The 259,631-nt window shown below is 30.9% G+C and overlaps 8 protein-coding genes across 12 annotated transcripts; 4 read left to right on the top strand and 4 right to left on the bottom strand.

Moving 5' to 3' along the window:
- The first annotated feature begins 11,821 nt into the window (after positions 1 to 11,821).
- LOC143072922 (transcription factor LBX1-like) lies at positions 11,822 to 32,637 on the top strand. The gene is made up of 2 exons (XM_076248091.1): positions 11,822 to 13,473; positions 31,784 to 32,637. The coding sequence occupies exons 1-2, from the start codon at positions 13,059 to 13,061 to the stop codon at positions 32,296 to 32,298; spliced, it is 930 nt and encodes a 309-aa protein (XP_076104206.1). The 5' UTR covers positions 11,822 to 13,058; the 3' UTR covers positions 32,299 to 32,637.
- A 51,415-nt stretch (positions 32,638 to 84,052) lies between these two features.
- On the bottom strand, positions 84,053 to 102,589 carry LOC143072911 (uncharacterized). The gene is made up of 7 exons (XM_076248077.1): positions 102,470 to 102,589; positions 96,991 to 97,035; positions 93,979 to 94,066; positions 90,523 to 90,641; positions 89,762 to 89,841; positions 84,734 to 84,795; positions 84,053 to 84,263 (listed from the first exon to the last, which is right to left on the bottom strand). Exons 1-7 carry the CDS (start codon positions 102,501 to 102,503, stop codon positions 84,209 to 84,211), a joined length of 483 nt encoding a protein of 160 aa, XP_076104192.1. The 5' UTR covers positions 102,504 to 102,589; the 3' UTR covers positions 84,053 to 84,208.
- Positions 102,590 to 106,908: 4,319 nt separating this feature from the next.
- LOC143072912 (vacuolar protein sorting-associated protein 51 homolog) lies at positions 106,909 to 132,993 on the bottom strand. 2 transcript variants are annotated; one of them, XM_076248078.1, is made up of 20 exons: positions 132,964 to 132,993; positions 128,000 to 128,289; positions 127,312 to 127,467; positions 125,544 to 125,617; positions 125,056 to 125,188; positions 124,425 to 124,513; positions 124,083 to 124,203; positions 123,400 to 123,503; positions 122,454 to 122,553; positions 120,043 to 120,143; positions 119,717 to 119,796; positions 118,141 to 118,283; positions 117,347 to 117,469; positions 116,766 to 116,867; positions 116,200 to 116,340; positions 115,568 to 115,806; positions 114,473 to 114,593; positions 113,853 to 113,965; positions 113,195 to 113,273; positions 106,909 to 107,075 (listed from the first exon to the last, which is right to left on the bottom strand). In XM_076248078.1, the coding sequence occupies exons 1-20, from the start codon at positions 132,980 to 132,982 to the stop codon at positions 107,046 to 107,048; spliced, it is 2,358 nt and encodes a 785-aa protein (XP_076104193.1). In that variant the 5' UTR covers positions 132,983 to 132,993; the 3' UTR covers positions 106,909 to 107,045. The 2 variants fall into 2 exon arrangements, with proteins under 2 accessions (XP_076104193.1, XP_076104194.1); XM_076248079.1 differs by having other exon boundaries at positions 128,000 to 128,286; positions 132,964 to 132,983.
- Positions 132,994 to 133,188: 195 nt separating this feature from the next.
- Positions 133,189 to 190,961, top strand: LOC143072913 (dynactin subunit 1-like). Of its 4 annotated transcripts, none has more exons than XM_076248080.1 (38): positions 133,189 to 133,284; positions 136,123 to 136,230; positions 136,838 to 136,953; positions 139,064 to 139,199; positions 140,697 to 140,884; positions 141,638 to 141,670; positions 143,757 to 144,074; positions 144,529 to 144,600; positions 145,248 to 145,355; positions 145,736 to 145,832; positions 146,308 to 146,386; positions 146,767 to 146,926; positions 147,285 to 147,389; positions 147,797 to 147,898; positions 150,798 to 150,887; positions 151,558 to 151,674; positions 153,563 to 153,662; positions 154,161 to 154,246; positions 155,300 to 155,427; positions 156,933 to 157,047; positions 157,800 to 157,853; positions 159,326 to 159,457; positions 159,699 to 159,782; positions 160,568 to 160,627; positions 162,041 to 162,143; positions 162,706 to 162,738; positions 165,705 to 165,804; positions 182,655 to 182,748; positions 183,597 to 183,725; positions 184,109 to 184,251; positions 184,602 to 184,735; positions 185,068 to 185,138; positions 185,323 to 185,394; positions 185,633 to 185,788; positions 186,133 to 186,190; positions 187,277 to 187,368; positions 188,638 to 188,733; positions 189,095 to 190,961. In XM_076248080.1, exons 2-38 carry the CDS (start codon positions 136,128 to 136,130, stop codon positions 189,227 to 189,229), a joined length of 3,999 nt encoding a protein of 1,332 aa, XP_076104195.1. In that variant the 5' UTR covers positions 133,189 to 133,284; positions 136,123 to 136,127; the 3' UTR covers positions 189,230 to 190,961. The 4 variants fall into 4 exon arrangements, with proteins under 4 accessions (XP_076104195.1, XP_076104197.1, XP_076104198.1 ...); XM_076248081.1 differs by having other exon boundaries at positions 133,195 to 133,284; positions 136,107 to 136,230; XM_076248082.1 differs by lacking the exon at positions 162,706 to 162,738.
- Positions 171,952 to 173,932, bottom strand: LOC143072915 (uncharacterized). The gene has a single exon (XM_076248084.1). It carries the CDS (start codon positions 173,843 to 173,845, stop codon positions 172,160 to 172,162), a length of 1,686 nt encoding a protein of 561 aa, XP_076104199.1. The 5' UTR covers positions 173,846 to 173,932; the 3' UTR covers positions 171,952 to 172,159.
- Positions 190,962 to 194,801: 3,840 nt separating the features above from the next.
- LOC143072916 (large ribosomal subunit protein uL24-like) lies at positions 194,802 to 205,834 on the top strand. The gene is made up of 4 exons (XM_076248085.1): positions 194,802 to 194,925; positions 198,444 to 198,625; positions 199,239 to 199,379; positions 205,691 to 205,834. Exons 2-4 carry the CDS (start codon positions 198,458 to 198,460, stop codon positions 205,811 to 205,813), a joined length of 432 nt encoding a protein of 143 aa, XP_076104200.1. The 5' UTR covers positions 194,802 to 194,925; positions 198,444 to 198,457; the 3' UTR covers positions 205,814 to 205,834.
- Positions 205,835 to 213,459: 7,625 nt separating this feature from the next.
- On the top strand, positions 213,460 to 216,032 carry LOC143072917 (uncharacterized). Its single transcript, XM_076248087.1, has 3 exons — positions 213,460 to 213,564; positions 214,507 to 214,648; positions 215,169 to 216,032. Exons 1-3 carry the CDS (start codon positions 213,555 to 213,557, stop codon positions 215,824 to 215,826), a joined length of 810 nt encoding a protein of 269 aa, XP_076104202.1. The 5' UTR covers positions 213,460 to 213,554; the 3' UTR covers positions 215,827 to 216,032.
- A 6,769-nt stretch (positions 216,033 to 222,801) lies between these two features.
- LOC143072918 (succinate dehydrogenase [ubiquinone] cytochrome b small subunit, mitochondrial-like) lies at positions 222,802 to 228,691 on the bottom strand. Its single transcript, XM_076248088.1, has 4 exons — positions 228,587 to 228,691; positions 225,463 to 225,609; positions 224,243 to 224,402; positions 222,802 to 223,765 (listed from the first exon to the last, which is right to left on the bottom strand). Exons 1-4 carry the CDS (start codon positions 228,618 to 228,620, stop codon positions 223,606 to 223,608), a joined length of 501 nt encoding a protein of 166 aa, XP_076104203.1. The 5' UTR covers positions 228,621 to 228,691; the 3' UTR covers positions 222,802 to 223,605.
- Between the last annotated feature and the right edge of the window lie 30,940 nt (positions 228,692 to 259,631).

Raw genomic sequence — 259,631 nt, forward strand, 5'->3', positions numbered from 1 at the left:
ACTACATTTCAGTTCTTTCTTTGATTTTACTCTGATGTATTCTGCATTATGTAAAATTTACAAAGCTATGATCATATATTTTCCTTTTATTTTGTTTGGTAGACATTTTGATTATCAACATTGCAATGCTGTGCATTCGGAGAAACGCAAGTTTACAAACACTATCTACCTAAAAACAAGCTGAAATTACTATAAATCTGAAAAACACAATGACAAACTAGATCATAGGGGCCTCAGTAGAGTGAAATACTCCATGATAGTTTTTCATACACTATATAAGATGAACGTTTATCTTTTGTTTCTGTTATTTACTTCACAAGAATGCATTTTTTTAAAGATACTATTCTTAGCAACTTTCAATATATGAGCCAATAGAGTCTTTTCAAATAATAAAGGAGACGTTCGTAAAGAAATAATTCAAATGACACTTATAACCATAAGATAGTTATTTGTTTACTATGGTTTTTCAAACTTCTACTAAAAATAAACCTTTATATTAAGGAATGTGAGTTGTAATTGATAATAAAATTGCTGAACAGAGGATTTCAATAGAGTATTAAAATGAACAAAAAAAAAGGCAATAAAATAGAATTATATTTCTTTGTTAAATTATATTTTGTGTTCTTATGCATCAGCTGCATTTCTAGATATCCAGTGATGCGCATGGTCAATTTAAAGCACGAAACTGCATTTTTCTTTGGAGGAAATGGTATTTGTGAGCGAATACTTAAAGTCAAATAAAAATAAAACTGAGGAATGCTTTTAAAACACACAAGTGTATTCAGTAATTCTTAAAACATGAATAAGATTTGTAAATTATTAATTCTAATTAGATTCATCTGGACTGGCGCAAACAATGCAAACCTTATAAAAATATAAACAAGATTTCTCTTAAGCAATCGAAAATCTTGGAAGTAAATTTCGCCTAAAAAGGGAATATAATAGCAAGTTCCAGGATGTGTTAACGAAACTGCAATTAAATCGAATGGAAACTGTACTATATTTATGATAGTCTCATTTAGTCAACTAAATTGTAAATCTTAGAACAATGTATTGTCCCCCAAAACTTCCATCATCGACTCACCACAGTAAGAAAAATAGCAATTCATATTATTCCTCTATTTGAGGATACTTTTACCATTGAACGATCATTGATCTATTGTTTTAAAGAAGGGACAAAATAAGGGGAAGTATGCAACAGTTACAAAACACTAACTTATAATCTTAAACCTGTCAAACATTGGATCATTTAATGCATTTTTGTATGGTTTGAAATAAGAATTAATTAGCCCGAAAATGGTTTTATTGTCCTATGACACCACTACTGATCACTACTTATTTCTATTTAAAAAAAAACATATATTATCATATGCTATTACTACCATTTATTGGATCAACGAAAAATGGTCAACAACATGAGCAAAAGAAAACGACGAAAAAAGTAACAACAGTCTTCAAAGCACTATACGAAAACGTATTGTTTAGAACCACGAACCCAACCAAAAGTTTATTTGCCCATTCCTACTTTTTGTACTTTGTGGGTAAAGAAGAAACTCATATGTTTGGTCCTTAAGAGGGCAAACAATAAAGATTCTGCAGGCGCATTTTTTTGCCTTGAGTCTTGATTTGCTGTATTTTAAATGTTTCACGCGTCTCTGTAAATATGTAATCTACAATGATTATTTATTTATGGTAGACTGTGGTTTTTGTATGATTGTCCGCCATATGATGAGTATTTTGATAATTATTTCCCAATGCATGTCAAATTGACAATAAAGATTAAATAATTTAAAAAGCAAATAATTACTGCATTAAATATGACGATGTGAATTCAAATGTTGGCATATAGTTTTAGCATTTTTGAATTAGGGCGTAAAAATTCACAATTGTTATAGAAGAAAAATGACGTTGATGACATTTAGATCGTCAGTGTCAACGATATCAAAGAATAAACCGAGACATCTGTCGCTTTAAATTAAACTTATATACTAAATACTTAATTGTCCTTATTTATATTCAAGCTTATGTCTTTGCATGGGTGCATACGTGAAGTACAACAATTGTCATGTTAAAAGATTATATTTCATATACAGATATGGGTTCTTAATATTAATAATAAGGTCTATAAAATGATTTTTTTTTGTATTTGAAGATTTTGAATTGGTGCTATTTATTTTACATTGATGTCTAAACATGCCAACAATATGCTCCAACTTTTGGTTGAGTAGAAAAGAAAAAAGTGAAATTACCAGATTTCCTTAATGGTCGTTGTTCAGATTAATGGACAAATATGCAAATAAAACAGATACTCCTTAAACAAAATTTAGAGTAGAAAGAACAATTGTATTGTTTGTTAGAAATTAAGGAGAACAAAATACTTAAATGTGAGCCGTCATGATACATTTCTTATACTTAGTCCATAAAATAAGGACAACTTTTGAATTATGAGCACAATATAATACTAGTAAATGGTGTGCACGGTCATATTTCTTTTATAAGCGTTTCTATGTGAGTACTAAATTCAACCTTGTCTGCAAACTTTGGTCAAAGATTTAATAAATCATTTAGCGAAAATTGTATGAAAAAAAAAATAGTTTATCAAGTAATGGAAACACAAAATATATGTTTTACTGTTTTGGTTTTGCAAAATACTGAAAATTAAGATATGGGTAAATAAGACAAACGTAATATGATAAGCATTGAATCTTATGCGTGGACGTTTTTGTAATTATTTTTATTTGTTTCCTGAGATTCCTCAAAAAATGAGGCATCGAAATTCAGCGGCTTCAACAAGGAGTTATGAACTGAATCCAATAAATACAAATGACTGTTTAAAATACTTCTTGAAAGAAACACTTATCTTCTACTTTTTTCTATCATCTCCCGATTCGGATAAAAACAAGTATAATGCTTATTACAAAGAGTGTAATTTGGTATGGACCAGTGTCGTAGAGTTCTTATTTTTGATCTGACCAAAAGTGAGCTCATCAATATACCTGGCCCACATATTTTTTACTCACATGTCATAGATGTTCATAAGGATTCCAACATTTGATTGGCCCAAAACAATCACATGGTGTTTTGGAGTGATGTTTTATGTCTCGATAAAACTAAACATGCGTAACTTCGATTGGTCACTTTTACAATGTACCAACGATGCAGAGGAATATTAAAACAAAACAAACGAAAGGCTTGTTTTTACTTGTAATTTTCTTGTTGATCGTTAAAATGTATCTATAAGAATTTTAAAATTGCTTATTTTCAAGTATTATAGGTATACAAATACATTTCAGAAAGAAGCATTCAATTTTTGATTAACATAAAAAAAATTCTACAAGTTAATTTATTCACAAAATTTGTCCTATCATACAAGACAAAGCAGAACAACGTTTTTTTTATAAACTGTTTTGTGAAGGAGAGACCCTTATTGCCTTGATCCTCAAACAATAGACCTAAAACATGCAAAAATTGTTTTACCCCACCACACTGTAGTGCCTGTACGAATTAAGTCAGCCTGAGGCTATCAACACCATGGGTTGGACGGTGTTGTTTGTCTTTGATTCTCTGAAAAATTGGATGATGTTGGTTGGTGTGGTCTTATTTACTGTCTAATATTTTTTTGTAATTGCTTTAATGTATTAAAGAAAATGAAATAACAAGTGGTTAGTTACAAAAGTTAGGCTACACTGTATACATTTACCCCTTTTTGAATGAATTCGTTGAAATATTTTTTATAATTGTCTTATTGTCACAATTGTACAAACTGTACAGACTGTTCTGTTACATGAGCATATTGAGGAGTAATATATCAATTAGTCTGATTTGTTCTATGATAAATAATAACTTTTCTTTCATGACAATAAAGTCTTTTATTATTTTGGCTAATAATTTTTAAAGTATTATCTAGTTCGTATTGAAGATTTACGGAGTTTAATTTTTTGTCACAATTGTACAAACTGTAGAGACTGTGCTGTTACCTGACCATAGTGGTGTAATATATCAATTTGTCTGATTTATTCTATGATAAATGTACTCTTTTATTTTACTAGAATGCATTGCAGATATCATTACTGTTAATACATTTTTCTTCCATGACAATCAAAATCTTTTATTATTTTGGCCAATAATTTGAAAATTACTATCTAGTTCGTATTGAAGATTTATGGAAAATTGTCTGAAATATCACACTCGCCCGGAGATGATTGGCAGCTATTATTTTAAATATTAAATTACAAAGACCCTTGTACAATTCAGAACATACAATTCATCTCTATTACACTGACAATATCACGACCAAATTTAATAGACAGAAATTAACAAAATCATCTGAGAACACAACAGTTCATCCACTCTATTTAGTCGAGTATATGATTTCCCAATAATAGCAAGACGTTGGCGAGGTGTAAATAGTCTTCGTTCTCTTACTGATTGATTGTCCGAGAAAATTATATGTGAAACCGAAGCACAAGTCTAGCAGTGTGAAAATTTTAGATTACTTGGCGTTTTGTTGGATATCCCATGGGTCCATTATAGAATGATGTATTGGGATAATTAATGTCTTCTAGGAAATGAAGCTCTTGGAATTATTGTTTGTCTGAATCTTAAACTATGGTAATGCAGTTTTGATCTAGTAATTTTAGTAAAATAGCTAGTTGATTCAATTAAGAGATGTGTTTATTACAGTGTAATGTCTATCATGACAACACCTCGATAAAGGTTTTTGATTTTACTGTAGAACAACTCGAACAACAGGCGATGACAGTCGTAGCACCCTATTTATCTTTGTGTTGTATAATTAGACAAGAAATTTAAATTACATACATAAAACTTTAAACTATCTTATTGATTCAACATTTCGAAATTAATTTCGAGAATGGTAAATCATCAGTTAGCAAGAACATTGGTATTTCCGTTTCTTTTTTATATTCTGTGTTTCGAATGCAAATAATCTAAAAGATACGTGGGTACACACAAATGAAACAGCAACCCAACAAAAGTTGAAAACTGCAAATATTATAGAAACATAGATACTTCTAATACAAAAATAAGGTTTCATACAGATTATTTATTCGCAAAATACCTGTTTTCCGCTCAAAATGAATTTCATCGAAGCATGAATATTATTGCGAAAATGACATAAAAAAGTCAAACTACCAAAATTATATTTTTAATAGTAATTGCAATAGGTAAACGGACAGAAAGTCACAGGACAAAAAGTCACAGGACATAAAGTCACAAATTTGATAGGACAAAAAGTCACAGGACAAAAAGTCGCAATTAATTTTTTGACAATTGTTTGAATATATAAAAGAAAGATATTGAAATATTATCTTTTTATTACATCTATTCATTTTTAAGTGTAGGACATTGTTCATAAGCTTTGTTAAATGAAAAAATATTAAATTTTAATCATTCAAAGATGATATTTCTTGGCACCGTGAAGCCATTTAAGTACCATGTCATGTTGACATCTTATTTTCATAACAATTATTTGATCATTATTGATATTTATTGAATAATTTTTAATTACAAAGTTGCTTTAAGTTAAACACTTCAAGAAAAAAACAAAACTTTTACTTTTTAAATTATTTTTTCTTGTTTAAAGAAAAATATTCTAAAAACTAAATTGTGACTTTTTGTCCGTGACTTTTTGTCTGTGACTTTTTGTCCTGTGACTTCCTGTCCTACATTCTTGCAATACAAGTAGAGAAAATAATATAGATGATATTTTGTTGAGTGTATATCAAGAGTCATGTGGCTCAAGAATGGACCAATGGTGATACATCATGGTAATTTGTTTTTTATACTGTTGTTTTTCTTTTGGTCGTTTTTATTAAAAAAAAATACCATAGCATTATCACTGTGTGCATCTTGATAACAGGTTTGAATGTTCCTTTGGTATTTTTTGCTTCTCTTTTAAATGTTATGATTATGAATGAAGCCTTCAAATAGGCTTTCAAGTATATTGATGAATAGTAAAAAGAAAATATCGTATAAAAAAGATGTTTCGCTTCAAGACTGGTCATTAGTCTGTGGTTGTACTCGGGGATAATAAACTTATACCACCATCACAACACTAAGAACCAGAAATCATATAAAGAATGATGATATATTTCGAAATGAGACAATAAATATACATTTGATATGTATCTGTACTATTAAACGAGAAGACCTCATTTGTGTGGCGCTTCTCTTCCTTCCGCAAGAAATTAATCATCATGCCTCTGTGTCCTATAGGTATCGTGCATAGTCGTATTTGTCATCCATTCTTATGACTATTCAGTTTGACTTATTTTGGGAGAAAAACGAAAATAAAGGCGTCCGGATATTGATTCCGTATTCAAACCGACTTTTAAGCCAAATATGACTTCCGGTTTTAACATTGAGAACCAATCGTATGATAGATAACAAAAATGAAAAATAAATAAGGGTGTTGTCCATATCGTGGTTTTTAGGTCGTAAGAACCCCTACTATTATACCTCGGTTTAAACTTGATCGGGGACAAGACAATTATTTTTCGCGTTTATCTGCATGTATACTATGATTAATATACTACTATAATATATAGAGACTGTCTATATATAATGATATAGCAGTGATCGCCATGGAGAAGAAACTTAGAATTAATAGTTAATAGAAAATTAAATACACTTTAATATTTATATTATAGATACGTATGTTCATAGTAAACAGAAACGCGAAAATAATGGACTATAACAGAAAACAAAATAATAATGTTTACCCGACAATGGACAATGATGAAATTGAAAATTCCCTTATGTTAATAAATATACAATATTTATAAAAAAAATATGGTTGGGATATCTTTGTGAAGTACGTGTTACTTGCAATTGTAATGTTCTACGGATATTCGATATTTGAATAATTCATTTGGCGAATAAGCGCAACAACAACACCGAAAACTTCACCTCCCTCTATTTCACCCAAGTTGACGTTAGTTACTGCGCACAAGGAAGCTATTTAACCAAGAGTTCCAAGTGGTAAAGTTGAAATCATCTCTTCGTTAATTTAAGGACGCCAAGCCACCAAAAGTTTGTTAACCGCTATATGAGTTTCACAGATGATGAAGAATACATGTTCCAATTGCCGTTACCATGACAATCCTGTCTACCCTTTTCACGAATTTGACCTACCGAATTTGATTTATCACTGGGTTTGTACTTACATCAGTAACACTATGGGTGCCACACGTGGAGCTAGATCTGCTTACCATTTCGGAGCACCTCAGATCACCCCCGGTTTTGAGTTTGTTTTCTATGTTGTGTTTTGTGTACAGTTGTTTGTCTTTAAATTTGTAACTTATTTTTATTTATGAGTTTGAATTTCCTTTGGTATTTTTCGCCTCTATTCTAGTAGAATTTAAAAAAATATTTTGCCTTTTTTCAGTTTTAAATAAGCAAGACCTGCAATAAGACGAACACCGTTTGAAGTAACCTAATGAAGTAAAGTAAACAATTAAAAATAATCGTATTGAAAAGAGCAGTCAGCTCGGTTGCGACTTGTAGTAAATAGATTTCGTCATTTTGTTTTGACCTTGATCAAAACGCTTCACGAATCCGGACTGGACACTTGAGAGGTTCATTATGAAGCCAGTATCATTTGTGGGTAATAAAAAAAAAACAAAGAATTAGCTGAATAATGTAACTTCATACGTAAATAAAAATACAATGACGGTATTCGTATTCACTAAAAAGTCTTATTTCGATTCATATAACTCATTTACAACGCAATTTGTACTAGTTTTCTCAATTGAATTGTTCGTGTTTTTCATGTTGTTTTTTTTTGTAACCGACCACATGGTATGGATTTTTCTCATTGTTGAAGGCTATACGACTGCCAATAATTGCTTACATCCACTTCATTTGAACTTTGGTGGATAGTTGTCTCATAATCGTATAACATTTCTTTTTTTTTAATAAAGAACTTTAAAAAAAAAAGGAGGCATCTTATTCTTATTTGAAACATTTTAGAATCGACGACAAATGTAATGGTATCTGTACTCTTATTGTAAACTTCTAATTCTCATGTACATGTAGCAGCATAAGCTATGTGTATATGAATATTGTCCTTGTCCTTATACAGTTCTGAAGTATGAAGGTGGTTTTATTGTTTTCGCCTCCACGGCATATTTTGTCTGTCCAGAAGTGACCGTAAAAGTTTAAAGTGATTTTAGCTAAATCTTGTCTTCCGCCATCTTGGATTTTGAAATACCAGAAAACAAGGTCTAAATCTTTGATGAAATGTGCAAATTTTTAGAATTGGTAGGTAGTTCATGTGTGAAAATTTTCATTATAATATATAAAATGCCATGTTTTATCATATCTCTGGTTATGTGTTCAAAAAAAAACGAATACTTGTGTTTGATTCAAATTTTTCCCACTTTGCCAAATAAGGGGAGGCAACTCAAATGCAAGGGCAGATAATTCAGATAGTGTTACTTTTACAATAGAATGTGTTAGGAATTTACCAATTTTATTATGTAGCAAGAAAACGAGTCCGGTGACCCCCTTTTTTCTTTTTCTTATCTAAAAACATAATATTGGAGCTATCTACTCAAATTTTATCTCAAAATTCTATGGTGTAGTTTTCGTTTTATGGTGGAAAATTAGGTTTTCCAAGCATAATTTATACAAAATCTGACAATTTTGCACAACCTGTAGTGTAAAAATAAGTCCTGTGACCCATTCTTTTTATTAATGTTTTTAAACAAGCAGGATATAAGCTAAATTTTGGCAAATTATTAAAAAATTCTATGGATTATAATTTAGACACCCCATCTACCTTAATTAGAAAAAAAAACCGTAAGATGCATTGTATTTAAAATCCTAAAACATCCACAAAGATGAGGTATAGAGCGGCTAATGGTATTACCAGCTTTACCAGCTGGAAAAGAAATGTTTCGTAGTTTTTATCATTAACGGCAGATTGGATACACCCCTCCTCCCCATCCACCCCCCATATTTCATGTACTAAAAAGACAAAGGATGTATAGCCATCTGTTCTTCATCTCAAAGACACACAATGAGGCCTTCAACACGAAACAAAAAAGTCCCTTATCTGTAAGTTTAAGAGTTTAAGATAGCCCCTATAGCACTGGTTGATCGGAATTCTTTGCAAAATGGGTCGGGTAGACCTTGTAAGATGTGACACCACGAAATCGGGCCCCGTCAAAAAAGGACATGGTAAAAAGACAAATTAGTCCTCATTTGGAAAATAAACTTCATGCTTGTTATATTGTAGAATAAAACAACATATCATAACGAATCAAGCTTGTAATATGTAGAAACAAAACAGCCTTTTGTCAAGTTACGAATCAACCTGGTTGGGCAGCACATAACCAGTGGTCCTTGTATGCTATCTTTCATGTTCGAGGTAGTAATTAAAATTAATTTGTAAAATTCAGTCCTATTTTGAATGGCGCCAATGAAGATAGAACCTGAGTGAGGTTGTAACTAAAAATATTTAAAAAAAATATTCTAGAAAACTCACCACTTTGATTCAGATTGTATAATTAAGCAGTAATACGTATGAATGTGCGTGTTATAAACTTCCGAGTCTTTTCGTGTTTTGTTTTTTTAATTTGAGAAAAATTGTCATCTACTTGAAAATCCGAAACTTATCTAAAAGGAAAAAAATGAAAAATAGGTGCAAGTTGAAAAGAAATAGTCCGAATTCTTGAGGAAAAGGGCGTGAAATACTTGGATATTTTTATTATCTGTTACACTATTGGTTTCTATTGAACTATAGCTATTCAAAACTTAAAGAACGAAAAATAAAAAAAAATAAAATAAACGTGAGGAAAAATGGGAGTGTTCACATCTACAAATAATGAATAATTATTTTTCCTGTTTTTCAACCTCCCTCATAAATGACTGATAAATTCCATTATTTAAAGAAATTAAAAAACTTCTGCCATGTGCATTGTAAGTGATCAAATATGTATAGTAATTGACAATTGTATTTATTTGGATACTTATATCAATTTGTTTTAAATCAATGTTAGAAATTCTTTAAATTAGAACAAATAGTAAAATAACATTGCTGATTTTTTTTAGTAAGATCTAGCGATCTATTCTAAATCGGATATTCGATAGAAAGCAAGACATGAATATATACTAGAAGATGTGGCATGATTGCCAATGAGACAATTCTCTACCAGAGACTAAATGACATATCAATTAACAACTATAGGTCATCGAATGGTCTTCAACAGTGAGCAAAACCCATATTGCATTGTCGAGAAAACTAAAAGTCTGATTTATGTACAAAACTGTGGAGCCTATGTCAGTTCGTTTTTTACAAACGCAAACGATTCTGAACCCTGGAACGAATCCTTGTTCAGAAAATATAACATTGACCTTGTTAAATTTGTCGCTTATGAAAAAAGGTTTCAATGAGCTGTAAGTAAACTTCAGAATTATCAGAACCCTGTGCCCAGAACATTTAATTCAAATTCAAAAATCTCAGAAAATATTTTGATTCCTACCTTCCGTAACTTCCGGTCCAATTATGGCGTCGTTTTGTATTACCACATGTTGACAAAAATGGCGTTCAAGAGACAAAAGAATACGAAAAATGTAATTTTCATCATCTTCTAAATGTAATTGTTTGGTGTGGTTTGTTCCTTTAGATGAATGTTCATTTTAAAATAATCTTATATCACGTGTGTGTGTGTGTGTATGTGTGTGTGTTGAATATTGTATGCATAGATTAATTGCATGAGTTGCATTGCAATTGTGACAATTTATGTAATTTGGGACTACTGAACTAGAAATATAATTCCTGCAATTTACCTTTTTTTACAGGAACAAGAACAATCTATGTTTCATATTCATCTTTGCATCTAAATATTGTCGTGAGCACTTTCCGGATGCATGTGGTAAATATTTCTTTGTATAAAATATGCATATTGCGGTACAAACCGTGTTTATTTATATAATAACTTTACTTTATTTTATTTGAAATTCCTATTAAACATGAATAAATGTTGTTTGTACTTGTTTAAAATGTAAGAAAAAAAGTGAAAACTATTTTCAATGAGTCTGTTTATTGTTTCAAAGCGTTTTCTTCATAGTTATTCATAATTTTAAGTTTGGTTTATTTTTTTCATCATTTCTCTTCATCATTTTGTGTATAATTTTGTGATGAAGATTAAAGCAATAAATAACCTGTAAGTATTTGAAGATTTTTCAATGTTTGATAACAATCAGAAAATTACAAGTCTGGCCAGTTTATTAGTAACAAGAAGTAATATTTACGGTCAAAGAAAATTTGTAGATTCTCAAATAAATTATAGTTTAGTTTCTTTGAAGTATTTAAATATTTTCTTATTTTCATTGTTAATAATATTATCGTTGAGTATTTTATTGGTTAATAGTTTATTTTTACTATCAATGATAGCTACTAAATAATACAACACAAGAAAATGAAAAGGATTTATTTGGGTTCATCTTGACTGCTGAAATCCTAATATTTTAGTGGCCACCTTTATCATACAATTTTAACTCAATACCTACTAATTATGAAAAGTGAAAATTGTCCTTAAAAGCTTATATGTAAGATAAACTATCATAATTTGAAGTCAATGTCAAATTATGGAAAATTTATTGGGTTTATTTTACTTTCATTTTTTTCACTTTTTTACGTACTTAAATATATTATTTGCAAAATGCTTATTAAGGGACACATTTCTAAAAATGAAAAAGTAAAAAATATTTTTAAAAAGTTTGTTGCTTTCTATTAATCATATTGCTGTTTTTTGCACGAGCTAATATTTCATTTATTCATCTATGTTAACAATTTAGTTGTTAGAAATAAGCATATATAATTAATGTACTTACACGTATTACAAAAAATGTTATAAATTAATATCAAATTTATGTAAGAACTTGTTTAATATACATCATTTAGTAATAAACTATTGAATCTGAATCTGAAATAATAATGTAAAAATATAAATGTATATGAAATAAAAATCAAAAGCGCAGCGGCTGGCAAGAAACAATTTTGCGTAAACAAACAATCTGTCATGCGATAATATCAATTAAATATCAATATATTTTTTATATATTTTCTAATTATTTTCACAATAAAAGACGTTGATATTATATGGCAATATATCTGTAAATTGACCAGAAACATCATAAAAAGAGGCAAATCATAAGAGAGCGATGCAGACTTTCAAAGGTTTGTTATTAGCATTTAATCACCATTTGAAATTTCATGACTGTCATTTGTGAGAAATAAGGGTTCCAATAATACTACACAATTGGCCAGTAATTAATTCTATAATCTTAAACACTAGCAATTGTTAAGCCTACACTAACAACAAACTTTGCTAATTTAATATCATCTTCAGATGCATGTCAACAAACAGCAGTCTTGATTACAAAGTGAATTGCACCATGGGAAGGCGGTAACAACACATTGGTTAGATCGAGTTGTTTTCTCCTCCTCTTTAGTAATAAAAATTTTCTGAAGTAGCCGTGTAATCCCATTATACTTGAAATCTTTTGTAGAGTCCACTTATTAAATAATGGAATTTTTACTTGAACATGTGTCCGAAATTTGAATATGGATACTGAAATAATCATCGTTGACCACAGGTTACCAGAACATCCACTTGCAGCATTTTTCGAAGTTGCATTCCGTTATCATTAATAATAAGTTTGAATTAATATTTCGTTAACTATAATCATCATCATCGAATTTACCTCCGGCAATTAGTTTTCTATGATCGTCAGCGTAAGTTACATGATAGACAAAACGTTTCACGCCTGATGGTGGTTCTTTACCCAGAGGGTGTTTAGGTAATGCGCAGACGACACATTTATCAGTTAAAGTCCCCCGTCAGTCAATCACTTGGAAATCGGCCTCGACTTGAAGTTTTGTTTATGTACTGAAAAGTTGTATAGTTCTTTTTTGATGTTTATTGCAAATTTATGGTTTTTTCTTCATGTCGTTAAGTCATAAGAGAAGAAAATTAAAATTATAACGGAGAGGTCGTTATTATTCACAAAATATTCAAAGTGTCCAAATGAAAATAATGTCTACTTCGAGTGGAGTAAGTGATTCTGAAGACAGTTGCAGAGACCAATATGAACCAATAAGGAAATTAGCAATGGTCCAAATTCATCCTCCGAGAAATCCAAACAAACCATTTACATCATTTTGTATAAAGGATATACTTTCATCAAACAATGTGTCTCATCATCAAAGAAACTTTCATTTTAATAATTGTGCAAATTCAAGAATTGTGCGCCCTTGGGACATTCGTTCAAGTTCTGGAAGAGATAGTGAACTTTCATCGGATGCTGAAGATGAAGAAATAAATGTTGATGATGACGAACCTGTCCACCAGATTAATAAATCGAATAAAGTGTCTCCTTTAGATGCACTAATGGAAATGGCAAACAAAACATTTGAAGGCTTAGAAACAGCGGAATCTGCAGGTATATATATAAGTACATATTTTTTGTTTTATTTACAAAATCATATACTATTCTCTGGTTCGATCTGTGAGTTTGGATGTCCCTCTGGTATCTTTCGCCCCTCTTTTTGAAGTCATTCCAAGAAAATAATAGCAACTCGTTATTTTTTTTAAATTTTAGCTATTTTGTGTTTTTATTGAAAACTCTTTTAATATATATTTAGTTCTATATTTTTGTTTTGAACGCATTTTTTATTTTTTAATATTTTATTCAACATTTGAAAATTATTTTCAACGAGTTATATATGCCAAAAAATCATTTATTATAATTTCCGTAAATAAATAATGTGCGAAATTAATAAATTCGCTATTTGCAAGTGACACTGACTATTAACTCTGTATTTTATGACGGGAGATATTTTTTGTATTGAAAAATATTTCATAAATATATTACAATATGAATAAATGTTATGTTACAAAACCATATTGGATGCATAAATTTGCTTAAACAGAATACATTTTATCTGTATTGATATTTTTGCGGCAAAACTACCAAAGAAAAATAATTAATGTTCGAAAGTTTCAGAAATTTGTGTTATATAGTTAGATTTTAAAGATAAAACACCTTCCAATATTGTTACATTATTTATTTGTAACAATTGGTGTAATTTTGTTGATTTACAACAAGCGGTCCTTTTGATATGAACTAAATAAAAGTGAAATTTGTCAGTCCATTAAATAAAGATGAGACAATAATGGTCAAGATAACACATAAAAACAGCCAGTGGTCATACAACAGTCAATTATTACCCGCTTGACCATAATAGAAAGTTCTTTTAACATCTTTATTCCATGAAGCAATTACTTAAATGATTAATTGATAGAAGAGGGGAACATATTTTGAAGATGTAGATTTTTGTACTACCGTGTATGCTTAGTAAACGATGATCAGAGGCCGACCACATGTGCCTGCTGGTCAGTTGTATATTTCATGGTCATTAACTTTCGTGTAGCTTCTAGCCCATCACTAAATCATGACAAATTCGTATACTAAGTAGGTGTGAAAGAACATAATGATATCTAAATAATGTTTGTTCCAACTTTTGTCTTAGTAACATGTGAAAATGACCATTGGAAGGTAATGATTTTGACAGATAATCACTGCCAAACTGTAATTTAAGATATCGATACATTTTTCACTTTTGATATGTCCCTCAGTACGAGTGCAATAGATACACACATTTCTACTTACATGTGTAGTTACATTTGTACTTAGTACAATTTCTTTTAATTAATTTTAACATGTAAATAATATTTATGCTGAAAATAGGAAATGTAATTTTACCCTGACTTTTATCACATGTCCCATCGTAAGCAAAGTAGGACCCAAACTGTAATCTTTTTATTTGTTTAATCATTTTCAAATTTATCTAAAAATTGTTATTGACCTACAGTAAAATATTTCAAAATTCAAAAAAGAGCAAAATTGAAATTCTGATATATTTTAAAATAATATATGAATAAAAGTTTTCAAATTTGATTGGGAATAAGAGGATATAAACATTATGTTGGTCCTGGATTGACCAAAAACATTTAGTGAAGTCTCTTTGGTTCAATAGCATTATTGTCAAAGTTTCAAAATGGTTCAACTTTGTGCCAAATAACATTAAAATAAAGTATGTAAAAATTTATTGCATTAAAATTCACATTATTTGTTATTATTTACGAGGTGTTTTTCTGTTTAATTTTGATATTTTAAGTTGTCATATCATTTCTCCTACTTATAAAAGATTTTTTTTACGACAGGTTAGGTCCTGATTAAGATCGCTTTCATTTAATTTTAAAAACGCCATCACATATTAAATATGATATATGTTCCACGGATAATAATTATGAAATTTTTAGTAGTCGTGGGCGATCTATAAATTTATACACATATACATTCGCACATTTTGGTTTGTATTCAAATATGCATATTTTATTGAAACCTTTGTAATGATTTACATCTGTTTTGTATCAATTTTACATCATCGTCCATTCCGAAATTTTCTGTAAAAAATCCTTCAGTTTGGTAGAAAATGTAAACATTCACTTTTACATTAATTATCATAAATTTATGTACATATAAATGTATTTCTGTGGTATTTTCTCGTCGAAATTTATTAATACGTCAGGAAATATAAATGTTTTAAAACACATTCATGACTCTGTGCAATTCATTCGTCACAAAATCATTTAGAAGAGTGATTAATTAAATATCCATGTATCACAAAATGTTTCTTGTCATATAAAGTCAATCAAATGATATATCATAATCTCCCAAAATTGTGTCAAAAATTGTTAACCACTTTATTATATTTATTATTTTTTGTACTTTCGATATATCTTTATAAATGCAGTCAAATTCGAAGCAATCATGAAGGCAAAGTCGAACGTCGTATATCCTGAAAAACAACAAACCTCGCTAAAAGAGCATTTAAATACATAATATATACTTATTTAACATATATCTGTATGTATTTATAGGATAATAATTTGTATAAATTTCATAAATTTCGCTCTTTATTAAAAATATAAACTCTTTAAAAAACATTAAAGACGAAATCAGAATTAAATGTTTGTCCTCATTATTTTACAATATAATTTTTATTATTTCATAAACAATTCCTTCAGTCTAGCTTAGCGTATTAGATTTGGTGATATGACGAATAGTTCACATTAAAGTAACCACAGAAGATCAGCGAGTTTATTTGAAGTATTTCTCGTGATAAAATGTGTTGTAACAATCCTATATGATACAGTTGCACCTGATGTCCCTGAACATTTTACAAAATTCCTAACCAGGATAACTCAGTTCTGGTACTTGAAGTTCGCTGTCCGACGGGCCGGGGAGAGGGATGGGCTACATTATACGGCGAGTGAGAGAGTCGATCATGGGGGAGGGTCTGAATTATTTGCGTTCCCGAAATCCAAGTCTGCTTTTTTAATTCATGATCAACGCTCCCTCGAAATGTATAGACGAAACTTGGATAACAATCAATGTTTCATGACAGGGCTCTTGTTAATGACCAAACACTAAATTTATATATTATATACAAATATTGCGACAACACAATACATGGTCGTAAACTTCTTAATAAACTTGAAAAAGTCACTGTAGTTTAAAGCTTCTTTATGGCAAATGTAAACAAATTATCGTGGACAAGCATCTGTTTTTCTTTTAAGATAGAGATGTCCCATTTTTGTAGATTTTTCTTTTTAGACAAAGAGTAGATAGGAATCATAAAGAACCATTTTTAAATTCAAATAAGCAAAGTTAAGAAAGGAATCGTTTAGAAATAAGGAAATATAATCACATGAAAATTCCTTTAAAATACTTGTGGCCATGTTCTACTTACTCATAACATCTCCATATGACAATTTAGTACCATTTCAAATTCTCCTTCTGCAAAGAAGGATCTTATTAGCAAAACCGTAACCTTTTTCAAAGTGTTAAGTTTTTAACAGATAAAATGGAGTTTGTGTATAATCTATATCTCATACCAGTTTCATAATTATTGAACTGAAATATGATCTCTGCTTGTAATCAACGAATCAATGCATTCAAAATTATACAAGATAATTGATTAAGATGCCCATAATTGCAGCTTCTTGAAAACCTCGTTTAAGAGGATGTTTTGATATTTTCCCATTTTATATTTAAAGATGTTACGTAACATTCTATACAATGCATGTATATCATGCATATTTGAAATGGTACTAAATTCTTATATGAAATGAAATAAAATAGAATTATATCATTTGGTTTCAATGGTTTTTTTTCCAAAATTAAACTGAAATGAAAAAAAAATCAAAAATATACGAAAAAAAAACCTTAATAATAGTGAAAGCATCTGTTTGAAAATACAAACTCCACAATACCTGGACACAGATGGCTTTGCTATTCAAACATTTCTCTTTTGAGGTCAACCACATGTTTTGGAATTTTGTACAGTATTTTGTACTTTAGATAAACGAATTGTGATTATGATAATTTATCAAATTTATGCTTTGAATTATGAATTATATTAAATGCCTGTATATTTTAATAAAATTCAGTTTAGCCGGTACAAACCGTATGAATATGTAATAACTACAATAAATTACATTTGCGGGTTACAATGTCCAATTATAGCCTAATAAATTACATAGCATTACTTTCCATTACGAGTGTATTTTGAGTCCAAAACATGTAAAAAATGTAATATTTTTATTTTCTTTTGAAAATATGGCGTATAAAATTGAATGACTACTACTCACATTGTTTCATGCCTTTACGTTTTCTCCAATTTTGTTTCTTAAATCCATTATGTACACCTGTCCCGTTTATTATTTCCAAATAAATCTTGAAAATTTCAACAGTAGAATAAATTGCTTTTATTTATGTAATAACTGAAGATGCAGATGCAGGCATACCTATATGTCAGTGCTCAAACGACGTGACAGTGTCAAAAATATCCCTTCAAAAATGCCCATTAACGTTGCATTATTGGTAAAAATTTACCATTTAGGTAATAATTATTGAATGTTAATTTATAACATAAAAGAACAATTGTGCATTTAAGTACTTGCTGCACTTAACAACTCGAAGCACAACTCGAACATATAAGTATATATAGTCAAATTTCATTAAGAATTACAATCTCAAAGACAGCATGTGACAGTTTTACGACAAATGTTATTTTACAAGAAAGAGACAATATACAGAAAGAGAAAGGGTCGAAAATTCTGAAATTTTGTATTATCGATATTGTATTTTGTTATATCTAGAAATAAATTTTGCAACAGGTCACATATTGAGAGGCCTTCTTGTATCTAAAGACAACAAATTAAACAGGTTTATGCATTGCCACATGCAGATTAAAAATAAAATCAGTCTCTTGTTAAATTATTTAAATGTTACAAATTAGTTTTTAAGGGTTTTATGCAACAATTTGATTGACACATACGCAATTTAAAATTGGATAAAACCCATTTACGACAATTATCTATTCTACTTTAATATTTTGTTTTGCATATATTGTTTTGAAGTCCATTTTAAATTCTCATGCATTTTTCTTTTTTTTCTTTAGAAAACATATTCTTATTACTTAAAAAAGACATACCAAACCTCCGTCATTTGCAAAGGTCCAGAGACGTTTTGATCTTTATAATAAAAAGTATATCAAAAGCTTCTGCATCGTCCTTTTTGTCTTTGTTTATTTTAATATAATGAATGACACAGATGTATCTTTCATTCTTTTTTTTTTATTGAAATTCTGTAAAAATCTATATTAGTCATTGCGCTAGGTCAGGTCATCCTTAACTGTGCATGACGTTGCTTTTTACGAAACTCTATACCTACGCATAGCCATGCACAAATATTCAAATGGAAAAGTATATATCAGTTGGTTAATTACTTTAAGCTTGTCTTCAGTAATTTCGAGAATTTTTTATAGAGTTAAGTGATTTTTATTGTACAGTTTTCTGTGTGTAATTCCACTAATCGAGGTTTAAAGGGGAAAGGGTTAACTCTGTCAAATGTTAATGCGTCTTTTCCATGCCATGAACTTCGTCAGTGTTTGTCTTTAACTGGTCCTTTCTTCCTTTACGTAAAAAGAATGGTGTTGATGACATATTTTTGATACTTTATGTTAAATTAAGTCATACATCGATTAAGAACTCGAATTTTTGGAAACGCGCTATATACGTAATGTCTTATTGTCAGCCTGCACGTTGTCTTCTATATATATACTTGTAAGTGTTTTGTGAATTTTGTGTCATTGTGGCTACTTTCTCGATTACTAACTTTTAATCATATGAAAAATTTGCATGGCATCTTTCTTTTCTGTATCTTTTTCTCTCACTCTTATACGCAGTAAAATATACCTGCTTTACGTGTTGCAATAGAGCTTTGTCTGATCTAAGCGAGTTAATTAACCAGGGAAAATTCATTCATGTCTTATTTCTAAACCATCCCTCAGTTTTCATCACCAACCTTTTTACGTAGTTCCAAGATGGTCTATTACTATATACTTTGTATTCGGTAATTATAATTAAATCGTATCGTCTCTTTTTTGTTTTTGTTATAAGTATCATCATCTTTGCGAACGGTATCGGCTGAAGCATTCCCAAGACATCGCGATATGCCAATTTAAGTGCATGGTTGAATGAGGAGCGGCGTCTCTTTTCTTATAGATTTTCTGTATATAATATCATTTTCCATATTCATTCATCCCCTTTTCAACAATTTCTTGTTTTTTGGCTTTTAAATAGCAACATTAATTCAGTTGATCAATCCGTATTCTGTTAGCGTATAACTTGACTTATTATAGAAATAGGCTTGTGTGGATATTTAAAGCAGAAATTACAGACTTGTTTTGTCACTTATCATTTGATTTGAAAATAATATAAATGACCAATTGTTCTGATTGAATTAGGAAATGGTTGAAATGTAACTGCACACAAATTTTACCAAGAAATTGTCTTCTAATAAGAATAATGCCACTTTTTAAGAGGCAACTTATTGATTTTGGAACTAGAATATAATTATAACAGTAACTTATAAAATTCCTTAGTTCAGCTGGTTATTCTAACCTCATATTTATATTTTATATGTTCTTTGGAAAAAATTGGAAATACAATACAGACACTTTTTTTAATTGTATGTCTTTTCGAAAAACAAGTTTCCTGCTCCTATAGATATGCTGTTACAGTATATATCAACAGCAATTTACCCCAAACATGCGGACATATTTTAATTGTAAATGCCAATATGAACTTGAAGAAATGAAACTTTTAAATTAAAGCTTTATATTTTAATAAATTTCAAGTCCTCATTTAGTTTTAAACTATAGGTATAATTATAATTGAACATTACATGTACCCTTTGACTGATAAAAAAATATCTGATATACATGATTAATTCAGTTTGGCAATGAAAAAAAAATACAATTTTTAGTGGAGGGAGGGGTATTCATGGGTTTTATGTTTTGGCATACGAGTGTTGAAGAGATTATATAGGAATATGCCAGAATGTCCGAAACAATGGCACACAAAGCAAGCCTGGCATACGAGTGTTGCAGAGATTATATTTGAGGAATATGTCAGAATGTCCGAAACAATAGCACACAAAACAAGCCTAACAACATTTATCTGTATAAATATATAGTTACACATTGGCATAATTTTAAATCGTGCATTGTTTGGTGATGTTTTTGTGAAACCGTTAACTGACAAACAGATGGGTGTTCAAGTTATGCCCCTTTTCTATTTTGAAAAAAAATGATCATGAATAATACGAATCATGTCTGTAATTGCAACATGCTTTGCAGAATTTACAATTAAACGCTGTCAGATCATATAGCAATATGTGCATGTGGTCATGCCCTTTGAACCTACAACACAGTCATCATTTAAAATAAGACTGAGTGACAATGTTCAAAGAGCCTGCTACATACTTAAATAGATTTTCATGGAAGTTGACATGTTTCCATTCTCTATTTAGTTTAATATTGAAGACGACTTGTGCATGTTGTTTGGGATTTTCTCAATGGCCTATTTTGTATAAAAAAAATCAAAATATCTTTGAGAAAACTTGTATAAATGTTAGATTCTTTTAGACTTACGTATTTTTTTATTTTGTTAGTTTCTTGCTCGGAGTTATATTGCCCATGATCCCGTTTCATCGTTCACTCCTTTCCGGTCAATAAGTGAGAAAATTAGTCCAGTTGTCAAGTTTAAGCTATTTTGATATACATTTATATTACTTGAAAAGTAAAATAAAATACTGAACTCCCAGATGAATTGAAAAGGGGGATTCCATTAAAACTGACGGAATCAAACGTGAGACTTTAACAACAAACGTCACGAATGGAAAACAACCATAGTCTCACTGACTTGGTACAGGCCACATGTTTTCGAAGCATATGGTGTGGTTAAACTTGTTTTTTCTTATTTAGCTAGCTAAACCTATCACTTGTAATGTCAGGGAGTTATCAAATCAAATTCCCCGCAAGCAAGGCATTAGTTGTTAGTACGGACTTTTCAGTTTTCCTCTGAAGTTATGGCTTTGGTATTTGTATATAGATTTATGAATATCACACACGGAACTTTCATATTAGCAAATGCGCAAAGGAATGCCTTTGCAAAAAAGTACTCATATTTTATATTCTTTGGTGCAGTTTATCATTAATATGATTATGACTATAATAGTTATAAGAGACTGTAAACTCATTTTGTTATGAAATAAAAGTCTTTTTTGTAAGATTGATTATGCGCAGTTACAAATCCTACCTCGTTAGAAAGACATGAAATTTGGAAAACATATTACACGTCTAACTCAAAACGTTCCACGCAAGATACAAATATCTTTTCAACACAAACGGTAAAATCAAAGGTGTCAGTCAACGTATCTTTCTGGTAACGAGCGTGGAATATTATGATGTATATTTCTTCAGCTAACATATTATCGCACAAACCACGCTTCATTTGAAGCAGATTAGATAAACTGTAGTAGTTTCCCATATCTTTTCAGTTCCAACAACCTAATGCAAACGGTACTTGATTTATGTTTTGTGCACGGTTGTTTTCCAATAATACAATAGGTTGTCCACATTGTCATAAAAGTGCACATTGTTAGGAGAACTTATGTTGAAATCAATTAAAGCACAACAAGGTGACCTCCATAAATGGGTTCGTTCTGCAAAATGCCGTGGATATGCATTTCAATTTAAAAAAATGTCCTTACCGGTATGCCCCTCATTCGTTCAATTGTCATAGTTTTGAATACATATTTTACTTGAAGTGATTTTTGCAGTAGATCTATACTTTGTAATATTAAGTTTTATAGAATTGGAACGGTTAATGTAATTAATAAATGCATGATATATAGTATAAAATTTTCACGTGGATGGTAATCTATATACTTTATTTGACTTTTCTTAGTTTTATTTATATTGGTAGATTTTTAAAAGAATATGCGATGTTTGATCAAAGAATTTTCATTCTAGCATTTGATGATATACCAATTTAGATACAGTTGTTTAGATATTGGGAAGAACACTGCAAGATATTACCATAACTTATTTGTAACAGACATAAGAAGCGTTTTGAAAAGTTTGTTGTATCGGCATATCTATCACTGTACTCTAATTTATGCTTTTGAATGTTCCTGAGTTTCAATTTTCCCTCGGATAGACTGCATGTTTTTATTTTTCCTAATCTGCTTCAATTTTAACTCTAATAAATAGATGTAAGTTTCTAAAGTTTGGACGTGTGACTCCATACAGTTAATATAAATCTATATGTTAGTCAGTTCGTTCATCATAATATTATGATACATTTGTGGGAAAACAGCATGGGACGAACTTCAAGATATATTTAAAGTAAGAAAATATAAAATTCATATAATTGTTCGTGATGTGAACATTTAAAAAAAAATTGGTACCAACTGAATTATCTCTTTCACATAATTTTTATCTTTTGATAAAATTACATATATTTCGTAAAAATCAAACTTCAAACTTTTGGCTACTTTTTGTTTGAAACATAAAACTTACACTTTTATCACGCCGAAATGTCTGCTTGACTGCTTTTGTTTCAAACATCGCTTTAAGAATTTTATTTCAAACCATAAGACATTTAAAAGATTGTTAAATAACAATTTGGTCTCTAGAACTTATATTTGTGTTTGCTATTAATGTCATTTTTGAGGTGATAGAAATCTGTTGTTATTTTATAGCGTCTTTATTCGTCTCGAAAACAATATGCTATCGTCTAAGCATTGAAATCTTTCTTTTTTCAAAGCGATATAGTAAAGCTCTTTAATTTATGATCCGTGTTGTCTGTGATAACTAAAATGTATCATTAACTTGTTTATAAGTGTAGATTAAACAATAAAATGCGTAAACTACTGCAGAGAGAGTGACTTTCACACTGAATATACCGTTATATCTATACTCTCGTCTGAAATTGTATCCAACATTTTTTTTTCATTTCAAAATATCATTTATCTTTCGAATTAAAATGCAATTTTAGATAAAAACGTGCGAAACAACAGAACCTAAGAAAACCATGATGACTTGTGGCTCTCTGTCGTCTGCTGTGTAAACATAGTATTTCGCTTGTTCTGTTTTTAAACGCTCTTCGGCTTGATTCAACTTTCTTTCTTTTTTTTTTTTGCATTTTCTTGATAGTTCTTTTGATGTTTGATGTTGTACTTTTGTACACATTACTGCTAAAGATTCCATCAAATAGCTTAAACATCATACAGCACATCTGACGTTTTGAAATTTATCGACATATAATGGAAATATTTTTCATCTTTTTTCGATGATTGGTGTCCATTGGGAATTATATCACTTCATAATTTACTCTCTTACTAGTTTTGATCACCCAGGCAGGAACGAGTCTCGTGGAGTGCATACAAAAAGGCGCAAATCTGAACGCGTTTAAGCGAATGTAAAAGTCATCATCGAAACTGCGGAAAATTACATCCCACTGTTTCTTTGAAGTTGATACTTATTTTGTTGTTAGGCTGTTTCTTTTTCATTTTCTGAACGTAATTAACCCCCTGAAACCGACATACGATCGTTTAAAAGCATAAATGCTATGCAACCTTTCATTATTATAAATATATTAGTATTTATTAGGGTTAACTTTTCAATGTTCGATTGTATGAAGAGTGTTACGCCATGGCATATTTTCACCACTGCATTGTGTAATGAGCTTTCACCGAAGACAGATAGTCACGTCCGAAAAGGAACTCGTCGCATACCAAAAAAATATACATAGACGCCTTCCATCTTTTCCAATCAACATTCAGTGTTGATGCGATGATTCCGTGACGTATAAGTTCTCACTTAAGTCTTAAATGAAACGTTATAAGAGATTGTTCTGAATAAACCTATCTATTTCTACAACTATCGTCCTAAAAATGCATGAAATATTTGCCGCTAGATATTAAGCAACCAACAATTTATCTTCTACAGACGGGAACAAAACAAAATGATGACTGGTCTATGCATGAAAGAAATATTTATTTATTAAATTTCGGTCAAGTTTTGAACAGAATTTTTGTTAAATATTTTCAAAAATAGTTTGGGACTTTTGTAGTTTCACTGCACAATTTTGTAATAAAAAGTTGTATTTCACATTCATTTTCGTTTTGGTATATTTATTATATTAAAGCAAACAGATGTGAAAATAATCTAATTTTTTAAAACTTTGTTCGGCTAAATAAAGATTTAAAATACGGCCATTAACTTCTTTCTTTCATTTTCTTTTTCTTTCCTGTATTGAAATTAACTACATAAAATCTAACGACATTTAATGCACAAGATCGAGCTTTGGTACACTGTGCATGATGCCACTGTATTAAGAGTATACTTGAATATCAGACCTCAATACCAGCAGATCTAGTAATTTAAGTTTGCGATGATTCATTTTAATGTATGTTCTATAAGGTACCTTTTGGACATCCACTGATTGAGTTTAAAAAAGAGGGAGGAGGTGAGGGGGTATCAAGTCAAAAACCCATGCAATCACGGTTGAAAGTGTCTGTCCAAAATGAATACAACGCCACTTATTTTCTCAGTTTATATTGATTTTGGGTTTTGTCCTCTAAAAGATTGTATATTGATGCCAAATAAAACAGCAAAATGGCACGTAATGGGAATAATAAAAATAAAAAGCCTTATGCATAAGCATGCACGAATTTAATCAATATACTAGTATAAAACAAGTACATCAATTGAAAAATATCAAATCAAATATCTTAATTGACAAATCGCATATAAAATACGGTATATAAAAATGCGTACTCATAATTCAGGTGCACATCATATACTATATAAAAACGAGAATAGATTCTATACATTTCGGCACATTACAAAAAACTTATAGAAAACTTGCCAGTTGATGAAAAGGAACAATAAAACCATAGTTTAATTTAGTAGATGTCACGAAAATGTTACTAAATTACTTTTCTTCCTTCTTTCTGGTTATAAATTTACATGATTCCTAGCGAGGTTTGCTTTTAAATGCTTTCTTGAAAATGGATTATAAAAAATCATAGTAAAATCTGTGCTTGAAATAGGAGTGCTTGTTGCCCAGCACGCCCTCAGTCGTCAAAATGCATTCTGTCTGCGAAATTATGATAAATGTTTCTTGCAGTAATCAACCTTGTCAGTTTCTGAACAAGATATTCATTTCCTTTCATTTCTCTTGTTAGTATGTCATCAATTTAAAACAATTAGTTCGTCATGTTTCTTCGGTCAAAACTAGACAAAGGAATAGGAAAAAGATAAATGCATACGGTTTGGAAGATTTCTTTCATTCCAGTTGTAGATCTCATGATTTTCTGTATGCGAATTTTAATATCAGAACACAATTCTAGGGAGGAGTGAACTATTGGATGACGATTGTGCATTACGGAATGGTGTTAAGATATTTCCTAGGCCGGGGTAGGGTTATAAAAATGTCCCTGATTTTATTCATATTCTCAAATTTTTCCTGATCTTATGATTTCTAAAATTCATGTTTATAAATACAATAGAAAACATCAAAAAGGAAAAGGGGAGAAGACATGTATAGAACTATTACTGATATCTTATCACAAATGAATTTTATGAGGATTTCCAATTTTAGAAATATGGGAATACATGTACATATTAATTTTAGATTTTCATCATCCTCGCCAAAGATATTACTAGAAAGAGAATGTGTTTTTTACAAAAAAATTATTAGAAATATTATAGAAATACTTATTTTTTTAATAATAAAACATGAAATTGAAGATGTGGTCTCGAAGAGGGCTATAATGCTAAATAAAAAATTAATTTTACACTGCATTTGAAATTTTAGTTAATAAAAAAAATTTTCATTATTTTATACTGCACTTTTGTCTAGGTCGCAACGGGCTCGTTCGTCTTTTGATGAAGATAATATTGTTTTACTTTACCGCTTTATAATTATGCGAGTGGTAATGTCGTTAAAACAATGAGTAAGTTATTCATTTTGAAAAATCACCACTTGCGTCTCGTAAATAACCAACAAAGAGCCATTAGTTGCATAAATATCCTATGGTTCATGCTCATTAGCAAATATATTAACCTTCTCTCAGTAGGCCTTGAAATAATAGACAGCTTAATTTGTGGTCAAGTTATGTGGTCATCGTGGTCATTAGGCTGATGAGAGATATGGTCATTAGTAGTGTGTTTGACACGACTAAATGCCTATTTGTGATGTAATTCACACTCATTTATCACCTAGGTTAAGACGTCAAATCTTGAACCTGACGGAAAGTCACAAATGTTTGAAGTCTTTATTTTGTTTAGTTATATATATTGTTTCTGTAGAAGCAGGTAGAAGTTGCGGCTCAGCAAATTAGATTTCAACAGCTATATATCAATTTTAAAGTTGGAAAAGGAATTGACTTGTGTTTTTTTTAAGGAAGTTAACATATCAAAATACCTCCTGCTTTAACTTTAAAACAAGACATTGCACAAACATTTTAGCTAAACAAAACTTTTGAAATATAGTAAAAATTATAAAGGAAACGACCGAAAGAAGAGAGAAATAGCAGTCTACAAAACATGCATCAAAGTAGTGCGCAACAACTTTTCTTTAAAAAGAACAACAAAAAATGGTTGCATAAGTACATCAAGTACATTTCAGTAATTTTTTCTAACTATTACGAGTTTATAGCAGTTTAAAAGAAATTGTGTATGTGTTTCTATTTTTATGCCCAACCTACGATAGTAGAGGGGCATTATGTTTTTTGGTGTGTGCGTCACTGCGTCTGTCCGTCCCTCTGTTCGTCTGTTCGTTCGTTCGTCTGTGCGTCCGTTCGTCCGATCGTACGTTCGTCCCGCTTCAGGTTGAAGTTTTTGGTCAAGGTAGTTTTTGATGAAGCTGAAGTCCATTGAACTTAAAACTTAGTACACATGTTCCTTATGATATGATCTTTCTAATTTAATGCCAAATTAGATTTTTTACCCAATTTTACGGTCCATTGAACAGGAAAATGATAGTGCGAGTGGGGCATCCGTGTACTTTGGACACATTCTTGTTTCTTTCTATTTTTCTCTTTTCCTCTTTTCCTTTTTTTTTATTCATTTTCTCATAGGACATGGAGTAAGGAAAAGCAGTAGTCTACGAAGCATTATACAAAGAAACCAGTAGGCAGTTTGAATTTAGTTATTTTTGTCACACAGAATTACACTTAAATGTTCTTGACAGAACTATAATTTTTATCTTTTTTCAATAAGAAAGCAGATATAGTCGGTACCTAATTACATAAATTGGATTGTTTTCCATCAAGTAAAACTTGCTTGTCGTTTGATTTGTTTTCTAGATATTAGTATTACCATTACCTTGCAATTATATTGTAATTCAATGGTAAGATGTATCATAATATATTCTCCCAAGCACGCTGAATGCATTCATCTATTGGGTATAAGAAAAAGAAAAATTGTCAAGTTGGATGTCTTTGATTGCGAAGAGAAGTTGGCGCTACATAATTTACCGAGATTTTGACTAAGTACACCTACTATTGACCTTTCTATCAAATGTTTGACGGGATCGTTCGTCACTTATCATAACGATATAAATTTCATTTGTCCCTTGATGATAATTTTCAGATACCAATCTTGTTACATGCCAGTTACATGTCATAAGTTTTCAAGTTAATTAGTTCATCTAATGACAGTTTATTCTTGCTTAAAAGTTTCCAATTGCTGGAATCAAACTGAACTGTCGCGATTGAGTAAAACGTTTGGAAAAACTTTGTGAAAACAACCATGTTGAAATGTCAGAAATAAAATACTATTGGATTGCATGTATCTGGCTGCATTGCTATGCTGTTTTTGTTTTTTTCTTTCTTGTGTTTCCCACTTTCTTTAAACAACAAATATTTATGCGATATTATTAAAACCTTACAGACTAGTTTGGCGCTATCAAAAGCATCTTTTTGATTTGCAAAACATGATATAGCTCTCAGTAATAATTGTTATAAATTAACAAGTTAGATGTTATACTTGTTGTTTCTTTATCTAATGTGTTACAGAAGCTTATATGATACTTTGTGTCCTAAATTTATTGGCCGTTTTCCTTTCTACTAATTGTTCAGGTCAAGCCGGACATAAGAATAGATAACATACAGTAATAAGATTTGACGAGATATGATCGTTTTCTACTAGCCAAAGGTGATAAAAGTCACACACAAAAACATAATCGGACACATCAAAAGTTGTCATCTGACAAAGATCACATTTCAGTTGACCTACAGTCTTACCAAGTGATAGAGAAACCTGTTTAGTACACGGTGGGAGTTAGGTGGGAGTTTTTCCTTTTAGGTTATATTCCTGTGTAGTATATATATATATAATAGTTTTTAGCATATCTCAATTTATTTAAATATTTCAAGGAGTGAATTTTTATAGAAAGGTTTCCTATTCTCATACACAGACAATTTAAATTTGATCTTCTAAACTGGTTGAAGCAACTGGCTAAAATGAACTTTGTTAATGCATGATGTAAATTTTTGATACTCTACTTAGGGTTTAAATTATTGCTTAAATTAACATTCAAAACAATAATATAACCAAATATTCTGTATCCATCAGTTTATTTTTAATTTCATAGTATATCATTTAATGATTTTTATTTACATTTTTTTTTTTCATAATGCTCTTTTTGAAGTTTAGAATGGCCATCTACGTCATTTTTATTTCTGACTAGTTGTCTCATTGGCATCATACCCTAGCCTAATATTTTATACTAAATAAGAAAATTAATTTCGAGCGTAAATTATCTTCATTTCATGCTCAATTTGTTTACGATTTTTGTCATCGACTTGTTAACAATGCTCCTGCATTTTTCTGTAGCACAAAATTTGTTTTTCGCTTGATATTCTGACTTCTTCTTTCATTTGGAAAATTGAAGTTTGTTTTTTATTGCTTAAGTTTGAATCAATAACATTTCTATGCCCTCAGGAAAAATGTAATACATTCAATTTGATCAGATAGAATCGTTTGTTAAACTTGTAAATGCGACACATCGGTCAAATTAAGCTGTTAAGGAATGCTTTGAAGCTTATTCACAGAAAGTATGATAAATTAACTGATCAATTAAGATAATTTATTTATCTTTCTTAGATGTACATACACAGGTGGGACGGACTATTACTATCAATAATCTTCCAATACTTACGTAAACATTGTGACATGTCGAATGTGATGGGTCGTTTACCGGGCTTTTACTTTTTAAAAGGGAAAAGATACAAAAGGGACAACCAAAAACCATTAGTCAAAGAAATAAAAAGCGGACAACGTCATTATCAAAAAGATAAAAATGAAACGACTAAAAGACAAACAACAGCCCCGAAAATACTGTTTTTAATGTTAAACATTATGACTATTTATTTAGAGATAAATATAACAAATACTTCCTTGAAAAATTCTATGTAGAAATAATAAAAATTTTAAAAACAAAACGATGAAAAATTACAAGTGATAAGTATTCTACTGTTATATCGAGTGTGAAGTTTAATTTCTTATATTTAAAGTGGATTTAGTTTGGTTCCATTAACAAAACGTTCCTCATTCTCAAAATTGTAAAAAAATATATCGATTTTGAAATTTTAAATATAATCTTTAAAACTTAATTTAATAGTTTGACTTATAGATTCTCTTATACTTCATTCATTTCTTTAAGTTGATTAATTCTAATTTTTACAAAATTAATGAAAATACATTATCTTATTTTTTTTATTAAGGTATTCACAAATTTAAAAACACCCATAAGCAAGAAATAAGCAAGTGCAACATTTTTTATAGTTGACAATTTATTACATATTTGTTTAATAATTCCTATGTTAACCTGGTCATGGATTATAATTAATAACTTCTGACGTTTATCAAGTTAATTAATGCAACCACAAAAGTTAAGCGTTATGATATATTATGTACATGTTCTTTTAAAATGACAAACTTTTATATTTATCAATTAATAAAATATGTATCTTAGATACTTTAATAGTTATGATTTACTTTAGAATGTGTTCTTTTGACAAGACGTGATTCATAAATATGTCAAAATTTATTATATAAGTTACAATTTTAATCAATGGAAAAAATAATTTGAACTAAATTTACAAATGAATTTAATCGGTGAAATTGTACGACGAAGAAAAATAGTAACCGAGTTTAATTTGAGTTAATTCCCTTGTGTTATTTTATTTAAGAAATTTTAACCTAACGTTGAAATGACTATATAACATGAAATTCTTTTTTAATGCTGATATGGTTTTCATATTCAAATGAATTTATTTCTTTGAAGAGACGAAAGACAGCAAAGTTCAAATTCTGTAAATTAAGATATTCAAAGATTTCATGATGCCATTCAATTATGATATCCACTTTTCATACAAGGAAACAAAAGTCATTATTGTCATAACCTTGTACAGTTGTATTCAAATAAGCTTTTACATTAGAATATAAGATTTTTCTAATGTGACAGATATGAGCCTTTAAGTTAATTGTACTGGTATGAACTTCAATGCAACTGTCTACGAGAAGTAGTTAATGTTTCAACGTTAGCTACTTGTGACATTTTCACAACCAGTTTGTCCTAATATGACATTAAGTCTAATATATCTTTTTCTGGTTGGTTACCTCTTGTTAATGTTTTTGGTAGTTGGACAAAGGGAATAACTGCTTATATGATGTGACAGGGAAACACATATAAATATAACATGGTTTAATTATGAAAATACGAACATAATACCACACATGAACCAGAACTCACTTTTGTTTTTAATATTTCAAAAAATGTTAACGATCTTGTCAAACTTAATAGCTTTAACAAACAAAGTACATTAAATTAAGTTGCATCAAGTACACAGTAACCAAGGTTTTAAAACAATTAGCAGATGGTTTATGTTTACTTGACCTTCACTTTACAAACAGTTCAGACGACGCGACGTCAATCTGCTCTGCTGCTTCCGTCGTTCTTGTCCGTGTGCAATAAAGTGTTAACTATATAGTTTAGGAGCAACTTATCTGTTTGAAATGAAACACATATACTTGAATGGAGCATTAGCTCTTAATAGACATAAAAAAGAAGAATACATCCCGAAATGTTATTATGTATATAGCAAAAATGAAGCTAAAAATCAATTATTTGAAAATAAATCATAACTTTTAAATGTACTTAAATCTTTAGAAAGAAATAGCATGCATCGCCGATAAACTTTAAATTTTCAAATTTATATAGCTTGTTACAATAAATGTTTTTTTTTCTCTATTTGACAGAAACAAAAAGAAGAGAACAGGCTGCTTTATTTGGTAAACATCAGCCTCCAAAGAAAAGAAGAAAATCAAGAACCGCATTTACAAATCAACAAATTTATGAACTAGAAAAAAGATTTCTGTATCAAAAATATTTGACTCCTGCAGACAGGGATGAAATAGCTCAAACTCTGGGTCTAACCAACGCACAAGTGATAACTTGGTTTCAAAATAGAAGAGCAAAACTCAAAAGAGACCTCGAAGAACTAAAAAATGACGTTACAGCCGCTAATTCCGCCGGGGAAGAAACTGTGAAAGCTCTTCTTAATAGTGACGATGAATCACGTGACAGTTCATGGAGCCATTCTCCTCCCAAAGTTAAAAAGACATGTGTATCTGAAACACACGAGAATGACAGACCTTTCTCAGATATAAAAGAATCTTCTTCAGGAAATTCAAAAACGATATTTGAAAAACCAGACAAACAATCGGAAGGGGATGATTCCTCAGGAAACGAGTCAGATGATAATTTTTCGTAGTGTCTGCTTATTTATTATTTGGATGTTTGTATTGCATTTTGCATATCATCATTATATATTGTGACTTCATGATAAATAGTCCCCCATTTTATGTGAAAATAGACAAAGTACTTAGACAAGAGGGTGTGAGTGATGAATCTAATGAAATCCAGAACACGCGTTTATCAGAATATATCATTCTAATGTCTTGCATATACACGTTGAAATAAAAGAACTCGCAATTTTATGTGGCATTTAATATGATTATTCATTTCATTTTATGCATTCAGCTATAAACCTTTAGTTTATTTTATGATTGAAATCGACAAAATCAACAATTACATAAACTCGTTTACTTTTTTTGTATTTGTTTGATTAAAAGACAGCCATAGAAAACTCATCAGAGATCGAAAAATAACTTGAAAAGTCAAATAAATTACGAAGTGAGAGCATTGAGAACCAACAAGTTCGAAAGGTTTTGTCAAATAAGGTAATGAATTACTGGAATTAGAAATCCTAAGTATTTCGAAAAATACAAAGTTGTGTAAACAGCTAATTTATAATTGTGAGCATATCATCGAATAAACGAACGTTGTCTTTGGCAATGGATTAATTTACCTAGCTCAACTAAACACTTTCTCATCAATGCCTCAGCTAGATTTGGTAAACATTTCAAGAACTATTGGTTTTTAATGCTTGTCAACTTTGTTATTGACATTGCCTTTCGACTGTTTAAAATAAAGAAGCACTGATAAGTCTTTTGTAGACAAAACGATGCTGTCGCGCTTAATTATGAGCCTGGTTTCTGGGAGAGGTGTGGCGTTATTCGTCTATACTAACACTGAGTAAAATGCCTGTATGACAAACATTTAACAGTTAAGTTTTCTTTTGCATATACACTATATTCGTTACCTCGCATTCGTATTAGATAACTCAAACTATACGCAGGAGTTTGCAACTGCACTTCATATTTTGTGAATCGTCATCAGTGACTCAGCTAACTATAAAACCACGGTTAATCAATAATTTTCTACACAAGGAAATGCCTGTACCAAGTCAGGAATATGACAGTTGTTTTCCATTCGTTAGATGTATTTGAGCTTATGATTTTGTCATTTTATAAAGGGCTTATAAAAACAGTACAATAAAGGCAACAGTAGTATACCGGTGTTCAAAAGTCATAAATCTATTAAGAGAAAAGAAAACGGATAACAAACGTAAACCGAGAAAACACATCAACTATTAGAGAAAAACAAAGGAACAACAGGAACACTGAAGTGCAACAAAAAAAAAACGCTAACATACATAGAAATGGGATAACAACTGCCACATTTCTGACTTGGTACAGGACATTGTAAGAAAAGTGGAGGGGTTGAACCTGATTTAAAGTATAGCCCACCCTTCCGCTTATATGGCAATGTTAAAATATATCGCTAAAAATACAACACTACGTGACATAAATACAACACAAACACACACAAGAACACTAATCACAGAGAAACGCATAAACAAATAATATAGTAGTCGAGACAAAATGTAAACCACAGAACAACAACGAACATCTTCCATCAACGATAGATATAAAATCACAACATAGAAAACTGAAGACTGAGCAACACGAGTCCTATTTGTGAAACAGATAATCCAGAACTGTCAACCAACTCGTGATTACGTACGTGAAATTTTCCGAAGGGATAAGCATTTCTTTAACTTCATCACTTCGAACAAGCAGCAATCCTCTATCAAGGAAATCATGATAGGAATGCAAGCTCTGGAATACGTATCTAAACGGAGATTTATATATATATATTCTCTATATGCAGTCGTTGCTTGAATATTGTTATATATAGAAATGGAAAGTTCACAAATCATTTCTTTTGCCGGAAAGTTTTTTTTTCAAGCAACAGAAAAGGTTGATAAAGAAAATAGTAAGTCTTGTTCTGTCTTTCAAATGACGAAGACATACTTCTGCTTTGAAAATTTGATTACAACCAATTAATATATTCATTCTATTTTCAGAGTATTCAATGGTTTGTTTTCTGCTTTTCAAAGTAATAATAATACTCACTAAAAATGATTGAAAGTTTTACTGCAAGACATATTTCTGAATACAATTGAATTAACCATGATATTATCCGGAAGCAAATTGCTTACAAGTAGGTTTCAATTTAAATTTCATCTTAAGGGATGCACATGTTTTATACATAGCAAGCATTAAATTAACTTGCTGTCAATGTTTTCAACACAAAAATAAAATTCGTAGTTTAATGTATTACTAATAGTATATTTAAACTCTTCATAGATACCAGGATTGAAATTTTGTCTTCGCACCAGACACGCGTTTCGTCGACATAAGACTCCGCAGTGACGCTCGAATATATATATATATTTTAAAATGGCCAACTAAAGTCTAAGAGCATTGAGGACCAAAAATTCCTAAAAGTATTGCCAAATACGTCCAAGATATTCAATTGTGAGGTAGATAAGCCTTAATTAGTATTTCAAAAATTCAAAGATTTATAAGCAGTTAAATTATGATTAGGGCCATATCAATGATAATTCATGTCAACACAGAAACGCTGACTACTGGACCGTTGACACCCTCGGCGAATAAAAACTCCGACCCAATGGTTGTAAATAACACATCATAGATACCAGGAATGAAATTATGTATTTGCACCAGCTACAAAATACTTGTCAGTGACGCTTTATTTTAAACTAGAGAGGCTAAAAATCATAGTCTATGTAAGAGCTATTGCAAAAACTCTGTACGATAAGTGTAAGGAAAACTCATCAAATTGTAAAAATGGTAATCATGAATATATAAACGAAAAGTTAAGAAAGACCATTTTGCTGGGCAACTATTCAGGGGGGAAAACATTGTGTCAATAATTGAAAGTACCAATAAATATCAATTCTTAAAAAAGCATGCAGTTTCTATCTCCAACAATAAAAACATTCTTGATTGATTCTTAATTGGAGCATTATATATTATTATGTTTTATAAGAATTAATTCAAAATGAAATCACGATAATCTATATACACCGATCCGACAGTAGTAACGGAAACAAACAGAAATTTATTCTAAATATTAAAACTAGCAATGACAATCTAAATTAGTCGGTGGAATCATCAGATATCCTGAGATATGGAATATAAGACTAATTGTCAAGGAGGTTTGTTTTTACCATTTTATTGGTACTGTTCTGTGGATGGGTTCTATTGGAAGACGTTCACGAATAAAGGATATACATATAAAGTTTTGCATTACATCAGAAAGTAGTACTATTTTCTGGAAATCAATACTATTTTCTGCAAATCAATACATGTCTATTTTTTTCTGTAATCATCAGTGCATGAATCATTTGGGGTTTTTCAATGGAAAGATACTGGTCGAGAAAAATAGTGCAAATATTCAAATTCTTTATGAAAATTGACTGTTATAAAAGATTTAACAGCATTTATGGTAACGAATGTTTTGTAGGTAAATAAAACAGATCACATCGAAACACAGGCTTCAATCAGAGACTGGAAAATATGTAATGGCGCGGGGTAAAACCCTGTCTGTGGGTGTTTAACCCTCCTTAACCTTGGACAGTTTTGTAAAGCACAAAATTAAAAAAAATATATATAAAAACTCAGTTAGAAATGGCTTACCTCATTCGAATGGCATGATGATATAAGTGTACTCACAGTAACTGTAACTTAACTAATATAAGAAAATAAAAAAAAAATATGTTTAATTGAGGTTGGTTCGACGCGTTTTTCATAACTTTCTCACACAAAAAAAAAACAGTTTATATTTGTTTGCGTCCGAAGATCTTACTTTGTAAACCTTCATCAGGAATGCTTAAAACCACAATAAAATTAAGATCAAGGATTAATAAGTATCGAAGAGCTGCTGGCTAAAGGGTCCAAATGACAAAGGAAAAAATAGATGATGAAAAATAACCCGAATATCAGTCCACAAAATAACGTCCGTAAACGATCGAAAAAATACTTTCATCATGAAGAATCATGTATTCCTCATAATGAGTAACTCGCTTTCAAGGATCATTTAAGGAAAGACTCGGAATATTCTATCATCCGTCTTAAACTAGTAGTTAATCTATATATACATATGCTGGTGAAATGTTGCTACACAATACCAGCAATTCAAAGTGAAACACAACATAAATGTATTGCAATCAAGTCACTGTAAAAGTGAATAGAGGAGCGATTTTCATTTTTTTAGACTATTCATTTATAACTTATTCATTCACTCTATATTTTGAATATGACACCAATAGCAAAAACAAACAAATGAGTTGGAGTTTTTTACGTTGAGATTTAACGTAAAATTTAAGACGATAATATAATAGTTTTTGTTCTATGACGTAATTCTGAAATGATTAATTCTCAAACGAGTGCACTTAATGTGTATTAAATGTTTCATGAACAAAAGTAAATTGAAAATGAAAAAAAATTACGTTGATGGTTGATAACTGAATTGCAGCATTTTAAAGAATGACTTTCAAAAACCTTAAGATGATAAAGCAAATCCATTATGTAACACACTGATAAAAAAAATGAGGTTTACAATTATAATGGAAAGCCGTTCTTCTGCTTAAATGCATGTGGAAAACGTCAAGTATTTAAAGAAAACGATATATTTAGAATATACCAATTTTAATCTGATTGTATTTTAAGAAGGATATCTTAAAGAAAATGTAGCTTAGTTATGCTGATGCTTATACTATCCACAGTTTTCATCATGCGGGGTGAGTTAAATCACCTTTAAATTCAAAGACAGGGTTCCTTTCAGTGTTATGCTGATTAATAAGAAACATGCTATTCACTGACCACATGAGATTTTTATAAAGTAACATTAGAGTTTGTCAATCTATCAATCATTTTAATTTGTACTTATGTGCGTGCATGTGTTGTCTGGTCTTGATACCAACATTGCAAGTTTTACCTCATTATTTTCTCAAGTATACTGAGTAATTAGTATTGCGTGAGTCCAAACTACCGCAGTTAATGAATTGTGGAGATGGCTTACGGTTAATAGTCTCATTTTGTTGACTGACATTAACAGTAGGTCTTTAGGTAAGTGTTATGATAAGTAATACAGCTAGAAACTCTTTGAAAATTGCATATCATAAACGATAATATTTATAAAATAAATATGTTCAACATTCAATGCTTAAGATCTTTATCAAAAAGCTCATAAGTCATTTCATGTAATAGACTAGTGAATACATTTAACGATTCTTCTTTGATTAAAATGATAAATATACCAAGAAAATGATATCCATCTCACAAAGCTGTTGTAAGTAGTACAAAATGGAATAATATTCGATAGAGGCAAGGGCGACCGCTGAGAGTTGAGAGAAGAACAACTATAAAAACTAGTATTTTGTGATATATATTAAACTATATGACATATGTATTACAAGATAAAGGGGAAAGATATACCAAAAAACTAGTGTTAACTACATCAGTAATTCGCCTCATAAGAAATATTTTAATAGAATTCGCTGTCGGATATCTCTGATTTGAAAGAAATATTAAATAGATGAAAAATGAACACGTGAAAAATGTTTTATTACCTCTTGTAACTGACATATCATATAATGAGGAACGGTATATTGACGTCATAAAAAAATAAGGAGTTGTCGATGTATAGTAATTGTTTAAAATCATAATTAAAATCAGAAATACAAAACAATAATAAAATGCACATAAAACGATAAAAATGTGAAAAGGGTGTTTTGGGAGAAGAAAAGTAAGCTTTTCGGTACAACTAAATGTCGTTCTTCATAACGAACTATTTAACGTAGATTTGCCTCACAAATTCAAAATATTTTTTAATACCTTTTCCTTTACATACAAGTCGTGTTATATATTCGCCTGTCTAAGAAGAAAGAAAAAAATTCCACCTTTTAAATTCTTGCGTTCGAAGCGCTTTTCTGAGTCTACTAAAATAGGAAATCAATCAAAGGTCAACTTTTAAGAAATAAATTCAAAATTAAATATGAAAATATTGTTTCGTTCTATGGGTATTTTGATAGGGTAATGCCACTTGCGTTTGTACAATAATACCATATCATACCCTTAGTGATTTATCATTGATATGGTCATAATTATAAATTAGCTGTTTACAAAACTTTCAATTTATGAAATCTTAGGATTTTCTATTTAAGTAATTGGTTACCTTAGCTGTATTTGGCAAAACCTTTAGGATTATTTGGTCCTCAATGCTTCTTATGCGCACTTTATATAGCCTTTTTAAAACAAAATATTCGAACGTCACCAATGCGTCTATCGTAAACGAAACGCGTGACTAGCACAAAACAAAATTTCATTCCTGGTATCTATGTTGAGTTTATATACAACCACTGGGTCGATGCCAGTGCAATTGGAGTTTTTATTCCATGAGGGTATCACCAACACAGTAATCAGCACTTATGTGTTGACATGAGTTATCATTGATTTGGTCATAATTTAAATATTTTTTTTTCAAAATATATAATTTTTGAAATACTAAGGCTTTTCTACCTCAGGAATAAATAACATTAGCTTATTTGGCAAAACATTTTGGAATATGTGGTCCGCAATGCTTTTCAACTGCGTACTTTATTTGGCCTTTTTTTCACTTTGTTTGATTCAAGCGTCACTGGTGAGTCTTTTGTAGACAAAACGGGCGTCTGTTGCAAATACATAATTTCAATCCTGGTATCTATGATGAATTTATTCTCCACTAGACCGATTGCACTTTTGTTCTGGTTTATCCCAAAAAAATGGTTCTAAAAATTATGTGTCATTATTTATCTTGAGAAAATCCATGTGCACGCAAAATATAAGCCATAGAAGTTTTGTATACAGAAAAAAACCACCAAGAAGTTACCAACAGAACAATAATATCAGTAAATCGAAGGACAAACACCATCAATACCAAATGAAACCTGATTAATTTGAGGTAATAGTAGGTTTCAGGCGTTTAAATCTCATAAATTGATTGGGAAATAAAATCATGGTAACAAACAAAAAATGAGAGAACTGCATGAGCTCCAAAAGCATCGAAACTGGGTGTGCCAATAGTGTTAGTATCTCCTGCAATGCACGCATCACCTATAAAGCTAGAATCAACACCCAGTATAAATTACATAATCAGAAATAGGACAAAATTACAGTTAGACGACTATTTTCGTATATAAAGATCTTTATCCTCTTTGCATGACAAATATGTCGTTGTTCCAGCAGATAAAGCCTCAAATAATATTGTCTTTATATGTAAAAAAAACATTATTTGCAATGTCTCACAACAGAGCTTGGAATAAATGAAACTACTGGTAACCCTACATATTCTTTAACATCATTTACCAAGGACGAAATTTTACAAAATCATAAATCTGTCCTTCTTTCTTTTGTTGTCAACATCAAAGAAAACGAAGAAAACTTACCTTCATTATACTGGATACCTAAATTACACAAAACTCCACATAAAGACCGATACATAGCTGGGTCTTCAGAATGTTCGACTAAACATCTTTCTAAAGTACTGACTACTATTCTTTCTACAGTTAAAGATGGGCTTCAAAAATATTGTAATGAGATATATTCTACCAGTGGTGTTAACCAGATGTGGATTCTCAAAAATTTGAAAGATCTACTGCTTAATCTTCGATCACAATCTTTGCAATTTTGTAGAAACATAAAAACTTTTGATTTTTCTACGCTATATACTACTATTCCCCATGCTTAGTTGAAAGATCGACTTCACCATCTCATAAAACAGAGCTTTTTCTATAAAAATGGGAATCGTAGATACAAATTTCTTGTTTTGGGTTACAATAATTCATATTTTGTGAAGAATCACACTGAATCTTCCAGAAAGTATACTAAAGATGATATTATCAAATTCTGGACTTTTTGATCGATAATATATTTGTTGAGTTTGGAGGATTTATATTTCAACAGACAGTCGGTATTCCAATGGGTACTAATTGTGCACCCCTGCTTGCCGATTTGTTTTTGTACTCATATGAAGCAGAATTCATTCAGAACCTTCTAAAAGACAAAAAGAAAAAGCACCTTGCGAAATTCTTTAATTTTACTTTCCGATATATTGATGATGTTCTATCATTAAATAACCCATATTTCAGCCAATACTTACATTTCATATATCCCAGTGAACTTGAAATTAAGGATACTACCGATACTAGAAGGACTGCCTCATACCTTGATCTTTTCTTCAATATTGACGCAGATGGACGACTTCACACGAAAATCTATGATAAACGGGACGATTTCAACTTCCCAGTTATCAATTTCCCATTTCTCAGCAGTAACATACCCTCTGCCCCTTCGTATGGTGTTTACATGTCACAACTGATACGTTATTCTCGTGCTTGTTCTCACTATACGGACTTCATATACAGGAGTGTGTTTCTTATGCAGAAACTGCTGCAACAAAGTTATGAGGAGGACAGACTAAAATTGACGCTCCGTAAATTTTATGGACACCATCACAAATTGGTGGATCCATACGAGGTGTCTTTGACCAAACTATCTTAGGACATTTTTACTACATTGTAGATTGTGGTTTGTCATTACGTCGTCTAATCTTAAATTACCAAACGTGACTTCTTCCCGATTGTTACTGTTTTGCTGAGTGTGAATTCGCATTACCATAAGATGTGTTACGGTACTTATCTATCCCTAATTCATGTTTTTAGTCTAAATGTTTAATGTTATATTTGTAATTCTCATCGGATTTTGTCAAATGTGTTGACGTCTTTCCTATTATATTCATGGGTTATGGTAAAGAAAATTAATCACCGCCTTCATTTATTAGATTTGATTTTGTTCAACGTAATCTGTACAATGTTTTACTTACGTTTGAAGTTAGATTCAGAACAAACCGGACATTGCTATATAATACAGTTAATTGCTACCTTAGTTTGCTATTAATAGGTATTGAAATGTGCATTGTAATTAAATGTAATATCAGTATTTAGTTCATATATAATCTTAAATCAATCCTAACTCCATCTTACTCATTCAAATGTGACGTCATTTTTCATTTTTTGATGATCTGTTTTACTAATTCAAATGTGACGTCATATTTTTGTCATGTTTTACAATTTCTAATATGACGTCACTTGACGTTGAGGTTTAAACTTATTCGGATGTGTTTTGTCGGGTTATGTAATGTATTTCGGTTGTTTCGTGTAATTAGCTAATACTTCAGTTTTAGCATTTACATCTTTTGTATAGGCATTTTATAAAATTTACTGTTTCAAAGTATAAATTGTTCTAAATAATAGGGATGTTCTGGTACCTAACAGAAAACCCTGGCCGTTTTTGGCACGGCCTTTTTCAACTTTTGGTCCTCGATGCGGTTCAACTTTGTACTTGTTTCGGCTTTCAAACTTTTGTATCTGGGCGTCACTGGTGAGTCTTGTGTGGACAAAATGCACTTCTCGCGTATTAAATTTTTTTAAACTTGTTGCCTTTTGTTAGCTATTATTCGTGTGTTTCTTTGTCAATTGTGTTCTATTTATTTATATGTCCTGCAATGTTGTGTTGTCATTTTAATGTTATATTTCATATGGCCATAAAAGAGGGAGGTTTGGCATGTCACAAAACCAGGTTCAACCCACCATTTTTTCCTTTAAAAATGTCCTGTACCAAGTCAGGAATGGCCATTGTTATATTATAGTTCGTTTCTGTGTGTGTTACATTTTAACGTTGTGTTTCCGTTGTGTCGTTTGTTTTCTCTTATTTTTGAGTGTGAATTCACATTACTATAAGACGTGTCACGGTACTTATCTATCCCAAATTAATGTATTTGGTTTTGATGTTATATTTGTTATTTTCAAAGGATTTTATCTAATGCTTAGTCCGTTTCTGTGTTTGTGTGTGTGTGTGTGTGTGTGTTACATTTTAATGTGTCGTTGTTCTCTTATATTTAATGCGTTTCCCTCAGTTTTAATTTGTTACCCCGATTTTGTTTTTTGTCCATGGATTTATGAGTTTTGAACAGCGGTATACTATTTGCCTTTATTAGACCACGAAAAGACTTGTCACAAGTGAGTTAAAACACAGACGCGTCGTATCAGTTAATTTATTTGTTAGTGTAACCAAACAACTTATGTATTGTTGATTTTTAGTAGTTTGTTCGTACAATTGTTTCTAAGCAGTTTTTGGGTTAAGAATATGCTCACGAATTGAGAAACACAACCCCTATTACCGACTCTCAAATGGGTAAAAATTCAGTGCAAAGAAGATATCATATTTGTTTCTATTACTACTGTGACAAATGATGTTTGGTGATGTTGTGAACGAAAAGAAGGACAGGATTGCGCATTGGAAAGTGAAACGCATATTTGATCATTTGTAAAAAAAATGATACTACTTTACAGCTACCATATCGTGTTGGCAATTGCAAAGACATGAAAAAGACCTCCAAATATTTTGTTTTGAGCGTCTTTAGTGAGTCTTATGCAGATATAATGCGCGTATAGTGTGTTTGCTTAATTATCAGCCTGGTATCATTCATGAGGTTTTACAACCTTTTGATAGATACATATCTTTTGGACTTTTAACATCAAGGCTATAATCATTTCAGTATTCTGCACTCATTTGCTGGTCTGATATATCATTGATTCAATGATTTCTGTAAAATTTGTGTTCACAAATAAACATTCAATACATTTAAGGATGTTCTTACAAGAGGGACGAAAGATACCAGAGGGACAGTCAAACTCATAAATCGAAAATAAACTGACAACGCCATGGCCAAAAATGAAAAAGACAAACAGACAAATAATAGTACATAAGAAACAAGATAGAAAACTGAAGACTGAGCAACATGAACTCCACCAAAAACTGAGGGTGATCTCAGGTGCTCCGAAAAAAAACCAAATCCTGCTCCACATGTGGCACCCGTCGTGCTGCTCATGTTAATACAAACCCGGTAAATAGTCTTTTTCGGTAGGTCACATTCATGAAAAGGGAAGGACTTTACAATCTTTTGAAACTTTTTATTTTCATTGCTCTTCAACTTTGTTTTATCAATTTGGTTTGTTACTGACACGTCTTACGTGGACCATTTGTTTATGAGCTTCATTGTAAGAAGAAGCATTCTATATGATGGAACGTGTAATTTAGAATATCGCACGAAACAAGGGACAGTTACTCTTTCTACAGTTGGGTTGTTACAACGTAAAAATGAATAATTAGATTAAAAGTATTCCTTTGATGGGGTTATCACGTATCTTCTTGTCTGTTTATCATGTGTAATTCAAAGTAATAGATATATTTAGATGTATCGTTGGAGTTTTCTTCTTGATATCAAACAATGTAGATTAGCATTTGCCCTTTTGAATTATCAAGTAAAATGGTATTACCAATATAATGGAACGTTAAGTTTCAGAATTATTATACCATGCTTTCATTTTTTCTTTTATAGAAACCCCTGTACAGAATTTTTCTCATAAAGACGCGTTTGTGCAAAGGTAACAACTCCATGGTTGTAAAACTTGAACTTGACAGTCATAACAGGATATACTTCTTCAAGATGGTCATGAGGATTTTTGTTTCAATTCCAATTTCAGGTTCAAAGTTAATGAGACATAGTGACACGGCCAAAGCTCATGAATCCGAGTTCTGATGGGATTCCTTTTTACTCAATCAAAAATCTTCTTGTAATTTGTTTTTTGAACTCATGTTTGTCTTTTCGTCAGTTTTGCTTTGGTCCATATTGTTTCCGATATTTTTGTTGGACTTATGGGTTTTATTGTCCCTGGTATTTGATATTCTTTCTGTAAGGTGATTGCATCCTGTAAGTGGCATATTTGTTTTGATTTTATTGTATTTATTGATTTATATGAAATCGAATATGAAAATGAGTGCAGAAATTCATTATATCATAAAGGTACCACAATTGTTGCATCATAAATTTTTCTAACTATGTCTTTGGCGTCTGGCTTTTTCTTATACCGGTATATTATCATATCATTCTCAGGAATCAACAGTTACATTTAGTTATGTTTAATGTTAACTTGTAACTTGCTTAACATTAACCTCTCAAACAAGATGGTCCTTTTTGAGAAATATTTAGTTGCCTGCCTCATATTAGAAGCCACATCATGAGTTATTGTACGCCATACCATAATAGTTTAGTAATTTGGACATTTTGGCGTTGACGACATCTCTTGGATAGTTTATGTTTAGTTTATTCACAATCTAAATTGATTCAGAAATATTTAGATTGTATACACACCGGACTATACATGAAGCTTTCTTAAACTTGGCGTATTCCTCAATTTGGATATGAATTGTATTTTTACAAGCATTTTAGAAGGAATGTAAAGATGACACCCAAATTAGATTATTGCTTCGAACATGGTAAAAAATTAAAACAGATCGTTGCTTAATAATAAGAAATAATGGTAACCTATAAAACTCTCCTTAATTTCATTTACCCACTAGTTTGAACGACGGAATAACTTCATAAATATATTTATTCAGACACCAACACACCAAGTTTTTTTTTAAATGTGAAGACCGGTTGGTTAAAAATACACCAGAATGGTCAGGACATTTCATAATTACCAAAAAATCCCAAAGAGTATCCCATATGTATTAAAAAAACTTTTAAAATAATTTTGCATAGAATCATAGCAGTTAAAACCTTTTTGTACCAACTGAATTAAGATATAGATATCAAGTTATGTACTTCTTGTAAAATTGATAAGTTTATTTAATTGTATAACGATATTTGTCACTTTTCGTTTTTTAACAAAGAGAACTTGTTGCTTGGTTGCAAAAAATGTTTGTTTTTTTTATTGAATCTGTTAACGAATATTATAAGGAATTGTTATATTTAATGGTTAGTTACCTTAAATATTTTAAAATATTGATATTTTAAAGATCATTAAGTCAGTATTTCACTTTGTTTATATCTACAATATTTGACCCCATGATAATCGTGGCATGTGTTATTTTATATGGATATATTTACAACCACTGGGTCGATGCCACAACTGGTGTAGTTTTCATACATCGAGGGTATCACCAGCCCAGTAGTAAACATTTTTGTGCTGACATGAATTATCTTTGATACGGTCATATTTATAAATTAACTCTTCACTAAACTTTTGAGCTTTTGAAATACTAAGGCTTTTCTACCTCAGGAATAGATAACCTTAGCTGTATTTGACAAGACTTTTTGGAATTTTGGTCCTCAATGATCTTCAACTTCGTACTTTATTTGGCCGATTTTTTGGATTCGAGCGTCACTGATGAGTCTTTTGTAGACGAAATTCGCGTCTGGCGTAAATATAAAATTTAATCCTGGTTGGTATCTATGACGAGTTTATATAGAATAGTGACTATTGAAATAAAAAGAGAAGACTAGAAAACAAAGAGACAAACTTCACCGTTAGTTAATTAGTGAAAAGTCGGTATCACCACTTAAAAGTATAAACACAATAGAAAGACAAATACTAATCCAAAGATCACAGAAAAAAAGAAAGATTGATGAATGAACATCAAGCTTAAAAAAAACCTGCGCTCGTTTTTGTAATAGTTAATCATTAACTTAGTTATCAAGTATGACAGAATATAAAAAATCTATGTCCTTTGTTCTCCATTTTAATTAAAGTCCTGGTGGTCCGTGGTATCGTGTTCGCCTAGAGTGAGAGAGGTCATGGATTCTTACCACTGCCGGGTCAATCTAAAGATTAAGAAATTAATATTTTGTCTGCTTATAAAGAACGCAGCATTTAGGAGTAAGAGCGAAATCTGGTTGGTTCGGAGTCAGAAAGATATGCCCGGTTATGATGACATGTCTTCCTTGGACTGCTAACTTGAGGACTATTATGTTTAAAATTCGGCTCAGCGTGCTGGTCTTTCACAACGCAGAGTTAGAATCGCATTAACATATTCTTGTCATGAATATGTTTTTGATTTACCGTTGGGAGTTAAGAATCATATCAATTTAATTTGTTATCTGTACTGATATTTCAAGGCCCACGTTGTTTTGTTTTAAATAGTAATGTCAAGTTTCTAGAAAATGTATTAAAAACGCATGCATGAATAATGAAAAAACTTTACGAAAAAATACACCAAATTTTTATTTTTTTATTTTCTCTTTCAGAAAACAATTAATGGTATTTAATTCAGACATGTGAACTTAGGTCTGATATTGATTGTTTATGCTTCATGCCAAATGATCATCAATAGTAATTGCTCTTCAAAACTGTATGTTTTGTACTAAAAATAAACATCTCATTTACACTTTCATTTATAGGTGAAGAGCTTATGGGTATAAATCTACAAACTAATTTATTTGTTAGTATTTCATTTAATGTATCTCGCTTTTTGTCAATAACCAGCGATACTTCCTCTTCACACATTGAGTGTTTGGCAGTAAAATTCCCATTCTTGATATGATGCTTAATTAATACATCAATTATATTGTGATAATGGGCTATTCTAACTGCCAAAATATTAGTTTTCGTTCATAGCACCAGAGGCGTTACTCCTGATCTACAGCATATGGTTTATTTACTCTATAAATCCGTCTGTCTGTTTGTAATAAATCAAGCAACAAACTAATTTATGACAATGAATCTTATTATATATATATATCAATATATTGCACTGCTTTGCCTTTTGATGCTCCGTGTCATAACTTGTCAATAAAGTGTTAAGAATCTGTCCTACACTGCGTGGGACGATTTTCTGAACATATATATCAATATCTTAATAAGGTAATAAGGAAGACATGTCATATAAAGACTGTTTATGGATCTGGAATGACATATAATAAACAAATTAGCCATAATACTTATCAGTACATCTAGAACCAACTTATTAAGAAACATACATTGTGAATGCACACACGATATGCACATGTCGTAGATTTTAGAAAGTGATTTTAATTTCTGGATATTTTATATCCAATAAACTCAAAGAGGATTTAGAGCAATGACTCTGAATATTAGTAAATTCAAAACAGCTTACATAAGGCTAATCATTTGACGGTTCAAATTAGGTTGACATTTGTTCTTAATACTTTTGTTGTATTTACAATCGAAATTAGGAATCGTGGGGTAAATAATCATAATGTTTCTTATTAATAACAATAGATTATGCTAAATATAAAGAAACAATCTTTTTTATAGATGTAAATCATTATACATTCTATTGATCAAAGCTTTTGTGAAGTAATTGAAGGACCAACTTTACCAGCAAACATTAAAAACAAATACAACATACACATGACTTATCGCTTCCTAATGACTCTTCTTTAACTTTCAAATATTTTTAGTTTAAATAGTTTAATTGCATTTTAATTACTCAAAGTAAGATTTATGTAAATAACATCTGCTAAAAATATAGTAAAACATTACAAACAATGCTTTCAGATGACAGTTTTATATTGACAAACTAGCCTACAAGCTATCACGTGTTACTGTTGATCAGTTTGGTTTAGCCTGATTGTTAAATTAATTCATCATTGTAACACAAATTGCATCTGATTTATATCCTTGATATTACTTGATCACAAACTTTTGAACACGAACACTAAAGTATGTTCAGAATCATAATGAAACGTGTTAGGGGACTACTCTTAAAGTATTTATACAAAAAATAACTATCGATACCGAGACCAATACCTTTACTTATTCCAATAGATATTTATGACAAACTTGATGAGTTCAACTATGCAATTGTCAATTTTCCATTTCTCCACAGTAAATAACCCTATATCCGGTAACCATCTTATGGTGTTAACATACTAGTATCTCAATTAATTCGTAAAGCATGTGTATTTTAACGTCATGCGAATAATTTCATTAAGTGGGACCGTGCCCCTGATACAAAAACTGTTCCAACAGAGGTAAGATATTGAATCATGAAATCGACCATTCATGTATTTTACGGTCAGCAACATCGATTGATTGACCGATACGATGTGTATGTGTCTAAACGCCAGAAGCAACATGTTTTCGATATCTAGAAACAGAAAAGTCGTTTCATCTTTAAAACCGATCGTGTTCTTTTTTAGATTAAGATTTATTTTCTGAGCATGGATTTGCATTATGACTTATGCATGCATAAAAATGAAATGCATATCCAGTCGACGCAACAAACTCACTACTTTTGAGATTTTTGAGAGTTTAGAATAATAGAGTTGTATCATCTAATGATTTATGAAATATGTATCTTGATAAACTGTTTACAGCCACTGTCCTAAATTATGTATCACTATATACGAAATATCAAATTTTCAATTTTTATGGTCGTTATGGCGGTCGTCAAGTAGAAACTGATAACCCTTTCAGAAAAGCCATGACCATGGTTGGTTTCGGTTTCATGACAGTTTTTTATATTTTGTTTGTCTTTTTTACTCTTTTTTATTGGCATTCATGTCTTCTCGTTCCTTTGACTATTGACCTTTTTGTGGATTATGATATTTACCAATGACGATGCTAGTAATAGGAATAATAATCGACTACTTATCATAAGAAAATGTCAATCTCAAATTGTTTAATAATAAATCGTAGAATGGCTTCCATGGTGTTCATCTCAAATCAACTTGGTTGGAATGTCCTGTATATTTTTCCACCAATAACTTCATATCCCAGAAGCTGCAAAGGATAATAATAAAGGTCAACTTACAGATAATGGATGATGCCATTTTCCTTTTTATTTAAGTTGAAGCTCGAAGAAGTGCTTAAAGCTCGTTCATTTCATGGAAAATTCATGACTTGGTACAAGCATTTTTATATGTAGAAAATTGTCGATTAAACCGGGTTTTATAGCTAGCTAAACCTCTATTTACTGTTCTATTGAGTCAAAAGATCATATATATATATATATATAACATTTTGTGAAAAAGTACTTAATCTCAATATATTCTTCATAAATTTTGCATCCAAAACATAATGTTTAAATTTTATCTTTTAATTGATTTTACTATAACGAATTTAATATTACTTTTCAAATAACGAAAACACTCTAAAGAAGTTATCGGAAATTTTCTGTGCATATGAAAAAAAAATACCTCGTTTTTCTATTTCCGAAGTGAATAAAACATCTTCTAATGATAATCAATCATCAGATGTGTTTTGAGTTTTTGATTTTTATTTTCAAATAACGAAAACACTATAAAGAAGTTATCGGAAACTTTCTGTGCATTTGAAAAAAATACCTCCTTTTTCTATTTCCGAAGTGAATAAAACATCTTCTAATGATAATCAATCATCAGATGTGTTTTGAGTTTTTGATTTTGTCATTTTATAAAGTACTTTTCCGTTTTGAATTTCCCCTGCAGTTTGATATTTTTGTTATTTGTAAGCAGAATATGTTGAAGTGTTTTCCACATAAGAGTTTAAAGATTTTATTATATGAAATATTTAGATAAAGATGCTTTTTGAATTGATATATCATCGATATACAGAATATAAATGAAGTTTTTTTTAGGTACAATATATAGCTGGTTCATTTTTTTTCTTATAAGAGTCTTGTTACAAATTTTAAATATTTTTAATGATGAATCTTTTGTAAAGGACGACCTTTTCTTACAAATTGATGTCGCTTAAATTCACTGTGTTGTTTGTAAAAATTTCCGACTTTATGATGACTTTTCAATATTTTGGTATTTATTTTTATACTAAATTGATTTCTGTTGATTTCAGCTATGATTTCTAGTTTAGCTTTATTTCAGTTTGTTTCAAATACATTTTTTAGAAACGCATCCGTTTTTTTATCTTTAATATAATTTCAAAAATTATATCACGTTTAGTTTGAATTTCTTAATTTTCAATCTTAGTTGAATGATGGTTCCATAATATTTTTGTTTCTGTACATATTATTTGGTTTTTCGTCACATCGCCTTCAGTTAATTTCAAACATTTAAGGATGAGGTTATACAAATTGTGAATTTTTTCAAGACTATCTTCATGTCTGTTATCACATCTGTTTGTTTAAAAAGAAAAACACCAGTCAATTCATCCTTCCTTGTTTTATGTGTAGTATTTTGTGTTTTCGTCTTTAGTCATACTGTTGTCTCGATTCTGGTTTTGATAGCCCTTTCCAATTTGTATTGTTTTCCTTTCTAAAGACAATTCCCATTTCAAATGAGACAAGATAAATTATTAGTAACAAATTTTGTAGAAATGATTAAGCGAAACTTTGGTTCTTAAAACAGATTCCAAACCAAAAGGATTGGTAGTAAAAGCCCTGATTAAAATTGATAACAATGCAAATAGGGTATGCAAATTTAACTTGCAATCAAAAACAAAATATATGTACAGATACAGTAATATAGTCACAATGACAGCTTCAGTAACTAGATTTAACATTATGGATGCAATCAGAAATGCAATTGACAAGGTCACAGTTATCAAAGAGCTAACAAGGAAAATAAGAAAGAAATAAGTATTTTAACCGTATTCAGTTCATAATAAGCATGAAAAATTATTTACCGCAGTAAACAATAAAAAAAAATATAAACAATGATTTTACCTTTGCCTAAAGCTTATGCAAATCGATGCAAAATAAATTATCTATACTGAAAGGGGGATCAATAAATTTTTATAACGATCACTTTTCAAGTCACCTTGGAACTGAATAACTTCTGATGAGACACAACTTTCTAAGTCCAAAGAATCACCCCACGTCTGAATATATGCCAAGAATAATTTTTGGTATTGATACCAAAGGCAGTAAGGATTTTCTTCAGTTCGATCAGAAAAAATTAATAATGCATGGGAATATTTTTGAACCAGACCAATGTAAAAAGGCTGGGGAGCAAGAACTGATGGCAGAAATTAATTTAAAGGACAGTTATAGAGCCTGAACAGGGCAAAATAAAAATCATTGGATTCTAGGCAATGGAATGTTAATGATTCGTTCTGTGTTTTGTAGTGTTTTTAACTTTTTCTTTTTTAAAAGGACATCATTTTTATGGTAGATAACAGCTTCTCTACTCAAATAACGGGCTGGGTCAAACTCTACGAGAGAGGGAACAAACATATTAGAACTACGGGGAAAAAGAGCAAAAGGCTACTAAATATGCTGCCCAAAACGTCACTGCTATAACATATAGGGGTAATTGGCTATTTTGGATTTCTAGTATCCCCTAATAACCTTTTTGCACTACGCAAAGATTTAAAACACAAACGACCAGACAGAACAGTTATATATCTTGCCGAGTTTAGTTTACTTAGAGGAATCTTAGGTACTGTAATCTGAGTACAACAAGAGCAGTAAGATATCGGTATAGCATGTAAGTCTTTTTTGTTGATTCTACAAAGGTATGACATCAAAAATCCAGAGCTTGTATACTACTTGTGTTTAATGTGCCCAATTGATACGATATTCCCGTGCATGCAATTCCTATCATGATATCCTTGATAAATGTTTGCTGCTTAAAAGGAAGCTATTAAACTAAGAGTTTCAAATGGTGAAATTGAAGTCGTCCCTTCATAACCTTTACGGACACCATCATTAGTTGGTTGACTGTTATGGAATATCCGTTCACAGATGATATCAGATATGTTCCTTATGTCGTAAGTACAATCCCATTTCCTTTTCACGAAAGTGACCTACCGAATTATTCCGGCGCCACACATTGGCGTATAGAATGGCGTGCACCAAACGTACGGAGAAAATTGACAAAGTATGTACACGTTAGTTGCACGCCAGAGTAAGCTAAGCAATCGTTAAACGCGCGCTGCATAAGTTTGAAGTACGTCGAAATACAAAGGTATACGCTTGGTGAACGCTACGACTCGTGGAAATTTTTATGCAGCATAAAAAAAATCATCCAGCTCAAGCGTGTGTCTTGCGTATACCTGTACTATACACGCATGTTATACATACACTACAGATAAGTTTGAGACACGTTTAAGGCACGTTGTATACGCTTCAATATCGTTCAACTTTAACTAAAACGTATGCAGGTGTGTTTGTAACAAACACCCCATAGAAGAACGTCCAAGACACGACCGGGACGCGTCTCAAATGCGCCCAAAAACTTTTTCCCTCAGTAGAGTGTATTCTATCTACGTTAGACAAAAGCCAGGCATACGCCAAAATACGTTTCTTGAACTCCCGATAAACGCTTAGGTACGCTTCTCGAACGCCAAATACACGCTTAAAGCGCGTTCTGCACACGTTACAGATATGATTGACAGGTTGATTGCATCTAAAATTACTAGCGTATTGGCAGCGTACATGAGTTTTTTAACACGTCCGGCGTACGTCGGAGCTATACGATGATGTTTGACGCCGGTATTAGACTATTTACCGGGTTTATAATAACATGAGAAACACGACGGGTGCCACATGTGTAGCAGGATCCGCGTACCCTTACGGATCACCTGAGATTCCCTCAGTTTTTGATGGGGATCGCGTTGCTTAGTCTTTAGTTTTCTATGTTGTGTCTTGTGTACTATTATTTGTCTGTTTGTCTTTTTCTTTTTTCAGCCATGGCGTTGTCACTTTATTTTCGATCTAAGAGTTTGAATCTCTGGTATATTTCACACCTCTTCTAAAAGACAAAATAAGGCTTTGTTTGACATATGCTCTTTAAGATGATTCAAAAGTGAAGGAGAAGGGTGACAGTAGAGCAAAAAGTAAACAAAGGATGAAGGCTTAAGATAGGAAATATCAAAGCCCTTGAATATATTATCAACTTCGAGATATATACTCCGTTTCGAGGAGCTGTTTGTTCACACATCGTTGTAAATATAACGGAATTTGATGAGACTGTCGTACAAGTGAGAGATTTAGCACTATAAAACTAGTTTCAATCCACCATTTTCTACATTTGAAAATGCCTGTACCAAGTCAGGAATATGACAGTTGTTGTCCATTCGTTTGATATGTTTTGTTATTTGATTTTGCCATGTGATTAGGTACTTTCCGATTGAATTTTCCTCAGAGTTCAGTATTTTTGTGATTTTACTTTTTGGTATATTGCTACACAGAAATTGAAAGTTTACAATCAAGCGCGGAAATCATCTCTTCTGTAAATTAAGTATCGATATCAATAAGCTGTAAAATAAAAGAAGTTTTGTTTCGACCTACGACTAGTAACTGGTACCTAGATTCACCACCATATTAAAGAAACATTGTTTAACAGGAACACGTAAATAAGACTGTTAATTCGTAGTTTACATAATTGAGAATTTGATGGATCATTGTGTAATTGTTTCATAGATCGTTCCGAAAAGTTTACGGTGTCTAATTTGATATTTTTATAGTTGGAAAAAAAATCAAATGAAAATATTTTGAATAAGAAAATCAAGATATTATACGATCGTTTATAATCATATGCAAATGATAAGAACTATCACTCTTGTAGTTTCAAACCTTTAAATTAAAAATTTAAGAAAATTATATTTAAAAAAAAAAAAATTTGCATTTTAAGGTATAGATTGCCTTAACTGTTACTTTCAGAATTTTCGGGTATAAATGCTCTTCAACTGCGTAATACTAATTTTGCTTTGCAACTGTTTATATTTGAAAGCCATTGATGAGTGCTATGAAGACGAATTTTGCGTCTGTCGAACCAAATTATAAATGTGGTATCTCTGATTATTTGCATATATAGACAGAAAGATTAACGTGATACCACAAGCTTCATTTTGTCAACATTCAGTTATCAGTTTCACAAAAACCCAAAAAACTTAAGACTAAGATTGATCGTAAGAATACTGAATTTTTAATGATTTACGGTCACCTTTTAGTCGTAAGATTATTTTGTGAAACTGATCACTGTTTTCTTTAATATTAAAAGAACTGCACATTCTCATTCATACCTTCAATACCTGTTATTTAATTTGATAAACGATATCCCTATTATACCTATATTATCTCACGACAAAAAATATGGATAATCCAACAACTTGAAAATATGAAAAGAGTGAAACAGATGCGATTGACAGGAACTTTTTATATGGACCCTTTGCAAATGACTAATCATTTAATCAACTTTTATACAAAAGTCTAAGCCACAGCATGGCATTATTGAGGTAACTCTTATTTTTTAATACATGTTTTGTCAAATTGTATACTTGATTTTTAAAAAAAAATGTAATGTCAGACAAGTATGGATGCAGTCTTAATTACAGAATATAAGAAGCCAATAATAAAAGATAGAAATTTGAGAAGTTACAAATACGTTTGAGCTAGAGTTCCTGTTATGCATCGTCTGAGTAAAACATCTTATTTGTTGCAAGTCTCAAAAAAGTTTATTGCAGGTAATTCAAGAATAGTTTTTTGGACACAGGAAATAAATATTATTACTTTTTTTCATTTGAAACTATTGTAATCAGCTGGTTTATATAACTTCTATCAAAGTCGTGGATATTAATGAGTGCAATTGAATATAATATATTTTAAACGGTAATTCACGTGTAATATAGTACACAATATGATGGCCATGAATATTTTATTTGACAATTTGACACTTCCTGATAGAATTTTGATGTGAAGAAATGTGATCTTGGAAGAAGTCATAAATAATAGGTCTGTTAGTAAGTTAATCAGTTTTGAGGTGAATTTGTTTCAAATATAGTACTTTATTTACAACTTTACACATACATGATGTGGTTGTAAATAGACCATTTCTTTAAATCATTGCTATGTTTATTTTCTCATATGGTTGTAATTGTTCCAAGCTTTTAATAGATAACATTTCGTTATGTTTTTCGTTACCTCGGCGTTAATGCCGCTGCTGCTGGACTATAAGTACTTGTGGTTTTGATCCAACCAGCTACAAGTGATATTGTTCGAGTGCTGTTTGAATAGTATATTTAGAAATTAAAAATATTGTACTAAATCTTATTTTTCAACTACCATAATGAATAGTTAACCATGAACTGTTAAGACCCTTCTCGATGTTTAATTTATATTGTGTTTTTTCAAAGCTTTTTTCGAGTGTTCATGGTAAGTGTATTGTAATTAACATGCGCTCGGCATACGGAGATACACATGTATGTCTTTTTACTACCACTGTGTCGTTATACAAATGGCGGCGTATAATCTGTCACAGAGGGTAAATTTGTGTCAAAAAGAGATAGAAGATGGTAAGGGACATTTAAAACTCAATGTCTTAAAAAAAACAGACAGCATTGATCATTGTTGAAGGCTGTTTGGTGACCTATAGTTGTTAGTTTCTGTGTCATTTTGGTCTCTCGTGGAGAGTTGTATCATTGGCAATCATACCACATCTTCTTTTTTTATATCAACATGACCAAAACAAAACCGATGAGACCCAAAAAAAGAACTGGATCGATCTTCTGTATTTCAGAAAACTAAGGCGATTCTTCTCCATATGTGACACCAGTCAAATCTCTCCTACAAAATACATGGTTAAATGATGTCAAATAATTAGGCATTACCATATGCCAGTACCTTTATTTCGACAATGTATAAGGCCAAGTTTTTCTTCTGTAAATGTGCTGATTGTCATTTGGTCTGTACTAAATTAATTATAAATTAGTTGAAATGTGGTTTTGGCATAGCTTTAACCAACCTCTAAAAAATCTAAGTTGGTACATTGTGTTCGTTGTATTTTATTTGTACTAAGTAACAATAACACGGATGAAGCCATTCCAAACTGTGTTATGATCACTTGGTTATGATATTGTAATTATTGTATTTATTTATGTTGGCCTGATTTGTGTTGTGTGGCCTGATAGTTGTTTACAGAATAATCTTAGAACTGTGCAGTTTAGAAATCACTGGAACAATTACAGAATGATTGGAACTTTCCAGAATGATCATTATAAAAGATGCGTTATATAAACTTCTACATTTTACTATAAACTTCCGTTGTAACTTTCTAGGATGTTCCATTATAGACTGTTCTAGAATCTTCCATGACAACTATATATATACAGACACTAAAGTTAAACTCTCACTCTTGGACTTGGACTTAGACATCGATAGACATTAGCATTCACCGCATTTGGATTGACACTTCAATTCTACAAACAACATCATACTGGATTGTGACCGTAGTAGTGAACGTAATATTCAGATTGGATTCCGAAAGATATCCGGATACAGACAAAGATAAAAGATTAGACTCATATTTTGACAGTTAAGTTGACAGTAATATTTGTGTAATACTTCTTGTAAACTTTTGTATAATAAATATTGTTAAATTTTACTATTGATTTGTGTTTTTTGTTGGCTACAATTTAAAGGCGATTTCTGGTCGTAACAGAAATTGGGGGCTCGTCCGGGATACTGAAAATATCTTATTCAAAATTTGTTTAGTAATTTTTATTATAACTTGCCAACAAAATTCTACAAAATGGCATTTGATGCCAGTAAATTTTTGAAAACGCCAGGCCTGGAGGGGTTTGATAATTTAAAGAAAGAGGAATTAGTGTTGCTTGCATAACATCTGAAATTGGATTTTAAAGTATCTATAAGAAAACAAATTATAAAAAATTTGGTTATAGACAAATTAGTTGACGCAGACATTTTAGGTGAAGAGGCTCTTGAACTGAAGGTCGAAAATATTGACGCCTTTAAATTAAAACAGCTTGAATTAGAACATGAACTCAAATTAAAGGAACTGGAAATGAAGGAGATGGAGAAAAGAAAAGAAGATGAACTTAAATTAAAACAAGATGAACTTAAATTAAAACAGGCAGAACTGGAAATGAAGGAAAGGTTGGAAATGGATAAAAAAGAAAAAGAAGATGAATTTAAATTAAAAGAACTTGAAATGAAGGAAAGGCTAGAGATGGAGAAAATGAAAATTGAAATGGTCAAGGAAGAAAACAACACTAAAGTCCAGCCGAAATCAGAATATTTTGATGCAGCAAAAAATATACATTTGGTTCCCAGATTTTGTGAAAAAACAGTCGATAAATATTTTCCACAGTTTGAGAAAATTGCTCATAATTTGAATTGGCCAAAGCCATATTACACTACAATGCTACAAAGTGTTTTTGAGGATAAGGCCGCTGAAATATACTCCGCACTTCCATCAGAAAAAAGTTCCGATTATGACACGGTGAAACAGGAAGTTTTGAAAGCTTATGAGCTAGTACCAGAAGCATATAGACAGAAATTTAGATCTTATAAAAAGTTTGATTCACAAACCTATGTGGAATTTGCTCGGGAAAAAGAAGATTTATTTGATAAATCGCTTACTTCAAAGAAAACAGATAACAATTTTGATAACCTAAGACAATTGATGTTATTAGAAGAGTTCAAACAATGTGTTCATTTAGACTTAAAAACACATTTAGACGACAAAACTGTTGGGACAATTCACGATGCTGCTGTAATTTCAGATAATTATACCCTTTCACATAAAAGAAGTTTCAAGGGTCAAAATGTTAATACTTCAAGTGGAAATTACAAAAATCAAAAGCACTGAGCGTACTGATAGTAAGCCTGTTGCACAGAAGAGTCAGTCCAGTTATAATATGTCTAGTTCAAAATTTGATACTTTTGAGAAGAAATCACTGATTTGTGCTTATTGTAAGAAAAATGGTCACCTAATGGCTGATTGTTTTAGACTCCAGAAGAAGAATGAACGAGATAATAAGCCGAAGTCCAGTGCTTGTACGACACCTAATATTACCAGTATGTTGGAATGTCCTGCAAGTCAGGCTTTTAAGTCCAGTTTTTGTGATTACATGGAGGAATATAAACCCTTTATGTCTGATGGGTTTGTTTCTATTGTTGATGATACCACTCTTCAGCCTATTAAGATTTTACGGGACACTGGAGCTTCTCAGTCTTTATTGTTAGAAGGTGTGTTGCCTTTGTCCGAGAAGACTTCTGTTGGTGCCTACGTTTTGTTACAAGGTGTAGAGTTAGGTTGTATAGATGTTCCTCTCCATCGTATTTATCTGATAAGTGGACCAGTTATTGTATGTGTTCGTCCGAATCTCCCTGTTGAGGGTGTTACATTATTGCTAGGAAATGATCTAGCTAGGAACAAAGTGGTTGCTGAACCAATTATTACTAGTGAACCGGTGGTGGATGTTAAATCACCTGAAGATGATACTGAATTCTATCCAGCTTGTGTTGTCACTAGAGCGATGGCTAGAAAACAACAAGATGAGGATTTGCAAGAAAACCAGTTTGATTACATGGACCTTTCTGACACTTTCCTAGCCGACATTGAAGGTCCTGGTAGCTCAGAAAAGACCATAATAAGACCACCTAATGTTAACAAGAATGTAATTATGCCATGGCCAGACGTAAACAGCCATTCATTAAACAGAAAGGACCTTTTCGAAGAAAAAAATAAAGACCCTGAAGTTCTTCAGCTCTGCAAGAGGGCTCAACCACAGGAGGAAGCAGACAAAGTGGCTGAATGCTATTTCCATCAGGACGGCATTTTAATGAGGAAGTGAAGGCCTCCTGATGCTACCCCAGAAGAGGAATGGAGAGTGGTATACCAAGTGGTGGTGCCTAGAGTTTATAGGCAAGAAATTATTGGTCTTGCCCATGACACACCCTTGGTTGGACACTTAGGTATAAGGAAGACTTGCCTTAAGATCTTGCAGCATTTCTACTGGCCAAGACTTCGAAATGATGTTGCAGAATACTGCAAATCATGTCATATATATATGCCAGGTTGTTGGTAAGCCTAATCAGAAAATACCACCAGCACCACTTCTGCCTATTCCAGCCTTTACCAAAGACCAAAACTGGAAATGCGTATTTATTGACAATCATGTGTACATCCACTCGCTTTCCTGAGGCTATTCCGCTAAGAAATATCAAGACACCTACTATCGTCAAAGCACTTATCAAATTTTTCACATTAGTAGGACTTCCTAAGTCTATACAGTCCGACCAGGGATCAAATTTCATGTCAGGTTTATTTCAGCAAGTCGTGTACCAGTTAGGGATTGCTCAGTATAGATCAAGTGCGTACCATCCAGAATCTCAAGGTGCCTTAGAACGTTTTCATCAAACATTGAAGAACATGATTAGAACTTTTTTGTCTTCAATTTGACAGAGACTGGGATGATGGAGTTCACTTTCTACTTTTTGCAGTCCGAGAGGCTGTTCAAGAATCCCTTGGATTTAGTCCCTTTGAGTTGGTATTTGGCCATACTGTAAGGGGACATACTGACTTGAATCTTTTAGACTATGTATCTAAATTTAAAGAAAAATTGTATACTGCTTGTCAAATTGCTCAGAAAAACTTTAAAAATGTACAGAACAAGATGAAAATTTGGTATGATAAAGATGCCAGGGATAGAGTTTTTGAGCCTGGAGATAAGGTACTTGTATTTTTGCCAGTCCCTGGACATCCTTTACAGGCTAAATATTGTAGTCCTTATACAATAGAGAGTAAAATCAATGATTTGAATTATATTGTAAAAACTCCAGGTCGGCGTAAACAAAACCGAGTGTGTCATATTAATATGTTAAAACCATATTTTGAGCGTACTTATGAATGTGAGAGTAAACCAGTTGCCACTTTAGGCATTGTTAAATTTGAGAACAATCATGACAAACCAGATGTAATTGAACCACCTTTTAGTTCTAAAACCTTGGAAGAGACAGTTAGATTGAAAAATTCAGAAATTTTGTCAAACTTAGACTCAAAACTGGCACATATATCTTTTAATCGTAGAGAAGAAATAAAAACTTTGGTATTTTCTTTTAAAAATCTTTTTCCAGATGTGCCAAACAAAACCACTGCTGTTTGTCATGATGTTGATGTAGGAGATTCTTCTCCAATTAAGCAACATCCTTACCGGCTTAATCCACTCAAACTTGTAGCTATGAGAAAAGAAATTAAATATATGCTTGACAATGATATTATTGAGCCGAGTAACAGTGTATGGAGCTCTCCTTGTCTCCTTGTGCCAAAACCAGATAAAACCTTTCGTTTCATGACTGATTTCAGAAAAGTAAATTCAGTTTCAAAATCTGATTCCTATCCGATTCCAAGGATAGACGATTGTATTGACAACATTGGTCAAGCAAAATTTGTGAGCAAATTTGATTTGTTGAAAGGTTATTAGTAAGTTCCATTGACACAGAGAGCTCGTGAAATATCAGCTTTTGTTACACCAGATGGCTTATTTCAATATACTGTAATGCCATTTGGCATGAAAAGTGCACCAGCTACATTTCAAAGAATGATCAATAATGTTATAAAAGATTTAAACTGTTGTTATGCTTATATTGATGATCTAATTGTATGTAGTGATAGCTGGGAACAGCATTTAACACATTTGTATGATACTTTTGATAGATTGTCACAATTGACTATCAATCTTGGTAAAAGTGAATTTTGTCAGGCCACTGTTGATTATTTAGGGCATAGAGTTGGCCAAGGTCAAGTGAAACCTATTATGGCTAAAGTGGAAGCCATTTCCAAATTTCCTCCTCCTACAAATAGAAAACAACTTATGAGATATTTAGGCATGATTGGATTTTACAGAAAATTTTGTTCAAATTTTGCTACTGTGATTCAACCATTGACTCATCTTTTACGATAAGATTCTAAATTTATCTGGAGTGAAAATTGTCAAAACGATTTTGAAAATAGCAAATCACTTTTAATTTATAGTCCAGTTCTGATTACTCCAGACTTTGAAAAACAATTTAAACTTGCCGTTGATGCAAGCGATGTAGGAATTGGAGCTGTTTTATATCAAGAGACAGAAGATAATGTTGAGAAACCTATATCATATTTTTTCTAAGAAATTAGATAAACATCAGAAAAATTATTCAACTATTGAAAAAGAGTGTTTTGCAATGTTGTCAGCACTTCAACATTTTGATGTATATTTGAATCCCACTGTATATCCTATTCTTGTTTGTACTGATCATAATCCTCTCACCTTCATACATAAAATGAGAAACAAGAATCAGAGGTTGACTAGGTGGAGTTTGTTGTTACAGGAATATGATGTAATTGTAAAACATATTAAGGGTAAAGATAATGTAATAGCTGATGCTTTATCTAGAGCTTATTAAAACACTTTGTATATACTATGTATTTTTGTTAATGATAAGTTTTTGTTACACTAAAACTTCTTTTAAGAGGGGAGGTGTTATGATCACTTGGTTATGATATTGTAATTATTGTATTTATTTATGTTGGCCTGATTTGTGTTGTGTGGCCTGATAGTTGTTTACAGAATAATCTTAGAACTGTGCAGTTTAGAAGTCACTGGAACAATTACAGAATGATTGGAACTTTCCAGAATGATCCTAATAAAAGATGCGTTATATAAACTTCTACATTTTACTATAAACTTCCGTTGTAACTTTCTAGGATGTTCCATTATAGACTGTTCTAGAATCTTCCATGACAACTATATATATACAGACACTCAAGTTAAACTCTCACTCTTGGATTTGGACTTAGACATCGATAGACATTAGCATTCACCGCATTTGGATTGACACTTTAATTCTACAAACAACATCATACTGGAGTGTGACCGTAATATTCAGATTGGATTCGGAAAGATATCCGGATACAGACAAAGATAAAAGATTGGACTCATATTTTGACAGTTAAGTTGACAGTAATATTTGTGTAATACTTCTTGTAAACTTTTGTATAATTAATATTGTTAAATTTTACTATTGATTTGTGTCTTTTGTTGGCTACAATTTAAAGGCGATTTCTGGCCGTAACAACTGTTATTTACAGTTTGTTTTCATGGTCGATAAACAACCACTGTCTCATGTTATTGAGCGGCTACGAACATTATTTTATGCCTTTAAAAGATTACTTAATACAGTATTTCTTTTGCTCACTGTTGAAGGCCTTACAAGGATTTTTAGTTGTTCAAATGCTTACCTCTTTTGGAATTTTGGTGGCATTTACAACCATTGTTTTATTTGTTTACATGTTCGTTATTGTATCCCATCTATTGGATTCGTTTGAGAAAAGTGTTCAAAAGGTTGAAAGGTTTCTGAAGTTTCAAAATTATTTTTAACCAATCTTTTTATTTTGGGGTTTTTTTTAACACAATAACTACAAACTCGACGACTAAACATTATACAAAGGTTGTCCATAGTTTTATGACGAAGGGTATCATGATCATTATGATGAATATTATTATTGTTGTTTGCAGAAATGGAATAGTAGAAGTAACGAACTCATTGTTATTATTGTTTTTTGGTCTTGTTGTTGATGTTGGTTTTTTTTAAGTTGATGGTGGTGGTGTTTTTTTTTTTTTTTTTTTTTTTTTTTTTTTTTGTTTGTTGTTGTTGTCTTGATGGTGATTGTATTCTTTCCTTTTTTCATGGTCTTGTGGCTATTTAAATATTACAATGTGTAATAACAATACGGATTATCACTGATTAGTTTGATTGTCCCCTTGGTATCTTTCGTATTTCTTTTTTGTCATCTATCACTGCGAAACTAAAATGTATGAATGGGAAAACCTCAAATGTTCTTTTGAAACCTCAAGGCATTTTTCTGACGTTTATTCTAATGTTCGCACCGATTGATATTAAGTTTGAACACCACAATTTAACCACTTCAAATTATGTCATTCCCCAAGAGAAACATAAGCCTCAATTTCAAATTCATTTGGGTAATTTAGTGAAACTCCACGTTTTAAGTAGACGTTTCAATTATCAAAGCGATACTAATTTAGGTATTCCGCAAAGGGAGATTTATTTTTCTCTATTGTTAAGTTTCTTTGCATGTCAAATTGATGGACCGCCCTATGTTTAACGAATTAAAACTCACACTGTTCGTAAATAAATGAACACTACCGCACAAGGCTATACAGACAGAGGGCACGCTTCATTGCTATAGCGTAATTAAAGGCCAGGTGGGATGGTAAAGCTAAATGACTACCATTAATTGATATTTGACTAACATGGTATTTTAAACTTATTTTAGGCTGATCAAATAATTGAAAATTAGATGTATTGACGTTTAATTCCCCGCCCCGGTTTGCACAACAGGATTAATATTGGTAAATAACATATAATTTTGATATCATTAGCAGTGCAGTCGTAAAATGAACGGTAATGATTTGAATAATGAGATATTAATAACAAAACTTTTAACACGAAATATATATTTAAAGAGGTTTATGAGAGCTCGTATGACACAAAAATATGTCTGGGTAATTCTGGGAAAAGTGATCAAAGATAAGGACAGTAACTATACACGTCACTAATACGCTAGGACGTTAACATTGTTAAATAAACATTCCTAGTATCAACATCCAATACATCTGGAACAATGATGAAATTTGTAAATTTATGTGGATATCCACCATACTATATTTACAAATTATGTCACGGATTGTTGTTGATTCTAAAGCATAACTATGGGGATGATAAAACAAATATTTGCATTAACCAATCAAAATGTATCGTTTACAATTGGAATATTTTGCCTAAAAAAGTCTTTCAAACAGTAAAGCTAACAGTATAGTATACCGCTGTGCAAAAGTAGCAGTATCCTTTAACTTCACTATCCGCTATAAAGATGATGTTCTCTCGCTAAATAAGTCAAAGTTTTGTGGCTATATTGAACGCATCTATCTGATCGAACTTGAAATATATTATAAAACAGACACTATTGAGTCGACCTCATATTTAGAACAATATCTGGAAATTGACAATGAGGGTCGACTGAAAACAAAACTTTGCGACAACAGAGATGATTTCAAATTCCTAATTATGAACTGTTCACTTCTATCTTACAACATTTCAGCAGCGCCTGCATATGGAATATATATCTCTAGTAGATACGATATACGATGGCTTGTATTTCCTATCATGATTTCCGTGGTAGAGCGATGCTGCTTACAAAGAGACCTTTAAACCCAAGTGGTTAAGTTGAAGTCATACCTTCGAAAATTTGGCGGATGTCATCACAAGTTGATTAATCATTACGGAATATATGTTTCTCAGATGACGACGGGTATATTCCAAACATCTTAACTATAATCCTGCCATCATTTTCCATGAATGTCTCATATCAAATTAGGATCAGGGTTTGTTCTTAAATGAGCAAAACCACGGGTGCCACAAATGGATCATGATTTTCTTACCCATCCTGAACACATATAGGGTCACCCAAAGATTTGGGGGTATTTGTGTTGCTTATAAAACATAAAGAAGTCTCGGATAAAAATCAAGTTAACAAACAAAAATGTATGGAATTTAAAAAGTGTCGAGCGAGACATTTAGCTTCGATATGTTATCGTCACACGAATTCCATGCATAACCCGCCATGCGAATCAAAACTAAATCGAAATGTCACAATTGGGAATGGGAAATACACTTATTACAGATAAGACTATTTTTGCTTCTAAAAAAAAACATATGTCGCTAGTCAGTTAAAGCACATAACATTGCATCGCTTATCCAATTCGTGATGGTGACAGTAAAACGTTTGTTGTGTGAACTTAGGTCAATATTCCATACATACTCTGTTTGATCAATAGTTTTCAATACTGTCATAAAGCGGAAGGTTTGGCCAGCCATTAAACCAGGTTCCACCAACCATTTTTTTTTTCTTAAAATGTCCTATTATACCAAGTCAGGAATACGGCAGTTTTTATCAAATTTGTCGTTTCTATGTATGTTGGTGTTGTTTTTGTTTTTTTAACCCGGATTTGTTTTCTCTTAGTCGATTTACGACTTTTGAACACCGACATACTACTGTTGTCTTTTTAAGATTACGGTTGAGATTCGGTTAAATATAATAATTGAAGAAAAACATGAGTCAATATACTCTGGTTACCATGATTATTTAAATGTGTAAGGTTTTGAATAACTCAATAACAATACACTGTATTAGATTTTTTTTATTTAAATAAAAGTACAATATTGCTTATCTCGTAACTTTATGTTCAAATGAATGTATGGATAGTTGCGTTTATTAATCATTTTCCTTTAATCAAAGAGTCTTTGCTACATGTTGGTAAAACAATCTGAAATCAAAGTACTGAACATCGGATGACTGCAAGTTCTTGCGGATGGTTACAAGCACTTGTCTGAGAAAATACAATCACATCGCTATACGTGAAAGCAAGAACATATATAGTTAGAAAGTGAGGTTAATGTTCAGAAATACATTTTTTTCTAAGACATGTTCGTACGCGGATGATGAATAAATGATAGGGAGTTCAACCTCACCGTGATAACAATACAAATCAGTATACCCTGGTTTGTTGTTTTATATTATATTAATATTTGTATATAACAGTCACATGTACATGCATTTTATTTCGTTTGAAATTGGGTTTTTCTCGTTTGCTATTTTAGTAATTATTTATAGATGGAAACTAGTATAACTAGTTCTGATACTGGTTCTGTAACAGTGTGTACTATTTATAAATTTGATGGTAGATGCATAAGGCACGAGGAAAGTTTTGGCGGTTTCTACGGGTAGGGTTTAATGGTACTATATAACGTTTGGCATTTAAATGCATTAGTGTCGAAGGTGCTTGCAGTTACGTCAAATTGAAGCTGGTCACATTGGTATATATGCAGTTGCTGCTATGCTTATTGTACCTACAGGCGTTGGAGGTATATATATATATTAGCCGAGGAAAAAGAAACGATGCGAAAGAGGAAAAATGTTATATGTCATGTATTTATATGCTGTTTCAATCGAAGAAATCTGCACAATAAAGTAAAATAAAATATTATATCGCAAGAGTAAATAATATTTTACTGCGAGCAACTATCCTATATCTGTGTTTGTCTTGTTTATAGCCTATTGAATTTGGAGAAAAAATACTTTAAATTTGGACGAGCGGAGTAGGGCGAGGGAGAATTTAAATATAATTTTCATCTATTTGTATATCATTCTATTCTGCTATTTTAATAATGGTGGAAACTCTTCTGTTAAAATTCGAATATTCTAATAAATTTAATTGGGTAAGAATTCATATTTTCCCACAAAACGTTCTTGTGATATTCGTCCGCATGCGTTAACCCAATTTTTCTGTACGTGTGCATGGATATTAATTATTGCTTACTTATATATATATTTCTAACGACAAAACGTTTTTATATTACTAATTCATGTTCTAAAAATATATTTTTATGAGTATTCATTGAATACCTTTGGTTGCTATATATAAAACTTTTCTTCCTACACTTTGATAATTGTGCAACGATATGATGAGTTTTAAAAGAAATATGCAATTATGGTGGTTAAAAAAGATATCTTGGCGCAATACAAAGATTAAGAAAGAGATATATTTTTGCCTTATACCTTCGATAAATATTTCGACAGGAGGACTTCAACTTATTAATGTTCATCTTGAATACAAGATTGTCTTTTTAAGCTTGATATGTCTAGATTCAGCTCATTTTTTAATTCGTACTGTGACCTATAGTTGCTAACTTCTTTGTCCTTTATCATTGTTGGAAATTTGTCTGAGAGACAATCATACCTCATCTTGGTATATTTATATTATTATAAAAAAAAACTTTATATCGTTGTTTTAGTATTGTAAACGAGGTATTAAAGACCATGTCATTGTCTAGCACATTTATCATCAACGATGCTGACGACGATGATATTCATTAACGGAGTATTTACATGTTTAGATTGTAAAATGTTTTACAGACATGTTGTGAATTGTTGCATCCATATCTTAAAAAGACATTACTGCCTAATCAGTCTCATTTGGTTCTAATAACAATTAGAAAGATTGCATAGAATTAAAGTCATAGTTAAATCACTTTATTATAATGAAAGCCATATTTGCAAATTACTATTTAATGTGTATACTTTGTTGATGTTGTTTTTAATTTCTTCACGACTTATTTTTACATAATGCCACCCTCTTCGTAAAACTGCCGCCCTGTTTTTTTTAGCATTGATGCATATATCTCCTGTATATTTGAGAAATATTTAAACAAAGCTGTAAGTATACAAGGACCAGTAGAAGTTCCTTAGACTTGATGTCGTAACTTTGACAAATTAAAAGGAAAATTGGGGATAATGTTACGCTCAGCACCACTTTTCCTCTTTTTAACTGGTAAGATCATTCACATCTCATTAAACAGCGGATATTAAACGCAGATACCAATTCCATATTTTGATTTTTTGTGGATCTTATAACTCCAGTAACATTTATATAATACAAGGATAAATCATTTTGATTTACGGATTCTTAATTACAGAACATATATTTTAGTTAAATGAATAAACCGAATGTAGTATTCCAAGGCGTGCGGTCCTGCTTGATTGTTTCTTTTTGAAGACATATAAACATAACTTTAGTAAATAGTTATCAAAGGTACCAGGATTATAATTTAATACACCAGACGCGCGTTTTGTCTTCATTAGACTCATCAGTGACGCTCAGATCTAAATAGTTATAAAGCCAAACAAGTACAAAGTTGAGGAGTATTGGGCACTCAAAATTCCAAAAAGTTGTGCAAAATACGGCTAAAATAATCTATTCCTGGGATAAGAAAAGCCTTAGGTTTACGAAAAAATTAAAGTTTTGTCGACAGGAAATTTAATAAAATGACCATATACTAGTAATTGATATTCATGTCAACACAATATGAAAGACAAAAAGAAAACGTTCCTTTTTGTATTCTATATTTCCTTATAAGATTCGTAGATGAGTGTCTTAGTTGATATTTTTTTTAATTACAGTTCTCATATCTTGTATATCCACATTGGCTTCAAATGAAGTACATGACATGCACTATAAAGTCTATTTCATATGTTCTCCATGGGCACAGAGTAATAAAAAAGTAATTTATATTTTTTGGGTATCAGCTTCCGGAAAGTTATATATACGTATTTCTTGGAGTTTTTTTTTTTTTTTTTTTTTTTTGCCACTTAAGAGTTAAGCGATCTTTTTCCAAATAAATTGATCAACTGTGTTTGGATTCGATGGATTTTTTTACCCGTTACAGATGCCCAACTTGTCGCATCACCGAATCCGAATTATAAGCTAATTTTCACTTTCCACGAACAACACTTCTAGTGCCACTTCTTCTTTCACGTAATGCAAACCACAGTTAAGGCCGAAAATTATTAATATGATTTTAAGTAGCATTTCGAAATTATTGTCTGTTTATAATTTATAATGTGAAAGATACCAAAGGGGCATTCAAACTCATAAGTAAAACTTAAATGACAACGCCGTAAAGGGCTTCTAAATTTTAAATATTAAAAGTATTGACATGAAGTATTGTATCCTTTATATCATTATTTTAAATCAAATTACCTTATAAAAATCGGGTTGAAATCATACATGTGAATAAAGTTTAATCTAGCTTAGACATATTTGAATCAAATGCTTATCCATATCAAAATACTTTTGCATATTTTGTTTGTCTTCAAATCTTCAAGCCAAGTTGGAGATATTAAAAATAAAACGACTTAGTTCTTTGCTTATTTTCTTTTCTGGTTAACCGCCACTGTTGATAACTTCGTTTACCATCATCCTATCGTTTGCGCAATGTTCAATAGGCAATAATATGTAACCAGAAATAAAGAATAGTCAAATCAAACCCGGGTAAATGGTTCCGACATGACATGTGTTCCGTCAAGTTTCATTGTTTATTATCTGCTTAAAAACGAGACGATGAGAATATGTCTTGACAATTTTATAGTGATCGTTCTAAAACCTGTCACCCGGATTCAATTACAACGTTGTATAACATAATAAAAAGAAGTTACTTAAATTGGTAAGGGTTGACCTCAGGCCTTTTTAATTTCTCCAAAAGGAAGAGGACCGTAACTGTATTTGACAAATGAGAAATAGAGACGTAAAATGCTTTTAGAGCTGTACTAATTAGGCCTATTTCAGCTTAGTTGTTAAGCAGTTAAATGGAAGAAGGTGGTAATTTCACAAGTTCCTCTGTCTCAGAGGTTCACAACTCATTCGATTTTCAGATTCTATAAAATTGGAAGTGACGTATTGCTTCTTGATGGGTTAGTTGAGACGTAATGATTTTTATGTTGTAGATAACGGTGAGAAAAGAAGAAATAGTGGAAACAAATGGCGCACTTTGCAAAAGTTATAATTGACATGCAGATAAATAAAAAGTTACATTGAGGTATACTAGTATATGATAATCATTCATCATGTGAAGCAGAATATAAATTTAAACATAGGAAATGTCATATATCTTACTTTAAAGCTGTGAAAATTAAATAAAACAAATACTGTAATGGTACACAGTTACTTAAAGTATATCAATCAGTACAAATCAAGTTTGTTTGTTCACTGGTAGATGCATAAATGGCAAGAGTACGCGAATATTTCTGTCCGCCATTTTCTACGTTAAAAAAAATTACCAAGTCAGAAATATGCCAGTTGTTTTCAATTCTTTAGACGTAATGGGGCTTTTGATTTTTCTATTTTTTAAAGGAATTTCCGTTTTGAATTTACCTAGGAGTTCGGTATTTGATTATTTTACCTTTTGCTGTCATACAGGTAGCAATAAACAGTTAGGAAAAAATATTAAAATTTGCCCTTATAGATTTTACCATCCCCTCTTCATTGCTTTCTTGCAAAATCAAGCTTACTGTTTGTGTCATACATGTGCATATGTATGTAATCAGAATCTTCCATAGATTTTATATCCAGTATATAAAATGGTAAAATATAATTTCTGTTGGGTGTATCCATGGCAACAATCTGCATTTATTTGTTATAAAATATTGCAAGAAGGGGGGGGGGGAAGATGTCACATATTTCCCCAAAATTTGGCTAAAAGTAGAATTTCAATCGCTTGCGCTTGAAGTAATACCTTTTCTAAAACTGTATACATATATCATTCAGCAAATCCAATGAAAATCATATGTCTTTCGTCTCATTTTTTTGTAAAATTGCCTCAAAAACTTCGTGTAGAAAAAAAGTGTTTGTAAACATTACATTAATTTCTGGACCGATAGCCGGTCTAGCTATAAAAAAACGAATTGTCAAATAGAAAATAGCCCGTAAATCATGTAAAAAATAATCTTGATGCTCTTATAAACCATCTTTGAAGGCTAAATTAGCACTCAGCTGTCTAAAAATGAATTTTATTACACAATAACTTTCCTATTTGAAAAATCCACCGGGGCCAAAATGCGAAACTAAACTCCTAACTGTGTATTGCTACCACAAGTGAGAGGTTTAGCTATCTTTAAACACAGGTTTAATCCACCATTTTCTACATAAGATAATGCCTGTACTAATTCAGAAATATGTCAGTTGTTTTCCATTCGTTAGGTATATTTGAGGTTTTGATTTTTCCATCTTATAAAGATTTCCCTTTTGAATTTCCCTTGGAGTTCGGTATTTGGTTATTTTACCTTTTGCAAGACAAAATTATGTCTTGACAACACCGTTTTTACTGAATTGATGGTAAATTTTGATAATTTTTGCAGATAATATTTTAAAGAAATCAAAAACAAATAAGTAGTCGATATAATGAATACATTTCAGCTTATTCGAGGCGTAAGAGATAATTTAAGTACAACACGGGATAGAATGAATAGGAAATACAAATATTGTATACTTCATGAGTATCCAGTACAAAAAAGAGTGACTGAAAATAACACTTTCTAAATTTCCCGCATCTGAAGCTTTTTTACTGTATTTACTGCAACGTTCAACCCTAATCATTTGAATGCCAGGGATTGATAAATATATAAAAACGATAGAAGCTGTAAAATTTGAAGTGACCTATAAAGAATAGCCGAATTCTTGAAATGTTAAATTTGTCTGGGGGATCTGGTTTCTTAGTTCGAAAAAATGTCTAAAATTGCAATTGAAAAATATTCAAAAGCAATGCATATGATAAATCATTTTACCCATCGAAGCACTGACTACTGTGCCGATGATACCCTCGGGAACCACCAGCAGTGGAATCGAACCAGTTCTAGTAAATAATAATCCCGGGATAATAATAGCACTTTATAAATTCCATTCGTCCCAAGTACTTTTTATTTACCTTCTGCAGGATGAATCCAACCAAAACATTTGAATTGAGGAATCTGTATCTTGCAACATTCGCAATATATTCGACTCTAAATGCTTTAAAAACAATTAAAAAGACGAACAAATATTCAAAATTAATCGTGTCATTTCAACAACATAAACGGAGCAATATTGCAAGGTGTTCTCCGTCTGTAGTATTCCTAGTCATAATATCAAATAAGAGGTATATCCTATAGGTGAATTGGAAGCATGTCAGGTTAAATGTTTCAGTTATTGTAATCTTCAGAAAGTCACTGTTGTGGACACAAGACTAGTATGCTAATAAATCAATTGTGACATGGGATCACAATATGCCATCGATAATGGTACAGATCTTCAAAAATGAAAATTTTCTATAAAAAAATTAACTCGAACTGTTGCCATTTGAAAAACTCAATCATCGTTCCCCTTCAAAAAATATAATCACACAATTTCGAGATTATCTGTCTACTTGACAACATTAAATGATATAATATAAACTCGAGTTCATCTGTCTGATTTGAAACATCAAAACATAAACCTGGAGCGCATTTGCCCTTTGGAAAAAGTAAATTATATATATGTACACTGGAATTCATCTCTACTCTTTCTTTCTCATTTCGAAAATCAAATCATGTAAACTCGAGTTTCTTCGTCCCCTTTTAAAAAGTAAATTATTTGAACACTAGTTTATCTCTCCCCTCCGAAAAATAGAATCATATGAACGATAGTTCATAAGATCAGCTTAAATATAAAATCATATAAACACGAGTTCATCGGTCTACATCGAAAAAATTAAATCAATTAAACTCGAGTTCATTTGTCCAAATCGAAAATCAAACACTATAACCAGTTATCAAAGGTACCAGGATTATAATTTAGTACGCCAGACGCGCGTTGCGTCTACATAAGACTCATCAGTGACGCTCATATCAAAATATTTATAAAGCCAAACAAGTATAAAGATGAAGCGCATTGAGGATCCAAAATTCCAAAACGTTTTGCCAAATACGGCTTAGGTATATAAACTCAAGTTCATCTGTCCCAAAAGAAATTATTTAATCTTATAAGTTCATTTCTCCCGTTTGAAAAATCAAATCATATAAATCCGAGTCCATATATCCCCATCGGGAAAATCAAAAGGTTAGCAACTCGTGTTTACATTATTTAAAAAGCACGAGAATGAATTGTGTTTCATTTCGCGAATAGAGAATAAATCTTCGAAAAATAGAGATTAGCTTTGGATGTAATGTCCATCTAATTTGTAAACACCATTTACATCCAGATAATTTTAAGAAAAACATATATGCATGATGCATGGTGTATTTATTTATAAATTAGTAAATCAAGGAATCGATTACCACAAATACCGCGGAATACTTTTTAGTATATTGTTGTTTCAAGCTCTCAAACTATAATGCAATTTATATACATTGTATATTAATAAGTCCGTTAAAGACTTTTCCATAACGGATATTCTAATATGACGTTCTTCTTTAGCTTTGGGTACAAAACCATGTTCTAATTCGAATAGAACATGGGCTGCACGTAATTGACGTCACAATTGAAATTGCAACGTTAGATGAATTTTGAAAAACGCCAGAGATCAAAATGGACATTTTTGTTGGTGTTGCACGCTAGGAACTTAATAAAAACATACTAAAAGTAAGTTTAAATGTTTCTGTTCTTTTTTATTGATAAACTGCTGATTTTTATAAGACGTTTTTGTTCATCAAATGAAAATGGCGACATTTCGAGCGTTTGCTATAGGTCCGCTTCGAAGTTCAAAAGTTCAAAATATTCCTATTAAAATCGAAATAATTCTATCATGCCATGCTCTATGCTCATTTTAACATGGGTAGGCATTATATTTGTAAACATTGAGCATAGAACATGGCATGAAAGAATTATTTCTTAATCAGTTATTGACACTGATTCTACTGTAAAAGTCTCAAAATTTGCAAAGGATATATTTTTCACATGTTTTCCAACTATCGTGTTAGAAATAGATGTTAAGTTCTGTAGTTGATGGTATTAATGAAGTATACGCGTGAATTAATGTGTAAATCTGTCACTCGTTGAATATTGTTCTATGCTTGAATCCTTGAATTAGTTATTTTATAATTGAAACGCTCGTGGTAAATGTTATTCTAACATTCACGATAAATGTTATTCAAACGTTCGTGATAAATGTTATTCAAGCATTCGGGATGATTGTTATTCAAACTTTTCTGATAAATGACATTCAAGCATTCGGAATTAATGTTATTACAACGTTTCTGATAATTGATCTTTATAATCTATTTATAGGAACGTGAAACACACGATAAAAATTGCTTCGAGTTACCTTTTCTAGCAACATCTTCATGGTCAATATTTCTCATTTTTCAATTGCATCTCGAATATGATCTCTCATCTGTAAATATTCCAATTATGGTTCGAACTGAAATGAAATATATTTTATTATATTAGAATTTGTACTTAACATGTTTTCCACGCATTAACAACATTTTACTATATAATACATCAATTTACTAATTGGATTTCTCAAGAAAATAATTTTATTATAATTGACGGACCATTAATCAAGCCTTCTACTGTTAAGTCCATAAATATTTAAATATCATGTCTTTCTAATTTACTTTAATGGCAATGTTAGTCACAGAAAGAAGAAATCGTATCTGACGAACCATTTTTATTGTCATGATTTTTATAACATTTTAACACACTTTATAATTTATAGTCGCCATGACTGACTGCTGTTGCTATCCATATAATGTTAATAAATTATGGTATTAAAGATTAAAAATGTTTAATCACAAGCAGGTATCAATATTTTTGTGATATCTTTTGAATTAATGTATATATGATATTTTATGAGCATTTTATATTACTTTCTATATCAACACGAGACGTACGTGGCAGCCAATAAAGTCTGACCTGTGAGTATGGTAAAAGATCGATTGATGATTAGGATCATCATATAAAAAGACTTTGTTTTGGCAGCATGCTGATGTCATGCGATTGGCTAGTTGGGGGATATACAGGCACAATCACAAGTGATAGCATACGTCAGTCCATTTTATCGTTAAGAAATAGTACAAAAAATGCCCAAAACACACTTAAGGTTTTGTATGCAAAAATAATCATTTGTATATTAATGTCGTTTTGAAAAAAAAAGTCTTATTTGTATTATATAGACTTAATATTGATTTGACGTTTACACTAACATTCATATAAAAATAGTTCATCACATATGCCAATATTTAATTCTATATATCCAATTTATATCACCGCGAGGATCACTAAGGTCGGGGACAAACACAGAGATCCAAATGATCGTGCAACTATCATTCAAACTATCATGATTGAAGTACAAAAGAGACGTAGAGCCATGCAATGCCAATGTAAAATTAGTAAGAATAACATAAGAAAACAATATTAAATCTAAATACATGGATCTTGACATAGATGCTTAATTTAAAACAATTTCATGGTTAACCCCTTCGACATGCTTTATTTATTACGTTATGCAGGTGATCCTTCTTCGATGTTCAAAACGTGTACTTTTCGATTAATATTGATATATTGAACATTTGTGTTTTATAACCACTTCTAAATATGTTCATTGCTCGATAATTCTTAGTTTTCGTCGTCTTCTCTGCTCTTTCGTTGTTGTCATCGTTTATTTATGAACTGCTGTAATGTTTCATAAACTTCTCTTTCGCATGAATAACATCTGTGAATCAAGTACAATTATTGTTTCTGAGTATTTGTGTTGTATTTGCACACTCATTGCTTTCCTACAGCATCGAAAAAAATATAAAATGTTCGTTCAAGCAATTTTTATTTTCTCTTGTCTACGCTGGACCAATTTTTCCATTTCCAATATAAATATACTACGTCTCTGACCGTGCTATTGGTAATACTTTATTGCTAATTTGACACAGATAAGGGCTTAATTAAGTTCTGGAGACCAAGATTTATTGGAAAACAAATGAATAGAAGAGACTTTCACTATAGTACAGTTTGAACCCGCCATTTAATAGATCGCCATGTCAAAATGACTATGATTTATATCCGGAAAATTGACAGAAAATATTGTTGGTTTTACATTGTCCATTGAAGTGTTATTCTCTAATAATGGACCTAACTAGCTTATAATTGATCAAATCAGTATAAAAGTTATTATTTATTGTTCGGCTTTCGAACTAATAAGATCAGGTTAACGTATCTGATTTTTTATCAGTCGATAAAACTATTGGTAATTCCTGCTCAAGACCACTAGGATGTTTCTGCAACCGAAGCAAATATATGCCGTAAATATTTAATAATTTTCATTTACTATAAATAATAACAATTTATCAAAACAAACTTAAGCATTTTATTGACAAAATGTCATCCAAGAACCAAGTGAATAGATAACATTTGAAAACATATAACAAGAAATGAGCCGTCAAAATGATGGCAAACAGTGTTTGTTGCATTTTGAAGTTTATCTTTTTTTCAACTAAAGAGAACAGCTATAACGAATGAAGTTAATAAAATTGAGAAAGGAAATAGGGAATGTGTCAAAGCAACAACAATCCGACCATAGAGCAGACAACAGCCGAGGGCCACCAATGGGTCTTCAATGTAGCGAGAAACTCCAGCACCCGTAGGCGTCCTTCAGCTGGCCCCTTAAAAAATAATGCATTTTAATGTATGGCGCTTTTAGGTTTAAAATTTATTTGGAAAATTCCTCTTGAAACGTAAATTAAGGAAACAGTAGTATAGCGCTGTTCAACAGTATCACATCGATTAAGCGAAAACGAATCCGGGTCAAAAATAACACCGAAGGAACCACATCAACTATAAGAGGGAAACAACGGACCAACAGAAACACTGAACTGCCATATTCCTGACTTGGTACAGGACACTTTAGGAGAAAAAAAGGGGTTGAACCTGATGTTACTGCTAGCCAACCCTACCGCTTATATGGGAATATCAACGAAACAGTGAAAATAGTCAATATCCGACTTGACCTCCATTCGGTGATCAGTAACAACATATACAAATTTGTAAACACTTGGTTAGACGATTCATATTATTGTACGGAATGACATAAAAGAGAAAATCGTTGATATCAAAACATGATTTCATTTTGTCATTATTATTAACATATTAATATTTGAACAGAACTGGCTTTATAGTTCCTATGTTATTGAAAACGACACAAAGTGTAATCTTCCCATTTATCAACGACTGTAACTCCTAAATGTGAAGTCATTATCAAAAAACGACAATATCAAAATTTACCTTAATTTTGAATTCAGTAATAACAATATTTACATTTGAACAGCATAAGCTATAACAAAACGGTTTGATAGAAGGATGTATTTGGTAGGAAAAGGAACTTACATCTAATTCAAACCATTCTTTTACCCAGCCTCTTTTCGTAAAATACCGATAAAGCTACTACCGTTTATTTGTACTGTTCTCGTCTCGTAATGTCATTTTATCGGTATTTTCAATATTTCAATGTAAGCGCGGGAGGAATGGCTCGCTATGAAACCAGGTTCAACCCATCATTTATCTTGGAATGTCCTGTGGTAGCAATAAACAGTTAGGAACAAATATCAAAATTTGCCCTTATCAATTTTAACATCCCCTTTGCATTGCTTTCTTGCAATATCAAGCTTTCTGTTTGTGTCATATATGTGCATATGTATGTAATCAGAATCTTCCATAGATTTTATATCCAGTATATAAAATGGTGAAATATAATTTGTTTTGGGTGTATCCATGGCAACAATCTGCATTTATTTGTTATAAAATATTACAAAAAGGGGGGAAAAGATATCACATATTTCCCCAAAATTTTATAAGTAGAATTTCAATCGCTTGAAGAAATACCTTTTCTGAAACTGTTTACATATATCATTCAGTAAATCCAATGAAAATCATATGTCTTTCATCTCATTGCGTCAAAAACTTCTTGTAGAAAAAGAGTGTTTGTAAACATTACATTAATTTCTGGACCGATGACCGGTCTAGCTATCAAAATACGGATTGTCAAGCAAAAAATAGCCCATTAAACATGTCAAATATAATCTTGATGCTCTTATAAACCATCTTTGAAGGCTAAATTAGCACTCAGCTGTCTAAAAATTAATTTTATTATACGATAACTTTCCGATTTGAAAAATCCACCAGGGCCAAAATGCGAAACTAAACTCCTAACTGTATTACTACCTGTACCATGTCAGAAAAAAAAATCTGAAAACTACACGTTTAATAAAATCTGACTGTTGGTATCTAATAGTCCGTTTTATGAATGTTGGCGTTTGGTTTGTTGCATTTCAGCGTTTCTGATGTTCCGTTGTTTTCCTCTCATAGTTGATGGTTTCACTCGGTTTTGGTTTGGTACTTAATCACTTAATCGATTTATGACGTTATGCATTTTTGAGAATTCATAAGATATTTGAAGAATATTAAACTTGAGTTAAGAGTTGCAATCTAGTTTGAGTATTTTTACAGTGAGTTGACTGTAGGTGTTACTGTAAAACTTTACCTATAGCTCAATCTGATTTTAAAATTGACAATACAATAGGGACATTAAAGGGGCACTAGCTGTCAAATTTATGGTCACCGATTTGACTCAAATTCTCATACATGTAGTTGATTTATAACAATGTAAAACATTTATCCAAACTATCAAAAGTCTAACATAAACAGTTTACAGAGCATGGGGTAGATAATATATAGGTTCGTTTCGTGTGTATTTTAGTCCAGACGCCATCTAACTAACTATCGATTTGACCTCAGATGACCATATAAGCGATGTAAACATAAATAAAGATATGAATAGATCAAACCAACACGTGCAATTGGATTTTTATAGGTCTGTTTGATTTTATTTTATAGATTAAAAATAGATGTTTCTCATTGTTTTTAACCGTATAAGAATGATTTTATGTGCATCGAATTAGTAATCAAATGATTTACCGTAGTTTCACTTTCATTGTTGACATTCTTTTTCTTTAAATAACCAGTACACGTACAATGCATGCGTTGTCAATCTCTAGCTAGGGGTTAAGTTGAAGTTCACATGAATACGGATTTAAAGAGGTCGACTCATTCACTTGCAAGTGAATAACTAATTATCAATGTTTCTTAGCGTAGTTTGACAAAATTGAACCTTTTTGGCTGCAAAAAGCGAATTTTTATTTCACTATTTCACTTTCATTATTGATTGAACAAAAAAAAATCAAACTTTAGATTTTTTATATATCTCGTAGCCAGTGCCCCTTTAAATTGACCAGTTGGTATTGTTAGATTTAAATCTACCTTGATTCTACCTTTTCAGTTTATTTATTTACCTATTCCAACCTTACAGCATGCTTTTTTTCCTGAAGAATTTCTTTACCTAGGATTATTCTATTAAAAAATTGATAGGGAAGGAAATATTTTTGGTTTTCATTGTTCTAAATCCCCAATATATATGATTTATCTAATTTTTACCTAAAATTCTAAATCAGTAAAAGATTAAATTAACTACGTGTTAATATATTTGAAAATTTAAACTGTTTTTAAATAATAAATGCATCTTTAAAATTTTACCCTCATAAAAAGTATTGTCCAGCTGCCAGTGAAACAAGAAATATTTCTGTTCAAGTGTTTACAGTTTAAATTTTCAGATGGAGATGTTGTTCATTTCTTCACATGACCCTTCAATATTTCTATTGTGGATTATTTTTTGCAATGTTTGAAATCTATTGGTATCATTGTGCATTTAATAATGGATTTATTTTATTTGAATTCATTTCTCAGACTTTTTATAGCAATTTTGCTTCTTAAAATGTGACTTGTTTTTCCAAGAATTTATTTTCATGAAGTTATCAAGGAGGAAATAGTTCATTCAACCTCTTTTGTGGGGTTTAAATATGATGATGTAAAATTCGAAATAATTTTGGAGTATACCTTGTAGTGTTTTTTCTTTGAAATCTACTATATTATTAGTAGGAATTTTGTGCATAAAATGCTGTGTTCACTCATGGAAATTCAATTTTCAAAAGATGGGATTTAGTTATGTTAAAAATTAAAAGATTTCAAAACTGAAATTCAAGTAGGAGATATAGTGTGAGTTCAACCAACATGTTTCTGTGGCTTTAAATGTGATTTTGAAAACATTCATTATTAATTTTGGGGTCTATTACAAAGATGATTCACCATTTAAATGGGATCTTGGAAATGAAATAAAATGTTGAATTAATGCAGTGGATATACTCTAATCTAGTGATAAAGTGAAAAATAAAAGTAAAATATTCCAAAATATTCCTAACGTGAGGATATGTTTTAAGTGAATGTAAAATTGGAAATAATCATTATAAAATTCTGGATTAGATATTGTTTAATTTGGACATATATCATGTGAAATGAAATAAAAGTGCATACTGTGGATATAGTAAAATCAAGTTATATAGTAAAAATATGAATAAAATATTACAAAATATTTGTAAAGTGAGGATATCTATTTTGAATATAATAATGGAAATGATAAAAAAAATTACAAGAATATGCACCTGTTTAATTGGGATGTTTATTATGGGAAATTAAACAGAATATACTATGGATATAGAAAAAAATCTAGTGACGTAGTGAAAAATGTGAGAAAAAAATCCAAAAAGTTAAAATTAAGAAAATATTTAAAATCTTTGGAATTCTGGGTGGGATGTATAAAATCAGTCTCAATAAATAAATAAAATTGTTTATCGAACTATGATTTTGATATTTCAATATGCATAAACAATTTGTACAAGGAACATGTCAATATGTATTCATCAAATTTTGGAAATAATAAATTTATTAAGATTTCCACAAGACCAAAAACATTTATATTGAGTTATCTCCCATTCGAAAAGGACAAAGTGATTAAAAAAAAGAAGTTTTTTCAACAATTAAAATGAAATAATGAAGTGAGTAAAATATAACAAATGGATTATTCGGGGTACCAAACACTCCCAGTATTTGGCTTCAACAAATATTTAATAAATCTTTTACTGATTTAGAATTTTAGGTAAAAATTAGATAAATAATATATATTTGGGATTTAAAACAATGAAAACAAAAAATATTTTCTACCCTGTCCATTTCTAAAAAGAATAATCCTAGGTAAAGAAATTCTCCAGGAAAAAGCATGCTATAAGGTTGGAATAGATGAATAAAAAAACTGTACAGGTAGAATCAAGGTAGTCTTAAATCTAACAATACTAACTGGTCAATTTAAATGTCCCTATTGTATTGTCAATTTTAAAATCAGGTTGAGCTATAGGCAAAGTTTTACAGTAACACCCACATACAACTCACTGTGAGAACAACTACGGCATCAGTTATTAACAACCAATTCACCATCACACTTCAAGGGCATACGATACAGTTTTGATCCCGTATTTACGGTTTGATGAAAATTTCCATATAGGCTATTTTTTGCCTGAGTAAATCAAATATGTAATAAAAAATATGCCTTCATGTGCTACTTTTTGAGTTAAATGAGGTTGTTAAATGATTTGTAATTTCTGTATTTTATAAGTAATATAAAAAATTATGCATTTTTTATTCAGACAACTCATATTTATCAAATGATCATGAATTGAGAAAACGTAATTTTTTGCTGTATATTATCAAAATTAAAAAAAATACACTATTTACAGTTTTATCAAATTTGGTCCACATAATCTCCCTGCAAAATAAAACAAAATGTCGTTTAAAAAAATAGGGGTCCATGCACTCGTTTTCAAATTAAATCAGTTTGAATGATAAAAATCAGTCGATAAGTCACCGTTTTACGTCGCGAAAATAACAATTTACGTTAGCAACGTCATTACCTCCCCTGTAATTGTATCGTTTGCCCTTAACATTTTAATCAGGCAATTAAGTAGAAAATCACTGTCTTTTGGGGGTTGACTACCTTGAGAACCTTTAATCCACTAAAGGATGCCGATAAAGTAGTAATAAACTGAACATGTTACCGAATTCAATCAAGTAAATGAATTTTTGTCTTAAACGACCATTCTGATCATAACATCATCCAAAAAGTCTGAAACTAAAAACGCTGTCTTGTAAAGAGTTTCATTTAGTTTTCATATATTTTTGTGTTGTAAATTTAGTTTTGTCAATAAAATTGAGAATGGAAATGGGGAATGTGTCAAAGAGACAACAACCCGACCATCTAAAAAACAACAGCAGAGGGTCACCAACAGGTCTTCAATGCAGCGAGAAATTCCCGCACCCGGAGGCGTCCCTCAGCTGACCCCCAAACAAATATACACTAGTCCAGTAATAATGAACGCCATACTAATTTCCAAATTGTACACAAGAAACTAAAATTAAAATAATACAAGACTAACAAAGGCCAGAGGCTCCTGAATTTTTGTTCACTTTTAATTTAGTACTGTTCAGTAGTTTGTTTTTAAGAAAAAACAGTATGTTGATATTTACAGGTAACAACACCTTATGATCCGCCGAACATAGACTTAACAGATCCTAATTGACTACAATTATCTGAACAGTAATGAATTCACGGCAGTGGATAATTCTGTAAATATACTGAGAAACTGAAAATGACTTCATGATTAGCTTTCAGTGTACAGAGATATGCCATACGAAAAAACTGTTTCAGTTCAAAATATGTTTGCTAGTGAATGTGTCCAGTATTGCCACTCTAGATACAAAATTAAGACAATTTATGAAGGAAGACTGTGACTTAAAAACTAGGGTTTGTAGCTTGGACAATAATTAATTTTTTGTTGTTTTGACAATCATCTAGAAGCTCAAAACTTAAGATTTCCATATGTTATTCTTTAATTATAGGCAATCATTGGCAATAGTGCCACTTTTCTTTATTTTTATACATACTAGTATAACTCCTATATATGAGAGTAAATAATTTAAGGACATAATTTCTTATTTAACCTGGAATAGCATAAACCTTGCCAGTGTTACTATAACAGATATGCATTTAAATAGTTTTATACATAAGAAATGCCTGTACCAAGTCAGAAATATGACCGTTGTTATCCATTCGTTTGATGTGTTTAGCTTTTGATTTTGCTGTTTGATTTCGGACTTTCCATTTTGATTTTTTTCTCGTAGTTTGGTTATTTTTTATTATACTTTTGAGTGTATCTTCAGTAATACTGTGGGTCAAACCTAATACAAACCTCGAAGAGCTGATCAACCAAAAGGGCCTATAACAGATAATAACAGTGAATTCATATCAGAACAATACTGGAGTCTGGTTACTGAACTAGTTATACCATTGAGGGCTCACAGTCCATCTGCAGAGGTATCAACCTAATGGTGGTTATAACATGAATTGTACCAATTTTACTGCACCAGATGTGCATTTCAACAATTAATGTCTCTTCAGTGATGCAAGGCCAAAATATTTGAAAATCTTATACAGTAAGAATATACTTGTTATTGAAAATTTGTCATTGATGAAACTTGCAAATAGTAAAATGAATAGATAAATATAGAAATTGTAGCCATGTTTAAGACACCTGCAAAACACATGTTAATTGGAAATGATTGAAAACAATCAATCAGGGTTAGGGAACAGTTGAGCGCCTACAATCATGTTTAACCTGTTACATTCTATATGTGCTATACCAATGACAGGAGCAGGTAATTCAGTGGTTGTCTGTCATATTGTTTCTCTAAAATTGTATTGTAATAAATAAGGCCTTAATTATGTTGTTTGAATTATTTTCGAACTTTCATGTAAGGGCCTTTTATTGAACTATAAAGTATGGGTGTTTCTCATTGTTAAAGGTTATACAGTGACCTATAATTGCATATATCAATGTATTAGAACTCTAATGAATAACTGTGTCATTGACAATCATACCATATATAGAATAATAAGCTTATTATGAGCGTTCACAAATACAGACTGAAGAATTAAAATAGCTAATACCTTTACAATAATGTATTTATTCTCACAATACATATACAATGCCTCATTCATAATATCCATCACACTTTTGTCATTCTTAACTTTTGTGTACCCAGACAATCAAAGGTTCCAAAAGCATTCACAACAGGAAAACATTAAAATTGGACAGGGACTCAGAATAGATATTAAAAAATAAACATGTGATTTCCCCTGTGAATAAATCTCTATTATAAGATTTTAAAATTGCAGTTTCCTGAATAAGGGGTAAAATAAACATCCAAGTTATTCTAACTATCATGTTTTGTACATGTTGGTATAAAATCCTTTCTCAACTCTTAAAATTCTACCAAGAAAATCACAATATATACAAATTATAACATTCATGGCATCTAAAAAAGAAAATAGTAGTGTTTTTTAACAGTGGCATCATTACTTTAATCTATTTCAAATATTCTGTAAAAAACTCATTTCAACTATCCAAAGTATAAATGAAACAGTGAAAGCAATAAAAAGATGTATTTAAATTCAGCCTCTAACAACATTCCTATCTCTCAAACATTTGTCATTCATACAGAGCCGAGTATGTGGAGGTTAAAGTTGTGATATATATATGTGGTATACAAGTCATAATTTTGTACAGATTTTAATTTAAGACTCTTTGAAATAATATTATTATTTTGAAACTAGCTCTCTTTCTCCAAGTGATACAATCATGTATGATAATTTTTACAAAAATTCAGTACAAAACTACAACTTGAACACAACAAATATATACACTTACACAACTTTTAATAAATAAAATTATTATTAAGTCCTTTTGCATTTCTGCACTTAAATGAAGTAGGTCACAAACCTTACAGGTATATAAAAAAAAATAGTAACCAAAATTCTAAATGTATATCTACAAACAATTTGAATTCTACATTTTTTTTTCGATAAAAAAAAATCCCAATGGTATTACAACACAAGTCACAATAAAATCATTTTCTGATCCATGATCTTGTCACCACTTTTAAGCAAAGAACCAGACTTTGCATTCCTTCTGTACAATTAAAGGACTCCTCATGCAATAAAATCTAAAGGACGATTGAATCCTCCTCTTCTATTCATGTATTGCCTGTAATACATGTATAAATGATAAATTTTGATTCAAATTAATATTAAAACATGCATCATGAATAAAATGGATAACTTGATTCTAAGTGATCCATTAAAACGTTTAATCCCGCTGCAAATGTTTGCACCTGTCCTAAGTTAGGAATCTGATGTACAGTGGTTGTCGGTTTTTTATGTAATTTATACGTGTTTCTCATTTCTCGTTTTTTTATTTTATATAGATTAGACCGTTGGTTTTCCCGTTTGAATGGTTTAACACTAGTAATTTTGGGGCCCTTTATAGCTTGTTGTTTGGTGTGAGCCAAGGCTCCGTGTTGAAGGACGTACATTGACCTATAATGGTTTACTTTTTTTAAATTGTTATTTGGATGGAGAGTTGTCTCATTGGCACTCACACCACATCTTCCTATATCTCTTTTTTTCAACACCTTATTAATAAATATAACAGTGATTAACATTACGATAACATACCTATATCGTCTTTTCTTTGGTAAGTATGCAGCATAAGAATCATTTCCATCAACTTTTTTATTCTGAAAAATAAATACACACTATAGAGATAACTGATATAGATGTATAGCCAATAAGCAGAAACATTCCTTGTATTCACCAATACATTTTCTTTTAGTATATATTTTCTATGAAGTGAAGCTTTGACAATACACATGACACCAGTGTCTTGTATAAGATTACTTATTATTTATAGAAAATAGTTTTAAACAAGATTGAACACGCTGAAATGTCTCACCTGCTTTACAGACCATTGATTTATGATAAAATCTTTAAAAAAAAAAAGGTTTAACTAGAAACATCTCAAAAAATCTGGTCAGATAAATGCTGTCAGATAGTATATATTTGTTTAGGGGCCAGCTGAAGGACGCCTCCGGGTGCGGGAATTTCTCGCTACATTGAAGACCTGTTGGTGACCCTCTGCTGTTGTTTTTTATTTGGGCGGGTTGTTGTCTCTTTGACACATTCCCCATTTCCATTCTCAATTTTATGTCAGACAGACATATACACCTAACAATTTTTCAACACAAATTACAATTGATCTATTGCTTATGATAATTGAAAAACAGTCTGTGTTGTGATATTGGACATGTTTCAATTTTTTACAAGTGGCTGAACCTAACCATTTGTGTTGATCTGGAAAGTAGAGGACCATAGAATAAATATGTAAAAACTATGGGGTTATTAAATGTATTCAAAGTATTAAATTTTCAAAGAAATTATTGTGTGAAAAAAGGGATTTTTTACCATAAGGAGTCGCATCACGGAAAAATGAATCACACTTTGTACCCTGAAAATTTAACCACATATGTGAAAATGTCTCAGCTTGGAAACTAGCCATCATACATATCCAAGTTTACGATATGGACTGAGCTAGAAAAGAAAACATTACCATTACCGCCTATGTAGAAACAATTGCGCATATTGCCCCAGTTGACCAATTGCTTATAGTATTTGAAAACAGACAAAACCATAAAAAACTTAACATTGACCAATGAACCATAGAATTAATTCAAGGTCAGATTTAACCTGCCAGACTGACATGCACCCATTACAGTTATTCCATACAACACATAATAGATGACCAACTCCTTATTGTATTGGAGAAACTCACTTAAGATGGCTAGGGAGTCTTAATTAAAATTTATAGAATTTTTTGATAACTTGTCAAAATGAAGTTTTTTAAAAGCTTTTTTCAAAAATATATTAAAAAGTATGGGTCACCGGACTTATTTTCACGCTACAGGTTGTGGAAAGTTGTCAGATTTTGTATAGATTATGCATGGAAAATCAAATTTTGTGTGATAAAAAGAAAACATACTATCAGAACTTTCAGATGAAATGTGAGAAGATTGCTCTTATAACATGCTTTCAGATAAGAACCAGATGCTCCGCAGGGTGCAGCTTTATACGACCACAGAGGTTGAACCCTGAACGGTTGGGGCAAGTATGGACACAACATTCAAGCTGGATTCAGCTCTAAATTTGGATTGTGATTAAATAGTTGACACAGCATAGGTTTCTGACACAGAATGAATGTGGTCTAATGAACTTAAAATACTTTTTTTTTCCTTTGAGCAATTCACTATGCTGTTGAATATTAATCCTCTCAAAAAAATGTTTGAAGAAATTTTCTTTTTATTTATGAAATCTGAAATGAGAAAAATTTAACCCCCCCCCCCCCATTTTTTTTTCACATCCCCCTTTCCCTTTTTCCAAAACTGATCTCAATTCAAATTTCTAATGGAGTTTGCAACAATAACTACTCATTTAAATACATCATAAAATATTAAAATGTAACAAAAGGTGCTTGTTATCACTGAATGGTAAAGATTGTTTTAATTTATCAGTTGGTAGTAAAAGTGAACATACATTGTATATTGTATAAAACAATGATTTAAGTTGATTCAACTACTATTCTGGACAAAGAAAGATAACTCCAATCAATTGAAAATTTCTTGCTATTGCACAATATTGTGCAATTAGATATTTCTTGCTATTGCACAATACTGTGCAATTGAAAATATTTGCTATTGCACAATACTGTGCAATTGAAGATTTCTTGCTATTGCGCAATACGTGCAATTGAAAATTTCTTGCTATTGCACAATACTGTGCAATTGAAGATTTCTTGCTATTGCTGAATACTGTGCAATTGAAAATTTCTTGCTATTGCACAATACTTAATATAATAATTTTGGATCCTGATTTGAACCAACTTGAAAACTGGGCCCATAATCAAAAATCTAAGTACATGTTTAGATTCAGCATATCAAAAAAGCTCAAGAATTCAATTTTTGTTAAAATCAAACTTAGTTTAATTTTGGACCCTTTGGACTTTAATGTAGACCAATTTGAAAACGGGACTAAAAATTAAGAATCTACGTTACATACACAGTAAGATTGGGCATATCAAAGAACCCCAATTATTCAATTTTTGATGAAATCAAACAAAGTTTAATTTGGACCCGATTTGGACCAACTTGAAAACTGGGCCAATAATCAAAAATCTAAGTACATTTTTAGATTCAGCATATCAAAGAACCCCAAGGATTCAATTTTTGTCAAAATCAAACTAAGTCTAATTTTGGACCCTTTGGACCTTAATGTAGACCAATTTGAAAACGGGACCAAAAATTAAGAATCTACATACACAGTTAGATTCGGCATATCAAAGAACCCCAATTATTCAATTTTTGATGAAATCAAACTAAGTTCAATTTTGGACCCTTTGGGCCCCTTATTCCTAAACTGTTGGGACCAAAACTCCCAAAATCAAACCCAACCTTCCTTTAGTGGTCATAAACCTTGTGTTTAAATTTCATTGATTTCTATTTACTTAAACTAAAGTTATTGTGCGAAAACCAAGAATAATGCTTATTTGGGCCCTTTTTTGGCCCCTAATTCCTAAACTGTTAAAACCAAAACTCCCAAAATCAATCCCGACCTTCCTTTTGTGGTCATAAACCTTGTGTCAAAATTTCATAGATTTCTATTTACTTAAACTTAAGTTATTGTGCGAAAACCAAGAAAATGCTTATTTGGGCCCTTTTTGGCCCCTAATTCCTAAAATGTTGGGATCGAAACTCCCAAAATCAATCCCAACCTTCCTTTTGTGGTCATAAACCTTGTGTTAAAATTTCATAGATTTCTATTCACTTTTACTAAAGTTAGAGTGCGAAAACTAAAAGTATTCGGACGACGACGACGACGCAGACGACGACGCCAACGTGATAGCAATATACGACGAAAAATTAAAATTTTTGCGGTCGTATAAAAACAAAGAATGGGGACACCCAAACACAAACAAGGTGTTTTTGAGAAATTACAGCTGTAATTATGATAAAACACACAATTTTCTATATTTAAATCAAAAGCCTTTTACATAAATTACATACAACTCTCAAAATTTGCACATTTCATCAAATATCTAGACCAAAGTTATCTGCTTCTTCAAAATCCAAGATGGAGGAAGACACCTGAGCCACCTTCATCACTTAACTGTAACCCTGATCTAAGATCCATTAAATGATGTCAAAGTCAGATTAACCCTGTCTATCGGACTTGTAGATGTTACAAGAAACCCATAAACCAAATATGATTATCCTTATTATTCATAATAATAAGTAAGAAATTCACAAAACATAAAAAAACAATTTTATTTTTAAGCTGTAAATGAACAATAAAAATAAGGACAAGGAAATTGAACAATTCACAGACATGAACTTTGTAACATAAGGTATCTGCATACAAGTTATGAAGCATCCAGGTTTTCTACCTTCTGAAATATAAAGATTTACACAAATAGTTTACCCTGTAGCTGCCATCGATTAGTAATACCTTATAAGTCTCACATCATGTGACTAACATGGCAGATCATGGAAGGCAGGACAAAATGAAGGTTATCAGTTTAGGCAAGATAGAAAACAAAAGAAATATTTGATGTCCTAGTTTGGATATTTCTTACTTTCACAGGTAAGTTACCACCTTCGGGCCAATGGCCAGTTATTTTTAACAATGAATATAACTGCAACAACCACAAATGGAAACCATGGTAACGTAAAGAAAGAGAAATATCATAACAAAGCACTCAAGTACACACATCACTCTTTCTTAGATGTGGATCATTTTTATTTGGTTTGACATATGTGTCTTACATTTGTAGAAGTGGTCATCATTTCAGACAGATGTAAATTATTGATGCTCTTTCACATTTTTCTATTTGATGTTCTTCAATTGATGGACTGTCTTTGTTTGCATCTCATGTTTTCTCAGGCTTACATTAATGTAATGTTCACAGACTGTCTAATATGTATGCATGTAGAGTTGTAGCCATAATATCTTGTATACTTTGTTAATTTGTATAATTTTGAATTGTTTAAGCAATTTTGCTTAAAGAATTTTTGAATTCTTAAGTGATTTTTTTTTTCATTAAAACAATCATCAGATCTCACTCCAATTTTCCCTTTATTTTAATATTTTAAAAGGTAGCCCTCCCCATGACAATCATCCACTTATGAAAAATGTGATTTACATGAAAAAAGATTTTGAAACATGTACTATTAATTGTATAGAAATGTGTATATTGAGGTGTAGGATCTGGGTTAAGGGAGATAACTATTTAAAAAATCAAGAATGTTCATCTATGCTTTTCAAACACTCATTTCATAGAGAAGTAATATAATGTTTTGATAAAAAAAAGAGTTGACAGAGAGGTCATTACATTGTGCCTGATAATGACATGAATTTGGAAAAATCTGTCAGAATTCCACACAAAACATGTCAACTCAACCTCATACAGTCTTCAGTCAAAAACCTTTAAACCCAAACATTTGAAAATCAGAATGTTTAGACCAAAACACATAAATATCTATGTAACCAAAGGGGACCTAGAAAATATGAGGTATATAATAATGGAAACTTATTATAAAGATATTGTTGAACTATATTATGAAATGCAATAACATGCTTTAAGTTTATGTAATGTACCTTAGTTGTATTAAATGATGCGAATCCCATTAACTTGGCCATCTGCACCTCTTCTTCCGACATCCCTTTTAATTCCTGTGCTGTAAGGATATGAATATATGATAATGGGACATATGTTTTGTCACCATGATTATAGAGACAGATTTCAGGATTTTAACTCTTTCTGTAGAAAGTGAGTGTAGAAAAGGAATAAAATGGAATATTGCAGATCTAAAGTAGATTTTGTTAATCTTATTCAAAATTTGTCTAAACTTGAGGCAATGTAGAGCTTGACATATAGTTACTGCTAGCTTAGTGTGAACCTAAATAGTTAGAACACTTAATGATTTTATTGTGTTGCATGATTCCTGTCTCAATAATTTATACCAAAGTAATCCACATGTCAATTCATTCATATTAAGCTAAAAAAAACCCATGTTGAACCATAAATGAAACAATCCTTTTTTTGTACGTACAAAAACTTTTCTGTATATTTGGTTGATGTTTTTATTTATTTGAATTGTTCATGTCATAGTTGACTATACAGTATGGGATTCTGCTCATTGATGAAGGCCCTACATTGATCTATAATTGCTGATGTCCATGTCATTTGGACCCTGTTGGATAGTTGTCTCATATCTTCATATTTTATATATAGGTCTATCTATGATATATATAATGCAAGAAATGCCATAAAAAGCCAATTTTGTGGAGCTGAGAGTTCTAAATGGTGTCAACTTGCATGTTCTAGAAATAATCATGTACATTCAATAAAGTATTACCTGTTATTTTTGGAGCTTGAGGCTGTTTTGGTGGTCTACTATCACTACTACTACTACCATGACTACTAGAAGTAGTACTAGGTGGAGGTTCATGTCTCTCTTTTTCTCGTTTGTGAATACTTAAAAATATAAACAATAAAATAAAATTATTACAGATATGCATAGTTAGATAAATTCAGGTCAAAATATATACTTTTGTTAGCTAAATTCATGTCAAAATATAAACTCCAACGTCAAATTAAAAAAATATAAAGTTCCTTTTCTTGTTCTGTATTGTATTTTTTACATTCTTGTCTAGAAATAAATCTGTTTAGTAATTAAAAACTGGATTAAAAGATATGTAGGAAAGATATGAAATTGCAGTATTATATATCCATTTTGATTGCCTTTACTCTAACATCATGTCCATGGAAACAGTACACTATCTGCCCTCAACATTTCTACAGAGTGTTAGATTTACAATATCCTGACATACAAATGTATCTCAATGCAACTGTTTATTAAACTTGATTTTAGATTTGGTACATAGCTTTATATTGGTAAATAGTATTAAAGATGTGATTTTTTTTCACAACCAAAGTATGCTTTATGACTTTAATGGGTACTGATAAACTGTTAAAAAAAAAATCCAAGCACTGTAAGCACTGTAGGCAGTTAACAAAAAACCCAAGACAAACATAATTATGAAACTGTGGCAATGTTGCTTAAATTTTTTTTAAAGATTTAAAAGAACAAACATTAAACATATTGTACATTTATGTTCATTTAAAGAATTAATCATTAAGGCAAATAATTCATATATTATCAAAAGCAATGCATATATCAACTATATTTTTTTCATGGTCATGAGTCTGCAGTGGAACAAGTTCGCAATGATTGCAGTTGTTCTATAGTTGATAGTAAACGTTGGTATTCGTTGACTGTTGGTAGTTCAAGTTGACTTTAGTACGAGCTTGTAAAAGTATGAATGGACTTGCTTCCCTGGAAAGAAAACCCAGTTTGTGTTCTACAGCATAAAAGTTATGAGACACAAATCAGACAAATGTTTACTACTACAGGGATCAAAGGTGAGGTCTGACTGACCTGCCCATAGTAAATGTAAATGACCCCCACCTTCACCCCAAGTCCATGATGTCTAAATTTGGAATACAATGACAGGTAATTATAAAACAGTTGGTCAAACATTCTTGGGCTTGAAAGATATGTTTTCTTTAAAATGAGCCATATTAAAATGAAATTTTTTATAGGACCAGATATAATTCAAAATATAATAAAGATAAATTCTTTAAACCCACTCATTATTTTCCATCAATAAAATTTAATTATAAACAAGAAATAATTGTAACATAATGCTGTTACAAAGTCTCCCAAACAAAGCTCCCATTATTATTCATTCATAGTCACCTGACATTGGGCAGTCTAGTACACTTTGGTTAGGTCTAGCAAAGTGATATGCATATATGTGACGCCTATGAGATTGACCTTGTATGTCTTTCAATCTTTTTGAAATGACAAACAGGAATGAATATGGTTTAGAATTTGGTATCTCAATCTTTTACAAGCTCTCAAAACACACACAAGAGGGGGTGGGGTCACCCTAGGGACTATCCCTATATTTCATTTGATTTTTTATATTGTCCCATACATGAATAAATATGGTTTAGGGGTGGGGATCTCTACCGTTATCAAGTTTTCAAACAGGAGGGGGTTGGGTGACCCCAGTGATTTCATATGATTTGCTATATTGTCCACTACATGAATATATATGGTTGAGGGGTGGGGATCTCATCTGTTTCCAAGTTATCAAACAGGAGGGAGTAGGGTGACCATAAGGACTCTCCCTGTATTTCATTTAATTAGTTCTTGTGTCACATACATGAATATATATGGTTTAATTTAATGGTTGGGATATCGACTGTTTCCAAGTTCTCAAACAGGAGGGGTGGGGTGACCGCAGGGACTCCCCTATATTTCATTTAATTTAGAGGTGGGGATCTCGACTGTTTCCAAGTTCTCAAACAGGAGGGAGGGGTGAGGTGACCGCAGGGACTCCCCCTATATTTTATTTGATTTGTTATATTGTCCCATACATGAGTATAAAGGGTTAAGGGATGAGAATCCCAACTGTTTCCAAGTTCTCAAACAGGATGGTGTACAGTGACCTGAGGGACTCCCCCTGGAAGGGGTAGAGTTGCCCCAAGAACTTCACTTATATTTCATATGATTTTTTATATTGTCCCATACATGAATATATATGGTTTAGGGGTGGGGATCTTGACCGCTTCCAAGTTCTAAAATAGGAGGGGTTGGGGTGACCCCCAGGGAGACCCTTATATTTCATTTGATTTGTTATATTGTCCCATACATGAATATATATAGTTTATGGGTGGGGATCTTGACCTTTTCCAAGTTCTCAAACATATATATTTTCTGCTTTTACTTTCTTTTACATATATTTTGGTTTTCAATTCTAGTGTTTATATTTATTTACCATGCATAGATGTATTTTGTCACCTGTCTGGATTTTTTTTAGTTGATCGCCAAAACCAGATTTACCCTTATCCGCTTCCCGAATCGGATCCGAAATTGTAAAAATCTCACGGCATCCATTTTGTTTTCAATGTTGTTTTTATCAGTCAGATACGATTTTACTCAAATTTACACATTTTTTGTCGGCGATTTTCTGTATAAAGCTAGCAGTTGAACAAAATGAACATCGCTGTCATGAATAATAATGATGAAAATAAGTTTTGAGATCGTTTATTTGGAGACATTGGTAAAAAGGTTTGCAAATTTATTTTTTATTTTCTTTCAAGTGGAAAGTCGACGTCCGTCGGGCATGTTGGGCGTAGCTAGTAACCAAGACGAAAGTCTGACTGCAAAAGTGGAAGGTGGAGGACCTTGCACCACTGCTAATTTGAACCCCTAGCCTCCAAATTGAAAAGATACGAAAATTTCGTCTTCCAATTTTAAATTGCCGCCAACAGCATGAACAATTGAACTTATTTTAATAGACTACTGATGTAGTTGACTACGTATTGACAACAAACAATATTTCTACGACTTTTGCCAATTGGGAAATCTAAACTACTTGTCTTTAGAGATTTTCGGCGCTTTAATATTTCATACATTTGTTCTTTGACATCTTAGCCAAAAGCTCAGGGGATAATAAACTACATTAAGGATTACTAATGTGCTCTACTTCCTATTTGCAACTTCAAAACTTTTGGGTGATTCGACAATCATTTAAGGTTTTTTAGGTCCTACTTTTTGTAATCCAGAATTAAAAGTATGAAAAAACTGTTAAATTAGTTATAAATAACATAATATCCAGCTAGATAATAACAATGGCACTTATTTCAGAATTTATTGGGTAGAACACAAATCTAGGGTGCTCGCAAAAGGCAGCTTAACTGCCTAAAAACTTGATACTGTACATAGCTATCTTTTATCAACCTTTTAGGTGATGCAGATCTTGATCTGTGTCTCTCTCGCTCTCTTCTTGGTGATCGTCTTCTTGGAGACCTTGATCTGCTTCTGTGACCTATATTATACAGAAATATAAACATCATGTAGAATTTTCATATAATTCTATAATGTTGGTTGGGTTAGCCACTACAAAAGTTTTATACTGCAACTAGTTGTGTTTATTTCCTAAATATAGTAACATAGCTATATTTTGTATAATGTCAATTTCATCATGGAACACTTTCTACACAATCAGGGGTTCATTAAAGGAAAATAAGTTTGATATCTGTGTTATGATTGAAAAGCTATCAATGTATTAGTTTAAGTTGCAGTATAAAAACAATATTAGATCAATGTCATAAAAATATAAACTTTTTTGTACTCGGTAGAACCTAGCCCTTCCCCATGCTAGTTTCAACCTCATACAAAAAAGTGTTTTATTTTTTTCTTACATGCTTCTTTTTCGTAATGATACAGGGTGTAATTGTGTTGAATGTGCACACATTTTTTGTATGAAGCTCTTCTATGCTTCACTAGAAATGTGCTCACTTTTACACTCCTATAAAAAAACAAAAAAATCATCAAATACTTAAATAAAATTGTTTGACATATATATCTAACTTGCTTGGTTGAAAACAAAGCCAAATGTGCAATTCAAATTGAGAAATGAACACAAGGAATAAAACTAAACAACCAACAAAAGAAGATAAGACCTACATGGTGCATATGATAAAATTTAAAACAAACCAATAAATCATATCAAATATATTAATAACAGCTTAGTACAAAAATATATCTTATAGAATGGTGTAATTAGTAATTTCTGGGGAGAGGCAGGTGTTCAAAAGTAGACATATCTTAAAGAGATCTTCCTCTTAATACTCCATTGAAATTAAATGTATATGTAAATTATAGTCATGGTGATAGGCATATCAAAAGTTAATTGTGGTCTTTTCGTTATAAGTATAAACATTTAAATCAATCATTTTATAATTATGAATTATGGCTATTCTGTGCATTTCACATCTGCTTTTTAATGAAAGAGAAAAGACAACATTTTTCAATACATATTTAACAATAAAATTAAAAGGCACCATGAGGTGGAGTTACACTTCCCATGCAACTTATTATTTACTTATACAATGTATAATATATTAATTTGGAAAGGTGCCATGATATAATAATGATAATGTGCCTCAAAATTATTAATCCCTGGAATAATTCAACAGTGTCATATATAAAATAAAATTGATAATCTGGGGGCTGGAAAAGTTTGAAGTTGTTTAATGACACATAAAAAAGATGTGGTATGATTGCCAATAAGAAAGTTCTTCACAAGAGACCAAAAGACACAGCATTTAACAGCTATAGCTATAGCATATCTGTTTGCACAAAGTACAGGATACTGTATTAAGGTAGTTCAGGGGTATAGAAAAACAAGAGTGCACACGCTGAAATGTCTCGCCTTCTTTCCTAATCATTGATTTTATGTTGATAGTCCTAAATATAAAGCTTTATTACAACTGTCACATAAACTTAACATCAACCAAGAAAACTAAACATTGACCAATGAACCATGAAAATGATGTCAAGGTCAGATAAACATGATAAACCATGCCAGGCAGATATGTACAGCTAACAATTCTTCCGTACAACAAATATAGTTGACCTGTTGCTTATAGTTTAAGAAAAACAGACCAAAACACAAACACTTAACACTGTTTAATGAACCATGAAAATGAGGTCAAGGTCAAATAAAACCTGCGCGACTGATATATAGATCATAAAATATTTCCATACACCAAATATAGTTGACCTATTCATATAGTATTAGAAAAAAAGACAAAAACTCAAAAACTTAACTATAACCACTGAACCATGAAAATGGGGTCAAGGTCAGATGACACCTGCCAGTTGGACATGTACACCTTACAGTCCTTCCATACATCGAATATACTAGACCTATTGCTTATAGTATCCAAGATATGGACTTGACCACCATAACTTAACCTTGTTCCCTGATCCATGAAATGAGGTCGAGGTCAAGTGAAAACTGTTTGACGGGCATGAGGACCTTGCAAGGTACGCACATACCAAATATAGTACTATTACTTATAATAAGAGAGAATTTAACATTACAAAAAATCTTAACTTTTTTTTCAAGTAGTCACTGAACCATGAAAATGAGGTCAAGGACATTGGACATGTGACTGACGGAAACTTCGTAACATGAGGCATCTATATACAAAGTATGAAGCATCCAGGTCTTCCACCTTCTAAAATATAAAGCTTTTAAGAAGTTAGCTAATGCCACCGCCGCCGGATCACTATCCATATGTCGAGCTTTCTGCGACAAAAGTCGCAGGCTCGACAAAAATGACAGAATTTTCTTTTACTTTCTGAAATTTAACATTGAAGTATTGTAAATGAAAAAATGCAAAAAAAATGGGGGTCACCGGCCATCTAAGAGATATTTTGACCTCTGAAAATGAGTGCAAATAGGTTATATGGAAATATAGGAAAAATTGACCAAAAAACACTTTGATTGAATTTTCAGAGCAAAATAAATGACAGAAGTTGCTCATTATTTCATACTGTAAAGCTTAATGTCTATATACGCAGACGGCGCGAAAATTTAAAAACCCCCGAACTACCTTAAACAGATACAGATTGAGGCCTGGACCCCCCCCCCCCCACCCCACTTTTCAAAGCAAAAATTTAGTTTACTATTTAGGGAATCACTGAAGCATGACTGGCACGAAAAATACTCTGAGCAATAATATATTTAGTATAAATAGATAGTATACTTACCGTAAAAGATATAATTGTGAGCTTTAAATATTACATAAAAACTTTTAACACAAATAAAATAGAACAGAACAGATATGGGGTATCCAATGGGCCATACATGTCACAATTTGTTGTTACAATTTTACAAAACTTAATATATATATTAGGTCAGTAATTTCAGTTTAACTTTTATTAACTCAAAATTCTTACGATGTCGTTCTCTGTCTCTGTCTCTAGATCTTGATCTTTTTCTTTCTGAAATCATAATAATAAATAAAATAAGCAGAGAAAGGGAAATAACTTCAGTATCAAATGCAATATTCTTTAAATTTCATTGGGTGATTTCCCTTGTAACATATGCATTCAATGCATACTGAAACTAATTGACGCATAAAAACACAAGACAATTAAACAAATTGCTTTGAGAAAACCTCTGTACAGCTTCTTCAATCCAAGACTTTATACAAGAAGCAAATGCTCTCATAACTGTATTTTTAATTTTTTTATAATTATTATACATATTCATGCTTTAGTATTTATTAGATGTCTCCATGGTTAAGTATCGTAGTCTTATACAATAGTATATAACTTCATGTTATTTCTTATGAAGAATCCCTTATAATATAAAGTCTAAAATTGAATATGAAAATATTGCAAATATTTTTTTTATCAGTACTAGTATCCATATACAAATAAGAATGTGGTTAAACGCTCAGGAGAGTCAGACAACTATATATCCACCAGAGATGTGGATGTAAGAAGCTTTGTAAGATTAGGTTGTGATACAATATAGACTAGCAATCTACAAAAACCCCTGACATGACAAAATGTCAAAGAATTACAAGAAACCAAAAGTCCTAATTCATGTTGAAAAAAAATAGGAAAAAAACAAATATGACAGACAGCAACTTAAAATACCACTGAATGATCATGACAGGTTCCTGACTTTCGAGACACATAGAAAATGTGGCAAAGTCATGTTTGTGAGAACACATATATGTCCTTCAAGTTTCTTAGCTTGTTTTTTTTTTTAAACTTACATATTGTACATTAAAATAAACATTTATTAAGTGACATAATTAGTACAATGTATTACTTTATTAACACATTTGTATCAATAAGGTTGTAAATTAAACAAGAGTAGTCCATCCTGTCAGTATCAGCCATTATTTGTAATGGTTTGACTTTTCATCCTTGCTACATCTACATTTACATACAGGTACACATTTCAGGATTACACCTGGGTCAATTTTCGTTTTCGCCGCCCCTTTCTCCAAAACAATATATTTTTCACCACTTTCAATTTTATTTTCACCAACTAAACAACATATTTTTCTTTAACACTTTCTTTCTATCTAACCAAAAAATAGCAGTTTGCCCAATTGTTGTCTATGATGGTTCTACTCTTCTCATTTTTTAATCAATGTAGTAATGAACAAACACATTTACTTTTCAAAACATACTGTAAAAATTGCAATATACATGTAGATCATGAAATTATCACTTGTGACTTTTGGGAAGATGAGATTCATCTTCAATAAGTTTATCAAATATATATTTTCACATCTAGATGAAAGATAAAGACAATAAAGTCAGAGATTTCTCTTAATACTGAATATATTTCATTGTAGCAATAGTTTTCTTTTCAGGACAATCATACATGTATAAAGAAAAAAGTTGAGACGTCAAACTATTCTTGAAACATGTGTACCCACTCCAAATCAATTACTTCTATCAAAATTGAAGGATAAAGTTTAAAGTTGGAGATTTTTCTTGCTTTTGAACAGTTTCATCATAACAACAGTTTTATTTTCTGGACCATTGATTGTTAATAGAAAAAGAGAAGTTGTTAAACTTTTCTTCCAACACGTGTGTTGCAAAGTTGTAAATAAATCCTTTAAGTGACATGTGACGCCATTCATGCAAATCATTTTGTAAAATAATACAATCACAGTTTTACAATCCACACCTTTATTAATTAGTCCATTGTTGCCTACAGCTATAAAATGCAATCAGCTGATTATTGATTTTTGTCAAAATCATAACAAGTCAAGGTGAATTCCAAGTAATGTCTGATTAGGCAAATCCGAGAAACCCGAAAAAAGTTAACAAGATGGCTAAGACAAATGGTTATAATTTTTTCACCAAATTCTTTCACAAATAATGGATTTTAATTGCCACAACTTTTTAAAATGGCGATCACCAGCAGAAACCCTGGATATTTGTATTCATTCATGTAAGTTGTACATGTACAAATGTATGTAAGAATATGTTAAAACAAGAGTGTGTTTAAACACAGATGCCCCACTTGCACCATCATTTTCTATGTTCATTGGACAGTGAAATTGGGGTTAATACTATAATTTGACATTAAAATGAGAACGATCATATCATAGGGAACATGCATATGTGTACTAAGTTTCCAGTTGATCGGACTTCAAATTCATCAAAAACTACCTTGACCAAAAACCTTAACCTGAAGTGTGGGACAGATGGACAAACGAACGAACAGACAGACAGATGCACAGACCAGAAAACATAATGCCCCTCTATTTTTGTAGGTGAGGCATAAAAATTCAGCACTAGTATATAGTTCTCTGATTTTACTGAATTCTTTCAAGGGCATTTTTTAAAGTCATGAATCACAGCTGATTCTGTTTGACCATAGAACTGTTTAAACATCAAACATTGTAGTTCTATCTGAACCATATGTATATATACAATGTATGGCCAATACTTCTTAAAATTGTCTATTTCAGGTTAAAATATCAACAAGGCCACACTTAAAAAAATTTTGGTTTGCCCAAACCCTACCCAAAGGTTGAGACAGTGGGTAGGTAGGTAGGCATTTTCTGCTTTTTTCACACAAAAAAAATTTGAAGTTACGTATGTTTATTAGTCTTCATGCATATCTGATTAAAAAAAAAAACTTCTTCAAATCAAGACAATAAAAGATTTGGAGTAGGCAGCTTTTTTCTGGGTATGTAGTGTTAGGGCAAACAAACCTATTCTTTTTATGGCCCAAGGAGCATGTTTTATAATCAATTTCGAAAGCAGACAGATTTTATTGGTGATAAGAGGGCTCTGTGTAATCAGCCTGAATACATATTGCAAATACATGTAGTATCTAGCCAAACAACCAACAGATAATCGCCATGACCACTAAGAACAACAAAGAACATGTAACAGGCTATTATTTAAACTTGGAATTATTTTTAATTATGGAATTTGCTAAATTTTCTGTGCTGGAAATATTTAATAAATTCCATGTGTATTTGGTATAATAATGTTTTGAGTGGTTCATTACACTTTACATATAATGTATTTTGTATAGACAGTGTTGTGCGCGGCACAGTACATTCTATTGAAAATGTACTATCTTCTTTGTAAAAGAAAGTGTTGTGTGCAGCACAGACCAATGCAGTACAGAATGAACATGGAATTTATTAGAAATTTCCAGCACAAGAAATTTTGAAAATTCCATAATAAATAATAATTCCAAGTTTAAATAATAGCCTGTTATGTACATGTATAGTATCACTTTCTCTGAAATTTAACCAAGCCCTTAGCCTCCACCTTGAAATTCAGCTTCCTACCAAATACAATTAAATTTTGGAAACTTCTACCTTGCTATAGCTTTACAAAGATAAAATGTGCTGAAGAACTAGCTTAGTTGATCACAGAAATTGTAAAGGAAGTCCAAAATTATAAAGAATGTACATGTATTAACCTTGATACACATGCAATGTACATGTAGTACATTGTACATACATTTACATTTGTAGATATAATATGTGGTATGAGTGCCAATGAGACAACTCTACATCCAAATCACAATTAGTATTTTAGAAAAGAATGTGTCCATTGTGCACAGATGCCCCACTCGCACTACCATTCTCTATGGTGGACCATGGAATTGGGGCAAAAACTCTAATTTGGCATTAACATTGTAAAGATCGTATCATAGGAAACATGTGTACTTAGTTTCAAGTTGATAAGACTTCAGCTTCATCAAAAACTACCTTGCAGATATTGGTCTTCTCTTTTTTCTTCTTCTGGTAAGCGGCCATGGGTTGGAACTGGTTGACTTTATATATAGCTATTATGCCACAGGCCGATATACGGTCTTCAACACAGAACCTTGGGCAACACCAAACAGCAAGCTGAATGATTAAATGTCTGAGGATATGACATCGTATCCAATGAAGATAAAAAAAAAACACAGATGCAAGGTTTCATAAAATTGGTTTGTCCAAACAATTGTGCCATCTAGAAAGGCTATTTTTGATTTTGCTGTGACTTCAGGAAGGCGTCCAAATTTTGTATCAAAAAGCCGTACTAAAACGGCATAATTATTTGGACTAAAAATTGGCATGCTCAGGTAAATTATCATTTGTGACAGGATTGTTTCCCTTATCAAATAAAGCCATATTGAAACCGCTTAATTATTTGGACTAAAAATTGGCATGCTCAGATAAATTATCATGTGTGACAGGATTGGTTCCCTTATCAAATGACAAATGTTCAGTTAGTTAGGTATCGGGATCGTTCGCATTGATTACCTGTTCGCCCTAGGTTCATTCGCACTGAGTTTGTTCGCCATGATAGTCCGTTCGCCCTGGGTTCGTTCGCCCTATATTCATTTATAATATGTATATGTTACATCAATGAAGGAAATATAATTATATATATTAAAATTTATGTATATCTATTAAAAGTTAAATACAGAATATTTGCCAAATTCATTTTTGAAATTTATATTAATTAAATAAAATTTTTGGCTGCATTGTTACACTTTATTTTATAATTACTTTTAATTACTGTTGATTGAATTTTGATTGCCGATTAGGTGTCATTTGAAACCTTTGATATCACTGATTGTTATATAAATTGTCTTGTTTTATGTCAAATACTTTGTAGTCTTTGAATTCACAGAAACTTATCCTCGTAGCAGCAAGACAACAACTTAGTCTTCAGTTGTTTTACATTTAAAAATACAATGTAGTGCTGAAATTCCGAGAAACTTATTTCCTAATAGCAGTACCACAGAATACATCATAAATAAATATTCGGTGAATGTAAACTTCAACATATTCAAATTAGAATAATTACATACAAATAATTTAGTCTTCAGTTGTTTTACATTTAAAAATACAATGCAGTGCTGAAATTCACAGAAACTTATATTTCCTAGTAACATAATTACATACAGATACAAACTTAGTCCTAAATACCTTGAAGTCACAATATCTTGTAGTCCTGAAATGTACTGAAACTGATAACTTAGTATAGCAGCTAGCTTTAGACAAGTTAACATGAACATCGTAAATAATAGGCGAAATTGTAGACTGACTTCAACACATTCAATTATATACACACAACGCAACACTATACTAAAAAATAAAATCAGAGCGAACGGACTCGGGGCAAACAGGTATTAGGGCGAACAGAAACTAGGGCGAACCAGAATCAGGGCGCACGGACCCGGATTCAGTTAGTTAGAGCATTGCCTTAAGACACACAGGTTTTGTGTTCAAGTCACAGAGGAGACGAAGTAATTACGTATCGAAAAGCATGGCGCTCTCCTGTTACGGATTTTGAAATCCTAGCAATAACAAAGTATAAATATGTCAAACTCGACAATCACAGTAGAGCTTCTCTCGATGAGTGTGGACAACGGTAATATTACCTCTTCTTGGAGATCGAGATCGACTTCTTGGCATTCTTTATTGGTTGTGTATCTCTGAAAATGTGAAATAAAAAGAAACCTCTTGTTTATGAACGGATGTGTCGGATGCATGGGTAATCAAAAACCGATACCCGCAACCCTGAAATATTTCCGGATTTAGCGTCTGACAGTAATATCAAATTCTTTAAATATGCCTTTATTTACTTGCAATCTAAGAATCTATGATGAATTGCAACATTTAAACTACAATTTTCTTTGTTGAAATCATTTCTACATGAAATCTAATAAATTGAAATTTTAGTTTCTAAAAAATTGGTAATCAATGTCGTCGATGTCGATTTTTTTCTTTGAAATTTATAGATCTCGAAGCGTATACCATAGTACTGAACTTTTGTGATTTAATTTTTATAAAAAGTAATATATTTATCTAAACAGTAACTACATTTTAATCTAAATCTGGGAACAGTATATCTAACTGTTAATATATATGTTCCTGTCTGAATTAAAAGAAAAACAAAAAAACTTTTATATCGGTAAAACATGCTTTTATACCTCATTTTAAATTTGCTGCTCAATTTTTTATTGTATGCTATGTGTGAGATTCAACAATGTATTACATGTTGTATACATCTTAGACTGTTTTAATGTTTTTTATGTTTTTATACTTTGTCAAATGCTCCTTAGTGTTGTATATCTTATTCATTCAAATGTGACGTAATTTTTCATTTTTTGATGATCTGTTTTACAAATTCAAATGTGACGTCATTTTTTTGTCATTTTTTACACTCTCTAATATGACGTCACTTGACGTTGAGGTTTAAACTTATTTGGATGTGTTGCATTTTGTCGGGTTATGTAATGTATTTCAGTTGTTTCCTGTAATTATTATTAGTTAATACTTTAGTTTTATCATGTACATCTTTTGTATAGTCATTTTATAAAATTTACTGTTTGCAAAAGTATAAATTATTCTAAATAATAGGGATGTTCTGGTACTTAACAGAAAACCCTGGCCTTTTTTGGCACAACTTTTTTTTAACTTTTGGTCCTCGATGCTGTTCAACTTTGTACTTGTTTCGGCTTTCAAACTTTTGTATCTAGGCGTCACTAATAAGTCTTGTGTGGACAAAATGCACTTCTGGCATATAAAAATTTTAAACTTGTTGCTTTTTGTTAGTTATTTTTCGTGTGTTTCTTTGTCAATTGTGTTCTCCTATTTATTTATATTGTAGTCCTGTAAAGCTGTGTTGTCATTTTAATGTTATATTTCACATGGCCATAAAAGAGGGAGGTTTGGCATGCCACAAAACCAGGTTCAACCCACCATTTTTTCCCTTTAAAAATGTCCTGTACTAAGTCAGGAATATGGCCATTGTTATATCATAGTTCGTTTCTCAGTGGGTTACATTTTAACGTTGTGTTTCCGTTGTGTCGTTTGTTTTCTCTTATTTTTGAGTGTGAATTCACATTACTATAAGACGTGTCACAGTCCTTATCTATCCCAAATTCATGTATTTGGTTTTGATGTTATATTTGTTATTCTCATAGGATTTTGTCTAATGCTTAGTCCGTTTCTGTGTGTATGTGTTACATTTTAATGTTGTGTCGTTGTTCTTCTCTTATATTTAATGTCTTTCCCTCAGTTTTAGTTAATTACCCCGATTTTGTTTTTAGTCCAAGGATTTATGACTTTTTAAACAGCGGTATACTACTGTTGTCTTTCTTTATGTATATTTGACTAATGCCCAATCAAAATAAATTGTTCTTATCTAATTTTATCTTACCTTATAGGATCACTTGTCTCACCTGCAAACACTGAGAAATATCAAAAAAATCTTTAACGTTTGTTTGACAAAATCTCTGCAAGAGATCTAATTATATAAGTTCATACAAAAACGGTCTGTTATATTAATAATGAATAATTTTAAATCATGGAGATTGTGTCTATGGGCCACAGATGCTCCTGCTTGTATATATGCACATGTCAACTTCCACATACAGATGAAAGATTCATGTAGTTTAAACTGTTTTTTAATTATTAGCATTGTGTAAGATTTGGTCGAGGCAAACTAAAGTTGGAGAAAGGAAACGAAAAAATCATCATTTTTTATGTTTATAAAGGGTCATAACTCATGAACCATAAAAGTGATGCCACCAAATTTCTAACTTGAAATGTGTTTTATGGTACTAAACATTGATTTTAAATTTAAGTTTTATGAGACAAACCAAAATACGAAATTGATATGAAAAATTTAGAAATATTTATGTTTTCATAGGGGTATAACTCATGAACAGTAAAAGTAATGCCATCTAATTGGAACCTGATCTATCTTTTGTGGTAATATGTGTTGTGTATACGTTTAAGTGCCACAGCGATGGCATAAAAATTGATTAATAAAATGCTTCGCCAAGCGCAGCTGGATACAACTGCAGAGGTTCAACACTGAACATTTTGGGCAAAAATGGACACAATATTCACGCTTAAAACAGGTCTGAATTTGGATTGTAATTAAGTTTGACACATAAAAGGTTTCTGACACAGAATAACTGTAGTCAAAGAACTTAAAATTAGTTATATGACTTGAATCAATATTTAATTTTTTGCTTTTGTGCAATACACTATGCTGTGTCGAATTGCCTACCCCCCCCCCCCCCCAACCCCAAAAAAAAATAATAAAGTTGATCCCCCTTGATTTTTTATTTTGTGCAATACATTATGTTGTTTCATATTTACAGATTCTATAATCTGAAATGAGAAAAAATTACACTCCCTCCCCAGGAAATTCTTTCCCTCAAGATATGGTCATAATCTTAATTCAAATTTCCAATGGAGTTTGCAACCATAATTACCCATTTAAATACATCATAAGAGTCTAATAATAGAAAAGGACATACATTATCATGGCTAAAAATTTATATTCCTTACCTTATTCAACTTTTACAAATAAATTGACAGCTAATCATCTCCAGACATTACAACATTTCTTTATACATAATTTGAAAGCAGTGTAAGGGAGGTAATTAAAAGGTTGTTTGGATTACCTCACTTATACTTTTTGGATTCTTATTCCTAAATGATTAAGACCATAACCTCCAAAATCAATCCCAACATTTTGTGGTTATAAACCTTGTGTTTAAATTTCACAGATTTCTATTCACTTATACTAAAGTTATTGTCTGGAAACCGAATGTCTTCGGAAAAAGACAAAGTGATACCAATATATGACCATAAAATTGTTTGCGGTCATATAAAAACAGAATAAGGGAACAATCATTTTATATTTGGATTTAGAACTGGGCCATGGAGATTTTTTGCACATTAATTACTCATATGTTGCTATGCATGCTTTTCTTCCTTTGTGGCATCACAGAAATGAAGATGATTATAAAGTCTGATAAAATTTGATAAAGACAGCTTCTCTTCCTTCACTCTAATGTCATAAACAAATCATGGGTTGTTTTTTTTTCATTTTCTGTGTTTTGGGGTTTCTGTCTCATTAATGTGTACCTCACATCTTCTTAGCCTCATTTTTATGTTATTTTTTTTAAACATAAGTTCATTGTTGTCCTTGTACTATTTGCCTTGTACTAAATTCAGTGTAAAGCTCTTATAAACTTTTTGTGCAGATAATACAAAAGTAGACTTCTGCCAGGAAAACAATCAAACAAAATTCAATATTCCTTGGACAAAAATAAATATAAATATTGATATATTTTCAATTGGAAACTGTGTTTGACTCAGTTGGCATTTTGACTGTCTGTATTTACAAGGTTGGTGATGAGAGGACATGAGGAGATCCATACCATGATGAAATATCCAGTCTTAATCCATCTGCATTTCCAGGAATTTCTGTAAATCTTGATTTGTATATACAAAATTAATCTATGGTTGCGAGTCTTGTGACATTGGTAAACACATGTTGTCGGTTATTAATAAGCCTATGTAATTTTTATTTTCTAAATCTTGTTCAATAAAATTCTGCAAAATCTTGTGAGCTTTGCAATAAATTGTCATTTGAGGGTTTATTATATAAAATGTGGTCAGATTTCTTGAGAATTCAGTAGGATATTGACACAAACCTGCTGACAAATTTGACCATTGTTAGATTTGCTCTCATTGGTTTATTTTTTTGGTTTTTTGTTCTTTTTAATAGATATTTACTAAATAAAAGTAGACAATTCAGGTACAATAACTCCAAATTGGTTTGCCAAAATTTTCTGAGAATTCTTGGGAATCATAGCTGTCAGAACAACAGTTTACAATTCCACCAGTTATTCTATTTGCATCTTTCTCGCCAAATTATATGGTCAATAACCTTACATAAACTGTTGCATAATCATTTTTTTCAAATTCCAAAAAGTCTTCCAGAAAGACAGCCAGATCCTATCTCTTTAACCTCTTTACTGATTTCTAGGGGATAAATACCATATAACCTACATAGAGTTGCATAAAATAATTTATTGAATTCTGTTAATAAATATCATTTGAATCACAAAACAGCTATGTGTAATAAGTTAATGTAGAGTAATGCAAATGTTCTTCCATTTTCACAACAGTTCTCCTCTATTCTTCTGTCTATCCTCTTTCACATATAAGGTCAATAACCTAAAATAGAAAATAAAGCATAAAATTAACATTGACTATAAAGTGTATATTGAAAATAAAGCATGGAATAGATAGAGAAGAGTTTACAGCCTTTTTTTAAAATCACACATGTATCAACCTATGACACCAATATAATCTCTAGGGCTCTGCTATTGTTAGGGTTGATAGAGTGAAAAAGCCATATCATATACATTCTATTATATAATTAAAACATATTCTATTATATATATAACGTGATACAGATTATGAGTTTTGATAAAGCCTTTGAAACTGCAACTGATATAGATATCATCAGGGAAGGATGATACAGAAAAATTGCACATGTATAACACATAAAATGAGTTTGCAAGTATTCAAATGGTACTGAGTTTAGTGTGACATTCATTTTTGCTGAACTCGTACACATTTTTGTTTCTGGACCAGCTGAAGCTTGATTCTGGGTAAAGGATTTTTTTGCTGTGTTAAAGACCCATTGGTGACCTTGGGCTGTTTTCTGTTCTTTGGTTGGTTTGTTGTCTCTTTGACACATTCCCCATTTCCATTCTTAATTGTATTGTACTTAGTACCAAGTATATAATCATAAGTTTATTTTATTGAAGAACTTTTATGTTGGTATATTGTGCCATAATAGTGTAACGAAATGGGGGTTCTTTGAAATGGAACTTGTTTTCCCTAAAATTGTGTGATGATGTTGTTAAAACCTTACCGTTTATTGACTGTTTTTATTTTATATTTCTTGTACAACTTTGTGTAAACATTGTTAACTTTTTATTATTCTTAACGTCCATGTTTTGAATTTATATTCGGAACTCCCTCGATTGTTCATGTCAAATGAAGTACATAAACGTTTACCAATCGTTCCGAACATTATTTTGGTAATTACCAATTCCGGTTTTGGTAGTTTAGGTATTTTTCACCACTGGTAAATGGTAAACCATTTAGGTAATATTTTACCATAGTATAAATACATTGGAGCAAGCCAAAAAGGCTTCAGTACGACTTTACCCTGGGCAAGTGACACACGCTAATTCCAAGCGATTAAGTAATAACCAGACTTTTTCCGTAGAATGTTGGCTTGTTAGTTCCATAACAAGTTGTATTTAGAGAATAACTTCTCGAGAGAAACGTTATCTTTTGACATTGAATTTCCGTTACCATTTGCCGATTACCAAACTGTCTTGTTCGTAAACTTTCTAGGTATTTATGTATTATAGTTCCGCTATCCATTTTCTTTACGATATTCTAATAAAGTAAGGTATTTATTTGTTAAACTAGAATCCTGTTACTTAAGTTATTTATTATGTCTACGAATTGCTGATATTTATTGCACGTATAAAATTCTCAGATCCGGACATCCTGGCATTTAAATTTTTCAAGGGGTGATGGAGATAGGATTCCTCTAGATTTTTCATCTATTTGAAGGTGATAACTGATTATTTATGTTGTTGATTATTTTTTAATCAGAGGATATAGTATGATAAAAATCAAAATGGAGATATTATATAGTGTCTTTAAAAATATTAAGTGAGTAAAATTACTAGATTCAACTGGTGTCAATATATATCAATTAAATTAATTTGCATTGAAGTCTATGGAAAATCAAGAGGATTCTTATCCGCATCACCTCTCAACATTGTTTATATAACACAAATTCTAATCATTGATTGGTCAGTTACATGTTGTGATGTCACTGCAGATCTGAGAATACAAGTTGATTTTTATTCGACGAGTCTGTTATTCTTACAAAAACCTAAACGGAACCAAACTAAGATCTATCAGAATACCACAACGTACCACAAAACCTATACAGAACCAACTGTAGATCTACCCGAATACCACGTTACCAAAGAACAGTCGCCAGTTATAACTTTAGTTCATATATTCCAGTCTTATAGCAACACACTAAGGGTTCCAATATTTATAGTTAACACCAAAGCTTGACCGCTCGGTTATCGTTACAGTGGTGGCAGCGGTGGGATGTACCTACATTTTTATATTCTTACAATAAGTTGAATAAAACTTTAAGATAAGGCATAGATAAAATAAGTAAAATGGATAGCGCGGAAAATAGATTTGAAACACCTAGGTTAACTGCCCAGGGTAGACCAGTACTCCCCCGATCTCGGTCCTGTGAAATATTCCATGATCTGACGCCGACCGGAGAGATAAGCATAAGAGTGAACCAAGATCAATGGCCCTCACAAGAGAATACAGATAGATACGAAAAGGATGGTATACACCATACTGACAAAAGGCCATTGTCAGGAGGTCTATCACCATCAACGAAAGTGGCCATTGACCAAGCGAAAAATAAGGAAGTTTCAAATAGGGCAACGGTTGTGCATTTGGAACCAAATGCGACGTGGCCGGTAAAACAGAATCTTGGTGAAGAGTCAAGCACTCTTTATAACCATGCTGCCAGGTCTAGGTATGGGTTTTGGAGTCAGAAAGCAGAGGGTTCTATTATAGCAGAGGGTTATGCCGGGGCAGAGGTTACTGCAGAGGCAAAGTGTTCTGCTGAGGGAGACTCCGGGAATACAAGACGAGGCGCAACGTCTTGTGAATCCAGATGGGATTCGGGAGATTTACCTAGGACTTTGGACCGGGGCGTACTCCATAATATGGGGGCAACGTACCAAGCATTACCTTTGACGTCCCGCGGACGATTCAGAGTTGGGGTTAACAGGACCGACCATGAACACCGTACTGATGAAATGACCAGTAATTTAAATTATTCTGGCATTAGCAATAAACCAAATTTTGAGTGTGATTATGATATAAACTTTCAAAATACAAACTGTTACAAAAAGAAACCAGCACTTTTTGATGGGGAGGGTAATTGGGAAGACTATTTAGTTCAGTTTGAATTAATTGCATCAATTAATAAATGGTCTGAACTAGAGAAAGCTTTAGAATTAGCTACTAGCTTAAGAGGTTCCGCCCAAAGTATTTTAACCAATTTAAGACCAGAGATGCGGACCAATTTTGTACAACTGACTGCCGCTTTAGCGTCACGTTTTCAACCAGAAAACCAAGCAGAAATGTACCGGGCGCAAATGAAAAGTAAAATACGCGGTCGCACGGAACAAATACCTGTATTAGGCCAAGACATTAAACGTCTAGTAAGATTAGCGTATCCATCAGCTCCAATGGAGGTTAAGGAACTTTTAGCACGTGATTGTTTTATTGATTCCCTTAATGATGCTGACATGGAATGGGCTATTTTCCAGGCCAAAGCAAAAAATATTGATAACGCCATTCAAGTAGCTCTTGAGTACGAAGCCTTCCAAAACAATAGACGTAAATTACGTCACTAAGCCAGTCCGTGCTGTAAATAAATATAATAATTTTTATTTAAATAGGGAAATTTATTTGTCTGAACAAATTGGTGACATTTCAGGTCGTCTTTCAAAAATTCCATATATTAATTCAAATAAAAGTGGTAGACCAAATGACTGGTCGGGGAAACTATTAGTTACTGAAACTGAGTACCAAGTTTTAGCTGAGAATAATTATGATTTATAGGAGAGTTCAATAATTTTGAAAAATTGAGTCAGATAAATATATACTGATAGTTTATATGTAATTGTCAATGTTTTTGACATAGAATTAAATTGTTTGATTGATACCAGGTCCATTGTATGTGGGTAGTTTTTTTATTATTTGTTATTCATCCATGAATAATACCATTTCCAAGATTGTGAAGACAGTGTTAACCAATACACGTAGTGGGATACCCCTGTATGACTAATGGAAGCGTAGTTATGACGATGGGGACTGCTGTATTACCAACACCGTCTAATAAATATTCGGTATCGTGTCTCATTATTGCTGACATAGATATACTTGTATCAATGATTATTGAGTTTGATTTTTTTAAAATAAAAGTCCATGTGTATATTGGATAAGGGAAAGAGTTTTTTTTTAAGTGTCAATTCTATTTCAGATTTTTATTGATATTGTGTACATTTGTTGATTGTTTAAATATGTAGCTTGTTTTCAGGAAATTCATTCATACAATAGTGCTCTATGAACATTCGTCCCACAGAGAATATTTGATGGTGCTCTATAAACATTTGTCAAAATACACTGAATTATTTCGGATGTGAGAACATTCATAACGCGAAGTAGAAGTGTTGCTGCTTAATGAACATTCGTCTAGAACGTGTAGTGAAGAAGATTCGTCAGTGCTCTATATAATTATTGGTCGAAATAACAGAACTCACATTTTATGAACTTTCGTTATGAGAAGAAGATGTATTGGTGTTTTATGAACATTTGTCAAGTAAAGAAGATATGTCTGTGCTCTATAAACATTCGTTAAAATAAACAGAACTCGTTTTTATGAACAATCGTTATGGGAAGAAGAGATGTTGGTGCTATATAAACATTTACAAAATTAAAGGATCATAAAGAACTGTGCGGAAGTCAAACTTTGCGGGAAGACGAAAAAGAACAATGAAAACTCAGAAGATTGTATTATATTTGTTTTATTATTTTGAATATGTATGTTATAGAATATTTTAAATGAAAAATATTGGAGAACGTGTTTTAAATTTGAGGGAAAGGCTATTCATGTTTGGGGACAAACATTATTTTTCAAAGGTGGGGAGAGTGTAACGAAATGGGGGTTCTTTGAAATGGAACTTGTTTTCCCTAAAATTGTGTGATGATGTTGTTAAAACCTTACCGTTTATTGACTGTTTTTATTTTATATTTCTTGTACAACTTTGTGTAAACATTGTTAACTTTTTATTATTCTTAACGTCCATGTTTTGAATTTATATTCGGAACTCCCCTCGATTGTTCATGTCAAATGAAGTACATAAACGTTTACCAATCGTTCCGAACATTATTTTGGTAATTACCAATTCCGGTTTTGGTAGTTTAGGTATTTTTCACCACTGGTAAATGGTAAACCATTTAGGTAATATTTTACCATAGTATAAATACATTGGAGCAAGCCAAAAAGGCTTCAGTACGACTTTACCCTGGGCAAGTGACACACGCTAATTCCAAGCGATTAAGTAATAACCAGACTTTTTCCGTAGAATGTTGGCTTGTTAGTTCCATAACAAGTTGTATTTAGAGAATAACTTCTCGAGAGAAACGTTATCTTTTGACATTGAATTTCCGTTACCATTTGCCGATTACCAAACTGTCTTGTTCGTAAACTTTCTAGGTATTTATGTATTATAGTTCCGCTATCCATTTTCTTTACGATATTCTAATAAAGTAAGGTATTTATTTGTTAAACTAGAATCCTGTTACTTAAGTTATTTATTATGTCTACGAATTGCTGATATTTATTGCACGTATAAAATACAAGTTGATTTTTATTCGACGAGTCTGTTATTCTTACAAAAACCTAAACGGAACCAAACTAAGATCTATCAGAATACCACAACGTACCACAAAACCTATACAGAACCAACTGTAGATCTACCCGAATACCACGTTACCAAAGAACAGTCGCCAGTTATAACTTTAGTTCATATATTCCAGTCTTATAGCAACACACTAAGGGTTCCAATATTTATAGTTAACACCAAAGCTTGACCGCTCGGTTATCGTTACAATATCATGACTAATAGAAGGGAGCTTAGTTTGTCAAAAAAAATATTTTCTATTGTGCAAGTTTCCAAAAAATTGACATAAGGAGAAGACCCATCATAAGGTGTGTGATGCCAGTATAGGTAGCACTTATGTCTCACATATACTAACAACAACACTTAAACATGGTCAAATAAACTGTGTCCATACAATTCTATATTATCCAAATAAATACTAAATTCCATTGAAAATGAATATGATGTTTTTTTTCACAAATTGTGACTTGGATGGAGAGTTGTCTTATTGGCACTCATACCACATCTTTGTATATCTGTGAGGTATTTTCATATTGTGCCTACTTTAGTACATGTCAAATAAGGGTTTCACCTAATGTTTGCAGTTCACTACAAAACATCGAAATATGATAATGAAAGAAAGACATGGTGTCCTTGCTAGTTTTGTTTGTTAATGCGTAGCTTCTAGTGATGTTTATTCAACAAGTTATTTATTTAAGTATGAATTGGCAGCAGCTTTCAGAAAATTACATCATTTTATAAAATACTAACACTAGGTTCCATCATGGCTGGATCTAGACATCTGTGTACTGTACTACATACAATCTCATCCAATAATACTTGTACAAGGCTGAAAAACAGAATAAATTTAAACTTCTGACATAAATTCCCTGCAGTTCCCCTTTGGTACTAACATGATTTATAACAAACCTTTCTTGTTTGTTCATAAATTTAGAAATTATTATTAAAGAAACTCGGATTCCAATTGCTTCACAGAAAATTTACCTTAGGTCCCTTTGACATATAGCTCATCACATGTTTATATACTTATAATAAATCCTTGGCTTTCAAATGTTTGGCTTTTAGCAGGTCCTGTTGAAGGTAAATCTAGAAAAGTGCTTTATAAACAAATAAAATTTATAGTGTTTTATTTTTATGTTTTTAAAGTAATTTCATATTTTTAAACAATTCATTCAATTAAACTTAAATTTAGCACGATTTTTATACATTTCTTAACAGCAAGCACAATTGTGATATAATATGATTTCGACTTGACAAAATTGACATAACCACTCCTTGTCCTAGAATCATTCCAGAAAGATGATATCCGTTTTTTGTACATGTATTATAAAAAATCCTCAAGACCTTTTACTACAAAATCAACTTCTGATCTATCAATTACCAAACTACCAATAATATAAAATCTTACTTTTCATCAGATACAAATCTCCATAAATATAATTGTAGGTAATGTGTATCTACTTGTATCTGTTGTAAACCATATCGTCCAAATGTTCTTAACCTTACACATTCAAGGAATGTCTGAAATAATAAATAAACACATTAGTTTTAAATGATTTCATATTCTGTATCTCAATATTTGGAAATATTCCTATTTAATCAAATTTGCCTTTTTGTTGAAGAGTATGGATTAGTTTAATTGTTGAATTATTATTTTTTTTCTAAATTTTCCCACAAAAACTTAAGTAAAACAGGCATCAATTTACAAAATATTGTTTGATATGATACAGATCAATTACTAATTATCACCATTGATTCACTTATGAATTTTAGAATGTATGATCCATTATCAAATCATTTTCTTTAAACTTTTTTTTTTGTGTTTTAGAAAACGTTTTTCGCTAAAAGTCTTTTGCTGTGTGTCTCTATCAATATAGAAGAGTTATATGTGTGAAGTGCATGCACATCTTATAAAAAATATAAACACCCACTCAAACATGAAAGATGTCATAATTTTTTTGTCAATGCGCTTCAAAAGTCTTTTATACAAATCAATCATCATGCTTAATTCTACTGTTTTTTAATTACCTTCAAGCTGATCTTTATAATACCAGTGAGAACTGATACCTTAGAGAACTCCACTGCACTAAATATCTCTATCTTCTCAGAGAACAGCTTCTGTATATTACTCATCAAACTATTATCAATACTGGAAAAAGAAAAACAGCTTAGATATGCATGTAAGAGGAAAATACAATTACAATCTTAACATTTGGAGACTCATAAGATTTGTATTGTAGTTATGCTATTAATTTTAGTACTAAAAGCTACTTTGTGACAGAGAAAGATAACTTCTAACTTTACCCTTGTCCATATAAAATCTACATACTCTGAGGTTTATATTCTTTAATAGAACATAAAAGTTTTGTTACATGTATATTATTTTCATTTCATATATATTGTTTTCATTTCTCATAGTCATAAAATGACAGTAAATGGTCAAAAATGCTATAGAGCATAATGAGCATTCTGCTCACCAAAGAAGATATTCACTTGGATATGTATTTCATGTTCAATCTTTAAACTGGTTAATGCTTCAGCTCTTTGTTGTTTTATATAATAAAGGTTCTTGAAAGTTTTAATGGCTTAAGTAATAAACCTATTAACATCACTTTAAATTCTTCACAGTAAAAAACTGTTATAAAGTCTAAACTAATATTAAAATATTTTCAGAAAGAAGTAATTCTGATATTCCCTAAAGTAAAGTAATGCTGTATTACAAAATTTCATAATTTTGGTGATTTTCTAGGACAAATAAGCTCAAAATATACTGTATATTAGTTGCTAACTTCTAAGGTAATTTAGTCTCTGATGGAAAGTTGTCTCATTGACAATCACACTGCAACTTCTTATTTTTATATTTCTTCTTTCAACAGAAAGCTGAGATAATAGCTGGAGCATTAAATGTTGTAGTGCATCTTTAAGTGTATAAACATGCATGGACTACAGCTTAATTTTACACTTTAAAATAAAGCTAGGTCTTTAAAATTATTTTGAAATATCCTCTCATAAAAGAGATGACAGACAACCAAATTAGAGTATGGTAGACTTCCTTTCAATGTTAAGATTTATTCTAGGGACGATTAACTCTAAATATATCCTAGATGGAAGACTTCTTTTTACCTAGGAGCATAGTTCCACTGTCCTCCTTTCCTCAAGGCAGCTGATCCCATATAACTATGTGGATGTGTCCTTCGACTAGAATCACTGCTTCTTTCTTTCCTAACACCCTCCTCATAAAGCTGTCCAACTTGAGCATCTATAGCTGTTATATCCTCAATGACACGTTTCATAACAGCACGTACATTACGAGGTTCTATTGTATTTAACCAATCTCTGGTTTCTACACTCTTGCGTAACATCTACAATTATGATTAAAATATAAATTTGGATGAAATTAGTGACATATTTGTATTGACTGTAATAAATGCAATCTTTTCTATGAAGATTTAGATTTAAAATTACAAGCAAAGCACATGTTAATGGTACCCAATTAGGAGCAACAAAAAAAAACAAATACTTGACTCATTATTAGATATGCTTTGAAATGTTTTTTTTTTTAATAAAATACCATAACTCTGATTAAATACATCTAAAATGAAAAGAGAGGTTAACCTTTTGAGACCAAACATTGAGTAAGATATTTTATAAATAGCAATTTTGCTTGGTCAACCCAATTCTTTTATATACACTTTTTAAGAAAATTTTGACAAATTTGTTCAAACTGGCAATCAGTAAAGAAGACATAATTTTACCTGTGAAATTGACAACCCTTGAACTTTGACAAAATGATTCAGTAATTTTTGTGCAGCATCTTTAGCATTATTACACAGATCTGTAACTGATGTAACAGGAAATCTTTCTGTCATCATAAATTGTTCTTCTGTCAATGTTAGCTGTAAATGTAGAATAAAATATTACATGGACGAAAGATACCAAAGGGACAGTCAAACTCATAAATCTAAAACAAACTGACAACGCCATGGCTAAAAATGAAAAAGACAAACAGAAAAACAATAGTACACATGACACAACATAGAAAAGTGATAACCACCTTGTTATATTGATAGAAGATTCCCATTTAAGAATAACATTGGCTTAATTTTGGTCATTAAGTATATTTTAAATGATATTCAAAAATATCCTATTTCAAACTTTTTGCTCAAATTTAACAACGTTCCAAAATTTGGGAAAATGTCAGGAAAATACCCACATATCAATAAAGAAAACCTCTAAACTTTCACTTATCTATCATGTTGATAAAATACATAAATTTAAAAAAGAAAAATACACAATGTGTTTCAGAAAAATTTTACATTACCAAATATGATATTGTAGAAGCTTCAAATTCTATGCACAACTTGGACAAAATCAACAATAATGCTGGTGGAGCTGATCCTTTATCTTTGTCTTCACAAAATTCCTATAAATATTAACCTTGTATGTTACCAGTTATAGATCATAAAAATATACAGCTATACAAATAACAATTTCTATTTTAATCGGTAGTGCTCTTATTGCTATATAATTATGTCACAGCACAGATAATTTTTTTATGTCTTTTTTATTTCAGATACTGCTGTTTTTCTATATAAGTCTTATAAGATCCATGAAAATAGTGTCTTTTTTGTAAATAATAGATTATAATGGTGGAATGGAAGAACAAAATATATGAATGGATATTACAAAGTATAAATTGCATATCAAACAAAAAGGTTTTAATTGCTATTCTTTATATTAGCAAAAACTTTAAGAACTTCAACAAGGACCTTAAAAATTACCTCTGACTGCATAATCACAACATTATACTGAATAAAATGTGACATAACATTATTTTTTTTATTGCTAAGAGTTATTATTATTTTCATATACATGTGTGATACCAAACTATAACAAACTTACAAGACAGGTTGAAGAGACATGATTAAGGAATGCCACAATCAAACCTTCTCGTACACCCTGAACACAAAATGGTCCTCTAAAGTATGGCTTCATGGCAAATGTAATGTCTGAGTCAAGGAATGCCTACAAAAGAAAAATAGTAAAAAGAATGAGTACGTCTGAGTCAGTGACAACTCTACAACAGATGTATCCATCGGATCGCCATCAATGATGGTGATACATGGCTGTGTACATAATGTATATACAACTCGTCTAAACATCAACCCAACAATGTTAGATCTGTAAATTAGCAAATTTACAGATCTAACATTGTTGGGTTGATGTTTAGACGAGTTATATGTATATATATATATATATATATTCAGAATCATGAAGCAAAAAAACATTAAGCATTTATACTTATCTTATTACTGCCCCATTTGCAGCCCAGAGTTGGTAAAATGTTATGCTCTCTGCGTACCAAAAGGGATTTTGACAACTTTCATGGAAGATATCCCTTCCTCTTATGGCAGTAAAATGTTCCTGCCCTATACCCTGAGTGTCCTGCTTGAAAGAATTATTTAAATGATTTTTGTTGGTATAAAGTTCATTCCTATCATGACTTTGCCCGACATATTTGTCATTATTTTGCAACTGAATGTTTAAGTAAACAATCAAGCAATCATTATGATTTTGTCAAATACTGTAGTCAGTGTAGGTTCCTATGCCACAATAACAATTTAACATGTTGGGGCTATCCTGCATTGGCTCTTTGGTCAACCACATTAGTCTTGCGTATTAGTCAGTAAATTTACCTGCAAGTTATTGAGCACAGATTTGATCTGGTCAACCACAGCAGTCTGTGTATTATTTAGTAAATCATTCAGATAACTGTTACTGTCATGTTTTCCTACAGTTCTTGGAGCAGCTAGATTCTGTCTCACATCTGTCATACAATCTGAATTAAAATAGTTCAAAATTAGAAAAAAAGAAATAAGAGATAACATTTTAAATGTTATTTATGTCCCATAATATCATACAACAAGAGGCTGTCACAACAACAGCAAACCGGATTTATTAATATTTATTTGTGTCCTGGCAATATCACAAGAACCATTACTGATGAATGATGAAAGTGAAAATCGTCAAGATCAAATTTGACCTCCATTTTGTCATCAGTATCAACATCTTAAAATTTGAAAAGCTTATAATATTAGATTGAATGGTTCATGAGTAAATGCAACAACGTGAATGGAAACGCCATTTCACAATCTTTCAAGAACCATAACTCCTGAACGGTAAAAGTCAAAATCGACATTATTGAACTTGACCTCTAATTTGCCATCAGTAACAACATATAAAAATTTCAAAAGCTTTGGTTGAATGGTTCATGAGAAAATGCACGGACACGACTGGAAACACCATTTTTCTATCTTTCAAGAACCATAACTCCTGAACGGTAAAAGTCAAAATCGTCATTATTGAACTTGACCTCTATTTTGTCATCAGTAACAACATATTAAAATTTGGGAAGCTTTGGTAAAACAGTTCATACGTAAATGCACGGACACGACTGGAAACACCATTTTTCAATCTTTCAAGAACCATTACTCCTGAACGGTAAAAGTCAAAATCATCATTATTGAACTTGACCTCCATTTTATCATCAGTAACAACATATTAAAATTTGGGAAGCTTAGGTAGAATAGTTCATGCGTAAATGCACGGACACGACTGGAAACTCCATTTTTCAATCTTTCAAGAACCATAACTCCCGAACGGTAGAAGTCAAAATCGCCATTATTGAACTTGACCTCCATTCTATCATCAGTAACAACATATTAAAATTTGGGAAGCTTAGGTAGAACAGTTCATGCGTAAATGCACGGACACGACTGGAAACTCCATTTTTCAATCTTTCAAGAACCATAACTCCTGAACGGTAAAAGTCAAAATCGCCATTATTGAACTTGACCTTCATTTAGTTGTCAGTAACAACATATTAAAATTTTAAAAGCTTTGGTTGAACGGTTCATGAGTTAATGCACGGACAACATTTGATTGCCGCCCGCCCGCCCACCGTACATCCACAAATCAATAACCGACATTTTTGTCACAAAAATCTGGTTAAAAATTCAAATGACTTAGTGGTTTTTTATCCTTAATCCGTTGAAAAAAACCCAAAAAACTTCAACAACAAAAGGTATAGCTTTTGATTTGCAAATCATGAACTTTACAAATCTGTAAGTAAATGTGAAAATACAATGAAAGGATTGACATAGGAATGCTTTAGATCCTTGTTCATTCAATGTGGGGTATATCAGTACCAAAAGAAAAAAAGAAATGGCAACAAAGACTTCACAACATGTCATTGCTCTTGCAACCTTTTACCTGAAAAGTGTTGTTTTAAACTTTGGAGATAATGGTAAACTCTGTCTTTAGCTGCTTTAGAAACTATATCTGTACCCGCTCTGTATAAAATAAAATAATAATAATGACATTAGTGTTAATGTTCAATTAAATTGCTTATGACCTTCTTTAGCTATATTTTCATTCCTGAAAAATATGTGCAATTTCAATTCTCATAACATTTAGTGTTTAGTAAAACATGTTTTCTTTAAATTTAAGAGTTTCACATTATGTATCCAAATAGCTGCAAAAGTAAACATGATGTGAACTTCTGTTAGTAAATAAAATTTATAATTCCTCATGTGTACCTGGAAAAGTCAGTGTCTGGTAAGAGTTTATTCATGGCCTGCAGTCTCCTGTGAAATCTGTCCAAAGATCTGACAAGTATGGTATTATCACCTGTTTCTCTCTACAATAACATTATTTTCTTTCAATTAGAATGAGAAAAGAATTATTCTTAATTTAACATAAATTTAGCAATACATTACAAAAAAAATGGCATAATTTCATTTTGCTAAATACAAAATGCTACAAATTTATCAATATTAAAAGATAGGTGCCTTCCAAAACTTAATTCATTTCAATCTCAGTAACAATCTTGAATCAGGAATACCAAAACTATTGAAATTAACCGTGGTGTCAATTTACTATCAGAATATGTTTAATCAAAACCTTTTTTTTTTATCTGTTCATATCTGTAAGCTTTTCTTTCAATTACATGAGATAAAAAAGTTTACATCTTTCTTTTTATATCTTGTATCAAAAGCTTAATACAATTTTTTTACCCATGTTTTTAAGTTCTCCAAGATCTGCTATAACTAGAGGCTCTAAAGAGCCTGTGTCGCTCACCTTGGTCTATGTGAATATTAAAGGAAGCAGATGGATTCATGACAAAATTGTGTTTTGGTGATGGTGATGTGTTTGTACATCTTACTTTACTGAACATTCTTGCTGCTTAAAATTATCTCTATCTATAATGAACTTGGCCCATTAGTTTCAGTGGAAAATGTTAGTAAAAATTTATGAAAATTGTTAAAAATTGACTATAAAGAACAATAACTCCTAAGGGGGTCAATTGACCATTTCGGTCATGTAGACTTATTTGTAAATCTTACTTTGCTGAACATTATTGTTGTTTACAGTTTATCTCTATCAATAATAATGTTCAACATAATGACCAAAAACAGCAAAATTTCCTTAAAACTAACAATTCAGGGTCAGCAACCCAACAACGGGTTGTCCGATTCATCTAAAAATTTCAGAGCAGATAAATGTTGACCTGATAAACAATTTTACCAATGTCAGATTTGCTCTAAATGCTTTGGGTTTTGAGTTATAAGCCAAAACTGCATTTTACCCCATGTTCTATTTTTAGCCATGGTGGCCATCTTGGTTGGATGGCCGGGTCACCGGACACATTTTTCAGACTACTAACCCAAAAGATGATTGTGGCCAAGTTTGGATTAATTTGGCCAAGTAGTTTCAGAGGAGAAGATATTTGTAAAAGATTACTAAGATTTACGAAAAATGGTTAAAAATGACTATAAAGGGCAATAACTCCTAAAGGGGTCAACTGACCATTTCAGTCATGTTGACTTATTTGTAAATCTTACTTTGGTGAACATTATTGCTGTTTATAGTTTATCTCTATCTATAATAATATTCAAGATAATAACCAAAAAGAGCAAAATTTCCTTAAAATTACTAATTCAGGGCCAGCAACCCAACAACGGGTTGTCCGATTCATCTGAAAATTTCAGGGCAGATAGATCTTGAACTAATAAACAATTTTCTCCCCATGTCAGATTTGCTCTAAATGCTTTGGGTTTTGAGTTATAAGCCAAAAACTGCATTTTACCCCATGTTCTATTTTTAGCCATGGCGGCCATCTTGGTTTGATGGCCGGGTCACCGGACACATTTTTCAAACTACTAACCCAAAAGATGATTGTGGCCAAGTTTGGATTAATTTGGCCCAGTAGTTTCAGAGGAGAAGATTTTTGTAAAATATTACTAAGATTTATGAAAAATGGTTAAAAATTGACTATAAAGGGCAATAACTCCTAAAGGGGTCAACTGACCATTTCAGTCATGTTGACTTATTTGTAAATCTTACTTTGCTGAACATTATTGCTGTTTATAGTTTATCTCTATCTATAATAATATTCAAGATAATAACCAAAAAGAGCAAAATTTCCTTAAAATTACTAATTCAGGGGCAGCAACCCAACAACGGGTTATCCGATTCATCTGAAAATTTCAGGGCAGATAGATCTTCACCTGTTTAACAATTCTACCCCATGTCAGATTTGCTCTAAATGCTTTGGTTTTTGAGTTATAAGCCAAAAACTGCATTTTACCCCTATGTTCTATTTTTAGCCATGGCGGCCATCTTGGATGGTTGGCCGGGTCACCGGACACATTTTTTAAACTAGATACTCCAATGATGATTGTGGCCAAGTTTGGTTTAATTTGGCCCAGTAGTTTCAGAGGAGAAGATTTTTGTAAAAGTTAACGACGACGACGGACGACGGACGACGACGGACGACGACGGACGCCGGACGCCAAGTGATGAGAAAAGCTCACTTGGCCTTTTAGGCCAGGTGAGCTAAAAAAGAGGTCTGTATTTCACACCATCATTCACTTATTTATCACAAAATAAAACATTGCTGCAGTTACTGACAATCATTTTAAAAACATGAACAAAAAATTATTCTTACCTCTAACCTAACTCTTCTTTGCACATAATCAAAATATTTTTCCATTAACTCATTTACAAAAAAGACTAACTTCTTCAAAGCAATAGCATCCATATTTTCACTGAAATTCAATAAACATAGTTTAGTTATGGAGAATGATAAATCTGTCAAAGTTGTAGATATTGAATTCAGGTATATCAAATCTGTGGATTTTTACATCATAATTCAATGAACTAGGTGGTCAGGCAGATTATGCAGTACTAGAAGGACGAAATGAGAGAAAGAGCAATTTCCAGCTGTTTGTTAGTGTTCCCACCATGTTTTTTTTCTTGAAAAAAGAGAGGCCCTATAATTTTACGTCAAATTTTAATTATTTACCTAGTCAATATTATTATGGAATTTTAAAAAAGTCATGCATTCATTGATCAATATGAAATGCTTCATCGTAAATTTATGGTTTTATGCTTCAGACAGGTGCTGGTGCTTTCTTTTAGCTAAAATTTCTTCAAATATTAAAGAACTGAATAAATGAAACAGTATTTTATGTAAATACATGACTATTACTATCTAGGTTTTTTCTTTTGTAATACATGTACCTACTAATTACAGCAAATTAGCAAACCCTCAGCAAATAAGCTTTTGATTTAAACCGCATATTAATTTACTTTGTACTTTCTAAATTTCCAGTTAATGACATTTGTTTTATTTTTTATATTGAATCATTTACAAGTTAGTCTCTGTGGAGAGTTGTCTCATTAGCAATCACACCACATCTTCTTATTATTATATTAATGGATGTTTATACAACTTAATCCAGGTGGAGAGTTGTCTCATTAGCAATGACACCACATCTTCTTATTATTATATATAATGGATGTTTATACAACTTTGTCTAGGTGGACAGTTGTCTCATTAGCAATCACCCCACATCTTATTATTATATCTAATGGATGTTTATACAACTTACTCTTCTTGTGGTTTAGACAGGAACATGTCATTATATGATGCTATAACTAAACATATGTTACTAAGGAAACCATTACATCCAGTATCTACAAACTCTAACACATCCTGAAATTAAATATATTTTCTAAAATTACCATGTAATCAATAATGTGTTGATCTTTCTATGATATGTGAGTTTTTTAAAATTTTTGTTGGAGTGGAAAATATAATTTTTCAGTGAAGTCAAATTTATTGATTCTGTCATAATAACATGCCCATTGGTGGCTTTCGGTTGTTATCTGCTCTTTGATCCTGTTGTTGTCTCTTTGACATATTCCCCATTTCTGTTCTCAATTCTATTAAGTAATTTTAAAGAAAGTGAAATTCATATAAAAAAAATAGGAACAACATCTATATAATACATTTCATTTAAAGGCTATATCTTTAACATTCAAAATTTAACTGTCAATAAACATTTGATTTTTAAATATCATAAATATCTCAGAATTTCAATTTTACCAAAGTGACTGCCCCTTAAAAGCATCGTAATTTCTTGTATATTTTGTATTTATATTTTGTGTAGCTATACATTATTAATTCTTTAATTACATATGTTTACACTAAAATGAATGAAAAAGGCTGATGTAAGCTAGTTTTTCCCTATTAGTCTATTTCTTAGCTAACTTAGAGAAACATATGTATTACCATAGGGGTGGCCAGGTAAGCTTGGGCAGCTGTTTCACCTTCAGACTTGATCTCTTCTCCACTTTGTAACCTTATCTGTCTGTCTAACAACTGTAAGTCTTCATCTATCTTCTGTCGTGCACTGAATTTATAATAAAAGATTAATATACAGGTTTATCATTTCAAATCAAAGGAGGAGGTATAATAAGAGCCAAAATTTCAAAAATAAAAGATTTATTCAAGCCTATCAAAACTTGGTTTATTTTATTGATAATTGATTATTGCCATCTTCTAAACATCTTTTAAAACTGCAAATATTTTATAAAAACTTGAAAAACAAATTATCACATATCAATAACTTACTGCGATAAAAATTCTTCACATAATTTTTCCGCTGGTTCATTAAGCTGTAGTAATAGATCTACACATTGTGCCAGGTCCTTTGCTGAGGACTGTAAAGGACAATAAACAGCAACTTTAATCAGATAAAAAGGCATCAAGTACACACACAATTTCTTCAAAATACCAAGAAGAGAGTTTTACGTTAATTACTTGCGCTCTGGTATAAAACATTTCACTAGATTATTGCGAACACAATGATACTTTTCCACAGATTTACCTGCAAGTTACTTGTAGATATATGTCCCAGTAAATAAGCTACACAGAGAACAATAGCTATTGTATTTGTTAGATGGGACAATAGAACTACCAAAAGTTTAAATGGACAGGTAACTATCAGGTGAATAGAAAAGTATCATTGGGTTTGCAATAATACTGCAAAACTATAACTGTATTAACATTTTAAACTCTCTCATTCTTTAATTATTCCATGTGATATAGATTAAGTATTTGCAAGGCTAGGTGTAGAAATTTCAGCCACCCTTAAATAGAACTTGTATGTTAACTTCTGATTTCCACTGTACAATATGAGTGTAAGCAATAGATAGATAGATCCATAGGAAGTAGTTAGAATAATCTGTGAAATTTTGTTTACCTCTTTATCTTTAAACTGTTCTCTCAGATGATCACAAAGTTGATGAATTATCTTATTACAATCCTCATTTATTCCTTGAAAACTTGCCATATGCTGATACTGGTGTAAGATTCTCTTTGCTTTAGTATAATATCTATGGTAAGAAAAGTTTCTTAATGTAAGCACATCCAGTTCAGTCAATGAATTACATTTTGTTGATATAGATGTTTATGTCTATTTAGTTTCTCTCATAACATTTTTTTTCATTAATGTAATAAATTATATATGATTTTTAAATGTAACTGTTAACAAAATAAACTCTTTAGAACATGTCATGGAACACAAATTACCAAATACTGATTTTTAGCAACTTTCTTCTTTTTAATATTGTTGTAAGTATGTTACTTGGTGTTTTCTGTCTCTTTGGCAATCATACCACATTTTATTATTTTATTATTACGGGATGTCAAAAACCATTCAAACTTTTTTGTGTGATATAGAACACTAACCTGACTGCTGCACTATAAGCTTTCATTTCTATACATTTGTTTAATCTTGCTGGGAGCTCAAAAAGGAACTGAAGCTATAATAGTAAAAATCAGAAAATTAGTAAAGACAAATTTACCATCTGACATTCTCTTATATTTTCAATGGTGTTTGGATTGCTCAAAACTTTTTTAACTTATCATTCATATATTAAGTGCACCTAATATTATTCTGTTTTAGTCACTTGCAAAATGCTGGAGTTGAGTGAATCAGCTTGTAACAGGTTAATTGCTGAGATTTATAGTGATCGATACATTAGTAACTGTTGGATTTTCAACCCTATTTCATCTTATACATATTCTGGTATATATGGTTTCCACTTTAATAAAGTCACTCAAGTATCATTAGTATCATTTGATTGCATACCAGTATAATATTCCCATCTTTTTTCAACTGTTTAAGTAGCCTCACTTATATTACATGTACACAAAAATACAACAGGTGTATGTCATCATAATTTGAATTAACAAGATGAAATGTGACAGTGAGCTATTGCTTATCAATCATATCATAAAGCATGCTCACATGAAGCTTGTTACCAAATTTTAGGAAATTTATAGTTCCTGAGCAAAATGTGACCAAATTTCATGAGACAGAAGACGAGAGGTAAAATAATAAAGGGCTGCACTTTAGCGCATAATACGCCCGTTGCTCTTTTAACTTGTCTTTTATGCTTTAAATGAATTTATATGATCAACTAGAAATATATATACAAATCAAAAGGGATGTTACATTAATATATTCACCAAAGTTTCATAAAATCCCCCTTTTTTAAGTATAAAAATTCATTACTTAAGAAAACGTAAAATCTGAAATTTATAAAAATGGAAAGGGAGCTTATGTCAATAGATATAAACAATTTATCAAAGTTGCATAAAATTTTGTGAAAGTGTTAGTTATTGTCCCAAAATTGGAAAATCCCCCCTTTTTTAAGCATAAAAATTCATAACACGGAAATGTAAAATCTGAAATTTATGAAAATTGAAAGGGAGCTTACATCAATAGATATAAACAATTCACCAAAGTTTCATGGACATTGGTGAAAGCCTTTTTGAGTTATTGTCCGAAGTGTTGAAAATCCCCCTTTTTTTATGAATAAAGCCCCATAAATCCAAAACTTAAAATCTGAAATTTATAAAAATTGAAAGGGAGCTTACATCAATAGATATAAACAATTTACCAAAGTTTCATGGACATTGGTGAAAGCCTTTTTGAGTTGTTGTCCGAAGTGTTGAAAATCCCCCTTTTTTTTATGAAAAAAGCCCCATAAATCCAAAACTTAAAATCTGAAATTTATAAAAATTGAAAGGGAGCTTACATTAATAGATATAAACAATTCACCAAAGTTTCATGGACATTGGTGAAAGCCTTTTTGAGTTATTGTCCGAAGTGTTGAAAATCCCCCCTTTTTTATGAATAAAGACCCATAAATCCAAAACTAAAAATCTGAAATTAAAAAAAAACGAAAGGGAGCTTACGTCAATAGATATAAACAATTCACTTAAGTTTCATGGAAATTGGTGAAAGTGTTTTTGAGTTATTGTCCGAAGTGTGGACGACGGACGGACGGACAGACGGACGGACAACAGTATGCCATAATACATCCCGTCTAAAAGACGACGGGCGTATAAAAAGGCATAAAAATTATCTTTTTCTATTCACATATTTTTAATGTCAAAATAAACCAATATAGTTGTTATCATGGTTATGTATGGAAATTTAAATTGTTACCTTTTTAAGGAGAGCATGTACACCTGATAACTTTGTTATATGCTGTCTCCTGTCCTGTAAAGTGTTGCTTATTGTTCCACTGAATTCTGTAATGGTTGCCATGTTGCTTGCTAAATGATCCATTTCATCTTCCATTTTCTTAAAGTCATTCTTCATCTAAAACATATATAATAATCTAGAATGAAAACAAACTTTAATTAAAAGAATCATTAGCCTATATTACAATATTCCCATTGGGTTTTTTTTTCAGGTCGTTCACTGATGTTTTGCAAAGGTTAAGACCATGAACTTTTCATCAATGGCAACAGACATATGTAATTTCTCTGATAAAATACAAAATACAAAACTCTTTTCACCTAAAAATCTTTTTTTTTTTATTTTTTATTATATTTTAAAATGTCTGATGTTAAAGTTAACACTGGAATAAGATAAACTTGTATGACGTCAACATACTAGATCAACGATTTACAGAATGCTTATATTTAAGGAAAATCAGTTAAAAATTTATGAATAAAGTTTCTATTACATTGTATAACAAAATTTATTCTGTCAAACTTTTGGCATTAATAAAAACATCGCAATAATTTCTGAAGTAGCTGATAGCATTCATAAACATAGTAAACACTCAATGAATTATGTTTGTTATTCATATCATCATTAAGAATCTTCTCAATTATGAGTTACCTACCTTTCTAATAGTATCTGTAGCACTAATAAACTTGTTGTAATTTTCATAGACTAAGGTTTGCATGTCACTATCTAAAGCACGAATCTGTGTCACCATCTTTGTCTCTTCATCCATTAATTCTGTCAGAGATCTTTGTTTAATTAAGTTGGAAAGGTAAGTATCAGCTTCAAAATGTGCACCATTAATGTCACATGGATCAAGCGTTGCCCCTCCTGACTTTTCAATCCCATAATACATTTTGAGCATACCATGCCTTTTTCTCTTACTTCCTTCAGTTTCTCCATCATCTACTGTAAACAGAAAGGTATTTCTTCATGATCAAAGACCGAAAATAAATAAATTGCACTTATCCTCATCATTCGAACTCTAGTGGAAAAGTGTCTAATTGGGATTCATACCATATCTTCTAGTTTTTAAATGAATGGAAAGAAATTTAAAAAATATCCCGCAGTCCACTGAAGGAAATATACTCATTGCATGTATTGGATATGATCATTATGAATAAAAGAAGATACACGTGCACTGTATCAGTGCAATGAGACAGCAATCCTAAGACAAGAATTACTACAATACACCTAGCATGCCTAGAAGCTAAATAAAGCCTGCCACAATAAACAGTTGCATAAACAAAATGTCAAGCTTTAAATTGTCTGGAGTCTACACAAGAAATGAATGAATACAAAGATATTATCAAAGATCAGCCTTCCACACCAGATTCTCAAATAAAAAAAAAACTTTTTTTTTTCTGCTAGAAATAGAATAGGACAGTATACCATTGGAGTGTAAGGCACTTTTTGGTTCATACATTCAACAAATAATAAAAGATATATAACAAAATAACTAGCTCACAATATGGCTTTTATTATATCTTTATTTACCAAAAAAATGTATATATTAGGAATTTTATGGTGAAGACCAACGGTCTAATCTACAAAAAAATAGAAACTCTTAAGAACCACATCAACAAATGACAACTACTGAACAACAGCTTCCACACTTAGGACAGGTGTAAACAAGTGCAGCAGGTTTAAACATTTTAACGGGTGCCAACCTTCACCCTAACCTGAAATAAAAGTGCACAACATACATGTAGAAAGACCTCGAGAAAGACACACTATAAACATTATAAAATATAATTTGAATAGGCTGAACTCAATCAAAATAACTTAAAGAAACCATGATGAACTGTGTTTTTTTCCCAGATTCTTCTTTGCTTATATCTTTTAGTTAAACTGTAATGATTGAGATAAGAGACAGCTGTAACGGTTTATTTCTTCCTCTGTGATATTTTATCCTGAGGATAATTTGTCCCGGTAATTTTTTTCCAGGCATGGTATTTCACAGGTTGATTTTTTCCAGAGGAGTGAAAATCTATCTGTGTTATGCGGATAGTATGTACCGGTATATATTTGCCGTACTTTATTTCACAGAACCGTGTGAAATAGAGTCCCATTAACTACTATGTAAATTACTCACAATCAATATATACCTGACAATAATTATAAAATGTTTCACAAAGGTAGACCAAATTTGCATAATTTATCAAAGGGAGGTAATTATGAGCAATTTATATTTTAAAGATATTAATATAATATATTTCTGAATCTATTTTATAGTGAAATTTTTCATTGAATCTTATTTTTTATATATTCATTTATATAAAAAGATGACTTACAACTTGATTTAATAAGACAGATAACATTTAACAGGTAAAAACTATCCAGCTGTTAAACATACTTTTGTTCCAATATATTGTTCTGCTATGATTTATCTGATTTCCATATAATCAACAACTACATCTCTGTCCCCAGACAAAACTATTTATATAGTTAAAAATATCATCATAATCAAATTCTTCTATTACTGTTAACAGAAGTAATGCAACTATATTTCTACCTTACTTTTAAATTTATATTTGTACTGAGATCTGAGAACAACTCACTTTTACATGTATTTCACTAACCTTATTTAATCATGATATTATTTTCACAATTCAGTCATTCCCAAATAATGGGTACAATTCGAATGTAGACACTGTTAAAATATAAATTTCAGCTGAGCAGAGAGAGCGTGCTGTTTTCTTCTGTGTCTATATCTAGTCTGTCACTTTTTAAAGTTTTACTTGCACCATTTTAGTTGTTTTCAAGTTTTAGCATTTTTTGTAAGACAAGGTAAGTATGAACGTATCGGAGGTTAGTGTTGTATAAAGTCACCTTAAAAATTGTATTAGAGAAAAACACAAGATGTAAATCAAGGCTCATGCGAAATGGGTTACATTTACCACCATAACAAAATGATTTATACGTATTATTCTGTAAATATTGAAAGCAAATACCAATTTTAAGGTCTGAATTAATATAGCGTTTAAAAAATATTCAAATAAAGTAGTTTTCACAACTTATTTAGTAATGAATTTAAACTAATGAAATGTTATGTTGTATAATATTCTAGTTTCATAATACAGCTTTCCAGGGAAAACCCTATTATATATGTTTTGAATCACTGGTATGTATTGTTTTATGCTTGTAAATCCACACCCCCATATTTGTTACAGAGGTTAATATCAAACCAGTACCTAAATGCTGATACATAGTTACACTGAACTCTTTAATGCTTGCTTTTCTAAACAATTTATTGACATTACAATCTAAAAAAATTATCAAGTTATATGTTTCTTTTAGTCAAATGGACTTGTTCTTGTCAAAATCTCTGAAACGATTCATGAACTTTCACTCAAGAAATATTTTTACCTAAACCAAATAATGTTAACCTTAATTTTATATTACAAGTTACCAAAAAGTAAAAAGTATTTACCATATTAGAAAAAAAATATAATTGTTCACTGCCATTATATATTGCTAGACTATGAAGTTTTGGAGTCAATTAGTTTCATTTCGAAAATTTCTATCCTCCGTAACGACAATTAAAACCTCCATAACGGACAATTCCAGTTCTTACCAACACCAAACATATAAATAAATGTAAATATTGGAATTAAATGACAAACAAGACAACAGAATTAAACATTTTTCTTTGTAAATCCTTAACGAAGAAGAGTAAAGTCCTGTTAGAGAAAAAAAAACTTTTTTCCCTTAAATTGCTATCCTCCGTAACGTAAATCAATGATATCGTCTATGATTGATATCACCTTTTGATATTTATTAGTGATAATTGACGGACTGATTTGGTATCTATAACAATGTACAACAATTTCAATTGTAATGATCGTGTTTACATGCATGTTTGGATTTTTTTTATTTGCATAACCTCCGTTACATTGATGAGTCCTAAATAATCTTGAAAATGTTTGCTATACACAGCTGTTAAAGTTATGATTGTCGTCGTATTTACACAAGTTGTGTTGTAGACTATTTTATATCTAAGAAAGTGGCTGATATAACGTTTATTAAACGTTATAATGTTCCTCACATAATAGGGAAAAAATAAGTTAACCTACCTTTCTCAAAACAATAAATTTTTTCTCAATATCTGTATTTTGTTTGTCTGTTCCTTTATAATAAATGCTATCTACTACAAAAATGACTTTTGGCAGTGTCAGCAACCGCTGATACTGATAAAAAAAGTCAGACAACGTAACTGTAAATAACTGTGTCACGGAGGTTATCTAAACGGAGGTTAGTTTTTATTTTCAATATACATGGAAATATGTAACAGTATTGTTGAGTTGCTTTCTCAAAACTGATTATTGGGAAGCTTTATGTGTGCTTTCAATGAAATAATTATCATTTTGAGTTGTACTTGGTTAGTACGCGTAGGTTAGATTCTTATATTAGACAATCGAAAAAAAGAGAAAAAGAATATTTTTTTTTGACTTTTCGTTTCATTGCAATAAAAGTTAAAGGCAGGATTTTAACATTTGATGTATCAACTTTGCTTAAAGTCACTTTGGACATGTTTTCCTATAATATAAATATGTTTTGACTGTACCTAAAGATACGTTACGGTAGGTTATACGTTTATTGGCGACATTGGTTAAATAGGTAAATCAAAGTGTATATTATAACTTTTGATTCTAAAATATTTTTGTGGTTAAAAATCAATATAGTGTCAAATAAAAAGTGTAAATCTAATCATGATTGAGATGAAATTAAGTGTTTTAATTCACACCGATATTTGGAGTTTTTCTTGGCGACATTCGGAATTGGTGTGATTTCCGTATTTTGAATAGAAAAGCACACAAATATATTTACGATTTACTTCACAGAAGAATATGATTTTATTTTAGAATACATATTAATCACTTAAAACACGAAAAAGATTATCTGTGACATATATTTAGCTTGCATTTTGGGGTTATTTGCCGGCGACACTGTAACTTGTAATTGTACCCATTTTTTGGGAATGACTGAATTACGATCTTTGAAATTACTTCTGGTTTTCTTCCCTATGTCAGAGACATATAATATGTATTATATGTCTCTGCCTATGTTCATGATAATTTTCTTTTTAAAAGGATGATATTGACTTGAATATTTCAGAACATTTTTTCAAGGATAATTTGTGAAATTATTTCCCATTATAATAAAAAAAAATTTAACAATTTCGCTTTATTTCAAATACACTATTATTATTTCATAGTATTTTTAAAGGATAAATTTTTTCTAATAACTATTCAATAAGTTAACTACCCAGATAGAATTTCACGGCAAAGGAAAAAATATCCCAGGGAAATATCATCCTCCGGATAAAAAAATAACAACAACTACTGTGACATTTTTTCCTCCGGATCAAATTTCACCCGGATATAATTTTGCTTTACACAGCTAGTGTTGGTTTGGGAAACAAAAACAAAAACCCAGCCTACCCAAAGTCATTTTTTTAAAGGTTCGATATCAGTTATTACAAAATAAGTTAAGAGATATTTTAAGCAAATTAAGTAATTCCTGTAAAGTATTTTATATGTAATGTATGTGTGTATATAGGATAATTTTTGATTTTCACACCTTCCTGCTGACTTGACATTTTGCCGCTTAAGTGCTTTAAAAAAAGAAAATAAGTATATCGGTCCCGGAAATTTATTTTAAACTATCACTTTATATAATCAAGATTATTTCAAAAATACAACTATATTATTAATTTGTCTTTATAAGTTAAAACTGTTGTCATATTGATAGAAAAAGGCTTACAAAATGAGAGTTGACATCTATTTTGGTATGATGTAAGCGGTCTTAAAATAAATTATGACCAATGCAAGATGTGACAGCTGAGGTGGTTGATCAATGATTATCAACACTAGACATTTTACGAATAGATTGCATCTATAGGTCAGTGTAGTTTATTTTGCAACATTTCTTCTGCACCAGTCCACAACAAACAATTTACAGAATGCTCACAATTATTCACTTGTCACTGTCAGACACTCAGACTGCAGTCATGGTCAGCTATCAGACATATCTTATTTTTCTTTAATTTCCAATCTTAAAAGTCTAGAATATGTATTACATGTGTTGCCTTCCTATATTTGAAAAAAAGATATGTTGTTAACAAGTCCATTGAGACCAATTAATATAAAGTTGTAGTAAATTCTGTATTTTCATCCCCGCCCGCCCCTCTGAAATTGTCCTGCCCCATTTTTTGGGGGGTATTTGATTGTAAAAAAATCTGGATTTTGTTTGTTTCCTATACTGGTATCAGCGTTGATAATTTTTTTACATTCTAAATTTCGTGAATTTGTAACAAGGCATTTAGATGTTTTACATTTAAGTTTCATATGAAAAAAAGGAAGATGTGGTATGATTGCCAATGAGACGATTAACTCTCCACAAGAGACCAAAATGACACAGAAATTAACAACTATAGGTCACTGTACATCCTTCAACAATGAGCAAAGCTCATACCGCATATAGTCAGCTATGAATGCCCCGAAATGACAATGTAAAACAATTCAAAGGAGAAAACTAATGGCCTTTATTTATGTACAAAAAAATGAAAGAAAAACAAATATATGTAACACATAAACAAATGACAACCACTGAATTACAGCAGAGTTTCCCCTGGGTTTATTATTTTTTTCGCCAAGATAAATATATTTTTCGTTAAAAATTTACCTTTAATCTAATCCCCCCTCCCTTAAATAAGATGATTTTGCCCCATTGTGTCTATGACTATTCTCTCAAACTTATGTTAGAGTCATTATTACATTCAAATGAATAAACACTAAACATTTACTTTAAAACAACAGAATTTTTTTAACTTAAAAGGGAAAAATATTCATTGTATTTAAACAACTTTCCTAATGAGGGGCCCACTATGCCTTCATAATAAATAAAGTCCTGGAATATAACAAAATTAATGGACATGTTTTGGTCATATAATACCAGTATAGTTCGTTGGGAAAGTTTCTTTAAAAGAAAAATACTAATGTGCCCTTTTATACTAAGAAGTGTTTTTTACAACAAAACAAAACCGTTTATCATATGAAATTGAGCCCTGAATTTCATGTGTAGTTATTACATTAAAGGGTTACTCTCATTCGTGGGGCTGTTCCCAGCCTTTTGGATAGATTTCTTCATAACGACAGTTTTTCTTTCCTTGACCATCGTAAATGAAAAAGTTGAGACGTAAAACTATGCTTGAAACACGTGACGTCACTCAAACGACTTTAAAGTAGTCTCCCTAATCAATTACGTATATTAAAGTAAAAGGATAATTAAAGTTTTAAATCAGAGATTTTTCTTGCTTTTGAACATTTTTCGTCACAACAACATCTTTCTTTTCTAAACTATCTTTAAAAAGAGAGGAGACCTCAAAAGTTTGCTTCAAACACGTGCGTCGCAAAGTGGTACATAAATTCTGTATACATGTGACATTTAGTGGAAGCCATTTAACCATATCATTTTGGCAAACAATTCAATCAACACCTTTATTAATTAGTCTTTGTTGTCGATAGCTATAAAATGCAATCAGCTGATTATTGATTTTCTGTCAAAATCTTAATGAGGTCAAGGTGAATTCAGAGTATTGTCTGATCAGGTAAAGTCCGAGAATCTCGACAAAAAAGTAAATAAACAAGATGGAGGAAAATAAATCGTTTTATATATTTTTTTTGCCAAATTCTTTCGCAAATGACCAATTTTTATCGCCACAATTATTATTTTTTCGCAAATTGCTACTGACTTGGGACAGGCACACACATACATAATGTGGTTACTTTTAAGTGAAGAAGTCTAGTATTACCTTATGTTGGTGGGGGGGGGGGGGGGTTAAATGATTATTCCTCATGTGTAAGGATATTTGGCAGTACCAAACAGCTATTTGGAGAAAAAAAATTGTGCAATGATTTGCCTGAACATGTAAGTAAGGGTTCTGGTTGTAAAAGCTGAAAATGATTTTTCAGTCTGAATAAAATACAGTACTGTACTACTGACCCTATCCCTAGAATTTGAAAGTGTTGCCCCCTCATGAATCAAAATGATGCCAGTATTTACTTCTTCAAGTGGGTAAGTTACCAAAATTGGCTTCATACTTCAAGACTTATGTAAAAATAATATGTGACAGATGCTACATTTTACATTAACCTTACAGACACAAAATATTTGGTTCTGACAGTAAAAATTCCTTGCACTTCATGGCACAATAGATTTAAAAAAAATAAAGACATTGAAACAAAAGACAATAAGAATGTAAGATCATATGGTGATTGTTTTATTTATCGTCATACTTTTTGGTTATCAGATGTACAAATTTTGGGGAAATCATATGTTTTATGTAAAATCCAGAAAAAAATACCACTGTAATATTTCTATCAGTTCTCCAACATTGTCCAATTGTTGAAGATCTTTGATTTGAGTAATAGACCTAAATCAGCCCTTCTGACGTCTATCTTCCATCAGGATAAAGTCTCATCTTTTATTTATAACACAGTTATTGTATTGCTTGTTTAAAGAATACAATCATGACAATTTCAATAGATTTTAAGGTAACAAAAATTACCATATTGAAAACAAATATTAACATGAATTTTCAATAAATTCAGCCTCAATTAGTTTGCAAATTTTATTAATTTATTATTATTTTGAGTGTAATAATGTTTTGAATGTTGAACATGTACTCAGTATTTATATTTCATGTACATGTATTTATTGAGTCATTGTGATTAATAGAAAACATGGCAGACGAAAAACCTATTAAGGTTGGAACTAGAGTGGAAGTAGTAGGGAAGGGAGTTACTGGTAAAGTTGCTTATATTGGTTCCACTTTGTTTTCCAGTGGTAAGTTTATTATGAACATATTTTACACAAATTATCACCAAAAAATCATGTTTTTACTTGTTCATAACAATCATTTCATTTCAATCATATGAAATGTAGTAATTTTGTTACATTGAAAAAAGATGATGTGGTTCAAGTGCCAACGAGAAAACTCTCCATCCAAGTCACAATGTGTAAAAAATAAACAATGTCAATGATAAAATTGCTGCTATATAAAAGATATACTTCATAGATTTCATAGAATAAATGGAATTGTAAGTGATCATGCATTGTGTTGATTTTTCTGAAACTAAGAAACTGTTCTCCCAGGTTAAGGGACGTTTGAGCACTTCCCAGCATGATTAACCCTGCCACATACTTATTGTGAAGTTGAAGTTAGGAGTCAAGCTGTATTCCAGTGGTTGTCATGATTGCTGTGTACCATAGAAGTTTTCATTTTAAAATGATTTCTCTTTAAGCAAGTTTAATATTAAAATGTGCAAATAAGTATATACGGACAGCTTTCTGTATTAGGGAAATGGGTTTATAAATTTGTGATTGTTTTGTCTTAGGGAAGAAGATTTATGTTATTTGTGTAGTGTTTACAAAGTCTATATGTTTATGTTAGGGAAATGGATTGGTGTTATTTGTGATGGAGCCAAAGGTAAAAACAATGGTACAGTACAAGGCAAGACTTATTTTACCTGTGAAGATAACCATGGAATATTTGTGAGACAGTCACAGGTAAACATTTATAATATAGCATTTTAAAGGAAAATATATAAATTCAATAGTGTAAAGTTTAAACTATTTATAAAGGAAAAATACTTATAAACTGAAGAAGAAAAAAACCGATAAATTGATAAGCTGTATTCCTTTCCCTTCATTCACTGTTATATCATGGGATTTTATTTTTAATGATATATTTTTTCCTAGCGAGTTACACTTAACACACATACATAAGCTTACATTTTTTGGGACAATATATATGTTGCACATGGAATATATTTGTATTTTAAATTTATGAAATGAATTCCAATTTTGTAAGAAATTGTTGTGGCTTATACATGTATAACACCATCTTTTTTAAGGCAAGAAATGACTGTTTCAAATTAAGTTTAATATTAAGATTTTGCACTGTAGTTACGACGTCAGGTTTGTAATTCTTAAATAATATTGCAAGGCATCATTGCTATCATTTCCATTGCTGTATGAAAATGATCAAATTTAGTTATTGAAAAGCTTTTCAGTGCTTACTGCTAATTCAGTTTAGATTTTTTATGAAAAAAAATCAGTAAGTTTGATAATATAAGGAAAAAACTAAAAATTATTGATATAAATCTTCTATTATTCAGTCCTTCAAGTATCTCATATGTTTTCATTATAAATTAATATGTATTCTAAATGGTAAAAAATGAAAAAGAAAATAATAAGAATATATAATATATGGTAACTTGTTTCTTCTACATTTATATATATTTATTATTTGTGTCTGACATTTTGCTGGCTCCTAAGTATTTTGTTATTTTCACTGTTGATTTTTTTTTCAAAAGGACATGTACATAATGCACAACATATATTTGTTGTTTATATATTCCTATACTATTTATAATTGATTCATTCAATTGCATCTTTTTTTCCCTTTGATACTGAAAAAGATGTTAAAATATTTGAATATTATAACCAAAGAGAATTCACTAAGACTTTTGGAGTGGCATTTCTATGATTCTATGTAAGTGTTTCAGCAGAAATAATGTTTTTTCCTCTCCCTGCATTGTCATAGCGCTTTCTAAAACTTCCTCAGTCTTCTTGAAATGGTTTGCCTTCTGATAAGTTCTTCGATTTTTTATTTGCTTTGAATTTTGATGAAGCTTTTTTAGGTTAGAATTTTTAGCTCACTTGTCCTTTTGCTTTTGCCATCACTTGGAGTCATTGTCGTCCTTGAACTGTCCTTGTATGGACATGTTAAATGCTGAATTACTTAATACCTCAAGGTGGGGTATAATAAGCTTTGCATGAATGATGTATAGAAAGACAATTATAGAATATTTTCATAATGTCATGATATGAAAAGCAAAGCCATTAGAGTCGATTTTTGATTCAGATTGGTCAATTTTCAATAATCTTCTCTGTTGTAAGCCATTTCAAAATCAATTTTCAAAATATATTTGAACTTAACAAGGATTGATAACTTTGAGACCCTCATCAAGACTTGCTGCTGTTGTTTTATTTTTTCAACAAAAGTAATTTAAGTGTTAGATTCAGGCATCTCAGAGTTTCTAGTAGATTTGTTATTATTTCAAGCTAGAGGTTGGTGACTGTATTACATTCATGAAAATTGATCTCAATAGGTAAACCAGAGAATGTGTATAACAAGAGGTTCGGGAGACCCCAAAACCAGATTAAAACACATATCTGTAAATCCAGTACTAGTTCTAGTTATCTCTGACATTTAAGAAAATCTGTTGATTTGAAATTGGTGATTTGATGATTTGAAGACAAGTTTTTGAACATTTTTTACTAATTTTATGTGCTCTCTATTCAAATGTTCGCCTATTTTTTAAAGAATTTATTCAGTAATATTACTGATAATAAAAGAGATAAATGCATTATTTTAAGTTAAAGTTAAATAAGCTTAAGAAGTATGCAAAATTTAACCAAAATCATTTACTGTAAATTGACCTTGATAACAGCAAACATCAATAACAACCAGCATTTAATGTAGGAATACAAATCGTCCATAAAGAGCAGTATAAACTCTCTCCATAAATACAAAATTCAATATTAAAGTCTGATATGGTAAATATTTTAGATTGTTAATCATATTTTACAAATAGTATTTTGAATATTACAGATTGTATCAATTGATGATGATACTAGTAAGTCTCCAGCACCTGAACCTCATCAGACTCCAGCAAAGCCTGCGTCAACGGGAATACCCAAGTCAGCACGCAAATCTGGTCTACGTCCACCAAGTTATGCTGGCAAAAGTAAGAAATCAAATACAAATTAGTTAAATTGGATTAAAAAAAAGAATAATAGAATAAGTTATTCAAGAATTCATTTAAAGAAAAATATTCAACAAGTGACAGAACAAATTATTATGTCATGAATGCACCTGAATTCAATTGAGTGAGCTTTTCATCAATGTTGATCAGTCACAAATAATTTTCTTTAGATAATATATATCAAATTAAAATTAGTTGAGTCAATTTAGTTAACTGTTGAAGTTACAATACAGGTAAGGCCAATTAAAATTAATTGATAGGTTTTCATCCCCGCCCGCCCCTCTGAAATCGTCCCGCCCCGATTTTTTTTATTCTAAAAAAATTACGATTTCCTGATTTTGTTCATGTCTGTTACCAGTAACCATTTATAATTTCGTTTCATTCAAATTTCGGTTTTATATTTCTTCGAGTTATCTAACGAAAATGATTAAGTCGGCATATATTCGAGCCTCTATATTCTGCTGCTCTATGATTACATCATCATCTACCGAGAATAGAGATTGATTACGGACATTACGAGAAGGGCATGAAATGTTCTGGTTATGAGTAAAACGCTGTGTCTAAGAACGCAAATTGCGGTATGTCACAAATGATTAGAAAACCGTTTATATTTCTATTTATACAATTACTTTGTGTCCGGAAATTAGACTGAATGGTATCCAAAGCGCAAGAGTCGTGGAACACATTGGTACATAAACGTGACTGGATTAAAGAAATTGACATAAGCACGAACTTGTTAGAATTATGACGGTATATTGAGCTAAAAAGAAAAGTCTACAAACATACTCATGTTATTATTGCAAGCCCTTACATTTACCTTAGATGGCTGTCGTTTTTTGTTGACAAACAGCAAACACCCTCTGTCCCAATACCCGCAATATATTCATTAAACAACAACTTCTTTTTGGTTAAGTTCATGTTCTGCATCATCTTGCTTTAGCACCAAACCTATGACTTTCAACACTGTTTGAGTTTTCATTTTATTATGTACTCATATTACATGTGTTGCATACATTTGTACCAATAAATTTGGTTAATTTTATGGGGACTACACACCATCGCTCAGAAAGCAAAATGAATTTTGTGTAGGTATAGTCCAACTGAAGAGAGGATTTCTCTACGTTTTTGATGTTTACTATATTTAAAGGCAAGTTTCTAAAGCTGCAATTGCATGTACATTTGTAAACAGTGTTTGCCAATCAGATATATTTATTCAAGAGTTTGAAAAATTATGTACATGATATAAGCTTATTTTACACTTGCTTATACGCCCTGCGGTATAAAGAACTCGTCACAAGAGGGCTTTGTATGAAATAAAATTTTAAAAATAAAATCCTCCCACCCGCCCCATTCTTTTCAAAAATCTGGATGAAAATCTACTAATTAATTTTAGTTGGTCTAATGGAATTAACTAAATAGTATGGAAAATTTATTTATGCTTAGTTAGTTTTATGAATGATATATGCTTTATTATTAAAGGTACAGAAAATTTAGCTGAGGCAACACCAAAGAGAGCACCCAGTGTACCATCTGACTTGTCTAGCGTAGGACAGACTCCTGGTTTAAGTAAGGATAAGCCTGGTTCTATGACTAGATTACCACAGCGTGGCCATGGTGGTAGTAAAGAGACTTTGTCAGCTGTTGAGAAACCATCAGAATTACCCAAGGTAATCTCATATGTAATTTTGATCATAGATTTGTGAATATCGTCAGTTTTAATAGTTCAAGAGAAAAATTATCAATTTTAATATATAGACATGATCATTGATAATAAAGGAAGGAATTGGTAGGTTTCAGGTAATTTCTTAAATGGTAACAATTAAAAGTTAATTTATGGGCTATTCTATGAAATATGAAATAAAAAGATAAAAGAATGCATACCATCACAAAAAGACAAGAGAAATAAAAAAACATTTAGTAACTAATTTCACATATTTCAAAGTTTGTTGGTCATATTTTATTGATTAATTCGTACATTTAATTAAAATCCCCAAACTTGATAGATGTGCTTTTATTGTATTTAAGTTAGTTTTAGCTTGAACAGCTGACTATAATAGCATGTATTTCAGAAAATATGAGAGATTTTTTTTTATTTCATGCAGAAACAAGTAATTTTTTCATGATTGATTGATTAATCGATTTTTTCCAAGCGTCCAATATGGGAACTTTTATTTATACGTGTTGAAAGACTCACGTCTTTGAGATGGAGAACATCAATAAAGTCTTGTTCCTTGCTGGTTTTACTAGTGGGATAAGGATTATTTTATGATGAACTGATACACTATGTCCTTTCATTTCCATCGTATAAATGGAAAATTCAGAATATTTACTAATGCTTTTTTGTTGCAATTGAATGCCTTTGTAAATGCATGTCACCGTTAATGAGTGATTTTGTAAAGTTTATTTTGTTTGTGTAATAGATGGGTATGTACAGATCACCTGCAATGTATAAGGTAAATTGTGTACAAGTACCTATAATCTGTATTCTTCTGTGTTGTATTCAGGTTCCCAGATACAGTGTGCAGAGGTCATGAAATATGCCTTACTGCTTTACATGTCCGGAAAATTAGGTTCAATCAGACAAGTATTAAAAATTGTCTGACCATATTTTTGACAATTTTTTTTCTTTCTATTTTCAATATTTGCCAGGCAAATTTTTCATTTGACTGATCAGATGTCAGGCACAAAATTGAAACTTTTGAGAAGACTTCTGTGAATTGTATTATACAAAAGTTGGTATCGTTTGCCTCTCTTTTGAAATACTTTCATTATTAGGTAACTATGAAATTATGCATTGTTTGAAGTAATGCATATATTCCTGAATACATCACACAACATCTTATTAACTAACTATAATACCAGATAAAACTATACTGCATGGATAATAGAATTGTAACATGATATGTTATTATGAAATTAGCATGATTTCACCACAAATTCCTATTGGATATTGTTAACAGCACCAAGTTATACTAAATATAGTTAAATAATAATGATTAACTCGGGATAAAACATTACACTTTTACCTTTTCTGTAACAAACGATGACAAAAAATTGATAATCAGGGTTTTAAATTAAAAATGCAATCAGTTAAGTTGATATTCTTTTTAAAATGAAATTTAATTTAAAGTTGACCTCTAAATATGTTGAATTACATGTATTGGAAATTATTGATATTCTTTGGGAAATGAAATTAAATTTGAAGTTGACCTCTTAATATCATGAATTATTCTTTTCTGTTCCTGATGAGTTGCCATAATATCCATATCTATTTAATTCTTCATCGCATAGTACTCTTTTAAGATAATAAAAGTAGTAATTATTTTTGTTTGTTTATAGAAGTGCAAGTTACACAACAGCCCATGTGGATTTTGCTTTTTCCACCTGCCCACCGTGGGCAGCCCACCCATGCCCACTCTAGCTATAATCTCTTTTTTTGTAAAAATATTGATTACAAATGCTTATCTGCTGTTTTCAAGTGATTGTACTTGCAAGTCTTTGGATTAAACAATAGAAATTACATGCCCACTCCTCCCATGGTGGGCCGGTGGACAAAGCAAAATCCACCTGAGCTGTAGTGTATATACACTGTATTTAAATATTTACACATCCTGCTGAATGCTTAGAGTAAAGAGTATAGTTTTATTTAAAAATAATTAAACACTCTTTGTTAAAATAAACTTATGGTTTTGTAAAAAAAATGATGTCTGTTTAATACCATCTATATATCTATATATTAAAGTGTTCAAAGATAACAGAAGGGTTGCTTCTGCTAAAGCTAAAATGAAAATAAGTCGTGGTCAAGTTTGACAAAATTTAAAAATACTTTTTTAATGCTATAGTTGAGAGCTTATGACATACAGTTTTGTAGTCAGCTGGTTTAAATTGTTTTATTGGCAATAGCATATTGACATAAAAAAAAATATAAACATTTTCTTTGTAATTATTATATTTAAAAACATATATTACTAACAAGAGATTTTGAAATTTATTCAAAAGATTCTAACTCTTCATAATATGTATGATTAATGCTTTTTAACATTTTGTTATTCTAGAAGAAATAGAATAAGATTTAAGAGGCGACATTTATATCTTCTATTGGTTAAATTTTATTTTTCTTATAATAACTGAAAAATGTTAACTTACAATTTACCAATAACATGAATAATATGATAAATGCTAACTTTGAGATGCAGTAGAGTGAAATAGAGCAAGTGCTTCTAAATTTGTGATGTGGTAGAATTTGATGTGGCAAATGCTAATGTTGTGATGTAGTAGAGTTGATAATTTTTCTATGTAGTAAAATTTAATATGGCAAGTGCTAATTTTGGATGTTGCAAATAAACCATTCATTTATTTCTACCCATTTACTATTAATAGCATGATGTAAAATCTATCAGCCATCTTGGAATGTTGCTTTCGATACTTACCAGTTTTTGTCTCATGGCTATGTTTTAATTTCATGCAGTAGTGTAAGAAAAATAAATAAAAACATGGTCTGTATAACTTGCTATAACATTCTTTGATTTATTCTTTCAGCAAATGACAAAAGAGTCCAAGAGATTAAGTCTTTCTTCAGAGAAAGTTGTCATTGATACGAGTAGAATGGCCATGTCAATGGAAGGTGCTATTCCTGACACAAAACGTCCAAGCATTACTCCTGATGATACCAAACGTATGAGCATGAGTATGTCAGCAGAGGGCAGCCTAACAAACATCCAACAACTGCAGGAGATGGAAGGATTAAAGGCAGAGATTAAAGATCTTAATGAAAAGCTAGAAACTTTGAAAATTAAGCGTGGGGATGATAAAACAAAACTTAAAGAGTTTGAAAAAGTCAAAATACAGTTACAGCAGGTAAGTGGTTAGATTGAAAAAGTGGATGAATTATATAAATTTCATGCACATGTATGTATGTAACTGCAAAAATGAAAAATAATTGAAAGTATTTACATTCAACATATTTTTCAGTTAACATGATTGAATTTTGCAAGTTGATAATCTCAACAAGCCTATTATATTCAAATATATAATAAGGATTGTCAGCATTTGGTTAAACACATTGAAAATTAAAAATAGCAAACAGACACAGTTTGTTTCAAATGAAAGATACTTGCAGATCCAGTGATTGACATAGATTTTCTCAATGTTACCCAGTCCCTGGGCTTGAGGGACCTGTGAGTGTTCGTATGATTTAATTATTGTGTATTTGATTTTTAATTTATAGTATTATGGGCATTGAAAAGTGATAATATAATAGTGTTGATTTTATTAATTTCATGTTTATAAATCAATTCTCTGTATATTACAGCTGCAAGAGTACAAAGTTAAAGCCCAGGAATTACACAAAGAGACACAACAACACCTGCAAGCTGCAAAGAAGGTAAACATATTTCATAACATAACAAGTAAACAGCTTTTTCACAATAAATCTTAAGAGTAAGATTGGTAGTAAGTTACACTGAATTGTTCATGATTTAAAAATGATTTTTCTCATAGGATATTATTTTGCCCCTGCCACTAGGCCCTCTGACATCACAAATTGTTTTCCTTTTTAACTTTAGTTAACCAAGTACTATGAAACCTATACTTCATGCCTGTTACCACCAAACACAGATCAAGTCCAAATTTGGGTGGTGTCACTTTCTTGTTTTCAGGAGCCTGTAATTCAGTGGTTGTTGTTTGTTTATGTGTTACATATTTGTTTTTGTTCATTTTTTTTACATAAATAAGGCAGTTAGTTTTCTCGTTAGAATTGTTTTACATTGTCTTATTGGGGCCTTTTATAGCTGACTATGCGGTATGGACTTTGCTCATTGTTGAATGCCATAATGTGACTTATAGTTGTGAATTTCTGTGTCATTTTGGTCTTTTGTGGATAGTTGTCTCATTGGCAATCATACCACATCTTCTTTTTTATAAAGTCCCTTTTCAAATGATTAATTGGCTGAATTTGAAATAGATTTTGATTATAATCTATAAAGCTTGAAAGACATTTCATGATTTTCACTCTTGTTTTTTCATACGTAGGAAGCTAAAGATGTACAGGAGAGCTTTGATGCCTATAAAGATGAAATGTCAGACTTATCAGAAACAGTGGAAATTGCTACACTTGATAAAGAAATGGCTGAGGAAAAAGTAAGTTAGGAAGTTTATAATGTCAGAACAGATTTTACTGTAGTATTAAATAAAGGCAATCCAACCAATAGTATCATGGACATCGAATAATTGTATGATTAAAAAGATTGTAATGCTATATTTAGTCCTCAATGGAAACTCATTGATACTATTCCTTGCAGATAGAGAGAGAGTGAAGTTGCAATGTGAAATTGATATTCATTGAACTTTTGAACCAACATTTTACTGTTATGTAATTAAATCAGAATAAAACATTTCATTGGCATTTTCAGGTCCTTGATCATCTGTAACATTTGTTCTATGTTTATTTATAATACATGTATATGTTTTACGTATCATATCACACTTTTGAATGACCATTCTGTTCTTGTTTTGTCCAGTCTGAAGGTTTACAACAGGAGGTAGAAAATCTGAAAGAGAAAGTAGAAGAACTGACAGTAGATCTTGAAATACTCAGAAGTGAAATTAGTGAAAAAGGTAAGTAGCAAATGTATAACTTAAATTTCTAAATCTAGTTACATTTTAAAATGAAATATTAATACAATTATTTAAAGCAAAAATACTTTCAGTTCCAGTGTGAAAAATGAAGATAGGAAAAATAATTATTTCATTTCTAATGTGAAAATACTTTTAGTTCTAGTGTGCAAAAAAAGAAATTTCAATCAAATTTTAGCAAAATATTTAACACAGGGCTATTCCATTAAAAGATGCATGTTACTTGGTGAAGGCACTTTGAAATTGGGATAACCCCCTATAGAAACAATTTTAGTTACATTTTCACTTTCAAAAAAGTACTTGACGTCCATCCCTTTTTGAAATTTTGAAGTTCCTTCCCCAGGTCCAATGTATGTTTTATGGAAAACAGCCATAAATCATTGTACAAACGTTTTGATACTTCATGAGAGTATTTTTAAAAATGGATGAAGACTGATTTTAACTAATTCTATTTTAGGAACAGATGGTGTAGCCTCAGACTACCAAGTAAAGCAGTTAGAACAGCAGAATGAGAGATTAAGAGATGCTCTTGTTAAGTAAGAATTTTAAATGCAGATTAGTGTAGACTAGACTAGAGCATTGAATGCATTGTATATTTTAAATTTGTAAATCTGTATGATACAAACATAGTAATTTTTGAAAGGAATTAGTATATACGAAAAATCTATTTTGGCATATCTTAAGTTATTTTTACAGGCTTCAATACCCATTGTAGTATTGATAGGCTCAAGTGATCTGTACTGTACAAGTGTCCAACTACTTTGTGATGAAAAATTTTCATTTCTCATATGCAATTTATTTGCATTTGAGCATCAGCAAATAATTTCCTGTGAACAGAACCATCTACATTTGGCTATTGAGTCCTAATAAAAGAGACGAAGCAAATGTAAGTTCAACTAATATATTATTTTGACAGAATGAGAGATTTATCAAACCAAGAGAAGAATGATGCTGCAAGGAAAACCAAATTAAATGAAGACATGTTGAAAGAGTTAACAACATTAAAGAAAGATAAAGAAAAGTTGCAGACTGAAGTTGCTTCTCTCCAGGCTGAGATGATTGACCTAAAAGATCAGGTATATAGTATAGTATAGTCATAATCAAATTCACGTTAATATAAATACTGTTCATTTTGAATTTTGAAAAAATCTCAATGCAAATTGTTTGGTGGAGAAAAATGTTTACTAAAACAAAATTGAAGTTGAATAGTGAAAAAATAACGTTAAAACTTAGGAACTGCATAACTTAATGCATATTATTTTATTTTTCACATATTAATTGCTGATGTTATCCTAAATATCAGATAATGTTTAAAATTTAGATGAAACTTTCTGTATTCTATTAAACTTTGTACAAGTGAAAAATAAGAACTTGTGATTATTAAAAGTAATAAATGTAGCAGTCACTAAAATCTGTAAAAATACTTTTTACAAGGTGGATGCTGCTTTGGGAGCAGAAGAAATGGTAGAAACTCTGACAGAAAGAAATCTTAAGTTGGAAGATAAGATACAGTCACTTGAAGAAGAAATGGCAGATTTGGTAAGATGAACTATGTTTAACCTAGAAAAGCTTATTCTTTTATCACTTTTTCCAGCTCAACTGATAACAGGTTAAAATTTTTGGTCAAGGTAGTTTTCGATAAAGTTGAAGTCCAATCAGCTTGAAACTTAGTACACATGTTCCCTATGACATGATCTTTCTGATTTTAATGCAAAATTAGAGTCTTGACCCCAAATTCACAGTCCACTAAACATAAAAAAAGAGCATGTGATGGAGCCCAGTGTACTATGGACACATTCTTGTTGTTCTTAATATATTTCAGCGCAATTCCATAAATAAGATATGTAAATTTTACTTAAATGATGTAATAATTTCTGCTTTGAGTCTTAGAATATAACTATAAAGCCAAAATATGAGATCATTATTTACACCTTTATTTCCTACAGGAAGCACTTCATGAAATGAATGAAGAATTACAGGAGAATGCTAGAGAATCAGAGCTAGAACTGAGAGAAGACATGGACCTTGCTAATGGTAAAGTAGCTGAGGTAAATATATGTAAATGATATTGAGTGTCAGTACAACAACTTATAAATTTATGTCTTTACTTACAGCGTTTACATTAATGCTAGCAAGACAAATCTTTGTTTGGCTTGCTTGCTTTGTTTGTATCAGTGTTTGCTCAAGCATGGTAATTAAGATAGGCGGGGCTTCAGCTTGTATACATCATACTTAGATTGTATTGGATGTTATGTCTGAGGTTAAGGACACTTAATTTTAAACCATCACATGACAAATATTCTCACATGTTTTCTCACCTGTAAAAATACAATAATTTGTCAATGAAAGAAAAATATAAACTTTTTTCTTGTATGAGGGTGAGAAACTTATAACATATCAATCTATTAGTTCAGTCAGTTATTGCCATGTCTCTCTTTCGATTATGCAACTCAAGAAATTTTCCAAAAAATGGGAAACAATTGTATCGAAAAGAGAAAATCGAGTGCACCTTTTTTATGTTAGGGTGTGTTTGAGATGAATATTTTCTCTTGAAAATGTACAAAACAAGAGTATTTGATACATCATCTCGCTTCAGACTCTATCATTTTATATAGCAAAGCTACAGGTTGACTTTATAACATAAAAAAATCACAGTACTAAAAGATGAAATATAGGGGTCAAGTGAAATACCTATCCAGTGGATCACAAAATCAGAGTAGGTGTGTTCGAATAGCTATTTTACTAAAAGTGCTTGACGACAGTCTTTAAGTTGGATCTCTGAAAAAAAAATTGTCTTCCGTTTCTACGATTGTGAAAATGAACTGGCGTAACAGGAAGATAATTTCGACGAAGTAGAATCCTGTCTGTATTGTATATTTACAGGTAAGGAAACATGTGAGAATATGTATCATGTGATGTTTTAAAATTTAGTGACCTTAACCTCCAACATAACGTCCAATAAAATTTAAGTATGATGTATACAAGCTGAAGCCCCGCCTATCTTAATTACCATGCTAGAGCAAACATTGATACAAACAAAGCAAGCAAGCCAAACAAAGATTTGTCTTGCTAGCATTAATGTAAAAGCTGTAATATGTAATTTGTATTGACTTTTTTTTACCAAATGTATTTGTCACATTTTTCTTTCATCAATTATCTAAATTTGGCCCAGTAGTTTCAGAGGAGAAGATTTTTGTAAAAGATTACTAAGATTTACGAAAAATGGTTAAAAATTGACTATAAAGGGCAATAACTCTTAAAGGGGTCAACTGACCATTTCGGTCATGTTGACTTATTTGTAAATCTTACTTTGCTGAACATTATTGCTGTTTACAGTTTATCTCTATCTATAATGATATTCAAGATAAAAATTGTTAAAAAATTGACAATAAAGGACAATAACTCCTTAGGGGGTCAATTGACCATTTTAGTCATGTTGACTTATTTGTAAATCTTACTTTGCTGTACATTATTGCTGTTTAAAGTTTATCTCTATCTATAATAATATTCAAGGTAATAACCCAAAACAGTAAAATTTCCTTAAAATTACCAATTTAGGGGCAGCAACCCAACAACTGGTTGTCCGATTCATCTGAAAATTTCAGGGCAGATAGATCTTGACCTGATAAACAATTTTACCCATTTCAGATTTGCTCTAAATGCTTTGGTTTTTGAGCTATAAGCCAAAAACTACATTTTACCCCTATGTTCTATTTTTAGCCATGGTGGCCATCTTGGTTGGATTGCCGGGTCACCGGACACATTTTTTAAATTAGATACCCCAAAGATGATTGTGGCCAAGTTAAATTTCTATATCATCAAAAGTACCATATATCAATCTGAGAATCCAAGGTGTATTATTGAAATTTAGGTGTTATCCCTAAAACCAAAATCTTCTGATCTCAAGTAAGGCCAGGGTTTTTTAATTTGTTGGTTTACGGATTTTACCAATGAAAAAGTCGGGTCGGTCGGTCGGCAAAAAAAAAGAAAACGAGGACTGCACAGATATCGTCATTTCACAAACATGAAAAGCAGATTCACGTAGCTCCTAATAAATTCCTGATAACTTGGTGGGCTTGGTGAATTACGATCTTCAAGCACGAAGAAGAAAAAATGTAAAAACGTCGTACGAAAATAAGTTTCAACACACATGTCAACAAACGTAATGGACTCGTCCACTGGAAAAACAAGAATATCGGATTAATCTATTGTCATGCATTCCCGTTTTTTTGGCCAAATGGACGATATTTTTTTATGACCTATGAAGCAAGAAAATTTCAAATGATTTGTTAATATTTAGTACTTTAACTTGACGTCTTCTACCTGTCCACATTTGGACAAGTCTATTTCTATCAGATGATGCATCTTACAGACTGATGACAAATACGGTAAACGAATTGATTTTGTTATTGGTTTTAAACACAGGTTTCGTTTCGCAAAATTATTTGCGCAAACCACATTTCAAGGTCAGTTATAATTGATTTTTTCTATTTTTAGAAACGTAAACAGGAAGTTTTATTTTTTTCACTACAGAAAGTGTTATCAATTTTGATAGTGATTAATGCATTTCATTTCATAAAAAAAACGAGTATTTTAATTATTTTTTAGGGATAATGCATTTGTTACGGTCGGCGGGAATAAAAAAGCATGAAAAGTGAATTTTATTTTTATTCTGGAAATCGGCAAAATCGGATCGGCGGATCCGTAAACCAACAAATTAAAAAATTCTGGCCTAAGCACTGTTAAAGATATTTCTTTAATAATCTGTAAATATATAAAAAAAAAATGAGATCTGTTCTGTCCCAATGGTCTTAATTCATTATTGTTTACCTGAGGAAGAAACACACATACTTTTTCATTCTTCTAACTTCCTCATTTATGCATATATTGTCAAGGAAGCTATGACTTTGATTTAAGATTACATTTTCAATCAACTTTATTTTCTAGTACAAAAGAAAACTGGATGCTACATCAGAAACTATTGCTGACTATGAATCAACTATTAGTAAATTCAGAGAATTAGTTACCAGTCTAAAGGTAAGCAACTATTTGTAAATTCAGAAAATTAGTTACCTGTCTAAAGGTAAGCAACTATATTACCAGACTAAAGGTAAGCAACTGTTTATAAATTCAGAGAGTTAGTTACCAGTCTAAAGGTTAGCAACTATTAGAAAATTCAGAGAATTAGTTACCAGTCTAAAGGTAAGCAATTATTAATAAATTCAGGGAATTAGTTACCAGTCTAAAGGTTAGCAATTATTAATAAATTCAGAGAATTAGTTACCAGTCTAAAGGTAAGCAATTATTAATAAATTCAGAGAATTAGTTACCAGTCTAAAGGTAAGCAATTATTAATAAATTCAGAGAATTAGTTACCAGTCTAAAGGTTAGCAATTATTAATAAATTCAGAAAATTAGTTACCAGTCTAAAGGTAAGCAAAGATAGCATTCTTTGATAATACACCAAAAATTACACCTTAATACAAGTATAAAACTACAGAGAATTTCACATAACTGAAAACAAGATTTGTCTTTCAGTAATCAGTTTATAAAAAAAATTAGAAAATCACATACAAACATCCCAAAAATTTATGAATATCACTTATGATATAAAAGGGGGTTTAAAGGTACCAAGCCTTGACAAACAGTAGCAATGGGAAGTGTTCTATTACCTTTACATGCATTTTTATGTTTGTTTTACTTCAAGGAATCAATCAGAGAATTACAAAGTAAGCAAGCTGAAGCTGGACAGAAAGAAGCCACACCAACCATTGAAACTTTTGATTTCAAGGCCAAGTTTGCAGAGACTAAGGCTTATGCAAAGGTTTGTATTCAAATTTGGTATTTTTACTTGTCAAAATATATTTAACATGCATATACACTTACACTAATTTTCATATCTTTTTATGATTGGCTCATATAAATCAATCTATCATTTTGTAGACAACATTTCAAACATTATAATCAGTTGATATGAATCATTATCATACCTGCTATACAGTTACTTTTTTTGTTAACAGTTAAGTTTTTTGTTTTTAAATTTCAGTAATTTCATTTAATTTATACTTCTATATTTATATAAATCAATATAGTATGTTTGTTTGGTGTAATTAAGAAAAAACTTATTAATGTTTATTTTTCTTAATTCTTATTTTATTTACAGAAGAATATGATGGTATTATTTTAACATTTTGATAATAGTTTTATGCTAATACTTTGTTAAATTACGTAATTTTTTAATAAAAAAATTGTTTACAATAATGCTGATGTTTAAGAGTAGGGTGTTTGATTAGATGTAAAAAGTAGTTAAATATATTCTTTCTTCAAACTAGACAAACTTTTAGATTATGTTATGGGTTTTGCTAATTTTCAAAGGCTGTAAGATGACCTATAAGTACTTACCTCTACACCATTTGGTGTCTTGTGGATAGTTGCCTCATTGGTATTTAAAATACCACATCTTCTTATCTTGTATCAACATAATAAGAACAGAATTTAAATCTGTTTTTGATGCTGTGCTGTTTGGACCATCGAAACAAAATATTTCTAAAAAATAACCTTATAATTTTATGTTGAGAATTTGCTAAATACATGATATAGTGAAAATTCATTAGAAATAAGGCAATAAAAAAATTAATTGATATATTTGATCATTTAAATTGGGGCCATTTAATGAGTCTGACAATAATCCCTTACCAAACAACCAGTTGACTGCATATTAATTCACTAAAATGTAGATTTTCAATTCACTGCACAGTGTGATTGTTTGTGTGTGTAATCTTAACCTTTTTATTCACAATATAAATCTATGAAAAAAAGCTTAAAAAAGCTAGTAATATATATTTTAGCTCACTATTTGTTGCTATCTGCATTACTATCTGAACTTTGATTTCACATTAAGAGTGTATTTCAAATGTCATTTTCATCAATAATTAATATGTATATTTTGCCATCAAGGAACATGAAACCATTTCAAAGGTAAAATTGGTATTGAAGGTCCATGCTTTGAAACAATACCTCAATATATGTAGCTGATAGGAAAGCTTTTAAATGGGAAAATTATGCTCCTTTATCCATAGTATCTCCAAATGAATTAGAATATTTCCTTTTACAACTATGACAGTTGCACTATACATTATTTGTACAGAAAATATCATGAATGCATCTTTACATTTCAACAGATTAACTCTGTAATAATCATTCGAATTTCATCTTAAATTTTACAATTTGTAAATTCTTTGTTATTTGGAGAGACAAGAACTTCCCAATGCTTGAGGTTACAGGTTTTCAAAATGAATACAAGTTAAATAAAGTTGTAAATGTGGGAGTACTTTTTGCAAGTAAATATTTACTTTCAAGCAACATTCAAATAAACAGTCTTGTTTAATAATGAATATTACCTTTCAAACCCTCTTTAAAATGTTGATAATGGGATTTTGCATTTGTCCAGTGGTGCATGCATTGGTGTGTATATATTAAGCAAAGAAGATTTCTATATTTCTTTTGATATACATTTTATTTTTTAATTTGTTTCTTTATTGGAAAGTTACAAATAATGCTGAGTTTATATAATTTTCCAAATAAAACATTGATTCAGAAAAGGTTGTACAGATACTTGAACTAAAACATTTTTAGCAGCCATGTAGATATCATTGTATCATTGTATCATTTGCATACTTTTTTTTTTAAATTGATATATTTGATATCTTCAGACGATAGACATGGAGTTGAGGAAGTTAGAGGTAGCCCAAGCCAATAAACATATTGCCATGTTACAGTCATTTATGCCTGAATTCTTTGTCAACAGGGGAGGTAATTCTGTCTACTTTTATTTATTTGTATATGATAAAAAGAATGAGTGGACAGTCACTGAAGGAACACTAAAAATGTATAATTTGTAAAATTTATAGGTTTTAAAATGTATAATTTGTAAAATGTATAATTTGGAAAAATGTATAATTTGGAAAAATGTATAATTTGGAAAAATGTATAATTTATTTCACGATAGGCATAAATTATTCAGTTCTTAATAAATCTGTAGGTTTTTGGTTTTCTTATTACATTTTATAGATAAGAGACTAAAAGTTGTTAAAACTTTGTTTAAACCTTGTAAAATGAAATTTAATTTGGGTATCTAATTTGTTGCTCTTCATTGCTATAATATTATACCATATTCATATTTTCCTGACAGATTCGTTGAATTGAGCATGATTAGAAATCAAATGACCATAGTCAGAAAAAATAAATTAAGTTTAGGAGTCTTTTTGGTACATTGATTGGAAGTAATATATTTGATATTTCCTAATACAGGTGATCATGATGCTGTACTTGTGTTACTTATGATTCCCAGGATCATTGGTAAAGCTGAAATGTTGTCATCACAAGTCAAAGAAAAGGTATAATTATTGTATATTATGTTCTTTCTCATGAAAATAGTATTGGTAAATGTCAAGAAAAATCTAATTTATCTGAAAAAAACTGGAAGCAAGCAATGCATCACAATGTTTTCATTGTCCAGATTATATGTTAGCAGCAAAGATCTATTATGAACGCTGATAGGCAATGACATTGTAAAAGTCCATAAGTTTTAATGGAAATCATAAAGTATTTCAAGTAATTTAAAGTAATTTTTTTTAAACTGACCAATGTTGTTTACAGTAATAAGTTGTTTACTACAAAATGTAGTAGCAGAATTTTGAGGAAAACATAACATTAAAGTTATACAATGAAATTATTCTATTGAAACTATTAGACATTATGGTTGGTTGGTATCCCAGATATTTTCCTGTCTTAAAAAAAAGTACTTTTTTACACGTGTCTTTCCCTTTTTCTCAAGAGCACTTAATTATGGTGTTGTTTAACAGCATTCAAACATTAAATGTGATGGAAAACACTTAAAAATGGTGAAAATCTAGCTTTCTATAGAAAGATAGTGTGCATGTTAATTATACCCCCGCTTTAAAAAAGTGGGGGTTTACTGTTTTACCTCTATCTTTCCGTCCATCCATCTGTCCCATCGTCTGTCCGTCTCATGAAATTTTTGTCACATCTTTCTCGGGAACTACGTCATGAGGATTTTTGAAATATGGTTTAAAGGTTTATTTAAGTCAGCTGTGTTTTCAGATTCATCACTCAACATCTTCCTGTTTACCAAAATAGTTGGGGGGGGGGGGGGGGCTCTCACTTTCACTTGTTGTTACCTCCTTATGTTCTTCTAAGTAGTCTGAGGCACTGATAAAAGCTCTACACAAATGCTTAAGAATGGAATAATCTCAATGACTATAGGTAGAAAATATGGTATCTGATTATGCTTCAAACAATTATTGAGTATCCCATCCAACCTCCAGCCACTAGAAAAAACAACTTGATATCTTGAAATCAAATTGATATGATATTTTAATGTTAATTATATATAGAATGATTAATTTTGTCACAATGGTTACTTTCAGTTTGAATTGACAGAAGGAATTAATAGAGAAACAGTACTGAAAAGTCATAAAGCAGAACAGAGTAGTTTTGGTAACAATGTTATACTCATGCTGAGTACACTACAGGCTATTCTTAGACAGTATGAAAGGTAATCAGTAGTTTGTTTTTTTATGCCCCCGCTGTAGCAGAGGGGGCATTAAGTTTTACCGTTGTCTCTCAGTATGTACGTCCCAAAATTGGTTTCTGGTCTCTAACTTAAGTTTCCCTCCACCAAATGGTATGAAACTTATACACAATACTTATCACAAAACACAAGTCGAGATTGAATTTTGGTTACAAATGGAAATATTGCAGAAATTTTTGTTTCCCTTCTTTAACTTTAGTTTGCGTCAACTAAATGTTATGAAACTATACACAATGCTTATTACTTCAAAACACAGATTGAGTTTGAATTTTGGGGGCCTCACTTTTTCCATTCTAGAGTTAAGCCCCTTTACAAATGGAATTTTTGCTAAAATGTTTGTTTCTGACCTATAACATTAGTTTGCCTCAATCAAATGTTATGAAACTTATACACATTACTCATTACTACAAAACACAGATCAAGTTTGAATTTGGTTGTGTCGCTTTTACCATTCCATAGTTATGCCCTTTACAAATGGAATATTACTGAATTTTTCTGTTCCGTTCTCATGATACTTAAGTTTACCTCAACTTATCTTTATGAAACTGATACACAAGGCTTATTATACCCCACGCAACGAAGTTGCGGAGGGTATAATGTTTTTGACCCGTCCGTCAGTCCATCCGTCAGTCCGTCAGTCCTGTTTCTTGTCATCGCAACTCCTCTCAAACCACACAACAGAATTTCACGAAACCTTTTCAGATAATAAGGACATACTATGTAGTTGTGCATATCGACGGGAAATTGCGATTCAATTTTTTTTCTAGAAGTTACGCCCCTTTGAACTTATTTACTTTAATGTACTACTGCAACAGTTTGTCATCGCAACTCCTCTAAAACAACACAAGAGAATTTCACGAAACCTTTTCAGATAATAGGGACATACTATGTAGTTGTGCATATCGACGGGAAATTGCGATTCAATTTTTTTCTAGGAGTTACGCCCCTTTGAACTTATTTGCTTCAATGTACTTCTGCAACAGTTTGTCATCGCAACTCCTCTGAAAACACACAACAGAATTTCATGAAATTTTTGTAGATAATAAGGACATACTATGTAGATGTGTATATTGACAGGAAATTATTATTCAGTATTTTTTTTTATACAATTTTTTTTTCTTATACTTATTTAATTTCTCCAATGACAATGTGGGGACGTGGGGTATGTGAGCGTGCTCACTAAGGTTCTTTAATTACCACAGAACTCAGATCAAGTACAAATTTGGGTAGTGTCACTTTTACAGTTCTTGAGTTATGTCCCTTTATTACATGATATGCAAGAGGGGGTATCATCTGTGTCCAATGGACACATTCCCTATTTATTTAATTTTGCTTCAAAACAAGGTATATATTTTAAATAAATTTTCATAACCGATTTCTCTTTTTGGCAGAGGTTCAAGCAGTTTATGCATGTAATAGCAAAGCAGTATTTGTTTGTTTTTTCATAAAACTTTTCTTTTACTTTTTAGTGCTCTAAACACTTGTAGTACAGACCTTTTATTGAAGATAGGAACTTTATTACCAGAAATGAATGCCCATGAGAAGTCAATGGATTATTTTGTAGAACTACTGAGGAAAGACACTGTAAGTTATATATTTTACCAAGAAAGAAAAGTACTCTGAAAGATAGTGCAAATTTTAATTTTAGAAAAACTAATCGAAGAATTCAAATGGAGAAAAATATTCAACGAGTGAATTCACGTGTGCGCGTAGCGCATGAGTTAATTATCAGTGCTGTTTGGTCACGAGTTGAATATTTTTCAATATTTGAATTCTTTAATTAGTTATTCTTTTTATTACATTAGCAAATGGCACGTTTATTTCACATGTGAAATTATCAGTTTTTGTTTAACTGGGAAATCAATGTAATTCATTGCAACCAATGTAATAAAAGCATTTACTTGTAAAATGTGTCTGTTCTTTAATTAAAATAGAAAGTATGATACCTAAATTGTGTTTAAATGTCTTATACCAGTACTCTTCATTTTGTCTAGCATTGTTACTTCATTTGTAAGGTGAGTCTATGCTTTTTATTGACGTAAAAAAAATGGATTTTGGGACAAAAAGAATTACTATTCAGCATTGTATAGTATATATATTGTTAATAGAATTGAGAATGGAAATGGGGAATATTTCAAAGTGACATCAACCCAACCAAAGAGCAGACAACAGCCAAAGGCCACCAATGGGTCTTCAAAGCAGTGGTGGTCCTCAGCTGGCCCCTAAATAAAATTGTGTACTAGTTCAGTGAAAATATTGATGTCACACTAAACTCCAAAGCATATAAATGAACTAAAATTAAAAAAACATACAATTTACATTGTTTCTACTTACAGTTAGATGAGACAGTATCTTTAGATCTACTAGAGAAGTCCATTGCATACTTCCAGGTAAATTTAACTTAGTTTCAGTACAAATATAGTACAATAGTGCAATACATAATACTGCTGAAATATCTTTATGTACAAAAATTGAACATATGAGCTCAGTTGGATAGAAATTGACCTTATGCAAATGAATATCAATATTTATCCTGCAATTGGGTGTCCTACTATACAGATACAGCCCTACAGATATCGCTATGCTGTATCACTTTAAAGCTCCGCCCACTGCCGGACTGAGTATTGTTTGAACCTGTGTGACCTCAGAATGTGTATTTCCAGTTGCATTCCAATGACGATGACAATTGTCGATTTCAAAACTTGAATGTGTATGATTGTGTTACAAAATAGACCTTGTCTTTTCAGCATGCATGTTTAGTGAATTTCAAGTCTGAAAGCGTAGGACAACTCGTACACTTCTGTTTCAAATTTGACAATGTTTTGTTATTTGTTTTTACTGTTGAAATAAGTTGTTATGTTAAAATAGATAATTATTCACCTTGAGCGATGTATTATTGTTGACCATTCAAGATTCTTTTTTCGCGAACCTGTCTTCAGCGTAATGTGTGATTTTGATATTACTACGCGGGCCTCAAGGGATTACAAATCGAAAATAAATACTAAATATGTTTGTTTTTGTGTCTTTTAAAACACAAACAATATACAGAATTTATTGCAGGATAAAGATAATAACTGTTTAGTGTCTTTAAATATCAGCTGTATTTGTACTCGGCTCGAAACAGGTGTAGTAGCTCGCTGAAAGCTCGCATACACCTTGTTTCCTAGCCTCGTACAAATACAGCTGATATTTAAAGACACTAAACAGTTATTGTCTATATCTGTTAACATATTCGAGTTGAAAATATTTCTACGGAATGTCTGTAATTGTTTTAAAATTGAGTCGTTATGTATGGGCTTGGCTCATTGTTGAAGGACGTACATTGACATTTAGTTGTTAATGTCTGTGTCATTTTGGTCTTTTGTGGATAGTTGTCTCATTGGCAATCATACCACATCTTCTTTTTTATACTAGTTGAACTGTACAAAGCAGACCAACATGCATTAATATTTGGTATCTGAATGCTCCAAAATCAATTAAAATCATGTACATGAATATGTGCACTTGCATAAGGTTGATGTCTATTCGTCTCAGCTCATATATTGCAGCATAAAAAATATATGGCGATAGAACCAACCATTCAGGGATCGTGTATTTATTTAGTGTTACCTATTTCTTCTAAATTAATCTTAAGGTTGATTGGTAAGGGTTTCATTCAACATTTCAGTATTCCAATTTCTTGGCTATCAAGTTTATAGGAAACCAGCAACTCATTATAATAAAAGGGAACTGACTGTACCAACAATTTCAAATATTTTTTGTATTAAAAGTTTTTACCAATTTATTTTTTGTCAATTTGTCAATTTTCTTCATAAGTTTGATATTTCATATTATATTTATTATATTGATTTCCTTTTTTTAGCAACTGTACACTGTCCATCTGTCTTCAGAGAAAGTTGACTGTACTTCTATGATGGCTGATAAAATCAGAATGACAACAAATGCATGTGACTGTATATCGACTGATATAGCACGACTAAGAGTACTGCTTCAGGTACAGATAAACATAAACTTTGGTTTTTAAAATGTTCCTTTGAATATAAAAACAATATCGAAGAATAATTTGTGGTATACTATATATGTATGTTGTATGAAAATAGTTTGATGATGTTTTATTTATGTTTATTTATGTTTAAAGGTGACTTATGTGCTCATATTAATTTAATAAGGACTTACATATTATCTTTTGATTGCTTCATTCATCTTTTTAACATCTTTTCTTTGAATATTTACAGGCTGGACAGGAACAAACAGAAATATCTATCTTGATGAGAGATTTGGAAACATGTTGTAATGATAGCAGAACTTGTGCAAGAAAGGTTGACATTTTTGTTACATGTTTAAACATTTCCTATTAACTTAATTTACCTTGATATTAACTCACATTTTTATACCCCTGCAGTAGCAGAGGGGTCATCAAGTTTTACCCTTGTCCATCTGTACGTATGTACTTTCGTATGTACATCCCAAAGTTGGTTTCCATTCTCTAACTTTAGTTTGCCTCAACCAAATGCTATGAAACTGATACACAATGCTTATCACCACAAAATACAGATCAAGTTTAAATTTTGGGGGTGTTACTTTAACCTCTAGAGTTATGCCCCTTTACAAATGGAGTGTCGAATTATTCGTTTTTTCTACCTTAAGTTAGCCTCAACCAAATGTTTTGTAATTTATACACAATGCTTATTACCACAAAATACAAATCATGTTTGAATTTTGGGGGTGTCATTTTTATTGTTCAAGAGTTATGCCCCTTTACAAATAGAAAAATTACAAATTTTTGATTTCTGTTCTCTAACTTAAGTTTGCCCCAACCAAATTTTATGAAACATATACACAATACTTATTACCACAAAAATCAGATCAAGTACAAATTTAGGTAGCATCACTTTTACTGTTCTTCAGTTATGTCCATTTATAACTTTACATAATTTGCAAGTGGGGGCATAATCACATTCCCCATTAATTTGATTCATTTATCAAACATTTAACTATCTGTAAAGTTCTACTTTGTATATTGTGTTAAAGTTTGAACTTTTGCATTATTTAATTGAATAGTTCTAGGATTAAAATATGATTGAAAAAATATTTTTCTTTGTAGATAAAGAGAAGATTACCACAAAAGACAGGCCCAGCGACACCTTTAAACTTTGGAAAGGAGGTACAAATTGTTTAGTTTACAGTGCTATTTGGATAAATCAGACTTCGTTTATTGAATTAAAAATGTTCAAGGCTTTCAATAAAGATGTTTTATGTAGAAGGTCCTATAACAACACACTTTAAGGAATCTTCCAGTAATTTATTGAGATTGACATGTTTTGGTGCCTAGGGCACCGTCTTCAGGATAGAAAACAATACTTAAAATCATGCTGATTTACAAAAGGGGGTTGAGAAAATTGATTCTAGTGTTAGTTCTTATTGAAGATTAGATAATTTTACATGAAAAGGAGGAGGAAGAGTTAACTAAAAGATACAGCTTCTCATTTAAGTACATAATAATATACCCAGTATATGATGTTGAGTTGATGAATTTAAGAATTACTGTCTTCATTTAAACCACATTTCACCATATAAATATAGATGCAAAGATAATAACAGATTGAGGTTGTGCAGTTAGGTTCTAAAATAATTCAATATTAGGTACTTCAACAATTTGAATAAAGGAGTACCCGGTAGGTTCAGTAAGACCCCTTTTTGGCCCCAAAATATAGCAGTTTTACAAAATTGTGAATATGTAATCTTTATGCTATTTATTGGAAAGAAGAATGCTTCTGCTACATAAATATGTAAAAAAGAAGATGTGGTATGATTGCTAATGAGACAACTATCCACAAAAGACCAAAATGACACAGACATTAACAACTATAGGTCACCGTAGGGCCTTCAACAATGAGCAAAGCCCATACCGCATAGTCAGCTATAATAGGCCCCGATAAGACATTGTAAAACAATTCAAACGAGAAAACTAAAGGCCTTATTTATGTAAAAAAATGAACGAAAAACAAATATGTAACACATAAACAAACGACAACCACTGAATTACAGGGGCTGTTTGTGATAAAACAATGCACATATATCGGGTACTAGCATCATTAAGTCATGCTAAATTACCGAAATCTTCATAATTTTAGCATTTTAGTTAAATTTTAGACGGTTTCCATCTTAAATGAAAGTGGCCGCATTCGTGTTCATTCATAATATTGAAATGTAAGTTGTATTTTATGTCAATACATAACATATATAAAGGTTGAGGATGAACACGGATGTGGCCACTTTTATTTTTGACAAAAAACATCTGAAAAGTGACGTTTTTTGGCATATGTGATAGATTTATCATATTAAAGCTTGAATCGGAGCGTTTTTAATGAGTAAATCAGTTGATATCTTTCACATAAATTAATCGAGTCAATTGTTATAGACACTTAAGTGTTTAAAAAGTGTCCAAAATCTTTTGTTAGAAGAACCTGAAATTTGAGGCCAAAAAACTCCTTTCAAATCTATTTCAACTTGGTATCTGTATTGTATATTATGATATTTACAGAAATTTTTAATACCTTTGATTATAATATTTCAGATACAAACTTTATTGTCTGAAGCAGGAAAGAATATCACCCATGTAGTAAGATCATTACAGTATACAGCTGCAGGGGCCATGCAACAAGCTGCTTTACTGACAGGTAAAATATGCTTGTAATTAATCCTCAGTATAATACAAACATAACCAGGATAACATAGTATGCATTGGTCTATCTTTAGTTCAATAAATATATAAACAGAACTACATATAGTACTCATGGTCTTTTTGTTGTTTGTGATCATTTACAAAATCAACAACAAATTCAAGGAGAAAAGGTTTTTAGATCTTTTTCAGTGAAATATCCAGCATGATCAGAATTTTGTTACAATTAATCATAACTGCATACAATATTCTATACTGTAGTGGCTAGCTCCTATGATATTGAGTGGTAGGCATTTATCATAAATTAAAAGTTCTATGAATTTATCATTTATAACAGCCATTGATTCTAAAGTTTTGCAATTCATAGGATTGATTAAGTTTCAATATAAAAATGACACTTGTATCATATCAGATTATGTTATGAATACATATAAAAAATGTGTTTGAAAAAATCATGAAAAATGCATATTTTCATAAAAAGTTTTTATATAACAGACCAGAATTTTATTTGCCTTTGTACATTTTTGTTGCTATAATGTGTGAACCCTGCTTTCTACCAGGTGGAAGAATGGACATAGAGAACATCAAAAAGGGTAAAGGAATGATATATTGCTGCTGAATGCTCCTCTTAAAACATGTGAAAATTAAATAGTATCTTTTGTTCACTTTATTTTTAATTTAAAACAGACTGGAAAAGTTCAAGATATATAAAAAAGAAGATGTGGTATGAATGCCAATGAGACAACTGTCCACAAGAGACCAAAATTTGACGCATTTCTTTATTATGTTACTTGTAGATTTTTTGTTAAATTATGTGTATTAAAAGCAGTAATAAGTATAAACATACATTTGGCAATTTATAATTGCATCAGTAAATTCTGAAATAGTAGATTTCTGTTATGAAAATAGTCGAAGTTCTTTTGATTTAAAGAAACTTTACAATAAATGACAGTAAAAAGCATGAATTATCCTCTTTTCCAACTGCATGGGTAACAAATTGACAAATTTTAATAACTCCATTTGAATTTTACATTTCTGGTTTTCTTTTCAACCACTAACCTTCTATACTTCAAGAAATTATCTAATTTCTCACAATTGAAGAGAATGAAGATAGCATTCAGTGGCAATGTTTCCTTTTCATTTATGTATGAATCATGTGGGTTTGATTATTTTTTGGCATGGCTTGTCCTTGCTTATGGCTTTAATTTTATTTTTTCAGACATATACTTGCAGTCAGATTACCTTCATATTTTTTTTATATCATTTATATCTCATCTGCATATATTTTATGAACCATCTTGCATCATTTCATGTTGTGTAAAAATATACAATAGAAACCAATAATCAAACCATAATATAAGTTAGAAATAGTTCAAAATGTTCAGTTTTTGTTATACTAGTTAAAACTTATGATGTTAGATTTTGTTTACTTTTAGGTTTGCAAATTAGATATTTCTGAATCATAGGATTGCTCTGTTGATGTCATATGATATTAAAGAAATAAACGTTATTTTGAAGGAGATTATTTAAAATGTTAAATCAAACAAAACTCATTCACAAACAGAATAAAGTCAAGTTAAGTTTTTTAGTGAATGACTGATTATACACATGAATAAACCCTATGAAATTAACATTTGATACTGATGACTTCAATATGATATGGAGACATCATGAAACTGGCTAATACATGTATACAAACATTATGGTTGCCATGACCTCAACAATGAAATAAGAATTAACATACATGTATAACAGTGGAATTATTGTACAATTTGATAGACCTATTTCATATTTATGTGACTATGTTTACATGTGTGTCGAGTCTCGAGCTGTATGAAACTTGATTGTTTCTTATTACTTCATGATAATTATTTAACAAGGACAAATAATGATGGAAAATTTTTGTTATGGAGGACTAATAATGTTTGAGATAAATCAACATGCAAATTAAAATTTTTGAACAAACACCCACATTTTACTAACTTTCGAGTACCATAAAACTATATACTTTAAAATAATCATTTAAACAGTATATATTCATGAATGTATTTTGTTTAATGTACATTAAATACCCAATTATCTGCTTGTATTAGATACAGTAGCATTATCATGGAGGCTCAATTGGCTTAAACCACCGGGTAATTTGTGGTGCTTTTAAATAGAATTGGATATTTGAATAATCATTGAGCAGCTTACTGTATTAATAATGAGCAATTAACTGTTGACACAGCTAGAAAAGTAATGGCACTTTTAGCTGAAATATTCTAGAGGGTTAATATAAGCTACTGGAATCACCTAGAGTAATGTTATCATCGATAATCGATTGTAAGAAAGCTACAGTATTTGTCTTTTATCCATAGACATGTAAATTTGTTGTCCTATACTCAAAATCTCAATATTTTTGCTATGAAAACTTTTCCCCGTCTTAAATGCATTTTAAATGCAGTAAAACTGAGAAAAATAAACTTGGCAAGGCAACTATTTAAATGCTAGTTTTATGTTGAATCAGTGTTAGGCATAAAAGCCACATGATTGTTACAACCGCCTTGGAGCCTAGTTGTATTTGAAAATGTTTATCAATATCGGTACTTTAAATTTCCTTGTGTTACCTAAATTGTATACCAGAGAAATATTTCTATGGAACGACTGATAAGCTGTGATAAATTTCACTAAACAGGCATATTGTTCTAACTGTTTTGCCTATTTGGTAGGCTGAATTTTAAATTCTTTACAGTGAATTTAATATGATAGTGACAATTAGTAAGATAACATTTTAATATAGAATGGAATGTTTTCTTTTTATGTAACTAATACTGGCATGAATTTTGAAATGAGTGGTGTGATACTTAAACTTTCTTTACTTTCTGTACATGTATGTGTAGAAGTTAATTTATCAAAAAGATAAGAAGTGTAGAGTTATTAAAAGTTTCATATTTTAAACAATAATGTAAACTGGTAATACATCCCTATTTTATGGAATATACTGATAAAAAAGAGGCAAGATAGATGGTAACATATGTTTCTCCTTTCTAACAAAGCTATATAAGAAATAAAAACATTTAAAGAAAATAATCACAAAGACAAACTGAATACGCACTATCTATATTCTCAACTTTGAAAAATTTTGTATTTATGTCATCTACCATGAATGAATGTTTTCAAATTAAATGGACGGAAGATAAGTTCTTTTTCCAGGATATAGTTACCAAAAAAATGTGCAAACATCTCTTTAAACAGACATTTTAAATTATTTATTCAATAAACCACTTGCTAGAATATGATTTTAATTCATGTTTTGAAAACTGTCCCCTGCATCATGAAATCACAGATTAAAAATTCTAAGGATATAAGCAGTTTTTGTTGAAAGCTGATACATTGTTTGAAAAATCACATTTTTTGTTCCTTGTATATGTGTGTTTATTTGAAATTAGTATTATAACAGACTGATTTTTCCTAAGTTAAAAACCTTATGAATTTTGAATCATTTGAGAAGCTTTGACATAAAATGGTACAATGTACATCTTTGAATTATATTTCCAATTATATAAATTATTTGCAGATACTGAAGGATTGCTCCCTAAAAAGATAGAAGAGATAGCTTACCAAGCTACAGACAAAGTGTATGGTAAAGAAGATAACGGACCCTATGATACTTTAAGGTATATTATATAATTTAAAAGTACTCAATTGAATGACCCTCTAACTGGTAAAATTATGCAAGATTAGTAGAATTTCAATATTTTGCTTCATATCCCTATCTTATATTTTATGTAAGGCCAGGTTTTATTTTAATTTGTTGGTTTACGGATTTTACCCATGAAAAAGTTGGGTCAATCGATCAGAAAAAAAAAGAAAAAAATATCTCTCAGGAAACTTGGTGATTAATTATCTTCAAACACAAAAACTGATAAAGAAAAAAATGTAAAAACGTCGTACGAAAATAAGTTTCAACACACATGTCAAAAACTTTTTAGACTCGTCCACTGGAAAAAAATGAGGATATTGGGTTCATCAGTTGTCATGCATTCCAGTTTTTATACGACCGCAAAAATTGAAAATTTTTTGGTCGTATATTGGTATCACGTTGGCGTCGTCGGCATCCAAAGACTTTTGGTTCTGCACTATAACTTTAGTATAAGAAAATAGAAATCTATGAAATTTAAACACAACGTTTATGACCAGAAAAGGAAGGTAGGGATTGATTTTGGGAGTTTTAGTCCCAACAGTTTAAGAATAAGGGGCCCAAAGGGTCCAAAATTAAACTTTGTTTGAATTCATCAAAAATTGAATAATTGGGGTTCTTTGCTATGCCGAATCTAACTGTGTATGTAGATTCTTAATTTTTGGTCCCATTTTCAAATTGGTCTACATTAAGGTCCAAAGGGTCCAAAATTAAACTAAGTTTGATTTTAACAAAAACTTAATTTTTGGGGTTCTTTGATATGCTGAATCTAAACATGTACTTAGATTTTTTATTATTGGCCCAGTTTTCAAGTTGGTCCAAATTGGGGTCCAAAATTAAACTTTGTTTGATTTCAACAAAAATTGAATTTTTGGGTTTTTTTGATATGCTGTATCTAAACATGAACTTATATTTTTTATTATGGGCCCAGTTTTCAAGTTTGTCCAAATCGTGGTCCAAAATTAAACTTTGTTTGATATCAACAAAAATTTAATCCTTGGGGTTCTTTGATATGCTGAATAAACCTGTATTTAGATTTTTGATGATAGGCCCAGTTTTCAAGTTGGTCCAAAATTAAACTTTGTTTGATTTCAACAAAAATTGTATATGTATGTATTTAGATTTTTGATGTTTGGGCCCGGTGTCATATGGTATTTTGAACCCCCTAAAAAGTGAACATGGGGTCAAATTACCATGCAGTAAAATGACCCGGGGGTCATTAAACCTCATGGTATTTTGACCCCTGGGTCATTTTTCACATATGGTATTTTGAACCCCCCTGTTTTTGATAAATAGTATTGCATATAATCTAATTTACAATTTATTGGCTACTATTTTTTTTTTATTCGTGGTTTTAATTAGGGGGTTCAATATGCCGCAGGGGGTCAAAATACCATGGCTAAGCAAAATTTTCAAAATATCTTTTCCAGCATGTTTAATACATACAAACCACTTATTGGAGTAATATAACTATGTCAAGGAGTTAGAATAGCTTGAATTTTTGAAATTCAAGGTCTATAGTAGGGGTTCAATATACCGCAGGGGGGTCAAAATACCATGGCTAAGTAAAATTTTCAGAATATCTTTTCCAGTATATTAAATACATACAAACTACTTATTGGAGTATTATAACTATGTTAAGGAGTTAGAATAGCTTGAATTTTTAAAATTCAAGGTCTATAGTAGGGGGTTCAATATACCGCAGGGGGGTCAAAATACCATGGCTAAGTAAAATTTTCAAAATATCTTTTCCAGTATATTAAATACATACAAACTACTTATTGGAGTAATATAACTATGTTAAGGATTTAGAATAGCTTGAATTTTTGAAATTCAAGGTCTATAGTAGGGGGTTCAATATACTGCAGAGGGGTCAATATACCATGGCTAAGTAAAATTTTCAAAATATCTTTTCCAGTATATTAAATACATACAAACTACTTATTGGTGAATTCTAACTACATAAAAGAGTTAGAATTGCCAGATTTTTGGAAATTCAAGGTCTTTAGTAGGGGGTTCAATATACCGCAGGGGGGTCAAAATACCATGGCAAAGTAAAATTTTCAAAATATTTTTTCCATCATGTTAAATACATGCAAACTACTTATTGGAGTATTATTACTATGTTAAGGAGTTATAATAGCTTGAATTTTTGAAATTCAAGGTCTATAGTAGGGGGTTCAATATACCACAGGGGGTCAATTTACCATGGGGGTTCAATTTTCCATACAGGGGGGTTCAATTTACCATAGCGGTATTTTGACCCCAGGGTCAATTTACCATGGGGTTCAAAATACCATATGACACCGGTTATCAGATTGGTCCATATTGAGGACTAAAGGGTCCAAAATTGAACTTTTATTTGATTTCATCAAAAATTGAATTCTTGGGGTTCTTTGATATGCTGAATCTAACCATGTATTTAGATTTTGGATATTGGACCATAATAGGTAATGTCCAATTTAAAATTTAAAGTTTAAGTTCTTAGACCACATTCATTATGTGTCAGAAACCTGTGTCAACTATTTAATCACAATCCAAATTCAGAGCTGTATCAAGCTTGAATGTTGTGTCCATACTTGCCCAATGTTCAGGGTTCGAACTCTGCGATTGTATAAAGCTGCGCCCTGCGGAGCAGCTGGTTGACCTTAATCTCATCCTTACCTCATTTCATGGATTAGTGAACTAGGTCAAATCCATGTCTCAGATACTATAAGCAATTATAGGTCAACCACAATTGGTGTAACTCCTACTGGCAGGTGTCATCTGATCTAGATCTCATTTATATGGTTCAGTATTTAAAATTAAGCTTTTGAGTTTTGGTCTTTTTTCTAATATTGTATGCAATAGATCACCTATAATTGGTGTATGGAAATATTTTTGATGTATCTGTCATTCTGGAAGGTTTTATTTGGCCTTTAATACCTCATTTTTACAATTCATTTATCAATGTAATTTTTGTTGTGTTTCAGTCTGTTTTCCTAAAACTGTAAGCAATAGGTCAACTATATTTGATGTATTGAATGATTGTAAAGTGTACAATGTATATGACTGTCTAGCAGTTATCATCTGACAGGAATCTAATTTTTATGGTTCATTGGTCAATGTTATGTTTTTTCTATTTACGTTTGTTTCTTAGAAACTATATGCAAAAGGTCAACTATAATTAAAGCATTGAAAGATTGTACTTACGGTGTACATGTCTGTCTGACAGGGTTCATCTGACCTTGACCTCATTGTTCATTGGTTTACACAAAATTTTCATGTTTTGGTATGTTTCTTGGTAACTATAAGCAATAGGTCAACTATATTTGGTGTACGTAATGATTGTAAGGTATCATATATTTCTGGCTTGGTTTATTTGACCTTGACCACATTTTTTAGGGCCCCGCCTTTAGGCGGGTCGCCCTATAGTGATCAGTCTGTCCGTCCGTAACACTTTAACTTTGTGTCCGCTCCATATCTAGAGAACCATTATGATTTCATACTTTATACTTTACATGTTTATTAACCACCACCAGAGGGCGTGTCATGATGTATGTACAACTTCCTAGGTCAAAGGTCAAGGTAAAAAAACTTTGGTTTCAGTTGACAACCCTGTGTCCTGTGGTGAAGATCGTGTCCGCTCTATATCTTGAGAACCTTTATGATTTCAAAGTTTATACTTGACATGTATATGAACCAACACCAGAGGGTGTGTCATAATTTATGAACGACTGCCTAGGGCAAAGTTCAAGGTCAAAAACTTTGGTTTCAGTTGACAACCCCATGTCCTATGGTAAAGATTGTGTCCGCTCTATATCTTGAGAACTGTTATCATTTTAAAGTTTATACCTGAAATGTATATAAACCAATATCAGAGGGTATGTCATAATTTATGTACAACTTCCTAGGTCAAAGGTCAAGGTCAAAAACTTTGGTTTCAGTTGACAACCCCATGTCCTATTGTAAAGATCGTGTCCGCTCTATATCTTGAGAACCATTATCATTTCAAAGTTTATACTTGACATGTATATAAACCAACACCAAAGGGTATGTCATAATTTATGTGCAACTTCCTAGGTCAAAGGTCAAGGTCAAAAACTTTGGTTTCAGTTGACAACCCCATGTCCTATGGTAAAGATCGTGTCCGCTCTATATCTTGAGAACCGTTATCATTTCAAAGTTTATACTTGACATGTATATAAACCAACACCAAAGGGTATGTCATAATTTATGTGCAACTTCCTAGGTCAAAGGTTAAGGTCAAAAACTTTGGTTTCAGTTGACAACCCCATGTCCTATGGTAAAGATCGTGTCCGCTCTATATCTTGAGAACTGTTATCATTTCAAAGTTTATACTTGACATGTTTATAAACCAACACCAAAGGGTGTGTCATAATTTATTTACATCTTCCTAGGTCAAAGGTCAAGGTCAAAAACTTTGATTTCAGTTGACAAACCCATGTCCTATGGTAAAGATACAATTTTTTATTCACAGCGGGGCCCACAGAGATGGCTCCCATCTCAATGATATCTAGTTTATCATGTTTAGTTTATGAGAAGCTCATAGTTAAATTTTATATTTAGGACTATCAGATTAAAATAAATGGTCAATAAAGCAGGCGAGACATTTCAATTTTGTGCATTCTGCTCTTAATTGTATTGATGCATATTTTTCATGTCTGGGCCTTTATAGCGGACAGATTGGTTTTTCTCATTCTTAAAGGTTGTACTGGTTGCCCATAATTGCTTGCATCCACTTCATTTGAACTTTGATTGATAGTTGTCTCATTGACAATCATACTGCATCTTCTTATTTTTATAGGTCTCAGTCTAATATAGAGACAATTATTACAAAAAAATGGCTAAATATCAGAAATCTCAAAACATGTACTGAATTGTACAACAGCACCTAATATGCTTGTATGGGAGGTCATATAGCGACAGTGTTGTACTGTCACAACTGGAGATTTGAACATTTCCAGCTGGAGTTTGAACCTATTACTTGAGATTTTTATATCAATATTTTTATCAACATTTTTTCATTGTTTTTCATTGCTCATGTTAACGATTTATATTTTTGGCAAATCAGGTAAATTGGCATGATAGTTAAACTACACATTCCCAATTTTTGTAAGATTACAGCATTACCATTAATGTACTAGTATTTCCTTAACAAGATAAAATTTATGTGATGCAGAATATTTACATTTGTCAAATTAAAATCATAATTTTCCATAGCTTTAAACTTTTTAAACCTTATTATTCTTTTGAACTTAAAAATCAAATCATTTAATAAATAAAGGCAACAGAAGTATACCGCTGTTCAAAACTCATAAATCCATGGACAAAAAAACAAAATCGGGGTAACAAACTAAAACTGAGGGAAACGCATTAAATATAAGAGGAGAACCACGACACAACATTAAAATGTAACACACACAGAAACGGACTAAGCATTAGACAAAATCCTATGAGAATAACAAATATAACATTAAAACCAAATACATGAATTTGGGATAGATAAGTACCGTGACACGTCTTATAGTAATGTGAATTCACACTCAAAAATAAGAGAAAACAACGACAAAACTGAAACACAACGTTAAAATGTAACACACACAGAAACGAATTATAATATAACAATGGCCATATTCCTGACTTGGTACAGGATATAAAAAACATACTAAAAACATACCATTATCATCAAAATCCATTGAACAAAGTGATGCTGTTTTACTGTGTAGTTTTGACTGCAATTTGATCCCCATGTATTGACAGTGAATTTTTATTAAACTGATTGTCCTTTCCATATATTTTTTAAGAGTTTATATAACCTCTCCATCTAAGTAATATTATCTTTTTATTTTTTAATGGCACTGTATTATGGAAGTTACCGAATTTGTGCAAATGATCTAGTTTAGAGACTACATTATGTACATATACATAATCATAATGTGTCAGACTGACATATTAGACCAACATATATGATGCCTTTATGCAATTTTAGTATTCCTTTGCAGAATCAAGTTTAGCCTGTGCAAAATATATGGTTATTTTTAAGAAATAAAAAAATCACTTTAAAAAATCTGAACCTTGTATTTTTTAGTTTTGATGGTATAAAACTGAATGAGGTAGACCACAAGGTTGACATAATTTATTGTAATCATAGAGATTTAGAATGCATTCAAGTATTGATTTGATGATCAGTCTGATTAGTCAGTATTTCAACAGATGAATAAAATAAGAAGCTTTCCTTTTTCTTTTTAGGGATATAAAGCTTAAGTTACTGAATTGGGTCGACCCAAAGTTGACATATGAGTGGTCCAATTTATTGTTTTGGGATTACTTTAGCACCCTGATATATTCACTTGATATATCTTTGCTTCCTTTGCTGTACTTCTAACACCTCTAGAACATCCTATATAGAGCTGTCCTGTTGGAGAGAAGGCCAGGGAACCTGCACCTTCTATTCCATGGTCTGTTGTCTTTATGTATGTAATCAGCTGTCCAGAGTTGTTCATGATGTGGAGGGTACCAGTATCAGGATCAACTACAATGACATTGTCTCTAGGTGTTGTGACTACTGCTGATGGTCTGAATGGTTTCTTCTTGTTGATATCTGTATCCCCATCATAAATGTTTATTACATCCCCTGCCTGTCCTAACACTACCACTCTACCACTGTCTTCATCTGAATCACAGTCTGCCACATGTATATTACTATTACTAGTTGTAGTAATACTGCAGGGATAACTAAATATAGGTTGATTATGTTTGTCATGTTCATACACAGCTTCATGGTCTCCATTCTTATTTAATACAAACACTGCTCTTCTTCTATTATCATAATCTTCACCTCCTACTATGACCTGACCTCCACTAGTGATATGAATGGCTGAAGGAAGGAAAGGATGAATTTCATATACACTGTCTGTTACTTTACCAGTGGAACTTCTGATCATTTTTAGTCTTGTTTTACCTTTTACTTTTATAAGTGGATTGTCAGATGCAAGTATTGCCATACTAAATACCTGGATGTTGAAGGTTGATATTGTCTTTAGACTGGTCCCATCAGGTTTTACTTTCTGTATCACTTCATCTTGAGTACAACCTATCCACAGTGAATCATCAGGACATGGAGATAAAAAACTAACCAAAGGAAGATTAGTCTGATATTGATTTACAATACCAAGAGAAACTTTTACTTCAGGTAATGGTATGTCAACACTTTGTAGAACTCCAATGTTAGACTGAGTTATCTCCCCAGGAATAAATTGTAGTGTTTTTCTATGTGATATTTCAGGCTTGGGAATGGATAGTTCTGTTGATTTCTCAATTTTGTTGACATTTTGGAAAAATTTAGAAATGTCTGTGGAATCCATGAAATCTTGAACATCACTATACTTTTCCTCTATTTGTCTCTCGCTTTTGGAAATGGCTTTGATACTTTCTTCATTCACTTTGGAAGAAGCTTTGTGGTTCTGGTCTAACTCATTTCTAAGTTTTGCAATATGTTCTTTAACTGCTAGTTTCAATACTTTTTCATGGTTAAGAATATCTGTGCTTACTTTGGCATAATTTGAATTTTCAGATTTTTGAAACTGGTTCAGTTGATCCTTGGTCGCAATGATTTCATATTTTTCCCTTTGCAGCTTACTTTGTCCTTTCTTCAGTTTGTCTATCTTTATGTTATATGCATCACTTATTTCTGTTAGATCATGTTTCTTGTGAACCTTGGAAACACAAGTAGGGCAAACCAGTTTGTCACAATTTGTACAAAAAAGGCAAGTAGATTGTTCTGAATGTTCTTTACATTTGATATTGGTAAAATCCAATTCTTCAACAGGCAGCCCTACATTCTTGATGTCCACTACCTTATGATCCTTAGCAATTCTCAGATGTATTTTATCTTTACATGTACTGCACATTAGAACTCCACAGGTCAGGCATTTCCATTTGATATTCTTCTCAGTTTCACATAGATTACAGTTTATGGGGATCTGGCTTCTAATTACTGATTTAGAAAACGCCATTATTGAAGCTATTCTATTTCCTGGTTTGTATCCAGGTGACTACTAAATAAACCAGAACAAGTATATAAAATCTATAAATTTAAATGTACCTTATACAATTTAAGGTACCATATCTTGATCAAGTTTATTACAGTAGTGTTAACAGTTTAAAGTTCTTCTTGATAATAAAATTATTCTTCCTTAGCAAAAGAATTATGTATCTTAATTGAGCAACAAAGGAAATGAATCTTATACATTTTTTACTTTTTTCTATTGAAAATGAAGTGAAAAAAGTTATTGTTTATAAATGTTCAACTTTGTAACATGAGTATGATATTATCCGTACCTGTACAAATGCAAAACCTAGATGACTAGCAATTTTTTAAAGTGACTTGATAGAGTAATACTTTGTTATACCAAATAAAAGGTATGTTTACAGGTATTCCTGTAGAACCCCTTTTAATCGTTGTAAATAATCTGATATTAATGTAACTTAACAAAAACTTGGTTTTAATTGAAGAATATTAGGGTCGAATAATGATATGTAAAACCCTCTTTTTCTAAATGTTTTTCAAAGTTTTTATACATTTATTAATATCATATGAAGGTTATTAGTTTAATGAAAAAAGGAATTATTTGATATATGTCACTCTGAACAGAGATAAGGGGAGGGCAAACTGAATATTGTTGAACATCCATGTCAACCTGTTTGGTATATTAAAGATATGTCACCTAGTTATCACCTAGTTACCTACCAACTATAGTCATTCTGAACTACATTTCAGGGAAGTAGACTATATTATTTTATGTTTAATTTTGAGGTGGATAAACACTTTTTTAAAACACTATTTACTTACTTACTTAAATTTTATACTTTTCAAACCCTCACCATATGTTTTGGTTTTAATGTATAAATGTGTTTATTTAAATGTGTGAGACTGACAAATGACCTATTGCATGCATATTCTTCAATAACATATATAAAGTCTGGATCCAATTATATAATGTCCTCATACACATTACACATAACCTGAAGAATATCCAAGGGGGATTATAACCTTCCACCAAAATAGGTCAATCATTCTTTGAACAGCTTGTCATTCTTCATTGTATTTGCTAAATATGACATCAGATAATGTGGATCCATTATTATTCGTTGAATACCAATTTTCAAAAAAAACATATTTTCAATAGGCCATATAAACAGAGATAGGCAAGACCACGAATTCAAATATCCTTGAATGTGCAAGTGTTCAGCAATCCACGAAAATTGATACCCACAAAATTAAATGAATCCACAGTATAGTATATGCCAACAGCTTGTGTATTGACAAATACTATATTTCTATGCTTTCAATTTTCCCCGCTGATACATATAATTAATATGGCTACTAACCAAACCTCCAATTGGAGCTGATGTGTTTAGAGACCTCTTATGTCAGTACACCATTGCTATATTGTCTACCTAAATTTAACATCTTAGTTTATTTGGAAGATTATAACTGTAAGAGATATAAGTTACATTACTTAATTCATGAATGAACAAAGAGATAAAGCAGTATTCTTAACACAATTAATAGGTCACTGTTAACTTACAATCTTATATTATATTATATTATATGGTTATTGATCTGTTCAATTTGGCCCAAAGTAATCGGATATAAGAGTTGTTTTTCTTCAGAGCTCATCTGCCTACAGGGCCAAGCTAGCTTTTTTCATCACTTGGCATTCGTTTTCTGTTGTCATAACCCATTAACTTTTATAGAAATCTTCTCCTCTGAAACTGCTTGGCCAAATCTAACCAAACTTGGCCACAATCATCATTTTGGTTATTTTGTTTAAATAATGTTAGGAAGACCCTTACAGCAAACTAGTATGGCCCACATGGCCGAAAAGTAGCAACATAGGGGTAAAAAACAAATTTTGTCGATAATTTTGAAAATTGTGCTATAGATATTGAACAAAATACGTTGATAATGTTGAAATCTAGGATTTTTCTATTTTCATCAGAACTGCCAGAAGACCTCTTCTTGTACTCTTTAATGACAATCTTTACCCATTTTTAGTGTTTTTGTCTTATAATTATTTTTAAAATTATAAAAGACATAGACATTTCAAAAAAGCAAAATGATAAGCTAGACAAGATTTACAGTGATTGAACATCAACTAAAATCGATATTTTTCAAAAAATTATTACGAAGTAACTGTATGAGCGATTTTCATAATAAAGATACCAAAAGATGTAGAAATGTCTCAAGTTTTATTGTTTATTTGGTTAGAATATTATTCATGCTCATTTTAATTTTCTGACGAGATGAACACAAAGAAAAATATTTCTTGAAAAGTTTGCTATTATTCTAACCAAATTAAAATCCTAAAAATTTGCATTTGTGTTCAACTCATCAGATGATGAAAACTAAACTCCAGAAAGTTATGACTAAATAAACAATAAAACTTCAGTCATTTTTACATCTTTTGGTATCTACTTTATTAAAATCAATCATACAGTTACTTGGTAATATTTTTTTGAAAAATATCGATTTCTTAATTGAAATAATAGGACATTTTCTGAGTGAGAACTCACTTTTGTCCCATGACTGTACTTAAAAGTTAAATTTAGCCCAAATCACAAGAATTCTCTTTAGGAGTTATTGCCCTAAAAGAACTATTATTCACCCTTTTATGTGTTCTTGGCAAAAACTATAGAAGAGAAAGAAACTGAAAACAGAAAAAAAAGTGATAGGCAGTACAAGATCAACAAAAAAGTGGTTTTTGTCATGAATTTAATTTTAGGCTGTAGTCCATTGCTAAAGATACAAATACATTGAGGTAAAAGACCCATGCTCTTAAGAGATCTTAAGAATCTTTGAGTTTTCTAATGTTTGCAGATCAGGGGTTGGTTTTTATACGACCGCAAAAATTGAAAATTTTTTGGTCGTATATTGGTATCACGTTGGCGTCGTCGTCCAAAGACTTTTGGTTTTCGCACTCTTAACTTTAGTAAAAGTAAATAGAAATCTATGAAATTTAAACACAAGGTTTAGGACCATAAAAGGGAGGTTGGGATTGATTTTGGGTGTTTTGGTCCCAATAGTTTAGGAATTAGGGGCCAAAAAAGGGCCCATATAAGCATTATTCTTGGTTTTCGCACAATAACTTTGGTATAAGTTAATAGAAATGTATGAAATTTGAACACAAGGTTTATGACCATAAAAAAAAGGTTGAGATTGATTTTTGGAGTTGAGGTCCCAACAGTTTAGGAATTAGGGGCCAAAAAGGGGCCCAAATAAGCATTATTCTTGGTTTTTGCACCATAACTTTAGTATAAGTAAATAGAAATCTATGAAATTTAAACACAAGGTTTATGACGATAAAAGAAAAGTTGGGTTTGATTTTGGGAGTTTCAGTCTCAACAGTTTAGGAATAAGGGGCCCAAAGGGTCCAAAATTGAACTTTGTTTGATTTCATCAAAAATTTAATAATTCAAGTTCTTTGATATGCCGAATCTAACTGTGTATGAAGATTCTTAATTTTTGGTCCCGTTTTCAAATTGGTCTACATTAAGGTCCAAAGGTTCCAAAATTAAACTTAGTTTGATTTTAACAAAAATTGAATCCTTGGGGTTCTTTAATATGCTGAATCTAAAAATGTACTTAAATTTTTTTTTATTATTGGCACAGTTTTCAAGTTGGTCCAAATCGGGGTCCAAAATTAAACTTTGTTTGATTTCATTAAAAATTGAATAATTGGGGTTCTTTGATATGCCAAATCTAACTGTGTATGTAGATTCTTAATTTTTGGTGCCGTTTTCAAATTGGTCTACATTAAAGTCCAAAGGGTCCAAAATTAAACTAAGTTTGATTTTAACAAAAATTGAATTCTTGGGCTTTTTTGATATGCTGAATCTAAACATGTACTTAGATTTTTGATTATGGGCCCAGTTTTCAAGTTGGGTCAAATCAGGATTCAAAATTATCATATTAAGTATTGTGCAATAGCAAGAAATTATCAATTGCACAGTATTCAGCAATAGCAAGAAATCTTCAATTGCACAGTATTGTGCAATAGCAAGAAATTTTCAATTGCACAGTATTGTGCAATAGGAAATATTTTCAATTGCACAGTATTGTGCAATAGCAAGAAATATCTAATTGCACAATATTGTGCAATAGCAAGCAATTTTCAATTGGAGTTATCTTTTTTTGTCCAGAATAGTAGTTGAATCAACTTAAATCATTGTTTTATACAATATACAATGTATATTCACTTTTACTACCAACTGATAAATTAAAACAATCTTTACCATTCAGTGATAACAAGCACTTTATTTTACATTTTAATATTTTATGATGTATTTAAATGAGTAGTTATTGTTGCAAACTCCATTAGAAATTTGAATTGAGATCAGTTTTGGAAAAAGGGAAAGGGGGATGTGAAAAAAAATGTGGGAGGGGGGGGGGGGGTTAAATTTTTCTCATTTCAGATTTCATAAATAAAAAGAAAATTTCTAAAAACATTTTTTTGAGAGGATAAATATTCAACAGCATAGTGAATTGCTCAAAGGCAAAAAAAAAAAAAAAAAAAATTTTAAGTTCGTTAGACCACATTCATTCTGTGTCAGAAACCTATGCTGTGTCAACTATTTAATCACAATCCAAATTAAGAGCTGAATCCAGCTTGAATGTTGTGTCCATACTTGCCCCAACCGTTCAGGGTTCAACCTCTGCGGTTGTATAAAGCTGCGCCCTGCGGAGCATTTGGTTGGTCCTGTTTTCAAATTGGTCTACATTAAGGTCCAAAGGGTCCAAAATTAAACTTAGCTTGATTTTAACAAAAATTGAATTCTTGGGGTTCTTTGATATGCTGAATCTAAACATGTACTTAGATTTTTTATTATGGGCCCAGTTTTCAAGTTGGTCCAAATCAGGGTCCAAAATTATTATATTAAGTATTGTGCAATAGCAAGAAATTTTCAATTGCACAGTATTGCGCAATAGCAAGAAATCTTCAATTGCACAATATTGTGCAATAGCAAGAAATTTCCAATTGCACAGTATTGCGCAATAGCAATAAATATCTAATTGCACAATATTGCGCAATAGCAATATTTCAATATCAATATTTCTCATTTCAGATTTCATAAATAAGAAGAAAATTTCTACAAACATTGTTTTGAGAGGATAAATATTCAACAGCATAGTAAATTGCTCAAAGACAAAAAAAAAATTATGTTCATTAGACCACATTTATTCTGTGTCAGAAACCTGTGCTGTTTCAACTATTTAATCACAATCCAAATTTAGAGCTGAATCCAACTTGAATGTTGTGTCCATACTTGCCCCAACCGTTCAGGGTTCAACCTCTATGGTCGTATAAAGCTGCACCCTGCGGAGCATCTGGTTTATATCTAAATGGACGATATTTTTTGGGGAAAGACAGCTTCAAGCCGTCAATCCCCTATGGGGTTGACCAGAGTGACACTCCCTCACATCATTCATTTTGTTTTTATACATGTTATAGTGAGGGAAAACCCCCAACAAATCTTACTTAGATTGAAGAGAAGGAGACCCAGAAATGAATAGTTTGACTTTAAACACTTTTTTACACATTTCCCTTCTGTTTCTCACGAAATTATCGTATCTTGAACTCTCCTTTACACTATTTACGTTTATTTAACAATCCGGAAAAATTAGTATGACGAGATATTCTAAATATATCCAACCTACATTGTATTTTATAGTGACGTCATTCTTGGAAGAAGCAGGGATATCTTAGGTCAACAACTTTCAAAATAAACAAAGATCGTGGGGTTACATGACACAGGGGAAAGAAACGATTTTATTACTTTTTTCGGGTCTCACTAATTAGAGACAAGAAGCGTCAAAAAGCGACAAGAAGCGTCAAGAAGACTATTTAGCGACAAGAAAAACATATTCTTCTTGTCGCTTCTTGTCGCTAAAATTCTTTTTGTTGTTAATTAGTGAGACCACTTGTTTCTGTAAAAATTCTGAGAATCTTCCTCCAATTCAGGAGCATCTCAATTGATGAGTAATTATCCACTAAAATAAAAGTTAAAGTATTTAAACACTTCAAATGTGACTTTTCATTGGATTAGTAGTCTTCTATTAAAACTAAATTTTTGTGTACCTACATAATCATTGTAATGGTAAAAAAAAAAGAAAAAAAAAAATTTGCATTTTTATAGTTTTAACATATTTATATTTACAAATATTTCAAAATTATGATTTGGAAACAAGCTTCACACAGTTTACATCACTCATATTGTTTTTTTTTATTAGTACCTGTTTCCCTGTGATGAGAGTTGTAACTAAGAACTTTAACAATGGAAATTTAAAACTGAATAGATTTTTCAGTCCACACTTTCTAAAGAAAAAACTTTAAAATCCAAGAGTACTGTCACAAAAAATGGAAAATGGCCCTAGCCTGCAGTTCAGTGGTACACAATCAAGATTTCAAAAATTATTGTAGTTGTTGTGAAATGACAGAATTCAGTTGAGTTTTAGATAATTAGCTATCCACTTTAATGTTAATGTTTAGATTTAGAAGATGCAGATCACTTCCATTGGTCCAAATTGAATCCTAAACTAAGGAAATGAAATTACATAAACAACAATTGATTTCAATATTGTCAACCTTTCTACATGTTCTAGCGGTTCTCTTTTTCATTCTTCATATGTAAACTATCAAAAGATACCCCCCCCCCCTTTCCAAAAACATAATAAAATAGAAACAAGGGCCGTCTTTCCCCTCAGAGCTATTCAGCTCTTTGATTTTTAATTATCAATGACAAAAGTCTGAAGGAAATTCCAAAGGATTTGTTTTGATTAAGTTCTTCAACTTGAAGTCTTCATCATTTTCCATTTTCTATATAAGAGTGGAGCACTCATATTCGCCATGGACACAATTTCGCCGTTTTATGATTTTGAGGTGTAAAAACTTCAAAGGATGGTTGAAATGGAAGAAATATGCCGGTAAATTATATTTTTATAACAAATATGATTATTTTTGAAAATGAGACTAAATTTCGGCACTTACCGCAAAGGACCGATAAACGGACAACGATTTTAAGCCAATTTCCTGAATGAAAAAAACGATTTAAAAGAAGTATTTCTTAGTAATTCTATGACTGGTTGCCCTAAACTTAGTTTTTTTTTTACACCTTTCAAATGTCTGCTATTCATCTATAATGAAATTTATTTGATAAATATTGTTTAAAGCTGTAGTTATTTGGTTTAAATTAGATGTGTAAAAACGGCGAATATGTGTCCCCCGTTGACAAAACATTAGGAAATTTCAAACACCCTTTAATCCAACTTTTCAGATGATTTTTCTGAAAAGAAACACGTTTTAAAGCTAAAAATATTTTGCATGTGAAGTTATCTTCATATAGAAATATCAGTATACTTCTAAAACATAAAGACCTGAACATAAACCAAAGAAAACATGGAAAGATATGGCGAAAATGAGCACCCCACTCTACGCAATGATGACAAATACGGGAAACGAACTTAATGTGTAATGGGTTTTAAACATAGGTTTCGTTCCACAAAATTATTTGCGCAAACGACATTTCAAGGTCAGTTATTATTGATTTGTCTATTTTTAGATATGTAAATTGGAAGTTTCAATTTTCACGATAGAAAGTGTTATCAATTCCATTATTGTTTAATGCATTTAATTTCATAAAAAATGATAATTTATTTATTTTTTAGAGATAATTGTTTTTTTTGGGTTGGCGGGAATAAAAAAGCATGAAAAGTCTTTTATTTTTATTCTTCAAATTGGCAAAATCGGGTCGGCGTATCCATAAACCAACAAATTAAAAAATCTTGGCCTAACTTTATGTATTTGATATTTGCTTTTTGTGTTCCATCATATAAAAAAGAAGATGTAGTATGATTGCCAATGAGACAACTATCTACAACAGACCAAAATGACATAGACATTAACAACTATAGGTCACCGTATGGCCTTCAACAATGAGCAAAGCCCATACCGCATAGTCAGCTATAATAGGCCCCGATAAGACAATGTAAACAATTCAAACGAGAAAACTAACGGTCTTATTTATGTAAAAAAATGAACGAAAAACAAATTATGTAACACATAAACAAACGACAACCACTGAAATACAGGCTCCCGACTTGGGACAGGCATACATGTTGAATGTTTTCAACAGGCACAAACTATTGTAAAAATAGTAAGTTATAATTGATATATAGATATTAAAATAAAGTTGTAGAAAATTGAATTAAACTCCCATTAAAGATGTTTGTTTGCCAAATAGCATCAGAAAATTTTGCCAAGTAGCTACCACTTTCTTAACATATTTTTTTTAAGATGCATTTTAAAAACTGTACACTTGTTAAACCTGGTGAAATAGTTATTATTTCATGAAAGATTTTGACAATATAAATACCTCTATACATGTACTAGATATCTGATAGACAAATAGAACTCCAGAGCCTGCAAATTTTTTAAATGTGTATATTCAAAAACAATTGCATTGACACACATTTTTTTACGGCTGAATAATTCTTTTATGGCAAATTTCTGACAGAATATAACAATACTTCTGGAACCTTGTTATTTTGAAGCTCACAAGCAACTTTCCTAAAGTAATGATTAATACCAAATACTTTTAGCAAAAGAGACAATAAATTAATTTATCAAGTTCCTGAAAAACAGGCAGGAGTCTACAATGTTGAAATTTATGAAAAACTACATCGTTGCTATGGTGACAAAATATGAACCTCAGAAAAAAGCTACTATTCTTTGTAAATGGTAAATGGAGTTTGATTGTTTACAGAAAGTCATTTGGTATGGTCGCTGGGGCCATGAATAAGTTAGCCAATGCTATGGAGAATGGAGAATATGATTTTGATGGAACACACGAGAAAATGGTATAACTTATTTATGGCAGTAAACATTTACTGTAGACCAACTTATTTTCGTGAGTGATTTATTTTCGTGACTTTTGTGAGTAGAAAAATAACGTGAATATAAATCGTCATGAATATGTAAAACTTTGATCATTCTGTATGAAGAAAATCCAAAATTAAATAGCCACAAAGTAGTCTAGAAAAGGTGTAACAAGAAATAAAGTATTCACGAAAATAAGTTGGTCTACAGTATCTATTAACTCATTTTCTTGCAAGTTGTAGATTTTGTTTGGAATAGTTTCATAAGCAAATCTGAGTATAAGTCTCTTTAAATGAAGCTGTTTCTGTTGAAATGTTTTATTCCAGCAGCTTAAAGATAGACACTTGACAAATTACTAGAAAATTGGTTATACTGAAATGTGTATGTAAAGTATAAATACTTAAAAAATCCATGTGAAAAACACTTTAATTCTTTCAAAACCATAATAACTATTTACATTTATTGTTAGAAAATTGTATTCAAACATGATTATTACAGTAGAATCGTTATTAAAATCAACTGTTTCATATTGTTATGAATGGCTATTAAGCACTTGCAATTCCCTATATACATGATATAGTTCCCTAGGACCAACGAAGAACTATATTTTGTATTCACTTATGTCGTAATAAAAACACATGACCATACAATTGATAATTACAAAGTAATATACTTTATTAATTTAAGTTTATTTAAGGAATGATTTATATTGTAAAAATTACTCCTCCATCTGATATTTGTTTAATTTTTAATGAAATATAATGTCAAAAGAAGTAGTACTTTTAAAACAGAATTTCTATTTATAAAGTTTACTTCTGTTATTGTATAGCCACTTTCTCCGGTAAAAGTAAGAGCAGATATGTTAAGGACACAAATTGCTGACATTGAGTTGATGAAACACAGAATGGCAACAAAGGATGAAGAGATTATAGAACTGAAGAAAAAACTTCTCATGAAGGTATTAAAATTGTGATATAAAGTATAGATCATTATATAGAGATATTTTATTTAGTCTTTTGTCAAATCAATTAGAATAAAAAGTTAAGCGCATCATAATTTTCCTTTAAATGTTTCATGGAAGAGGGTTTTTTTCTGCTTACGACTGTATTGTATGTTTTTGTTAAACAATTGAATTAAGTAACATTTGACCAAATTAATAACTCATATACATTTTACATACAATTTATATAGAAAGCTGAAATACTTAAGAACAGAACAGGTCACTGTGATCACGATATCTCATAGTTAAGAAGCACATTTTTTGAACAGATAATTTGTCTATGTTTTCCTGACAAAAGTTATGACATATCTGCCATAATTATTGTTTCCGTCTGTTAACAGCAAGAAGAACTAAGCAGTCAACAAGTCAGATTGGGATTGTTAGAGAAGAAGGTTGAAAATGCTACAAGAGATAGTGATGACCGCACGGATCAAATGCAAAGAAAAATAGACGATCAGCTGGCACAGTTCAAGAAAAAAGAGAAGTATGATAAATATTTTTTTGCATTGCTGTTGTTGCTATAATGATGTCAATTAAAAAGCTGATCTAGTTTGAAATATACAAAAAGGTTTAGCTGTAATAATTTCCTATAAAAAGTTTCCTCATGTTATATATTGTTTTGTAACAAAGTGAAATAGACATTTAAATGAAACTTTTTTACCAGATAATACATATTATGCATTCATAGATGTTATGAAGCTTATTTGTTCAATTGTAACTTAATATTTGAATTTTCCTTTGTAAGGTTTTAGGCTTAGAAAGTGTGTCTTTAAAAAAGGTATTAGGATATGTGTGAAAACCTGGAAGTTGAAAAAAACTTTTTAATGATTTCAGACAGTATGAAGAAACGTTGGATTCATTACAAGCAGACATTGATGCTCTAGAACATGAGAAATATGAGCTGAAAGAAAGATTGAAAGTGTTGTCTAAAAAGTCATTATTAGAGGGTATATCAAGACAAGCTTCAGGTATTTTATTTTTCTTCTTTCTTTTCTTCTTATAAGCATCCTTTTATTAGAAACACTCGGTACGATTAGAATACATGCATTGTTAATTTAACTTGATTTTCCAGAGAATCTAGACCATTTGAGAGAAATTATATTTACCAGAAAAATCAAACAATTTTCAAATAAAATCATGGTCATGTACAATTTATACATATTTATCATGAATGTTAGTATTGACTCATGCTTCATTAGAGTAGTAGTTGTCATTAAATATGTTCTTTTATCTTTCTTATACATTGTATACTTGATATGGTTTACCAGTATAACACACCACCTTTGTTTTGTTCCTTTAGCTACTAGTCCCTTATCACCAATGGGAGGTATGCCAACAGCTATCCACGAATCACCAGTCCTTCAACAACAGGTAAGATTAATATTCAATAATTGTAATGTAATGATGAATGTTATTTTGTTAGTTTTCATGCTATAAAACATTGGACTTAACACAGAAAAAACTGAGCTTTGATGATAAACTGTCAATAACATAGACAATGAATTCCATTTTATATAAATTATATTGATGTGTGTTTTTGAATTTCCCATTGCAGATTGTTACTCTGAAAGAAGCATTAAAGTTTACAAAGAATGAGAATATACGATTACAAGCAGATCAAATGAAGGTACTACATGTATTAATAAAGATTATACTACTCTTTCCTGTTAACTCACAGATTTTTTCTTTTAATACATTTGTCAAATTTTCATAATTCAAAGTATTGGGGATATTGAGATGTTATGAATTAAAACAAAACAAAAAATGTATTTTGTCCTTAAGGTCCTTAATTTTGTGAATTAGTCTGTTGACTAATAAAAGGTTTAATCAGTTACCATACATATAAATGTTTTTTTTAACAACAGGAGAAAATGGCTAAATTACCTCCCTTGAGAGTACCAAAACGAGCTCCATGGATGAATAGACATAAGGAACCAGATAAACCTAGAGAGATTCCAGATGGCTTTCCTGGTGCTGCTGACTTAAAGAATCTTGTCAAACAAACAGTAGAGTTACAAAATGTAAATATGTTTTTCAGATATTCTCTGTATATTTATATCTATTTTCAGATTGTTATTAGGTTTACCTTAGAGTTATTTCACATTATTTAGGCACGCATTTTCAAACTAAAATAGTTCCTTGATAAAATATTCAGGTTTTATAATTTATTCTGTTGAGGTGTAAGAAAATTAGCTATATATTCCTATTGTTTGAGAAAACTGGAAAAAATGTCTTTAACACTTTAATAAGAAATTGCATTATATGTCATGCTTCACAGTAATAAATGATTGTTGAATTTATGCATTTTACTTTTTAAACACAAAATGATTATTTTAATTTGATTGCTCCTCATTTCTTTTTACAGGAAGTAAATAATTTGTGTTCACATCCAAGAGTGGTTGATATTACAAAGCGTAAACCTGGTATGTTTTTAACCGGATTTTTGTGTCAAAAATGTCGGTTAGTGATTTGGGGATGTACGGCGGGCGTGCGGGCGGGCGGCAACCAAATGTTGTCCGTGCATTTACTCATGAAGCGTTCAACCAAACCTTTTAAAATTTTAATATGTTGTTACTGACAACAAAATGGAGGTCAAGTTCAATAATGACGGTTTTGACTTTACCGTTCAGGAGTTACGGTTCTTGAAAGTTTAAAAAATGTTGTGTCCATGCATTTACTCATGAACCAGTCAACCAAACCTTTTAAAATTTTAATATGTTGTTACTGACAACATAACGGAGGTCAAGTTCAATAATGACGATTTTTACTTTTACCGTTCAGGAGTTACGGTTCTTGAAAGTTTAAAAAATGTCGTGTCCGTGCATTTACTCATGAACCAGTCAACCAAACCTTTTAAAATTTTAATATGTTGTTACTGACAACAAAATGGAGGTCAAGTTCAATAATGACGGTTTTGACTTTCTTCGTTCATCAGTTATGGTTCTTGTGATATTGCCAGGACACAAATAAATGTTAATAAATCCGGTTTGCTGTCGTTGTGACAGCATCTTGTTTTTTTATTCTATGGGAAATTTTAAATGTTTATATTGAATTTTAAAGTACACAAGATGCAATTATTGTGTATGCCCAACTTTGATAGTTAAAGGGGGCATTACATTATCTGGTCTGCATCTGGTATATAGGTTATGGTGACCTATGGATACATAATCTTCTTTACTTTAATTTTAATTAATCTGCAACGCTTAAATTAATGCATAAGTCAAACAAATATTTTCTCAAATGTATTCAATTTTTATATATCGTCAGAGATCTAATTATAAATAACTATTGATTTGAACTATTATAAATAACTATTGATTTGAAGATGATAGATGAATCCAATTCAAACATTAGAAATTGTCTTCAAATTTTCTGTAACATTTCAATTGTTTTTGTAGTTATGGATGATTTTTTTTTAAATCAAAAAGTCCATCTGCAAAGGTTTATGACTATAAATTTAATATTATGATTTTAAAAATATTTTGATATCATTGATTACTTTGTTGTAGGTTTAGAACCAGCATCACAGAGTGTAGATCCTATAAAAGAATTGATAGCAAGAACAACATTACTGACGTTACTGGAGAAAAAGATGCAAGAGGTAATATTTAGCATGTTGAGAAAGAAAACATTAGGCAGAATTGTATCATTTTAAAATCCTAAGAGAAAATTAATTGAATTTAACATCATTATATATAGCTGTTAAGTGGGAATTTCTTTTTACTTTTTTCATTCTCCAGTCTTAGCGGAAGGGGCATTAAGTTTTATCCTGATCTATTTAAACATCCCAAAATTTGTTTTGGTTCTCTAACTTTAGTTTGCTTTACCCAAATATTATGAAACTTATACACAATGCTTATTACCACAAAACTCAGATTAAGGAAGAATTTGGGTAGCGTTATTTTTATCATTCTTGAGTTATGTCCCTTAGTAACATTAGGGCATCATCTGTGTTCCGTTGACACATTCCCTATTTATTTAGATACTGTAACCAACTATTTTTGCTAACTGTCAGAGGAGTAGGTTCAGTAAGACCCCTTTTTGGCCCCAAAATATATCAGTTTTACAAAATTGTTATAATATTAACTTTTAGCAATTTATTGGAAAGTAGAATACTTCTGCTACATAAATATGGTCTGTTTTTGACAATACAATGCACTTATATTGGGTACTAGCATCATTAAGTTGTGCTTAATTACTGAAATCTTCACAATTTTAGCATTTTAGTTAAATTTTAGACAGATTTCGTCTTTAAAGGAAGTGGCCACATTTGTGTTCATTCTAATATTTAAATGTAAGTTGTATTTGATGATAATACATATCATATATAAAGGTTCAGGGTGAACACCGATGCGGCCACTTTCATTTTTGACAAAAAACTATCTGAAAAGTGACATATTATGGCATATTTGATAGATTTTCCATATTTAAGCTTGAATATGAGCGTCTGAAATGACTGAATCAGTTCAAATCTTTCACACAAACTAATTGAATCGACTGAAGTAGACACTTAAGTGTTTAAAAAGTGTACAAAATCTTTCACCAGGTGAACCTAAAATTTGAGACCAAAATGGGCCCTTACCGGACCTAGTACTTTACATGACTTTCACAAGTAGAAAAATTACCAAAGGTACAAATTGTTGCAAACATGTAAAAAAAAAATAGATCTTTTTTTAAAAGAAAACATGATCAAATTTTGCCAAAAAAATAAAATGATACAAATAGACTTGAAAGTGCTAATTGCAAAAAATTATGAAAAATAGCTATTTTTACAATATTTTTTATTCTAACCAGAAGTGTGGACTTCAGATTATGTCCCCTGGTGCAGAGTATTTACCTGAGCAATAATTATAACATTATTTGTTTCCAGTTACAAGCCAATATAACAACAGTACAAGCTGCTAACAGACCAGGAGGACAAGTCAGAGCAGATTTCTCTACATTTCCTACTCCACAGTTTGCCAAGGTGACGTTTATTTATGATTTTTTTACAATCCTCTCTGAAAATATAAAATGCCAGTATTAAGAAGCTCCATTTTATCTTCTGATGATTTAAAGGTGAAATTTTGGTTAAAAATTAACTGTTTTATGTCTTCTATACATGAACTTATCTCCATCAAAACAGTTTATACCATGGAACTTGACTTGTCTGAATCGTTTTTACCCTACCACACAATCACCACTTCAGGTATTTTTTCACTTGATAGAATTACAGTTAATCTGAATACAGAATAAATTCAAAATCGGTGTAATATAAAGACTTTAAGGCCAGTGGTTTAGTTAATTTTTTTTCAAAAAAAAATATTAACAAATTATTGTTTTTCTAGATGCTGCATGAAAAGAGTGGTGACAGTATGTTAGTAGCAAAGATATGTATACCTGTGAAAGGTTGCCATGGAGAACGTGTACCCATACATGTGACATCAGATCAATTACAGAAAATACATTTATTATTCACATGATTAGTGCTTATATGTAAAACATTTGTTTATGAATTGTGAAACACTAATTTTCATCATTATTCAAGTTTGAAAAAATAAAACAGACACCCAAGCATTATGATTGATGAATAATGGCAATATTTACCCATAGTCCTTTTGATTCTTATTTTTATCTGAATTTTAAATGCGCATCCAAAAGTGGCAAAATAATCAACTTATTGATGGTGGCCGCGTATTGGTAGAAGTAGATTCTGAACAGTGAATTGTTCATGAAGACAAAATGTCTCAATAGTTTCATCTTTTCGCTTCACTTGAGATATAAATTAACGAAACGCTGTTTTAGTACCAAAAAGTATGTTAATGAAAATTTATATTAAATGGTTGATTCAATTTAACTATACTGCTTGAATGGAAAAGTTTGAATATTTGTAATCAAAAATAAAAATTCTCTTTTCAAAATCTGATTAAAACTAATAATGCATGTTTAGATATAAGTGTATTATGTTATTAAGTTCATGTTTCAAGTATTTTGGAAATGAATGAAAATTAGTGTTTTTTTATATTTATATTTGTTTATTTATTATTACAATTATGTGGTTAAATTCATTAACATTTAACAATATTAAGAAACAAATGCTTAAATTTTTAATAGTGCAATAAACATTATACATTGGCTACATAGAAAAAAATCATCTAGAATGGTTGGGGATATGTAGGAATGATATCTTTTTGTTTAGTTTTGGGGATATGTAGAGATATTATTATACCAACGTCACACCATAACCTAGATTAACTTTTGTTTTTATATCTAGAAACATTATTAAACATAAAAATGTTTTCACATTCAAGATATGCTTTACTCCTTAATACATGCCCGAAATATTATACATCCATGTTTTGACCAACTGCATTTTTAAGGAAAGACCAATAGGAGTAATGTCTTGTGCTTTGTGTGAAATTATATTGTAATAAACAAGAAAAAAATCCTTTTGACAAACTTTAATAATACATTTTCAAGTTGAGCAGAAAATAACTATTATGTTTAGATGTGAATCTATTTACAAGACAAACAATTTCCATATAAGTAGTAACAAATATATGTAGGAACCTTTTTCGACAGATCTTAGTCTGTCAGTTTTGAATGCTTCTTGCAAAATAATGTTTTCCAAATCTTTGTATACTGGTAAACATTCATCATCTTAATGAAATATAAAAATATTGGTATGCAATAAGGAAAGTAATGCACAATTACCTTACAGAAGACCCAAGTGAAATTATTTATGTGCCTATGTAACAATTAAACAAAAGTGTTTTGATGAAAAAAATCAGTAAAGCTCTTGTGATAGTTTCATAATAAAAAAATGTGCTCTTATATAAAATTGAGAATGGAAATGGGGAACGTGTCAAAGAGACAACAACCTGTCCAAAGAGCAGAAAACAGCCAAAGGCCAGCATATTTACATTAAGTCTAAAAAATTAAGCATTGATATAAACAAGTGACACACATCTGATTTATACAACTTCTAGATAATTAATATATCTGTTTTAAGAGTGGATTTTACTTATTATTTTAATCTTGCCACTATGAGTAGAAATTAAAAATTACAGTTGTTTTCCTGAAAATCAAATGTAGCATTGTCAAAATAATGTATTGTGCTTTGGTGATTTACTATATACTGTCAAATGCAAACACATGCTTTGGTCAAAGTTAATGCAGGTCAATGTTAAATCATCAATAAAATATGAAAAATGACTTTATTCCATTTATTTATTTCTGCTTTATATTATGAGTTGCCCTGTTATTTGGTTGGGAGAATGGAGCTGAGATCATGAGAAATGTACATTAATTTAAAAATGTTATTACTACTGGTTTGATGACATGTATTACCAATAAACTTAACATTTTGAAAAATTTGGCCAATGGATATTTTGGAAATGAAGAAAGTTTAACAACAAAAATAATTCTAGATGTCATGTTCAGTGTAGGTTAAGATCCTAGCCATACAACTTTTTAAATGTTTTTTTTTGTGACCATTTCCGTAATGGAGTTTGATTATGTTTAGCAAAGGGATCAATTTGGAATAGCATATTATACCTATATATTAAATTTTGATGAAATCCTACCACATCCATAAAAAGATGTGAAAATTATATGCATATCTACATTATGAAGCACGAAAACTGTAAAAAATTGTAGTGCAATTCTGTTAATTTCTATTAAGAATTTGCTTTCAAAAATATATTCCCCATGGTATGCTTTCTTAAACATAAATAAAAAGACAAAAAAAATTCTCCTATTTTCAATAAAACAGTCTCTATGGGAATAAATTTGGAATTGCATATTACACCTGGATTAAAATAATCTTTGATGCAATTGTAACACAAAAAGATGTTTCTCAACAATTTGTGAGTTTTTCAAGATATTGCAAGTTTTATAGCAAATTTCCTGCCTATGATTTTAAACTTTATTCAGCATTCAAAAGAGTCCTTTACAAGTGCACTTCTATAGAATTAAGTATGAGCGTGTAAGTATAATTCACCACTCTTAATTTATCCATCTGATATATATTTGTACATCTTTCCAGATTTAGGAAGTCCTACTTTTTAAATATACTCTATTAGACTAACAATGACAATAACAATCCTATAAGACACAACAACTCTGTTCAGTGGCATAGGGGCTGACTAAACATTTTTATTTTGTTAATGTTTTCTATTAGAACTGTATCTCTAGAGGCTGATTGATTAAATTTGTTTATCTAGGCTGATTTCTAGACTGTCAACTCATTGAGGTTGCTAGTTTTTACCCTTCAGTGTGTTTGACTGATCTTAATATTGCCAGTTTCCACTTTCCTGCTAAATGTCTGTAGTTTTCTCCAGATCTTTTTTTTTATTGTATAATGCTATGATGTCGTCGTCTGTGTGGTCCGAAGACACATTTGTTTCCGGATAATAACTTTAGTTGACTTGAATGGATCTCTTTGAAATTAAATGAGAAAGTTCAATATCACAAAAGGAAGGTTGGGGATGATGGTCCCAACCGTTTAGGAATTTGCTCCATTTATGCAGGAATTAGGGCTAAAAACAAGCATAAATCTAGTTTCCAGACATAGAAATAACTTTTGTTTAAGTGTATGGATCTCTCTGAAATTGTACTACAAGGTTCCATACTACAAATGAAAGGCAGGGATCGAGGGTGGGGGTAATTGATCCAAGGAGGGATTCAAAAAGTGTTAGGGGTTCCAATTTTTAAGGGGTTCAAAATTTTTTTCAAAATTCAATTTTTATAAAGTTTCAAGAAAAAATCTTTAATTGCACAGTATTGTGCAATAGATTTGTAAGACCTTGACATTTTTTTTGTGTCAGAAACCTTTATTATGTAAAAAATTTGATAACAATCCAAATTCAGTCAGTAGCAAGTTTGTATATTGTGTCCAAATTGGTCCCAACTGTTCAGGGTTCAACCTGTGCGGTTGTTTCAGGCTGCGCTCAGCGAAGCATTTAATTGATAATTGCTGAAAAGAAAATGGTTTAGTTAAAACATCAAAGCTGTGATGTAAATACGTATTTGAAATAATACACATCTACAGTTGCAAACTTCCCAGAGGTGCTATCCAGCACTTTGATTAAAGATAGCTAAACCTCTTACTTGTATGACAGACGCATCAAACTCCATTATATTGAAAAATATATGTGAACAAAACAAACGGACATAATAGGTAATAATGTCAAAAATAGGGGTACAGCAGTCAACATTGTGTTATAATCTTAATCGCTATAAAAACAAACTAATATGTAACAAAGAATCTCAAAATGGCATATAGACCAATCTTATTAGCAAAATTTAAAAACAAGAATGCACAAATTAACCATAGTACAATAACACATTGACGGGATGTTTAAGTAGAGCCACATCATATATGTGCCAAAGAAACATAAAAAGCCATATAACAACCTTAATTGGCTATACAGCCCCTACATGGTCGGCCCAGGCTTGCCCCTTAATGGGCTTTTAAATATTTTCATTTTTACCATTTGGTAATTATAGATTATATATTGAAGTTTTTAACGACTTTGACTGGCTATACATGTACCGCCCTTGCACAGTTGGTAGACTTCATCTTGCATTATAAACTAGAAGCTCACAATAGGTCTAGTTCTTTCCTTAAATTGCCAAAATATAGACAGATAAGCAGTTGATGGCTAAATAATACTGTTGATTGCAATAAAACAAAATGTGTGATTAATTGCATTATTCAGACTGATTTATCAAAAAACTAATTATTTGTGTTCGTTCAAATCATATTGTCAACTTATTCATTTGAGGGGAGATAACTCAAATCAGACAAATGTAACATCCTTAGAGTATCAACAAAGAAAAAACATTGTTATTACAACATGCATGGTCATATCTTAGAACAAGTTCAATCTGCAAAATATTTAGGCATTACTCTTTCTTCAGACCTCAAATGGAACAAACATATTCAACAATCAGCAGCAAAAGCAAACCAATCATTAGCATTCATCAGACGTAATCTAAAAATTAATTATAAATTAGTTAAGGAAAAAGCCTACCAAACAATAGTTAGACCAAAACTAGAATACTGCTGTACAGTTTGGGATCCATACACCTCAGAAAATATATATAAGTTGGAACAAGTACAAAGAAGAGCTGCAAGATATACTTGCAACAGATACCACAATACCAGCAGTGTATCTGAAATGATAGAACATCTAAAATGGCAATCCTTACAAGAACGCAGACTAAAAACCAGACTCCAAATGTTGCACAAAGTCATCAACAATGAAATTGCAATACCATCGCAAGATATACTCATAAAAAGCCAGTTTAAAACAAGAACTACCCATCAACAGACATACAGACAACTTCAGTGTAATAAAGACACCTTTAAATTTTCTTTTTTCCGCCAAACAATCAAAGATTGGAACAAATTACCACCCAATATCTCAAACCAAACCTCTACAGACAACTTTAAGGATGCACTCACTCATGAGGTGCTCCTTAAAACATACTCTCATCTAAACTAAATGTGCTTATTGTTTTTATCTTATAGTTATAAAAAAAAGTAATAAAAAAAAATGTAAAAATTGAAACTTAAAAAAATGTAAATTTCATAAATAAATAGAAGTAATAAAAAAAAAATGAAATTAACTTAAAGCGACCTCATACAAGCATGCGCCAGAAAGTTATCCTCAAAAAGTTGATGGTATTCCGTAACTAAAGAAGAAGAAGAAGATATTTTTTTATGAAAGGATGAAAGAGAAATTTTATTTTTTTACCTGTTGCAAGAAAACAAGGTCGGTGACAACATTTTTTGTTTTATTTTATTAAAACAAATTTTAAAACCTATCTTCTTGCATTTCATTTCAATATCCTATCTCATAGGTTTCTTTCCATTTATATTTATAATAAAGTGTTTCTTCAACCTGTGTAAATTTTGACAGTTTTGAATGACTTTAATATAGAATGTCCTAAATATGACGACATACCGTCATTTATCATTAACTGAATGGTTAATTTTATTTATCAATAGACGTTAACAGAATAAGAGGGTTGGAAAGACTAATCTAATATTATCACGTATTTCAGTTCTAAAGGTTCGTGGTTGTAAACTGCTCAACAGTACAGTATTTGGTTATTAGTCATACTTGAACAAAGACAACTTCCTTTTCCGGTTTTGGCCATAACGTGAAAGGTAGAAAATATTTACCATAGACTTAAATCCTGCCCTATTCTAATCAACACATTCATCATCTAGCAAAATTAAATTGCTTTTTACAGTAAATAAAAGAAACTCTCAAACCTCTCTCCATCAAATTGGCTAAGCTTTATACATAGTGTTCATAATTCTATATTTGTTTTTATGGGTAACGAAATTTTTGAAGAAACTGCAAATAACTTTACAACTTGCAGTAAACTTCTAGTTGAGCGACTTGGCACAGTATTAACGATATACAACATGCCCTTCGTACTAGGCATTCGAAATATGCAGGTGACCAGGCAGTGTATAATGTTTGACTTCTGTAAAAATGAAGTAAAATTAGTAAATTATATGAATACACATTTATGTCAAGAACAAGTTCTGAAACATGACGAGTTCGACTGGATTTGCAAGTATAGACATGCTGTATTTCTGCGTACGACAGCCTTTTCTCGATTAAATTTCTGAATGTCAAGACCTTAACTTCTTTAGACTTTACACCATATGCATTGTATCAAAACAATTATTTGCTGACCCAAACATTGTAGTAATAGAATGTGCTTAGGCTACACAATATTGTCTTTTACATGAGTCTCTAAGGACATGCTCAGCTGCTTTATTATATTAGTATGTAAGCTGTTAGCTGCGGAACCGTAGCTTTTAGGTCCTTATGTTATTTTTTTACTCTTTGCGGACCATAGACCTACAGATTTTTCCTTTTTCTAAACGTTCGGAATTGCGACCCAGGGCTTTCCATTGAAATTGAAGTAGAAGGCTGAATTAAAATTGTAGGCGGCTGTAACATGCGTTCGGCGAAGCCGGATGCCCACCAAGCTGTAAGCTTGGTGCCTTACGGCAGGGGGTATGGGGGCCGCTTAAGGCCCCCAGAAGCTCTGATATAAATAGAGCAAAATCCTGCATTCTCGCAATCTCCTGGCACCTAATTTCATCTTTCAAATGACCATTTTTTATGTATGAAATTAAAGAAAGAAAAAAAAATCTCAAAGAAATTTCATTTTTTTTTATGTTATTTTTTTTTATTTTCATTACCTTATGCTTGAAATTCATTTACTTTTAAAGGAGATTTATTCATATAATAATCCGGTTTGTTAAAAAAATCTTGATCGATTTATTTTGCATAACTACGTGCATTTGTAAACAAATGACCCCCCTTTTCTCTCTGAAGACTGTTAGAGTGGGGTGCTCATTTTCGCCACATCTTTCCATGTTTTCTACAGCTTATGTTCAGGTCTTAATGTTTTTGAAGTATACTGATATTTCTATATGAAGATAACTTCAAATGCAAAATTTACTTAAGCTTGAAAACTGGTTTGTTTTAAGAAAATAATCTGAAAAGTTAGATTAAAGGGTGTTTGAAATTTCCGGATGTTTTGTCAATGGGGGACACATATTCGCCGTTTTTACACATCTATTTAAAACCAAATAACCGCAGCTTTTAACAATTTTTATCAAATCAATTGCATTATAGATGAATAGCAGACATTTCAAAGGTATAAATAATTCAAAATTAGGGCATTCAGTCAAATATTTACTTAGAAATACTTCTTTGAAATCGTGTTTTTTATTCAGGAAATTGTCCGAAAATCGTTGTCCGTTTTTCGGTCATTTTCGGTAGGGGCCGCAATTTTGTCTCAGTTTAAAAAAATATTATATTTGTTATGAAAATATAATTTACGGGTACATTTCTTCCATTTCAGCCATCCTTTGATGTTTTTACACCTCAAAATCCTTAAACGGCGAAATTGTGTCCCCGGCGAAAATGAGCACCCCACTACGCGTATTTAAACCATACAATTATTTCTCAAGCATTGACAGAAAATTGATATATCCCCTGATTTTCTCTTTTTTTTTTTGTAAACTATTCAATAATTCGGATACATAAATCATTTGGAAATGTTATTTATTTGAGGTCGAGTCGACAATATTCTACTTTCGTTTTTGACCTCTCTGAACACCACGTGGGCTTTGAAAAATGAACTTCAAAAGAGACTGTTTTCCAGATTCTGAACAATATGATCTACTACACTTTCTTTAATTTGACTGATATTATTTCATAACATAAGATTGTCATCCTAATCTGATTGTCTTCACGTTTTAAAAGCCAAAAAAGCCAACGAGTTAATGACCATCGGAACGTCTCTATTGTTATCCTTCAATGGCCACCGGAACGTCTCTCTTGTTATCTTTGAAAAGAAACGATGCATTCTGACTTTAAATAGACAACCAATCAGTGACCTGAATTCATGTGAACTATATTTAGCCCAAGGTAAACACTGACTTTTCATCCTTGTTTATCGTGACCGCGACTTTGCGACAATACGTCTCTCGGCTGCCTGTAAACATTTGAAAAAGATATTTTTTTCTTTTTGAATTTATATTTTTGTCAGCGAAGTAGCCGGCACTTGAAGCCACCGCAAACGGCGGATTTCCGCCGGCTACCGGCTTCAATGGAAAGCCCTGGCGACCAAGGTTCAGGTCGCACTTATTTCCCCAAAAAATATTGTTTATGATCCATTCAAAGCTTGTCAATATATATAGTTCGTTACATTAGACATTTTTCTAGGATATGACGTACCTATTTATGTTTGAATATTCATTTCCTTACCACTATTATCGAATTAATCCCATTTGTATACATTCTCCGCCTATTTTTTTCAGCCGTATTGAATCTCCTCGTGAGTCATGATTAACAAGAAAAGATAACTCTTATCGTAAAAACGTGTTATTGTGCTTACATTGTCTTTTATTTTAATTTCATGACTTTTTCAACTTTAATTAAAGTTAAATGCTAACAGAAATAATCATTCTTCCCTGCAATTAAAATATTTCGTATGAATTATGTTGTAAAGTCTTAAAAACATTCAATTCTCGCTAAGAAATAAGTGAACAAGCTTACACATGTTTTCCGATAAGAGTTATCTTTTCTTGTTTTTCATAGGCGTTCCTCACCTCCAACATAGGAGATCAAGGATATTTGAGTTATCTTTTCTTGTTTTTTATGACGTCACGACAAGATTCAATAGGCGGAGAATGTAAACAAATGGTTTTAATATTAGATAATTGTGGTAAGGAAATGAATATTCAAACATAAATAGGTACGTCATATCCTAGAAAAATGTCTAACGAAACGAACTACATGTATATATATTGACAAGTTTTGCATGGATTATAAACAATATTTTTTGGGGAAATAAGTGCGACCTGAACATGGGTCGGAATTCCGAATTTTAGAAATAGGAAAAATCCGTAGCTCTATGGTCCGCAGCTAATAAGCTGTTAGATAAGAGAAAATATAATAGGCTATGTCACAAATTAAAGTTTTCAGCGAAATCATACGTAATGTGAGGAGTGGTTATCAAGCTTACTTTCACCAACCATTAAACTGTCTTGGGGAAGGGAGATCCATTACACTTAAAAAATGCTCAGTCTCTAATAATTCAATTTTGGTGTTATGATGCTCTATGTAGTCATGATCTTATATATATTTTTAGATATAAAGGCCAAGATGAAGTTCAACAAAATGGTGTCGTCCTCTCGTAGGAAGAATAGGAAGCGCCATTTTAATGCACCATCCCATGTAAGGAGGAAGATCATGAGCTCTGCTCTGTCAAAAGACTTGAGACAGAAATACAATGTCAGAAGTGTACCTATTCGAAAAGATGACGAGGTTCAGGTAAGTCCAATATTTGCTTCCTATGCAGAGGAGGAGGTCTAGTAGAAATAGACATTAACTTCATCTATTCAAGATTCATCACACATGTTTTCGTAAAAATAGTTGTTGACACATCAAAATGTATACTACATGTAGTACAGACTAAAAATGTTTAAATGCATTGGCAGAACTGAAGTGCAATATATCAAAACATTTTGTGTCACTAAAACTAAAAAACTCTTAGATGTAATGAAGATGTAATGAGTTTTTTTGTCAATTAAAGAAGTTGTCACTACAATAGAAGATTGAAAGTATTACTGTGTGGAAAGTATGAAACGCCAACAGTGATGAAAAAATGAAGAGAATAAAAGAAAGTTATACCTAGTTCTTGTCATGCCATATTTGTATATGCTAAAATCAGAAAAGTGCAGTGGAATATAATTTTTTTAAATCGTTCTGGACCTCCAATGCAACTTATGAAGATCCTTATACTACTTTGAGAACCTCTTATTAATGGTGAGGAAATTACATTTTATTGTTGCTTTTTGTGTAAAAATTGTCATTACTGACACATATAAAGTTATTGCTACAAATGTGCCTTTTCATAATGCATATATATTACATTACTTTATAGGTTGTCAGAGGTCATTATAAAGGACAGCAAGTTGGCAAAGTTGTTCAAGTATACAGAAAGAAGTTTGTGATATACATTGAAAGAATTCAGAGAGAAAAAGCCAATGGAGCTTCTGTCCATGTAGGAATTGACCCATCAAAGGTAAAAATAATACTAGGTTGCATTTCTGTAAATATTGACAATGCAATTTCCCATAGGAACTCCTTTTACAGCTAAAACTGTACCACTTTTACTATGAAGTTTTGAATAAAATCTGATCCTAGAATTGAAAGTTCATATGCACTACAATTTTTTTCAAAGGTCAAAATATAGGGCTGTGCGGCATATTTTCAACGTTTATATGCCCTGAACTTCTCACAGTTTAAACTAACACTAATTTTCTTAACTTCCCCTACCTCAAATAAAAGGTTACCACAGATTTCAATAGAAACAATTGCACATGTATGTTTACTGGTAACATTTCCAAGTTATGTCTCTATGAGATGGAACACAGAGATCATAACTGGGAACCAGTATGTAAACAAAATTAATTTTCTATGAATATTCTAAATCTCCCCAAAAGAGGCGTGGTTTGAGAAACAGCTGTATTTACAAAGTGCAACCTACTAATACACAAAATGATAAATTTACATCAGTTGAAATTGAAACAGGACGAGAATACTGCTGAAGATGTTACACTTTCACTGCAAGTAAGAAGCAGGGTCTTCTCTTTGTTCAATTAGTCTGATATTACTAGAAGTTGTAAATATCTCAAATGAATTCTTTTTTGTATAAATGACATTAACAGTTCAGATTTGATTTAAAATAATCTTGATAGCCAAATTAAATTGAAAATGCGAAGGGTATTGTAAACCTGATTGGAAAGTAATCAAAACAGGGTGGGTGCTTAAGAAATATGTATATCTTTGATGTCCTGGATTACCTGTTGTACAAAGGAACGTTGTAATTTAAATATAAAAATTGGATACAGAAACAATTTTCTGTTAACTGACATAATAAGTAGAATAATTAATGCATGTGTTTAGCACCAGGGTTCAATCTTTGTGGTTTTGCTCTGTAGTTAAGTCTCCCAAACAAAGTTTGGAGACTTATTGTTTTTGCTCAGTTCTTATTATTTTTATTATTCTTCTTTTTCTTTTTCCGCCACTTTAAAAAATGAACTTGTCCGCAGCGTTTCTCCAAAACCACTTGTCAGATTTACTTAGGATTTCATAAAATGTTAGACTAACATGTCTAGGTGAGCCATCAATCGTTCGTTTGTACATTGGGGTCTATTTGGGGGGCTAAAAGAAGGGAGGGGTTTACTATAGAACCCTATGGGATTTTATTTTAGAAAATTTTCAAATGAATATAACTTTAAAACTTTAAGTGATAAACACACACAGTCTTCAGAAATGATCAAGTGACAATAAAACAAATCACGTGAAATAAAGGGGGAATCTCTAGGGGGTCATCCCCACCCCCTTAAATTTGAGAATATGCTATTATCTTGTAAAGGGTCTAAATCCCCACCCCTAAGCCATGTATATTCTTGAATGGGACGATAAAACAAATTTAATGAATTAAAGGAGAAGTCCCTGGGGTCGCCCCCACCCCGTTCAATTTGAGAATGTGCTATTATCTTGTAAACGGTCCAGATCCCCACCCCTAAACCATATATATTCTTGTAGGGGACAATAAAACAAATCGAATGAAATTAAAGGGAAGTCCCTGGGGGTCGCCCCCACCCCGTTCAATTTGAGAATGTGCTATTATCTTGTAAACGGTCCAGATCCCCACCCCTAAACCATATATATTCTTGTAGGGGACAATAAAACAAATCGAATGAAATTAAAGGGAAGTCCCTGGGGGTCACCCTCACCCCATTCAATTTGAGAATGTGCTATTATCTTGTAAACGGTCCAGATCCCCACCCCTAAACCATATATATTCTTGTAGGGGACAATAAAACTAATAAAAAGAAATCAAAAGGAAGTCCCTAGGGGGTCACCCCACCCCGTCGTGTTTGAAAACTTGTAAACGGTCCATATCCCCACCCCTAAACCATGTATATTCTTGTATGGAACAATAAAACACAACAACTGAAATATAGGGAGAGTTCATGGGGTTACCCCTACCCCGCTCAATTTGAGAATGTTCTATTATCTTGTAAACGGTCCAGATCCCCACCCCTAATCCATATATATTCTTGTAGGGGACAATAAAATAAATGAAATAAAAGGGAAGTCCCTAGGGGGTCACCCCACCCCCTCTTGTTTGAAAACTTGTAAATGGTCAAGATCCCCACCTCTAAACCATATATATTCTTGTATGGGACAATTAAACAAGTCAAATTAATATGGGAGCTTTGTTTGGGAGACTTCGTAACAGCATCCTGTTACAATTACTTCTTGTTATACATGCTATAGTAAACTTTTGTAAACCCTCCTCTCTATATTTTACATATCTAGATGGGTTCCTTACACTCAAATACATTTAAACATTGCATTTGTTAAAATATTTTTTTAAAAAATTTCAAAAACTTCTCTAGGTCCCTGTACAAATGCAGTCACCAGACCTTTAAGGATTGTCGTAAATTTGCTTGAAATATTTGCCGCATGATATAAAGAAAACAACAATCTATCATTAATTTTAATTTAAGTTGGTGAAGAACCATATATTAAATTAATAGAAGTTTGATAGACAATTGTATTTTAAATTTTCACTGAAAACCATAAAAAACACATATTTCAAACAGTAATCAAAAATTGCCTGCATTTTAGTATTTTCCAAATATTTGCATTTACAGAATATATGAAACTCAATCACACAGATTTTCAAGACTTCCTGAAGTAAAAAAAAAGTATTGTAGGCCTACGGGAGTGTCATCTGTTTATATTGTTTGTTGATTTGATGTCACCATATGACATAATTGAAAAACAAAATCCAATGTAAAAGCACAACATGCCAATAGGTCACTAGGTACTAATTTCTCATGGGCTTTGGCAAAACCATGAAATTGAATTCCCCCCCCCCAAAAAAAATTGGTACCCACGAAATAATAAATGAATCCCCAGTATACCCAAAACATACAACAAGAGCCCTGCTGTATCAATATTATTTATTTTTCCCTTGCCAGAATTGAAAAATTTCCACATTAATCAAACTTTTTCAAAGAGTTAATAACTGCAATGATACATGTATAAAATATATGAAGTTGACAATTTTACCTTTGATATAAAATGCATGTGTTTAGCACCAGGGTTCAATCTTTGTGGTTTTGCTCTGTAGTTATACATGCTATAGTAAACTTTTGTAAACCCTCCTGTCTATATTTTATGTATCTAGATGGGTTCCTTACAGTCAAATACATTTAATCATTGCATTTTGTAAACATATTTAATTGAAATACAGTAACATTTTAGTACCCATGCATTCCCCTCAATCAGCTGTCAGCTTCCTCAGCAATTAATTTTAATCCCAAATATTTTCTGTGTTTCTAAGAACATAGAAAGTTGTATCATGGTATCAAACTCAGTTCATCACTACTTTACACTGTAATACAAATTTGCTTTAAACAATTATTGATGATTTAAACACACCATTTGGATTAAAGGAAGATAGATCCTTATGCTCTATACACACAATTTTTAATGTCTCAACAAAGTTCAAGTGTTTTGTTGGCTTGTATATGCTGATCAAATAGCTACAAAAATTGATCCCCATGATAATAAATGATTCCACAGTATGTCTTAACCAGAACATAAAACAAGCTTAAGCCTGTTGTGAAAATGTAACTTATTCTGGTTTTGGAGAAATGAACAGTCTATTGTCTTTACACAACTTCCAAAACTAGAAAAACAAGCCATAGTATAACTTAAAAGTACCTCTTAAGTTTACAGAGATCACAAAAAGTTATGAACTGAAAGATTTGACCATCAAAGTTTTGCAAAGAATAGACACAATATGGATATTTTGCAATATAAATATTGAATGGAGAGGACCACCAGATCTTCTTCCAAGCCTTTATTATCATGATTGTATAATTATCTGCAATGATTTAAAACACAAATTTTACCTTTAAATTGAATGCATGTGTTTAGCACCAGGGTTCAATCTTTGTGGTTTTGCTCTGTAGTTATACATGCTATAGTAAACTTTTGTAAACCCTCCTGTCTATATTGAACATATCTAGATGGGTTCCTTACAGTCAAATCATTTAATCATTGCATTTATTCAAATAATTAATTGTATTACAGTAACAACTTCCCATGCACTCACCTCGATCAACTGTCATCTTCATCAACATGTTGATTTGAATCCCTAATATTTTTTAAAAAAAAATGCCAAGTTGAACTATGTTCCTATTTCAAAGGAATGTTACTTAAAGAGATCACTTCTGGTTTTCCCAATGAGTGACTGATCTAAAGGGGTAAATTTTATGTTATAAATAAGATTCCTTTCCTTCCGATAATCAAATAATAAAAAAAATTATACTTATTTCTGATCGGTTTTATATATGCACCTAACTTGATATTGACAGTAATTCTGTCAAAAAATATACATTGTTTTCATGGTATGTTCAGTATTGCAGTCTGCACCAAAATCTCTTCCAATTATTAGTCTGAAGAACAATATTCCAACAGTTTTAATTTCTTATGTGTAAACAAAGTTTTGCAAATACTTAAGGTGGTACCCAACACCTAAACTAAAATTAATTTGGCTCGTTTATTTTTCTTCAAATTTTGACAAAATATTTACTTTGATGCTTTGACAAAAATATAAAATTTTCAAAAAATTTGAACCAACCGTTTAATCAGAAAAAATACACTGGTTATATAGCAGTTTGACGAACACTTCTTTTGATCATTGAGAAGCTTAATATTCCCTTAACAACACAACGTCATTAAAACGTTCTGCTGATTTTACAGAGTTATCTCCCTGTAGTGTTAGGTACCACCTTAATGGTCTGAATAAAATGTTGCTAGTCTGCAGGGCTCACGCTACCAGGCGACTTGGGCGAAGAAGTCGCCCTCCCGACCGTCACTTCGCTTTCCCCGACCCCCAAAAGCGAAAACAAGTCGCCCTGTATTTGACGAAAGTCGCTTTCAGTCGCTTCCGTCATCGGACATTTTCAATTTTTACCAAGTTGATGAAACATCAATTTTTTACTGATAATTAAAGAAATTCAGACATTAACTATTCATTATCTTTAGAAAAGAGGTTGAAGCATTGTCTTCGCAGTGTGTATCAGGTTATTTGATAAAAATACAACTTTTTATCACTTCGTGCATTTTTGCAAGTTCCGGTGCTTGTTTAATACTCGAAAACGTACATCAACCTAAATTTCGACGGCAAAATAAGTTTGTTACTTCATTTAAACGTGATAAAAGTTGCCTCCAGTAAATGTTTAATCCATTTATTGCATTAAAACCGTCATGTTCCTTTCCAAATAACTTGTCAAACATCGTTTATTTTTGAAAATTTTCTTGCATTCGTCCGCCATTGACCGATTTCTAAACTACGGATCTGAACCGGACCAGCTATGACCGAAATCCGTACTTTTACAATAATTACTACGGACGCACGGATGGAACAGCTGACAGAAGAATATTGATCCCAAAGGGGAAAAATTACGCATCCCACACGCATTAAGAGACTTTTGGTTACATCTAATTGATTGGTGGATATAATTCCCTATATTTTTTATGAATGTTTCAAACTATTGATTAAAGTTGCTTAACTCTGAAACTATTATACTAATATCAATATATTATGGCCCAGCTTAATAACTTTTATATTTTTTTTTATGAGAAACACTGAATTTCATACACAAGATAATTTTTAATTAAATTGTAATTGATATAATTTCTTTACATTTTTTAAAATAAATTTTTTTTTTTAGTGCTAGATATTTAGTTGGTAGTTTCTCACAAGAACCTTAGTAAAACTTAAACAACTTTTAATTTCAAATGTTACTTTAATTGTAATTTTTTACTCATATGAATTGAACAACATAAAAAGAACATTATTTACATATGGCCCTTTATACTATTGTAAAATCCAAACATTGTAGCGCACCCGCGCGAATGAGCACTTCTCTTTCAAATCTCACCACTTCTCCCTATCAGTTTCAAAAAGAGAAGTCACTTCTCCCTATAATTCTGAAGTAGTGTGAGCCCTGAGTCTGGGGCTTCAGACTAGTGGCTAACAGTGCTGACTGGTATTGATTTTGCTATTAAATGCATGTATATGAATTTAGCACCAGCTGGATTCTGTCTAGATGTCTTTATTCTGCAGTTATATATGCTATAATAACTTTTGTTTATCCTCCTGTCTATATATAACTTATATTTTCTCCAGGTCTTGATTTAAATATATTATTTTGTTGGCATGGATGATTCTTAAAACATCTTTATGAAAAAAAATACATATATATTTGTTTTAAACATTTGTGCATTATTATTTTGTAGGTAGTAATTGTCAAATTGAAGATTGATAAAGACAGGAAAAGGATTCTGGAACGTAAAGCCCGATCCAGACAAGTCGCTGACAAAGGCAAACACACAGAAGAAACTATTATGGAAACTTCATAAACTATTAAATATCATGGGAAATATTGTGTTTCATTTCATGTGTCAAATACTTTACCAGTAATACTTTTATTTAAAGTTCCTATAAATGGCGGTTTGCCATTCTCGAAAGAAATTGATTTTTTTCTTCATCAAAGACCAAATGCTGTAGAAGTTAACGACTTAAGTCACTGTATGGCTTTCAATAATAAACATAATCCATATTGCATAGCAAGCTATCAAAAAAAACTTGAAATGGCAAATATAAAACAATTCAAGAGAGAAATCTAACTGCCTGATTTAGGTACAAATCAAGAAACTAAAAACAAATATGAAATATTGCTTCAATTGACAACAACATACTTGCATATTCCTGACCCAAGACAGCTTCGCATAGAATGAGGTGGGGTTATCAAGGTTTACTGGGACTGGAGTAACTGAACATATCTGGTGTAACTGAACATGACTAAAAAATCAATTGAAAAGAGTTTGAATTGTCAAATCGATACAAACCACATAAACAAGTAACACGAGAAATAAAAACAGATTTGAGAGTACTCCCAGCTACTTGGAGCTTAGTCAAATCCAATAACAATTGGAAAAAAAATGTCCAAGTCATTAAATGTAAATCTGTATACATCCAATAGATTAGAACAGTCGAGAACAACATGACCTTGTGCAATGCAAAAATATATAGGTACCATTATCACTGAACTTGTACACATTTTTGTTAAGGGGCCAACTGAAGCACTCCTCATTTTGCAGGATTTTGCAAAAATAATGCTATCTGACACAAAAAAAATGATAAATAGGAAATATGAAATTTCGAAAATAAACATGAAGAGAGAGTTTAATCTGTCTAGTGGGGTTTCCTAATCTGCTGTAACAGTACAGCATAAAAACGAACTATAAAAATCAGTTTTAAAAGGCTCAATGCATCAGATGGACAAAAGTACAAGTGGTCGTGACCGGGTACTATATTTGGTGTATGGAATGATTGTAAGATGAACATGTCTAACTCATTTTCATGGTTCAGTGGTCAAAGTAGTATTTGTGTTTGGATTTTTGCCGAGTCTGCAACTTAAGTTGCAGAAAGCTGGACATAGTGATAGTAATCTGCCGGCATTAGCTAACTTAAGCTTTATATTTTAGAAAGTGGAAGACCTGTATGCTTCATACTTTGTTTATAGATACCTCATGTAAGGTTAATTTTGGTGGTCAAGTCCATATCTCAGATACTATAAGCAATAGGCCTAGTATATTTCGTGTATGGAATGACTAAGGTGTACATGTCCAACTGACTGGTGTCATCTGACTTTTACCTCATTTTTTTCTTGTACTGTTTGCATTAGGTCTATATTTTGTGTAAGGAATGATTGGAAGATGTACATATCTAGCTGGCAGGTGTCATCTGACCGTGCGTGACCTTATTTTCATGATTTTTTTTATGATCTAGGTGTTGGTCGCGCTGGTTTTATTTTGACCTTGACCTCATTTGACAGTTCATTGCTCAGTGTTGAGTTTTTATACGACCGCAAAAATTTTAATTTTTCGTTGTATATTGCTATCACGTTGGCGTCGTCCGAATACTTTTAGTTTTCGAACTCTAACTTTAGTGAAAGTAAATAAAAATCTATGAAATTTTAACACAAAGTTTATGACCACAAAAGGAAGGTTGGGATTGGTTTTGGGAGTTTTGATCCCAACATTTTAGGAATTGGGGGCCAAAAAGGGCCCAAATAAGCATTTTCTTGGTTTTCGCACTATAACTTTAGTTTAAGTAAATGGAAATTTATGAAATTTTGACACAAGGTTTATGACCACAAAAGGAAGGTTGGGATTGATTTTGGGAGTTTTGGTTCCAACAGTTGAGGAATTAGGGGCCAAAAAAAGGCCCAAATAAGCATTATTCTTGGTTTTCGCACAATAACTTTAGTATTAGTAAATAGAAATCAATGAAATTTAAACACAAGGTTTATGACCACAAAAGGAAGGTTGGGATTGATTTTGGGAGTTGAGGTCCGAACAGTTTAGGAATTAGGGGCCAAAAAAGCCCTTTTTTTGTTTTTTGCACCATAACTTTAGTATAAGTAAATAGAAATCTATGAAATTTAAACACAAGGTTTATGACCATAAAAGGAAGGTTTGGATTGATTTTGGGAGTTTTGGTCCCAACAGTTTAGGAAAAAGGGGCCCAAAGGGTCCAAAATTAAACTTTGTTTGATTTCATCAAAAATTGAATAATTGGGGTTCTTTGATATGCCGAATCTGACTGTATGTAGATTCTTAATTTTTGGTCCCGTTTACAAATTGGTCTACATTAAGGTCCAAAGGGTCCAAAATTAAACTTTGTTTGATTTTGACAAAAATTGAATCCTTGGGGTTCTTTGATATACTGAATCTAAAAACGTACTTAGATTTTTGATTATTGGCCCAGTTTTCAAGTTGGTCCAAATCGGGGTCCAAAATTAAACTTTGTTTGATTTCATCAAAAATTGTATAATTGGGTTTCTTTGATATGCCGATTCTAACTGTGTATGTAGATTCGTAATTTTTGGTCTCGTTTTCAAATTGGTCAACATAAAGGTCCAAAGGGTCCAAAATTAAACTTAGCTTGATTTTAAAAAAAATTGAATTCTTGGGCTTCTTTGATATGCTGAATCTAAACATGTACTTAGATTTTTGATTATGGGCCCAGTTTTCAAGTTGGTCCAAATCAGGATCTAAAATTATTATATTAAGTATTGTGCAATAGCAAGAAATTTTCAATTGCAGAGTATTCAGCAATAGCAAGAAATCTTCAATTGCACAGTATTGTGAAATAGCAAGACATTTTCAATTACACAGTATTGAGCAATAGCAAGAAATCTTCAATTGCACAGTATTGTGCAATAGCAAATATTTTCAATTGGACAGTATTGGGCAATAGCAAGAAATATCTAATTGCACAATATTGTGCAATAGCAAGAAGTTTTCAATTGATTGGAGTTATCTTTCTTTGTCCAGAATAGTAGTTGAAACAACTTAAATCATTGTTTTATACAATATACAATGTACATTTTTACTTTTACTACCAACTGATAAATTAAAACAATCTTTACCATTCAGTGATAACAAGCACTTTTTTTTACATTTTAATATTATGATGTATTTAAATGAGTAGTTATTGCTATTTCTTCAATTTTTTTGAGAGGATTAATATTCAACAGCATAGTGAATTGCTCAAAGGCAAAACAAACATTTTAAGTTCATTAGACCACATTCATTCTGTGTCAGAAATCTATGTTGTGTCAACTATTTAATCACAGTCCAAATTTAGAGCTGAATCCAGCTTGAAAGTTGTGTCCATACTTGCCCCAACCGTTTAGGGTTCAACATCTGCGGTCGTATAAAGCTGCGCCCTGCGGAGCATCTGGTTGTGTTTTGGTCTGTTTTTCTTGAACTGTAAGCAAAAGGTCAACTATATTTATAATATGGAAGAATTGTTAGCTGTACATATCTGCCTGGCATGGTTCAACTGACCTTGACCTCATTTTCATGGTGCATTGGTCGATGTTTAGTTTTCTTGGATGCTTTATATTTAGGACTATCAACATAATATCAATGATTAGTAAAGAGGGCGAGACATTTCAGCATGTGCACTCTTGTTTTTTTTCTAATATATGTAATAGGTAATATAATATAATGGGTGTATGAAAGTATATTATGATGTACATGTCTGTGTCACATGTTTTATTTGACCTTGACCTCTTTCACAGTTCATTAATTAATTAAGCAACAAGTCCAGTATATTTTTTGTATGGAAGGATTGTAAGGTCTATGTATATCTGGCAGGTATCATTTGACCTTGACCTCATTTTCATGGTTCATTTGTCAACATGTAGTTTGTTTCTAGAGGCGGATTTAGGGGGAGGGCCCCATCCCCTTTTTCTGGGAAAAATTTGGTTGATTATATAGGGAATCACTTAAGCATGACCGGGGCGTGCCCCCTTCTTAGGCAGTCAGTTATCCCCACTTGTGAAAAATTCTGGATCCGTCACTAGTTTCTTAGATACTTTAAGCACTAGGTGTACTATATTTAATGCATAGATTGGTTGTAGATTGGTTGTCAACTGACCGTGACCTAATTTCCATGGTTCATTGCATTTTGGTTCATGTTTAGTTTGGATGAGTCATACTTAGAAACTAGAATCAATAGGTCTCATATATCTGGTGTATTGTATGATTGTAAGGTGTACATGTATTTCCCGTTTTGTTTATCTGACATTGACCTCATTTTTTTTTGGATGATTTTAAGTTTATGTAATACTTGTAGTAAAGCTTTATATTTAAAACTTTCAAAATAAAATAAATGATCCGTAAAGAAGGCGAGGCATTTCGTTGTGTGCACTCATTTCTTCTAAATAGGCACAAAAAGGGATGTGGGGAAGCCCGCATGTAAATAGTTAATCATATCACCATTTTTGGAGAACTCGCTGGTTAACTTTAATTGGTGACCCACATTTCGTGTCTTTACCAAGTTGAGCTATCTACAGAATCTTTTTTTGTTGTTTCTCTTCTCTTTCTGTATCTGTATGTTACACAGTGCAGGATCAGATCACGGATATATGCGCACTGGAAGGAGAGCGGATTGGTTAAACCAACCAATGGAGGGCAGCCGTGTAACCCTCAACTGTCTTTTGGCATGCAATATTCTCTTCTATAGATGGTACCACTGCACTATTGTTTTTGTAAAAAAATGATAGACTAGTTCTTTCGATTGTCTGTTTTGCAGTCAATCAATTTTGTATGATCTGCTATTTCTGTCTTTTATATTTGTATATTGGAAGTAACTAACGTTGTTTGCCTTGACTTGGCGTTTGCTTCTGATTTCTTGTATGTAGTCAGTTGGATCAATAGCCTGCACCAATCCCTCAACCACTTTGTAGAACATTGTCAGACTCTGATTTTCCCTTCGTTCTTGGAGAGGTGGTAGTAAGTTTTAGCTTAGAAAGCATAATTGGTTTATGTGTCTCTGTTTGGAGGAGTCGAGGGTTTTTGATTGTGATGAGGGTTTTTTTTGAAATGATATTTATTTTTTCATTTGTTAATTCCTGTTTTCCCGTTTATGAATTATTTCGTCTGTTTTCCAAAAACTTTATTATAACGCCTCGAAGGATGACTGGGGTTCATTTTGGATAATGTTTTTTTTTTGCGTCCGATTATATGAATTTACATAATTATACATATTTACATCTTATTATTACACCTCTGAAATGGACTGTGTCCGGGAGCGGATCCAGCCATTTGAAAAAAAGGGGGGGGGGGTCTAATCATATTTCTCCATTGAAATAACATTGTTCGTCCAAATAATTCAACTCCCGGACCCCCCTTCTCGGTCAATACTTTTTATTAGAACTCCATTTTGTCGTATGGAGACGAGATGATTGTAGTACAATAAAAAAGAATGAATGTACGTCAATAATTTGACAAAAACATAAAGTCGACAGAAGATAAACCTTTGTCAATACAGTAGTATACACAAGTTACATGAAACAAATATAAATAACAGTGGTGTAGGGAGGTTCAGGGATTGGACCCCCCTTTTTATGACGCCACAGTAGCAGAGGGGGCATTAAGTTTTACTCTTGTCCGTCTGTACGTACCAAAGTTGGTTTCCATACTCTAACTTAAGTTTGCCTTAACCAAATGATATGAAGATCATACACAATGTTTACTATAACTAAATACAGATCAAGTTTAAATTTTTGTGCTGTCATTTTTCCTTTCTAGAGTTATGCCCCTTTAAAAATGGAAAAATTGCTAATTTTTTCGTTTCCGTTCTCTAACTTAAGTTTGCCTCAACCAAATGTTATGAAACTTATACACAAAGCTTATTACCACATTATACAGATCAAGTTTGAATTTTGGTGTCGTCACTTTTACTGTTCTCGGGTTATACTTTTATAAATAGAAAAATTGCTAAATTTTCATTTTTTTCTAAAAACTTCAATCAAGTAATTTTATAAATTTGAGTTATCTACCTTTATCCATGATTATAGTTGAATCAACTACAATCAATGCTTTATACAATGTTTAATTTGCCTTTCACTGATAAATTGAAGCAATCTTTACCATTGCGTGCTTACAAGCACTTTGATTACCGTTTTAGGGTTATGCCCCTTTACAAATAAAAAAAATGCAAAATTTCTCGTTTCCGTTCTATAACTTGAATTTGTCTCAACTAAATGTAATGCATTGTTTATAGAATCATATTCAAAACAGTGTAGCTATGGCCATTGATTGACAACCTTAAATTATCCCATTGACTGGGGCAGATTATGTGAACGTTTGTCTGTAACAACCGCTGTTCACTATGTACTTGTTTAAGGCACTTAAACTGTGGGGTCATAAAAGGTTCTCAACACCTAAGTAAAGAAATTAGAAAAACTAATCAGGAATAACACGATGTTTTGATTTATATCAATAATATAAATCAAAACATAAAGTTATTCCTGATTAATTTTTAGAACTATTTTAATATTAAAGGCGTTAAGAACCTTTGGTGACCCCACAGTTTAAATTCTATAATAAGTAAGTAGTGAGCAGTTGTCGTTGCAGACACACGTTCACCTAATCTGCCCCAGTCAATGGGATACTTTAAGGTTGTCAATCAATGGCCACAGCTACACTGTTTTGAATATGATTCTATAATACTTTTTACCACAGACCTCAGTCTAAGTTCAATTTTTGGAAGCATCACTTTACAGTTCTCGAGTTTCCTCTGGACACAAAAGTCATTCCCCATTTTTTATCATGGGTTGAATGCCATCTTATAAAAATGGCTGGATCTGCCCCTGATAAAAAGAAAATATAGTATGCACACTACTTTCCCGACCATGCGAGGGATGTACATCCAGTCAAGGTCGTTATACACTTTCATCATCAACACTACTTTCAAATATAAAATGAGACAATCGACACACATGTGATATGATTTCAGATCATACCAGAGACATATACCCCGTTTAGCGGGTTATTTACGCGGGTGTAAAATTTCGCGATTTTCATCGAATAAGGTATACGAAATATCTTGGCGGTTATTATTTTGGCGGATTAAAAAGGTTTATCAATACCTTTGCATGTGCCGCTTTAAATTGACGGAATGTATTTTTGCGATTTTGGTCTATCCGCGAAAATATGCGAAAATTTGCACCCTGCGAAAATAACTCGCTTTACGGTATATGTCTCTGATCATACCTATCTACAACTTTCTATTTGTACTTGATGGTTAGTCAGTCCAAATTGACAGAGTGTGTTAGATTCACAGGGTTTAAAAATATATCTTTAAAGCCACAAAAGTTTTCTGGAACGTTTGAATATCTAACTCCACGTTTATTTAAATTTGTCTTTTAGAAATGTTCTAACTGTCACTGGTCTTTAACCAAATTTTCATTAATATAAGATTGAATTAACCATATACGTAAGATCAAATGATCACTGATGACGTCTTTTCTTTTAAGATTATTTAACATCATTTAAAAATAAACTACTAACAAAAGACTATTTGTTTTATGTATAATATTAAAATATTTATATGGAAGCCTTTAACAAAATATTTTACAAATAATCACGAATTTACGACATACTAAATCTTATTTAAATGTTCTTCTATTATTTTGTTTTTTTAAATGATTATGCTTAAATCACTGTCTTGTGAATTTTTTAAAGAATTTTATTGAGATAAAACTTGGAAACTTCAATGAAATTTAACCACTGATTTTCGATGCTTGGAGGTAAGTGGACTCATTCCAATAATTATAAGATGACAAATGATCTGAATTTAAGATGAGGTATTGGAGTGTGCTACATCTGACGGGGAATGTATCATTTCTATATTGTATTTTTTTTTACATTTGTTCATATTTGTTCACATAAACAATCATGATTCTATGTTCACATAGTCTGGATAAAATTAATTTACTCGTTTCCTTATTTCAAAATGTTCTTGAGGGACATGAGGCTAAACGTATACCGGTTTTCTTTTACAACATATTGTACTTTTAACGAACATTATTACGTAATCATACTAAATTCTATCATTGGTTTTACAATATTCTTATGTTGCTATTAGATGTCGTATGTAGCGGCCATCGAAAATTGAATCAAATAATGTACTTTTTCCCCATGGGAATAAGTGACAATTATTTATTTTTTATTTTTCCCCATGGGTATAAGTGACAATTATTTATTTTTTCACAAACCACGTTAAGCTAAATTATATGTAACTACTACTCTTCAAGCTTAAAGTATCAATTTTGAACTCTACATATATATATATATATATATGCGTCTATCACCCACTCTACCAAGCAGAACCACCATTGTTGGCTTTTGCAGTGAAGATAAAATCCAATTTGATTAAAAACTTTGTTGGGGGTATACATTATATTATTTGTACATTTACTAGATCATTGATGTTATTCATAATTTTTGTCTATTATAATGTCTTTTAATATACTGAGTCTGTAATATGTTCTTTGTAAGTCTATTTAACGGACATAAAACATCTGAACATTAGAACATGTATTTAGTTTATGCGGCTTTGTACGTTTGGCTGGTAAAGATAACTAACTGACGGACGGACGGACATACAACAGATAAGATGCTGAAATCTGAATACCTCCTGCTTCTGATATCATTTGGAATTAAAATAATGATATTTGTTTCTGTTTTAGTACTACAGAAGATAACAATTGTTGCTGCCTTAGCTCTCTCATTGACTAAGGCATCGCATAAAAAGGGTCTTGCGGTCTCAGATGGTGATAGGCGGCATAGACGTTGTGGAGATGAAAAAGTTTTCAAGAATGTCCATTGGTGGTGAGTATTTAGAGTTGTAATTTATTCACAAGATATGAACTTTTTCATTCTTATTTTGAAAACATTTTTTTTCGTTCGTTACGACGCAACCTATATTGAGCTGCATTATCATGCAATAAGTTCATATTTAAAATGGATGTTTTAATATGCTGGCATGGAACATTTTCACTCATTATAAATTACTTGTATTCAATTTAGCTAAAAAAAAGTAACTGCAATGATTGTTCTGTTCAATTATTTATGAGAAACGTACCGACTTGTAATCATATATTTAATTTTGTCCCCGAATACTGTTTTCTGTAAACGTCACGGATGCCATTACTCATTGTTCATATAAAATATTAAATGTTCTGGTGTTTGCTGGTGAATGAATTCAGTTACTGAATGTATTCTCGAAATTGAAAAAAAAAGATCATTTCAATATATATATATGCGTGATGCTGTAACTCTTTGAAAATATTGTGCTGTGGTATTATGAGTACAAAATAGTTCTTCATTCTAAACAAATCTGTTATTTTAGGTATGACTGGCATACATATCCTTGGAAGCATACCCTCCATGAGTGTTCTCATAATCTGAAACATGGTTATGTACCTATGGTGTGGGGATGGAGGCCAGATGTAGACACGCCTATTCATTTACTATCGCGATCAAAATATGTACTTGGTTTTAACGAACCAAATCACGAGAAACAGTCGAAAATGTCACCACGGGATGCTGCAAGACACTGGAGAGTTCTCCAGAAGAAAGCACATGGCAAAATACTTGTTAGCCCTGCAGTAGCTCCATGCGGAAGTTGTGAATATGGACCAATCGAATGGCTGGACGAATTTTTCAAGTTGTGTCGTCATTGCAGGGTCGACCATATTGCAACACATTCCTATCGATGTGAAGCCAGCGAGACAATGGTGTATTTGAATGCGTTGTGGGAGAGGTACAGGAAGCCAATATGGCTGACAGAATTTGCATGTCCACAAGATAAATCCGCTGCAGATCAACTTCAGTTTATGAAACAAATATTGCCTTTACTAGAATCAGCAGATTACGTGTTTCGATACTCTTGGTTTGTCAGCAGAAACACCGAAAATTTGTTTACAACAAAAGCCGTTAGTCTCCTCCACCAAAACTCAAGGGAAATGACAACTCTAGGCAAATATTACAATGATTTTGATGGTTGAACTAAGTAAATGATATTATTCTTGATTTTCGATCATATCTTATCAATTTTATTTCATTTCATTTTTATTTTCACTTGTTTAAATGATATTAAATTCCCTGAACTCTTATGAAATCTGTATGTCAATATGAAGATTTGTTTTTCTCATTACCTTCTTCAATAAATATGCAACCTACAAAAACGTGAGGTGTGTAATAATCGACTAAATGGAATTTGTTGTTTTTCTTAGAATTGTGTCTGATATTGAAACTGATTAACAAATTAATCAGTGATATGTAGTCGTGTAACTAAGCACTATACGTATCAAGAAAGCTAATTATTATTTTCTTGACTGCAATAACGAACGCAATCACTCAGCGTCCGTCAATGCGAAAGCATGATACTAAAAGATTCAGATTAAGAGAAATAAATCCCCCTACAAATTTGTTTGTTTAGCATGTATTGCCTCTTGGTTGATGCTCTCTGTGCCATAAAAAGATCAAGCAAAGAGAAGGATTGGAACAGAAACACCAACAACAAAAATTCAACCCAAGACGACACATGCTAATCAAACGATTTTTAAGGGGGAATTATTTCCCTTAATCTTTATATTTTAGTGCTATGCTTTCGTAAATTGGTGGTTTCTTTCAGTATAATATATTTTTATGCCCCACCTACGATAGTAGAGGGGCATTATGTTTTCTGGTCTGTGCCTCCGTTCGTCTGTGCGTCCGTCCGTCCGTTCGTCCCACTTCAGGTTAAAGTTTTTGGTCAAGGTAGTTTTTGATGAAGCTGAAGTCCAATCAACTTGAAACTTAGTACACATGTTCCTTATGATATGATCTTTCTTATTTTAAAACAAAATTAGACTTTTGACACCATTTTCATGGTCCACTGAACATAGAAATTAAAAGTGTGAGTTTCAGGTTAAAAGTTTTTGGTCAAGGTAGTTTTTGATGACGCTGAAGTCCAATCAACTTGAAACTTAGTACACATGTTCCTTGTGATATGATCTTTCTTATTTTAAAACAAAATTAGTCTTTTGACACCATTTTCATGGTCCACTGAACATAGAAATTAAAAGTGTGAGTTTCAGGTTAAAGTTTTTGGTCAAGGTTGTTTTTGATGAAGCTGAAGTCCAATCAACTTGAAACGTAGTACACATGTTCCTTATGATATGATCTTTCTTATTTTAAAACAAAATTAGACTTTTGACACCATTTTCATGGTCCACTGATCATAGAAATTAAAAGTATGAGTTTCAGGTTAAAGTTTTTGGTCAAGGTTGTTTTTGATGAAGCTGAAGTCCAATCAACTTGAAACTTAGTACACATGTTCCTTATGATATGATCTTTCTTATTTTAAAACAAAATTAGACTTTTGACACCATTTTCATGGTCCACTGATCATAGAAATTAAAAGTATGAGTTTCAGGTTAAAGTTTTTGGTCAAGGTTGTTTTTGATGAAGCTGAAGTCCAATCAACTTGAAACTTAGTACACATGTTCCTTATGATATGATCTTTCTTATTTTAAAACAAAATTAGACTTTTGACACCATTTTCATGGTCCACTGATCATAGAAATTAAAAGTATGAGTTTCAGGTTAAAGTTTTTGGTCAAGGTAGTTTTTGATGAAGCTGAAGTCCAATCAACTTGAAACTTAGTACACATGTTTCTTATGATATGATCTTTCATATTTTTAAACCAAATTAGACTTTTGACCCCATTTTCATGGTCCACTGAACATAGAAATTAAAAGTGTAAGTTTCAGGTTAAAGTTTTAGGTCAAGGTAGTTTTTGATGAAGTTAAAGTCCAATCAACTTGAAACTTAGTACACGTGTTCCTTATTAGTTGATCTTTTTACTTTTAAGGCCAAATAAGTTTTTTTACCCAATTTCACGGTCCATCGAACATGGAAAATGATAATGCGAGTGGGGCATCCGTGTACTTTGGACACATTCTTGTTTTAATTATCAGATTGTAGTACAGAAAGCAAAACCTGCGAAAATGAGGAAAAAGTAATTTTTCTATTACAACTAGCAGGGTTCAAATGACGATTTCAACAATGTTGACTGATTTATGCCCCACTTATGGTCTTTATGTTTTCTGGTCTGTGCGTCCGTTTGTTTGCTTCAGGTTACAGTTTTTGGTCAAGAAAGTTTTTGATGAAGCTGAAGTTCAATCAACTTTAAACTCAATACACATGTTCCCTATGATATGAACTTTCTACTGTTAATGCCAAATAAGAGTTCTGACCCCAATGTCATAGTCCCCTGAACATAGAAAATGATAGTGCTATTGGGGCATCCGTGTACTTATGGACACATTGGTTCTTGTTAATCTTCTTTGTAGCTGCATACAAAATCTTACACAACTTAACATAATCCAAGAAAATGAGGTCAAGGTCATAAAGCCAAACAAGAAATACAAGCATTACAATCATTCATTACACTTAATATAGTTGACCTATTGCTTATAGTTTCTAAGAAACAGACTTGGCCAAGAAAAATAAATATTGACCATTGGACCATGAAAATGAGATCAAGGCCAGATGAACCATGCCAGGCAGACATGTATGTAGCTTACAATCCTTCCGTACATCAAATATAGTTGAGCTATTGCTTATAGCTTAAGAAAAACAGAACAAAACACAAAAACTTAACACTGAGTAATGAACTTTGAAAATGAGGTAAAGGTAAAATAAAACCTGCAAGACTGACATGTACATCATAAAATATTTCCATTCACCAAATATAGTTGATTAATTGCATAAAATATCAGAGACGTCAACTAAAAAAACTTAATTTTTTTTTACCACTGAACCATGAAAATGAGGTCAAGGTCACATGACACCTGCCAATTTGACATGCTCACCTTACAATCACTCCATACACCAAATATAGTAGCCCTATTGCATACAGTATAAAAAAACCCAGACCAAAACACAACCAGATACTCCACAGGGCGCAGCTTTATACAACCGCAGAGGTCGAACCCTGAACAGTTGGGGAAAGTATGGACACAACATTCAAGCTTGATACAGCTCTGAATTTAGATTGTGATGATATAGTTGACACAACATAGGTTTCTGACACAGAATGAATGTGGACTAAGAACTAAAACTTAAAAAATTTAAATTAGACATTTACAAATGTACCTATTATGGTCCAATATCCAAAATCTAAATACATGGTTAGATTCAGCATATCAAAGAACCCCAAGAATTCAATTTTTGATGAAATCAAATAATGTTCAATTTTGGACCCTTTAGACCTCAATGTGGACCAATTTGATAACCGGGCCCAAATATTAATAAATAGTTGACACAGCATAGGTTTCTGACATAGAATGAATGTGGTCTAATGAACTTAAAATTTTTGTTTTGCCTTTGAGCAATTCACTATGCTGTTGAATATTAATCCTCTCAAAAAAATGTTTGAAGAAATTTTCTTTTTATTTATGAAATCTGAAATGAGAAAAATTGAAACCCCCAAATTTTTTTTTCACATCCCCCTTTCCTTTATTCCAAAACTGATCTCAATTCAAATTTCTAATGGAATTTGCAACAATAACTACAAATTTAAATACATCATAAAATATTAAAATGTAAAAAAAGTGCTTGTTATCACTGAATGGTAAAGATTGTTTTAATTTATCAGTTGGTAGTAAAAGTGAATATACATTGTATATTGTATAAAACAATGATTTAATTGATTCAACTACTATTCTGGACAAAGAAAGATAACTCCAATTGAAATTTCTTGCTATTGCACAATAGTGTGCAATTAGATATTTCTTGCTGTTGTGCAATACTGTGCAATTGAAAATACTTGCTATTGCACAATACTGTGCAATTGAAGATTTCTTGCTATTGCACAATACTGTGCAATTGAAAATTTCATACTATTGCTGAGTACTGTGCAGTTGAAAATTTCTTGCTATTGCACAATACTTAATAATATATAATTTTGGATCCTGATTTGGACCAACTTGAAAACTGGGCCCATAATCAAAATTCTAAGTACATGTTTAGATTCAGCATATCAAAGAAGCCCAAGAATTCAATTTTTTGTTAAAATCAAACGAAGTTTAATTTTTGACCCTTTGGACTTTAATGTAGACCAATTTGAAAACGGGACCAAACATTAAGAATCTACATACACAGTTAGATTTGGCATATCAAAGAACCCCAATTATTCAATTTTTGAAGAAATAAAACAAAATTTAATTTCGGACCCCGATTTGGACCAACTTGAAAACTGGGCCCAATATCAAAAATCTAAGTACATGTTTAGATTCAGCATATCAAAGAAGCCCAAGAATTCAATTTTTGTTAAAATCAAACGAAGTTTAATTTTGGACCCTTTGGACCTTAATGTAAACCAATTTGAAAGCAGGACCAAAAATTAAGAATCTACATACACAGTTAGATTCGGCATATCAAAGAACCCCAATTATTCAATTTTTGATGAAATCAAACAAAGTTTAATTTTGGACCCTTTGGGCCCCTTATTTCTAAACTGTTAGGACCAAAACTCCCAAAATCAATCCCAACCTTCCTTTTATGGTCATAAACCTTGTGTTTAAATTTCATAGATTTCTATTTACTTATACTAAAGTTATGGTGCGAAAACCAAGAAAAATGCTTATTTGGGCCCCTTTTTGGCCCTTTATTCCTAAACTGTTGGGACCGCAACTCCCAAACTCAATACCAACCTTCCTTTTTTGGTCAAAAACCTTGTGTTCAAATTTCATTGATTTCTATTTACTTAAACTAAAGTTATTGTGAGAAAACCAAGAATAATGCTTATTTAGGCCCTTTGTTTGCCCCTAATTCCTAAACTGTTGGAACCAAAACTCCCAAAATCAATCCCAACCTTCCTTTTGTGGTCATAAACCTTGTGTCAAAATTTCATAGATTTCTGTTTGCTTAAACTAAAGTTATAGTGCGAAAAACCAACTAAATGCTTATTTTGGCCCTTTTTGGCCCCTAATTCCTAAAATGTTGGGACCAAAACTCCCAAAATCAATCCCAACCTTACTTTTGTGGTCATAAACCTTGTGTTAAAATTTCAGAGATTTCTATTTACTTTTACTAAAGTTAGAGTGCGAAAACTTAAAGTATTCGGACAACGCAGACGACGACGCCAACGTGATACCAATATACAACCAAAAAATTTTCAATTTTTGCGGTCGTATAAAAACTTAACTATAACTGCAGAACCATGAAAATGAGGTCAGATGACACTACCAGTTGGATATCTACACCTTACAAACCTTCCATACACCAAATATACTAGACCTATTGTTTAAAGTATCTGAGATATGGACTTGACCACCAAAACTTAAACCAAAACCTTGTTAACTGATCCATGAAATGAGGTTGAGCTCAAGTGAAAACTGTCTGACAGGCATGAGAACTTTGCAAGGTTCGCACATTCCAAATATAGTTGTCCTTTTAGTCATAATAAGAGAGAAATTAACATTACAAAAAAATCTTTTTTTTTCAAGTAGTCACTGAACTATGAAAATGAGGACAACGGAAATGTGACAGATGGAAACGTCGTAACATAAGGTGTAACACCACTAATTCGGGCCCGGCCAGAAAGCACATACCAGAAAGTAGTACATATTTAACACAAAATAGTTCCTACGCATGAGTGTAACTTTCAAAATATGTAGGATATTTAGGTATTTTTGGCATCAAATAAAAGCTGAAGGACAGGTGATCATTGTAGAACACTTTTGGACTTTTAATTTAAATATTAAAAAGATGCTCTGCAGGGCGCAGCTTTATACGACTGCAGAGGTTTGAACCCTGAACAGTTGGGGCAAGTATGGACACAACATTTAAGCTCGATACAGCTCAATACTGTGCAATTGAAGATTTCTTGCTATTGGGGAATATTGTGCAATTGAAAATTTTTTGCTATTGCACAATACTGTGCAATTGAAGATTTCTTGCTATTGCTGCGGAATACTGTACAATTGAAAATTTCTTGCTATTGCACAATACTTAATATAATAATTTTGGACCCCGATTTGGACCAACTTGAAAACTGGGCCCATAATCAAAAATCTAAGTACATGTTTAGATTCAGCATATCAAAGAACCCCATTAGAATTCAATTTTTGTTAAAATCAAGCTAAGTTTAATTTTGGACCCTTTGAACCTTAATGTTGACCAATTTGTAAACAGGACAAAAAATTTAGAATCTAAATACACGGTTAGATTTGGCATAACAAAGAACCCCAATAATTTATTTTTTGATGAAATCAAACAAAGTTTAAATTTTGGCCCCTTTTGGCCCCTAATTTGTTGGGACCAAAACTCCCAAAATCAATCCAAACCTTGCTTTTGTGGCCATAAACCTTGTGTTAAAATTTCATAGGGATTTCTACTAACTTATACTAAAGTTATTGTGCAAAAACCAAGAAAAATGCTTATTTGGGACCTTTTTTTGGCCCCTAATTCCTAAACTGTTGGGACCAAAACACCCAAAAACAATCCCAACCTTCCTTTTATAGTCATAAACCTTGTGTTTAAATTTCATAGATTTCTATTTACTTTTACTAAAGTTAGAGTGCGAAAACCAAATGTCTTTGGACGACGACGACACCAATGTCATACCAATATACGACCAAAATTTTTTTAATTTGTGTGGTCGTATAAAAACTTTAGGAATTTTTAAGATCTAAGCCTATAATGGGTCCAGTTGTTTCAGAGGAGAAGATTTTTAGGATGGCAATTATGACAGCTATTAAATAAAACAATAAGCAAGAAAAGAAAACACACCATTTAAAACCACATAACACTTTCCTTTCAATAGAATTCACAGAATGTTGCTAAGAAATACGCACAAAAAAAAGAAATTTAGAAAATCATACAAGACATGATTGTTCAATTAAAACTCCAATACCAAATTAAATCAAAACTTGTTAAGACATATATACAGGTTTTAATTACTAAAACATAATAGAAACTAAGCAACAAATTGTATGGGATAAATAAATATTTTTTACAAGCAAAGCTTGAAGATTACAGTATAAGAACACCGGTTCGCTTTGATGTAAGTATATAAATAGAAACATTAATTTATCAGAGACTTCTTCATATTATAGAAGTCCTTAGACAAATGAATTAAACATCACTTGGACTGTTTCATTGCTAGTGAAATATAATGTATAATCTGAATGCCATTACATTGTATCAATATTTCATCTTTTGGGGAATTTCTTATCGTTTGTTTTCGATTAGAAAAGTCCAATGAATAAGTTAAGTTCATAGTAAGAAAGGTTAATTTTAAACAATATTATTAGAAGATATTTCCACCAAATATTAAGCATGAAGATTTTAGGTCATACTCGTGAATACAACATAATGTGAAGATAAAAATTTATTGTAAATAAACTTCTGATGTACAATAAATAAAGCATATAACAGATCAATTAAAGGTAATTAGACATGCGAGAGTCAACATCCATTTACTTCTTTCAGCTCAAATAAACCTAAAATTAAATTTCACCCATTGAAGTTATAATACCCAACTTTGAGAATATTTATTCTTGTAATGTTTGTACATTTTTACAAATAGGTGCTGACAGAAATCTTCTCCTCTTGTAAGATTCTTTAATTATAAGCAAAAGTCTACATAAAATATCACAAGAACTGTAACAAATTTACAATAACAGAAATTTTATGAAAAAGTAATAAGTATATTTCCATGATTGCAGTATCTCTAATAAGCACTTTTGTTAGGTAATATAACATTTAGAACTTTCGTCAGTCTAAATAACATCTACAGCTTCCAGACTAAAGATATGGCTTTCGTAACACCAACATCATTATAATTAAAGTTTAAAAGTCCAGCAATACCAGCCATGGCAAGAGCATACCAGAACCAATGGATAAAAGGAATAAACTTCTCAAGGTAGTCTGTCAGAACGCCATTAACACCCCTGTAAAGAAAAACAAACATTAGTCATTTTTGCAAGATAACAATGTACATTAGTTATTAAAAATAAGACTATATGTCGTAAAATGAGGATTGGATACAACCACCTCACATGTTTTCGAAGGAAATACATGTACGTGTGAAAGAGTGCACTTATCATACATGTATATGAAGGGCTGTGTCTAAAAGTTTTTAAGATATGTGACCAAGCTTTGACCAATTTTTGTTTTAGACATCATAGAAATAAAAAAAAAATCTTAAAATTTATGCTCATAAACTAGTAAAGAAAAGTGTTTACTTCTCACAGAGAGAATGTGACAGCTGAATATTAAAGAGGTATGCATCATGCAGCATGTGAATGGATAATAATTTTAAAGAAAATCCACAAAATGAACATTGTACAACTTTTCCTAATCACTGACATATACAATCAAACAGTAAGAAATTCAAAAAATCTGTACATGTTCGTAAATTGACATACCAGTAACCATGTAACATAACAGTTGAAGCTATCATGAAATCCCAGAATGGTCCTTGGAAATATATTGATGCAGGCATAATTCCTAGCATAGATACTGCTATAATCCTCTCTATTTTCCAGTGAGTTGAAGCCATCATCATATGCTTTCCTTGTTTTTCCTCTGGAATAAAAGTAATGCTTGTTTTCATGTACATGTATATGTCACTTGACTGTACATATCAATTTTACACTCGATTTTCAGTGCATGTCATCAAGAGTTTGTAATGTGTGTCGGACTCAACTTGAGCACTTGCCCTATAGTATAACTGTTGATACTAGGAATACATGTATATTCTATGTAATAATATCACATTATGCCAGTGAAATTAAAGACACTCAATTTAGAATCTAATGCATCCTGGGTAATTTTTCAAACATGTACACCAAAACGTTGTGATTGGTTTAAAAAGTTCTAAACAATGGAAATTCAACCAATGATGTAACGTTATTTTCATTTTGGTGTACAAACAATGAGATTACCAATTATAGTCCTAAATAGATTCTGAAAAGGCAAATTTGAACTTTATTATTTGGTCTACTTTCAGTATTTGCACTGTAATGAATCTAAAGTAAGCTGACTAAATAGAGTGAAATAGACTAAAAGGTCATCAATTTCAAGCTCAGAACTCTAATTGAAGCGAGGATACATCAAAAGAATCAGATTCTTCTACCCGTCAATATCATTTTCATTGTATTTACAACTGATTAAGAAACTTACACCTTAACAGTAAAATAATCTTCTTCATTCCAAATTTATTATGAAATCTGGGAAGTAACTTTTCTTCTAGACTAGTACAATTTACAATTTCACTTGCCTGTGGACAACCCTAAAGAGTTTCTGTGTTTTTATCTAATATACCATAATTTTGTTTCATTATAATAACTACAATGTACATGTATTATTATGTCAATCAGGGAACAGAAAATTTATCACTATAAAAATGAATTGTTTGCTTAATGTTCAATGGCTATTCTAGTCTAATATCTGAACTTTGGACAAAATACAAATGTACTTAATTATATCGGCTAGGCCAAATCTTATAAAATTCAAGTTCTTCTGCCTCATATTTTCAAAAAGGGCAGAGATTTCGTAATTTCTTTTAAAAATATTCACAAATGTTTCCAGAAAACCACCTTGACCATCGTTCTCATGACCAAAACTCAATAAAGCTTAATATTACCTGGTGTAAATGGACCTCGCCTAGCTTGGAAGTAATGTGACATGGCAGGTGACAGGACAATTGTTTTTGCTGTGACATTTTTGCTGATACTGCTTGGTGAAAGCTCTTTGAAAATCTGAGGTCTTAAACAAAGTCTGCGTGCTGTACCTAAAATATAAATGAAACAAAAATGCATGTGATGTTGTGCTAAGCATACCATTGGTTATTTATAGATCAACCTATTGGAAAACACAAAGGTGTTTGACCAAAAAAGATAGCTCCAGCATTATGCATTTAGGAACATGTTAGAGCAAAAAATTAAAATAGCAACATTTCCAAGAAGTCATTATTATTTGGACTATAAAAGGCCCTGATATAAACCTTGTATGTGTTCATTTGTTTATACATTTGTATAGGCCTCAAGTGTACGAATTCCTACACAAGGGACCCTGACTGTGTCACAATCATGATTCAACAACTATGTTGGGAACCACTACAACACAGAAGAGCCAGAAACAGAGTAGTAATGTTCTACAAAATCATGACCAGTGTTGTAGAAGTTCCTGTCCACCATAGCAAAGACCAATCCAGGGGGAGCCAGGCCTCCCACCCCCTTTTGCAGGAAAAACTAGGTTGATTATATAGGGAATCACTGGAGCGTGCCCCCTTAGGTCAGTCAGCCCCCCCTCCCTTACATGTATAAAAAATCTGGATCTGCCACTGTCTACCATCTGCTCCCCATGCTCAGTTGCACACAACATCACAGATACGAACCAAACTTGACTGTTTCAAATTTTTATTTATACCTGCCACCATCGTGTCTTGGAATAACATACATCCAGATATCAGTTTCCCCGTCTGTAGGGGTCTAATTTGGGGGGGGGGGGGTATGATTTTTGTTTAGTAAGAATCTCTTAACCCTATTCTCGTTTCTTTAATAGTGCATGTAGGTCATGTCTGTGGATCATAATTGACTGGCTATTCAAGCTGTCAGCATGTTGACACTTCTCTAAAACTAATTTATAACATCTCATATAATTTGTGACTCAGTGATCTGGAAGGTTTTTTTTCCTATGGGCCCAGGGCCCCTCAAAAATAAATTTAATGGGCCATTTTAAAAAATTATGGGCCATGTTGTCAAATGAGTGGGCCATTTGAATTGACTATTGTAAAAAAAAAAAAATGTATCAGTATATTTTGGCAAAGAGATGTTTGTACTTACCTTTATGATTTTAAATAAAATCATGGGTATTGTTCCTGTGATTTTATAATTTCAATTTCAATGAATATACAATAACTTCTTCCAACACGAACAATATTTAAGTTACCCGTTAAATTTATTTACAATGTTTAAACTGGTACTGTTGCCGTGTTCATGTTCATGGTATTTTTTTGTACATTAAATTTGGGTCTTGGTCGATACCATACTTATTCCAGACGTTCCGTATCAGAGGACATTTCAGGCATTTCCTCTGCACTTCTTGTATTATTATAACTTCATCACGGTGTGGCAAGAATAACAGTATAGAGTACCATTAATTCATAGAACAAAACAACAAATCGCTGAAGTCATGTTTACAAAATGTCAAAACGAGCCAAAGACCAAAAAATGACAAGGACAGTTAAGCGCCTTTTTTGGAGACAAAAACTATATTCCTAAAAAGTCTTTGGGGTTCTTCAATCGAAATAATAGAAAGCTAAACTAAATGAGATTATTATTAGAGTTAAATCTCGTCTGTACTAGCCAAATTTCACAAATTTAAAGTTGTTTAAAAAAAATATATATGTGGTGGTGTTTAACAACCTTGACTGGCTATACAGCCCTCGCACGGTCGGCTCGGTGCCCGAAGACGTTTGGTGAGCTTTAACATGTTTTTGATGCCGTGGGTCAGGAACAAGTAGTGGAGGTCGCAATATGTAGGCCGCCATCTTGGTTTTGGTGAGTAGATTTTTCTTTGTTTACTATTTTGATGTTTATTTTCACTAACGGCTGCTTTCAGGGCCAGTTTGGTCAGCTTGGCAGCCCGCTAGCCTCGATGATGGAGTACAGGTAGATGATCTCGGACGTAGTTCGAAAGATAACAGGAAGCATTATCAAGACCAAAGCCGTGAGGCAGTGAAATGAAGGTCATATCACCCAACAGCCTAGGATACAGCCCTCGGACGTTAATCGGCATAACACTCCCCATAATACAATGGTTTTGGAGTGCATGTTAATGCGGGTACGCCAACTACTACGTCTATCTGTACGGCATGGATTGGTTTCTGTCATCTTAAGTAGTAAGTCGTTGATATCTAACTGTAAACTCTCATCGAAGATAGCGGGTAAAGGAGAGCTGGCCCAGCACGTCCGTTCAGCTGTAATGACTGAGACGTGACTGTCCAATGGATTGAATGAATTGTATTGATGATGAAAAAAAATATATCATGAATGATGGTTAAATACGTTTTTCCGGTTCTCAGTTAGATCACATGGTTCTGTTATTACAATAGGAAAACACCCGAGACGTTAAACCGCATGGTTCTATTATCATAGGGAAAAACCCGAGACGTCCCAAAAATATATAGGTGCTCCTATAATTGGAGGAACATTACACAGTTGTGTACACACACATTGCGGCACGGAACACGATCGGAAATCCATCTGACGATTTCTAAGCGTTTCGAAACGAAGTGAAAAATATCGTGCGCCACGTGGGCGCTTACATTTGTCACTGTATGCGCCATTTCTTGTCAATATGCGCTATAGGCGCAGGGCGCACGACTTTCCCGATCACTGGTGACTGTACATCTACATAGCCATAGGCTGGAGTATCAAAAACCAAAACTGAGTCCACTCCTGGATTGGAAGATATTTAGTCTTTAGAGATAAGATACTGCAGATATAAATGTACAAATCAGACAGACGGACACAGATATGTCTATGTCAATGCTAATCAGGAAGCCCCTGCCCTATACATATATAATTTTTTTTACGCAAAAAAAGCCGAAACGTCCTTGAACAAAACTTTGTGAATTATATCACTTTTCATAACTCTCATTCTACTGTCAGTTATAGAAGCAAAATGTAAATTAAGTTCAACAATATTTTAAATGAAATGATTGTTCAATTTTGATTAAAATGCATGTATATTCTTATTTTTACCTCCACAATATCGAAGTAGACAATTTGATGCCATTTTTCAGGATTTAGAGAGTTTCATAAAGGGAAGTAATTCATTTCCGACCAATGAAAAAAAATACAGAGGCTCATTGTGTCTGAATCGATCTTCTTCTAAAAATATGCCATTTTGACGTTATTTTTAATTTCTATATAACAATCAATTATGCTTGTTTATAAGAAGATCTAGTTTTGTGACATTTTAAAGGTCTTGACTGATGGGAGTATTTTACAATTTATACTTTAATACACTGTTACATCATGATCTATTTACTGAAAAAAGCAACAGTCACATCATGATCTATTTACTGAAAAGAGCAAACTGGCTGAATGGATAAAATTCATTATTCATTGAAAATAACTTCTATATAAAGGTATTAATTTACAACCGTACATTTGATTATATATGCTCTCTTATCCATCTTTGTTTTAGCAAAATCCATAATATGTGGAAATTAGTTATTCATGGGCAATAACTCCTCAAAAGAGTCAGTTGACAATTTTGGTTAGGTAGACTTATTTGTTGATCTGATTGTGCTTAAAATCTTTGCTTATTTCAGTTTGTTGTGCTTAACATCTTTACTAAGTTACAGCATCTCTGCTAATTACAATTTATCTCTATATTTGACAGTTTTTTTGCAAAAAACTCCCAAAAAGAATAGATAAAAAACATCTATCCAAGGCGATAACATCTATAAAGTGGTCGAGTGACAATTTTGGCCAAGGTGACTTGCTAGGACTTATTTTGCTTAAACAGTTTTGGTTGTACAACTTCTTCCTGTCTATCATAGTTTCTGCAAAAAACGTAAAAAGATAGTATAGTAATTTTAAAAGTCTTTCAAGGGAACTAATTTTTCAAAGTCAAGTGACAGTTCATCCATGTTGACATTTTTTGTATTATCAAACAATTCATCCATGTTGACATTTTTTGTATTATTAAACGATTGTCTCCATTAATTAAAGTTTTAAAAAATGCAGAAAAAGGATAAAAATCATCATTTAAAGGCAATAATTAACTGACGACAAGGCCCTGATCAATTGATGATTTCTGTCAAGCTGACTTATGCCCTAGCTATTCTACTATTCTACTATTCTACTATCTTTTTATCTGTTATAATTTCCAAATACATTTACGAAAACTGGAACTTGCAGGAAAAAAACATATTTCAGGGTCAAAACCACAGGCACTCCTCTCAGAAGAAAATGGCCGTTAGTTCCAGGTGAGTTAAAAACGTGTAAAATGAAGGACTTACCATACAAATTCTTGCTAATATATACAGATCATCATTTAACTTGATTAAAATTATAAAATCGCTATCCAGCTATTCGACATGATCCAGCCAAATGGCTATAGTTTCAATTAAGACATGATATAAATTTCTTTACGAACACTATGTTGAGCTTTATTAATGTCGTTACAGTACACAGTAGATATTATATAGATACTTATAGGAATTATCCTAAGATTTAAATATATAAGATCGCCTTTCTTTGCTTAAACAAAGAAAGCCAAGTTAAAATCTATGAGTTTGACTGTCCCTCTGGTCTCTTTTGCCCCTCTTCTTGAACAGTTAATCTAAAAGCCTGGACCATCAAAATGGACCTTAAGCTGTATTTGATGATCCATGATATGTACAATTCGAAGAATTTGAGTCAAGTGGTACTATAATTATCATCCAGAAATGAAAGAACTACCATTTTCAAAGGCAAGCCACAACTCTTGAACAGTAATTGTGAGAAAAAAAATCTAACTTGACCTGTATTTTTAAGCGCCTATTAAAACGTTTTTTGTAATTTTTTGCACCTGTTCTAAGCCAGGAACCTGATTTTCATTGGTTATTGTATGTTGATGTGGTTCATAAGTGTTCCTCATTTCTCATTTTTTAACATAGATTGGACCATTGGTTTTCCTCTTTGAATGGTTTTACACTAGCCATTTTATGGGCCCTTTATAGCTACTGTTGAGTGTGAGCCAAGGCTTTGTGTTGAATGCAGTACTTTGACCTATAATGGTTTACTTTTACAAATTGTGATTTGGATGGAGAGTTGTCTCATTAGCACTCATACCACATCTTCTTATATCTACTTACTATAACTTCTACCCCTAAAATATTTAGGCTTAACCAAATCAAACAATAGATTTATAATTCTGCTAATCCAGACAGCTTGTCAGGACACCGGGTTTGAATGAGTATAACCTATACTCCATGACTAAATATAACTAAAACACAAATGTAAATTTGCTGACAGCCCTTCGAATGTGATAAATGCCATATTTAATTTGTATCTAAAATAATTTCCAGCCATAGGCGGATCCAGGGGAGGGCCCCCCCTGGGAGGGCCCCCCTTTCTTGGGAAAAATTTGGTTGATTAAATAGGGAATCATTGAAGCATGACTGGAGCGGGCCCCATTAGGTCAGTCAGCGGGCCTCCCTTAGGAAAAGTTCTGGATCCGCCACTGCCAGCAGTACACATTTTACGAATATTAAACACATACAATGTATCAAATATCAATGTACAAATGATGTATTCGCTTATATTTCTGAATTTTTACCCTTTATAGATAGTCAAGGCTGTCACGGAAAAAACCAACAATCATTATTTATGTATATGAATATGAATGGAAACCTGTATCCGATGCTAATACTCAAGCCTATCTCAGGATTAATGTGTTGGAAAACACCTTTAATAAGCAAATAGGTATATAAATAGAAAATTAGAAAAAAACACTTTTATTGCAATCAGCAATAATAAAAAGGAGCTTACTATATTGAACGACGGCTAGAAAGTGAAGCGCTTGAAAAGCACCAATATAATGTACATAAAACTCGACTTCTTGATTGTTCAATTTTCTCATACCTTTTAAATATTAAGAAATTGTAACGACAATACAAAATTTTCTGCTTTCCTATACCAACAGTGAGAAAACACAATTATTACAACAATAAACATGAATGTAAATCATTAGCATATATAAAATAAAGAAAATCTTTAAAATTATAATTGATGAAATGCTTGTATGCTTAGTATATTTAAAGTTTAAAGTATCACCAAACAATGACAAAAACTCATCATCTACAATCCTGCTGGCCAAGAACAGCAAGCTAAAACAATTGACCTCAGTCAAATTAACTGAGTTTGTAGTGGGAAAAATTGTGTCCAAAACCCAATACTCTAAAGACGGTTCCTGGAAGTATATTTTAGACAGTAAAAAAGATATATAATTATTTATTACAAATGATCAACTGATCATATGCAAAAATATAAATTAAAGCAAAACATATTACATATATTTTACATATGTAAAAATTCAATTCAATTTGACACTACACTAGCACGGCTGGTAATCTACACACGCAGAACATTTGGTTCTGCAATGAAAACCGTGAGAGGATTTTCCGGTTGTGCTTGAGTGGAGTAATTGTCACCGCTTCAAAAGGTATGTACATTTCTAAATCGCAATTTTCTAATTCAACTGATCAAAATATTTAAAATCGGAGAATGCTATGCTGTGGTGAATACGTTAACGAAGAGATACATGTATCATTTACTGTTGTACATGGTGTTAAACTCCTACAAAATCAGTTGTCCCACAAGAAATTGCCTAAAAAAGTGACATTTGAATTTTGAAATGGTTCTATTAACTGACCTACAAGTTTAAATTTACCCTTTTTTCGGTCAATGGGTATGAATGCCATTTTGGGCGACGTGTACGCTGTCCGGTGTTGATAGACGTCTTGATAAATCTTAAAACCTCATTTTTTCATTATTCCATGCGTGAGGGGATCGGTTCTGATTGAGGACATCGTGAATGCGTGAGGGGACGTGAAATCATATCTGTATATTCAAGCTATGAGTCGTTGAAAGTTGCCTAAATTTGGTTTAATTCTTCATGAAAAAACACATTTGTGTGCATCTTCTATATATTATAACATCAGACTTGGACTTATCTTGAACTGAAATTTAATGTGCGTATTGTTGTGCGTTTACTTTTCTGCATTGGCTAGAGGTATAGGGGGAGGGTTGAGATCTCATACACATGTTTAACCCCGTCGCATTTTTGCGCCTGTCCCAAGTCAGGAGCCTTTGGCCCTTGTTAGTCTTGTATTATTTAAACTTTTAGTTTCTTGTGTACTATTTGTAGGTTTAGTATGGCGTTTATGATCACTGAACTAATATATATATTTGTTTAGGGGCCAGCTGAAGGACGCCTCCGGATGCGGGAATTTATCACTACATTGAAGACCTGTTGCTGTTGTCTGCCGTATGATCGGGTTGTTGTCACTCTTTGACACATTCCCCGTTTCCATTCTCAATTTTATACAAACAAATTATGAAATAGAACTTTGAAATAAATTGAGGGAAGCTAGGTTTTATAATATGTTTTACGAAGAATAAAAAGAAAAATAGTGTTACCGTTTTTGTTTCTTGTTACAAATAATTTTTCCCTATCATCTCAGTATGTATTTTTTACGAAAAGAGTTATCTCCCCTTGAATTTCTTATTTAATTTACCCTAAATTATTGTTAAAACACAAGTTTTGATATTTGTTTAAATATTCTACAATTGCTGTTTTTTTATGAGGTAAATAGTTTTATTGACATTTGAATAACTGATTTTTACTGAGGCCAACGGCCGAAGTGAATATCAGTTTTACAAAAGTCAATTAAACCACATGATTTACCGAAACAAAAGACAGTAGTTCTTTTATTACATACTCAGAGAGAAATGTATGTAATGGCAATTATTTACCAAAACAAATTGTACATCAAACATTTTTTTATCAAAATTATGCACGTTAAAAGCACGCGACGTTTTGCGCGGTGAAAATACTTTCACCGCAAGTGAATATGCTTATTTATTCAAAATCCCATGCATATAGAAACCAACTAAAATTTTATTGATATGGAACAGTTTGATTTATACAAAAATATAACCAAGTTTTCTGTATATGAATAAGGCCTATGAATAAACAGTCTAACCAATCAATTGCAAATAAGTCTCCAAACTAGGCCGATTATGTGCTTAAATCCGCAGAGACATATTTGGAACTTATTTGGTTAGATTGTTTGTTCATGTAACAAACGTTTGGTAATTTATTGATATTTCAAAATTCTATCACACAATTTTTATACACACAAATGTAATTTTTAAAGAACAATTTAACCAAATTTAGCCAACTTTCAACGACTCATAGCTTGGACATAAAGATATGATTTTACGTCCCCTCACGCATTCACGATGTCCTCAATCAGAACCGATCCCCTCACGCATGAAATAATGAAAATATGAGGTTTTTAGATTTATTAAGACATCTATTGGCACCGGACAGCGTACACGCCGCCCAAAACGACATTCATACCCATTGACCGAAAAAAGGGTAAATTTAAACGTGTAGGTCTGTTAATAGAACAATTTCAAAATTCAAATGTCACTTTTTTAGGCAATTTCTTGTGGGACAACTGATTTTGTAGGAGTTTAACACCATGTACAACAGTGAATGACACATGTAACAGTATCTCTTCGTTAACGTATTCACCACAGCATAGCATTCTCCGATTTTAAATATTTTGATCAGTTGAATTAGAAAATTGCGATTTAGAAATGTACATACCTTTTGAAGCGGTGACAATTACTCCACTCAAGCACAACAGGAAAATCCTCTCACGGTTTTCATTGCAGAACGAAATGTTCTGCGTGTGTAGATTACCAGCCGTGAATAGTATGATCATGATGATAGAAAGTGAAGGTTATCAATTATATTTAGAAGTTACTCAAAATTTGGGTTTTTTTCTCTCTCTATTGGTCCCTTTCAAAGATTTAACTAAATCTAGTCAGGGGGAAAAATAATGAATATGATCTGAACTATAAGCTTGTCATTACAAAACTGCATTCCAAATAAAGCCCATTACATTATCCAGAAGCATGACAAAATAAATGTCAAGATAATAGGGACATGAGTAGATATGGGATACCAGAATATATTAGCCATTGGTTTTAATGGAAAAAAGAAAGAGATATAAGTTAACTTACAACTTCCAATCTTGTTGAAAATGGAGAATTAACCGTTACACATATTGTTTTAAATATCACTAAATTAACAATAACACTTAAGTGATCTGCAAATTTTTTAAGTATATATGTTTCGCTGATTAGATTGGCACCATCAGGACAAGGTACAAACAAAAGAAGTACAAAAAAAATGGTATCAAGTTTTTTACGTCATGATAATGTTCTATCTATTGCCTCTGTTATTATGGGTTACTAATGTATTCTAACATGACGTCCTTCAAACGCTTTGCGTACACACCCGTGGTAAAATGTGAATATATTGGTTGGGCTGTTCTGATTGTACTCCCACGTCATATGATTTTTTATGGATGGAGTACACGACGTCATAGAATGATAACGTAATAGTTTAAGCATTTTTCGGGAAAATACACGCTTCTGATACCGAAAATCATCACCAGAATGAAACGTAAACAAACAATACTAAAATGTGGTATAAGCCCTTTTTTATATACATAGAAGATATATAAGTAAATTATCATTAAAATTCATCCAAATCTATCTAAATATATTATTAAACTTAATTAAAGACAACAACACCCATCAATTACCGCATGGTGATTAATTTATTGTGGTCGACATGTCGACCACAATAAATTAATCACCATGCAGTAATTGATGGGTAATCACCATGCGGTAATTGATGGGTGTTGTTGTCTTTAATTACGTTTATTTGCTTTTATAGTGAAAGACAACTGTGAATACCGCATGGTATCCACCCGCTATTACCCAACCGCACGATAACCACTTCAGGTGTTGGTTCACCATTATTAAGTTAAATATATTATTGTAAATAGTTTGAGCATGTCACTAAATCTGTTTGCTCCGTTCTTTACCGCCAATCTTAAAGTGGGTTAATTTATGGGAACGGCAAATATTTGCCTCCATCTAGTGCGCTTTGAACCAAAACAATTGCTATATTTGTCTTATCAGAATCGAAATAATTCATGGGGGCTTGAATATATCTAAATTTTACCACGGGTTGTCCCTTTATGCCGATATTTTACCCCTCGCTATCGCTCAGGGTAAAATATTTGTCATAAAGGGCCAACCCGTGGTAAAATAACGATATATTCAAGCCCCCATGAATTATTTCTTAATTGAATCTATTGCGTTAAAAGAATATGTTAATAAAGTTGCAAAGTTTTCAAAATAAAATAATTTTGAAATTAAATGTTATTGTCTACTGTTTTTCACTGGTGAAGATGTTATATATTCCGTGTACTGTTACTTGTGTCATCATCCAATTATCCAAGGAGAGTTATCTCTGCATACTGTTGAACTGGTCCCTTGTATGTGTATGTTTTATAACTATTAGTAGTAAGGAATGATTGTTATTCTTCCACTAAATAGCTGTAGTGGTTTGTGCTGTATTTCTGCGGTCCTGTGGTTTTCACACATATTACATCGATCGTCATCTGGATCGCTGAGATGTAAGTCTTCTCCGTCAGTACATCTATGGTTGATTTTTCTGGTATCTTTTGTTTGTTAACCAGAGTTGAGGCTGGGTATTAAGAAGGTGCTGCTACTGTTCTAAATATCTGAGTTATTTCCTGTTAAGTGTGGGCTTCTACCGGTGGAATCAATTTGGCTATTGGTTCTGCTGTGGCCTTAAGGCACAGTTGCAGTTTTCTCCATGAAGTCTGTTGCTGGTTTTTCCTGGTGTTTGGTTGTAATATGTTTCTTGGCTGCATATTTCCTGGTGAATTTTGCTGGGCAGTGAAGACATTCAAATTTTGTTCCTGTTGCTTAGTGAATACTTCCATGGTGACATCATTAATTTTTCACAAAAATTGTCTGAATTACATTCTATTGTTGTTATCCCACACAATCATTTTATGCAACCACAGTAGAAGTTACCTGAAAAGGAAATATAGATTCTTAAACATATCTCAGTCAAAACTATATAATTGAAACACTTTTCAATGCAAGAGAATTAATTGGGCATAACAATAAAAAACATAACATTTTTTTTAAATGATTTGGTGACATTATTAACTTTTAAAATACCAGTCTTTATTAGCAAAATAGGATGAACAAAACTTTATTTGACGTCTCACATTTGTTTTTCTTTATAATTGATTTACCATTCATCAGGCCATTAGTTTTACCATTGAATGTTTCACATTTTTTCATGTTGGGGACTTTTATAGTTAACAATACAGTATAGGTTTTGCTCATTGTTGAAGGTGGTAAAGTGATATGAGTTGCTAAAATCCTTGTCATATATATCAATTGTCTCATTGCATTGGCAATCACACCACATCTCTTAATTTTATTATAGTAATGAAAATCAACATTGACATGCTATTAGATAAATAGTTTATAAATCTTTCTACTGATTCTCACCATAAAGGTCAGCTCCAATGGCCATACCCAGCCTCAATCCCCATGGACAAGCTGTGACACTAACCTAAAATATAAAATGCTTCATCATAAAAAAATAATTATATTTAAGGTGGATCATCGGTATTTGTTTCCTGAGATAGAATTTTCTTATACTTTGCCAAAATGAAGATTTAACATATGCTCTTTTCAAAAATATAATATAAAGGATGTGTCACCGTGCTATTTTTAAGCTATGAGTTGTTGAAATTTTCCTAAAATTGCTTAGAATGATCATGAAAAAACATTTGTGCACAAAATAAAATCTTTGAGATCGAATTTGAAATAAATTGTGAGAAAATATCTTTTATAATATGTTAAGAAAATAAAAAGAAATAATGGTGTCACCGAACTTGTTTTCTTGTAACAAGTAAAAATTAAAAAATTCCCTATCAGTCCAGTATAATATTTTTTACTAAAAGAGTTATATCCCCATAAATGGCTTAATTGAAAAAATTGATTCTGAAACGCAAATGTTTGGTAATTTGTATTTTTTAATATTTTATATAATTCAATAAATCAGTAAGTTTTCTTCATATAAATAAACAGTATAACCAATAAAATTGCACATCTGTTCACAAATTTGCAAGTTTGGGCAAATAACTAGACTAATTGTGTACTTGGACAGTACAATCCAAGATGGGGGTATACCATGAATCTACCTTAAAAATAAACTATTTATCTAGTTGCTAAAATCACATATTTTTCCTTCAAAAATTAATTCACATACTGGTACACTTGAATTAGCTGTTTTTGACCCCTTAGTTTTATTCCCAACACCATGTACAACATGTCACAGAAAGATCCTAAAACATAATCAAAAGAGATACATTAAATATTTTACAAATCCATTTCACTTGTCAACATAACATTTACTAAATATTCTTTTGATATTTTATTACATAAATCAGAATAGTATTATATCAACGCTTAAGTTTGTACAATTAGTAGATGAGGGAAAAAAAGAAGTAAAAGAATAATGACTTGAATTTCATCTGCACAAAAATCTGAATATTTTACAGAGTTATCTCCCATTGAATTAACAAATCTTGGTTCAAATGATCTCCCCTTGGAAGTTTTATTCCAATCTGCAGGCTTACTTTATTAATTTTAATAGAAAGTCTTGTGTATAATACAGTTACACCTTGTACATGTATCTTTAAATATTTAACTGGTAAAATAATTCATCACATGCTGGCTGCTGAGGTGATCTGTCAAAACTAGATGTAAAATAATTGAAACAATATTTAATACAAAAGAATATTTACTATAACTGAGCATTACAAATATTATGCATATAACATTTCTTTACTTTGTTTAAAGGTGACATGAAGGACATGCTGTGATGCTAACCTGAAATATAAAATGTTTCATCCTGAAAAATTGTTTAAAATGATCAAGTGTGACTGTGTGTGTATATTATATGTGCATTTTGTAGAAAGTCAATAAATATGTAATAGATTATGAAAACACAGATGAGATAAATATCCAGCAACAGCATTTACAGCAACCCAGCATTTTTTTCGAAATTACATCAGATCCTTATATTTACTCATACAAGGGTACTGATTAGGGAGTAGACTTCTGACCAAGACTTATAAGCCAACAAGAATTGAGCCAGATTTCAAAAATAAATTATCATACATTTCTTATTCTTTAAAAAAAATATTGTTTCAATTATTTTACATCTAGTTTTGACAGATCACCTCAGCAGCCAGCAGCGCAGCTCCATTGAAGAAGGTTAAAGAAATCTTTAACCAAGTCTGAGGCTTTACCTAGAAAATAAGAAAGGCAAGTTTATTAGCCAAACATTCTAGAAATATTTGATAAAAAGGGCTAATAAGAACTAAGAAACACAACTTTATTTTCTGCTTGTTAAACCACTGTGATGAATTATTTTACCAGTTAAATATTTAAAGATACATGTACCACATGTATTAACAAGATTCTCTATTTAAAATTAAAAAAAGTAAGCCTGCAGTTTGGAATAAAACTTCCAAGGGGAGACAATTTGAACCAAGATTTGTTAATTCAATGGGAGATAACTCTGTAAAATATTAAGATTTTTGTGCAGTTGAAATTCAAGTCATTGTTCTTTTACTTCTTTTTTGTTTTCCATCTATTAATTTGATAGTGTTGATATAATACTATTCTGATCATGTAGTAAAATAAAATATCAAAACAATATTCAGTAAATGTTATGTTGACAAGTGAAATGAATTTGAAAAATATATAATGTATCAATTTAATTATGTTTTAGGCTCTTTCTGTGACATGTTGTACATGGTGTTGGGAATAAGGCTTATGGGTCAATAACATCTAATTCAAGTAAGTACCAGTTTGAAGGCAAATATGTGTTATTAATATGCCACTACTCCTGCTCTGCTACAACTAAGCCTCATTCAAGGTCAATAGATAAATTCCTCTCTGGACAGAATCTGTAACAAAAATAAAATACTAATTAGAAGTCTGTTGGAGAACATTGGTGTCACTTCCATCAAACAGGCCCTTTAACAAGCTCAGAGTAGTTTGATCTTGTTACCATCGTATAGAGTTACTGAAATCTATATGCCACTCTTCCTGGTCTGCTACAATGTAGCCTCATTCAAGGTCATAACTAAAACCTCCTCTCTGGTTGCAACTGTAAACAATACAAAACTATAAAATTAAACATCTGCCAGTGAACTCTGAAATATAAACATATATAGAACATTACACATGAAAATATGTAAAATTAAACCTTACTTAGAACAATTCTTTAAACAAACATATGAAATATAAAGAAATATACAACATACACATGAAAACATAAAAAGAAATAGATAAACACACCTCAAAATCAATTCAATGAAGTAACCTATAGAAAATATAAAAGAAAAAAAGCGATCACAAACAAATTATATAAATAGACATACCACATGAAAACAAATGAAATGAAATAAATAAACATACCTCACTTTCCAACCTTTCAAGAAACCTATAGAAAATAGAAAGAAACAAACACCATATACAGAAAACATATAAAGTGAAATGGATAAACATACCTCACTTTCACTTCTCTGAAGTAACCTATAGAAATGCTAAGAAGGAAAAAACACCATACACCTATAGAAAATGGAAATAAAGCAAAACATACACATGAAAACATATAAAATAAAATAGATAAACATACCTCACTTTCATTTCTTGAAAGTAATCTATAGAAAATGGAAAGAAAAAAAACCTACCATACACCTATAGAAAATAGAAAGAAAAAACACCATACACATGAAAATATATAAAATCAAATAGATAAACATACCTCACTTTCAATTCTTTGAAGTAACCTATAGAAAATGGAAAGAAAGAAAAAAACAATACACCTATAGAAAATAGAAAAAAAACACCATAAACATGAAAACATATAAAATAAAATAGATAAACATATCTCACTTTCAATTCTTGAAAGTAACCTATAGAAAATGGAAAGAAAAAAAACCTACCATACACCTATAGAAAATAGAAAGAAAAAACACCATACACATGAAAATATATAAAATAAAATAGATAAATATACCTCACTTTTATTTGAAGTAACCTATAAAAAATGGAAAGAAAGAAATAACACCATGCACCTATAGAAAATAGAAAGAAAATAAAACAACATGCACAAGGAAACATATAAAATCAAATAGATAAACATACCTCACTTTCAATTCTTTGAAGTAACCTATAGAAAATGGAAAGAAAGAAAAAAAACAATACACCTATAGAAAATAGAAAAAAAACACCATACACATGAAAACAAATAAAATAAAATAGATAAACATACCTCACTTTCAATTCTTTAAAGTAACCTATAGAAAATGGAAAGAAAGAAAAAACACCATACACCTATAGAAAATAGAAAGAAAAAAACACCATAAACATGAAAACATATAAAATAAAATAGATAAACATACCTCACTTTCAATTCTTTAAAGTAACCTATAGAAAATGGAAAGAAAGAAAAAACACCATACACCTATAGAAAATAGAAAGAAAAAAACACCATAAACATGAAAACATATAAAATAAAATAGATAAACATACCTCACTTTCAATTCTTTGAAGTAACCTATAGAAAATGGAAAGAAAGAGAAAACACCATACACCTATAGAAAATAGAAAGAAAAAACACCATAAACATGAAAACATAAAAAATAAAATAGATAAACATACCTCACTTTCAATTCTTTGAAGTAACCTATAGAAAATGGAAAGAAAGAAAAAAACACCATACACCTATAGAAAATAGAAAGAAAAAAACACCATAAACATGAAAACATATAAAATAAAATAGATAAACATACCTCACTTTCAATTCTTTGAAGTAACCTATAGAAAATGGAAAGAAAGAAAAAAACACCATACACCTATAGAAAATAGAAAGAAAAAACACCATAAACATGAAAACATATAAAATAAAATAGATAAACATACCTCACTTTCAATTCTTTGAAGTAACCTATAGAAAATGGAAAGAAAGAAAAAAACACCATACACCTATAGAAAATAGAAAGAAAAAAACACCATAAACATGAAAACATAAAAAATAAAATAGATAAACATACCTCACTTTCAATTCTTTGAAGTAACCTATAGAAAATGGAAAGAAAGAAAAAAACACCATACACCTATAGAAAATAGAAAGAAAAAAACACCATAAACATGAAAACATATAAAATAAAATAGATAAACATACCTCACTTTCACTTCTCTGAAGTAACCTATAGAAAATGGAAAGAAAGAAAAAAAAAACATACACCTATAGAAAATAGAAGAAGAAAAAAACCATAAACATGAAAACATACAAAATAAAATAGATAAACATACCTCACTTTCAATTCTTTGAAGTAACCTATAGAAAATGGAAAGAAAGAAAAAACACCATACACCTATAGAAAATAGAAAGAAAAAACCACAATAAACATGAAAACATATAAAATAAAATAGATAAACATACCTCACTTTCAATTCTTTGAAGTAACCTATAGAAAATGGAAATAAAGAAAAAAAACATACACCTATAGAAAATAGAAGAAGAAAAAAACCATAAACATGAAAACATACAAAATAAAATAGATAAACATACCTCACTTTTCTTTGAAGAAACCTATAGAAAATGGAAAGAAAGAAAAAAACATCATACACCTATAAAACATAGAAAGAAAAAAAACATACACATGAAAACATATAAATATTATAGATAAATATACCTCACTTTCAATTCTTTAAAGTAACCTATAGAAAATAAAAAGAAAGAAAAAACACCATACACCGATGACAAATAGAGAGAAAAAACATACACATGAAAACCTATCAAACAAAATAGATAAACAAACCTCACTTTCAATTCTTTGATGAAACCTATAGAAAATGGAAAGAAAGAAAAAACACAAAACACCTATAGAAAATAGAAAGAAAATAACCATACACCTATAACAAATAGAAAGAAACCAAGAATTGTCCCCAGTACACGGATGCCCCACTCGCACTATCATTTTCTATGTTCAGTGGACCGTGAAATTGGGGTAAAAACTCTTATTTGTAATTATAATTAGAAAGATGATATCATAAGGAAGATGTGTACTAAGTTTCAAGTTGATTGGACCTCAACTTCATCAAAAAACTACCTTGACCAAAAACTTTAACCAGAAACTCGCACTATCATTTTCTATGTTCATTGGACCATGAAATTCAGGTCAAAAGTCTTATTTGGCATTAAAATTAGAAAGATCATATCATAAGGAAGATGTGTACTAAGTTTCAAGTTGATTGTACTTCAACTTCATCAAAAACTACCTTGACCAAAAACTTTAACCTGAAGCGGGACAAACGGACCTACAGACCAGAAAACATAATGCCCCTCTTCTATCGTAGGTGGGGCATGAAACTCATACACATGAAAGGATTTAAAATCAAATAGAAAAACATACCTCACTTTTCTTAAAAGTAAATTCTAGAAAATGGAAAGAAAGAAAAAACACCATACACCTATAACAAATAGAAAGAAAAAAACACCATACACTTAAAACATAAAATAAATAGATAAATATACCTCACTTTCAATTCTTTGAAGTAACCTATAGAAAATGGAAAGAAAGAAAAAACACCATACACCTATGAAAAACAGTAAGAAAAAAAAACACCATACACCTATAACAAATAGAAAGAACAAAATCATACACATGAAAAATTATACAATGAAAAAAATAAACATACCTCACTTTTAATTCTTTGAAGAAACCTATAGAAAACTGAAAGAAAGAAAACACCATACACATGAAAACATATAAAATGAAATAGATAAACATACTAAACTTTCATTTCTTTGAAGAAACCTATAGAAAATGGAAAAAAAGAAAACACACCATACACCTATAAAAAATAGAAAGAAAATAAAACAATACACATGTAACATACAAAATGAAATAGATAAAGATAAACATACCTAACTTTTCTTTGAAGAGACCTGTAGAAAATGGAAAGAAATAAAAAAAAACACAATACACCTATAGAAAATAGAAAGAAAAAAACACCATACACCTATAACAAATAGAAAGAAAAAAATCATACACATGAAAACATATAAAATAAAATAGATTAACATACCTCACTTTTCTTTAAAGTAACCTATAGAAAATGGAAAGAAAGAAAAAAAAACATACACCTATAACAAAAAGGAAAGAAAAACTAGAGGCTCTAAAGAGCCTGTGTGGCTCACCTTGGTCTATGTGAATATTAAACAAAGGACGCAGATGGATTCATTACAAAATTGTGTTTTGGTGATGGTGATGTGTTTGTATATCTTACTTTACTGAACATTCTTGCTGCTTACAATTATCTCTATCTATAATGAACTTGGCCCAGTAGTTTCAGTGGAAAAAATTTATGAAAATTGTTTAAAATTGACTATAAAGGACAATTACTCCTTAGGGGGTCAATTGACCATTTTGGTCATGTTGACTTATTTTTAGGTCTTACTTTGCTGTACATTATTGCTGTTTACAGTTTATCTCTATCTATAGTAATATTCAAGATAATAACAAAAACATCAAAATTTCCTTAAAATAAACAATTCAGTGGCAGCAACCTAACAACGGGTTGTCCAATTCATCTGAAAAGTTCAGATTTACTCTAAATGCTTTGGTTTTTGAGTTATAAGCAAAAAACTGCATTTTACCCCTATGTTCTATTTTTAGCCATGGCAGCCATCTTGGATATTTGGCCGTGTCACTGGACACATTTTTAAAACTATATACCCAATAATGATTGTGGCCAAGTTTGGTTAAATTTGACCCAGTAGTTTCAAAGGAGAAGATTTTTGTAAAAGTTAACAGACGACGCCAGACTACAACACCGGACGATGACGATGCCGGACGCAAAGTGATGAGAAAAGAGAGAAAAAACACCATACACCTATAGAAAATAGAAAAAAAAACATCATACACATAAAAACATATAAAATAAAATAGATAAATATACCTCACTTTCAATTCTTTGTAGAAACTTGAAGAAAATGGAAAGAAAGAAAAAAACACAATACAAAAATAGAAAATAGAAAGAAGAAAAACCCAACCATACACCTATAACAAATAGAAAGAAACAATATACACATGAAAACATCTCTCTCTTTCACTTCTTTGAAGTAACTTATAGAAAATGGAAAGAAAGAAAAAACACCATACACTAATAACAAATAGAAATAAAAAAACATACACATGAAAACATACAATATGAAATAGATAAACATACCTAACTTTTCTTTGAAGAAACCTATAGAAAATGAAAAGAAAGAAAAAACACCATACATCTATAGAACATAGAAAGAAAATAAAACACCATACACATAAAAATATTTAAAATAATTTAGAAAAACACACCTCACTTTTCTTTGATGTAACCTAAAGAAAATTGAAAAGAAAAAATACCATACACCTATAACAGATAGAAAGAACAAAAACATACACATGAAAACATAAAACATAAAATTGATAAACATACTTAACTTTCACTTCTTTGCAGTAACCTGTAGAAAATGGAAAGAAAGAAAAAACACAATACACCTATAGAAAATAGAAAGAAAAAAACACCATACACATGAAAATATATAAAATAAAATAGATAAATATACCTCACTTTCATTTCTTTGAAGAAACCTGTAAAAAATGGAAAGAAAAAAAACCACAATACACCTATAGAAAATAGAAAGAAGAAAAAAACATACACCTATAACAAATAGAAAGAAAAAATTCATACACATGAAAACATTTAAAATAAAATAGATAAACAAACCTCACTTTTCTTTAAAGTAACCTATAGAAAATGGAAAGAAAGAAAAACACCATACACCTATAACAAATAGAAAGAAAAAACACCATACACATAAAAACCTAAAATAAAATATATAAATATACTTAACTTTCAATTCGTTGAAGAAACCTATAAAAATAGAAAGAAAAAAAAACCCACCATGCATCTATAACAAATAGAAAGAAAAAAAACCCACCATACACATGAAAACACAAAAAAATAGATAAACTTACCTCACTTTCAATTCTTCAAAGAAACTTGTAGAAAATGGAAAGAAAAAAAAAACACCATACACATGAAAACACATAAAATGAAATAGATAAACATACCTCACTTTCAATTTTTTGAAGTAACCTATAGAAAATGGAAAGAAAGAAAAAACACCATATACCTATAACAAATAGAAAGAGCAAAAACATACACATGAAAACATATAAAATAAAATAGATAAACATACCTCACTTTCACTTCTTTGAAGTAACCTATATAAAATGGAAAGAAAGAAAAAACACAATACACCTATAACAAATAGAAAGAAAAAAAACACCATACACATGAAAACATATAAAATCAAATAGATAAACATACCTCACTTTCAATTCTTTGAAGTTTCCTATATAAAATGGAAAGAAACAAAAAACACCATATACCTACAACAAATAGAAAAAACAAAAACATACAAAATGAAATAGATAAACATACCTAACTTTTCTTAAAAGTAACCTATAGAAAATGGAAAGAAAGAAAAAACATCATACACTATAACAAATAGAAAGAAAAAAAAACCAAAACATTTACCTATAACAAATAGAAAGAAAAAAACATACTCATGAAAACATATCAAACAAAAAAGAAAAACAAACCTCACTTCTTTTCTTTGATGTAACCTATAGAAAATGGAAAGAAAGAAAAAACACCATACACCTATATAAAATAGAAAGAAAAAAAAACCAACCATACACCTATAACAAATAGAAAGAAACAACATACACATGAAAACATCTCTCTCTTTCACTTCTTTGAAGTAACCTATATAAAATGGAAAGAAAGAAAAAACACCATACACCTATAGAACATAGAAAGAAAATAAAATACCATACACATAAAAATATTTAAAATAATTTAGAAAAACACACCTCATTTTTTTTTATATAACCTATAGAAAATGGAAAGAAAGAAAAAACACCATACACCTATAGAACATAGAAAGAAAATAAAATACCATACACATAAAAATATTTAAAATAATTTAGAAAATAAAATTGACAATGGAAATGGGGAATGTGTCAAAGAGACAACAACCCGCCCAAATAAAAAACAACAGCAGAGGGTCACCAACAGGTCTTCAATGTAGCGAGAAATTCCCGCACCCGGAGGCGTCCTTCAGCTGGCCCCTAAACAAATATATACTAGTCCAGTGATAATGAACACCATATTCATAATTGTTTTGATAGTGAATTATATAATAAAGGAGCAAAGATTGGCGTCCAGAATATGAACCAGCATACAAACACACCTCATTTTTTTTTTATATAACCTATAGAAAATGGAAAGAAAGAAAAAACACCATACACCTATAACAAATAGAAAGAAAAAAACACCATACACATGAAAACATATAAAATCAAATAGATAAACATACCTCACTTTCAATTCTTTGAAGAAACCTATAGAAAATGGAAAGAAAGAAAAAAAAACCATACACCTATAGAACATAGAAAGAAAATAAAACACCATACACATAAAAACATATAAAATCAAATAAATAAACATACCTCACTTTCAATTCTTTGAAGAAACCTATAGAAAATGGAAAGAAAGAAAAAAAAAACCACCATACACCTATAGAACATAGAAAGAAAATAAAACACCATACACATAAAAACATATAAAATGAAATAGATAAATATACCTCACTTTCAATTCTTTGAATAAACCTGTAGAAAATGGAAAGAAAGAAAAAACACAATACACCTATAGAAAATAGAAAGGAAAAAAAACATACACCTAAAACAAATAGAAAGAAAAAAATCATACACATAAAAACATTTAAAATAAAATAGATAAACAAACCTCATTTTCACTTCTTTGCAGTAACCTATAGAAAATGAAAAGAGAAAAAAAACACAATACACCTATAGAAAATAGAAAGAAATAAACACCATACACCTATGTAAACATATAAAATAAAATAGATAAACATACCTCACTTTTCTTTGGAGAAACCTATAGAAAATGAAAAGAAAGAAAAAACACAATACACCTATAGAAAAAAGAAAAAAAATGTCAACACATACTTGCCTATAAAATAAAATAGATAAACATACCTCACTTTCAATTCTTTGGAGATATCTATAGAAAATGGAAAAAAGAAGAAAAAACCAACATACATCTATAGAAAATAGAGAGAAAAAAACACCATACACCTATGACAAATAGAAAGAAAAAATCATACACATGGAAACATATAAAATAAAATTGATAAACCAACCTCACTTTCACTTCTTTGAAGTACAACCTATAGAAAATAGAACATAAGAAAAAACACCATACACCTATAAAAAATAAAGAAAAAAACCAACCATACACCTATAACAAATAGAAAGAAAAAACATACACATGAAAACATAACAAATAGAATAGATAATCATACCTCACTTTCCCTTCTTTGAAGTTACCTATGAAAAACAGAAAGAAAAAAACACCATACACCTATATCAAATAGAAAGAAAATAAAATACCATACACATAAAAACATTTCAAATAATTTAAAAAAACACACCTCACTTTTTTTTTATGTAACCTATAGAAAATTGAAAAAAAGAAAAAACTTCCTACACCTATAACAAATAGAAAGAACAAAAACATACACATGAAAACATTTACAAAGAAATAGATAGCATTCTTTGAGGTAACCTATAGAAAATGGAAAGAAAGAAAAAACACTATACACCTATAACAAATAGAAAGAACAAAAACATACACATGAAAACATATAAAATCAAATAGATCAACATACCTCACTTTCAATTCTTTGAAGAAACCTATAGAAAATGGAAAGAAAGAAGAATAAACCAACATACATCTATAGAAAATAGAAAGAAAAAAAACAACATATACCTATGAAAACATATAAAATTAAAGCGGGGGTATAATAAAATAGATAAACATACCTTACTTTTCTTTGAAGAAACCTATAGAAAATGGAAAGAAAGCAAAAACACCATACACCTATAGAAAAAAGAAAGAAAAAAACACCATTATATTATACACATAAAAACATATAAAATAAAAAAGATAAACATACCTCACTTTCAATTCTTCAAAGTAACCTGTAGAAAATGGAAAGAAAGAAAAAACACCATACACATGAAAACATAAAAAATGAAATAGATAAACATACTTCACTTCCAATTCTTTGAAGTAACCTATAGAAAATGGAAAGAAAGAAAAAAACACCATACACCTATTGAACATATACGAAAACGTATCTGACAAACAAAATAGATAAACAAACCTCACTTTTCTTAAAAGTAACCTATAGAAAATGGAAAGATAGAAAAAACATCATACTACTATAGAAAATAGAAAGAAAAAAACACCATACACATTAATACATTTAAAATAAAATAGATAAATATACCTCACTTTCAATTCTTTGAAGAAACCTATAGAAAATGGAAAGAAAGAAAAAAACACAATACACCTATAGAAAATAGAAAGAAAAAAAACCATACACCTATATCAAATAGAAAGAAAAAATCACACACATGAAGATATTTAAAATAAAATAGATAAACATACCTGACTTTTCTTTAAAGTAACCTACAGAAAATGGAAAGAAAGAAAAAACACCATACAACCATAACAAATAGAAAGAAAAAAAACACCATACACATAAAAACATATAAAATAAAATAGATAAATATACCTCACTTTCAATTCTTTGAAGAAACCTGTAGAAAATGGAAAGAAAGAAAAAAACACTACACCTATAGAAAATAGAAAGAAGAAAAACCATACACCTATAACAAATAGAAAGAAAAAATTCATACACATGAAAACGTATCTGACAAATAAAATAGATAAACAAACCTCACTTTTCTTAAAAGTAACCTATAGAAAATGGAAAGAAAGAAAAAACATCATACTACTATAACAAATAGAAACAAACAAAAACAAAACATTTACCTATAACAAATAGAAAGAAAAAAACATACTCATGAAAACATATCAAACAAAAAAGAAAAACAAACCTCACTTCTTTTCTTTGATGTAACCTTTAGAAACTGGAATATAAGAAAAAAAACATACACCTATAGAAAATAGAAAGAAAAAAAATCATACACATGAAAACATATAAAATAAAATAGATAAACATACCTCACTTCCAATTCTTTGAAGTAACCTATAGAAAATGAAGAGAGAAAAAACACAATACACCTATAGAAAATGAAGAGAGAAAAAACACAATACACCTATAGAAAATGAAGAGAGAAAAAACACAATACACCTATAGAAAATAGAAAGAAAAAAACACCATACACCTATGAAAACATATAAAATAAAATAGATAAACATACCTTACTTTTCTTTGGAGAAACCTATAGAAAATGGAAAGAAAGCAAAAACACCATACACCTATAGAAAAAAGAAAGAAAAAAAAACACCATACACCTATAGAAAATAGAAAGAAAAAAACACCATACACATAAAAACATATAAAATAAAATAGATAAATATACCTTCAGAAAATAGAAAGAAAAAAACCCACTATGCATCTATAACAAATAGAAAGAAAAAACAAGTGAAACTGCGAGCTACTGCTCACTGATGATACCCCCGCCGGAGGTGGATAATATTAATAGTGTAAAAATATGCAAGTGTTCGGTAAACAGGAAGTTGTCGAGTGATGAATCTGAAAACGCATCACACGGTATAGCTGACTTATAAAAATCCTGAAACCAAATTACAGAAATGCTTGTATTGTAGTTCCTGAGAAAAATGTGACGAAAATTTTTAACTTGGTTATCATGTGTAAAATCATACAAGTGTTCGGTAAACAGGAAGTTGTCGAGTGATGAATCTGAAAACGCATCAAACGGTATAGCTGACTTATATAAATCCTGAAACCAAATTTCAGAAATCCTTGTATTGTAGTTCCTGAGAAAAATGTGACGAAAATTTTCAACTTGGCTATCATGTGTAAAATCAGACAAGTGTTCGGTAAACAGGAAGTTGTCAGGTGATGAATCTGAAAACGCATCACACGGTATGGCTGACATATATAAATGTTGATACCAAGTTACAGAAAGGGTGGGTGTGTAGTTCCTGAGAAAAATGTGACGAAAGTTTCATGGGACGGACTGACTGACGGACGGACTGACGGACGGACTGACAGACAGAGGTAAAACAGTATACCCCCCCTTTTTTAAAGCGGGGGTATAAAGCCGGGGTATAAAAACATAAACATGAAAACATATACAAAGAAATAGATACACATACCTCACTTTTAATTCTTCAAAGTAACCTGTAGAAAATGGAAAGAAAGAAAAAACACCATACACATGAAAACATATACAAAGAAATAGATAAATATACCTCACTTTCAATTCTTTGAAGTAACTTATAGAAAATGGAAAGAAAGAAAAAACACCATACACATGAAAACATAAAAAATGAAATAGATAAATATACCTCACTTTCAATTCTTTGAAGTAACTTATAGAAAATGGAAAGAAAGAAAAAACACCATACACCTATGAAAAATAGAAAGAAAAAACACACCATACACCTATAACAAATAGAAAGAAAAAATCATACACATGAAAACATATAAAATCAAATAGATAAACATACCTCACTTTCAATTCTTTGAAGAAACCTATAGAAAATGGAAAGAAAGAAAAAGAACACCATACATCTATAGAAAATAGAAAAAAAACCATTCACCTATGAAAAATAGAAAGAAGAAAACACCATACACCTAAAAACATATCAAATTAAATAGATAAATATACCTCACTTTTCTTTGGAGAAACCTATAGAAAATGGAAAGAAAGAAAAAACACCATACACCTATAGAAAGTAGAAAGAAAATATCATACACATAAAAACATATAAAATAAAATAGATAAACATACCTCACTTTCAATTCTTTGAAGTTACCTATACAAAATGGAAAGAAACTTAAAAACACCATGCACCTAGAGAAAATAGAAAGAAAAAAACACCATACATATGAAAACATATAAAATGAAATAAATAAATATACATCACTTTTCTTTGGAGAAACATATAGAAAATGGAAAAAAAGAAAAAAACACCATACACCTATAGAAAATAGAAAGAAAAAAAACATACACAGAAAAACATATAAAATCAAATAGATAAACATACCTCACTTTCAATTCTTTGAACTAACCTATAGAAAATGGAAAGAAAGAAAAAACACCATACATCTATAGACAATAGAAAGAAAAAAAAAACACCATACACATAAAAACATATAAAATGAAATAGATAAATATACCTCACTTTCAATTCTTTGAAGTAACGTATAGAAAATGGAAAGAAATAAAAAATACCATATATCTATAGAAAATAGAAAGAAAAAAACACCATACAAATGAAAACATATAAAATCAAATAGAAAAATGTTCCTCACTTTCAATTCTTCAATGTAACCTATAAAAAATGGAAAGAAAGAAAAAATACCATACACCTATAGAAAAGAGAAGAAAAAAAACATACACATGAAAACATATATAATAAAATAAAATAGAAAGAAAAAAAACCATACACATCAAAACATATACAAAGAAATAGATAAACATACCTCACTTTCAATTCTTTGAAGAAACCTATAGAAAATGGAAAGAAAAAAAAAACATCATACACATGAAAACATATAAAATGAAATAGATAAACATACCTCACTTTCAATTCTTTGAAGTAACCTGTAGAAAATAGAGAGAACAAAACACCAAACACATGAAAACATATAAAACATACCTCTAGATTAAATCTTGGAAGTAATCTAAAGAAAATATAAAGAAAAGAAATAAACATACACAAGAACATATAAAACATACCTCAATGTCAAATCTTTGAAGTAACCTATAGAAAATATAAAGAAAAGACAAAAACATACACAATTCTTTGAAGTAACCTAGTCTGCTATAGAAAATATGAAGAAAAGAAATAAACATACACAAGAACCTATAAAATGAAATACATAAACATGCATCAATATCAATTCTTTGAAGTAACCTATAGAAAATATAAAGAAAAGACAAAAACATACACAAGAACATATAAAATGAAATGGATAAACATACGTCAATATCAATTCTTTGAAGTAACCTATAGAAAATATAAAGAAAAGAAATAAACATGCACAAGAACCTATAAATGAAATACATAAACATGCATCAATATCAATTCATTGAAGTAACTTATAGAAAATATATAGAAAAGAAATAAACATACACAAAAACCTATAAAATGAAATACATAAACATGCATCAATATCAATTCTTTGAAGTAACTTACAGAAAATATAAAGAAAAGACAAAAACATACACAAGAACCTATAAAATGAAATACATAAACATGCATCAATATCAATTCATTGAAGTAACCTATAGAAAATATAAAGAGAAGACAAAAACATACACAAGAACATATAAAATGAAATACATAAACATGAATCAATATCAATTCTTTGAAGTAACCTATAGAAAACATGAAGAAAAGAAATAAACATACACAAGAACACATAAAATGAAATACATAAACATGCATCAATATCAATTCTTTGAAGTAACCTATACAAAATATATAGAAAAGAAATAAACATACACAAGAACCTATAAAATGAAATACATATAAATGCATCAATATCAATTCTTTGAAGTAACCTATAGAAAATATAAAGAAAAGACAAAAACATACACAAGAACCTATAAAATGAAATACATAAACATGCATCAATATTAATTCTTTGAAGTAACCTATAGAAAATATAAAGAAAAGACAAAAACATACAAAAGAACATATAAAATGAAATACATAAACATGCATCAATATCAATTCTTTGAAGTAACCTATAGAAAATATAAAGAAAAGAAATAAACATACACAAGAACTAAATGAAATACATAAACATGCAGCAATATCAATTCTTTGAAGTATCTTATAGAAAATATAAAGAATAGAAATAAACATACACAAGAACCTATAAAATGAAATACATCAACATGCATCAATATCAATTCTTTGAAGTAACCTATAGAAAATATAAAGAAAAGAAATAAACATACACAAGAACATATAAAATGAAATACATAAACATGCATCAATATCAATTCTTTGAAGTAACCTCTAGAAAATATAAAGAAAAGAAATAAACATACACAAGAACATATAAAATGAAATACATAAACATGCATCAATATCAATTCTTTGAAGTAACCTATAGAAAATATAAAGAGAAGACAAAAACATACACAAGAACCTGTAAAATGAAATACATAAACATGCATCAATATCAATTCATTGAAGTAACCTATAGAAAATATAAAGAAAAGAAATAAACATGCACAAGAACCTATAAATGAAATACATAAACATGCATCAATATCAATTCTTTGAAGTAACCTCTAGAAAATATAAAGAAAAGAAATAAACATACACAAGAACATATAAAATGAAATACATAAACATGCATCAATATCAATTCTTTGAAGTAATCTATAGAAAATATAAAGAAAAGAAATAAACATACACAAGAACATATAAAATGAAATACATAAACATGCATCAATATCAATTCTTTGAAGTAATCTATAGAAAATATAAAGAAAAGAAATAAACATACACAAGAACATATAAAATGAAATACATAAACATGCATCAATATCAATTCTTTGAAGTAACCTATAGAAAATATAAAGAGAAGACAAAAACATACACAAGAACCTGTAAAATGAAATACATTAACATGCATCAATATCAATTCTTTGAAGTAACCTCTAGAAAATATAAAGAAAAGAAATAAACATACACAAGAACATATAAAATGAAATACATAAACATGCATCAATATCAATTCTTTGAAGTAACCTATAGAAAATATAAAGAGAAGACAAAAACATACACAAGAACCTGTAAAATGAAATACATAAACATGCATCAATATCAATTCATTGAAGTAACCTATAGAAAATATAAAGAAAAGAAATAAACATGCACAAGAACCTATAAATGAAATACATAAACATGCATCAATATCAATTCTTTGAAGTAACCTCTAGAAAATATAAAGAAAAGAAATAAACATACACAAGAACATATAAAATGAAATACATAAACATGCATCAATATCAATTCTTTGAAGTAACGTATAGAAAATATAAAGAGAAGACAAAAACATACACAAGAACCTGTAAAATGAAATACATAAACATGCATCAATATCAATTCTTTGAAGTAACCTATAGAAAATATAAAGAAAAGAAATAAACATACACAAGAACCTATAAAATGAAATACATAAACATGCATCAATATCAATTCTTTGAAGTAACCTATAGAAAATATAAAGAAAAGAAATAAACATACACAAGAACATATAAAATGAAATACATAAACATGCATCAATATCAATTCTTTGAAGTAATCTATAGAAAATATAAAGAAAAGAAATAAACATACACAAGAACATATAAAATGAAATACATAAACATGCATCAATATCAATTCTTTGAAGTAATCTATAGAAAATATAAAGAAAAGAAATAAACATACACAAGAACATATAAAATGAAATGGATAAACATACGTCAATATCAATTCTTTGAAGTAACCTATAGAAAATATAAAGAAAAGAAATAAACATGCACAAGAACCTATAAATGAAATACATAAACATGCATCAATATCAATTCATTGAAGTAACCTATAGAAAATATATAGAAAAGAAATAAACATACACAAAAACCTATAAAATGAAATACATAAACATGCATCAATATCAATTCTTTGAAGTAACTTACAGAAAATATAAAGAAAAGACAAAAACATACACAAGAACCTATAAAATGAAATACATAAACATGCATCAATATCAATTCATTGAAGTAACCTATAGAAAATATAAAGAGAAGACAAAAACATACACAAGAACATATAAAACGAAATACATAAACATGAATCAATATCAATTCTTTGAAGTAACCTATAGAAAACATGAAGAAAAGAAATAAACATACACAAGAACATAAAATGAAATACATAAACATGCATCAATATCAATTCTTTGAAGTAACCTATAGAAAATATATAGAAAAGAAATAAACATACACAAGAACCTATAAAATGAAATACATATAAATGCATCAATATCAATTCTTTGAAGTAACCTCTAGAAAATATAAAGAAAAGACAAAAACATACACAAGAACCTATAAAATGAAATACATAAACATGCATCAATATTAATTCTTTGAAGTAACCTATAGAAAATATAAAGAAAAGACAAAAACATACAAAAGATATAAAATGAAATACATAAACATGCATCAATATCAATTCTTTGAAGTAACCTATAGAAAATATAAAAAAAAGAAATAAACATACACAAGAACTAAATGAAATACATAAACATGCAGCAATATCAATTCTTTGAAGTAACTTATAGAAAACATAAAGAATAGAAATAAACATACACAAGAACCTATAGAATGAAATACATCAACATGCATCAATATCAATTCTTTGAAGTAACCTATAGAAAATATAAAGAAAAGAAATAAACATACACAAGAACATATAAAATGAAATACATAAACATGCATCAATATCAATTCTTTGAAGTAATCTATAGAAAATATAAAGAAAAGAAATAAACATACAAAAGAACCTATAAAATGAAATACATAAACATGCATCAATATCAATTCTTTGAAGTAACCTATAGAAAATATAAAGAAAAGAAATAAACATACACAAGATATAAAATGAAACACATAAACATGCATCAATATCAATTCATTGAAGTAACCTATAGAAAATATAAAGAAAAGAGAAAAACATACACAAGAACATATAAAATGAAATGGATAAACATACGTCAATATCAATTCTTTGAAGTAACCTATAGAAAATATAAAGAAAAGAAATAAACATGCACAAGAACATATAAAATGAAATACATAAACATGCATCAATATCAATTCTTTGAAGTAACCTATAGAAAATATAAAGAAAAGAAATAAACATACACAAGAACATATAAAATGAAATACTTAAACATGCATCAATATCAATTCTTTGAAGTAACCTATAGAAAATATAAAGAGAAGACAAAAACATACACAAGAACCTGTAAAATGAAATACATTAACATGCATCAATATCAATTCTTTGAAGTAACCTCTAGAAAATATAAAGAAAAGAAATAAACATACACAAGAACATATAAAATGAAATACATAAACATGCATCAATATCAATTCTTTGAAGTAACCTATAGAAAATATAAAGAGAAGACAAAAACATACACAAGAACCTGTAAAATGAAATACATAAACATGCATCAATATCAATTCATTGAAGTAACCTATAGAAAATATAAAGAAAAGAAATAAACATGCACAAGAACCTATAAATGAAATACATAAACATGCATCAATATCAATTCTTTGAAGTAACCTCTAGAAAATATAAAGAAAAGAAATAAACATACACAAGAACATATAAAATGAAATACATAAACATGCATCAATATCAATTCTTTGAAGTAACGTATAGAAAATATAAAGAGAAGACAAAAACATACACAAGAACCTGTAAAATGAAATACATAAACATGCATCAATATCAATTCTTTGAAGTAACCTATAGAAAATATAAAGAAAAGAAATAAACATACACAAGAACCTATAAAATGAAATACATAAACATGCATCAATATCAATTCTTTGAAGTAACCTATAGAAAATATAAAGAAAAGAAATAAACATACACAAGAACATATAAAATGAAATACATAAACATGCATCAATATCAATTCTTTGAAGTAATCTATAGAAAATATAAAGAAAAGAAATAAACATACACAAGAACATATAAAATGAAATACATAAACATGCATCAATATCAATTCTTTGAAGTAATCTATAGAAAATATAAAGAAAAGAAATAAACATACACAAGAACATATAAAATGAAATGGATAAACATACGTCAATATCAATTCTTTGAAGTAACCTATAAAAAATATAAAGAAAAGAAATAAACATGCACAAGAACCTATAAATGAAATACATAAACATGCATCAATATCAATTCATTGAAGTAACCTATAGAAAATATATAGAAAAGAAATAAACATACACAAAAACCTATAAAATGAAATACATAAACATGCATCAATATCAATTCTTTGAAGTAACTTACAGAAAATATAAAGAAAAGACAAAAACATACACAAGAACCTATAAAATGAAATACATAAACATGCATCAATATCAATTCATTGAAGTAACCTATAGAAAATATAAAGAGAAGACAAAAACATACACAAGAACATATAAAACGAAATACATAAACATGAATCAATATCAATTCTTTGAAGTAACCTATAGAAAACATGAAGAAAAGAAATAAACATACACAAGAACATAAAATGAAATACATAAACATGCATCAATATCAATTCTTTGAAGTAACCTATAGAAAATATATAGAAAAGAAATAAACATACACAAGAACCTATAAAATGAAATACATATAAATGCATCAATATCAATTCTTTGAAGTAACCTCTAGAAAATATAAAGAAAAGACAAAAACATACACAAGAACCTATAAAATGAAATACATAAACATGCATCAATATTAATTCTTTGAAGTAACCTATAGAAAATATAAAGAAAAGACAAAAACATACAAAAGAACATATAAAATGAAATACATAAACATGCATCAATATCAATTCTTTGAAGTAACCTATAGAAAATATAAAAAAAAGAAATAAACATACACAAGAACTAAATGAAATACATAAACATGCAGCAATATCAATTCTTTGAAGTAACTTATAGAAAATATAAAGAATAGAAATAAACATACACAAGAACCTATAGAATGAAATACATCAACATGCATCAATATCAATTCTTTGAAGTAACCTATAGAAAATATAAAGAAAAGAAATAAACATACACAAGAACATATAAAATGAAATACATAAACATGCATCAATATCAATTCTTTGAAGTAATCTATAGAAAATATAAAGAAAAGAAATAAACATACACAAGAACCTATAAAATGAAATACATAAACATGCATCAATATCAATTCTTTGAAGTAACCTATAGAAAATATAAAGAAAAGAAATAAACATACACAAGATATAAAATGAAACACATAAACATGCATCAATATCAATTCATTGAAGTAACCTATAGAAAATATAAAGAAAAGAGAAAAACATACACAAGAACATATAAAATGAAATGGATAAACATACGTCAATATCAATTCTTTGAAGTAACCTATAGAAAATATAAAGAAAAGAAATAAACATGCACAAGAACATATAAAATGAAATACATAAACATGCATCAATATCAATTCTTTGAAGTAACCTATAGAAAATATAAAGAAAAGAAATAAACATACACAAGAACATATAAAATGAAATACTTAAACATGCATCAATATCAATTCTTTGAAGTAACCTATAGAAAATATAAAGAAAAGACAAAAACATACACAAGAACCTATAAAATGAAATACATCAACATGCATCAATATCAATTCATTGAAGTAACCTATAGAAAATATAAAGAAAAGAAATAAACATACACAAGAACATATAAAATGAAATACATAAACATGCATCAATATCAATTCTTTGAAGTAACCTCTAGAAAATATAAAGAAAAGAAATAAACATACACAAGAACATATAAAATGAAATACATAAACATGCATCAATATCAATTCTTTGAAGTAACCTATAGAAAATATAAAGAGAAGACAAAAACATACACAAGAACCTATAAAATGAAATACATAAACATGCATCAATATCAATTCTTTGAAGTAACCTATAGAAAATATAAAGAAAAGAAATAAACATACACAAGAACCTATAAAATGAAATACATAAACATGCATCAATATCAATTCTTTGAAGTAACCTATAGAAAATATAAAGAAAAGAAAT

This window comes from Mytilus galloprovincialis, chromosome 4, assembly GCF_965363235.1.
Source record: "Mytilus galloprovincialis chromosome 4, xbMytGall1.hap1.1, whole genome shotgun sequence".
Classification (NCBI taxonomy): Eukaryota; Metazoa; Mollusca; class Bivalvia; order Mytilida; family Mytilidae; genus Mytilus; species Mytilus galloprovincialis.

Coding starts and splice junctions, on each gene's coding strand:
- LOC143072915 (XM_076248084.1), bottom strand. CDS start 173,845: ATGGCGTTTTCTAAATCAGTAATTAGAAGCCAGATCCCCATAAACTGT.
- LOC143072916 (XM_076248085.1), top strand. CDS start 198,458: ATGAAGTTCAACAAAATGGTGTCGTCCTCTCGTAGGAAGAATAGGAAG. Junction 198,626..199,238: donor GAAAAGATGACGAGGTTCAG/GTAAGTCCAATA, acceptor ATTACTTTATAG/GTTGTCAGAGGTCATTATAA. Junction 199,380..205,690: donor TAGGAATTGACCCATCAAAG/GTAAAAATAATA, acceptor ATTATTTTGTAG/GTAGTAATTGTCAAATTGAA.
- LOC143072911 (XM_076248077.1), bottom strand. CDS start 102,503: ATGCCAAGAAGTCGATCTCGATCTCCAAGAAGAG. Junction 97,036..102,469: donor ATCTCGATCTCCAAGAAGAG/GTAATATTACCG, acceptor TTATGATTTCAG/AAAGAAAAAGATCAAGATCT. Junction 89,842..90,522: donor TCAAGCTCCAAAAATAACAG/GTAATACTTTAT, acceptor ATATCCTTACAG/CACAGGAATTAAAAGGGATG.
- LOC143072912 (XM_076248078.1), bottom strand. Junction 124,204..124,424: donor TGTGAAGAATTTTTATCGCA/GTAAGTTATTGA, acceptor TTATAAATTCAG/TGCACGACAGAAGATAGATG. Junction 114,594..115,567: donor CAGTGGAACTATGCTCCTAG/GTAAAAAGAAGT, acceptor TTCTTTTTCCAG/TATTGATAATAGTTTGATGA.
- LOC143072913 (XM_076248080.1), top strand. CDS start 136,128: ATGGCAGACGAAAAACCTATTAAGGTTGGAACTAGAGTGGAAGTAGTA. Junction 144,601..145,247: donor ACCTGCAAGCTGCAAAGAAG/GTAAACATATTT, acceptor TTTCATACGTAG/GAAGCTAAAGATGTACAGGA. Junction 147,899..150,797: donor CTAATGGTAAAGTAGCTGAG/GTAAATATATGT, acceptor TTTATTTTCTAG/TACAAAAGAAAACTGGATGC.
- LOC143072918 (XM_076248088.1), bottom strand. CDS start 228,620: ATGGCATCAAATTGTCTACTTCGATATTGTGGAG. Junction 224,403..225,462: donor GCGAGGTCCATTTACACCAG/GTAATATTAAGC, acceptor CTTTTATTCCAG/AGGAAAAACAAGGAAAGCAT. Junction 223,766..224,242: donor GTTATGTTACATGGTTACTG/GTATGTCAATTT, acceptor TTTTCTTTACAG/GGGTGTTAATGGCGTTCTGA.
- LOC143072917 (XM_076248087.1), top strand. Junction 214,649..215,168: donor TTCAAGAATGTCCATTGGTG/GTGAGTATTTAG, acceptor CTGTTATTTTAG/GTATGACTGGCATACATATC.
- LOC143072922 (XM_076248091.1), top strand. CDS start 13,059: ATGAAAATAATGTCTACTTCGAGTGGAGTAAGTGATTCTGAAGACAGT. Junction 13,474..31,783: donor AGAAACAGCGGAATCTGCAG/GTATATATATAA, acceptor TCTATTTGACAG/AAACAAAAAGAAGAGAACAG.